General features: G+C 49.7%; 6 protein-coding genes and 1 long non-coding RNA gene across 27 annotated transcripts; 3 read left to right on the forward strand and 4 right to left on the reverse strand.

Annotated features, from left to right (window-relative positions):
* Window positions 1-405: 405 nt before the first annotated feature.
* On the reverse strand, window positions 406-8638 carry LOC144320950 (uncharacterized). Of its 2 annotated transcripts, none has more exons than XR_013386570.1 (5): window positions 8328-8638; window positions 7429-7526; window positions 6804-6902; window positions 2815-2849; window positions 406-1116 (listed from the first exon to the last, which is right to left on the reverse strand). It is a non-coding gene; the product is annotated as an uncharacterized LOC144320950 (long non-coding RNA). The 2 variants fall into 2 exon arrangements; XR_013386569.1 differs by having other exon boundaries at window positions 6804-6984.
* A 16988-nt stretch (window positions 8639-25626) lies between these two features.
* On the forward strand, window positions 25627-45316 carry CIPC (CLOCK interacting pacemaker). Of its 3 annotated transcripts, none has more exons than XM_077910135.1 (4): window positions 25627-25756; window positions 32814-33001; window positions 38394-38563; window positions 41741-45316. In XM_077910135.1, the coding sequence occupies exons 2-4, from the start codon at window positions 32866-32868 to the stop codon at window positions 42632-42634; spliced, it is 1200 nt and encodes a 399-aa protein (XP_077766261.1). In that variant the 5' UTR covers window positions 25627-25756; window positions 32814-32865; the 3' UTR covers window positions 42635-45316. The 3 variants fall into 3 exon arrangements, with proteins under 3 accessions (XP_077766261.1, XP_077766262.1, XP_077766263.1); XM_077910136.1 differs by lacking the exon at window positions 25627-25756 and adding an exon at window positions 25761-25893; XM_077910137.1 differs by lacking the exon at window positions 25627-25756 and adding an exon at window positions 26020-26119.
* Window positions 43757-174767, forward strand: TMEM63C (transmembrane protein 63C). Of its 11 annotated transcripts, none has more exons than XM_077910126.1 (27): window positions 43757-43885; window positions 47129-47263; window positions 119059-119201; window positions 128488-128630; window positions 131133-131268; window positions 137450-137608; window positions 138149-138228; window positions 138623-138704; window positions 143922-143959; window positions 149600-149742; window positions 151110-151158; window positions 152922-153030; window positions 155099-155172; window positions 155795-155875; window positions 155989-156112; window positions 156864-156997; window positions 158402-158524; window positions 158882-159035; window positions 160274-160380; window positions 161450-161536; window positions 162098-162163; window positions 164573-164735; window positions 164945-165050; window positions 165296-165463; window positions 167549-167658; window positions 169004-169072; window positions 171863-174767. In XM_077910126.1, exons 6-27 carry the CDS (start codon window positions 137462-137464, stop codon window positions 172061-172063), a joined length of 2415 nt encoding a protein of 804 aa, XP_077766252.1. In that variant the 5' UTR covers window positions 43757-43885; window positions 47129-47263; window positions 119059-119201; window positions 128488-128630; window positions 131133-131268; window positions 137450-137461; the 3' UTR covers window positions 172064-174767. The 11 variants fall into 11 exon arrangements, 10 of the variants coding, with proteins under 10 accessions (XP_077766252.1, XP_077766251.1, XP_077766256.1 ...); XM_077910125.1 differs by having other exon boundaries at window positions 131156-131268; XM_077910130.1 differs by lacking the exon at window positions 131133-131268.
* Window positions 55442-69521, reverse strand: ZDHHC22 (zDHHC palmitoyltransferase 22). 4 transcript variants are annotated; one of them, XM_077910138.1, is made up of 4 exons: window positions 69252-69521; window positions 66958-67497; window positions 62004-62240; window positions 55442-56310 (listed from the first exon to the last, which is right to left on the reverse strand). In XM_077910138.1, exons 2-4 carry the CDS (start codon window positions 67481-67483, stop codon window positions 56270-56272), a joined length of 804 nt encoding a protein of 267 aa, XP_077766264.1. In that variant the 5' UTR covers window positions 67484-67497; window positions 69252-69521; the 3' UTR covers window positions 55442-56269. The 4 variants fall into 4 exon arrangements, with proteins under 4 accessions (XP_077766264.1, XP_077766265.1, XP_077766266.1 ...); XM_077910139.1 differs by lacking the exon at window positions 69252-69521 and adding an exon at window positions 68301-68751; XM_077910140.1 differs by lacking the exon at window positions 69252-69521 and adding an exon at window positions 67701-68285.
* Window positions 174768-179242: 4475 nt separating the features above from the next.
* NGB (neuroglobin) lies at window positions 179243-187871 on the reverse strand. 2 transcript variants are annotated; one of them, XM_077910165.1, is made up of 6 exons: window positions 187538-187871; window positions 186322-186465; window positions 185694-185832; window positions 182732-182843; window positions 181873-181992; window positions 179243-180424 (listed from the first exon to the last, which is right to left on the reverse strand). In XM_077910165.1, exons 3-6 carry the CDS (start codon window positions 185738-185740, stop codon window positions 180290-180292), a joined length of 414 nt encoding a protein of 137 aa, XP_077766291.1. In that variant the 5' UTR covers window positions 185741-185832; window positions 186322-186465; window positions 187538-187871; the 3' UTR covers window positions 179243-180289. The 2 variants fall into 2 exon arrangements, with proteins under 2 accessions (XP_077766291.1, XP_077766290.1); XM_077910164.1 differs by lacking the exons at window positions 185694-185832; window positions 186322-186465; window positions 187538-187871 and adding an exon at window positions 184202-184365.
* A 2220-nt stretch (window positions 187872-190091) lies between these two features.
* On the reverse strand, window positions 190092-232231 carry POMT2 (protein O-mannosyltransferase 2). The gene is made up of 21 exons (XM_077910142.1): window positions 231368-232231; window positions 224851-224935; window positions 218937-219041; window positions 217100-217208; window positions 215262-215370; window positions 213082-213241; window positions 211665-211771; window positions 210911-210993; window positions 208347-208456; window positions 203750-203816; window positions 201355-201424; window positions 199658-199736; window positions 198132-198283; window positions 197602-197693; window positions 196448-196524; window positions 193285-193356; window positions 192919-192978; window positions 192724-192829; window positions 191691-191831; window positions 191423-191537; window positions 190092-190588 (listed from the first exon to the last, which is right to left on the reverse strand). The coding sequence occupies exons 1-21, from the start codon at window positions 231823-231825 to the stop codon at window positions 190483-190485; spliced, it is 2463 nt and encodes an 820-aa protein (XP_077766268.1). The 5' UTR covers window positions 231826-232231; the 3' UTR covers window positions 190092-190482.
* GSTZ1 (glutathione S-transferase zeta 1) lies at window positions 231931-241921 on the forward strand. Of its 4 annotated transcripts, none has more exons than XM_077910160.1 (9): window positions 231932-232111; window positions 235231-235282; window positions 237092-237159; window positions 237633-237713; window positions 238048-238173; window positions 239364-239442; window positions 239994-240046; window positions 240335-240384; window positions 241353-241921. In XM_077910160.1, exons 1-9 carry the CDS (start codon window positions 232097-232099, stop codon window positions 241477-241479), a joined length of 651 nt encoding a protein of 216 aa, XP_077766286.1. In that variant the 5' UTR covers window positions 231932-232096; the 3' UTR covers window positions 241480-241921. The 4 variants fall into 4 exon arrangements, with proteins under 4 accessions (XP_077766289.1, XP_077766286.1, XP_077766287.1 ...); XM_077910159.1 differs by lacking the exon at window positions 231932-232111 and adding an exon at window positions 234844-234946; XM_077910163.1 differs by lacking the exon at window positions 237633-237713 and having other exon boundaries at window positions 231931-232111.
* The last annotated feature ends 1872 nt before the right edge of the window (window positions 241922-243793 follow it).

Raw genomic sequence — 243793 nt, forward strand, 5'->3', positions numbered from 1 at the left:
TGTCTCTCATGAATAAACAAATAAAATCTTAAAAAAAAAAAAAGTGTCTTCAGCTCAGGTCATGGTCCTGGGGTCCTGGGATAGAGCCCTGCATAGGGCTCCCTGCTCAGCGAGGAGCCTGCTTCTCCCTCTCCCTCTGCAGCTCTCCCTGTTTGTGCTCTCTCACTTTCTCTGTCAAAGAAAATCTTTGAAAAAAAAAAAAAAAGAAAGAAAAGAAGAGTTCCTTTTATTTCCATCTCTCATCAATTATCACCACTTTCCGCAGCAGTAACCTGCACTAGCAGTTTGCAGTGTATCATCAGAGACTTTTGCCAAGCATTTACACACACACACACACACGCATGTACGTTCATGTGTACGGGTATATGGTGCCAGGGTCTTTGTTTTTCTTTGCTGTTACACAAATACTATCCTGTTGACTTTATTGGTCTGCAATTTTCTCCCTATTAACAGTATGTCCTGGACATTTTCTCATGTCAACATATATGGAGCATCCTTGTTTGTTTGTTTAAACTTCTGCATAATATAGCACATGGATATAACAGAGTGGACTCAATCACCCCCTTTGCACTCACACCCTCACTCCTGGTCCCAGTTGTTCCCTCAACTCTGGGGAGCATGAATTAAAAGGCTTCCATGGTACGTGGTGCCTCTGGATGATTCCAGAGGATGCCCTTCACATTCAGAATGCAGCAGTCCCTCCCATCCCCCATAAACAGATAAGGTGTCTCCAGTTTTTTTTTCCACACAGACGATTCTGCAGCCAGCATCCCTGCCCATGCCTCTTGGTACACATGTGTGAATTGTCCTCTAGGCGTTGCTACCTCAAGGCGGAGCGGGTGGGCAGGAGCGCGTGCGTCCTACATTTGACAGACCCTGCCATGATGTGGGAGGGTGGCTCACAGCCTCCTGTGCCCCGCCGGCCGCACCAGTCCCCCTAGCACACATCCATCATGTGGCTGCTGGCCGGCCAGCAGCTTCCAGGAAATCAATTGCAAAGACAGGCAATTGTCATCGGCTTGAACACTGGAAGCCATCCAGGGAGTAGATTCAATTGTAGGAGAAAATCATACTGGGCTCAAGACCGCTTGTAATGGAGACCCCATGGTGACCTTTCTGGAGAAGTTAAAAGAACACAGGCAGACATACTCTCATTCTTGAACATCTACCACCAGTCCAACTGCTGGGAGCACAGCCCTCTGCCCTTGGAGAAGCTGCTCCTAATTAGCAGCTGTGTGGGAAGGGCCCAGGCCACCGGTGTCCAGGCAAGGAGGCCGGCGGGGCCCCTGCTCCCCTGGAGGGTGGACCTAGGTGACCATTGGGTCACAGTACCCACCCCCTTCTGCTCACTGGAGACGCGATCTGGCGGCCAGGTGGCCATCCTCCAGTGACCACTCACTCTCCACCTCTTTCCCAGGCCAGGGTCCTCCAGCTAAATACAGCCCTCTCTCCCCCACCTGCACAAACAGGTGCAGGTACTGCTACCTTGTTCCTATTCTTCTTTTAAAGATTTTATTTATTTTTTTGAGAGAGAGAAAACAAGTGGGGGTAGGGGCAGAGGGTGAGGGAGAAGCAGACCGACCCCCACAACACCCTGATGCAGGGAGCCCACCACAGGGCTCCGTCTCAGGACCCTGAGATCAGGACTCAGCTGAAAGGCAGACACTGAACCGACTGAGCCACCCAGGCGTCCCTCCTCATTCTTATGATCCAGCCTGAGACCTTTGCCCTGCACCCCCAGGAGGAGGGGGCCTCTTCCAGCGCAGTAGGTAAGGGGGTGTGTGGTATGGACACATCCAACATCTTCCTTAACTGGAAGGGTGACCAGAGCCTTTACCTGATTCCAAAGGGGCTATGGTGCTAAGCTCCCCTCTAACTCCCTTCCCATTACTTCCTATCTCTATCCCAGCTACCCGCACCCAAGCCTGGCCCTATACCAAAAACTCAGCCATAGCTATGAACTTGGGGAAACGCACATTCATCTTCTGTGCACAGGCCCACTTACCTGATGATGATAAAAATAACTCTGGCTACCATCGCCTGGGTACTGGAGGTCTGACTTAATTTTCACAAACTCGATAAGGTAGGGCACCTGGGCAGCTCAGTGGTTGAGCATCTGCCTTCGGCTCAGGGCACGATCCCGGGGTTCTGGGATTGAGTCTTACATTGGGCTCCCCAAGGGGAGCCTGCTTCTCCCTCTGCCTATGTCTCTGCCTCTCTCTCTGTGTCTCTCATGAATAAATAAATAAAGTCTTAAAAATAAAAACCCAAAACTGGATAAGGTAGGTACCGCTCTGATTTACAACTAGGGAATTGGAAGCTCAGAGGTTAAATAACTTGATCCAGGCCACACAGCTGGTTAGTGCCAAAGCCAGAATTGGAAGCCAGGTCCTTGTCAGACTCCAGAGCCTGTGGGCTTAAGCACTTGTGCAAACTTGGCTCCTGCCTACTTCACTTGCATCCCCCCCTTCTGTGCAGCTTTGTCCTTGTTCATTTCCTGCCCCAACCCCTACCCGGGGGTGGGGTGGGGGTGGGGAACGGGGCGGGGGGAGGGAGCTCTACTCCGTTAGGGGCTGGAGTGGTCAAGATCATCAAGATTCTGTTGGGAAAGCATGTCCTTTTTCTGCAACAGCTCTCTGCCCTGCTGTCTCCAGCCTGTCCCAGCTGCCCAAGGACCAACATCCAGGCCCAAGCCCCATGCGGGCGCCTGGCTCCTTTTTGCTGCCGAGAAGAGACAGGCAGAGTCACCAGGGCAAGTTCCAATCACCAGTCACCACCCCAGAGCCAGGAACACGAGAGATGAAGTACACTTACCTTCTGGTCCCCAAAAGATGTCATAGTATATTGTTCTGTTGAGAAAGACAACAAAGCAGGTTTTCTTTTCTTTTTCTTTTTAAAATTTTATTAACCTGTGTGTGTGTGTGTGTGTGTGTGTGAGAGAGAGAGAGAGAGAGAGAGAGCACAAGCAGAGGGAGAGTCAGAGGCAGAGGGAGAAGCAAGCTCCCCACTTGAGCAGGGAGCCCGATGCAGGACTTGATCCCAGGACCCCGGGATCACAACCTGAGCAGAAGGCAGATGCTTAACCAACTGAGCCACCCAGGCACCCCAGGGTTTCTTTATTTTTTCTTTTCTTTTTTTTTTTTTTTTAAGTAATCTCTCTGCCCAATGTGGAGCTTGCACTCACAACCCCAAGATCAAGAATTCGACCAACTGAACCAGCCAGGCACTCCACAAGGCAGGTTTTTAAGCAATGTACAGTAGGAAAACATTTTTTTTTTAGTAAGAAAACATGTTATTGACCAAACAAAAATATTCTCTATGTATCTAAGCATAGAAAAGGGATATTTGCCAAGACATTAACAAATGACTTTCGTTGTCTCCTCTTGGCTTATCTGTGTTTTCTAATTTTTTTTCAATGAACATAGATCATTCACATGATTTTTAAAAAGCAATAAAAACAAATCAATCCCAGGCTGGTTGTATGTCTCTGGGTCCCTGTCCCTACCTCCAACAGCTCTCCAAAAAAACCCACACTTCCAAGTCCTGGGCATTCCCTTCTCCTCCAGGGATTCCACCTCTCAGTAGGGGTGGGGGTCATCCTCCCTGCTCCAGGTCCACAGATGGGAGGTGTGAAGGCTGTTCCCCTCCCTAAACTCCTCGCTAACTGCCTTAGTCAAAAGCACAGTGCCTGGAGGAGAAGGCCCTCTCCCTCTCCTGCTGCCCTTTCACAGAGGAGGAAATGCTCCACTTTCTACTGCATTGTTTGCTTTTCAGGCCCAGGCCGACTTCCCTGAGGCCAGGCCGACTTCCCTGAGGCCAGGCCCTCCAGGTCAGGTGGATTGGAGCCTCAGGGCAAGTAGCTCCTCTGCTGAGAGGTGATTCTGCCAAAATGGAAAGGGGAAAGAAATCACAGAACTCCCAAACACTGATCATCAGAAAAGAAAGAATAGTGTCTTGGGATGGGGCTAGGCTGGCCCCTTCTAGAAGGCTCTGAGGAAGCACAGAAGGAGATGGGAACAGAGCTTCCCAGGCATCTACTGTGTACACACAGTGGACCCTCCACAAACATGCTCTCGTCCCCTCAGAACAGCCTTCCCTTTGTGCAAGTGAGACACCTGGACCATAGCTTCTTGCATCTCTGGTGCTTCCCTTCCAATCAGAGTAGGCTTCTAAGAATGGTTCTAGGTGGAGAAATTCATGCTGTCTGGCAGCCTCTTCTCACCAGAGTTAGACACTTGCCCAGGCTCCCCAAGAACCCTCTGCTCAGGAGCAGGGCCTGGGAGCAAGCATTTTTCTGAGGGGCTGGCTTTGTGAGCACCCTAGTTTGAGGATGAATTGCTAATTCTATTGTTCCTGCCATTAAAAGAGCAGAAATCAGTAGGCAGCCTAAGGGAAAGGAGCAGAGGCCCTCCCATGGCTCCCTGAACTCTCATCTTCATTTTTTTTACAGCTGAACCCCTATCTTCAAATCACATTCCCTGAGGTGGCCATCCCTAGGGACCCAGAAACCAGGCTCTTGTTCCCAACTGAGCCTTTTACACACACTGGACAAATGTAGGGTTGGCATACCTAATTGGGAGGCAGGAGGAGACCCTGGTACTCTTCTAGCTCTGTACCTCGTTACCTGGGTTCCCCCTAAGCGAGGTCACTCCTGGCCACCACATACCCTCCCTTCTATTCACACCTTGTTGTGGTGTCAAGAACGGTTTCAAAGGGTCTTGCTGAAGACTGCTCAGCCCCTGGTAATGTCTCTTCCCCGACTGGGAGTCTGCTCCTGAGTTCCAGGCCCTGAGCATCTTGGTTTGGCGGCGGGTAGCAGAAGCATGATTGTTAGCGACATCCTGTGGACCCAATGGGTAACTGCACTCACCTGGACGGAAGCCACAGGGTGACATCCAACTTTCCTCATTATGTGGAGAGGAGCTGATTGCAATTAATCACACTCATCTTAAAAAAAAAAAAAAAAAAAAAAAAAAAAAAAAAAAAAATCACACTCATCACCTTGCACAGGGAGCTGTCTTAGAGCTGGGAAAGAATCCCTCCCCAAAGCAGAAAACAGCCTTCCAGCCACAAATTTCCATCAGCCTCTAATTTTATATCTGTTTCATGTAAATGTGTTCCTTTGCAAATATTGACCTGATAGAAGAGTCTGGTGGCCATGAAGGGACAGTAATGTCAATAATATTTATTCATAGAAAACAAACATCATGGACTATTTACTCTTCCCATGAATTTCATGTATTATCTCATCTAATCTTCCCGACAACCCAAGGAGTTAGGTGCCCTTCTCTCCATCTTTCAGATGAGGAATCAGCAGCTAGGAGCATAATGGGAAGTTAGGCTGCAAACCTGGGCAATCTGGCCTCAGACCCCATCCTCTTTAGCTACCACTCTTTGCAGCCTCACTGTTCCGTGTCTACCCCTCCTTGGTAAGCCCCTGAGGCTGGAGAAGATTCCAGTTCCTGGGGCACTGGCTTTAATCCTCAGACCGAATGCCCCTGAGTGACCCTCTGGGGCAATGAAGGGCAGGTGGACATGAGGGGTGTTAGGGTTTGACAGGTCGAGGTTGGAATCCCCACTCTGCCCCTCATTAGCTTTGTGACCTGGGGCTTGTTCTTGAATATTACTCTTCAGAACTGCTAAATGTGGGTCATAATCCCTTGCCTTGGAGGGTGCTGGGAAGATTAGAAATCACTTGCTGCTGAGTAGATGCTGCAGAAATGGTGGCTATTCTTACCTGCAAGGTGTACAAGTTGCCTTGGGAAAGACCAGCCTGGAAGATTCCTGTAGGTGGCAAAATCTGACCTAACCTTTCTAGAAAATACCAGTACGAAGGACTAGGACTGCGGAGGGCCAGGCTTCTCACCCTCAGGCTTTTCAGAATAAGTGGCTAATGTGTCATGGTTCAAAGGATCCCCAAAGGGAGGGACTTAGCCAAGTTGGCACACCAGACACAAGATCTGGGGACTTTGGGCTCCCATCTTTCCATAGAGACACTATCATCCAGACAACAGTGCCCCTGCAGGATTCAAGTCCCTGACTCCAAGTATCTGCAGAGACCCTGGTACCATGAACCAGTCTGTGAGCAGTTCAAGAAGCAGAACTCCAAGAGCGGAGAGCTGTGATGCTAGTTCCAGTGCTACCTCCCACTGCTCTGTGGACCTTCAAACTTAGTGCTCTTCCTGCCTTTACAGGATCCTACTGCTGAAGGCTCCTCTTCCTAGTGTCCCCATGCCCCCTCCTCCTCAGGCCTCTGCAAATGGGGGCAGTCTTCTTTGCCCATACCTGCCCACCAGCAGAGGGATGGCCATCATGGCGACTGGTCATGAACAGGACAGTTCACACCCATAGCCCCAGCCCCTAACACAGTGTCTGGCACAGGGAAGGTGCCCATTGGTAAAGGAATAACTGGGACACCTAACCAAAAATGGTTGAAGAGCCATTGCTGGAAATGTCCCCAAAGAGAATGGCACTGCAGCCCCCAACCATTCCAAGTGATGTATGAGGACCCCACAGTGCAACTCTTCCTGTTTCAGGTTATAACAAGGCCCCAGTATAATGGATATCAGTATTTGTTATCTACTGGTGCATAAGGGATTACTTCAATACTTGGCAGCTTAAAATAATAATAATAAACATTGATCATCTCACAGTTTCTGTGAGCCAGGAACTGGGGAATGGCTTAACTGGGTGTTCTGATTCCATGTTTCTTAGGAGGTAGCAGTCAAATGTCAACTAGGATTGCAGCCATCTGAAGGCCTAACCGGGGCTGTAGGACCTGCTCTCTAAGGCTACTCACTCACATGGAGGCAGGTTGGTGCTGGCTGTTGACAGGCCTTGGTTCCTTGCCATGTGGACCTCTCCATAGGTCTGCTTGAGGATCTTCATGACATGGTGGCCTGCTTCCCTCAGGATGAGTGATTTGAGAGAGAGCAAGGAAGAGATGACAATGTTTCTTACGACTGCATTAGTTTCTTAGGGTTGCTATGACAAAGTATCACAAACAGGGAGGCTTAACACAACAGATACATCTACTCTCTCACAATTCTGGAAGCCAGAAGTGTGAGATCAAGGTTTCAGCAGGAAACACAATCCAAGACCAGAGTGTAGAGTCTGGATCTTAATTCTAGCTCTCCCACCAAAGGAGAGAATCCTTTCTCATCTCTTCCAGCTTCTGGTGGCCCCAGAATTTCCTCGGCTTGTGGCCCCCACAGGCCCATGCCAAGGGGATGCATGGCACTGGGGTTGGAGTGGGGCCCTGTGAGGGCTTCCCTGGGGCGAGATGCAGGCTGTGGGACAGAGATCCAGCCAGGGATCACTTTAAGCCCAGTAATGCCTCTTAAAGCGGTAAAGGGATCTTAGCAGGAAGAAGCTGGAAGGGCATGCTGGGTTGCCTAGGGGCTGAAGATGGAGTTGCAGGTGGCTTACCTGTAAAAGAGATGCAGAGATAGGAACCTCTGAAGAACCCAGGAGATGCCCCAGGAAACAGCTTTCACCATCTGCTGGGCCCAGAGCACACTGCAACTCTGCCATGAAAGAATTGCCCTATTCCCCTGGTCTCACTTCTTCTCCCCCCACCAGTCCTCCCACTGAGACCTTGGAAGCAACCAGCAAGGAAGGGGAGGCAGTCAGGTGAGAAAAAGACCAAAGCCTACTACAGCCCTGTTCCTGAACGCCATCAGCCCAACCACAGACCCTAGAGCAGGAGGAGGAAGATTTTTTTTCTCTGAAGGGAGATGAGTGTCATATCTATGACTGGATGCTTTTTTTACTTTTATTTTTAAAAGATTTTAGGGGGATCCCTGGGTGGCGCAGCGGTTTGGCGCCTGCCTTTGGCCCAGGGCGCAATCCTGGAGACCCGGGGTCGAATCCCACATTGGGCTCCCGGTGCATGGAGCCTGCTTCTCCCTCTGCCTGTGTCTCTGCGCCTCTCTCTCTCTCTCTGTGACTATCATAAATAAATAAAAATTAAAAAAAATAAAAAAAAAGATTTTATTTATTTATTCATGCGAGACACAGAGAAGCAGAGAGACACAGACAGAGGGAGAAGCAGGCTCCCCACTGCCTGATGTGGGACTCAGTCCCAGGACCCTGGGATCACGACCTGAGCCACCCAGGCTACACTGGATGCTTCTTTAAAAAAAGAGAGACAGAAAGAGAGATTTTGTTTTTAAGTAATCTCTATACCCAACATGGGGCTCGAACTCAAAACCCAGAGATGAAGTTGCACGCACCACCCCACTGAGCCAGGCAGGTGCCCCTGTGACTGGAGGCTTTAATCTCTAAATGGATCAAAGATTTTTTTCTGTGACAGAAAATGACCTTACCTGAGCCTGAACAGAAGGGGCGCATCTCCCTTGCTGAACAGCTCACGTGGACAGCGAGGGGCAACCATCGAGGGCGTTGTGATTACATCCCACATCTGAGGGATTGGCTTCCTCCGACTCAACCTTTCTCGAGGGAAGTTGGGTCTTCCATTCCCCACCCTCCACCTCCGACGACAGAACCCTTGGCCCACAGGGAGGTTCCTGACAAAAATTTCATCTCAGCTTTTGTCCAAAAGTGAAGAATGTTTACTGCTTTTTCCCTTCCTATCTGTCTGGAAATGACACCAAGAACAGCAAACAAAAAGGGACTCCTTGTCCCCAGCAAAACACCCACACCCTCTGAATTCTTCACCCTGTCTTGGCCTGACTTCACCCCTGGAGGGGGAGGCGAGGCCTGAGGTCCGCAGGCTGCATGTGGTGGAGGCAAGGTTCCTGGGTGGATACAGCTCCGCCTGGAAACCAGAGCTGTTTTTCGAAAGCTTTGTGCAGTCAACTGAGTGGGGGAGGGATCCCGGCAAAGCCTGATTGAACACCAGGGGGGACATTTCCGCTAAAAAACAAAAACAAAAACAAAAACAAAAACAACAACTCAATTCCCCAGGGTTGTTGGAGCTGTGGTCTGATCAGTGCTTTAAGGGTCTTATTTGTTAGTATTGGGAAAAAAGAATAAGGTTGCCTCTGAGCCCCCCGATTGTCAGTGTCCTTGCAGCAAGGTTGGGTAGCTCGGTCCCTTTTTGGGAGGCCGGCTTGTAAAGAAGGGCAGGCCTTGGACAGAAGGCGCCAGGACCAGGTGGGAGCTGGGTTTCTGCAGAGCCCAGGGTCTTCAGAGCACTGGTCTGCTGAGCAGACACCCACCAGGAAGCTCTTAGAAAGGACCCAGCTGAGCTGAGGCGTGGGCTGGAATGCTAGGGCGATATGCGCCTGGGAAACCAAGGCATTCCACAATCAGGGCTTCTAGAAAAGCCAGCACAGAGGATTCAGGGAGTAGAGACCCCTGGTTCTTCACATTTCAGTAAAAAGCATTTATCATGCTAAGGATAACAGTGGTATTTCAGACCTAAACAAGCCTTGTTTTTTCAGTCTGTTGGAGAGAGGGCTCCAACACTCTTTAAAAGGTGCTAGGCCTTAAATAAAATTTCTTTGTCACAGGCCTCCCATTTCTCACTCTCAGGTGCCAAGAAGCACTCATAACCCCCACCGGGCAATGGCTGGCCTCTTGGATCAGTTTCCCAAAGAGCTTAATCATGACCAAGTTGCAGTCACTCTGCCTGGAGCTGGCAAGCCCTGGAGGGTCTCGGGGTGAGGCCTCCCCTGGTGAGAACACAGCTCTTTCAGGGAGCTCAGTTTCCCAAGCGTGTTTGGACTAGGGAGTAATTCCAGAGTGTCTGAACTCAGCATGGGGCTAGTGGGACTTCTCAACCTCGGCAGTACACTGACGACATTTTCGGCTAGATGATTCTTTGTTGTGGGGGCGACCCTGTGCATTGTAGGGTGTTTAGGATGTGGCCTCTACCCACAAGATGTCAGTAGCATCCCCTCCCTCCCCCTTCCCTCTCACTGTGGCAATCAAAACTGTCTCTAGACATTGCCAAATATTCCTGGGGGATGAAGCCATTCCTGGTTGAGAACCACTGGTTAGAAGCAGTGCCCATTCAGCAATTAGACAGCTATGGAGATCCAGGGCAGAGCTAGGCTACACAGATCCCAAGAGAATTTTCCTCACTCTACATCATTGTATCAATACTCTCTTGGTTGCACTAAGTGACCGAAAATTCAACTCTAAGTGACTTACAAGGGGATGGATATCATCTCTTGTAACTGAGAAGACCAGGGACTTTGGCATAGTGCTGGATCAGGCCTAGTTTGACCCAGGAACTCAAACAATATTACTGGAATTTGGTTTTATCTTTATCTCTTGACTTTGCTCTTCCTCCTCTTCTCTTAGCATAGGGGCAAGACGGCTGCCAGTGTTCCAGTCCTGTATGTTCCTGGTTTGAGACTTGTGGAGGAAAAAATGCCAAGTATTTTTCTTTAAGATTTTATTTATTTATTTGAGAGAGAGAGTGAGCAAGGGAGAGAGAGAGAGAGAGCATGAACAGGGGAAGGGGGAGAGGGAGAAGCAGGCTCCTCACCGAGCAGGGGAGCCTGATGTGGGGCTTGATCCCAGGACCCTGGGATCATGACCTGAGCTGAAGGCAGACGCTTAACTAACTGAGCCACCCAGGTGCCCCATCAAGTGTTTTTCTTTATGCATTCCTAGCAAAAGTTTCATTGCAGTTTATTGCTCTGATTTGGTCAAGGGTCCATCACCAAGCAACACAACCAAGTTTTCTTCATGTTCTAATATCTCTGAAATTCACTATGTCGTTGGCTGTACAGTGCTCAGTAGGGACCACTTTAAGTCAGGCCCCAGGAAGATATATGCATGGGGCTCCTGTCTGTATAACAAACTAACTTAGAATCAATGCATTACAAAATGCATAAGTCCATATATAGTACAGTGATTTATCAATGAAGATTTAGAGTAATGTGTAGAGAAGACCTGCTTAGGTGTTTGTTTATTGTCCGATCGATGCACATGAAGGTTCCCTGTGGCCGGGCGCCATCTCTTCGTGTTGAGACCCAGAAACCATCTTTTCATAATTTCATCTCAGCCACTATGAGAAAGAAATAGCCACAGCATCACGTTGATTAAACACTGGGCACCTAATCGTATCTTTTAAGAACACTTGTGCCAATGCTCTGCTTCAGCCTTGACCTGCTTTTGTCACTGACTGTTGATTGCTTGATGCTTATTGAGGCTTTCCTCTCCTTTCTGGAAATTGCATATTGGGTAGAAGTAACATTCTGCGTTCATTTGATAGAGATCTCATGTACTTCCAGCCCCAGACACCTCATTGGCCAAAGCTAATGTTGAATCAAGAGGGATTTTTTTTAAAGATTTTATTTATTTGGGGATCCCTGGGTGGCTCAGAGGTTTAGCATCTGCCTTTGGCCCATGGTGCGATCCTGGAGTCCCGGGATCGAATCCCACATCAGGCTCCCAGCATAGGCCTCCTTCTCCCTCCTCCTGTGTCTCTGCCTCTCTCTGTCTATTATAAATAATCTTAAAAAAAAAAGATTTTATTTATTTATTAATGAGAGACACAGAGTGAGAGAGAAGCAGAGACACAGGCAGAGGGAGAAGCAGGCTCCATGCAGGGAGCCCGATGCGGAATTTGATCCCGGGTCTCCAGGATCATGCCCTGGGCCAAAGGCAGGTGCTAAACCGCTGAGCTACCCAGGGATCCCAAGAGGGATTTTTTTTTTTTTTTTAAGATTTTATCTATTTATCTATTTATTTATTTATTTATTTGAGAGAGAAAGAGGTAGCATGAGCAGGGCAGAGGGAGGAGGGGCAGGGGGAGAGGGAGAAGCAGACTCCCTGCTGAGCAGGAAGCCCAGCACAGGTCCCTGGAATCATGACCTGAGCTGAAGGCAGACACCCTAACCAACTGAGCCACGCAGGCACCCCAAAAGAGGGATTTTAAACAAGTAACAGTGGTAACAGAATATTTAGTTTTGCACTTAGAATAAACTTAGACCATAAAAGCCAGTTTCTATACTCAGTTTCTTTTTTTTATTTTATTTTATTTATTTACTCATGAGAAACAGAGAGACAGAGAGATAGAGACACAGGCAGAGGGAGAAGCAGGCTCCATGTAGGGAGCCCGATGTGGGACTCGATCCCAGGACTCCAGGATCATGCCCCAGGCCGAAGGCGGCGCTAAACTGCTGAGCTACCCAGGCTGCCCTATAGTCAGTTTCTTTCATCATTTGAAGAAGATGTAAAATTACTTATTGACTTGTTTTCTAGACTTTGGGCAGAACCCATTGCTAAGGACTCCTGTTTTCCAAGGCAACAGTGCACAGGTCAAGTGCCTACAGACACCCACCCTTGCCCCAGTCCCAGAGAGCACTCTGCCAGCCATGCCTGTGCACGTGTAGACACAGTAGGGGAGTGTCCTTGCCAGCCACAGCGCCCCTCCCCCGACCCTGCAGTGCCCTGGGTGCTTCAGGTCAGAGGCCCTTGGTCCACATCATCCAGTGGGGTAGGGCCAATGGGTGGCCTGGGCATCAGGGATGTAGAAGATGACAGAAGCCTGGGAGGGGAGGGGTATGATGGAGGAGGGCTACAGTATAGCTAGCCGCCGGCAGAACATGGGTAGTGATACCCCTTCCCCCCATAAGGCCAAGAGCCTCAGCTTAGGGGCTGCCGAGAGACCATGAGACAGTGGGACAGCAAGGTAGCTATGAATGGATGAGCAACAGTCCACAAGATGTGCAGGATAAATATACAGAAACAGCAAAAGGGACAAGGTTCTAAGTGGGAAATGGCAGCATGTCAGCAGACCCTTTATATCAAAGTCAATTTAAGGCCAATCTTTAAAAAAAAATAATAAAAGAAAGCCAATCCATCTGCTACTGTAATTCCAATCATCATCCAGTACAGAGAGCTTCAAAGCTCCCCCACTTAGATGGATCCAGCCCAAAGTTTGGGAGATGGTTGAGGGATGCTCAGAGTGAGAATAGTCTTTGCTGCTGGGGTTGGGTCTTTGGCAGAGGCCATTCATGCTACAAAACATTGTTAATGCCAAAGTCATGACCATTTAGTGACACCCACTGGACTTTCCAAGGATATGACACAATATAGCATGCCTTTTGTTGTCATAATATATTTTTGTGCCAATGGCGAGTGGGTTGCAGGCAGGAGTAGGAGCTCTGCTTTTCCTGATTTCAGCAGTACTGTTGTTTGTCACTCCCCACATACGAAGGATCCTTCTGGTAAGATCAAAAAAGTGCCAGCATCAGACTTGAAGAAAGTGTCCATGGCTTGGAAAAAATCCCAGACATAATAGTGAAACAGTCTTTTAAGATATGCTGCATCACCAGTGCTCTCGGTAGGAAGAATGATATTGTTGGGGGAAAACACAGCAATGATTTCTGAGATTAGCAGTGGTTCAGAGGAACCAGCTTCCAGTGGAAAAGGGGATTTGACTGAGGCTAGATGTCAGTGAGCACATGCACATTCATCTAGCCACCATCATTCCCATTCTCTCTGGGTCTAGGACTGGCCTCATTAGACTGAATTTTTCACTGTAACTTAAAAAAAATACTTTATTTATTTGAGATATATATATGAGGGAGAGGGAGAAGCAGACACCCTGCTGAGCAGGCATCCTAATGTGGGGCTTGATCTTAGGACCCTGGGACCATGACCTGGACCGAAGGCAGACACTTAACCAACTGAGCTACCCAGGCATCCCTCCACTATAACTTAAGACAAGGTAGTACATCAGGATGGGCCTGTCAGTCCCAGGCCTCATATTTGTGCTGGAGACACAGGGTGGCATGATGTGTGGGCACAGAACCGCTCCCAGGAAAAACTCCATCACCCTGGGAAAGTCACAGTGATGTGCCTGAGCTGCTGTGATTTCTTCCAGCTTTCCCTGTAGAGACTAACAGATACTTTACTTTTTAAAAGATTTTATTTTGGGATCCCTGGGTGGCGCAGCGGTTAGCGCCTGCCTTTGGCCCAGGGCGCGATCCTGGAGACCCGGGATCGAATCCCACGTTGGGCTCCCGGTGCATGGAGCCTGCTTCTCCCTCTGCCTATGTCTCTGCCTCTCTCTCTCTCTCTCACTGTGTGCCTATCATAAATAAATAAAAGAAAAAAATTTAAAAAAAAATAAAAGATTTTATTTATCCCATTTCTATTTCTGTTTTTTACATTATCTGGATCTACATACATTTGATCCTTGAATGATGAGGGGGTTAGGGGTGCTGACTCCTGGACAAAGATCTGAGTATAACTTTTGACTCCCTCAAAATGTAACTAGGAATAGCATTACTATTCACTGGGAGCTTTACCAATAACATAAGCTGTTGATTCACACATATTTTATATATTGTATGTATTGTATACTGTATTCTTACAATAAAGTAAGCTAGAGAAAAGAAAATGTTACTAGGAGAATTGTAAGGAAGAGAAAATACATTTACAGTACTGTACTGTATTTATCAAAAGAAATCTCTGCATAAATGGACTCAAGCAGGGGCACCTGGCTGGCTTAGTCCATAGAACATGGGACTTTGGATCTCTGGGTTGTAAGTTTGAGCCCCATGTTGGGTTTAGAAATTACTTTAGAAAATAAAATCTTAAAAAAAAACAAAACAAAAAACAAAAACGAAGTAAATATGTAAATGGATTCACACAGTCCAAACCCGTGTTGTTCAAGGGTCCACTACAGTTTTGCATTCATTCTGGGGGCAAATGGAAGTGGAGGGTGATGGTATGGATGTTTCTCAGAGTCTACAGACAAAATTCTTATACAGCAAGAACCCCATCTGACAAAACGATGTTAACTTTGAACTGCAACCATTGCTAATTTCTCTTAAAATGGCATTCTCACAGATTTCCCATGAGATAGGAGCTTTTCTTTCTTTCTTTCTTTTTTTTTTTTTTTTTTTTTTTTTTGAGATAGGAGCTTTTCATGCGTTGTATCCCTTAGGGAAGTAAGAGGTGCCTTTAAGAAGTCGGTGAGTAGTCTTGATCTCATTTTCAAGTCATATAAGAAACCAATACTCCTGAGTTTTATGAATTATGGGATGGAGTTCACAGAATACCACCAACAGCCCACAACCCAAGTATTAGTATCTGTTTGCAATCAACTGACACGCTTTTGTTATTTTTTATTGAAGTAGAAAGGTTTCGAGTTTTGTTTTGTTTTGTGGGAATTGCTTTGTTTGGGTGAAGAGCTCCCTGTAGAGAAAGAAAAAGGGAAGAACTATCATATCCTCAGCCCCCATCTTGGCCTGAGAGACTTATTTTCAGCCCCAGTGAGGGGTGAAGTTGGGTGAGAGAGGAATAATCATGTAAGACTTCGAGCAACTGAAGATATAAACAGTTTTGCTCTGGGACATAGGTAACAAAGTACAGCCAACCTGCCCCAGGAAAGAATGTAGTGCCCAGCAGAACAGAGTGACCATTACTTTTTTAAAAAAGATTTATTTATTTATTTTAGAGAGAAAGAGCACACAAGCAGAGGGAGGGGCAGAGGGAGACGGAGAGAATCTCAAGTAGGCTCCAACTCCCACTGAGTAGAGAGTCCTATGAGAGGCTCTATCTCACCACCCTAAGATCATGACCTGAGCCAAAATTAAGAGTTGGCTGCTTAACCAACTGAGCCACCCAGGCACCCCAAGGAGTAACCATTATAAGAATACTGTTCTCATAGAGGACACATATGCTGATGAGGTATCTCTCTTTTAAGGGGATATGAGAGGTAGACCACCAATGGGGAGATTGTAACTGGAGAGCATTGTGGATCTGCTGTGAACCAGATCCCTCAGGGGCATGCTCAAATCACTGAGGAGGAGTTAGCAGGGGAGGGAACCAGAAGAAAGTCCTATAGGCCTTCAAAAAGGCTCAAAACTAATGCAATTTAGGTCTGTATGTCAATTTGACAGCCCCTAGGCTGGTGACATCTGGGAGCAGGATGCTGTGAAACACTGGACTTTGTCTATGAGTCACTTAACTTCAAAAATTCTGTCTTTAGGGCAGCTCTGGTGGCGCAGCGGTTTAGTACCACCTGCAGCCTGGGGTGTGATCCTGGAGACCCAGGATGGAGTCCCATGTCGGGCTCCCTGCATGGAGCCTGCTTCTCCCTCTGCCTGTGTCTCTGCCTCTCTCTCTCTCTCTCTCTCTCTCAAATAAATAAATAAATAAAACATTAAAAAAAATTCTGTCTTTAGTAAAGATGCCACGAAACATGCTTCTAGTATAGACTCTTCCAAGTGCGGTTATCTGGGGCAGAGTCCCCAGTAGCTGATTGCCTGGTTTCCCTCCACCTTCCAGGCAGAGCCCTAGTAGGAGGACACCACTCAGAAACTCTTCCTAGGGTAGTGGCTGGAGAAGTCTAGCTGCAGGGTTTTGGGGTGGGAGGAGTTTTTTCCTATGTTAGGGTACAGCACCAGATATGATGTGCTAGAGGCTTCTGAGTAATTAGGTTATTAGGCAAAGATTTTTGCTATTTCACCTGACATCGGAATGAGAGGGAATACAAGGTAAACTGCAAGGGAAAGGATTTAGATCAGAGCCATAAAGGATTTCCTAACATTGAAGGGAACAGACGCTCTGCTCTTGGCCCATTCCCAAAGGCAGATAGAGAGACCTCCCTTATCTGCCAGCCTCCCAGGTCTAGTTTACTGGCTCTCTGCACATCTTTTCCTGAACTCCCGCCCGCTACCTGAATTTACTGCTCTTTTGTGTTCCCAGTCCTCATTATATCACCTAACAGAACCCATCTGTGACCAGCTCAGGGGTAGAAACTGTGTTATTCTTTACTGTATCCCTGACCCTTAGGAGACACATAGCTCATAGTCAATGTTGGCTGGCTTGATCTTAAGTGAAAAGCTGCCTTGGGATAAGAATATGTTAGTCCTCAGTAGTGTGATGGGCACTTCTGGAGCTTCATCTGTGGAAAGGGCAGGAGGTTCTAGGGAGAAGGCGTGAGGATGGAATAAAGAAGCATGAGGCAAACATCAGTGCTGTGTCTGCTTTGTCCAGTCCTCCTCTCCCCTCTGGCCTTTTTCATCTGCCCAACATGGGGTCTGGAAGCAAAGGTCAGGAGCTCCATGTGAACCCAAGAAGCCTGAAAGATTTCTTGAGAACGGCAAAGGATCCAAGGCAATGAGATGGTGGAGACAATGAGCAAGATGCAGGTCCTGCACTGGGATCAGAGAGGGTGAGCAGAGCAACTGAAGTGCGCTAATAGAATGTGCTGGAGCCGAACTCTGGTGCCACGCTACAATTGTCCTCAAAAGCTTCCTCTTTCTTTGTGGATTCCAGATATAGTCCACTCAGGAGGGTAGGTAATGAGCATGCACAGGAATGTGAGCCAAGGCTGTCAGGAGCAGGTACTTCACACCATGCCCTTGGACCCCTCCGGAGGAAAATGGGAAACCAGTTCACCAAACGAATCAGCTCCAGAGACAGGGGCTAGTCAAACCCCAGGTTCTGTCTAGCAACCGTCTCCCCATGGGGAAAGAACTTCGCTCAGGTGATTGGAAGATTCCCTAGCTCAAGATCTGGAACATTCTGAAGTCCCTCCTTAGGGGAAGATGGTGATGGCACTGCTGCAAAGTAGACAAAGAAAGGCCAGGGGCTTCGTTTCAACTGGAATGTGCAGAATAGAGGTGGGGAGGCTGTAAACACCTTGGCAGAAATTATGCAGGAAGCCTGCAGTATAGACGCAGGGCAGCATCACCCCACTCGATAACGCTGGCAGTGTCAGACTCCAACATGAGCTGTGTAAGAGCTGCTAATTGCTGAGATTCCAATAAGAGGATGTCTTAAAAGTGATTTTGAACTGACTGCAGCTTTTTGAACTGATTGTGGCTATAAGCTATAAAGGAAGGGATCTAAGTAAAAGTGAAAAATCCTTTGATCAAACACAAAGGAACTCTTCCAAATAAAAATACCTTCATTTTCCACACACATCACAGCTGTCTGTTTCACACGTGTAAACAAATGATTTATACACATCTACGACACACAGAAGTTCCCTGAGACAGGGGCCATACTTGTTCTTCCTTATAACTCTTTACAGTATCTAGTATGGTATCTAACACCCAGAGGATGCTTCCTGAATTGAATTTAATTGAAGCAATTGCTGTATTCATGGTTTGATCAGATAACTGTCATTTTTTTTACGATAATGGGCTACTACTATAAAATGAATACCAGGGTAAAGCAATACGAAAAGGCCATTCTAATAGCCTTACATCTAGGAAAACATACGGGTTTTTCTAGAGGCCCAAAAGAAATATGCAAATAGAGTCATTCTTGAAAGCCAACCACTCTACATTCCACAACAGAGACCGTGTAGATGGTGCCGAGTTGCTAGGCAACCACTTGGTAATTCCCTGTGTAATAGAGATGAACCTGTCATCTGCTTTCTTGGCTATATGTGACATGAGAAGACAACAGGTAAAGGACAGCCAAGAACACCTGCATCTGGATGACACAGTCACTCCTGAAGTGTGATGACACAAGAAAATCCCCATGCCCTGTCAGAAAGTGCTGGAGGGAGAATTTTGTGAAACTATTAGCACAAGACATTCTGGTGAATTTTCTTGGATTTACCCTGTGGGTAAATCCTGTGGGTTATCCTGTTATCCCTGTCCAGAAAGCAGGAGACCAAAAGCACTGTAGTTCTGCATACAGACGGCTGTCAATCCCAGAAGGGCTCCAGAACAGCACGTCCCGTGACTCCAGCTGGGATGAGATTTTATCAGATAAAAGCATCCTTTTTACATCTTAAAAGGGACACTCAACATCTCAAAGAAACCAAAGTTCTGAGTGAATAAACTGCACCTTTTTATACCTGAAGAAAATGCTCTTACTAATTTCTTTGTCTGGACGGGACTTCCCAGACCTTTTAGGCAAATGAGTTGCCTCTTAAAGACTTCACTCCACTGTAGGTATTGACAGCATTGTCTTTGAAATACGCTGAAAACCCGACAAAGCGCTGGAGGATGAATAAGGAACGTCTCAAAGCTTCTCTAACATTAAGAAAAATGGAAATCAAATTTAAATGCCACTTCAAATTTAGAAGGCTAAGAGTACTCATCTTCCTCATGTGGAGTTTTAAAAGGACCATCTTCCGGATTAGAAAAAAAAAAAAAAAAAAAGAATACTTGCCCACTCCCTATTCCCACAAATATATTTGAAACTTCTTCAGAAATTGCTTGCTTTCCGGTCTCCTGTTTGAGACTGAATTTTGAGATTTTGGACTCTGGAATCAGGCCATCAGTTGGAGAGAGAGCACAGCAGATTCTGAATTGAGATAAAATCAACCAGGTAGTTTTGATGAACAGTTGGGTAAGGCTTCAACCCAACATCTGGTGCCCATTTATCCAACATGTTTTGATGTTGCCCAGCTGGCCAACCGTGTGGAGCAAAGCCTGTCAAAAGCACCAGCTCTGCCTATCTGGTGCTGGAAAGAGGAGTGCTGGTGTGTGAAGTTCTGGGCTTGTCTCTGACTGCAAAATAGAGCCACTACATCGGTCATCTCCACTGACTGCTGGGTTTTATGAGTTTCTTCATGGAATTCCAAACAAAGCCAGCTATTCCAATAGAGCCCAATCAAATGTCAGGGAGGAGGATTCAAGGGCATTGTTGAGCAAATGCCCAGAACAGGAGAGACCTCCAATGACTGGGGTGGGGTGGGGGTTTAGTAGTAACAACAGATTCTTTGCCAGAATTACAAAGTGTGGAGCAAAACCTGTCAGCAGCGACCTTCACTCCACCTTTCAACAAGCCCCAGTGATACATATAGTTGTGTGCAAGAGGCTTGGAGGTGGGACAGAGCAGAGGGTGAGTCTGGGAACTGACAAAAGAAAAGCTCTCCAGTCTGTTCTTGCACCAGTGGCCACCTAAGTGACTCAGCTCGCCTGGCTGGTGCAGTTCTCCTTTTCTAGAGCCTCGACACTGATGTGTGAGTGCACTGTTAAATTTTCAGGAAGCAGGGGTCCCACTGACGACACCTTGGTTGAATATTTACTATGTGATGTTTTTTGCTTTGTGGAAGAAAAACATTAGATATAATCCCTGCCCTGGGGATCCCTGGGTGGCACAGCGGTTTAGCGCCTGCCTTTGGCCCAGGGCGCGATCCTGGAGACCCGGGATCGAATCCCACGTCGGGCTCCCTGCATGGAGCCTGCTTCTCTCTCTGACTATGTCTCTGCCTCTCTCTCTCTGTCTCTCTGTGTGTGACTATCATAAATAAACAAAAATTAAAAAAAAAAAATCCCTGCCCTGAAGGTGCTTGGATTCCAGTGGGGAAGACAGATAGGTACCCAAGAAGTTGCAACACGAACCAGTCTAGATGGAGTCACCAGAAACAACAAGTGTTTCATCTGAGGAATAATGTCTTGTGTAGAGGCTGCTCCTGATCTTGGGCTTTGTAGCCAGCGTCCTATTACTGAAATATCAGGTTCCACTGAAGAGCCCCAGCCCCCTCTGGCTTTCTGCTGGGGGTGCCCATGCTGGGGAACATAGCTGGGACCCAACGGCTATTTACAGAAGGGAGGGCAGCCCATAAGGCAAGATAGGAGATGTGGCCCTGGAGAACCTGTCAAATGGTAGAATCAAATGGTTCCACCCAAAGGGGAAATTGAACAGCTTTCTGGGCCATTGAGTGAAGGAGACGTTATGAGTACATGTCAAAAACTTCATATTCAGTGGGGGGAGAGGACACTTGAAAAATATTTCCACTGATAAGATTCAAGATAGATCTAACAGGTAAAAGGCAGCTGTCGCATCGTTTGGAAAGGTAAGTGGCTTGAAATCAGCACTACCTCCCATCCCCACCCCACACAAAATATCTCTATCATGGGTGGAGTAGACAACCAGATGGAGGGGTTTTCTGCAAAGTTTACCTTTGTGGTGTCCGGTCTCCATTCCTGGCATCCTTTCCCACACAAGTGCTTGTACCTAGTGCCTTCTGGCTCCCCACTGGCCTCCCCTTCAGCACAGTAGGAAAGGGTGTGGTGGTACCACTTCCACTTGAACATGGAAGCAGTCTAGCAGGATGGCTAAAAGCATGGCCTATGGAATTCAAAGTCTGGTTTCACTACTTACTACCAGAGACCCTGGCAAATAACATGGTGTTTTTATGTTAGTTTACTCTGTAAAATGAGAATAATGATACCTCAACCATCCCCTGGGACTCTGTGAGGACTAAATTAGTAAATCTGGGCAAGACATTTAAGACAGCGACTAACAAATAGTAAGCACTCTGTTAGTGGTCATGAAAAAATTTGTCTTAGGTTCTAGAGTATTTGCAAGTCAAGCAATTTTACTTAAAGGAATTTCAGGTACCGGCAAGAAGACAGAGAGCTATTTGGTGGTGGGGCTTCCATTGCCCCTGAAATAAAACCTGTGCCTGTATATTAATGTCCCGATTGTGACTTAAATGTTATTGTCTTCCCTGCTTTTCCAGATAGCCCCTAAGAATATGAGCCCCAAACCAAGCTGGCTGATGGGGGCCTAGTCACCTGACTGCTAAGAAAAAAAGCAGCATGAATCCCACTGTCACCCACCTCTGCCCCTGCCAGCCTGGGACCTGTAGATCCCTCTGCCCATGCACAGGCTAGGGCCCCTGTCCTCTTCTCTCACCAACTCACGGCTCTGGGACTCCAGAGTATACACATACCTATCATCCCAGCAAATCCTCTTAAAACACTGTGAGTCTAATGCTAGATTCAGTCTAGAGGATAGCTACTTGACAGATGGCCAGACTAAGGTTTGGGAAAATACAAGATGGTTCTCAGGTGCTGGTCCAAGAACTGATGCCTTGAGGTGATGTTTTCACTGGTCCTCAACAAAACTGGAAAAATAAGAACCATGCAATGAATTTTTCATGAAGTAGAAATTATTTCATTTTTAAATCATGAGATTATGGCCTATCTTCCTTCCTGGGTATATGTGGGGGAAAGATGTTAAAATGCCCTTATTTTTTTTTTAAAGATTTTATTTATTTATTCATGAGACACAGAGAGAGAGAGAGAGAGAGGCAAAGACACAGGCAGAGAGAGAAGCAGGCTCCATGCAGAAGCCTGACGTGGGACTTGATCTGGGTCTCCAGGATCACGCCCTGGGCTCAAGGCGGCGCTAAACCACTGAGCCACCTGGGCTGGCCAAAATGCCCTTATTTTATAAAATGATATTGATAGAAGCAGGGATTTGAAACTTCATCTTTTGAATACTTTCACTCTATTCACTCTATTTCAATTACTTTAAAATAGTTCTAAGCTAATTTTAACTTTAAATTCAACTTTACATATTAAAATAAGTATTAGACAATTAATTACAAGTGTTTTAAATTATAGACCATATTGTATACTTGAAAATATCTTCAAACGAAACTGAACACAAGGTTGACTCTTCCTGGCATCCTTGTGCAGGACTGAAATGCAAATCTTCATATGGACAAGGGAGTCAACAGCTTAATAAAGTAGGCTGGGTGGAAGTGCAGCTTCTGACTCCATGCTGCAGCATTCCAGGGCCGGAGAAAGGAAAAGAAGCCAATTTGCAAAACCTTGAGTGTAGCATTTAAGGGAGCAGGTCTCCCCCTGCTGGCAGTGGTGGTGGCAAAACGAGTCTTGAACACAAGGGGTACGGAGAACTCCAACTGGAAAGGACTCTTCAGCAAGAAGACATTGTGCTCTGATACCCACTCTCCTCATAGGAACCTTAGCCTAAATGTAAGCGTGACAGTAAAGATGAAAGAAGTCATGGCACCAAGGAAACCATCAACAAAGATGCTGATTTACAAACCCTGGCAAATGAACAAAGCCAGGAAGAAAATTTTTTTTTAAATTTATTTATTTATGATAGTCACAGAGAGAGAGAGAGGCAGAGACACAGGCAGAGGGAGAAGCAGGCTCCATGCACCGGGAGCCCGACGTGGGACTCGATCCCGGGTCTCCAGGATCGTGCCCTGGGCCAAAGGCAGGCACCAAACCGCTGCGCCACCCAGGGATCCCAGGAAGAAAATTTTTTACATTGGTTTAGCTATATAAAAATATTATTCATTTAAAAAAATTACCTGTTTTTATGAATTGCTTATTTTATTTTTTAAAAAGATTTTATTTATTTATTTATTTATTTATTTATTTATTTATTTATTTATTGAGACACAGAGAGAGAGAGCGGCAGAAACACAGGCAGAGGGAGAAGCAGGCTCCATGCAGGGAGCCTGATGTGGGACTCGATCCGGGTCTCCAGGATCACATCCTGGGCTGCAGGCGGTGCTAAACCGCTGCACCACCAGGGCTGCCCCGAATTGCTTATTTTATATCATTAGTTATATAAATCCATACTCAACAAAAATCACACCTGTCAAATTAAATTGGTCTGATTTTGGTTCCATTAGCAAACTTGTCCTTAAAGTTCAAGTTATTGCTGCAGCATGAATGTCTGCTCATAAAACAGGTAAAATAAGGTAAGTCTGGTTTACTTGCACCTTTGGGGGACTAAAATAATCCTCACGCTTTGCCTTATTTCATTGATTCCCTGTTGCCTGGTATGCATTATGCCCTCATCTACTTCCATTATCGTAAATCCAACTTTTATCTGTCCTTAAAGCTTTACCTTCTGCTCTCTTCCTTCTCCGACAACAAAAAAACAACTGAAGGCTCTTTTTTTTCTTCCTTGATTTTATTAATTAGCTTATGGTCAGAATCCTCTGACACTTAACAACATTCTCACATAGTTTATTAGAGCACGTCTTTCCCATATCAGATTCTAAGGTGTCTGAAGACAAAGACTGTTTTATTCTGTCCCCCCCCCCCCATAAAAAGAAGCAATATGGTTAATGGTTCAGATCTCTGACTTAGTAGTTTGTGTCATCAGTAGCATAAACCTCATTGCTCTCATATCTGTCAACTACAAATGATAGGAGCACCAACCTCATAAATTTGCAGAAGCATCGTGAGAGAATGCATGTTAAAGCTGCCTGGATCTTAATTACTTGATAATTGTTAACTATTGTTTTCACTCCCTCCATCCCCTCAACAAAAGCCTTACACGCTGTAGGCATTCAATTATTATTTGTTGGTGGGGCTTAGGCTAATAAAAACATTGATGTGGAGTAATGCATTAGCATTATCTGTGTCTAGAGGACTAACGTGATTAACCATGACCTAGCAGCGCTTAAAAAGGCTGGGATTACCAACACGGGGCGATTTCCTCCCCGTCCCGTGATCCCGATCCGGTGGTGGAATACAACTCTGTGATACTGGCAATGTGCTGCTATCATCTGCGAGGCCCAATAAGGTAGCCGTTTAGCTACACGTGGCCATGGAGGGTTTGAAATGAGGCTGGTGCAAATGAGGCGCTGGAAATTTTAGATTTCTTTTAAATATATATATATTTAATATATATAATATAAACATATATATTATATATTTTTATAATATAAAAATATATGTTATAATATATAATATATATTTTTATAATATATATATAATATATATATATATATTTTTGAGAGCTAGAGCCTGAGCAAGCACGGGGGTGGGGGGTGGGGGGTTGGGATTGGCTAAAGGAGAGGGAGAAGCAGGTTTCCTGCTTAGCAGGGGTCAGGGGCTGGACTCCAGTCTCATGACCCTGGGATCACGGCCTAAACTGAAGGCAGAGGCTTAACCGACTCAGCTACCCAGTCATCTCTGAAATTTTGTAATTTTTTATAAAAGATTTCATTCATTTATTCATGAGAGACACACAAAGAGGCAGAGACGCAGGCAGAGGGAGAAGCAGGCTCCACGCGGGGAGCCCGACGCGGGGCTCGATCCCAGGTCTCCAGGATCAGGCCCTGGGCCGAAGGCGGGCGCTAAACCGCTGAGCCACCCGGGCTGCCCTAAATAAAATCTTTAAAAAATAAACCATCGCTAGTGATTAAGCGGCGACTAGATAGGGCAGCTCTAGAAGTCGCCTCCACCTGTCGGTCCCTGTGCATGCACCTTAGAAGGACCGTCTCCTAATGAGGAGCCCTCCCTGCTCGGATGCAGGAGAGGTGATCCCGGCCCCTTTTCCTTGAGCTTCTGTACACGCGTGCTCGCTGTGACCCGTACCCACTTACAGCCCGCCAGCTCGCGCGGTCGCAGGGGGCAAAGCAAGCAAGCGTGCGTCCAACGACGCGGAGCCACCGACAGAAGCACCGACCGCGCCCCTGCCTCGTGCACCACCGTCTCCAGGTGGCTGGGAACGCCCGCCTGCCCCACGTGCCCGCCGGCAGGCCCGTCCGCACCGCCGGCCCGCGGGGGTCCCTGCGTACAGACCGGGAGCCACTCCCTCGGCCACCCCCGTCCGCTCGGGTCCGCTCCACGCCCGGCCCCCCGTGGCTCCTCCAAACCCCGCCTCGGAGCCGTGCCCGCCCGGCTCTGCGCTGGGGGAGGGGGCGGGGTGGGGAGGGGTCTCTAACCCTAACCCGGACCCTAACCCTGTACAAAATGGCGGCGAACCCGCGGAACCAACCATAGAGACGCCCGCCTTCCGCGGAGAGAGTGTAGGCCTCTTAGGGACGCCCGCGCCTCCCTGAGAGGCGTCCCGCCTCGCCTTCCGGTGGGGGGCGGGGCCCTTCTAGGAGAACCGTCGGCGGTCTCCATGGTGCCGGGTCCTCCGAGCCGAGTCACGTGGCCGGAGAGCGCCGCCGCGGAGGCGGAGGGAGGAGAAATGGGCGGGAGGCGCGCGGGTGGGGGTGGGGGTGGGGAGAAGCTCGAGACCCGGCGCCGGCGGGGTTGTCATGGAGCCGCGGGGCCGGGCTCGCGCATGCGCCGCCTGACCCGCGGGGCCGGTCGTGGAGAGGCGACCTCGGCCCTAGGTGAGAGTGGGAGGGCTGGGCCCCGGGGTAGAGGGTCCGCGCCGGGAGCGTGGGCCAAGGCGCAGGAGTAGCGGAGAGGAGGGAAGCGGCGTGGGCAAAAGAGAGGGCCAGACTCTGGGGGGACGGAGGGCCGAAAGGTGGGAGCAGGGGGCGGTGCGTCTGTCCCCCTTTTAGTTGGCTGCGGTGGCTGCGAGGGGCGCGGCTGCGTGGGCGAGGAGGCGGCGGGGCCCGGGGGCCGAGCGTGCCGAGCGAGTGGGGTACGCGGCCGGGGCGGCGGGGCCCTGGGCTGGGTCTGCTGGGCGCGGGCGGCGGCGAGCCCGCAGGCCTCCAGGGGCTCCGAGCAGAGGCGCGGGGAACGGGCAGGTGAGCGGGCGCGGGGCTGGCAGCGCGGGGAGGGCCCCGCGCCTCCAGGGTGGGGGTGCACGTAGGGCCCCTTCCTCGGCCCGGGACGCAGGGGTGCTGCCTTTTGCAGAGACCTGCTGTCACCCACTTGGCTGGCTATGTCTCCCGGGTGGCCAGCTTGCCAGGTATGGTGCCAGCGCGTGGGGAGGTGGGGGGAGAAGGTGCGCAGCGCCAAGTGAGGAGTTAGTGCTTAGTGGGGGGAGGTTCGGGTAGTTCTGAGCCGGGCTCAGGGCACAGGCCGCAGCCGGGCTCCCTGTTATTGCCCAAGTCCTGGCAGTGCACATTGCCTGGGCGTTTGCCCCGGGAGTCTGGTGGTATGCCAGTCACAGCACAGTCCTAGGGTCTGCCCAGTTCTGCCCTGCTGAGCTGGCAGGCTGGTGGATGCCTGGAGGGTGCTCCTACTGTCTGGCACAGATGCAGCGTGGGCTGGTGCGAATGGGGAGGTGGGCACTGTTACTGTGAACCCTTCTGGGAAGCTGGGGATTTGGAGAATTTCTCTGATCTTATCTCCTCTTTGAAAGAGGAGAATGGAGGGAGCCATATCTGGTCCTCCAAACAGGACATCGTGTGGAATCGGGGTTTGGGATCTTTGACATAAATTTGCAGCCAAGTTGGAGAATGGAAGTGGATGTGAAAGGGGAGGGTGAATATTTGAGATTTAGGTTGGGGGACGGGGTCCTCCCTCTGTTAACACACACAGACATTTCCCCCGAGTGGTATCTCCCACATGGACACCAGGAGAAAATAACTTCAGGGAAAAGCCAGTAATGTATTTATAATTCTAGCTGGGATTACTCATGATTTTCTGGGTGGTAAGGTCTTAATTTTTATGGCCTTGTGCTTTTTTTGTAATTAAGCCTCTGCTTGGGCTTTCACCTCACACCTCTGTCCATGCACGCATGTTATCCACGTGATGCATTTTAAAGGGAACTTGAGCTCTTGGGAAAGTTGCCAAGTGTCTATAAAAGGAAAGATCTGAGAGCAGCATTTCAGATCCTTTCCTTGTAAACCTTGGGTCTCCCTTTTATCAGAAGCCTAAATCTCCATAAAGATTGTGGATTAGACAACCTTTAATTCAGTTGGTGGATTTACCCCTGAGGTTTCACCTTAGAATAAGGGGTAGATGAGATACCTGTTTCTCACAGGAGACCAGACCTGGAAGTTAGATCTTGAGGTGATCATGGTGTTTGGAAATGCAGTCTTGACCTTCAAGCTGTTCAGGTATTTCGGTGACAGCTAAGCTGCTCTGCTGTCAGCGAGACTCAGCAGGACAGAAGATTTGTTGGAATGTATTATTCTGTTGAGGACCTCACATATTAATTGTGCAGGGTTGAGGTTGCAAAGATGGAAAAAAAAAAAAAAAAGAGAACTCTTGAGGTTGAGGAGACAAATAACTAGACCCTAATGTAAGGAGTGTAAAATTAGAAGATCCAAGTGCTATGGAGCACTTGTTAGAATTTTATGTTATACTTATTTATATAAACTTCTGTATTTATCGATTCACTTTTTTTTTTTTTTTTTAAGATTTTATTTATTTATTCGTGAGAGACACAGGCAGAGGGAGAAGCAGGCTCCATGCAGGGAGCCCGACGTGGGACTCGATCCTGGGTCTCCAGGGTCAGGCCCTGGACCGAAGGTGGTGCTAAACCGCTGAGCCACCCAGGTCACCCTCAATTCACTTTCTATTATGAGTTTCATGTGTACTATTCCCTCTGGGAACATTTTGGACAATGTGTTACGGTTGCATTTAGAAGAGGCCCCTTTAGGGTCGATTCTGACAGTCTAAGGGTACTTAAGCTGGAGTCCTTTCAATGGAAAGTCAGACATGTGAGGACCTCAGATGTTTGTAAAGCAGGGTGCGTTAGTGGTTTCCAGTCTGTGCCAGGAAGCAGGAGATGGCATGGTGGGTGAGAGCTCAGTAACCCATTCCCAACTGCTAGTCAGCTTATGAGCATCTAAGTTCAATGTAAAATAATATTGAAGAGGAAAAAAAATCTTAAGGTTTTCAGACTGCTGGTTGCACGGGCCTTGGATTTGAGAGCGGTGGTAGTAAGTTCCCCCACTGCGTGCTTGTCTCATGTCATGGGCCTCACGTGGCGCTGTGCATGAGTGGATCTGTTGTTCACTGGCTCATTGACGTCCCCAATGCCACACCCAGGAAGGCAGTGCCTCTCCTCTCAGAGAGGACAGGTCAAGGTGGGATGATGTAGCCCTTCATTACCCATCCCATGGAAACCTTCCCAAGGCTTAAAAAGAACTCTACTTAGGACAGAGGCTTCCATGTTTTTAGTCACTTTCACATCCAAAGTAGTTTGCCTTTTTTTTTTTTTTTTTTAAGATTTTATTTATTTGAGAGAGAGAGCGAGAGCGTGAGCAGATGGAGAGGAAGAAGCAGATTCCCTGCTGAGCAGGGAGCCCAACGTGGGACTCGATCCCAAGACCCCTGGATCATGACCTGAGCCAAAGGCAGATTTTTAAACGACTGAACCACCCAGCCTCCCCTGTGTGCTGTTCTAAAGTGGATTATGCATTCTTTATTTCCAGCTGCCACCAATTTTCTGGGGCTTAACATTTTTGCATCTGTTCTCCTTTTAACCTATTGGCCAATGTTTGTGTTTTGATTCCACAATTAGTATTGTCCTGCACATTCTCAATGAGCCAGAAAATTCCTACATATCTTCTGTAGTTCCGTTGACCACACTAACAGTAACAGTAACAGTAGCAAGACCTTTTTCGTTGTCTTTTCAAAAGGATTATAGACCAAACTGGGGTGCTTTATCGAAAATACCTGTAAAATAATTCATCTCTAGTAAGGTAATGTGGAACTCTGCCAAGTGCTCAATTAGTTGCAACTAACATGAGCTACCCTTCCTGATCAAAATCAACAGCAGGGTCAGACTTGAATAAGTCTCATTGCCCATCCACAAGCTACATCTCCTTCCATTTTGAAGAAGCTTCGGGTTTACTTTCCATGGTATTACTTCAGAAAAATGAAACTATGCACATTTGTTGGGTTCCATACAAAAGGATCCTGATTAAATTAGAGATGCAGTTCTACATTTTGGTCTACTTTTTTTTTTTTTTTTAAGATTTTATTTATTCACGAAAGACACAGAGAGAGGCACAGACACAGGCAGAGGGAGAAGCAGGCTCCCCGCGGGGAGCCCAGTACGGGACTCAATCCCAGGACCCAAGATCATGACCTGAGCCAAAGGCAGATGCTCAACCACTGGGCCTCCCAGGTCTGCCTTTTCAACTGGATTATTCATGCTGTCAAACATCATAGCTACCCACTAGAGATATCACTTTTCTATTGTGCTATGCAAGATTGCACAGTGCCATTGTGTATCTTGTGCACATGGTACTTAACTTGTGACCTGTGTAAGAGTGGTTTGACTGACTGAAGCGGGGAAGCCAGTCCCCTTGAATAAGTTATGGTCCAAATAGTTTTTACTTGGAGTTGTGTTTTGTTTTTTTTTTAAGATTTTATTTATTTGACAGAGCGAACACACAAGCAGGAGAGCAAGCAGAGCAAGCAGAGGGAGAGGGAGAAGCAGGCTCCCCACTCAGCAGGGAGCCCGAGGTAGGGCTCAATCCGAGGACCCTGAGGTTGTGAACTGAGATGAAGGCAGATGCTTAACTGACTGAGCCACCCTGGTGCCCCTGGAGTTGTGTTTAAAATTCAGTCTCATTCAGATGAGTTCCCTTTAGGGACACCTGGGTGGTCCAGCAGTTGAGCGTTTGCCTTCGTCTCAGGGCGTGATCTCAGATCATGATTCCGGGGTCCTGGGATTGAGTCCCACATCAGGCTCCCTGCATGGAGCCTGCTTCTCCCTCTGCCTGTGTCTCTGCCTCTCTCTGTGTCTTTCATGAATAAATAAAATCTTAAAAAAAAAAAAAAGAAAAGAAGATTTCCCTTTAGTCCACTTCTACTGTATGAAAAGTAGGAGCAAAATGATTGCTCGTAAACATCCTTGTCTTTAATTTTATCTTAAATTGCTCCTCTGCTTCTGGAGTAGTTGATGTTCTTCACTAGATCCTCTGCTAGGGAAATGTTCAGACGTGGCATTTCAGGGTATTCCAGATACAGTGCCCTTTGGCAGGGAGCTCGTGTTTCGCTCCACTCAGAAAGATGAATGGATGGAGCCGCAAGTGGACTGTGAATTAAAACACCAAGCATTGTTTATACCTAATATCTTTGTGCATTCATGGTGCTGTAACAAAACAGCACAGACTGCGTAGCTTATAAACAACAAAAATGTATTTCTCACAGTTCTGGAGGCTGGAAGTCCAAGATCAGGGGATGAGCACAGTCGTCTTCTGGGTCCCAGAATGTTCACAGTCCTGTGGTGGAAGAGGCAAGGGATCTCTCTGGAGTCTGGTTTATAGTGCACTAATCGAATTCACAAGGGCTCCACCATCATGATTCAAGCACCTCCCAAAGGCCCCACCTCCTAATGCCATCCTCTCTAGGGGTTAGGATTTCAACATATGAATTCTACCCAGTTTTCATTGCTCTTGCCATTTTTCCTGTCCTCTTTATCCCTGCAATGGCCTTTGTGGTCTTATGCCATCCTAACCACTGCCATTCCACAGGATTCAGATGTCCTTGTTAAAATATGTAGAATGTTCTCAGCCTCTGCCAGCCCTTTGAAGGGTTCATTTGTCTCATTCTTTTCACTGCTAGCCAAATTCTGGATCTGCTATGGACAAGGTGTGTCACTGGGGCAAGTCTAGGCTTCTTTAACTTCTCTGGGCTCCCCACTTGTACATGTGACAGTCTCCCTAGCGTCTCCACTCAGATGACCCACGGCCACTTCTCTCTACATGGCCAAGACTGGACCAGCCTAGCCACCCCACCCAGTCCCTCTGTGCAATTCTTGGGCTGCCTAGCTTAGGAAATGGTACCACCATCTACCTCCCAACATGCAATGACCAATTCCCATCAAGTCTTCTTTCTGAATAGATCTCCAGTCTGTTTGCTTCTCTCCATCTCCACTGCTACAACTTTAATTCACCCTGGCTATTGTGGTAGTATCTGAGTGATCTCAGTGCCTCTCTTACCTCCCTTCACTTTACTCTCAGTCCAGCATCCAAAATGCTTTTAAAATGCTGATCGAGGGCAACCCCGGTGGCTAAGAGGGTTAGTGCCGCCTTCGGCCCAGGGTGTGATCCTGGAGACCCAGGATCGAATCCCACATCGGGCTCTCTGCATGGAGCCTGCTTCTCCTTCTGCCTGTGTCTCTGCCTTTCTCTCTGTGTCTCTCATGAATAAATAAAATCTTTAAAAATAAAATAAAATGCTGACCGATCATGGGTTATGAGGCACTGCCTGTTTGGCCCCCATCAATCTCTCTAGGCACAAGTGCATGGCCTTCTACCCCCCTCCCCCCCTGCACTGTGCTCTGGACTCCCTGGTCTCCCAACTCTTTGAATGTTTCAAACTCTTGTTCCTTTAGGGCCTTTATGTGGCCACGTCCCACCCATCCCCCCCAGGCTAACTTCCGATCCAGCTACATGGCATTTCCTCAGGAAAGCCTTCCCTTGCTCAGCCCTCCCTCACCATCTCCGACTGTTAGCCCCTTCCCTTCATAGCTATTATCAAAAATAGTGATTAAGTAATTGTGTGATTACTGGATTAATGTCTTTCTGGTTCTCTAGATCAAAGCTCCAGCAAGGTAGTGACCATGTCTCTTCTGTGCATTTTGTATTGGCACAGCACAATAGCACAATGCCTGTTTCAGAGTGGGCAGTTGATAAATATTTCTCTTTTTTTTTAAGAGTATTTATTTGAGAGAGGAGTAAGAGAGAGCACACAAGAGTGGGGAAGGAGGAGAAGGGGCAGAGAGAGAGGGAGAAGCAAACTCCCTGCTGAGCAGGGAGCCTGATGGGAGGCTCAATGTAGGGCTTGATCCCGGGACTCCAGCCAGAATCATGACCTGAGCCGAGGACAGACGCTTAATTGACTGGGTCACCCAGGTGCCCCTTGATAAATATTTCTAAATGGCTGTCACTTATATGAGCCTCAACTTCCTCCTCTGTAAAATGGAATAGCAACCGAGGAGGACATTAACAGAGTAATATTGTGTGTGGACTTGTATAGAATCAAAGCACTATTATACACGATCTTATTTATGCAGGAAAGTTCTTTTTAAGCCAAAATGGAACATGCATATATGAGTTGTGTTTACTTTGTTCAGTACTTCATCTAAAGAAGTGAAAGGTTAATTTGAGCAACTATACTGTGGGAGTTGGCACTAAGTCCAGAGTCTGCCAGTGCATACTGGGAAGGCAAGCCTCGTCGGAGATGGGCATCACCACTCCTCCCTCCCTTGGGGCATGGGGTGAGTTACCCCTTCCAAAAAGCCTAATCAAGTGTGCCTTTGTTAGCACTTTACAAAGCTTCCACTGAGTGTGGTTTGTATGCCCTGAATTTGTAATGGAATTTGAGGGCAGGAGAGGACAGTGAACCTCCTTTTGGGTAGAAACCATTCTGCTGTGTAGCAAAGTGGAAGCTCGTGTAAGCCGAGGCCTCTGAGAAAATACGAGGAAGTGGGCGAGGCCAGTGTTCTCTGCCTTCACCCTCTTCACCGCCTGGATCACCTGTGTCAGCTCTCCAGGCACTGTCTTCTTACGTAATTGTTGTTGTTCCCAGGGCAATCCAGAGGAAAGGAGGCCTGATGCATCCACTTCCAGCCCCGTAAAAGATGGAGAGGAAAAACCCATCCAGAGAGAGCCCCCGAAGACTCTCAGCCAAACTGGGCAAAGGCACAGAGATGAAGAAGGTGGCTCGTCAGCTCGGCATGGCAGCCGCCGAATCAGACAAGGACTCCGGATTTTCAGGTTAAAAACACCTTATTCCTTCCATGTTGCAATGAATGATTTGCCTGAAAAACGTCCTCCCTAAAATTCATTTGTGTGATAAACGTGGGAAGCTCTCATGTACAGGATAAATATCTGATCTCTTAAAATGGTAATTCTGGTGCCATACGGTGGGCTTCCCATCAGTCACCTGGGGTTGGTTCTGAAGGAATTGATCTGACATCTCTTTTCAACTCAGACTCTCTCAACTTTCAATCTTCTGTTTCCAACTGTTGCAAGTTGTTACTGGAAAAAAAATCTTTAAGTACTGGTAATCCTATTGTCTTAGCTCCTTTTTCATAGGAATAGCTACATGGCTGGAAAAAAAAAGTACTACTGCATACTGTCACCCTGTAGCAAATGAAACAAAGTAGCATATGATTTAAGATAACTGTTTTTTGCTAAAAAAAAAAAAAAAAAAGTAATTTTAATGTTTAAAAACAGTTCCCTCCACAACGCATCCCTGCATATCTGTGCATTTTGTATTTGGACTGTGGGACCACTAGTGCGGTTCCAAACTTGAAAATCTATTAGAGACAAGAAAGTAGAACAGTTTTCAGTTTCCCTTGCTAGTTTGTTTTAGACCTTATCTGAAAGGGCTAGCTGCCTACACAGTGAATCTTTCAATTTTCACTGTGCTGGGCACTTTTATTTCCAGGTTTGAGGGTAATGGCTTAGAGATGGCTCTAGTGTCAATGTCTTTGGCTGAGAGGATACAGAGAGATGATGGCAGGGAATTCTGGCTGGGTCAGCATCCTGAGAGTGGAGCCCCCTCCTAGAGGAAGATTTATGTTATCCAGCTTCACAGAGACTAATCAATCCATCTTGTTGATTTATTAATTTATAGTGAGAAATGCAGCTGTTAGGAAAATTAGAGTTCTCTTATCCCTAGATTGGTGTGTGTTCTCCCTGTAGGCATCCTGCATGGGAAGCCAAATTATAAATAGATTGTTGCTCAGAGAGAAACAGAGCACCAGCAAATCGAAGGATTAGAATAAGGACAGTCCAGGGAAGGAGGGCCAATTTATTAGCCCTTTGGGTTTTTCTTCTCTCTCAGCATTGTTTCCCAAGCTTGACTCATCATAAGGCTCATCTGAGGTTCTTGTTAAAAATAACGATCACCACCACCCAGGTATGTACTGATTCCCCTGAGGTCATCAATTGTCAAAGGAATATCATCAGTGTTATCATTTAATTAGCAGAATGCCTTCGCAAACTCACAAGGGAGTTGGAGGACCCACTGAGTAATAATAATGATGTGGACATTTGTATAGAATTTACCATATAAATTCTGCATAACCAATGGCTGGCTGGGAAGCCAGCTCCTGGTAGATAATGTTTGCCAGTTTCCATGGTGCATATACTTTCACCAGGACCAATTAATTTCAGGCTACAATGTGACCAAATATGGGGATGGGAAGATTTGGGGAATTAGAAAAGATGTGTACACTATCAGTCCTTGTGAGCTGGTAAGAACCAACTGCAGCACTTCAAGCTACATAGTTCACATAAAATTAATCATAACAACTATCCTGTAAGAAAGTACTATTATGTTCCCCATTTTAGAGATGAGGAAATTGAGGCACAGAATGATTACATAATTTCTGGAGCGCCTGGGTGGCTCAGTTGGGTAAGCATCCAGCTCTTGATTTCGGCTCAGGTCATGATCTCAGGGTCATGGGATGGAGCCTGGAGTCAAGCCCTGCCTCAGGGTCTGCTTGTCCCCCTTCCTCTGCTCTTTTCCCTCCTCACTCACACGCACTCTCTCTCTCTCTCTCTCATAAATAAATAAATAAATAAATAAATAAATAAATAAATAACTTTAAAAAATGTTTTTAAAAAAGAAAGATTAAATGATTTCCAAGTTCATGCAACTGGCCAATAGAGCTGGGATTTGAACCCAGGGATGTGTGATTCCAGAGGCCCCTACCTTTCTGGAACTGGGACACGATAACCCAGTTCTTAGTGGAAAGTTCTGATGAAATTGTTTAGGTTAATGTCAGCCAAATCCACCTCATTTATTCAGTTATTCACTCAATAATTGATCGGAAGTACTCAATGATGGCGAATACACTTTGGCTGAGATGCTCACAGTTGCTGCACTGGAGTGAAAATATTCTGTGTGAGGACTAAAATAAACCTACATTTGGTATGACTGTCACACCTTTTGGTGTTCTATAGGGCAACCACAAGATTCCCTTGCTTTGACATTCCGTATATACTGACCTTTGGCACAAACTCATCAGGGACTGGGCCAAGATTATGGCAGAAGTTTGGGTAGGCACATGGATACGCATGTAGTTCCTGTTATCTGAGTGGTAAGAATATTGCCATGGTTATTCTAGCCAGACTTTTATTGGTTAGGGTGGTGTATGAGTTTGTTAGGACTGCCATAACAGTATCACAAACTGGGTGGCTCAAACAGCAAATTTATCAACTCACAGTTCTGGAGGCTATAAGTCTGAGATCAAGGTGTGGGCAGGGTTCATTCTCTGAGGGAGAATGAAAAAAAAAAAATAGTGATCACCAGACTCCTCTCTGAGAGGTTGTGATGGCAAAGGTCTGGGGGAGGGCTTGAAAGGCAGGTTTCGCTTTTTACAAGTGTCTCTGGAGATTTCTGTGATCAGACTGGTTTGGGAACCATTGTAGGCCTAATGTCTCTCCTTTTTTCTCTTATTATCATGTTTTTCATGTTTTTCATATCATGAAGGTAATTGTATGCTCATTGTAGAAGCTTAGGAATTTAGGAACATGCAAAGAAGAAACTAAACATTATCTGTAACCGATTATTTCCAGTCTGTCGACATTTCAGTATTCCTTCCAACAACCTCAGCCTTGCCAGGCCACTTGTTTTGTAGTATGTCCCAAAGTCTGGATAGTTTTTCTGATAGTTGCCTTATTCTCTATGTAGAAGTTCTTTAAGAAGCATTGTGTTGTTCAAACATAAAGTGGGATTAAAAATAATCATTATGCCCCAGAAAGTGGCCCCAGTGAATGCCTCTGGCCACTCCTGGGCCAGGTGCCAGCGAGTGAGTTCATCAGTGCCTGTTACCTTGGAGTGTGATGGGATTTGTAAAACCAAGGTGGTTTTTCCCATTTGAATTATTTTCCCAACTTTATATTTTGAAAAATTTCAAATCTATACAAAAGGGAATGAATATCATGGGTGTCTTTCAGATTCACTGAGTGATACCATTTTGCCATATTGCTTTCTCTCTCAATACACATACACACCTGTTTCTGAGGTTTCTATTTCTATTTCACCTGTTTCTTCTATTTCTTATATATATATAAACATATATACGTCAGTACGAATCTCCTAAAAGAATGATGTTTTCTGTATGATTACATCAGTGTCACCAAGAATTTTCACATCAATATAGTTATTAATTAGCCACAGTCCGTATTCAGATTTTCCCCACTGTCTCAGTAATGTCTTTTATTAGCTGTTTGTTTTTTTGTCAGTTTGTTTGGATCCAGGATCCAGCTGAGGATTGTGTGTTTCATTCAGTTGTCTTTTTCAGTCTGATTTGGTCTAGAACAATGCCCTCATCTTTCCTTGCCTTTTCTTCCTTCCCTTCTTCCTTCTGTTTTCTGTTTTAATGACAGTGACATTTTTGAATGAATTAGGCATGTTGTTTTGTAGAATGTCTCACTCTTTGAATTTTTCTGGTAGTTTCCCCATTATTAGATCAGGATAAGCATTTTCGTTTTGCCAGAATACTACACTCTTGATGTTACATCTTTCTCCTTTTTCCTTCTCCTTTATTGAGTACCACTATGGAATTGTGGAATTCTTTTGTAATTCACTTTGTCAGTGCTATATCATTAATTCTTTTGATAGTCAGACTGTCCCAAACTTGGCCAGTGGGAGCTCCTTCTAGATAGTTCCTGTGACTTTTCTACTTGACCCCATTTGTGTTTGAGCACTTCCTTGCTTTCTGGGGCAATAAGAGTTCAGGCTCATCATGTACTTTTCACTAGCAAAGACTTGCATTGGACTAGCTGTTTCTCCAAGGATCCCTGTTTTTCTTTTTGGGCAGAATGGCATTTAGAAATCAAGATCCATGCACTAGGTATGCATTTTGCTTCTGAGGTCCTTTGTTTCTAGCTCTGTTCACCAGAGGTGCACATTTGGAATACTTGTGCTTTGTGAAAATCCACCTGCCTGGGCACCAGACAATCGGTTCAGTAAACTGAAGGGAGGACCCCCAACATCTATAAATTCTGAAAAGCATCACCAGAGATTCTGATTAAATGCAAGTATTGACAGACTCATTTAAATTATGGTCACATTTCTATCCTGCCTAAGCCAAATTACTCTGAGCTTCTTGATGAGTATTTAGTGTATTCCCAGACTCCTCTCTAGCAGGGTTAGAGCAGTCTCTTGGTTTACTCTGGCAGGTAGCTAATTAAGTCCTTTTTGTATGGATTTCACATCGGGAAATCTCATTTTCTTCACCTCAGAGATTATCTTTCTATCTCTCATGGGGCAGGATCCCCAGGAGGCACGCTCAGCATGCATTTAGGATATCAGCACCTCCTTTGTTGGAGGTATTGGGTGGAGGTGGGGGTAATAGAGACACATTTTATTTTATTTTATTTTTATTTTTTATTTTTTTTTAATTTTTATTTATTTATGATAGTCACAGAGAGAGAGAGAGAGAGAGAGGCAGAGACATAGGCAGAGGAAGAAGCAGGCTCCATGTACCGGGAGCCCGACGTGGGACTCGATCCCGGGTCTCCAGGATCGCGCCCTGGGCCAAAGGCAGGCGCTAAACCGCTGCGCCACCCAGGGTTCCCTACATTTTAAATTTCAGCTTTGATGATCTTACCCAGAATTGTACAATTAACAAATTTAGGATGGAGCTCTTTAAATTTCATCATGGATGCATGTTTTGAGGTTTACAGGTTGGTTTTGTTTTGTTTTTATTATGCTATCTTGTGGTGCCCAGCCCTTCTACAGGTCTTCATCCTGCCCCACGGCACACACACAGTCCCCTCCCCTTTCAGCGACAGATTCTTGAAAGTAATGATCTAACTTTGAAGCCTTCAATCTGTTTCTTCTGTAGACTGGTGATGATGACTTTTACAAAAACCTAACTGATGCAAGTTTTTGTCTGTAATAGAGATAGAAAGGAAGTCTGCTGTCCTAGGGCAGTGCTTCATAATTTTTTGGGGTAGGAGGGGTTATTGTGTATTTGGTTGAGAATACAATGAAAGCTAAAGACCCATTCAGAAAAATTCACAAAAACCACCTATCACAAATGTTCCATTCCATTCCATCCCGAGAAGTCTGTTAACTCCTTAGAAGATCTGCTTAGGAGCCCCTAGCCTAGATCCTATGCGAACTGACCATTCTTCTGCCCACCAGATGGGAGCTCAGAGTGTCTGAGCTCAGCAGAGCAGATGGAATCCGAGGACATGCTGAGCGCCTTAGGCTGGAGCCGAGAAGACAGGCCAAGGCAAAACTCCAAGACTGCAGGCACGGCCTTCCCGGCACTGTCCCCGATGGTTGTAATGAAGAATGTGCTGGTCAAACAGGTGAGGAGGGCTACTGTCTCCTAATGTGTCTGCACATTAAAGTGTCTGAGCTTCCTGTACAGTGCCTCTCCCTCTCCGTCAAGGAGAGATTTTAGAAGCAGACCCCTGGAACCACACTGATGCCTCCTTCTGTCCTGGGGAGATGATGTTTCCTTTCAGCTACTGACAGTGTTTTCAAAAGGACTACAATAATCATGACCCATGTTCCCATTTTCCAGACAGTAGGACTCCTCTATTTCTGTGTTCCTGGTTCATCCAAAGGGACCTCAGAATTCTCTAGTCAGGAGCAGGAATGTCGTAACTTTTAATGTTGCATTCCAACATATGGCAGAACTGAGGATAGAAATAAAAGAATCTCTTTTTAACTTGAGTTGCCCTTGAATTGAGAAATGCAGGATATATTAATTTGAGAAGTAGAGACAACTTCCATGTTCTCTCAAAGCCATGTCATTAGTGAGAAAGCAGCTCTTTGGTTTAGGTACAGTTATCCCAGTAGAGTCCATATGACATTGTTTTGGAATTGAAAAGTACCCTGTTTCAGGCTTTATTACACAACTATGCATATTACATGATTATTGTCTGGATATGAAAGAAAAGAAGACATAGAAATGAAAATGTAAGCTCAGCCCATTGTGTGGAAGTAGAGAATTCAATCATGTGAACTTGCCTAAAGAACATGTAACCTCACCCTTCTTTGCTCTAAAGCCTATCAGTTCTCGCATGGGTCCACTGATGAGGCTGCTTGCAGCTAGTGAAGCTGGAAAATGTGGCTTTGTGTTGTTGACCTTCCCACCTTAGGTAGAAGAAGAACATGGCGAGAGCCTAACGAGAAACCCTAAGGTCTGAACTGTTTACCTTGTTATTATAGAGGAACACAAACTGATTTTCAACAAGGCAACCTAGTGACTTTGGGGAAAGAACTTGAAGATTTTTACTTGGCAGATCACATTTCAGCTGGAAGCATAGTTGTCCTTATTGAAACAAAGAGAGGAGATAAAGACATGAGATGGAGCCCGTAGTAGATCGTCCAGGTCCCCCCTCCCCCCGCCCATGTTTGCTCCTTGCTTCTGGGGTTTCTTTTTCTCCCCGCCTTCCTCTCCTTCTCTCTTCTTGCTCTCTTCTGTTGTCTGTTTATGTGCCTTCTTTGTTGTAGGCGAGGCTGGCAGCTCCTGAGGGCTGAGGGTTGAGCAGTGAGGAGGCTTTTCCAGCAAAGCAGCATTCCTTAGGATCCTTTGGGAGGGCTGCTGGGCTCCAGGCTATGTTGGGAGCTGGGGGGGGGGGGGGGGGGGAGGAGGCTGACCTAGCTGAGCAGTCTAGGAGTTTTGTGTTTTCAGACATGTTAGAATCCAGCACGTTCCAAAATGAAAATAATTGTATGCTTTAAAAAAAAAAAATCCCTGCCTATTGTGTAATGTCTTGATTATTGCTGCTTGCTTTTAGGTGTTTTTCTTTGGAGGGTCTGATTCCCTCTGCTGCTGGACTATGTGATCTTGCACATAATTACCCGACTATGAACTTCAGTTTGCTCATCTTTAATGTGGAGGCTTTATGTGAAATGATTCTGAGATCCTATCTAAGCCGAAATTCTTGACCTGTGTTCTCTCAGATATAATACGTTGTCGAACCTAATAATCAGAACAAATAAGCTAAGTATCAATGAGGGCAGTGGGCACACAGCTGCATTGGGAAGAACGGTGCACTGAAATCATCTTGGGAGCTCAGTGAGTGAGTTTTTGGATCTGTTTGCCTTGTCAGTCTTGTCACTTATGGCATAAGTGACTAAGGGGATAGTTTTGCTGAAAACTGAAGTTTTACTCCTGACAGAGTAGGCTAGGCTGATCTCTGCTTCAAAAGACCCTTAATTTTGGATCTCTGACAAGGAAGTGTGGTTGCTGGGCCTGGCACTGCTTGCTTATGCATATGCCCGGGTGTGTTTGAACACCATCTGGGCTCCAGAATGAGCTCTCTGGGTCATCCTAGCCTTTGTACAGATAAACTGTAGTTGAATTTGGGCTAAAGTTCCTAGCCAGGCGTCCAAGAAGCTGAAGTGTATGCAGCATGGTGTGCAGATGTGGGAAGCAAGTCCATAGCTTTCTTAAATGACCCCACTGGAGATTAGAACCTCTGTTGGATTCTCCCTTCCTAGCGTCATCTACATGCATATTTTTGGGTCTAGGTTTTAACTGGACTGGCTTTTAAATATTAGGGATAAGTAACTATGCCCTTCTTTGTTAGATTTCCATCTGAATCAATACTTTTAGAAAAAAGTGTATATTTGAGGGGTAACATAATGAAAGCAGTGTAGCGAGTGGTTGGGATGGTTTTAGGCTCAGACCAAGGGTCGAATCCTAGCTTCACCACTTAGTAGCTTGGAGACTTAATGCAAGTTATTTCCACTTTCTGAACCTCAATATCTTTATTTATGAAAGGAAATGGTATAATTCCACATGGGTGTTAGGGAGATGAAATGAGAGTGCCCACATAAACTATCTCACACACAGTGCCCGCCCGCAGTAAGCACCATGTAAGCACTGTCAGCTTGAATGGCTTTCTGGTTACTGGGCGTCACTGACCCCAAAAACAGGGGCCCCAGCAATATGTAACTCTCTAACCAAAAGTCCTTTCAGGAACACTTGGGCGGCTCAGTCAGTTAAGCATCTGCCTTCAGCTCAGGTCATGATCTCAGGGTCTTAGGATCAAACCCCGCATTGGGCTTCCTGCTCACCAGGAGTCTGCTTCTCCCTCTCCCTCTGCCTGCTGCTCCCTCTGCTTGTGCATTCTCTCTCTGTCAAATAAATAAATAAATACATCTTAAAAAAAAAATCCAAAGAGGTCACAGATATAACTAAATAAAGACAGACTTTGTTGTAAAGACACATTTATAGTCTTGAGATGAGCACATTTTAACAGGTCAGGACATCGTAACTGTCCATATTTCATTGACTCAGTTGTGTCATTACTTCACCTATCTACAATTTCTTTTCCTGAGAAAGGTTTTAAAAAAAAAAAAAAAACCCAAACTGCTGATACCGGACTCTGTCAGATTTTCAAGCCACTTCTGCAGTCATGTTCTTGAGAAGGGCTACCCCATATGTGAGGGATGGGCACCTGACAGAGGCTTCAAGTGCCTCTCCCCTCGGCAGGTAATGGCAGTGTGCTGCTCTTCTTTATTTGCAGGGCAGCAGCTCATCCCAGCTCCAGTCGTGGACTGTCCAGCCCTCCTTCGAAGTGATCTCAGCACAGCCACAGCTCCTGTTCCTTCATCCACCCGTGCCGTCTCCTGTCAGCCCGTGTCACACTGGCGAGAAGAAATCAGACTCCAGGAACTACTTGCCCATTCTAAATTCTTATACGAAAATAGCCCCCCATCCAGGCAAAAGGGGCCTTTCCCTCAGCCCAGAAGAAAGAGGAGAAAGTGGGATGCAGAAGAAAGTCTGTACTGAGAGACTTGGGCCGAGCCTGTCTTCCAGTGAGCCAACCAAGCCTGGTGCCGTGTCCCCCAGCCCCCCAGCGCCGGCACCACCCGGCGCCAAGCTTGCCGAGGACTCCGCTCTGCAAGGTGTGCCCTCACTGGTGGCAGGTGGAAGTCCACAGACTCTTCAGCCGGTGTCCAGCAGCCACGTGGCTAAAGCCCCCAGCCTGACCTTTGCATCCCCCGCTAGCCCTGTCTGTGCATCAGACAGCACTCTGCACGGCTTAGAGAGCAGCTCCCCACTCTCTCCACTGGCAGCCAACTACAGCTCACCCCTGTGGGCTGCCGAGCACCTCTGCCGCAGCCCCGACCTTTTCGCCGAGCAGCGGCAGAGCAAGCATAGGCGCTTTCAGAATACCCTGGTGGTCCTGCACAAATCTGGTCTGCTGGAGATCACTCTGAAAACCAAGGAGTTGATTCGTCAGAACCAGGCAACTCAGGTGGAGCTAGACCAGCTAAAGGAGCAGACCCAGCTGTTTATAGAGGCCACCAAGAGCAGGGCTCCTCAGGCATGGGCCAAGCTACAGGCATCCTTAACATCAGGGTCTGGTCATACCGGCGGTGACCTAGAAGCGTTCTCTGACCACCCAGACATGTAACCCAGAAGGCATAGTTTCCTGTTACTTGAGTGGTTCTTTTTAACTCTTTGGCTGTTTTTACTCCTGTTTCCCAAAGCTTTTCCTTCTACACTTAAAGTGTTGGGCAGTTCACTTAGGAAGCCACAAGCCAGTACCTGGCTGCAATCTTAACCATGTGGTCTGTGCACAGTTTACATATGTCTCCATTCCTCTGAGGACCTCAGATTCGGAGCACTCTCAAGTCCCCTTTCCTTAGCCTGCAGGCACTTTGATGGGTCACAGGGCAAAGCAGGAGAGATGGTTGTGTGGGGCTCTTTTGGCTGTCGCCTCCCACCATCCCACTCACTCACTGTGAGCAAGGGTACAGTGACAGGGAGGAGCACACGGAGTGATACCTGTCAAGCCAGGGAGTAGGTGACATAGTGACATAAGCATCCCTTTGTAGATCTTCCCTTGAACGTCTTAGTCACAGAGGAAAATACGAGGTGTGCTTGCATCCCACAAGGCATCGTGCCACCTGGGCAAAACCCAAAATGCCTCAGGCACAGGTTGGGCCAAGGGTACAAGCGCTTAATCATGTGATGCTTTGTCTTCCTAAACTGGAAAGTCGAGAGGAGAGTAGCACCATTGAACTCTTAACACTTAAATCACAAGCCAGATTTCACTTAAACTGGTAGTCAAAATACTTCAGATTTTTAAAGTATGGAATGGATTCAGTACCATCTGGAATTATAATTGCTGAATTGCTTTTTTGACTTAGAAGAAAGTAGACATGGCCAGCATCTCTTGGTTGGGAGCTGGAGGATTCTGGAAATTTATGCTTCCTGTTGTCGTTCCCCCCCCCCCCCACCTTTTTGAAACAATGCAACCTGTTTTATGTGTGAAAATCTCAAAAGATAGCTTCATGGTTTCTGAGAATGTAAATTAACTCTCTGCTGCCACCTTTTTTCCCCCTTTTGTTTTTGTAAAAGAGGAAAGAAGCGATTACTGAGTTTGATAAATTTTGAATTAAAACCATCCTGAGGTTATGAAGTCCCCAGAATATTGGAAACCATTCTTCATACTGATTTTCTTTTCCTATCCAAAATTTTTGTTTGTCACATGTCATAGTGACGCAGAGCACTTGTGGAGCAGAGTCTTCGTGTTTCCTTCATGCGTTGGATGTCGGCAGCAAAGCCAGAGGTGTAGTGTTGGTTCTCTGAAGTTCATCTAGAAATGGAGAGTGTGATGGAATTCCCAGATGATTCCCATTCTTTCAGCTTCATGGTAAAGGTAAATGGGATTTCTGAGTAGTACCATATCAGATTTTTTTAATCTCATTTAAACATTTCATCCTCTTGAAAATCTCCATACAAATTACCTTAATAAGAAATTCTATATGACCAGCTTCATCTTTTCTGCAAAGAAAAATGTCCTTGAAATTTTACCAAGGCCAGAAGCTAATGCTCACCTTCACCTGGTAGTTAGAACTATAACATAGTTTTTAAATTTCAAGGCTTCAGATGGCCTAGAGTTTGTTATTAGACATGTATGATTTAGATATGACCAATTTAGAAATAGCTTGGTAAAATCTCTGCCATGTCCTGATCAGTGCAGAATTATTACCTGCCATTTGCTTTCTGAAAGAGTTTCAAAATCCCAGCAAATGTGTCTTTAAACAGACTCTCAGCTCCTTTGAATATTCTCTTGGCCCACTCCCTGTGCCTCCCCTGAATCTGTGTGGTACTACGACAGCTCCGCTCTGTGCACCATGCTAGGAAGCTTCCTTTTTGGCAGAAAGTATTTGGCAGCAAAGCTGCAGAGACAGGTGCATTCAGAACAGCCTGGGCGCCAGTCATGAGTCTTACTGAGTGTCAAAAATCTGAACATACTTGCTGAGAACCAAATTTATTCTATCGGAAAAACCCTCTGTGGAGCTATAAGCCTCTTGGACTCTTCTTCCTAGACTAAGGTTTGCATTTCCCTTCCTGTTATGGTAAAAGATGATGAAAGCCACCATTGATCCTCACTGCTGAGTGGCAGGGAGAAGCAGCACCTCCCCGGCTCTTCTCTGATCGTGTGACTTAGTGCTGGAAGTCTCTCTAGGCTGTTAGCATGGGTGTTCTTTCCCTAGTGGAGCTGTAAGCAGATGAAGCCAAAAAGGGAAGCTAGTTCTTGGAAGAAGAGGTCCACTGAAGCTCCCAGACATTTGGGGCCAGACGCCAGATCAGCAAATGGAGGAACCTCGGAGTAGACCAGAAGGATCTCCATTGGTTGCACAAGGCTGTAAGTAGTGATGGTCTTAGCGAGCATGATTTGATCTGATATGAAATACTGTGGCAGAGCTACTGTTTTCTGAAAGTGAGAAGCAATTCTTAGTTTAGACCAACCCTTAAAGAGAACTTTTGGCAGATCTGGTTGGCAGTGGTGAGACACATCTAGAAAAAGCTGCTCATGGAACTAGTTATGGGAATGGAGTTTAATAACATTTGTAATTTATTACACTCATGGCTTTTTATTGATTATAGTATTGTCTGACTTTACTATGATTCCTTCAACAGAAAAGTTAACTCTTGTGCATATATTGAAGTGTTTTTCCTGCTATGAATTCTTTAGGATAGAGATTTATTTACCAAATGTGAATTCTTTTGAGGAAGTATGAAGTTTTGTAGAAATTGACTGTGAAATGTCAGAGAAAAATAAAAGTCACTTACATGAAAACTATTTGGCCTTTTTGCTTTGTAACTGCTAAAAATACTAAGTGAAATCTAGAGTAAGGGGGCATCTGGGTGGCTCACTGGTTGAGCGTCTGCCATCCGGGGCTGATCCTCAGGTCCTGGGATCGAGTTCTGAATTGGGCTCCCCACCAGGAGTCTGCTTCTCCCTCTGCCTGTTTCTCTGCCTCTATCTCTCATTAGTGAATAAATAAAATCTTTTAAAATTAAAAAAAAAAATCTAAGTACAATGGACCCTTGAATAGCATGGGTTTGAATGGATCCACTTATCCATGGAAGTCTTTTGATAAGGACAGTATAGTGCCGCACATGTCACTTCCTCATGGTTTTCATAACTTTTCCTTTCGTCCCGCTTACATAATTGTAAGGATACAGTCTATCATACATAGAACATATAGGTGTTCATTGACTGCTTATGTTACTGGTGAGGCTTCCAGTCGACAGTAGGCTTTTAGAATTAAGGTTTTGGGGAGTCCAAACCTATACATGGATTGTCAACTGTGTGGGGTGTTGGCACCCCAACATCCATGTTCAAGACTCAAGTGTGTTTAAGTTTCAAACAGATGTACTCAGGTCACTTGAGAATGTGGGGATTAGATACTGAACTGGTGTGAACTTGAAGTGCAGGCAATCTTAAGGCAAACGAAGAGTCCAGTGTTCCCCAGCATCTTGGAAGTTTATTATTGGGTAGGTTGAGAGGGGTGAGAGGTGGATACAATCCAACGATTTCTTCTGACCTGACACTTTCACAGTTGTCTGGGAATAACAGTTGTCTGCTGAGATAAATTCATGCAACATTAAATGAAGTTCTATCATGGAGGCCGTTAGCAAGTACAGCTCTAGGCTTCCCCCCCACCCCATGCTTTTGTTTTTTTCTTTTTTTTAAGATTTTATTCATGAGAGACACAGAGGCAAAGACATAGGCAGAGGGAGAAGCAGGCTCCCTGCGGGGAGCCAGATGGGGGACTCAATCCCAGGGCCCTGGGATCACGACCTGAACCAAAGACAGACGCTCAACCACTGAGCTACCCAGGTGCTCTACTCTGCTTCTTAGAGTTGATTCCTAATGCTCTGCTCTTCCCTGCTCCCCAAGGCCAGTCAAGCCACTTCCTCCTCAGATTTTTAAGATGCTGGAAAAATAAAAGCTTATCCTCACTTAAAGGCCTAGAGGGTTGCCAGAGTCTGATTTTTAACAGCATTGTTTCTGTCCTACACAATTTTATAAGTGACTTTAAAATGTATGGCTGTACAACCACTTAGATGAAATGTCAAGATGGCTAGAGAAGGCCCCTTCTGAAATTGAGAACCATCTTCCCATAAGAAGTGGCATACATAGAGGCAGACCACAAAAAGTGGACCTTGAGAGACTAAGGTGAGCGAGGTTATTTGAGCTCGTGGCCCCAGCCCCTTGGACTGATTCCTGTCCAGGGGAAATACTTGTCTGCCTAGGACGCCTATTTGATCCACCTCGTGGATGGCATCCCAGCAGGTTGTAGCCTGGTGCGACAGGGTCTAAAGACCCGTGTCCCCTCTGTTAACTCACAAACAGGGTGGCTTTGGGTAAGTCACTTAGCCCCTGTAGACATCACTCCTTCTGGCTGAATAACGAAGGATTCAAACTGGTTCTCCCCAGAGTTCTTCCCAGGCCTCACCATTTGAAAAATCTCTAGCTGTGTTACAGGTAAGCCATAAAATTAGCAGATTTAAAACAACCTGGGGTGCCTACAAAGTGGGTCCCTAGTGCTCTGGTAAGATGATTTTATTTATTTTTTATTTTTTAATTTTATTTATTTATTCATAGAGACACACAGAGAGAGACAGAGACAGAAGCAGGCTCCATGCAGGGAACCCGATGTGGGACTCGATCCAGGGTCTCCAGGATCACACCCCGGGCTGCAGGCAGCGCTAAACTGCTGCACCACTGGGGCTGCCCCTGGTAAGATGATTTTAAAGCATTCAGTCGGATTTTTAACTTGTATGTGGCTCTAAGGGAAGCATTTTGTTGGTCCACATTGGTTTTGCCTTTCTTAAGATTGCCTGATTGCAGCAAATATGGATTTGCTAATACCCATATAAAAGCCTGCTCTCAAAGAATTATAAGCCCCACAGGAGAATCGTTTGGGATTAAGTCATGGCCTTCCTAGCCAGTCATCTGCAAACAGCCCCTCCTTTCTTTCTTTCTTTTTTTTTTTTTAAGATTTTATTCATTCAGAGAGAGAGAGAGAGGCAGAGTCACAGGCAGAGGGAGAAGCAGGCTCCATGCAGGGAGCCTGATGCGGGACTCGATCCCGGGTGTCCAGGATCACACCCCGGGCTGCAGGCAGTGCTAAACCACTGCGCTACTGGGGCTGCCCCAGCCCCTCCTTTCATCTGAAATGAAGGACAACGGGTTGTATATGTTGGAGGGCATGTCAGTGAGCTTGCATGTCAGTCCAGATCTCTTTCCCCCGACCAGGGAGGATGTTTCTGCGAGCCTTTTAGGTTGACTTCATGTTGTTTTTAAGGGAAATAGTCATACACCATGTAAATGAGGTCCTGTTTTCTGGGTACCACTAAGCAAGCACACCACAAGAGAGGTGGAGGTGAGGTCCGTCTGATGACACAGTGCGAGCAGAAGGGCAGGAGAAAGAGGCAGCCAGAAGCAGACTTTCTCCGACCTCAGTTTCCTCTATCATAGGAGGGTGTGAGCTTTGCTATCCACTTGGCCTCCCGAGGTTATGGTGAGGTGAGAAACAGTGATGTCTCTAAAGTGTTTTAAAACTGCCCCACGAAGTGAGGCAGCCCCCTTGCACGCACACCCCACGGCCCCTCGAGGGTTGTCATTTGCTTGGAATAACGAAGACTATCGCCTACCGAAATCTCATTTCCAACTAACCGGAAGACGGCAGGTATCAACCCAGCCTTTGACTAGTTTCTTGGTGTCCTGGACCTCTCAGAATTCCTGCTTGGTTCTTAGAGCACGTGGCTTGCCTCCCTCCCTCTCTGAAGGATGGTTATGCAAGCCATTAGAGAATTGCTTGGAAGAACAGTCTGTATGGCTCCTGCCTCAAATTACGGCAGCTGGAGAAGATGAGCAAGAAAGAGAAAAGCCTGTGGAGTAGGAAGTTAACGCAGCAAGTGGGCGGAAGCCATTAGGAAAGGGGGGAGGGGGGTATCTGAAACCTGGAGGCCTATCCCGAGGCCAGCCCTGTGTGCCCAGGCAGCTTGAGTGATTAGTGTTTGGAGCGGGAGTGAAAAGAGCTGCCTGCAGGTTTCCTAACTCACTTTATCTCAGGAATAGCAGTAGCTTGGAGGAGGGCTCGCTACTACTGGTGGAAGTCTCTGTAACAGGTAGGCATCTCTTTTCCGCAGCCCACCCCCCCCCCCCCATCTCCATAGCCTTTGATCGCTCTGGGGCAGATGGGAGCACTTGGCTTGGAGCCTGGCGAGCTTCCAGGAGCAGGCTGGGAGACCAGGAGCTGCTACTACCTGTAGATGGTACAAAACCCTAATACTCCTATGACAGTTGGGTTGAAATCACCTATCTTTACCCACCCCTCATACAAATTTGTAACCTGTCCTGAAATCAAGAGAAGACACTTCAAGATGCCCTCAAACAAAAAAGTCTCACCCTCAGCGGGCCTGGAATCAAATTTAACGAATGCGAGGAAAGCCTGGTTCCTGGAGACCTAGCAGTCCTCCTAGCCAGTGTTTAAACCCCGGCTCCCCTCTGCACTCCAGCAAGGCTTCTGGGCTTCTAGCCTGTGACAGGGCCACTCAGGAAATGCAAATGAGCATTCACTTAAGCAAAACACACAGAGGAAAGGCAGTGAACCACCAAAACAAACATCCCAGGGTACCTGCAGCTGACCGCGAAGTTAAGGCACGGTTTAGACAGTGGGCTTCTACGGATGGTTTTCACGCTCTGGCAGGCCGAGAAGGGCCAGAATAACTTGCAGGGGAAAACCCTCTTTAAAAAAAAATTTTTTTTTGTTTATTCATGAGAGATGTAGAGGGAGAAGAAGGTCCCCCTGCGAGGAGCCCAATGGGGACTCAATCCCATGACCTGAGCCGAAGGCAGAAGATTAACTACTGAGCCACCCAGGTATCCCGAGAAAACCCTTTTTAAAAAGCCTATAGGTTGATCCTTGTCTAGTCAAGATCTATTTGGAAGCTGTGCTTCATAGTCTAGGCTGCTTTCATTCTTGAAGCATTTTCGGAGCATCAGTTAGTGAAGCCATTAGCTAGTAGGTTACTAATACTGCTGGTTGGGCCACAGTGACAGGACTGGCTTCCTGGCCCCACCGACCAGACCACAGAGGCTGAAGCAGTGTGGGAGCTCCCCCTCCATGGTAAGCGTGACTTCTTGTTTTTTTTTTAATTGAGAAGAAAAGGGCTCTGGGTCTCTGAGGGTCAGAAGTGAGCACGCATTGACAGCATAGGCCAGCCCCAGGGCAATTCCCACTTTGGGGACCTTTAAAAATCCTCAAACCTGGGGTCTTCACTGCTTGGTTTCACTCCTCTTCCTCTTCACTCCCCCCAAATTTGTATTCTTTTCAACCCTGATCATTTCCACTTCTTCTAAAAGTCTGAATGACTCCCGAAGCTTACCCGACCAAGACATTGTCATTGTTACTTCAGAGTAACAGAGATACATAAAGTCGTTAACACATTTATGTCCCGGGTGCTGACCTAGTGGTAGGGTGGTACATGAAACAGACGTGGTCTCTGCTGATGCTCTTGCGGGAGGCTGGGTGGCAGTGGCCATCAGTTAGTCATCCCTTTGGTGGTTTGGGCCTCACTAGGTCTTACCCATCCAAAGTTGGCCATGTAGGTCTAGGCAAGGGGATATGTCCTACTCCTACTTTTATTTTAAAGACTAACATTTTGATAACTTTTGGGTTTAGCATCTGTTATTTAGGGCAAGGGTTTTTAATGTTAAACTACTAGTTGAGAACAGAAGTATCGATACAGGCACAATGTATTAGTTAGGTTTACCCCAACACCCAGGCATACCAAGAGAGTTCTCAGAACCTGTTTGGTGACTCACCTTAAACTTTTTTTTTTTTTTTAAGACTTTAGTTATTTGGGAGAGAGTACGCATGAGTGGGGAGGAGGGGCAGAGGGAGAGAGAGAAGGCTCCCCCCTGACCAGGACCCTGAGATCATGACTTGAGCTGAAGGCAGATGCTTAACCAATTGAGCCACCCATGTGCCCTAGATTTTTTTTTAAGATTGATTTATTTATTTGAGAGAGCAAGTGAGCTTGGGGAAGGGCAGAGGGAGAGAAAGAACCTAAGCAGACTCCCAGCTGAGTGCAGAGCCTGAAGAGGGGCTCCATCCTACGACCCTGAGATCATGATCTGAGCTGAAATCAAGAGTCAGATGCTTACCCGACTGAGCCACCCAGGCACCCCTGGGCTTTTTAAAAAATTGAAATATAATTGACATACAATATACTGTTAGTTTTAGGTGTACATCATAGTGATTCGACACTTTTATACATTATGAAATGATCCCCATGATGAGCCTCATTACCATCTGTCACTGTATTTCCAGACTTTTGAGCTCACCCACAGTAGCACCTGCATGTGCCAGCTGCGGCCGGCAAGAACATTTGCATGACCCCAAGCTGAGCACCTTCTGAAGTTCAGCACCATAGGCATCTCACTTGCCTTACCCTAGTCCTGGCCCTAGCAGCACCAAACATTACGAAAGCCCAGCGCCTACAGAAAGACACAGGTCTGGGCCCTGGAGCCCTCAGAGCTGAGCCGGGAGATGGGACTCCTGGGGAAAGCACCAGCACACGGTAGTGTAGCCTACAGACCAGAGCTGCAGGGGCTCCACAAGGCCTTGCTGGAAAGGAACTCTAGGTGAGCTGAGATTTGAGCCAGGCTTGGCTTATGGTGCAGCTTGGATTGGCTGAGAGCAAGGGGCCAGCGTTTTAGGCAAAGGAAAGAGCATGAGTAGAGGCGTCCTGGTGGGATGGAAATATCATGGCTTTGGGTCTGGATCCAGTTGGTTTCTGTGTGATCCTGGCAATTAGATAACCTCTCTGGGCTTCGTTTCCTCGTTTGTTAGGTTACTATCTCCTCTCAAAGATTACTGTGCCCTCATGTATGAAGTATCTAGTACAGTGGCCCCACGTGGCGACTGCTTGATAAACAGTAATCATAAGATTGTCAGTGCAGGGGAAACATGTAGTTCCAGGAGTGAGGACAGGCCAGCTGGGCTGGCCCTGGTTCAAGGTCAGCCTTTCACTTTGTATTTAGAGGCAACAGCAGCAGCAAACCCGCCCAGCTCCCGGCAGCCACCCACACCCTGATCCACCCTGAACAGAGCCCCTCCTTAGGCACACACCCTGCAGAGTACTTGGCAAACACACTCTCCCCAGCTGGTGCAAGCCTCACCCCTGTTCAGGGCGGCACAGCCAGGGGGGTGGGGAGCCAGAGAGGAATCTGGAGTACCTTGACTGTCAGTCGCACCCTAACCAGGATCTTTAACCTCGCACCTGGCCCAGCCTCCTGGCTGGTGACTCAGCCTCCAGGCTCCTGTACAGTCCACCCTCCACACTTGCATCGGGTGAACCTCGGCACCCACCCCCCCTTGCTCCCGTTACTGGCCTCCTCAGGCGCCTCCATTGCAGTGGCCTTCCTGCACAGTGGCAGCCTCTGGGGAGCTTATAGAATCCAGATGCCCGGGCCACACCCCAGACAGATTCTACTAGTCTCCGAGATGTAGGACCTCCCCGCCCCCACCCGCTCAGGGTTTTTTACAGCTCCTCAGGTGACTGCACATGTGCAGACAAGGCTGGGACTGCTCACTGACTCCCTGTGGCGGGGCTGATGTTGGGATTGGGGCTGGTGGGTGAAGGGACGAGCATGCGTACTAAGGAGGGGCTCTGTTCTGGAGGGGGGGCCAGTGTGCGGCTCACTGCCTGTAAGTACAAAGTGAAAGGCTGACCGTGGACCTAGACCAGCTCAGCTGTTCCTCTCACTTCTGGAGCACTAAGTGTGTTCGGTAGCATCGCCAGCACCCAGGGCCCTGTCAGAATCATAGGCCCAACTGATTCCGCCTCTGCGTTTTCACTGGATCCCCAGGTGATCCTTGCACACTGACAGGTCTCAGGCAGTGGTGCCAGCTTCTACGAGATGCTCACAGTGGTCCAAGTGTGGCGCCAGGTGTCTCCTTTCAGCCTCTCAGGTATCAGCACCCCCTCTGGCAAACAAGGAAACACCTACCATCCATTCAACAAATCCTTCCCGAGTTCCTATCATGAAGAAGCTTCACACGGGGTCTGCGTATCAAAAATGGGTGTCCCCCTGCCGGAGAACAGCTCAGAGGCCAATGGGGTGTGATGCCAATGTCATCATTGACAGCTGTGTGTTTCTGGGGGACTTCCTGGGCCTGAGGTCCGCTTCCCCTCTGCAGGTATGGGCTGTGGTCATGAGTAAGCAAATTTCCCTTGGCCAGGTTCTCACCGCCCACAAGAATGGTTGCTGTTGCTACAGATAAAAGTACTGCCAGGTGATAGGGAGGAGGGGTGGGTGGAGGGACACGCTGCCAAGGTGGTGCCTGCAGAGGGGCAGCAGGGATGAAAGCGGGGTCGTGGGCGCTAAGAACCTCAGGAATTGATGCACCGGGTGGGGGGGCGGCGTGTGGACAAGGCTGCCCTGTCCTCGCACTCCCTGACTCCATTTCTCTGGATGAATGTCGGATCAGACCACTGCTAGCAGCACGAGCCTGGGCGCAGATCTCGCCCTTTTGCCCCCGAAGCCCTGGGTGGCTCCGCGGCGAGGCAAGACCCGCAGCAGCCGCTCCAGTCCCAGGCTTGGCTTGCCCCCGGCTCCTCTCCCGCGCGCCGAGAGCTGGGTGTGCGGCCCGGCGGCGCCCCCTCGCGGCGGAACCGGGTCACTGCGGCGGGGCCCGGGACGCCCGCTGAGCTGACTGCGGCCCTGGGGGCGCGGGGCGGGGAATCGGATTAGGGGTTTCGTGTTCCTCGGAGCGCACCATTGTTTCCTGTAATTTAATTTCCTCCCCTGAAAGCGTTGCTAATTAAATCCTTTCTCCGGCGAGCCGCCTGTCCCCTCCCCTGCTCCTCTGTTGATTAAACCAGCAAGCAGGGGCGAGAGGCTTCTCAGCCTGGGGGAGGCGCTCAGGTGGGGACCTCGATGCTCGCCCACCCGGCGGCGTCCCTCCTCCGGTATCCGGGCTCCCTTTCCACCTGGAACCACCTGGACCCCGCGAGCCATCCTTGCAGCCTGAGTAAAAGCGGGCTTCCCCTTCCCCTGCTGCTGGTGACCTCTGCAGGCCTGGAATCCATCAAAGTCCACTGCATGTCATTTTACTTCCTCTGTCCTTCTGAATCCTATTTCTCACCGCTTTCTCTCTCTCTCTTTTTTAAGATTTTATTTATTCATGAGAGAGACACAGAGAGAGGCAGAGACAAAAGCAGGCTCCATCCAGTGGGTGGGATCTGGGACTGGATCCCAGGACCCCAGGATCATGCCCTAAGCCAAAGGCAGGCACCCAACCACTGAGCCACCCAGGTGCCCCTCATTGCTTTTTCTCTTAAGAACTATTCCTACTTTCTCCCCCACTGTTCACAGCACCTACGGAGGCAGGCCCCTGGCCCAGTGACTTCTGGAATGTCACACAGCATGATGTAGGGCATAGCTGGGACTACAACTTGGCTCTCCTGAAGCTTAGCCTCTCTGGAGTCACAAAGTGAGAGACCTCCAGGGGCCAAACAAGCAGAGGCAGAGTGTGGGGTAGCCCTGTGTGGGGTAGCAGGGAGGGGTGGGGTCTGTGTCAAAGTAGAGCAGCTTGTCCCTTTGGGGGTCACTCAAACAACATGCCCCATTGAAGGCCAAGAGTGCCCAATTGCTGGTCAAATCTAAGAGTGAGTTCAGTGTGCAAGGACGGCAATGACCTGCCCTGGGCGCCAGAGACTCAACGGCACAACCACTGGGCACTCGGGCCTCAGTGTGGTGATCTTTCTGAGATGCCACTTCCTGGGTTGGGGTAGGCAGCCCCCTGCTCAGTTCTGCCACTCCTCCTCCCCCACACTGTGGAGAAGGATCCCAGGCCTGCCCCACTCCCACTGCTTGTGCAGGGTCCCCTTCCCCTCAGGGTGTGAGGGGACACCATGCTCCTCTGTGCTCTATATGACATCCCCCATGCAGACCGCTGCTGGCCCAATTTGCAGCTAGCTGTCAGGCTGAGAAAGAAAGAAGCTCAGGAAAATCCCAGAATTTGAAAGGAGTTTCGGGGACCAATGCTATTTTTAAGGAGATATTACTGGTGAGGATTTCAGGGATCACACACGGGCCAGAAAGGAGGCATTTGGGGATAGGGACTCCAGGAAGAAGCCCCCCACGTGGGAGCACCTCCTCCCTGGAAGGCTCCACGACCTGGTTCTCCGTGCTCTCTACTCAGGGTTCCAGGTCACTGCCCCCTTCCCTGCCTGCAGAGGTTTGTGCTAATGCTGCCTTAATTGGGGGGAGGGCCATTAATGTGTGATCCCGCTTCACCAGCCATCCCTTTGGCCCCTCCGGAGGCCTCTTTTTCCCATATGTCACAGATGAGCTTTGGCAGATGTTGTCTGCCTTGGAGCCTGCTCCCTTTTAGGGTCTTCGGTGGCTCCCCTGCCCTGGTCTCCAGAGGGTGGGTGTGGAGGCGTGCCGGCTGTGCTCAGCCCTCCGGCAGTGTGTGGTCCCCTCCTGCAGGCACCCTGATACTGTCTGGCAGGGCAGCAGCCCAGAAATAGCTCAGGCCTCCTCCCTGCCCCCCTCCAGTAGACATCATCCTTGAGACCTGGGGCGGGGTCCTCAGCCTGGACTGTCCTCAGACATCCACAATTAGCTTCTGGAAGAAGCTGCTTCATCCTGGGCAATTTGCCCATAATCATCCGTCTGGGAGGGACCAGAGACACCCCAAGGTTCTCCGCATCCTGAAGCCTGCCTGTTTTCTCCCACAGAGCCACCTAAAGCAGCTGACTGTGAGCTCTAGGGAGGCTGAGGCTGGACCTAATTCCTAATTCTCTGTGTCCACCAGGGCCTTCTGCATAAGAGATGCTCCATACGTGGGTTAAATGAAGGAGTCAGTCAATGAATTACCGAACGAACACTCGACTGTTACTTATCAGCAGGGAGTTTATTGGATGTCCACAATACAAAGTCTAGCAGTCTGGGTTAAAAGCATAAACTCAGGAGCGGACAGCCTGAGTTCAAATCCCAGCTCTGGCACTTACCAGCTGCAAAGCTTTGGGCAACTTATCTGACCTCTCTGGGCCTCAGTTTCTTTACCTGGAAAACGGGTAATTGATAAAGCAGAGCTGGTGGGGTTGCTATGAGGAAGAGTTACTATAGATAAAGGCTGTATGAGAAGGGCCTGGCACGTTGCGGATGCTCAATAAATGTCGGTCACTATTATTACTCACATGTCAATGATCGTGTCAGGGCTCTATACTATCTGGTAGGTACCGCAGGAACCAGAGGACTCCACCATTGCCATTCCCCACCCTCCAAGTTTCAGCTGGGAGACAAAACCCACAGAGGAGGGAAGATTTCCCTGGGGGCTGGACCTGTCAGGGCTAATGGAAGAAGCACATGGGGACCACTAGGTGCCTGTGTGGAGGGAGGGTGGTACAGGGGGCCATGAAGAGGACACAGGCCTCTTCAGTCAGGGTGAGAGGATTATACATCGTGAAAGCTCCCCCCTCTGCATGAACCCCTGGCTGTCATCTTGGTAGAAACGTCTTCCTTCTACCCTACTCGCTGCAGTTGTACGAGAAAGAAAGAGTGATGGGGAGCTCTTTCCAGAGGCAATTCATTCAGGAACCCGGGGGTCTCTGATGTTCCCAGATGAGTTCTCCAACAGCTTTGGGCTGAACCCCTGGGGACTGAACGTGACCCCGTGCCTTTGGTCTCCAACCTGGAGGACCCTGCTGATCACTAGAAAAACTAGACATCGGTTCTTGCTTGATTCTTCCAAGCATGACAACCTGCAAAGTGATCAGAGGGGAAGAGGCCGGTCTGTGGGGAGCATGGCCTGAGGACTAAACTGCTCCAGCGGTGATGGCATGATACTGACTGGTGCCCCCATTGCTCCTAAATGGAGACTCACAATTCCCAGGAATCACGTGGTATCCCTGCCCCTGGCACAGTCCCTCCTACCCCTACTCCCCCCTATGGCCCTGCTTTCCTGTCTGGCAACTCATATTCATCCTGTATGACCTGGCATTGCCTCCTCTGGGAAGTCGGCCAGCCTACCCGCTGAGTGAGTGCTCTCCTCCTTCTGCAGCACCCTGTCCTTCTCCCTCATGACTGTCTGCAATTGGTCCTCTTCCCTGTGAGCTCCCCAAGGTCAGGTAATAGATCTCATTCATCTTTGCATTCCTGGTTCTTGGCATCATGCCTGGCATGGAGTCAGCATCAATGAATGTCTGAGGAGCTGGGCCAGCACCACCCCCAGAGAAAGGAATGAAGACAGAAGCAGAACCCAACATCAGGAGCAACTGAGCTACCCCAGGCCCCCCACCCCACCACCAGGCTCACAGGTCCAAGGTTCTTCCTCATCTCCAAAGCATCTCAGAGGAGGCAGGAGCAATGTATCCTGGCTCCCTGTCCATCCCCTCCTTTTCTCCCCAGCAGGAGGAGCTGCCTCCCCAGCATACTGGAGAGCATGCCCAGAGGAAGGTTGATGAGAGGAGCAATGAGGCCAGTTGCAGGACACTAAGTTGGGTATTGTGCCTGGAGTACGTGCAGGGAGTGACAAGGACAGGAATGACAAGGACAATCATGTTCTTGGGAAAGGAGACTGGCTAAAAGATGGCTGCTGGGACCTAAGGACTGGCTTCTTCATTATAACAGGTGGGGGCTCAGGTCTCTTCAAGGACTTGTGACCTCTATTCTCACAGGCAGATGTTTTCTCCCAGCTTTGGCAGTCAGAAGGTTGTGCTGTGTGGCTCAGTGTGCAGATTGCCCTGCCTGAGGCAGGTTACAGAGGTTACAGAGTGGTTAGTTACGAGTGACACCATCAGTCACCAACCAATGGACCATTGACAGAGCGAGTGGTCCCGGTTACCCTGAACCCCCAAGTCATGATCTCCCCACTCCATTGGCCCTAATGGTCTTTCCTTTGAGATCACCTTGACCATCCTATCTCAACCTTCAGGATCACCTGGGGCCTTCTCCCCCTAGACCCTTCCAACTCATGCTCATGTCTGTGAAGTGGCTCTGACACTTTCCCTTCCTTTACTGGCTCACAGCCAGTATGCCTACCTAAGCCCTGGTGTATGTCACCCTCAGCAAAGGCCTCCTCTTGGGCCTTCCCCACTTCTAGTCTACCCACCAAAGCCCCACTTTCTGAAATTGAGCTCTAATCATGTAACTCCCTTGCTCACAACCTGTAATGGTTCCCCTATCAACTACACTCCAGATCTCTTAGTTCAGGTTCCAACTCCTAGATTTAAGTCCCTCTGCCTCTCTGTGGTGTCTTCTATGCTCACAGTCCCATGATCACTCCAAAGCTCCAGGCCTGTTCCCTTTTCCTGGAATGCCCCCCCCTTATCTATCTCTGCCTGCTCAAATCTCATCCATGCCTCCAGCTTCTCCACATATGGAAGCTCCCTTGTCTCTACAGCTGGGGTGGGCTCTCTTCCTCCTCTGGGGTTTCCCAGGAACCTCTCCTAGGATGTGAACCCCTGGAGGACAGTGTTGTCTCATCTTCTTCCAGCCCCATAGCGTGCACAGCAAAGAGATGTGGAATGAGCAAATGAGCACAAAACCTAAGCATTTGTTTGGTCAATATTTACTGAGCACCTACTATGTACCCAGCTCCTGCTAGGCATTCAGGATACAACGGTGAAAAGGCAAGAGTGGGATCCCTGGGTGGAGCAGCGGGTTAGCGCCTGCCTTTGGCCCAGGGCGTGATCCTGGAGACCCGGGATCAAATCCCACATCGGGCTCTTGGTGCATGGAGCCTGCTTCTCCCTCTGCCTATGTCTCTGCCTCTCTCTCTCTCTCTCTGTGACTATCATAAATAAATAAAAAATTTTTAAAAAATGTTTAAAAAAAAAAAGGCAAGAGTGTCTGACCTGTGGAGTGTAGACAGCCCATGCTCTAGAATGTGCTGAAGATTAGCCACCGCTCTATTCATCTCCTCCCTGCCCCTCACCCAGCATACCAATGGTTGCTCATTGGCATGTGTCCAGGGAATGCAGACCCATATACATACAACACTGGCCTAGGCTGAAGATTCTTCAGCAGCCCAGATGGAACTAGCACTTTGTAGTTGTGTCTTCCACTAGTCCAGGCCTGCTTGTCTTTAGGATGCATCAGACGTCATGCCCATTCACCTGCTTGGGGACCACTCCCTTCCTGCAGGGCCCAACCCCCTCTCTGTTGCCCCCAGGACTGGGCAGCTTGTAGTCTCCAAGTGTTGTAGGGGCTGAAAGGTCAGGGAGCCTGGCTGATCCTCAGGAGCCGTCAGCTCTGACTGTGATGGATAACCGAGTGGCTTCTCTTCATGGAGAAGGGGTGGGAGAAGAAGAGGAGTGGGCGGAGGAGGAGGAAAGCTCCCAGGTTAGACCTTCTACTCCTGGTCTCCATGGGTCCACAGATCCCAGCACGCAGACATGCTACCACCCCTGGGGTGGTATCCGCACATTTACCAACCACATAGCACTATCCTGCTCTGTCACAAAGGACACTAGCTGATGGGCTGGAGGAGGATCCTGGGGGTTCCATGCAGATAACAGACATTGCCCTTTTAATCACTGAATTCTGAGGTGAGCCCAGGATTCCAGGAGAGGAGCAGGAGCAGCTGGGGCAGCAGGGGTGAGTCACCCAGGGAGTCTGGAGAGTGGCTATTTACCTACTAGAATAGAAGTATTTTTAATACTTACCTTAAATATTTCAATGGCTACTCTGACAGTGTCAGTGCATTCCAGCCTTGCCAGCCCTACTACCAACCGTGGTGCCCGTGTGATCACATCAAATCCAATTTAACACCACATATTTTATTGATGTTTTTTTATCAACAATACAGGGCCATGTATACAAATGCTACCCCAGTTCCACACCGGGCAACCTCCCCACCATCACCACCCACTGTCAGGAGTCAACCCCCGCAGGTCTCTCTTTTATTTCTTTTTCCTATGTCAAGCCTCACAGTGCTCAGCCTCCAGGAGGCTGGGAATGGCATGGCTAGCTTCCAAGCTTGAGTTTGGGTTGGGAGAGAGCCAAGGCCTGGATTGCCCAGGACCTCTCTTCCCTTCCCTTCCACTCCCACTGTTTAAGTATGGACAGAACTGGGGGTGAAGATGCTCCCCAATGACTCCTCCAGCCAGCCAGCCTGGGCTCCTCTTCAGCCTTCTCTGCAAATATCCTTCCCCTCCAAGTGACCTGCCCTGCTGACACCAACATGGCAGAAGAATCATTTTTCAAGGGGTGGGAGTCAGTGCATGGGGGCAGTGACAAGATGCCCCTGACAGCAGAGATCTTGTTGCCTTGTTCATCAATTTTTGTTTGTTTCTTTGTTTCAAGTTTTTATTTAAATTCCAGTTAGTTAACACCAAGTGTAATATTAGTTTCAGAAGTAGAGGGTAGTGATTCATCACTTACATATAACACCCAGTGCTCATCACAACAAGTGTGTCTTGTTCATCATTGTATACCAGTGCCTGGAAGAGACTTGGCATATAGTTGGCACTCAATAAATATATGTAGGATGGATGGATGGATGAATGAATGAATAAATAGATATGGGAGGGAGTGTGAGCCAGTGATGCTATTACCACATTAGCCCTATAGGGGGCATGAAGGCAGGACCAAAGTAAAGTCCTCCCCAACTCTGCTCAAGATCTCAGGGTGTTGTGTGGCGACGCTTGGGGTTGCTGTGGCCACCAGTTGGACACTGTAGGCTGTGGACTTCAGCCCTGCTGCCTGCATGGATGGCAGACTGACTTTGGTATACAGTCAGAAGGGGCACTTGTGTTGTCCCCACTCCTGAATATTTCCCAGAGATTCGATCCTCTGGGTCCTAGAACATACAGCAGTGTCCCCATCCAACCAATTAGATAAGCAGAGATGGTCTCACAGCTGCACCCCTACATTTTGGTCTTCCCCATTCCCAAGCTTCAACTCTCCCAACCTCACCTCTCAGAGCTGAGCATGACCTTTCAGCTCTTCCCACCCCTGCCCCCACCTGCCCCGACACTGCTCCATCTCCCTTTCCTCAAATGCCAACCTCCTCAACCAGCATTAATACCTAGGTTGTCCTGTCTATCCAGAGACTCCCTCTTCAGTGGTTAAGTAGGATCCTGAAAGTTTGCATCATGATTTTCAGGCTTCTCCATGCCTGCTCCCCCCTTCCTGAAAGCAAATAATTTACAGGCATCTCTACAGATCTTGCCTCTGGACCAGGCAATCACAAAGAGGACACCAGAATCTTGGGGGTGGGAAAGGATCTTCCCTTTCTTGACCCTATGCAGAAATTCTTTCCATGGCATGCCTGCCAGATGACTGGCCAGTCCCTGCTGGAATACCTCCAGTGAGGCACTCTTTACCTCCCCAGGCAGCCATTCAAACACTGAACAGCTTTAGCTGCTAGAATGTCCTTCAGAAATGAACCCACTCGCTCTTCTCATTCTTGTTCCTCAAATATCCCACTGCCCAACCTCTGTGTGGCCTCTCCCCTTCCCTCCCCTAAGCATTCTGTTTTCACAACAAAACTCCTCCTCTTCATCTCTCTCTCTCTCTCTCCCTCTCTCTCTCTCTCTCTCACACACACACACACACACTCACACACACACACACACACATCCCCTTCGGTATGGTTATGCAGTCTCATGCTTCTCTCATTTATCAGTACTTCTTTCCTTCTTCCTTGCCTCCCCAGAACCTAGAAAAGACCCAGAGGCTAGAGATCAAGAAGGGAAAGCTGGAAGAGTGCCAGGGAAAGGAAGCATCCAGGCAGGTCCCAGATTGGGCTGGGGTGGCTAGCTGGGGCAGGCTGGGCAGGGGACAGCACCTAGAAATCCCTGGCCATTGGCTGCTGTCTCCCAGAGAAAAGGCCTTGGCACTTGGCGTTGGAGCAGTAAACTACTGAGTTTCCCTTCCACTGCTCACAGTTCCACAGGGAGGATAAGAACACACCCCTCCTTTCTCACCTCACTAGCAGTTGGCAGAGCCAACTTGGCTACCTCTTACACATGATAACTTTAAACATTTTTGCCAGCCTCTAGGCCCCAGAGAGCATCCTACCAACAGCAAGAATCCACTCTCCAATCCTAACATGGGTCTGAGAGAAGAGCTCTAGCTGATAGCAGTGATGACATGAGACATAGGAAAGGGTGGATGAACCAGGCAGAGGGGGAAAGCAGGGGCCTCCTAACAGTTGGCTGGCTCCTGGGAGCCTAGCAATGGCGGGGGGTGGGGGTGAGGTGAGGCATTTTTCCTGCTTGCCACGATCCACCAGCCAACACTGTTCTCTTACATGCCACAGACCAGGGGCAGATGCTAGAACCTTACCAGCTCAAGGTTGTATCAGGTCATGGGTGGAGACAAAAGTGCCATGGTCTTATGTTCAGGAGGAGTCAAGACACACACACACACACACACACACACACACACACACACACACACGGAAATGATGGGAATGCCTGCTACTTGTCGCGCTGCTTGGAGCTCTCACCTCCAACATTGAACATGGGGACCAGCAGGCCCAGCAGCCACCTCTTGCCGAAGACCTCCTGTAAGTTCTTGCGCCAGGGCCGGGCCCTCACCGCCACCCCCTTCCGCACCTGGTGGCGGGTCTGTCCCCGGAGGATCAACAGCAGCTGATGGCAGCAGAAGCCGGCGCAGGCCAGGCCGATGGCAAACCAGAGGTAGAGCATGAGGATGACAAACATTTCAGAACCGAGGACAGCTCCTGCGGGGGGGGAGGGGGGACACACCAGAATCGCTTTACACCCAGGCCACGTACTCAACTGCGACCCGTTCCGCTAGGGAGAGCGGGAGATTAACGGGACTGAAGCTGTATTTTGTAGCAATCTCCGCGCTGCAGCGAGGGACAGGAAGGATGAACTAGTTGACCTAAGTTTTTTCGTGGTGCGGATGGCTCCTGAGGGGAGAGGGGAGGACTGGGGGCGGTGAGCAGAAGAAAAGGAAGCTTCTCTGGGCAGTGCCTAGCCGCTAATGTTTCCTCAGAGTCTGAGACGCCCGCCAAATCCCTCTGCCTTCTCTTTGTGGTCTGGAGACAGGGAGATGTTTTCTCAGGAGGTGAGGGGGGTGAGCTGAGGATGCTAGAGAGGGAGCTGGCTCCCGGGGCAGTTGCCTTGACTGCAGCGCCATCTTCCTATGGAGCTGAGAGCACTGGCTGGGAGGTCTCCAGAAAGTGACAGCATGATGGAGAACAGGGCCTAGTCATCAAGAAGAATAAGTCACAAGCTCCAAGGGCAGCACAGAGCGTTGAGTTAGAGAATAATTCAGTCATTAATGTTAACAAGAGGACAGTGTGGCCACTAGAGCATTTGGCCAGAGCTGTCCTGCCTGTCAGAACCTGCTAAGGCTGGAAGAGGTCCCCAAGGTCATCAGTCCGGCTCCCTGCCTTGGGCAGGACCTCTCCAAACCCCTCCAAACCGGCACTTTTATTATTGCTTTTAAACCCACTGAGTAAGAGATCCCGCACCCTTCTTCAGATCTGGGGTGGTCAGTCCATGCTAGCTTGAATCTCTCAGCTCTGTGGTCTCATACACACTTCTGAATCTCTCTTAGTTGCAGTTTTGCTCATCTGTAAAGTGGGTAGAATAAGAAGGATTCCATAGGATTCTAGTAATCCCTGCATGACTCAGGGAAATGATGTACAATGTGGCTAGCGTTCTGGTTCATACTCAGTGCGATGCTCCCTGCTGAGGGTCATTCACAGATGAGACTACATCCAAGAAGGGCTCACATTTAACTCTTAAGACCATCAAGCTTTCTCCTTCTTTCCAGGACTTGAAGACTGGATAAGCTGCAGCCTTGGCAGCCATGGTAGAGACTCCCAGCTTAACTTGCCCAGCGGGAGGGTGGTGGTCCACCAGGGAACTCAAAAGCCCTCCTTAGCCCCTCTCTCCCTGCATGACAAATCTACCACCACCCCTTCCAATGAGATGAAGTTTCCTGCTCCAGAGACATCACCTTCCAACCTATTCTGCCTCTGTGAATCTCAACCAAATCCCTCTTCTCTAGCATCCCCTGACCCCACCCCACCTCCTCCCTGGTCTCTCCAGGCCCCTCAAGGGTTTGGCTTTTACAACTTGTCCGATCTGAGCAGCGGTGGACTCAGCAGCCAGGAGGATATGGACCAGATTCAGGTTTTCTCATTAGCAGCCTCCTTTTGCCCCCAGCCTTGGGAGCTTTGATGGCACATTTCTCCTTGCAAAACCAGAGACAAGTAAGTCCAGCTGCCCAGGGGATGGAAAGCTCATTCCAGCTGGCGTTTTCAGCAGCCCCTCAGCTGGCATGAGGGTGGCAGTGGGACAGCTTGCATAGGGCAGTTCCATCCCTCTGACCCATTTCTTCCTTGTCAGCATAGGTTAGCTCAGGCAGCCACGTGCAGGATGAGGGATCCTGGGACTGCTCTTTGGGCTCCGGGAATGCTGACAGGCAAAGATGGCCCTCTAGCTGGGATGTGAGAACATCAGAGCTGTCAAGTGTAGGGCCTGCCTTGCAACTCAGCTGCACGGATAAACCTGGGCTGATGGAAGCTGTTTTCCATAGGCTTTTTTCTGGCACTAAATCAAGACATGCGGAAAAGACCTTGTGGCCTTTTCCTGGCCCCTTGCAGCAGCTACAAAAGGCTATTCTGGGGACCTGCTTTCCCTTGAAGTGTTTGAAGTTGCTCAGCCTGGCTGCCTCAGCTCCTTTGAATTATTTAATAATAGTTCTGCTTCTTTTAGAAAAATCACAGAATTCTGAAAGGCCTGAACGGTCACACGATCCAATCCTTCCACCTCTCCTTCCTACCAGGCATCTGTAACACCTTTGACAGATTGTCACCCAGCATCTTTAATAGACATCCGGGGACAAGAACCTCCCTCCCTCCCAAAGTGGCTCATTCATCAAGAAGCAGCTTCAGAGGCAGCTCCAGGGAGGCGATGCAGTGCAGCGGAAAGAGGATGAGCTAGCTCTAAGGGGCTAGCAGCCCTGAGTCTCGATCTGGGGTTAGAGTCACACTAGTCATGTTGGTTTAGAAGCAACTTAACCTTGCTGAGCCTTTGGTTCCTGAGCCTTTAAAATGGATATGATGGTACTTACCTCACAGACTTGTTGTGGGGATTGAATGAAAGAAAACCTGCCTTGCTATGCTGGCACTTCTGACTCGGGGCAGTACCGCAGCTGCGGACAGCTCAATCTGTTAAACAGCTTGTCCCTTCCTATTGCCTCCTGTCCACCTGCCCTCCTGAGCAGATGAGAGAGGGTGTGCCCACAGCCCTTTGGGCTGAGAATTAGAGAGAGAAGCCGAAGGGGTGAGTTGCAGGGAGTGAGAAGGGCTGGCCCGGGGCGGGAAGAAAGGTCAGCGAAGGAGGAGGATGGATAGATGGCTGAAATGGGAGAGTTGGAGATTAGAAATCTTGGCCTCCTTTCCCTGGTGGGTATGAGGAGGAGTTTGGAAAAGGGGGCGGGACTCACCCTGCTGCTGCACCAGGGATCTGGGCCCCAAGGTAGATACTGACTGGCTCTGTTCCGCCCCCCCCCCCCCCCCCCCCCCCCGCCCAGATCAAAGCAAAAGCTCCTCTTCCTTTCTGTCCTGTCTCCAAAACCTAGCACATATGGACAAGCCTCAAGCCCAGGCTTATCTCAAATCAAACCATTTCAAGATCCTTCCTTTGGAACCATTCATTTTGATATGATGAAGCTACTTGGAAAAGAAAGTGTAATCAGGCTCTCTCTGGCTCTCCTCATCCCTCCACCTGCCTGTGCTCACACTCCACCCCCTGGCCCGCCCACGTACCCACCCCCATCCTGGTTATTTTGGTCCTAGCAGTCTCCTGTGCCCATGCCAGGATCCAGAAGGCCCCAAAGCTCTGAGTTCTGGGCCGAACTCAGCCATCAGCCCTCAAGGCAACCCTACAGCTGGGATGGCTGGGGCCTTCCTACGCTTCGGAGTTCCCACTCTGATGGCGCAACAGTTCTACTCCTGCGAAGGACCAGGATGCAGTCCCAACAAAGACCAACATGATGGCTTCCCTCAGAGTGGAGCAGAACTTTGTGAGTGGCCAGCCCAGGCACATCAAGACAGTCTTGGGCTCCCAATGGAAATAGCCATGTCTTTCTTTGTCCCTGAAAAGTCCATAGGTGAAGAAACGTGCTAGATTCCCTGTGCTGCTAGGGGTTGTTTCAAGACCTGGGGTTGAGGGAGGCACAGAGGCTGCTGGTTGGTAGTAGTAAGATCCTGGACAAGCTGTTTAATCCCATCTGAGCCTCAGTGTCTTCATTTGAGAGATGGAGATAACAATCTCACGCACACTCATGCGTGCATGCTACCAACTATAAGAGCCAAGTCAGCTGGAGTCAAAAGCCAGGGTCGGGATGGAATGGAAGGAAATGAGGTAGGGACAAATTTCAAGTCCAGATAAAGTGGTAAGAACTGCCACCAGGTGCTAGATCCCTCTAGGCCAGGAATCAAAGAGCTCTCCCTGAGACACACCATATCAAATACAGACCCCACAGGGTGCTCAGCTGAGTGCTAGTGGGAAGGCCCACATGCCTGGCTCCTGTAAGTGTAAGAGCCTCCCTGGAGGGTCAAATCCCATGCCAGTCTCATAGCTCTGTGATGTGAACATGGAACCATTCAACATGGTACATCTCCAGCCAGGGTGCCCTTTGCTCCAAGCCATCTCTAGGCTAACAAGCAGCCTGGTAGGGACAAACACATGGGCAAGAGGGCAGGGCTTAGCCTGCTGCTGGCTTACTGTGCTTGGTTGGCAAGACCTTTGGAAGGCAAATCCTTGGGGGAATATGTGAGCAGGGCTGGAGTCTAGGCAGAGGAAGGTCATAGCATGGGCTACATGGAGGGATGGTCAGCACCCAGTCCTGTCTGGCAGAGAGTGAGTGTATTGCCTGGGTCACCAGGAGATTCTATGCGCAAATGGTTAGTGGCAAGCAAGGAGGAGACGATGAATGAGAACTGGGGGTGAAGAGCGAGGTGGCCAGGTAAAATACAGTATGCCCAGTTAACTTGAATTTCAGATAGATAACAGAATTTTTATTTTTTTAAAGATTTATTTACTTTAGAGAGAGCACCCTGGGTGGATGGGTGGGGGGAGTGGCAGAAGGAGAGGATCATCAAGCAGACTCCTCACTCCGCACGGAACTGGAAGCAGGGCTCGCTCTCACAACCCTGAGATCACGACTTGAGCCAAAACAGAATCCGCAGCTTAACTACTGAGCCACCCAGGTGCCTCGATAACAGAATTTTTAAAATCTAGGTATGCCCCATGCAATAGTTAGGACATACTTATTACTAAGAAGCCATGCACTGTTCATCCGCCCTTCTGATTTAACTGGGCATCCTGTGTTTTTCTTTGCTGAAGGCGGCAAACTTGGGGTGGGGGTGGAGGGTCCCTGTGTGGGGCCCAACCTGCCTGCCGAGGCCCACTCACCGGAGAAGAACTGGCTGATGGAGGTGGGAAGGAGCGTGAGGAAGGCCAGGGGGTGGGCGAAGGAGGTGGAAAGGGCCGCGGAGATGTAGGCCACGCCGGCCACCATGGAGTAGAGGCAGGCAAGGGAGGTGTAGAGGCAGAACAGGACGAAGTTGCGCATGTTCCTGCCGCCGATGCAGTTGCCCGTGAAGAAACAGTGATGGTCGTGCCTCAGGGTGACTCTGGCGCACACTCGGCAGAAGTGGGTGCTGGGCGGGGGGCACGGGGCCCGCCTGGCCGGGGGCCCCTGGCAGGCGTCCAGGTCTTCGGGGGAGTTCTGGATGACCAGGACGTAATTGCCCAGGGCATTGGTGGAGAGGAACAGGAAGAGCGCCCCGTGGAGCAGCGCGGGAGGGAAGAGGCGGGCGGCCGCGGGGTCCTGGCGCATGCTGGGCAGGAAGAGGAAGAGCTGCAGCGCCAAGGTCACCAGGGAGATGCACAGGAAGTAGGCGGGGGCCACCACGTTGAGCAGCCTCAGGGCCAGCATCCTCGATTACATTCCTAAGGGGCCCAGGGTGAGAGGAAGACTCAACTGCGGTGTCCAGGGGGGTGCAGTCTGGCCGTCCCACCCCACCCAAATCCAACCCCCCCACCCCTGTCCCTTGGATCAGCCCTCTCCTCTCTTCCCTAACCCAAGACCAAGCAGGTGTGATACCCTGACTGAAAGAGCCTCTGGGTGGGTGGGTGGGTGGGGCAGGCCCTACCTCGGGTGCCCGCTCCCTCGATTTCTGAACATCTGAGCGACCTCTGGGGTCAGGCACAAGGAGGGTGAGGCCAGGCCTTATTCGCTCTCTGGAGGGGATGAGGGGCATGGGGCTAGGGCTCTGCTCCTCTATGGCAGAGGAAAGGAGCCCAGGTTTGGGATTTCTCCTTCAGACCCCCTTGAAGGAGAAAGCAAAGAATTTGGGGTGGACCAGAGAGAAATGACCTTTTGGAAGTCCTGCCTCACCTCCTTTTCTCTGGCCCTCTGACCCACCCCACCCCCACCCAATCCTGGGCAATATTCAAGGACCACACCCTTCACCCAAGGCTCTTTGGAGGTATTCCTGTGCTTGTAGGTCCCTGGTGTGTGTGTGTGTGTGTGTGTGTGTGTGTGTGTGTGTGTGGTGGGTGCTGAGCGGAGGGTGTTCTGCGTATGACCGTGTAAGCTGTGTGCGCCTGGCTATCTGTGTTTGTGTGTGCATATATCTGTATTACACACGCAGCCGCTGCCACCTGGCTTTAAAAAAAAAATCAATGACAACGATCAATACATCCACGCAGGCGCTCAGGCAGCGGGTGAGCTGGGGGCGCAGCCCGAGTACCTGTGTCAGCGGGTCCCGGTCAGCCCCAGCCCGTCTCCGTCGCTGGCTGCCCCGGCTCTTTCTTGGCCAAGAGCGTTCTCATTTGAAGCGACGAAATGTAAACCCCCCAGCGCGCCCTCCCCCCATCCTCCTGGAGCGAGAAACCCAAACAACCCCGATGGCGCCGAAACCCTTTCGGTGCCAACGAGCCCGCCCCGCGCGAGAGGGGATGCTCGGCGGCCTGTGGGCGGACCCGCACCGGCACCCCCGCCCCCGCCGCCCCCCGGCCCCTACGGCCCCGGTTCCTCCCCAGCTTCGGACGCCGCCGGGAAATGGGATCCCAGCGCCCCAGAGAACTTTTCCGGGGGCTGAGGAGTCGGCGAGCCCCGGGCGCCAAGAAAAGTTCCGGGAAGGCGGCTGCACCCCGGCCGGGCGGCAGCGACGAGGCCTCGGCGGGCGTCCGGTGCGCGGTGGGCGGCCGGTCCTCGGGGTCCCCCGCAGGTGCCAGGGCGCCGGGGCCTGCGGGCGGCGGGGCTGGGCGGGCTCGCGGGGAGGCGGTCGCCGGGGCCCGCTGCGGGGCGCTCCGGGGCGGCGGGGCTGCGGGGGCGGCGCTGCCCACCCGGGGGAGCCTGGGCTCCGCGCTCGGGCGCAGCGAGTGTCTTCCCCGCGCCGGTCGCCAGGGGGGCGCGGGAGCAGCCGCCAGATGCGCCGGGGAAGGCGGCCCGGGGCGGGGGCGGGGGCCGGGGCCGGGCGGGGGCCGGGGGCGGGGGCGCTCGGCGGGCGGGCGGGCCCCGCGCCCCAGCGCCCAGCGCCGAGCCCCCCGGGCGGCCCGGGGGCGCGGGGAGAGGGCGGCCCGGCCCGGAGCCCCAGCGAGGCGGGCGGCGCGGGCGGCCGCCGGTCCCCGGCCACCGCCTCCTGGACGCCGGGGAAGCCGCCCCGCGCCGCCGCAGAGGGCCGGGGAAGCGAACTCACCGAGCTCGGGCCGCCGACCGCAGGAGCCCTGGACGCCGGCGCTCGCCCTGCCCGAGGCTGCAAAGTTGTGGGCTCGGCCCCGCCGGCTCGCAGCCTCCGCGCGCTCGGCTCCGGGGACTGGGCAGGTAGCGGGGGTGCGGGAGGAGGGAGCGGGCAGCTGCCGCCCTCCCACTTGGGCGCCGGCGAGTGGGGGCCAGGAGGCGGCGGGGACGGCCGCTGGGCACCCCTCAACCCCGCCAGCCCCCTCCCCTCCTGGGGGCGGCGCTCTGGCCACCCCTCTCCGCACCGAGGACTGGCGCCCCCTTCCTCTCCGCGGGAGCCGGCTGGGGCGCCCCGCCTGACCCCCCCCCCCGGGGGTCTGCATGGAGCGCTGAGGTGCACGTCCTGGCCCTCGTCTGCTCCCCCCACCCCCCAGACCCTGCCTCGGAAGTGGGGGAGCGAGCTCAGCCGGCCTCGGGGCAACACCCATAAAGACCAGCGTCCTTATGCACCCAGGGGTTGAGAGCCCCAACTCTGGAGCCTGTCCGCCTGGGTCTCCATATCCGCCATTCACCGCGGTGTGATCTTCAGATTCCAGTTTCCTCATCTGTAACAGAGATGTAAGGCTTGCGTGACAACCTAGGTAAAGCCCTTAAACGGGGCCGCCCCTGGTAAGCACTATTTGAGTATGAGTTCATAATTGGTGACACTATTTGCTGGGCTCTTGTTCTGTACCAGGCAGGGTGCTAAGCCTTGAGCAGAAGCCGGCTTGGTTAACCCTCTCAAGCAGAAGTTCAGTCATCCCCCCATTGTATGGATGAGGAGGTTGAGGCACAGAGAAACTAAGTCGCATGGCCAGCGTCATCCCGGGAAGTGACGGAGCCTGGATTCCAACTAAGGCACAGGCTCTCGGCCTCTGTACAGCCGGAATCACCCTGAGACCCAGGGGGACCTCTGATTTGGGAGAAGGGAAGACAACAGAAGGATTTATCCAGACACAGTGCTTGAACCAGAAGCTTCTGCCTGGAGCCCCATCCCCACCTCCCTCTTCCAGTCCTTCCCCTTCCTGCCTCCACTATTCTGAGGTGGGTACTGAGAGGCACAGGAGAAAGAGGGCCAGAGGGCAGAGACACTTGGCCAGTGTGTGTCAGTGGGGACGGGGAGGAAGCAGAGAAAGCTTTAGAGACACTGCAGGAATAATGGTGCCACCACTACCTCAATTTCCTGGGCTGTCATAGCTCACTCATCTGGCCTATTCCCATTATGTTACGGAAGGCTAACATCATAAATAAGTGTTTATTGCTTCCTCATCTGGTTGATTAAAACAAGGGCAATCCCTGAACATGAGCACCATATGCTTAGCAGCTCAGCCTATAGTTTTGAGCCATCAGTTGTTGTTTTCTCTGTATTTTATCAGAGTACATCAAAATAAAAAGGGGGCCCGGAAACCTTTCCATGTCCTCAAAGGGTTCTACATGTAAGCAAAAGAACAGCTTGCAAAGGGGCTGCATTCTGAGAATCTGGTAGCTCTGTGACTCCAGTGGCTACAGGGCAGACACAGGGATGCACAAATGGCCTTTTTCCCTTTAGAGCTGCTTTGTGTCACAATCATGGCTGTCTGGGCCCTCTTCGGTAAGCTCTGCGGGCCTCCAGCACTGGCTGGGGAGGGAGGGAGCCTGGAGAGCTTCATTTGGGCTATATTGATTGAAGATCTCCATTCCCTAAATACCTTGAGAGTCGGGCAGTATTTCTAATTTTATTTTGCATATGGGTGTGTGGTGGGAAGGTGTGCGTCTGGATATGTGTGTGTGTGTGTGTGTGTGTGTGTGAGGGGAGGGAGAGAGAGAAGCTAAATGAACGTGGGAAGATGGCAGTGGGGGAAGGGAATATTCAGCCAGGAAAGAGTCTGGCTGTGGAAACGCAAATGGACAAGACCAATTACTTAGAAATATAGTTTATCAACTGGAGAGGACATTAGAGCTTCAGAGCTAGAGCTAGTATTTCTTCAGTGGCCCCCCCACCTCCCCTCCCCACCCATATCACTTAGTGAACTGAGTAAGAGGAAGTACAACTGAATGTTGTTTTGTTTTTCTAAACAAAATTCTAAAATTGGTGCTTATCCCTGACAAAATCAATAGGGAGGTCAATTTGAAAACTTCACCTGGATTCTGGACCCCTCAGAATTAAACAGACTAGGAATGAACATTTTATTGCTACTTACCAGCTGTGGGCCCTGGAGCAGGTCACTTAACCTCTCTGTTCTCAGCCTTCTCATCCCTAAAATGGGGTGAAGATGTTACCTCGTGGTGATGATGATCAAATGGGATAATGTTATTTAAGCACCTCTGTCCTGGCAGGAGGTGGGACAATGTTAGCTCCTTCCTCCTAGCTCCCTTCTGGGCCCTTATCTTTACCCACAAGAACATCTTGCCTTTCCAGCTGAAGCAAGAGCTCCTGGGCTATGCTGGAAATATTTTGGGGTCCCTTCCATATCTCATAACAGGATGATTTGCCCAGCAGAGACCCTGAATACTAGTGTGTTGACTAATGAGTTGACAGTGGTCTCTCTCAGAGAGGAAAAGCGATGTTCCAAGGTCCTTAAAATGTCTGGTAAGGACACAGCCACCATTGATCTTGCATCCTGCTACTACCCACCCCAACTAGAGTCTCATCCTCCATAAACAGCATCAGAAAATAATTTATAAGCTACACTCCTCATTGCCCTTGTCATATTTTCTTATAGTTAAGCCATGACTGTACCTGCAGGCGGTCCCAAGAGAACAAGAGCACAGACAGGCATCTGATTGCTGCCGAGCACTTTCCCAGAAATATGTGCCATAAATCTTGCTATTTGGTGCTATTCTTTGAATAAAATAAATTCCCTCCCAAGAGGCAATCTTTCCATTTTGCCTTAAAGTGTTGTGTACCGAGAGAGGAACTCTATGCAGCAAGCAGCTTCTCCCTTGGGTGGGGAATCCCACACACATGTCTCTCCGGCCCTACAGCTCCTAGCAGTTTAGGATGGAGAACATTCCAAGATGCAAGGGGCCACAATGAAGGAGGCTGTAGGGATTTTCCTCCATTCTCATACTCTTATTATATCATATTGATCAAGGTGAAGATAAACTGGGGTCTTAAGGTTAACTGGTGCCCTGAAATTAAGACTTCAATAGACATCCTCAGACAGGATGCTCTTTGCTGCAGATAGCAAGTCATAGCCAAGGGCAACCACAGAGTGCTCCTGAAGTCTCAGAAGGCTTAGTGAGACGCCATCCCTGCCTGGCTGGATCCAAAAAACATGTAAGTGTAATAATCTTTGTCTTAGCGAACCAAATACATGGAAATTGTATTATTACAAAATTTCTATTTGGAGGTGGTAATGTACTTGGCCAACTACGTCTTCATTTTAGCAACAACAACATTACTTTGATGTAATAAAGTGCTTTGCAGGCTACAAAGTACATCCACAAAATTAAAATTTTATTCCACGAGTCTCTCAACAGCCCTGTAGGCTAGCTGGGGCAAAAATTATTAAACCCATTTTTCTTATAAGGAAACTGAGTTCAGAGATTTGCTGCATGTTAATTTGCAAACCTTGCCTATGTTCGATTTAAAATGTGCCTTAATACACAAGAATCTCACTGATACTTAACTTTTCTGGAGTATCTCACATGCATAAAGGAAACAGGTATAGAGCATACTCCCTCAGCATAAAAGACTGGCATGATTTTTACGTGAGATATTTATGTAAAATTACATGAATAAAGCAAGCTTGCAGCACATTAATCAAATGCTCTCAAGCATTCTGCTGTTTGTGGTGCTGGAGAGTGTGTATGGAATTGGGAGCCGTGATGCTCATCAGCAAAGCCCACATGTCAAGGTAGGAACAGCAGGTCTGAATGTCACCCTCTGGGTGACAGGTAACCCCAGCAGTCCCCCTGGTGATTGATGCATAAGGCTGGAATTCTTGGCTTGGCTTGGCAGCACCTCCTTTGGAGTGTTCAGGCTGTGGAAAAACAAATGTGATCTTTTACCAATTAGCCATGGTTTCCAGGGACCAAGCGGGCAGTGCTGCTAGGGATGCCTATGCCTGTGGACCGGTGCACAGCGTAGCCAAGGTGGTGGCAGCAAGATGAACTGGCCCTTTGGTCTCAAAGCATGCAGGAGACAGAGGGAGAGAGAAAGAGGGGGCATAGGGAGGGAAAAGAGGAGGGAGGCAGAGGGCAGAGGGGAGAGGAGGGAGAAAGAGAGTGGAAAGAAAAGAAGAAGAGGGGCCAAGGGAGTGCATGCTCATGTGTTTGACATAATCTCACTTTATGTCTTCATGATGGAGGGCGCTCAGGGGCGCAGGGGAGATCAGCTGTCTCTGCTGAGAGCGCTGCAAGGCCAGGTGTCCAGGATGGGAGGGAATGAGGCAGAAGGTTGACATCTCAATTAGAGGAGGAGGGAGGTGAGACCAGGAAAGGCACTGCAGTGCCCTCGGCTGCTTGTGAAACTCTCAGATAGGTTGTAGTATGTTATAACCGTCACAGAGCAGCAGGCGGCCCAGACCTCACACTCCTGACCTCCACCCCCCTTCTGCCTCCATCTCCCCCAGTGATCCAGCAGAGATGGCCTGGGGCCTAGGAGAGAGGCAGTGTGGTGTGACCGGAAAAAAAAAAAAAGAAAGAGAGAAAGAAAGAAAGAAAGAAAAAGAAAGAAAGAAAAAGAAAGAAAGGAAGGAAGGAAGGAAGGAAGGAAGGAAGGAAGAAAGAAAGAAAGAAAGAAAGAAAGAAAGAAAGAAAGAAAGAAAGAAAGAGAAAGAAAAGAAAAGAAAGAAAAAAGCAAGTGCTTTTCGTGTGAGCTTTTAGTGCATGCTGGCCTTGGCCTGAATCCTTCTGTTTCCCATTTACTTGCTGCGTGATCTTGAGCACATTCCTTAGCTTCTCTGAACCTCAAATTCTCTGCCCATTAAATGGGGGTTTTAGCTAACTTGCATTTTGTCATCATTTTTTCACGACAAAGCTGCCAACTCAATAGCACCTGTCCTTTCTACTGAAACAGTCCCCTAGCTACCAGCCACCAAATACTCTTGCTTGCTGCCTAGCACCTACTGCATCCATGATGATCTTGTTTGTATGTCTGTTCACTTTTTTATTGCTTCTTTTCATCGGATAGACTGTAAACCCCCAAGAACAGGGACTTACCCACCAGCTTTGTTTCTGTAGCTTAGATCCAGCATAGAGCCTGGGACATAAATATTAGCATAAATAAGAGGCAGCTTGGGGGACAGAGAGCATGAGGGAACTCTTTGGGGTGTAAAAAAATCTATACCTTGGTTGTGGTGATAGTTACATGACTATATGTTTGTCAAAACTTATAGAACTGTTTATACCTCAATATCTGACCTTTAAAAAAATAGGCTCTAGGGAGCAATGGATAAACAGAATTCAACTCATAAAGATTCATATTTCTGGATGTTTGTTATGTGTCAGGCTGATAGGGGGCCAAGTGCCTTTGCATTGGTTAACTTATTAAATCCTTACAACAGCTCTGTCTACTGAAGGTCTGACTCTACCGATTTTGTAGAGGGAGAAGTGGAGACTCAGAATGGTTGTGAGATTTGCCAAGATTGCAAAGCGTGCCGGCAGCAGAAATAAAATCTGGGTCGCGTGATTCCAGTGTCCAAGTCCCACCGGATGTGATTCCTTCTGTCTTTCACACCTAAACCCTGACACTGACGTAGAAATAAAGAGCCTGTTTTCCTGATGGCAAAGTAACATGTTATGCTAATGTTGATCTCTCTTACACTTTAGTATGAATTAGCCAGCCAAAATCTTTTCTCAATGACACAGGGTGTAGAGAGAATGGGCTTTTTGGAAAAAAAAAAAAAAAAAAAAGAATGGGCTTTTTGCTGGAGATCAGGAATGGGATGGGATGGGGGAGTGGAATTAATATAAACAGGCCTGCAGTAGTGGATGGAAGTGTCAGATGGGACCAGGAGATAAAAGGGAGCCAAAGGAGAGGGTCCGGAAGAGCAATGAGAGGACAGGCTCTGGGGTCCGATTATCTAGGCTCAGATTGTTTCACCAGTCACTTGTACAACCTTGAGCAAGTCAGTTGACCTTTCTGTGTCTCACGTTCCTTATCTGTAAAGCAGGGTTAATTATGATTCCCACCTCATAGAGATGCTATATAGACTAAACCAGATCACATCCATAATGCACTTAGAATGGTGGCTGGCATAGTAAGTATTAAATAAGTGGCAGCTGGTGTGCCTAATTTTTTTCTTTTTTAAAAAAGATTTAATTAATTAACTAAATTTATTTATTTATTCATGAGAGACACACAGAGAGAGGCAGAGATATAGGCAGAGGGAGAAGCGGGCTCCCTGCATGGAGCCTGTTGCAGGACTCAATCCCAGGACCCCGGGACCACGCCCTGAGCCGAAGGAGACGCTCAACCACTAAGCCACCCAGGCGTCCCTAGTGTACCTAATCTTAATTAATTAAACATGGGTTTAAACCAAGATGGAAGTTTGCCTCACTCTCACACAAATGAAGTTTAAAGGAGCCAGTCCAGGGCTGGTAGGGAAGTGTCATGATCACATGGGACCCAGATTCTTTCTATTTTGTTGTCCCATCTTCCTGAGCGTGTTGTCTCATGGCCCAGAATGGTTGCTCCTGTCCCACCCATCATGTCCATATTCCAGCCAGCAAGAAGGAGAAAAAGATAAAGGACATACCCCTCTCTTTAAGGATATCTCCCGGAAGTCACACGCAACACATCCACTTACCTCTCATTAGCCAGGACTTAGTCAACGTGGCCACACCTAGCTATAGGTACCTATGGAATCAGCTAAAATCTATGGGTTGTATTGACCCAGAGGGAAAGGAACATTAATTTGGAGGCCAGCCTTGGCGCTTTTTCTTCTACTATGGGAAATTTTAGACACATCAAGTTATCCAGCCCCCAGGTCTCCGTACAGAAGCAGGAGTTTCCTAGCATTTTCGATGTCTTTAAGATTCTGTTTCCTCATTGGTCAAATGAGGCTATTACCTCTGCCTTTTCCCACCCTCCCACGGACCCATACCGTCCTTCGGGCATTTCTCCTCACAGAAACAGGCCCAAGGAAAGCAGCTCCAGCCTGACAAAGCCCTGACCTCCAATGAACATGGGCAGTGAGCGCTACTGGCAGCCGTGCTCAGTGTCCCAGACCATCTGGCCAGTTCAGCAAGCTTGACAGCTGGCCCTGGATGAGGCAGAAAGGGGAGATAGAAAAGATGTACTTTATTTTTTAATTTTAAAAGACCATACGAGTAACATTTTTTGTATGAAAGTTTTAAATTTTAATGAAAAATAAAGCCAGAATCCTTTGATCCTAAACCCAGAGATAATAATCATTAGTATTTTGTGTGTGTCTTTCAATCTTCTATTCATTCTGATTTTTTCCTTTTAATTGTCAATTTGGCCTTACATCTTCATCCTCTTTTATAAAAATCAGTATTTAAAATTCCGCAATAGTAAGACAATCCTCCTATGTTGATAAATATATTTTCTAAACACCATTTTTGGGAAGATTTATTTATTTATTTATTTGAGAGAGTGAGAGAGCGCGCACGGGGAGGGGCAGACGGAGAGAATCTTTCAAGCACCCTCCCAGCGTGGAGCCCCCCCACGGGCTGGATCCCACAACTCATGAGATCATGAGCTGAGCTTAAAGCAAGAGTTGCCTAACCAACTGAGCCACCCAGACGCCCCCAACGTCATTTTTATTTATTTATTTATTTATTTTTAAGCTTTTATTTATTTATTCATGAGAGACACAGAGAGAGAGGCAGAGACGCAGGCAGAGGAAGAAGCAGGCCCCATGCATGGAGATCTATGTGGGACTCGATCCGGGGATTCCAGGACCACGCCCTGGGCCAAAGGCAGACGCTAAACCACTGAGCCACTCAAGGATCCCCAGCCCAACGTCATTTTTAATGGCCAGCCTGATTGTTTCTATTACAGAAGGGACACAGTTTAGGATGGATACACCAGAATTTGGCTTTGACCTTAGTGTCTGGTCAAACTATGCCCTTCAGTTTCATCTACAGCCTTGGTCTTTGAAAGGCTGAATTGAAGAGCTTAAGTTCAGACTTCATTGTCATTTCTGGGCTCCCTGGACTAGTGTATGATCCATGATTCTGTGACCATGTTACATAATCTTTGCATCCAAGAAGCATAATAACCTCTGTGATACACATATGGCATGTCATTTGGATTTACTGTTAATCATTACTTTCAAATGTCGATAACCTTCTAGATGTAGCGTGTAATGAATATCTCCTTTCATGCTTTAGTTGTTGAAATCCTATCAGCCAGTTAAAGCTTAAATATATATTTATTATTATAAGAGCAAAATGCTGGATCACTCATAATGGTTATAAACATGGTCCCTTTCATGTACAAAAATGATTACGAGTTTTCAAGTGTTTAAACATAGAAGGAAACATTGAAAACTAATTCAAATATTGAGAAGCATGTCAGCCAGATACTTTTTGAGGCAACAACAGTAAAACATTAAAATAATACTATGAAACAGAATAATGGAAAGCAGATTATATCCTAGTTCTGATTTTTGTAGAATTGTTTGGTATGCTTGCATTTCGTAACACTAAACCAAATAATCTTTAAGAATATCAATTTTTAGTTACTCTGTTCTTTGTAGGCCGTTAAGTCTTTAATAAAAAAGTCCAATTGTGAATACCTTTACAATTGATCTTGTAAAGATAAGCTAAAAACAGGATGTCAATCAGCCTCCCAATTTCATGAGGAAGAAAACCTCTATCATATGTAACAGTATCCATGGTGAATCGTGTCTGACCCAACGTGGCAAGGAATATAAAGAACATAAAGAGAAGACATTATCGGAAAAAGTGAGGATCATGCTCCTCCACCATCATCAATCAAAATGAAGCACTGATTTATTAGCACAAATGTGCATAATATATAGAGTAGAGGAGCAAGGGGCCACTACTGGCTCTAGGGGGGTGTTATTCTTGTACCGTCATGTTACACTGTTCAGCACTGACAATGCAATTCATTAACAGTGAAGTTATCATCAAGAATAATCTCGGATACAATTTTAGATGTACTCCTTCATCAGAAACATTTGTTCCATGAAGGTGATAGTAGACGTTGGCCTGGACTGCGGCTGAATACTGGTCTCAACACTTGGCCACCTGGCATTCAACCAAAGCGTGTATTGAGTGCATCTCTAATTTTAGATTATTTCTAATTTCTCACTATTATTAGCAACATTGCAATGAATGTCCTAGCACAAACAACCCCACGGGGCTCTATGATTATTTCTTTGGCTGAATTCCTACTAGGAGAGTGGCTGGATCTAAAGGATTCCTATTGCCAAACTACCCTCCTGAAACTTGGTACCAGCTTCCCTCCCACGAGAGGAGTAGAGTAGGGAGAGATTGTATCCTGGCTCCTCCTCAGCGATGGCAGCCGCATTTGCAGCCTCCCACAGCGGTTGGCAGTTGGGTGGTTGAGAGTAGCATCCTTCAGACTGTTCCAAACCCTTCTGGATCCCATCATTGTGATTACGGCTATAATTTGTTTTGTGTTTATCTTCTTTCTGGCATTGTGGTAGACTCTTTAGGTACTTCTTGCATTTTAATCCTCACGATGATGATGCAAAGTAAATATTACTGGCCTAAATTTATAGATAAGGAAACTGAAGCCCAAGGGTTGGGTGGCCCTGCTCCTGGCTAATGAAAGCTTCCAGAGGCCTGGCCAAAGAATAACCTGAAAGCCTTCTCTTGCAAACAAATGAAACCTGTAAGGTCCAATCCCCATGACCCTAACTATTCAACCCTGGGGGCAGCTAAAGGGGCCCCCCCACCCTTCTAGGCTGCATCCATTTCCAGCCAGGGCTTGAAGGTGGAAGAAAGGGGAAAGGCGAAAGGCAGTGCTTATGAAACCCTCCTCTGCTTTGGGTTCGGCTCTGTGTTGGGCACTTTACATGCATTGTTGCTTCTTGGTTATTGCTGAAGGAAACTGCATCAGAGCCTCTGCCTTCCTGGAGTGAGCTGCCCCTCCATCTGGGGTGTGTGTGTGTGTGTGTGTGTGTGTGTGTAGTAGCAGACTCTAATGGCACCAGGAGCAGGTCAAGATTGTTGGTCACTGAATCCTCCAACACAGCAGGGTGACAGCTGACCGCTGGGACGGGGACGGGGTAAACAGTGATCACATGCCCAGGATTTGATATACATGGTCTCGTGGAGGTCTCAACTGCCTGGTGAGACAATCTCCACATCCTCCTGGGGCAGAGCCGGGGGCTGGGGAAAGTGTTCCAGCGGTGCCAGCTGGTGAATGGTGAGGGACCCCAGTAGTCCAGGAGAGATGCGCATCCTTTCTCTGATCTGGACCAGAAGACATACTTCAGTACATTTCTGTACTCTTGTAAGAGTCTGAAGCCTTGAGGAAGAAACAAAGAGCCTGCAGGCCATCCCCCCACCCCCACCACCCAGGAGCAGCCAGGCTGCCATTCTGAGGCCCTGCAGGGGGAGATGCACTGTCCCTGAGTTGAGGGCAACCCTTGAGGGTGGACTGTAGGGAGCCTGAATAAGGCGCTGCACACTGACCCTCTAGCCTGGAGCAGAACTGCCTGGGCCTTATGGGTGGTGGCAGTGAGGACCCGCCCCTCCTTCCTTCTCTTTTCCACTTCTGGACTCGGGATGTGAGGTGTCAAGGCCTAGAGCAGGTGGGGAAGGAGCTGGTCGGCTCACCCCCCGCCCCCGCATCCTTCAGCAGAGGCACCCACAGCACCCTACGGGGCATTGCCGCAGGATCCCAGAGCCACACAGATAGGGGGGTCAATCTGACTCAGTCACTGTCCAGTTATGTGACCTGGAGCAAGTTACCTAACTTCTCTGAGCCTCAGTTCAAGCCATAGAATGTGGCACACTAACCACTTCTTGTCAGTGGGTCTAAGATTGACCGAGTGAAGGCTCTTGCCCCATTGCCACCCCCGTCAGAAGCCAGCCCTGACTCACCATCTCCGGTGCCCACCGGACCGGGAGCCTCCCCCAGCAGAACCCTGGGACTCCTGGGGCCCCAAGGCCCCATCTGGAGTGCTCCAGGATTTTACCCAAGGCCCTGTAGGCTACACACTCACTCTAGCCTTCAGCCCTTTCCACCTGGACCACACTCCCTGCCCCTCTGCCTGCCTTATTGTACTCATCCTTCAGGCTTCCCAATTGCTGTCACTTTCTGCGGGAAACCTTCCCTAAGCCTCCAAGTCTGACTAACGTGTGTCCTTCTACCACCAAATCACACTGTTTTTTGTTTTTGTTTTTTTAAGATTTCATTTATTTATTCACGAAAGACACACAGAGAGAGGCAGAGACAGAAGGAGAAGCAGGCTCCATGCAGGGAGCCCTATGCAGGACTTGATCCTGGGACTGCGGGATCACACCCTGAGTCAAAGGCAGACACCCAACTGCTGAGCCACCCAGGCGTCCCCACCAGTTTTAATGGCTTGGTCGGTTGTCCTCTGTTGGACTGTGAACTCAGGAAGGACAGAGAGGGTTCTGCCCACGTTTTTACCAGCAATGCCCAGAATGGAAGCTGGCCGAGGGCAGATGTTCAGGACATGTTCACAGAATAGCAGAATAGAAGGAAAGGATCTGGGTGGAGAACCTGTGGGAGGCAGACCACTATAGACCATTTGAACCAGGGACTCCCAAGCAGAAAAGAAAGGGGACAGAACTTGAACCATCATGGTAGCAGAGACCTTGTCTTTTTCATTCTCTCAGGCAAGAGAAGAGACCTCTAGGACTTCCCTGTACAGTTGTTCAGGTTCTGCACTTTACAATTCCAGGACAACGTTTTCACACTTAGATCAACATAGATTTTTATGGTTATTGTGACACTTTCCCAGCAGATGGCAGTAAAGTATCTTAAGTTAAGCCCCCCCCCCCCCTCCCGTTTGTGCAAATGCACTGTTGGGGCTATCTGGAGTGCTGGGCACATCTGTCTACCAGCCCTCCAATCTGCTGAGAAGTTGCCTGACACCCTCTTCCAGCCTTGTCCCACCTCCACAATTTTATGAACCACACTCAGGGCCTTAGCGTTGGCCTGGGAGCTTCAGGGGAAAGAGACGTTTAGCGTCAGAAATCCCGACCTGCATCTTTTGTTCCAAAGAAGGTAATTGTGATTGGAAGCCTTGGGTTCAAGTCCCAGCTGCTGCATCTCCTTGCGAGTGATCTTCGGCAAGGGACCTTGCAGTTCTGGGATCTGGGTTTCTCTTCTGCAAAGACTGCAGTAATATCCCTGCCGTTGAGGTTGTGGGGAACATGTGCTCCCCTGAACATGGCTGCACATCACTAGCTGTAAGGCACCTCTGCCCAGGAATATCCTGCATTAATGAAATGCAGGACTCTCCCCACTGCCCCTGGAAGGATATGCCACACTGTTGGGGCAGGGGTGTGCTGCGGACCCCATGAGTGCCCTTTTGTCACTACCCCCACCCCCCAGTCATCTTATCCTGAGGGATCTTTCTCCTGATCTCCACCACCACTCCATCCTCCCTCAGGGACTTTGGCCACTTCAGTCTCTGCCCCAGACTCCATCGTACAGTACAGTCAGTTAGCCAGTGAACAAATATTTATTGAGCATCTACTATGTGCCGGGCTCTGAGCCAGTCTCTACCTTCTCCTCGCTTACCATCTCATGGGAAGGGGCAAAAGATTTAGCATAGTTGCCATCTTATTTCTGAATCATCAGGCTCCATCCCATTCCTCTGGGACTCCAAGAAGAAAGAATCCTTGTCCACTCTCTCCCTTTCTAGTTCCTCGGCCACTTCATGCCTGGACACTGTAGATACCACTTTGGCCTCCCCATGATACATTACCCTCCAAGGTCCAGATCAAGAGAGGCTTTGCTGGGGTCTTCCCTGCCCTGCTCATCCTGCGCAAGGTTGAAGAAGCAGCGAAAAACTCACTATGGGTTTCACTTCCAGTTTGGTTTGGGTGTGAGAAGACAGGAAACTCAAAGTACTAGTGGCTTAAGTGATGCATTGCCCTCACATGTAGACAAAGTCTAGAGGCAGGCAGTCCAGAGCTAATACGGTCATTGTATAGTTTCAAGAAGGACTCTAGCTCTTTCTAGTACCCTCCTGTCATCTGTCAGCTGTAGTCCTCATCCTCATGGTAGAGGTGGCATTTCAGGGCTGGCAAAGTGCTTTATAATATCAGGCCCCAGGCCCCTTCTATAACATTTCCCCACCATTCTTAGGATGCAGCTTCCACTTCACAGTACAAAATGGCTGCTTGAGCTCCAGCCATCAAGTCAACATTCCGCCAGTGGGAATTAGGAAAGACACCTGAGCAAGGGCATACCCTTTCTACCTAAGAACATTCCCTGGAAGTTATTCACGATACTTCCACTTATCTCCACTGGTTAGAACTCAGTCACACGATCATATCTAGATGGCAAAGAAGCCTAGGAAATGGTCTTTATTTCAGATGAGTCCAATTGCTAAGGGGAGAGGAAAGAAGACGGTTATGGAGGAACCCTAAGAATTCTCTAGTGCTTCTTGCCTGTGAAGTACCATCTCCTTCCTACAGGAGGTGCCTCCATTAAGCAGTTTCCATGGCATAAATTGAGCCGGACCCTAACATCACAGAACAGGACTAAGGCAAAGGCAGTAAGAATGTCATTTCCTCTTTGTGTGGAAGTTGATGAGGGAACACAGGGCTAGCTGAGGACAAGACATGAGCCTGGGGCAGCACATTGACAAGTCCTTGAAACAGGCAGAGTGACATTCCTCTAGGGACTCAACTGCCTCCCATGTTCATACTTTGGAAGGGTAAAAGACAACCTTAGCCCGACCCCCAGGATCCTGTAAGTCTGCTTTAATGTAGAAAAATTCCTTTAGAAATTTCCCTTTATCTCTAAATCCCCAAGATACGTGTCCCAAGCATATGAGCCACCGATATACATCTGAAGGGTCTCATGACTCAGATTTTATTAGAGGGTTATAAATGGCTTTTCCCAAAAGTATCCAGTCCCCTCAAGGTCCTGGGAACCTTGCTTCCAATAGTCCTTAGAGAGTACGCTATCCTCACACCTCTCCCAACTCCCAGGTATATAATCAGCCCTGTCCCTGTGCTTTAATAAAACCACCATTTTGCACCAAAGACGTCTCAAGAATTCTTTCTTGGTCTTCGGCTCCAGACCTCACCTGTATTCCAGAACTTCATCAGAAGTAACCATTGTATTTGGTTGTGATTAGCATGATGACAACATTCAGTACTGCAACACCCTCCCAAACCCCCCACCCGCCCAGCTCTCAGCGGCCCAGACCGATTCTTTGCAGGTTCCGATTTGGCATCCCTGCCCCCCACACCCCAAAGTCTCCCACGCATCCAACACTGCCCCCTCATCTCTTTCTAGAGCAGAATCTGACTGAAGTGAAGGTGTGGGGAGCCGTGAGGGGGAGGCCCTGTGACAGCGGCTGCTGCAGGCAGGAGCGGTGGCGGTTGCCTTGGTGAGCTGGGCAGAGGTTTCTAGAATGCTGCTAAATGTGCTTTCCTGACCCGCCACCACATTCTCTTTCTTGCTTAGGAGACACTTTGTGGGGGCTGAGGCCCCTTGGTCCCACCTTGCTGTCTGCTCCCACTCTTTTGAAATACTCCTTTGCCTATTCATCACCTCTTCCTGTAAGAAGGGGAACACAAGCCCTCAGGCACCCCAGGGCAGGGAATGAGGGATGGGGCATTGACACTGTCCAGTGCCCCCCAGCTCCCCGTTCCCCGCCCTGCATCCTCATAGCTGCCTTGTGCATTAGGTACCTCATCCCCATTGGACAGATTGGACCTCCGAGCCTGAGGCCTGCTAAGCAGTTGGCACTGGCCAGCCAGATAGCAGGTGGCAGCCCTGAGACTGGGACCAGCTCTCTGACTCTCGAGCCATGGCATTTTCATGAGTTATATATTCCAGGTAGGGTTTTGTGTGTGTGTGTGTTTTAAATATTTTATTTATTTATTCATGAAAGACACAGAGAGAGAGGCAGAGATATAGGCAGAGGGAGAAGCAGGCTCCCAGCAGTCTCCCGATGGACGACTCGATCCCAGGACCCCAGGATCATGACCTGAGCCAAAAGCAGACGCTCAACCACTGAGCCACACAGGTGTCCCTAGAAGATTTTAAATTAAGGCATGCAGGCGTGTGTGTGTGTGTGTGTGTGTGTGTAGGTGTCTGAGTGTTTGGGTACCAGGATGCTGTGTGCATGAGTGAGAGGGTATTTGTATGTGGGAAGAGGGGTACAACTCTTTTAGAACACCTGGTTCTTGGGATACCTGGCTGGCTCAGTCAGTGGAGTGTGGGGGACTCTTAATCTCAGAGTTGTGAGTTTGGGCCCCATGTTGGGAGTAAAGATTACTTAAAAAGAAAATTTCATTTTTTAAATTAATTAATTAATTTTTTACATTTTTTATTTAAATTCAATTTGCCAATGTATAGTATAACATCCAGTGCCCATCCCAATAAGTGCCATCCTCAGTGCCCGTCACCCAGTTACCCCAGCCCCCCACATGCCTCCCCTTCCATAACCCTTTGTTCATTTCCCAGAGTTAGGAGTCTCTCATGGTTTGTCACCCTAATTTTTCCCACTCAGTTCCCCTTCTTTCCCTTTAAAAATAAAATTTTTTTTTTTAATTTTTTTTTTATTTATTTATGATAGTCACAGAGAGAGAAAGAGAGAGGCAGAGACATAGGCAGAGGGAGAAGCAGGCTCCATGCACCGGAAGCCCGATGTGGGATTCGATCCCGGGTCTCCAGGATCACGCCCTGGGCCAAAGTCAGGCGCCAAACCGCTGCGCCACCCAGGGATCCCTAAAAATAAAATTTTAAGAGACACCTTGGTGCCCGTGTTTCAGCGTCTGAGCTCTGAAGGCAGATGCCAAGTTTGCTTTTGCACACTGCATTGTAGTCTTTAAACAATGGTTTCTCATTTTCAGGAGGAATCTATGAAGTCGGAACCACACAAAGCTGCAGTAAGTGAGGGTCTTCTTCTGCCCCACTGCTCCCAGTCCCTGGTTCTCCTCCCCAGGGATCGCTATTGTCACCATTGCTTGTGTCCTCTTCCAGGGCCAGTCTGCAGGTGGGAGCCTCTATATGAGGGTGCTCGCACACGCACACACAGTAGTCTACCGGCACACGGCTATGCACTCTGCTTTATTTTCTGTTTGTGCCAATGTACTCCTTGGGCTATCAGCCGGACTGGGTGCATCTGCCTCCTGACCCTCCGAGCTGCTAAGTTGCCCAGCACCCTTTCCCAGCCTGATTGCTCTACCTGGTGGTTGTTCATGTCCCTGGACACATAGAGCACATCGGCCTTTTTCTTTTTAATTTTAATTTTTTTAAGGATTTATTTATTTGAAGGGGGGGAGGGAGAAAGAGTAAGCACCAGTTGGGGGAGGGGCAGAGAGGGAGGTAGAGATGCAGGCTTTCTGCTGAGTATGGGGCATCGCTCGGTATGGGGCATCGTATCCCATCGTGCAGATGCACCATGATTTATTTGATGTGCCCTACTGGGTGAGTACAAATTGTTTCCAGCTGTTACCTACAGTCCTTTTTTTTTTTTTCCTATTTATTTATTTAAGTGATCTCTACACCCACCGTGGGGCTCAAACTCACAACCCTGAGATCAAGAGTCCCATGCCCTACTGACTGAGCCAGCCAGGTGCCCCTGTTACCTAGAGGGCACAGGTCTTGAGTGAGTGCCTGCCCATGCATTTTAGCCCGAGTGGGTGTGTCTATCCTTCAGAACAGGGTATGAAGGAGGGACCCAGCCTCTTGTGCCTCACTTTCTGAATCCATAGGTGACAATAATCAGAGCACCCTCCTCACCACATGGGGATGAAATGAAATGATGCGTGCCGAGTGTCTAGCATGGTGCTCCGCTCAGGGAGCCCTCTCTTGGGGTGAGAGGACAGAGATGGGGTGCGTAGGGGCCAGCTGCTCCGCAGGGGGCTGCCCAGCACCTCTCCTGTAGGTCACCAAGGTAAATGAGAGGAGCCTCGGCCTGGGAAGTCCCCTGCTCTGGTGATCGGAGTCAGGGAGATTCATGCCTTAGGTGCCATAAGGAGGAGAAGCAGGGGGCAGGGAGTTGTGGGTGCGGGGCCCCAGCAGCTGCATTGGAGCCAGAGTGAGGAGCAGGCCTGGTTTTCCTGCTGAGTCATTCCCACTGGAGCTTCAGAGGAGGGGGGCAGGCCTGCTGTGAGAGAGAGATTGAGAGAGAGAGAGAGAGAGCAGCTCTAGCTTGGTGTGAGCTCTCAGCACACACACACACACACACACCCCTCTCAGCTTAAGAAGGAGGAGCCCCTCCTAGCAGAGAGAGGCTTTGTTCCCCACAAGATGTAAAAGCCAAGGAGACAAGAGAAAGGCAGCTGCCACTGTCCCTGTCATGTTTCCACCCCTCTCTCTGTCCTCACCCCATTTCATGTTTTTTTTTTAATTTTTTAAAATTTAAATTCAATTCCCTCACCCCATTTCTACCAGCCTTCTCTTCCATCCAACCCCCAACCCTACCCCTAGGGCAGCTAACTGTCCCGGATGGCCGAGGACAAGGGACAATCCCAGGGACAGGTCGGTCACCCTACACGCATCTCCACTTCACCGCCTCGTCCTGCACCTGCCCGCTGTAAATCACGCCCTCACAGAGGAAAGGAGCCTTCCTGCCTCTGATGTGGTATTTTGATGTGACAGAATTTTATGAGACTTGTCCCGCGCCGCGGGGGACAGAAATGAATGAGGCTGGGGCCCTGGGTCCAAAGGGACTCCCACCGGGTGGGGTGAAGAGGTGAAGGATGGAATCCTTCCCCCAGAGCCAGCTGGGCACTGGGTCCCGAGGCGAGGCTCTAAGTAGCCGGTGGGCTCAGAGCACGGCTGGAGGGTGGACATAGCGCTTCCTTCCACTGAAAGTCATTTTTTTGGTCTTAGTACAAAAATCCCCAAACCCGAATGTTGTCTAACACCCAACTCTAGACCCTTCCAGGCATATCTCTGTTCATGTGGACCTGGTTTATGGAAAAAGATCAAAAACAAAAACCCAAACCTGAATTGGACAAGATCCAAACAGGGAACGTGTTTACCTTTGTCTCTAACCACAGCCTTTAACATGCCTTGTCAAATCTTTTCTGTCCCTGAACAATAGTCCAGTCAGATTCCTAGTTTTCTGATCAGATTTCCTTTTTTTTTTTCTTTTTTTTTCTAATTATTAAAAACCCAGGGGCAGCCCAGGTAGCTCAGTGGGTTAGAGCTGCCTTCAGCCCACGGTGTGATCCAGGAGACCCGGGATCAAGTCCCACCTCGGGCTCCCTGGGGCAGGGAGCCTGCTTCTCCCTCTGCCTGTGTCTCTGCCCCACTCTCTCTCTCTCTCTCTCAATCTGTGTCTCTCATGAATAAATAAATAAAATCTTAAAAAAAAAAAAAAACAGGAGAATCCAGTCCGATTTAAGAATCAAACATCATAGGCAAATCTAGGGTGATTCTCCTCCAAGCAAGGCTAACCATGGGGGCTTCTCCTCCCTCCCCCACCATCAGAATGCTCTCACCTCCAGGGTTTGGGGTGAGGGTGTGATGGGGAGGCCATGAGAGCTGGGGGGTGGGGCGGCCAGCCACGGGTCTTGTTTTCTTGTCCAGCACTCCCTTATGACCAGTACTTCCCAGGGCTAGCTTCCAAATGGGGTGTAGTTGAGTTCTCTGGGCAGAGGCTCCTCTGCCTAGACATTTTCCTATATACCCAGTCAACTCTGGCGCTGGAACCCACCCCTGGAATTCCTCCCCAGCTCCCCCCACCCTCCACAGGAAACTCTTGTAGGCTTGCCTGGCCAGATGGAGGCAGGCAGGCCAGCCCCCTCCACTGCCCCTGGTGTCTCTGTCCATTCTCCTTCCCATCCCCCTTCTCAGAGGCCAAGGGCAGGTACCCAGCTGAGGCAGGGGGTCCAGTCCTCCATCACAGGCACCCCACTCTGGGAGTAAGTAGTCTCTAGCCACCGTCCAGCACCCCCAGAAAGTGGAAGGGAAACCAGAGCACACCTGCCCTAGCCTGGGGTCATTCGACCTATGCAGTCACAGGGAGCCCCAGGACCAGAAGTGCCCCATGCTTGGCCAATGCTCTGCCGTCTTGAAATTCTTCACAATTTTTGAACAAGGAGCCACTCATTGTCATTTTTCACGGGCCCTGAAAATCAGGGTAGCTGGTCCCACCCAGGACTGAGCACTCTGACCATCCCTATCCATCAGTAGGACGGAGGGACAAGCTGGTAGAAAGGAGGGAGAAGTGGAGGTGCTGGTTGGAGTAGCAGGGCTGGTTCTGGAGCCTTCAAATGCCTCAGGGAATGACACACGTGGTAGTGCTTTCCACCTCTCTTGGTAGTGAGGAACTCCCTACCACCCTGTTACTCCCCGCACTCCCACCTTTGGGCTCCAGTCAGCATCTCCCAGGCAATGGGACCTGAAGGAATCAACATCCTGTTAGGGACACAAACATCCTTCCACATCAAACACACTATCCAAATCAGGAATTGAACAGAATCAGATTCATTGCTTTTTTTTTTTTTTTTACAACAGTGAAATCATGTTGTATATATTGTTTTATAACCTGCTTTTTTCACTTAACAACATGTTATAAATATGGAGAAAACCTTCATCTACAACCTAATTTTCAGCATTTGTTTTAGTTAAATAATTGCCATAAAACAAACCACCAAAAACCCAGTGGCTTAGATCAACCATGATTTATTGTTTCTCATTATTCTGCAGGTTGCCCAGGCAGTCCTCCTGGCCATCTGCAAGAAACACAGAATCTAGAGAGAAAAACTGTTCTAGTGTTAGCTGAGCCACTCCCTGCTTGGGTGACCTTGGCCGTATTATTGAACCTCAGATTCCTCATCCATAAAGTGTTATAGATGAGAACAGTGATATCTCTCTTACCTGAGATATGTCAAAGATCAGATGATAACTATAATAATAGAATCTATCATGTAGGGTCGTCATGAGGATGAAACAAGTCACATAGCTCAAGTCTAACAAATGTTAGCTACCACTGTGTGCCTTGGCTAGGTTAGTGAGGGAAATACCCGGGCAGGGAGGGAGCTGGTTCTCCAGCTCATCAGACTGTGAGACACAGAAGGAAGATTTCCTCAGGGACCAGAAGCATTTGAAAGGATGCAGGGAACAGAGCTAGGAATATTAAGCCTTGCCCAGCCAAAGAGGAAATGAAATCTAGGGAGAGTCCTGTCGCTACTGCATAAAGGCACATGTTAGCCATATTTTCCCACACACTAATAATGTGTTGGTAATAAAGTCAGGAGTAAAATATACTAGAAAGCAGGTAGTACTAGCCTCGAGGCATCAGACTCAACAAATGACCCATGGGTGCCTACCGCCTCTGTCAGAGATCATGGGAGCCCCTCCAGCTGCTTCAGGAAACAGAGAGAAGAGGCAGAGAACAAGGATGCATCTCTGAAGGACAGGAGAAACAGTGCCAGGGAACCAAAATCTAGATGCATATGTTTTTTTTTTTTTTAATTTTATTTATTTACTCATGAGAGACACAGAGAGAGGTGGAGAGAGAGCCAGAGATATAGGCAGAAGCAGGCTTTATGCAAGGAGCCCTATGTGGGACTTGATCCCAGGATTCTGGAATCACGCCCAACCACTGAGCTACCCAGGCACCCCTAGATGCATATGTTTTCTATGACCAATATCTTAATTCAATGTTTTCATTATACTTTCAGAGATTAAAAAAATTTTTTTGAAGATTTTATTTATTTGAGAGAGAGCCCGAGCACCTGAGCAGGAGGGGGAGGGGCAGATAGACTCCCTGCTGAGCAGAGAGCCCTCAGGTCAGGTTCAATCCCAGGACCCTGAGATACTGACCTGAGCCACAGACAGATGCTTAACCGACTGAGCCACCCACGCACCCGTCAGAGAGTTTAACATGTAGAGATTCATGTCCTTGTAGTCTTTTAAAATTGGTGATATTTGAAACAAAAAGATATAAGATATAAAGAACGGCAGAGCAAAAAACTCATTACCCACTTAAGAAGCAAAGCATGTCACTACAGTTAAATATTCCCTGGTATACTTCCCATCACCTTTCCCTACCTTCTCGTGGAGGTGACCACTATTCTGAATGCTGATTATGTCCTTGCACTCTTTCATTTTTCAAATGCACAAATAAGTCTGATGGAAAGAATAAGTTGCTTTATAAAGATTTAAGTTCCAGTTAAAGTCTTGGGGCTCTCCCACAGGCTTGGATATCTTCTAAAGAAGCTGCAGAAGGAGCAGAGAGAAACTCTCTGAAAAAGGAACAGTTTCAGTAAACTGTGACAATATTAACCGGAATAATATATATGTAATTAGACTCTGAGGGGTGGGCAGAAACATATTTGAAAACATAATGGCTGAAAAATTTCCAAATTTGAAGAAAAACATAAGCCCACAGATTCAAAAAGCTAAATCAATGCCAAGCACAAAGAGAATCACACCAAGGCACATCATTTTTAAATTGCTGAAAATCGATGATAAAAAAGATTTTTTTAGGGGTGCCTGGGTGGCTCAGGTGGTTAGTTCAGGTCATGATCTCAGGGTCCTGGGATGGAGTCTCACATCGGGCTTCCTATTCAGTGGTGAGTCTGCTTCTCCCTCTCCCTCTACCCCCACCCCACTTGTGCATTCTCTCGCTTGCTCTATCTCAAATAAATAAATACTATCTTTTTTATTTTTTTTAAGATTTTATTTATTTATTCATGAGAGACACAGAGAGAGAGGCAGAGACACAGGCAGAGGGAGAAGCAGGCTCCATGCAGGGAGCCCAATGTGGGACTCGATCCTGGGACCCCAGGATCACCACCTGAGCCAAAGGCAGATGCTCAACCACTGAGCTACCCAGGCACCCCTAAGATCTTTGTTAAATTTTTTATTCATTTTTTAAAAAGATTTTATTTATTTATTCATGAGAGACACACAGAGAGAGAGAGAGATCGAGAGAGAGAGAGAGAGGCAGAGACACAGGCAGAGGGAGAAGCAGGCTCCATGCAGGGAGTCCGACGTCCATCCCGGGTCTCCAGGATCAGGCCCTGGGCTGAAGGCAGCGCTAAACTGCTGAGCCACCAGGCTGCCCCCTAAGATCTTTTTTTTAAAAAAAGATTTTTTAAGGGGCTGGAGAGGGGAGGACATTATATATACAAAGGAAAATATAAAAATAATTTCTGACTTTTCATCAGAAATAATACATGTCAGAAGACTATGGAATTAAGTCTTTAAAATTGAATTGAATTGAACAAAAGACTGTCAACCTAGAAGTCTGTATCCAGTGATAAAACTGAGGGAATTCATCATTGGCAGGCATGTTGAAGGCTTGAGAGAAATGATTCCAGGCAGAGAAACTCAAATCCTCACAAAGAAGTAAATGGAAAGAAGTAAATATCAGACCTGGTAAAAGTAAGAGTTGTTTCCCCCCTCATTAAAAAATTTCTGTAAAAGAAAAATAAGAGTTTATCTAAAGCAAAAATAATGACATGTACTATATATAGAGTTACAACGTATGTAGAAGTAAAATGTATGACAAAAGCCCACAAAGGAAGAGAGAAGAAGAAAAAGAGCTACAGTGTTATAAGTTTCTGGTGTAATCTGTGAAGGCATATAATATTATTTGGAGGTAGACTGTGTTCTACCTGCATTAAAGCTGCATCTTGTGCATATTGTGAACTTTAGAGAAGCCACTAAAAAAAAAAAAAGAGAAGAATAACTAATAAGCCAACAGAAATAAAATGGACCCTTAAAAAATACTCAGTCCAAAAGAAGTCAGGAAAGGAGGAAAAAAACCTCAAAGAACTAATGGTATGAATAGAAAAAAATACCAAGATAGCAGACTTAAACCCAACCACACAGACAATTATATTAAAAGTAAATGGACTATATGGAGGAACTTTGAAAATATTATACTAGATGAAAGAAGCCAGTTTTAAAAGACCACATATGACTCCATTGATATGAAATGTCCAGAGTAGGTACATCTATGAATATAGAAAATAATTGAGTAGTTCTAGGGTTGGTGGAAGGATAGGGTAGAGGAATGGACATGACTGCTAATCGACATGAGGTTTCTTTTTGGCATGACAGAAATGTTCTAAAATCAGACTGTGGTGACTATACAACTCTGTGAATATACTAAAAACAGGAATTGTACACTTTTTATTTTTTTAATTTTTAAAAAGTAATTATTTGAAAGAGAGAGAGAGCACGAGTTGGGGGAGAGACAGAGGGTGAGGGAGAAGCAGACTCCCCACTGAGTGCAAAGCCCTCACGCAGGGCTCAATCCCAGGACTGGAGATCATGACCTGAGCGGAAGGCAGATGCTTAAACACTGAGTCACCCAAGCACCTCAAATTGTACACTTTTTAAATTAATTTATTATTAATGTTATTTTTAATATTTTATTTATTTATTCATGAGAGACAGAGAGAGAGAGGCAGAGACTCTCTCCATCCCATCCTCATCCTTCAGAGATACAGAAGGAGAAGCAGGCTCCATGCAGGAAGCCCCATGTGAGACTCCATCCCAGGACCCTAAGATCATGACCCAAGCCAAAGGCAGATGCTCAACCGCTGAGCCACCCAGGCATCCCTCAAATTGTACACTTTTAAAAAATTTAAGTAAAGTCGACATATAATGGTACATTCATTCCAGGTGTACAACAGTGATCCAACAAGTCTATTCGTTATGCTATGCTCACAAGTGTAGCTACCTGTCCCCCATACAGCATCATTCCAGTACCACTGACTATCTTCCCAGTGCTATACCTTCTATTCCCATGACTTATTCATTCCATAACTGGAAGCCTGTATCTCTCACTCCCCTTTACCCATTTTGCTCATCTTCCCACCCATTTCCCATCTGGCAATCATCAGTGTGTTCTCTCTATTTACAGGTCTGTTTCTGCTTTTTGTTTGTTTGTTCATTCATTTGTTTTATTTTTTTAGTTTTTACATAAAAGTGGGATCACATTTGTCTTTTCCTGTGTGACATTTCTTTTTTTTTTTTAATTTTTTTGTGTAACTTATTTCATTTAGCATCATGCCCTTAAGCTTCAACCAATTTGTTGCAAATGGCAGGATTTCCTCATTTTTTAAAAAAGATTTTATTTATTTATTCATGAGAGACAGAGAGAGAGAGAGAGAGAGAGGGGCAGAGACACAGGCAGAGGGAGAAGCAGGCTCCATGCAGGGAGCCTGACATGGAACTTGACCCAGGGTCTCTCCAAGATCACACCCTGGGCTGAAGGCGGCACTAAACCGCTGGGCCACCAGGGCTGCCCGATTTCCTCATTTTTACATCTGAATAATATTCCAGTGTGTGTGTGTGTGTGTGTGTGTGTGTGCACGCCACAACTTCTTTATCCATTCATCTATCAATGGACACTTAAGGTTGTTTCCATGTCTTAGTTATGGTAAACAATGCTGCTACAAACATTGGGGTGCAGATATCTTTTCAAGTTAGTGTTTTAATTTCCTTTTGATGTATTCCCAGAAATGGAATTGCAAGATCATATAGTAGTTCTATTTTTAATTGTTTTGAGGATCCTCCATACTATTTTCCATAATAATCCTATGAACAATGTACAAGGGTTTCCTTTTCTGTTGAAAGTTTTTTGATTACTGATTCAATCTCTTGTTACTGGTCAGTTCATATTTTCTACTTCCTGAATCAGTTTTGATAGATTGTGTGTAGGAATTTATCCATTTCACTTAAATTGCCTAGTTTGTTGGCATACATCTGTCCACAATATTCTCTTATAATTCTTTTTATTTTTTGTAGGGCCAGTTATAATGTCCCCACAGTTTTTTTTTTTTCCCCACAGTTTTTTTTTATTAAAAATTTTTTAAATTTGAGTTTTCTCTCTCTCTCTCTCTGTTCAGTCTAGCGAAAGACTTGTCAATTTTGTTGATTTTTTTTGAGCACCAATTTTTGGTTTTGTTGATTCCTTGTTGTTTTTCTACTTTCTATCATTTATCTCCACCCCAATCTTTATTGTTTCCTTCTTTCTACTTTCTTTTTTTATTTTATTTTATTTTTTTTAATTTTTATTAATTATTTATGATAGTCACAGAGAGAGAGAGAGAGGCAGAGACACAGGCAGAGGGAGAAGCAGGCTCCATGCACCAGGAGCCCGACGTGGGATTCGATCCTGAGTCTCCAGGATCGCGCCCTGGGCCAAAGGCAGGCGCCAAACCGCTGCGCCACCCAGGGATCCCTCTACTTTCTTTTTTTAAAAGATTTTATTTATTCATGAGATACACAGAGAGAGAGAGAGGCAGAGACACAGGCAGAGGGAGAAGCAGGCTCCATGCAGGTAGCCTGACGTGGGACTCAATCCTAGGACTCTCCAGTCATGCCCTGGGCCAAAGGCAGGTGCCAAACCGCTGAGCCACCCAGCCATCCCATCCTTCTTTCTACTTTCTTAAGTTCACTCTTAAGTTGGAAGTACAGGTTATTGGTTAGAGATCTTTGTTCTTTTTTAGTGGAAGCATTTACATGTATAAATCACATGTATAGATTTCCCTCTGAGCACTGTTTTCACCATATCTTGTCAATTGTAGAAGTTGTATTTTCATTTTTATTCATCTTAAAATATTTTTTTTAATTTTTTTTAATTTTTATTTATTTATGATAGTCACAGAGAGAGAGAGAGGCGCAGAGACACAGGCAGAGGGAGAAGCAGGCTCCATGCACCGGGAGCCCGATGTGGGATTCGATCCTGGGTCTCCAGGATCGCGCCCTGGGCCAAAGGCAGGCGCCAAACCGCTACGCCACCCAGGGATCCCTTAAAATATTTTTTATTTCCCTTGAGATTTCTTATTTGAATGTTGAACGTTGGTTATTAAAGAGTGTATTGTTTAATTTCCATATTTTTTAGTTTTACAGATTTCTTTCTGTTTTCTAATTTTATTCCACTGTGGTCAGAGAACATGTTTTGCATAAGCCTCAATCTTTTTAAACTTACTGAGACTTGTTTTGTGGCTTAACTTATGGTCTACACTGGAGAATGTTGCATGTGCACTTGAGAAGAATGTGCATTCTGCTGTTGTTGGGTGGAGAATTCCATAGCTGTCTCTTAGGTCTAGTTCATTCACGGTGTTGTTCGAGTCTACCATATCCTTGCTGATCTGTATCTAGTTGTATCCATTATCAAAATTGGTATTATTATTATCAAACTGTTTATTTCCCCCAATCTTGTCAGTTTTTGCTTCATATATTTTGGGGAGTCTGTTGCTAGGCACATATATGTTTACAGTTTTTATACCTCCTTGGTAGAGTGACCTTTTTATGTAGTTATTATTATATATTTTATATAGTGTTTCTATGATTATATAATGTCATTCTTTGTCTCTGTAACAATTTTGTCTTATAGTCTATTTTTTTAATATTAGTTGGCCACTCCAGCTCTCTTTCATTACTGTTTACATGAAATGTCTTTTTTTTATCCTTTTAATTTGAACATACTTGTGTTTTTTTAATCTACATTGAGTCTCTTGTGAGCTTATACTTGGATATTTATTTTTATTTTTATTTTTTAAAAAATATTTTATTTATTTATTCATGAGAGACACACAGAGAAAGGCAGAGATACAGGCAGAGAAAGAAGCAGACTTTCTGGAGGGAGCCTGATGCAGGACTCGATCCCAGGACCCCAGAATCTTGACCTGAGACAAAGGCAGATGCTCAACCACTGAGCCACCCAGGCATCCCTGGATATATATATATATTTTTTAAAGAGGATTTGGGTTTTTTTTTTTTTATGATAGTCACAGAGAGAGAGAGAGAGAGGCAGAGACACAGGCAGAGGGAGAAGCAGGCTCCATGCACCGGGAGCCCAACGTGGGATTCGATCCCGGGTCTCCAGGATCGCACCCAGGGCCAAAGGCAGGCGCTAAACCGCTGTGCCACCCAGGGATCCCTGGATATTTCTTTTTGATTCGTTCTTCCAGTATATGCCTTTTGATTGAAGAGTTTAATTCATTTATGTTTGAAATAACTATTGAAAAGGTAGGACATACTTCTGTCACTTTGTTATTTATTTTCTGTATGCCTTATGCTATTTTTGTTTATTTTCTCCAACACAACATTTTTTGTGTTAAATACTTATTTTCTAGTGTATCATTTTAATTTCTTTGTCATTTTTATTACTACATATTTTTAAATTATTTTCTTAGTGGTTGCTCTGGGGATTACAGTTAGCATCTTAATTTATAACAATCTAGTTCAGATTAGTTTCAATAATATACAAAAAGCTTTGCCCTTATATAGCTCTGTACCTACCCTTATGTTGCTGTTGTCACAAATTACATCTTTGTACATTGTATGCTTGTTCACATAGATGTATAATATTTTGTTTTATCCAGTTTTCTTTTAAATCATATAGGAAAGAAAGGAGCTACAAACCAATAATATGTTAATACTGACTTTTTTATTTACCTATACAGTTACCTCTACCAGTGTCTTTTGTTTCTTCATGAAATCAAATTACTGTCTACTGTCCTTCCATTTCAACCTGAAGGATTCCCTTTAGCATTTCTCAAATGCGGGTTTCCTAGTAGTAAACTATATCGGTTTTTGTTTATCTGGAAATGTCTTAAATTCTTTTTCATTCTTTTTTAAAAAGATTTATTCAGAGACAGAGAGACTGAGCATGAGTAGGGGGGAGGAGAAAAGGGAGAAGGAGAGAGAGAATCTCCAGCAGACTCCTTACTGAGCACAGAGCCTGACATGGTGTTGATTCTATGACCCTGAGATCATGACCTGAGCCCAAACCAAGAGTTGGATGCTCAACTCACTGAGCCACCCAGGCACCCCTCTCCTTCATTCTTGATCATTTTTCTGGGTAGACAATCTATTGATTGATGGTTCTTTTCATTCAGCACTGTGCTTATGATATCCCATGGCCTTCTGGCCTCTATGTTTTCCAACAATAAATCAGTGAGTAATCTTCTCAAGTGTTCCTTGTACATGATGTGTTGCTTCTCTTCTGCTGGTTTAAAGATTGTCTTTCAACAGTTTAATTATAATGTGCCTTGGTGTTGATCTCTATGAGTTCATCCTATCTGTACTCAATTGAGTTTCTTGGATGTATAGATTGTTTGTTTGAGAAACAAACAATTTGAGAAGTATGGCTCCATTATTCCTTCAAATATTCTTTCTGCCCCCACCCTCTTTCTTCTGGCTCTCCTGTTATGCACATATTGGTATTCTTGTGTCCTACAGGTCCCTTAGGATGTATCTATTCCTTTTCCTTTTCTTTTTTAAAGATTTTTTTAAAAAGATTTTATTTATTTATTCATGAGAGATGGGGGTGGGGGGGGGCAGAGACACAGGTAGAGGGAGAAGCAGGCTTCACGCAAGGAGCCCAATGTGGGTGGGACTTGATCCCAGGACCCTGGGATCACAACCTGAGCCAAAGGCAGATGCTCAACCATTGAGCCACTCAGGTGCCCTATTCATTTTTCTTTATTCTTTTTTTTCTTTATTCTACCCAGACTGGATAATCTCAGTTGACCTATCTTTAGGTTTGCTGATTCTTCTTTTTTTTTTTTTTTTTTGCTGATTCTTCTTTTGTCCGTTCAGTTCTGCTGTTGAGCCTTTCTGGTGAATTTTTCATTTCAGTTATTGTACTTTTCAGCTCCAGAATTTCTATTTGGCTCTTTTTTATAATTTCTATCTCTATTTGGTGAGACACCATTCTCATGGTTTCCTTTAATTCTTTGAGCATATTTTAACTGGTTGACTTAAAATATTTTCAAGGAAGTCCAATGCCTGGGCTTCTTCAGCACAATTTCTATTAATCACCTCTTTTCTTGTATATGAGCCACACTTTTTTGTTTCTTTTTATGCCTAATAATTTTTTGTTGAACACTAGACATTTCGAATATTATAACGTGGCAACTCTGGGAATTACAGTCTTTCTCTCTCCAGGGCTTGTCGTTGCTGCTTGTTGTCGAAATTATTCTGCTTAATGTCTTTCCTGAAATAATTTTGCAAAATCTATGTTTTTTTGTTATATATGTGGCCACTGAAGTCTCTATTCCATTAAATTTGTAGTCAGCTACTGATTTGAGTGAGATTTATTTAAACATTTGGAACAACAACAGAAAAAAACATCTCCTAGTCTTTGAAGATGGACTCTTGTGTTGGGGCAGTCCTTCAAAATTCAGCCAAGTAGTTTACACTCTGCCCTACCTGTTACTTTCTGCTTGCACAGAAACAGAAGATCAGCCAAAGGTGAGAGTTTAGTGTATACCATACAGCAATAATAAGGAATAAACTACAACTGTATGCTAAAATATGGATGAATTTTAAAAATATGTTGAGTAAGAGAAGCCCAATGTAAAGTATGTACAGATTCTGGTTCCGTTAATGTTCGCTTAAAAAAAAAAAAAAAACAGACCAAACCTAACTATACTGATTGCAGATGGTGAAGGGGTAAAGAAAAGGAAGACAGGATTACCACTAAGGGCAGGACAGGTTATCTCTGGATAGAGGTCTGATGGAGGAGGAAGGAGTGTGATTGGGAACCAACACAGGGTGGTGATAATATCCTATTTCTTGACTTGGGTAGTGGTTACACAAAGTTGTGTAAAACACAAAGTTGCTTTATGATTATTCATTATAGTGCTCATTTATATTATTTATATATACATTTTTGTATGTGTATGTATTTTATGATATTAATAAAGAGTATAAAACAACAACAAAAAGGTCTCATTACCAAAACAGATGCCAATTCCTAGTGGAACGGATATAACAGTTGATTTTAAGAACCTGGCAATGAAGAGGGGATCCTCTCTCTAAAGCCCAGAAAATATCCAATAGGAAACCCATGTTTCTGCCTTGTGAGGATCCATCTGGTGGGGTGGGGAGGCTTTAGCGTTAATGAAATATCAACAGGAAGACTCAAGTATTCTTTTTCTTTTAAAGATTTTATTTATTTATTCATGAGAGACAGAGAGAGAGAGGCAGAGACACAGGCAGAGGGAGAAGCAGGCTCCACGCATGGAATCCAATGTGGGACTCAATCCTGGGAATCCGGGATCAGGCCCTGGGCCAAAGGCAAATGCTCAACCTTTGAGCCACCCAGGCATTCCAAGACTCAAGTGTTCTTATCAGCCTAATTCTGCAGGGCATCAGCCAGACTCAAGACAGAATTGAGGTGAAACTGCATAGGCTTCAAATACTCAGATCTGTCTCATCATGTTCAAGGTTGTCTCAATTCTGGTTGGGAAAACCCTCCCTTCACATGCCTCCACAGAGTTCCAGCACAACAGAGGTGCTTCCTTTGTGATGTCATCAGCATCTGCCGCTGACCTGGCCCACCAGAAGTTTCTAATATTGATCATTGGTAGTGGCTGTTGTTGGTGGATGCGAGTGACCTCCCACCAGTCATGAATTTCCCTTCTTCCCAGACAGAAGTACTAGTAAAAGAGGCTACTAGCTAAAAGCATCTACCTGGTGGAACACTGGTGAGTGGGGCTCTAGCCTGAGGTCAGGATAATTGGGGGGCAGGGAGGCTAGCCTGTGCCAGCAGAGGGGAGGCTCAGAATTCTCTGCCATTCTCTGCCTGGCTTCTCCACTCTGGCCCCATCAACCTGAGGAACGTCAGCTTCCAATGAGGGATCAGTGCTATGTTTCTGGATTGAAACCTGAGGGCTTGTTCTTTCTTGAAATCTACAACTTCATGTCTGGTTAGATGGAAGGCACTGGAAAAATAATTTTCCACCTCAATACATTGCTCCCTTACCTTCTGCACAGGAAATCAAATTCCCTTCTGTTCAGAAAAGCAGATCAGAGTGTGTGACAGAAACCCAAGTTCCAAAAAATGGATTCACATTCTTGGAGAGCTTTGGTTTGGCTCTTGGGAGGCAGCAGATACCCTAGAGTATCTGGATTGTCAAAGTGTGAATAGTGATGTGGTTTTGCCTTAAAAATACTGTCCCTGTTAGTGGCATGAGTTTATATTTATATGGGTCGTATAGCAAAATCTGTGAAGTCTCTTGCTCATCACCTCTGGACCACAGCCACCTTCCCTTCTTTGCTTATTCCCTAGCAGTCTTATCCAGCACCAGCAGTCTTGACCCAGCACCAGGTCTGGGGTGATAGAGACTCTAGTGTAGCTCTCCTGCCTTGAAACCTAAAACCAGTGGAATCAAACAAATGAAAAATAGGCAGTGAGCACATCTATCTCACTAGAAAGGTCTCCTACCTTTTCCCTGTCATTTTGAGTTTTCCTGAACATCTCATCTGGGCAGCATACAAAGGCCATGAACAGTTGCATAGGTTGTATACAGTTGTGTTTGTTTTTTGCAATTTCATTCAGTTCTGCAATGATCATCCATGTGTGTGTAGGTGTTTATGAGCTCAGGGGAATGTTTCTGATGAGATGATTTCTAGACAACAATGGGGAGGTACCAGGGCCACCGTGGGCCCATAACACTCTTGTGAGGGCTATGTCCTTGTCCTCTCCACTGGAATGGTTGAGACCTCAGGCAATTTCACTGATCAATAATGGATCAGTGAAATCAGTGAGACCGTGCTAAGCTCTGGGATCTCACCTCCAGTGCCATTCAGAAGTATTTATTGAGTCAGGGCATTGCTCTAGATAATAGGATTTAAAAGAAAAAGGGGCTATAATCTGACCTATAATATAGTAGGGGAGAAGGTAAATATCAATGAACCAAAATCTCTGCTATCTGACTCTTGAAGTATAATTTTGGATGGCTGAGTTTTCTGGGTGCTGAAGGTCTCTACCCTTAAATGTATATGTTTTATTTTATGTTAACCATTGTTGATCAGAAATACTTTCCAAATAGAACACTGCTTTCATTTTAAAAGAAAACATTTGGTCAGAATTAAACTTCCTTAATGATTCAGCATATTTCCAACATTACCCTGTAATGTCCCCAATCTTTTTGGAATGACCCAGAACGAAATGACTTCTGGCTTTGTTTCCTAGTTGTCCTATCTTCTTTTGCTCTGGACTTTTGCTTATTTCATTGTGCTTGCTTATTTATGAGTCCTTTTTTCTTCCAATGTGCTCCTGCTCATCTTCTGTGGGCTTTACAATCAGGAAACTAGGTTTATCAGTTAGGCTTCTGGTTCAGCTGTTGTCACAGAAACCAAGGTGGTCAGCAGCAGTCTAAGTGGTCTTCCCCTCCAGGTCATTATGAACCACAGGTTCCTAATGTCTTGGTGACTGGGCAACCCGAGGGTATTGTCCATGTCAGCTTCATCAATGCTGCTTCCCACCTCACCCCTTTGCCCCTGGTCCAGTCTGCACAGGGGTAAAGAGGAAGTGGGGAGCAGGCAGCAAGCAGCTTCCTCTTAAGAATGGGGCCAAGAAATGAAGCATCGCTTCCACTCACATCCCATTGGCTAGAACTTGGTAGCTGCAACTGGCTGCAAGGGAGGCTGGGAAATGTAGTCTCTGGCAAGGTAGCCAGGCATCCAGGTTTTAATCTTTGTTGGAAGCTCTACTGCTACAAAGGAAGTGGGAAGGGGACACCTGGGTGGCTCAGCGGTTGAGCATCTGCTTTTGGCTCAGGGTGTGATCCCGGGATCAAATCCCACATCGGGCTCCCTGCGTGGAGCCTGCTTCTCCCTCTGTCTCTGCCTCTCTCATGAATAAATAGATAAAATCTTTTAAAAATAAAAAATAAAAAGGAAGTGGGAAGGAAAGGATATAAGGGGACCCTTGGCAGTCTCTGCCTCACTGGGTGTGTTGAAATGACATGTAGAGTAAATGTAGGTCGGCTCTCATTGAAGATACGAGGTACTCTTCTGCGGAAAAGCACCCGATTTTGACAGTTTGACAGTACCATCTGCTGGATTGCTCAGAAACCTTTGGTTTCTTTGCTGTTGTTCTGGATTATGTTCCACTGGAGGTTGACGAAAGAGTCATAAAGATAGTAGCATAGCAGTCATTGTCTTTCATAGAGCTCCCACCTCAATCCACATAAGAGCATGAAAAAATGTTCTCAGCACCTACAAGCTGAAAGCACCTTTCCTTCAAAAGCCTCCCAGGTCCACAAAGCCTCAGCTATTCATTTCTTTTCCTTGAGCATCTTCTACCAGTTTCACACTCATCCAGGTGGTTGGTGTTCAGTTGGTTAGGACACTGGGGTCATCTCTTCGATTGTATCACTGGACGGGTTCTCATTCTTCCTCTTCTGTATCTCCCTTTATTTTATTTTTTAAAATATTTTTATTTTTTTTATTTTTTTAAAATTTTTATTTATTTATGATAGTCACAGAGAGAGAGAGAGAGAGAGGCAGAGACACAGGCAGAGGGAGAAGCAGGCTCCATACAGGGAGCCCGACATGGGATTCGATCCCAGGTCTCCAGGATCGCGCCCTGGACCAAAGGCAGGCGCTAAACCGCTGCGCCACCCAGGGATCCCTTTAAAATATTTTTAAATTGGAGTTCAATTTGTCGTGTCTCCCTTTAGTGTACATCCTGGATGCCTACCAGGTCTTGTTTCTAGGAGTGGGAGTGGGTTTGGGTGTAGGCTTATTAGTCTTCCTTTGCTTCTGCTCAAAAACTTTCCATGGCTCACTTGGGCCTACTAAGTCAAGTCCAAACTTCTTAGCCTTGTCTTTGAGGTCTTTGAAGACCTGCTTCCACCTTTCCATTCTGGCCTCACCTCCCACCAGAGGGCATGTCCATGGGTCAGGATTATCTAGGGAGGCAGGCTGCACAGGTTCTGTGTGGATGGCACCTTGGAAAAGGGGATGGAGAGCTGCTGAAACCAGCTCTTGATCTGGGTTCGAATACTTACAACTCAGTCTCCTCCCAGGATAGTCAGTCCGGGATGCCTGGGAATTTCAGTGTAGGGTCTTCCCACCATTTTATCTAGGTTTTTCCGGGAAGGGACATTAACAATGACCTGCATCTTCTGTATGTGAAAAACTGAGTTAAGTACCTTACATGCATTTTATATTCCTAGCCACTCTACGAGGTAGGTACTATTATAAGACCCCTTCCGTTTGTGTCAGGGCGCCTGTTTTACAGATGATGAAGTTAATCCCAGCATGGTTAAGTAACTTGTACGAGGTCACAGAGCTATTAAGAGACAACGTTCAGATCTGAACCAAGGTTCAACTGGGTCTGAAGACCATGTTCTTCCCACTTAACGCAGGGCCTTTCTAAGGAGCAGCTGTTAGCTCCATTACACAAGATCCTCAGTCCCTCCACCCTAGTTCTGTAATGAGGAAATAGAGAAAAGAGAGGAGCAGCCGCAAGCTGCTTCTGTGCAGACTTTTCTCTCTCCTGCCAGTACTGTAACAATGGCAACAACCACTCATATCCACTGAGCATCTACTTTGTATACAATATTTCAGTTCATCCCCACCCTCCAAAGTTATTATTATTTCTCTCATTTTACACATGCAAAGAGTGACTTTCATATAGGTTAAGCCCCATATTTAGATGGCCCAGCTGGGATTCGAATCCAGGCAGCTAGAATTCTTAAATGATGCTCTTGCATTTATCTGGTCCGCTCTTTGTTCCCGCCAGCCCTTATTATAGAAGAGAGTAACAAATGTTAGGCCAGAGATGCCTTAGACTCTCACTAGCCCAGCCCCCTCAGGATTACAGATGAGGGGAAAACAAGTCAGATCAAGTGAGTTACCCAAGATTACACAGCACAGCTGTGCCTGGGCTGAAACCCAGACCCCGATGCCCCTTGGACACTGGGAGGTAATGTCCCAAAGCCCTTCCTATCCCATGAATGAAAAAAATCAATGAATGAATGGGGGCAGTGAGGGAGGGAATGGACAGATATTGCTGGAATCTGTCTAGTGGCTCACTTTGGGTCCAAGGGGTGGCTGGATCAGAAGAACCAAGGAGTGAGGTGGGGAGTAGATGCATGGCAGCGAGGGACATAACAAAGGCGCCAGCCTGAGAGAGGGCTTTGTGCAGCTGGTTAGGGGGAAGCAATCCATGAAAGCACAGCTCCCTTCCCTGCAGTATTGCATGACCTTGTACTCAGCTGCTTCCTCTTGGGTCTTCTCACCTTATTGCTAACAACTCCTAATGATCAGTATGTCACCCTTATAAAACTGTATACAGTCCCTTTCAGAGATTGTTCGGCAGCTCTCTTCACCCATTAGCTATTGTACAGGATAATGTCTATTAAATAGACGTGCCTGGGCCTCTGCCTGGGAAAGTGAGAACGACATTCACCACCACCCCCTTACTCTGCATACTGATCCTTGGGGGTTCAAACATTGAAACACTGGTACCTGCTGCCAGGGCTCAAAGCAGTTATTTCTAGCAGAATAGCCAGGACTTTGATGAATTTGGAGACATGCAGCGGACTGTGGCCCTCACAAACTGGAAATGACCCAGCCCACTCCTTCGGGCCTCCCAGGCAGGGCTGTGGCCAATTTGTAGATCTCTTCTCTGCTGGGGGGTATCAGCCCCTGGGCTCCAGGAGCGGGTCCCAGGGCGGGCCAGAACCCTGCTACCTTTGTGTGGTTGCGCATCTTTTCTTGCTTTGGTTGGCACTGGGGGTGGAGGGGTGGGGGTGGGTTGGTTTGGAAGGAGGACAAGCCTCAGAGGAGAGTTTGGGGTGGGGGGGTGCGGTGGGGGGGTGGCCAGAGAGCAGCAAGACAGCCGCCGAGGCCCAGGGCATCGCGGAGCCGGCGCCCTTTCTGCAAGGGACCCGCAGCCTGGTGCGTTCGGGATGGGAATTTGCAGACGGTTCCTGGTAGCGACGGGGTCTCTGAGGCGGAGCCCGGGCCTCCGTCGGGGCTCCTCGGGCCCGGGGCCCCGGTGGGTCAGAGCAGCCTTGGGGCGGAGCAAGGTTGGCTCAGCCGGGGCGGAGCCGGGACGCCGCTCCCGCGGTGCTGCAGCGCGGAATTTGCTGACAGTCCCTTGCCAGGTGGGGCCGGCTCGAGCAGCCGCGGGAGGGCCGCGGGAGGGCCGCTCGCAGGTAGGCGCGTGGCCGGAGCCCCCCGCCTGGGGCTGGGCCGTCACGCCCGGGCGCAGGTGGGGAGGGCGCGCGGCGGAGCAGCCGGGGCGCGCCGGCGGGGAGGGGCGCAGGACGGGGGGGGGGCGGCTCTCGGCTCCCGGGCCCGGCGGAGGGGTGGGGGCGGGGGCGGGGGCACTGCGCCGGGCTCCGGGAGCGCTGCCCGCCCGCCGGCCTGCACCGGGGACGCCGGGTGAGCTGCCCGCCGGGGAGGGCCGGGGCCGGGGCCGGGGCCGGGGTCGCTGCGCCGCGGGAGCCAGGGGGGCTGCTCCCTGGACCGTGCCCCCGCGGGGAGTCCCGGGCGTGCCGCCCCCTCGCTGGGCTGGGCCGGGCCCCGAGGGTGGCGCTTCCCCCGCAGCCTGCTTCACCGCCCTGAGTTCTGGCAGCGTCGCCGCTGGGCGCTGCCGGGTGGGGGGCTCGCCCGGTGCAGTGGGCTGGGCTCCCGGCCGGCGCTGGAGCAGGCCGCCCCTTCCCCGTGCTCTCACAGAAAGGCTCTTGCCTCCGTCCTCATCTTGGCCTTGAGGGAGAAACTTTGCATTTGGGTGATGGGCCTGGGGAAACTGAGGCGCAGGGGTGCTGTGGCTTCACCAAGGTCACTCAGCAGGTCCTACAGAGCTGGCCTCCCAGCCACTGCCTTGACCGTCGGATGCTCTCTGGAGGGGCGGGGGCCAATCCGGCTCTCCGGACCCCTGGTCCCATCTGGGGTGGACCACCCCACCCCAAGGCCCCCTTTCCCCCTCCTTGAGGATGGAGGCGGGTACAGCTTCTGCATGGGCCCCTGAGGTGTTATGGGTGGGAACGCAGCAAGGATAAGAATTGTCTGGGGCCAGGAGAAAATTGCTCAAGAGACTCAAGGGACTGTGGGCCTCTACCATCCTTGTGGGTTCGGGGAGAGAGGGAGTTGGCTTCTGGGAGAGGAAGGTACGAGGGGGCAGCCCGGTTCTGGGCATCAGTCTCTGTACCAACTGGCCTTGATGGAAGCCACCTGCAAGTTCCCAGGCTGCCGTGGGAAGGACAGGGGACCAGGAGATGAACTTTCTCCTTTGTTGGCCTGTGTCTCACTGGAGAAGAGGCTGGGGAACCATGTTGGTAGACTGGCCCTCTCTCGACGCCATCCTCTGTAGCAGCTCACCCTTGCTCTCTCCCCAACTCCTGTCCCCAGGGGAAATGGACTACTGTCGGATCTGTGGCTCTTGGAGGTGAACTTTTCCTGAATTCACCTTGTCTTTCTTCTTTTTGAAGCAGGTGCCTTTCTCTGGAAGGAAACTGAGGTAGGGAGAGAGCTATATTGTATTTTAGAGCTGGAGCCAGACAGCACTGTGGTACAGGCAAGGAAACTGAGGCACAGAGGGTGCAGTGCGTTACTCCAGGTCTCTCGCCTACACACAGGTCTCCTATTCCCTGGCCCACCACCGGGCTGTGGATGAGGCCCCTTCCTCTCCTCTTGCTACAGCTCCCAGCCCTGGTAGGGTGAGGCCATGAGTGCCTCCTGAGGGGTGGAAGGAGCTGTCAGTGAGAGGCCACAGCCCTGGCATTTTCTCCTCCTTTACGAGATGTTTTCAAGTTAAAAAGAAAGAAGCAGCTAGAAGAAGGAAGCCAAAATCAGTCACTTGGTTACCTATCCCGTAACACGATTTCTGTGGGGCCCTCAGGGGCAAGGGCACCCATCCCTTCTGCCCTGGTGCCAGTGGTTGTGACCACAGCTGGGAGAAGACCCCAGTGACTTCAGTTTCCTCTTTGATAGCATCACAGGCTGGGAGTTTCTGGCCAGCCCAACCTGATTCTAAGTGAAAGGGAGTTAGCTTGTGCCTGGCACGTGGATGCTGCTCCTTGGACACACCCCTTGAGCACAGAGCCCCTGAAGCTAGACCCCGGTGATTCTGCAGCATGGCTTGGGCTGCTTGATGATCACCAGTAATCACTGGGGTGACCTTTGGGAAGGGATAGGGTTGCCAGTAAACTAGATCAGAACTAGCTGCCCATGGGGGTGACAGTACAAGGCCAGAGAGAGTAGAGGACCTGCCATGTGTCCAGCTCCTCTGCTGGGATCCCTGAGGGTCCCTTCTAGCCCTTCTCCAGGAGGAAGGCCACTGCCCTGTGGTCCTGGGGAGCTGACGGTATGTGCCTCCCGACTGGCAGAGGCAGGGGCAGGTGGCAGAGAGGCTCTTGGCTTGTGGGAGAAGAACCACTTACAGAGGAGCAGGGCACCTGGTTCTGGACCAGAGTCCCTACTGATTGGCATCCTGCCCTTAGTTTTCCTACCTGACAGCTGGGCATGAGAACACCTTCCCAGTTGGGTCAGAGGGCTTTGGAAGCATGTCATGCATTTATTGCAGGTGGGTAGTGTTATTCCTGGAGACTGTGGTATAGATTGAGGCTGTTTCTAGCTTCCCTGGGGAACATGTGGCTATGCCTGCTATGGAGGATGCCCTCTCCGCTGTGGCCAGTGTAGGGTACCCCTCAAAGGTTGGAAGGTAGGCTGATCCTCCCCAACATACCTCAAGTTGTATTTTGGCCCTTGAGTGCTTCTATTCCCCTTCTTTGGCTGCCTATGATATTTAGCAGGATCCCCACGCAGTAAAGTACTGGTGATTGGTGGCATGGTGGACCTTGCTGCCGGCCTCTTACCTCCCACTGACTCACAGCTGGGGACGCTCTTTCTCCTCTGGTTCTCCCTGGGAAGCAGCTGGTGGAAGAACGGTGGAGATAATGAGCATAAAGTGCTGGGAGCTCTTTGCACACAGTGCCCAGGGTGCAGGAGGCCATGGGGCCTTTGGAGCTTTAGGCAGACTCACTCTGGGACTGACCGTAATCAAGATGCTCAGAGGACGTGAGCTCAGCAGCTTGAAGTGCACTGTCGTGCCTGAGGCAGGGCACTAAGTCCTCTCCTCTCTGTCCTGGGAAAGCTGTGGTTTTCCTGGCTCACACACCAGCATGAGTGCTGTGGACCGGAACCCCCCCCCCCCCCGTTCTTACCATGAGTTGACTGGTGCAACTTGTGTAAAATAGGGTTCCAGGGGGAGCTGGGATGGGAACCTGGGCAACTCATGAGGTACCATGTGTTCTTGTCATGGATCTGTCCAGACTGCCCTGGGCAAAACAAGGGCTACTCTTTAGAAGAGTACCTGTGGCCAGAACCCTACATCCCGTATTTCCAGGGCAAGGAGTGCAACCAAGCTGCCAAGTTCCTTCCTAGCAGTCTGAGGCTGTGATTGTTCCAAAAGGGAATTGAAGCCTGGATCCGCTTACAAAACCAGGATCCAAGTGTCCTGGGCTCCCACCATCTATTTTTCCCACCCTTCTACTCTGCTCTTCCTCACGAGCACCCTCAAGACGAGATCGGCTGAGTCTTCTCAGAGTTGTGCCCAGTCAGAGGGACACTGGCCTCAGTCATGGGATCCTGTCAGAAGAGAAAGGCATCCTGAGGTCTTGGGAGATACAGATGGGGAAGATGTGCCTGTGGCCAGTTGGCTGGGGACGTGGCCGTGTGTTGGGTTTTGATGTGGGAGCCTCATCACCTCTGGTGTCTGCGTGGCAATAGTTGGACCATAGGCTGGAAATGCTGCAGAAGGCGAATGAGCCCCATGGGGAAGCCAATTGGGCTTTGTTGGGGGCACAAGAGTGTGGGGGGACAAGGCACACAGAGAGACCCTGTCTGGGGGCACTTGGGAGCTGAGTTTCCACCTGCTTCATTATGTGGTTGCTTCACTTCTATGAGTCTTGTTCACAACATGGTGAAATAATCCCCACATCAGGGGGCCAGCATGAGGATGAATGGAAAGAAGTGGAAAGGCTCATATGCCTGCATGTGCTTAGTGACCGGGATCCCCCTTCTTTCCCTGTGCTTCCCCTATACTTGCTCAGTGGCAGGCTGTCCAGGGTCTGTGGGCTGGCTGGCCATGCTTTTGGCAATGGCTAATCAATAGTGTGGATTGCTTCTGGCACTGTTTGAACTGAGCTGTTCCCTCTGAACGAAAGAGTTGGCAGATGGGGAGGTCTCCTCAGAACCAGAGGGAGTGTGTGGGGCATGTGGGACAGGTGTGGAGGATGTCTGTCCTGTACAGCAGACAAACTGTTGTTGGACCCAGGATCCCTTCTGGGCTGGGATCTCATGGGCCCAGGGCTGTAAAGTAGGGCCAGCCTTTGGGGAGAGCTGCTCAGGCAATGGAACGACAGGCTGAACCATGTCTCTGCCCTGAGGTCCTGGTGCCACTCAGGGACCTCGCATCCCTTGTTATTCCTTTAAATCCCCTGCACGCCCCGGGTGAGGGGCAGTGCAGGTGTGAACAGCCCACTTGATAGATGGGAATATTGAGGCTTAGAGAGGTTTTAACAGCCACAACCCCACACATGCGCACACATGCACAGGGGCACCAAAGTGGCTCCAGGCCTGTCTGACTCCAGTGGAGTGTCCCTCCTCCCCTGAGCACAGCTGACACATCCTCCGTTCACCTGCTATTGCCGCTGCTGGTGGTTTTGCTGAAGTTGCTTAAGACAAAAGGACTTTGAAGTGAAGGTCAGGCTTTCTCCCCTTTCCCTCCACTCTGGGCTGGGTGCCAAGAGCCTGGCCCTGCTGAAGGATAGCCGGGATTATGGACGGATGGCATTCCCACCCCACCCATACCTCCGCCCTGGGACACGCTGCAGGCTCGATCAGAGGGGCTGAGCTAGGCAGGAGATTCAGTGCAGGGGCCTTGGCTTCGAGCTTCCCGGAGGGTCTCCCCAGCTCCCTGGCCTGGACACCTGCATGAGACAGCCAGATGGAGGGGACAGGCAGCCTAGGCCTGTGCTCACAGAGCCACAAAGTGGAGGACGCGGAGAGGCCCAAGTCCCAGCACTCTCCTGTGGGTCTGAGGCACACGTCCAGGCCCTGTGGTCTATCTGTCCCAAGAGACAGAGGAGGGAGAGGGGTGGGGAGGCAAAGGTTCTCTGACCTACGTCTAGACCCAGGCCCGGGTATCACAGCTATCTGCCTGCTTATCAGATGAGTCATCTTTGAGCCCATCTCTGACCTGGTCACTTCTTACCGGCTTCCCAGAGCCTGCCATCAGAGACTGAGCTTGGATTAAACCCAATTACCTTTCCCAGCCTGCCCTCCTGCTTCCTTCCTGCTTCCCATACACTCCACTCTGGCTCAGAGGCTCTCCCTGCATGGGATGCGAGATGCATCAGATCACCTTGAAGATTTTACTAAGTACACACACTGCCCTTCCCTCCCCGCTCATGCTCACCCCTTACTTAGCTCAGCAGAACCACTACTCTTGGCAAATGAAAGATGCCCAGGCTGTTTGACCCACTCCTTCCTCCCGGCCCGTCCTTTCGTCATCCCCATCTTCATTTGGTCAGACAGCGCCTTTCAGAGTCCAGCTCACATGCCACCTCCTCCATGAAGCCTTCCCTGGATCCCAGCCAGTGGAGGTCTCATAGTCTTGTCCTTGTCCCATTAGTGTCTGTCTCTTGTGCTAGACAGTGAGCTCATCCTTCCATTTGTCAAGTGTTCATTGAGTGCCAGTCACACACATGCCCTCTGGTAACTCATGGGGAGGGGGCAGGTAGGCAAGTCAACTGATTGTGGCAACAGCTACAGAAATGCTATAATAACGGCAGGACAGAGCGCCAGAAGCTATATTGGCAATGACATTCAAAGCTGAAAATGTACATACTTCATGCCCAACAGTTTTGCATCTAGGTGTATAATTACCTAGAGAAACCCACGTGTGTGCATGAGGAGACAGTTCCAAAGATATCTAGGGTAGCAGTGCTGGAAGCACAAGAGGTCTCCACCTCAGTCTCTTCAGTGTCTACACTGACGGAGCAGACAACTAAAAATGTGTTCTTACGCAGCAGGTAGATCACATGTAATTGGGGAATTTTATGTTTTGTGACTTACACCTCAAGAAACACACACTATCAGTATTAACATAAATAAATCTCAAACAATATTGCGAGAAACAGGAAATTGCAGAAAAATACCATTCAAGAACATTTCATTTTAGTGGAAATCACAAACAATACTATTTGTCATTTATGGATGTAAACATGTTGCAGTAGCTACTAGATTCATACTTGTGGTGGTCTTTGGCTAGAGAAAGAAGGAGCTGGTGCTGGTGGATAGAAGGAAAGACTTTTAATTTGCCAGTAATGTTTTTTTTAACAAAAAAGATCCGAGACAAAAATGACAGAATGTTAACACTGGTTAATTCCATTGGTTTTATTCTTTTAATTTTTTGGTGTTTAAAAGTTTTCAAAATTAGGGGCATCTGGCTGGTTCATTTGGTGGAGCATGTGACTCTTGATCTTGGGTTGTGAGTTTGAGCCCCACATTGGGTGTAGAGATTACTTTAAAATAAAATCTTTTTTTTTTTTTTTTAAAGACTTTGTTTATTTATTCATGAGAGACACACAGAGAGAGGCAGAGACACAGGCAGAGGGAGAAGCAGGCTCCATGCAGGGAGCCCGGTATGGGACTCGATCCCAGGACTCCAGGATCACGCCCTGGGCCAGAGGCAGGCACTCAACTGCTGAGCCACCCAGGCGTCCCTAAAATAAAATCTTAAAAAAAAATATTTTCCAAGTTAAAAACAAAAGTAATCTTGAATGTCAGAGGAAAGGCATCGACTTTTCCCAGGAAAGCCAGGAAAGGTTCCAAGAGGAGGTGACAGCTGGGCGTTGAAGGCGGGGTGGGAGTTGTCGGATTTTACTGGGTGTGGGGAACTTGTGAAAAGGAGATGCAGGATGTTCAAGGCCAGGGCATATGTGCTGGGGCTCTCTGCACTTTTTAAAGGTTTCCTGGCTTGTGTTTGTCAAGCTGCCCTTCCCCCACTCCTTTCCTCATCGATGTCCCTGATTCCAGCTTCTGTATCTCTGGGTGTGCATCTGGTCAGTAGGCTACTGTTTGAACAGCATGAGTCATTGGACGATTTTTTAAAGTCTAAGTAGGGGCACCTGGTGGCTTAGTGGTTGAGTGTCTGCCTTTGGCTCAGGGTGTGTTCCCGGGGTCCTGGGATCAAGTCCTGTGTTGCACTCCCCGCAGGGAGCCTGCTTCTCCTTCTGCCTATGTCTTTGCCTCTCTCTCTCCGCCTCTCATGAATAAATAAATAAATTCTTAAAAAAAAAAAGTCTAAGTAATCTAATGGGGATTGGGAGAGGGATGAGCCAAATATGTAAAATTGAACACTAAAATAGGGAAATAGGCACTATATAGAGAAAAGAGAAAGAATTCTTAGGGGATACTGTGCTTGACCACATGTGAATTCAGTTGAAAATCAGCTGAAACTGACAGTTTTCTGAGAAGATCTAAATCACCAGTTTGACCCCAGAAGAACTAACTAGAAAGCCTCAACAGATCAATAATCATGATAGAAACTGCATTTTCATAAAACTCCACCCCAAAAAACCTGGGGTTCTGCCAACTTTGAATTTTTATAAACCTTCAAGGATGGGATAATTCTGTTTTTAAAAAAGATGTTCTTTATTTATTTTGAGGGAGAGAGAGCACGAGCAGGGGAGGGGCAGAGGGAGGAGGAGAGAGAGAAAGAGCAGGGCAGGGGCAGAGAGGGGGTGGGGAGAGAATCCCAAGCAGATTCCATGCCCAGTGTGGAGGCCGATGTGGCGCTCAATCCCATGACCCTGAGATCATGGCCTGAGCTGAAATCAAGAATTGGATGTTTAACCAACTGAGCCCCCAGGAGTCCCTAATAGCATGTTTTTTAAGTTGCACCAACCATACCAGATCATAGAGAGGGAAAGATTCCAAATTAGTCTATGAAGCCTGCACAGCATGACAAAGAGCGCCAAAAAAGAGAAATTACTGAAAAAAATCTAATTTATGAATATTGGTGCAAAATTAATAAATTAATAGCAGCAAATAGAGTCGCACAGCAGTATGTTTAAAAAACAAATACACTGCAAGCAAGTGGGGCTATTTTGAACATAGTAATAGGTCAAAAGAGGTAAAAAAAAAAATCACATAAACATCTCCATAAATGCTAAAAATGCCTTAAAGGCATTTGGTAAAGTTCAACATATGTCTCTGATTGTACCTCTTTTTTAAAATGTTTTTTATCATTTTACTTTATTTTTCTTGCATCATGATAAATACACTCTTTAAATTCCATACCCTCTGTCACCCATCCCCTCTGGTAACCATCAGTTTGTTCTCTATGGTTAAGAATCTGTTTCTTGGTTTGTCTCTCTTTTTCCTTTGCTCGTCTGTTTAGTTTCTTAAATTCCACATTTAAGTGAGATCATATGGTATTTGTCTTTTTCTGACTTATTTTGCTTAGCATTATACTCTCTAGCTCTATCCATGTCATTGTAAATGGCAATATTTCATGCTTTTTTATGGCCAAATAATATTCCATTATATGTATATACCACCTTTTCTTTTTCCATTCATCTGTGGATGACATTTGGACTGCTTGCATAGTTTGGCTATTGCAGATAATGCTGCTTTAAACCAAGGGGTGCATGTATCCCTTTGAATGACTGTTTTTGTTTTTTTGGGGTAAATACTTAATGGTACAATTATTGGATTGTACAGTAGTTCTACTGTTAATTTTTTGAAGAATCTCTATACTGTTTTCCACAGTGGCTGCATCAGTTTGCATCCCCACCAACAGTACACAAGCATTCCTTTTTCTCCACATCCTCGCCAACACTGTATTGTTGATTTTAGCCATTCTGACAGGTGTGAAGTGATAGCTCATTGTGGTTTTGATATGCATTTCCCTGATGATGAATGATATTAAGCATCCTTTCATGTGTCTGTTGGCCATCTGGATATCTTCTTTGAATAAATGTCTGTTCAGGACTTCTACCCATTTTTAATTGGATTATTTGGTTTTGAGATGGTGAATTTTAGAAGTTCTTTAAATATTTTGGATACTAACCCTTTATCAGATATGTCATCTGTAAGTATCTTCTCCATTCGGTAGGCTGCCTTTCTGTTTTTCCTTCACTGTGCAAAAGCTTTTTATTTTTGATGTAGTCCCAATAGTTAATTTTTGCTTTTCTTTCCTTTGCCTCGGGAGACATACCTAGAAAAATGTTCCTACAGCTGATGATGTAGTAATTTCCTACAGAAATTACTGCCTGTGCTAGGATTTTTGTGGTTTCAGGTCTCACATTTAGGTCTTTAATTCATCTTGAGTTTATTTTTGGGTATGGTGTAAGAAGGTGGTCCAGTTTCATTCTTTTGCATATTGCTATCTGGTTTTCCCAATACCATTTGTTGAAGAGACTGTCTTTTTTTCATTGTGTATCATTCCTCCTTTGTTGAAGATTAATTGACCTTATAATTGGGATTTATTTCTGGGTTTTCTGCTCTATTCCATTGATCTATGTGTCTATCTTTATGCAAGTACCATACTCTTTTGATTACTACCACTTGGTATAACTTGAAATCTGATACCTCTAGCTTTGTTTTTCTTTTTCAAGATCGCTTTGACTACATAAGGTCTCAATTTTAACTCTTATTTATTAAGAATAGATGAATATTGCTTAATACAGTTTTAGGCATGTGTGTGTATGTGTGTATAGAGATATACACATATACTAGGGGAAAATGACCACTCTTACCTTGAACATTAACACTGCTTGAGAAGTACAATCCAATATGAATCTTGAAAACAGAAGTTATAAAAGGAGGCCTATTTATTTATTTATTTATTTAAAAAGATTGTATTTATTTATTCATAAGAGACACACAGAGAGAGGCAAAGACACAGGCAGAGAGAGAAGCAGGCTCCATGCAGGGAGCCTGCTGCAGGACTCAATCCCAAGACCCCGGGATCATGATCCAAGCCAAAGGCAGACACTCAACCACTGAGCCACCCAGGCATCCCTCAAATTGTACACATAGTTAAATTGAGATTTTGAACTTAGAGGGAGGGTGGTGGGGTGGAGGGAGGAAATAGATTATTCATACATGACTTTGAGCAACTGTTTAGCCCCTTGAGGAAAAAAATAAAGCTGGGCCCTGCTATGTTCCTTACACCAAAATATAGTCTAGAAAAAAAGATTAAAAAGAAAAAAGAAAACCCAAACAGTAATAGTGGAAAACATGGGCAAATATTCTTAGGATGCTCTAGTAAAAAAATACCTTTGCTTACAGGAAAATATGAAATTTCTGTAAGCCAATGATGACATAAAAAAATGAAAAAGAGACATATGACAGTTTGCAATACGCATGACAAGTTAATTAATTGCCTTAGCTTAGAAAAACCTCTTAAAAATCAACATCACTCGGCATCAGGGAAATACAGATCAAAACCACTTTGAGACACCAGCTCACACCAGTCAGAATGGCGAAAATTAACAAGTCAGGAAATGACAGATGTTGGTGAGGAATGCTGGGAACACAAACTGGTGTAGCCACTCTGGAAAATAGTATGGAAGTTCCTCAAAAAGTTAAAGATAGGGAATCCCTGGGTGGCTCAGCGGTTTGGTGTCTGCCTTTGGCCCGGGGCGCGGTCCTGGAGTCCCGGGATCGAGTCCCGCGTCGGGCTCCCGGCATGGAGCCTGCTTCTCCCTCCTCCTGTGTCTCTGCCTCTCTCTCAATCTCTGTGTCTATCATGAATAAATAAATAAATAAATCTTAAAAAAAAAAAGAAAGATGTTAAGTAATCCCTCCTTTAAAAAAAAAAAAAGATAGAGTTTCCCTATAACCTAGCAATTGCACTACCAGGTATTTATCCAAAGGATACAAGCATAGTGATCCGAAGGACCATAGCAGCAATGTCCATAGTAGCCAAAATATGGAAAGAGGCCAGATGTCCATGGACAGACGAATGAATAAAGAAGATGTGAGATATATATATATATACACACACATATATATATCACATACATACAATGGAATATTACTCAACCATCAAAAAGAATAAAATCTTGCCATTTGCAACAATGTGGGTGGAACTAGGTGGTATTATGCTAAGTGAAGGAAGTCAGTCAGAGAAAGACAGATACATGATTTCATTCATATGTGGAGTTTAAGAAACACAACAGACGAACATAAGGAAAGGAAAGGAAAAATAAGATAAAAACGGAGAGAGGCAAGCCATAAGAGACTCTTAACTATAGGAAGCAAACTGAGTATTGCTGCAGGGGGAGGTGGGTGGGGGGATGGGGTAACTGGGTGATGAGCATTAAGGAGGGCACGTGATGTAATGAGCACTGGGTGTTGTATGCAACTGATGAATCACTGAACTCTACCCTTGAAACTACCAATATACTATATGTTAACTAAATTGAATTTAACTTATTTTTTAAAGACTTTTATTTTATTGATGAGAGACACATAGAGGCAGAGACATAGGCAGAGGAAGAAGCAAACTCCCTGTGGGATGCCTGATGCAGAACTCAATCCCAGGACCCCTGGGATCAGGACCTAAGCCGAAGACAGATACTCAACCACTGAGCCACCCAGGAGTCCCTAAATTGAATTTAAATTAAAAAAAAAAAAAAAAAAGATGCTTTAAAAAAAATCAGTAAGATAATTTGAAAAGGACATAGGCAATTTACAGAAAAAGAAATGCAAAGGCAAATCAATCAATAAACATGAAAATAATGTCTGCCCTTTCTCATAATTACAGAATGACACATTGAAACCAGATATGATTTTTCAACATTCATATTGGCAAAGCTTAATGATTTGATAATGCACAATGTTGTCGAGGGTGGAGGGCAACAGACAATTCTCTGGCCTGTCTGGGCAGTTTGAACTGGTTTATCCTCTTTGGAAGACAATTTGGAAACATCTATCAGAATTTGAGATCCACCTAACCTTCGAGTCCTTAGTATTTACCCTACAGCTAACCTCCGACATAGACACAAAGAAAACTCAAAGATGCTGTTCTGCAGCTTTTTGCAGCAAAAGGGTAGAAACAATGTAAACATCCATCAACCGGAATAGATTCACATAAATTACAGTGCATTTTTCAATGGAACACATGAGCTCCACAAAGATGAAGGATCTGTCTGTGCTGATATGCAGAGATGTGTGATGTATGTTAAACTAACAAAACAGTACCGGGAATATGTTCCTGGCTAGGTTTAAAATAAAGATGTAGGGCAGCCCGGGTGGCTCAGCGGTTTAGCACCGCCTTCAGCCCAGGGCGTGATCCTGGAGACCCGGGATTGAGTCCTGCATAGGGCTCCCTGCATGGGGCCTGCTTCTCCTCTGCCTGTGTCTCTGCCTCTCTATGTATGTGTGTCTCTCATGAATAAATAAATAAAATCTTTAAAAAAATAAAATAAAGATGTAGGCATAGATGTGTATTTGTCAGTATTTATAGGAAAGTTTTTGAAGAAAAGTAAAATGGGAAATGTGACTGTGTTTGGGAGTGGGACCAAGGTTTGGAGGAATAGCAGGGGGATTTTGTGCATTGATTTAAATGCTTTTATTTTTTTATTCCTATAAGCATGTTATTTTCAGAATTAATTAATTAATTATTTTTAAAGATTTTATTTATTGATGAGACACACACACAGAGAGAGAGGCAGAGACACAGGCAGAGGGAGAAGCAGGCTCCATACAGGGAGCCTGATGTGGGACTGGATCCCGGGTCTCCAGGATTGTGCCCTGAGCCAAGGTAGACACTCCACCGCTGAGCCACCCAGGTGTCCTTATTTTCAGAATTTAAAAAGAAGTGCTACTATACTGGCTTAGTTGGTTGGGCATCTGCCTCCGACTCAGGTCCTGATCTTGGGGTCCTGGGATGGAGCCCCACTTTGGGCTCCCTGCTCTGCGGGGGGGGTGCTGCTTCTCCCTCCCCCTCTAGTCTTCTCCCTGCTTGTCCTGTTTCTCTCTTTCTCTCAAATAAATAAGTAAAATATTTAACAAAAAGAATTTAAAATGAATATTTAAGAAGAAAGCAATTGGAAAGGCAGAGTACTATTTCAGTGCCTCATCCTGAACTTTCTTTTTAAATTCCCAGTGGGCTCCCCTCTTCTTATATTTATAATTTTCAATCTTAAAGGGCTAGGGAGATGTCTCCAGTCTTCATTTTGTCCCCAAAGAAATGGGGCCTAGTGAGTTTTCAGCAGCTGCCCGGGGCCCCTGGCTAGTCTGTCTGCAGAGACGGGGCTCCTATGGCGCTGCCTGCAGGAAAGGGACCAATGACCCCTTCCTTCATGCATATGATCAAAGCTTCATCCTTATCTTGGCCCTTTTGTGGCATATGGTCCAGCGACTCTTATTTCAGGTGCATCCACAGGGAGAACCTGTTAAATGCAGATCCCCAGGCACTTTCCCAGGCATTCTGATTCAGTGGGCTAGGGTAAGGGCCCTGAAACCATTTTAACAAGCAGCCCCCAAATGATGCTGAAGTCCCCTGATGGTGATGGGCCCCTCTGAGCTCCCCAGCTCAGCCTTGCTGGCAGCATCTGGGTATCTAGGCTGAAGCACCCCTCCTGTGTGGGGAAGTGGGGTACTCCCACGTCGCCTGGAGGCAAATGGCAGTGCAGACCCGGGTGCCTTTAGTGTAGTGCTCTGTCCACAGCTCCCCTCCCCTCAGGCTCATGCTCACCCACGGTGAAGGATGGCTCCCCAGCTCACCCACCCCAGGGATGGGCAGCTGGGTGCAGAGATAGGGGGTGGACTGGGGTCATCTGGGGTGCCCCTCACCCCTTGAGAACTCCCCTGAGGTAGGCCCCATGGGGAGGTGCTGACCAGCATGCTGGGCCTTGGCTGGGTGAGCAGCTGCGAGGAGGCTGGGGAGACCTGAGAGTGTTTTGTCGCCCCTGTGCCACAGAGCCCTGGAGGAGCCACCGGCGTGGTCAGGAACCAAGCAAGGGCAAGGCTGGGCCACTGGGAAGCACCTGAGGACAGATCAAGAGGAGGCAGGGCCGGTGACCACCCATCCGCCTCAGCCACAAACCTCACCTGCTGATCCAGGTTGGTTCTCTTCCCACCCTCTCACCCGGCAGTGCTAAGACCCTGGCAGCAGCTCCTCTGTCAGGCTGAGGAAATGTGGCTGCCCCATTGCCTGTGACCTGTGGCTCTCCAGCTGCTGCGTGGGTGGAGGCTCTCCCTAAGCCCTCCAAAACCCACAACCTGGTGGGAGGGGGGTGCCGGAAAGCTCAGTCCTCTCCAAAGGACACTGTCCTGGGGGACCTTGGCTCCTAAAGCCTGGGAAGGGGGTCCAAAGACTACTCTGGCTCTGGTTAGGATGTCCCCTGTGCTGCCCCTCTCCACCCTGAAATGCTCCCAGGTTGAGCTGTAAACTGGGTCCTGCATGGGTCCCAGCTGAGCCCAGTTTGGGACAGGCCCAGTAAGCAACTCTTCCAAGAATTCCCTGCCTCTCAGGAAGGGATTATGACAGATGGCATCTTCATAGACTCTTAGAGCTGGAAAGGATCTCAGTGATATACTCCAACCTCAGTCTCTTTTTACTTCTCAAGCATTACTTCTATCAATAGTGCTGTTGACGGTGGTGGAGCTGACTGTCTCAGAGGACCCAGGTGTAATTTTGTCAAAACAACATAGGAAGCCCTGGGTCTCAGGCAGTCCTTCCTGGGTTCAGCTGCCTCTTCCCCTACCTGGCCTTAGCTGGTCTCTCCCCCAACCTCCTAGCCCTCCCACCCCCCCCAACCCCCACCCTCCACCCCCCACCCTTCCTCTCCTTCCACCAACCCAGTGACTCCAGCAACTCATCCCACTCTATGATGGGGCCCCTGGTGGTGATCAAACATCCCAAGCTAGAAGGCATTAAAGCCAAGTTAGCATTACAGTGAGTCTTTCTCCCCAACTTAAGCAAGTTAAGTTAATAAAATCAAGAAAGAATTGGGTAGTCAAGGCAGGCTCACACAGTGATAAGCTATCTCTATTTGAGAGTCTCTAAAATCTCTTTTCCGCCAAAGAAGTTATCCTGTGTGGGCTATTGGCCAAGAATACTGTGATTGTTGTCATTATCAATAAAAGCAGTTGCAGATAGAGTTCTTCTCTGTGCAGATCAAAGTGCTTGATGTGTCTCCCTCATAATTTCCTGGTCCAGCCTGAGATCCAGGGCAAGGAGTCTTAGCCAGAGACAGTATCTCACTTCCATTCCCCTGGCCATGCCCACTGTCCCAGCCCGGGCCTTGCAATCTCTGTGTGCATCAGTCTTTTCATCTGTAGAATGAGGATAACACAGTACCCCAGGGGGGCTGTGAAGATTAAAGTTAGTATCTGTAAAGCACTCGGAACAACCTCCAGCACTCACTGAGTGCTTCCCACACATTAGCTCTGGTCATGACAAAAGCCACACTCTGCTTCCTGAAGCAGGGCAGTCCTCTCGCTGCCCTGCTCCGAAATCGTCCAAGGCTCCCCATTGCCCATCGGTGGACTATGTCTAACCTGTCCTTTGAAGGCCTCAAGAACAGAAGCTTTATTATTTTCCTTGCACATAGTAAGGAATCAGTAGTGTTTGCTGTGAGAGAGGGTTTCCACCATCAGGGTGGGCGAACTGAGTCCTTGAGGAACAGAAGGGCAGCTGCAGACAGCCCCACAGCTGAAGGCTTGATCCGGGCTCTCCTGCCTTCTCAGCTGTGCCCCAGTTTGAGCAGCCCCTGGATGTTGGCTGCTGGATCTGCCTCGGAGGCAGGTTTGGTTTCCCTTGGATCTGCCAGGGGCCTTAAATGCAGGGAATACCATTTGGACTCCAGCCTTGCCAGTGCGCATCAGAGTGAGGAGAAGATGCCCAGCACAGGCCAGAGCAGGCGGTGAGTGCAGTTGAAACTCACGTTCTTGGATGAGTTCAGGCCACGCCGACACGATGTCCTTGTCCTCATTCATTACTGGCTGGTGGCCAGAACTTGAGCTTCCATAGCTTGGGTGGGAGGCTGAGGGCAGCAGAGACCACCCATGATCTGGCATCTGGGATGGAGAGCCTGGTGAGCCCCACACCCTGCACCTCCAGTTTCCCTAGCACAACAGAGGCCTGTACCATGGAAAAGCAGGTGCCAGGTTGGGGTAGGACAGACCCAGGTCCAAAACCAGGCTCCACCCTGGGTGGGGAAACCTTGGCCGTGTCATCTAGCTTCTCTGAGCCTTTACTCTTCCATCTATAAAATGGGAGAATAATACCCATTCCATAGGGTTGAGGAAAGGCCAAAATGGATCAAAGTGCCCAGGGCACCTATACAGCACCTGCATGGGGTGGGCGCTCCATGTCTTGTGGCTGTTCTATTCCATCCACCAGAGGTACTTCTCTAAGCTGCCGGGTGGAGCTACCCTAGTCCTCTTGCTTTCCTTAGTTGAACATTTCCTCACCTGGCCTCCATTCCAAGATGAAGGGAAGTGGTGTTATCTTTGGCAAGCGGAGGGTAGGAACAGTCCCAATCTTCCCAGACTCCTGGCAAGGGTGTGAGGCTCCGTAGGGAGGAAGCAGAGCTCTATGTGGCTTTCACAGGGATTTTCTGCTCTGGTGGTGCGAGCTTAGGAAGCCAGGAGTGAAGTGACAGGGAGAGAACACACCAGACCCTGCTGCTTTGTGCGGGGTGGCACGTTTTTCTTTATTCATTCAACAAATGAATGAATTTGTTGGGATCCCAGGCACTATGCAAAACATTGCAATATTCAGCGACGAGAGGGGAAGACGTGGGCCCTGTCTTCATGGGGCCTTCGTTCTAACGGGGGTCAGGGCAGAGAACAGCCTAAACTATGGATAAAGGGTGACAGGAGATAAATGCAGTGGGGAAACAGAGAAGGAGGGGGGACTGGGAGTACCTGGGCAGTTTCACCCTTCATCACCATCAGCTCTGTAGCCAGAGAGCCCGCACTACCGCAGCGCCGTGATTCTCAAGCCACTCGTGTCCTGGGCCCTCTCTGCCCCCCAGACCCTGTGAAGCTGTGCCAGCCAGCCCCACGGCCTCTGCCATCTGGCTCGCACCCATCGCGGGAGCAGCTACACTCTTGCCCCTCCCTCTGCCTCTCTCTGACTCCCCCAGAGGCAGCCAACCTGGCTCCTGCCCTATTTAGCCAGATGGGGACAGAGCTGGGTGTCCCTCCCATCTCTGCTGCCCCGAGGGCTGGTGTGTTTCCATCTGGGACCCAAACTCTCTCTGGGGAAACCCTTTACATAATCCAAGCCCACTTCCCTCTCTACTTTTGTGTGCACACAGTCTCTTCTGGGCATATCATGGCCTTGCCCTCCCTGTGGCCACAACTCCCAACTCCAGGTCAGAAGCCCCATATGAACCGAAGGCTGGATATGTGGCTGCCAGACTCCAGTCTCTTCAGTAACAGTAGCTCCCATCTTGGAGTTATGAGCATTGAAAGAGCTCGCGCTTACAGACTCTTGCACAACACTTGGCAATAAGCCCTCGAAGAATGTGCCTACTGCCCTCCCAACTCTGCCTTGGATAACACCACCTCCAGGCAGCCTTTCCAGATTGCCCAGGGCTCCTCCGCTCTGCTCCCAGCACCCCTTCACTGGGCCTCTGGAGTGCACTTATGGAATGCATGGTTCCTTTGGGGTCTGTGGACCCACTAGAATCTTGTGCTTTGACCAAAAGCACCTTGACTACAAGGAACAGAGTCTGGCCCATTATTTCACTGCATGAATGATTTCACAGTTGACAGGCAGGCAGCTGGGAGAGACAGACTGGGGAATAAGATGGAGCCTGCCAGGCCTGACCTTTCCAGGGCCTGTCCTCAAAGACCAGGATACCCACACCGGGGTCTCAGGTAGGGGGTGGAGGACGAAGACAGCCCCACCGCCTGTTTCACAGTCTAACGAAGTGATCCTTGAAGCGCGGCCCCATCCAGCAGTGTCGGGATCACCTGGGAGCTTCTAGACTCCAACCCAGACCTGCCACATCAGAAACTTGGGCAGCGGCAGCATCTGTGATAGAACAAGCCGTCTTTGTGAACACTCTAATGTTTCAGAGTAACTCAGATTCATAGCAGGTAGAGTGGGGAGGGGGGCGGGTCTCTGCTCTGCTGAAGGCTTCCAAGAAAGCTGTCGGGCTGGGACCCCAGGGCATGGATCCTGCTGGCCCCACACTCCTGAGCTTCAGACCCTTTTGCTGACAGGGCAGGTGCAGCAGAGAACACTGTTCCCATAGACTGCCCGTTTCCCAGGCAGCCCTAGACCAGAACGAATGGGTGTGGCTCCAACCTCGTCTTGGGGTCCCTCCCCACTGCCAGTGGCCAGCATCCCCTCAGCACTAACCTCTGTAGCCAAATTCAGGGTAGACTTTTGGAATGTTAGGGCTAAGAAAGACCTGAGAGATCATTGGTTACGTACATGTGTGTTCACACACACATACACGAACATGCATACACATACACAACATGCCCACACATAAAAACAAACATGCATCACCCCAAAACACACATAAGCACACCAAACACAAAGTGTAGTCATAAACACGTTCCTAAGCACACCCAGATACCACCCTGCAGCATACACAGATGCACCCATGCAAAATACACTGATCTGCCTCAAAATACGCAAACACAAATGCACAGATCCATTGTATCGGTTTCAGAGGGCAGCTGTACCACAGCACCACAGACTGGGTGGCTTCACACAACAGATATTTGTTTTCTTGCAGTTTTGGAGGCTGGCCGTCAGAAACCAGGGTGTTGGGACGGCTGTGCTCTGTGCAGGCTCTCGGGGACAGTCCTCCCTTGCCTCTTCCTGGCTTGTGGTGGCAGCCAGCACCCCAGGCACTCGCTGACTGGTAGCCGCATGCCTCCCGTCTCTCTCTGCCTGTGTCCACGGGCCATCTCCTCCGTGTCTCCATGTGGCCTCCGTACAGGGATGCCCACTGGATCGAAGGCCCACGCTAACCCAGTACAATTTCATTTGAACTAGTTATAGCCGCAGGGACCCTATTTCCAAATAAGGTCATGTACTGATACACCCAGCCCTGGCAGATGAGAAGCCTCAGATCCTGAGGACAAGAGTCCTTGATGTCAAGGCTGCCCCGTTCCTCCTCTCCGGGCCTGCCACCAAGCAGGTCGCATCCTCCTCTAGCGCCTAGCACACGGTGCCACCTTTCAGCTTGGTCTGACTTTGTTTTGTCTGAGCTGGTTAGGTGTGCACGGTACAAAATCCAAAAAAGTGAGAAGGAGAATATAATGAAAGTCAGTCCTCCCCGCTCTCAGCTTCTAGCTTCCTTCCCAGAAGGCAACCACTTGTCAAGAGTTTCTTGGGTCTCCTTCCCAGAGACCAGGCAGGCGTGCAGGAGGCGGCATTTTCCACGTGCCGTCCACATCTTGCTTGCTTCACTGACTAGAGCATCTGTTACCCTTTATCCTGATCGCCTGCTTTCGTGTTTTCGGGTCTCTCCCACCTGACGGCGCGCTCGCCGTGACCCGGCCCGTCTGCTCATTCCCTAGGCTGGTGCCAGCTAGAGCAGGTGTTCGTTAAGGCTGGTTCCAGCTGCACACCAGGGAACCATCAACAGCCGCCGGGGGGCGGGGGTGTCTGTGGCTGCGGGGGCTGCAGCTCCACCCTGGCCGCAGAGCCTTGGGTCTCCGCAGCCTGTGACAGCATCCACCAGAGCCCATCCTAGCAGCAGCAGGAGCTGAGGGATGACACCCAGTGTCCTCCTGCCTGTTTGGCCCCGCTGCCCCGCCCCTCCATCCCGCTTTGACTGGGGCTGACTCGGGGATGATCTGGCCATCTCTCCCCTCTTGTCTGTGTGGGACTGCTGCGGGCAAACCCAGCCATCCTTGGCTGCATGAGAGACGGGGGAGAGGACTTGACCAGGGACAGAGCCACTGCAGGCCGCATGGTGATGACGATGACAAGTCCTTTGCCCAGTGTTTGCTGGCTGAGGCTCAGGCGCACTTGTTACCATGGAGACGGGAATCACAACATCTCGGGGTCCAGCTGAAGCCTGCAGCTTTCCCTGCTTGCGGTGGGGAAATCTGTCGGCTCCCCTGACACTTACAGAGGAGATGTGCCACTTTTCTTTTTTTAAATCAAGACAGAACTGGCTGCTCAGCCCGAGATTTCACCATGCCCTCAATCCACTGATTGAGTGGAATTCCAGGGGGAAATGGAGGTGGTCAGGGGCTGCTCAGCCCCGCGAGACTAGAAGCCAGGGACATACTTGGCAGCAGCAACCTCTGCTCACCTGTGGGAGGAGGGGTTTAGGTTAGAGAGTTTGTAGGTGCTCCTCCAGCCGATCACTCTGGGATGGAGATTGGGGGCCAAGTGAGGCCTGCTGTAGCCCACTGCCAGTCATTCCTCTCTCCCTCAAACATTTGTGAGGCACCAAGTTCTGACCAACACAGCAGAGAAAATACTAAGCAAGCATAGCCATCACAGAGCTTTGCATCCCCTGGGGGAGTCTGCCATTTGGTACGTGACCTCATAACTAAACATCAACTGTCTGGGTACAAACAAGGAAAATAATAGTTAACTATATTAAGCCAATTGCTATGCAGTAGGCACTGTTGTATTTTATGTGAATTGGTTCATATAATCCTCACATCCACCCAGTGAGGTAGATGTTACAGATAAGATAACTGAGGCACAGGGAAGCTAAGATACTGGCCCAAAGACATGGAGCTTATAAATAGCAGAGACAGGATTTGGGTCCCTAGGGACCACACCTAAATGTCATGCTGTTAGTCGCCTAAGATGCTCTGAGGCATGGGATGTGGGGGCTTGACCTGGCCTGGAGTTCTTCCCTAAGGAAGCAAAAATTGAGCTGAGATTAACTAGGAGAGGATGAGTCAACTAGTGGGAGGGAGGAACACTCTAGGTAGAAGGACTAGCCTATGCAAAGGCCCTTGGTGGCAAGAGAGAAGGTGGCATGCTCTGGGCATTGCGGGAAAGATAGATGAGGCCAGGGGATAAAAGAAGGGGACTGCTACATAAGATGGAGCTGGAGTAAGAGGCAGGCCTTGTTGGCCAAGTTAAGAAAAGTGACAGAAAGCCCTTCCAGCTGATTCCATCACAACCTGCAGAACAACACAGGTTCATCTTCTCCAGGAAGGCTCCCTGGATTCTCCAGACCAGGCTCAGTGCCCCCTTGTGTATGAATCCTGCTGCGGCAGCAGAGCCCCTCACTCACACTGTGTTGTAGCTGCCTCTTAGCCACAGCTTTTCTCTCTCCCTTCTAGATTGAGGTTTGAGGAAGAGACACATCTTGTCCTCCCCAGCACCCACAACTCAGTAGAGAACTCAGGAAAGGATAACTGAGGGCTACGGGGTTGAGGGGAGAAAGGGGCTGCTGGGGGAAGGCTGCCTGGGGGAAGTAGAAGTGGATGGGGCCTGGCAGTGGAGCATTCTTCTTCAGGGAGGATCAAGAGGTCTTTCCACACGGGAGAATAATGGAAGAAGCAGAGAAAGCCAAGGCCTGTGAGGGGATGAGGGGCCCCCCCATTTGGTGGGGGCTGAGGTTTCTTGTAGAGACAAGGGAGATAAGGCTGGAGGGGTCCCTGGGGCCAGGAGGACCTACCCCTGGAGTAGCCCAGGAGCTAGGAGCTCAGGTGTCAGAAGGAGCAGAGCCAACCAAAAACCAGAATGGATTCCTGGAGCCATGAGTTTACATCCCTCCACCTGCAAGCCAGGGGTCAGGGATCCCCTGCAGCCTTAGGCATGGTGGCCTCTCACCACCCCCACCCCCACACCCCATCTCTAGGAGCCAGGCTGGAGCTTCCATCTCCTGCCGAAACTCCTTCCTCTCCTCAACATTGCTTGTGGGAAGAACACAGCCTGAGCCCAGGGCTGGGGGGATGCCTCCTCCCCCTTCCCACCTTGTAAATCTGACTGTGGCATGTGTCCCTGATGGAACCTGACTTGGATCAGAGTCCCAGCGACAAAGGGAGTGTTGGACATGTGGTGTCTCACTTTCTAGCTTGTAGAAGCCACGTCCACTAGAACGAGGCGAAATGGATGCTGAAGGCCATCGAGTGCATCTAACACGTGATCCGATAGGTTTGTTATGATGCATTCATTAAGAAACTTGGCGCAGCACCTGGCACGTCAAACTCTCTCTGTAGATGGTAGCTGTTGTAATGGGGACACCAGCGAGCGCTGCCCGGCCCTGCCCGCAGAGCCCCGGCAGAGACAGCGGCCGCAGAAGTGCACTACTCTGTGCGGTGCTCTGCACAATGCTGAATGTCCTCCTGCTGGTCCCAGCGGCTGGCGGCCTTATTATTATAGCAGACCTGACAGCGAGGTGGAACCCCGGTCCACTCACCCCGTGCTGGGGCTTCAAGGGTAGCTGAGGGAGGAAGACCGACCTCGGTCCTGGGAAAAGGATAGCAAAGGCGGCAAACCAACATTTACAGTGCTCATGATTTACACAAGAGTCTCCTCATACTATCTCCTTTGACTGTCATAGCTGCCCTTGTGGAGGCCAAACAGACATGATTATACCCATTTTATGGAAGGGAAAACTGAGTGGCAGTAGGTTAGGTTGCAATTAATAGGGCCAGATTCCAGTTTCCTGACCCCCAAATCATATATCCCCTCTACTCCATGCTATGGCTTAGGGAGAGAGACCTGGTAACCCACGGTGTGTAGGTGGGGCATGGGGACGGGGCCAAATGAGTGACTCATGCTGTGCAAACATATCCAAATCACATTTTATTATTCCCTGCCCCTGAGTATGGCCCTGGGTGAAGGACTGTCTGTCTTTCATTGAGGCTTACCACATGTTGGTCCTTGTGGGAGAACCACAATGACATGGGCTGCCATCAAGGAACCTGTGGAGTTGGGGGTAGGGGGAGAGCTAGTTGCTCACATCCGTGGAAAAGCCAAGGAGTTCCAGGCCGTGATAGCAAAGGCCAGCTGTGTAAAGAGGGTGCGGACTAGGTGCAACCCAGGGCCGCTCACTGGAGGGTGGGAGGCTTAGGGGAGCAGGATTTGAGCTGGACTCAGGAGCTGCAAAGACCCTAGCCAAAAGACCTGGGGTGCAAAAAGTGGTGAAGCTCAGAGAGACACAGAGACAGGACAGACAGCAGGCCTGGTGCCCCATGAAGTGGTCAGGCCAGGGACCTCAGGCCCAGGGAGAGAGGCAGGAGTTTGAGGGTTCAAGTGAAGGGGTGGTGTGGGCCCCTGTAGACCTCCAGCCAACCTTCCGCAGATTCCCACAGAGCCGAGGGGAAGGGGAGGTCTCTCCAGGGCAGAATGTAAGGACCAGCGTCCTGAGCTGCCGGCTGCAGTAGGATTTAAGTGGCGCTGAGCTACTTTCCTGCATGGGCCACATCTCCTCATCCTCCTTCCTTTTAGGAGGAATCAGAAAATCTTTTAGATCTGCAAGAATGCCTTATCTAGATGCAGATAATCCTGGGAACCCTAAGCCGGTGTTTCTCTCTCTTGGCTGCACCTAAAAATGGAGTGGACGTTCTCATTCTTAAAGTCTGGAGTGGGGCGTGAGTATCTGGATCTACGAAACACCTTCTGGGGGAATCCCAGTGTGTCCTACCCCCGAGCCCCAAGCTGAGGAATCACCAATCCAAGCCTGAGAGCACTGAAGGGGGAGCCAGTTCTGATCCCTGTTCCATCACTTTCCCCAGTCAGAGGCAAGCCTCTTAGCCTGCTGACGACCATTTCTTCACGTGTAAATTTGGGTAAAACCCCCTTCACTGTGACAATATGAGGAGACTAAGATTCAGGGTGGTTTAGGGTGAGGAAGATTCGTGGCCAGCTGGCATGGCGGCAGGGGAGGGACATTAACCAGAACCCTCCATGGAGTGACCCTACTTCCCTACTCCCTCTACTCAGGGTCCCCCTGCAAACCAGCTGCCAAGCTGGCCCTGGAAACGGGGATGCAGATCTGAGAGCAGGGTGTGTGGAAGGAATATGAGGAGAGACCCAGAGAAGAAGGGGAGGTGGTACGGTAGGGGGCTGCCCATAGCCAAGGGCTCCAGCTCATTTAAGGTCACAAGCCATGGGAAATCATCTTTCCTGTTATTAGTAGAAAAGTGATGAAAAGTGTTAAAGCCAGTAAGAAGGCTAGATGGTGGGTGGGGCAGCAGGTGCTCTGGCATTGCAGGGGGGACAGGGTTACAGGACAAGGCGGGGGTGACCTCCCCACCCAGCTTCTTTCCCTAGGACATGGATTTGGCCTACTGAGATTTGCTTGTCCAACCAAGTTGCAAGCTCTCTGGATCAGTTCCCGAGAACTCACGGGGATGGTGGCGTTGGGCAGGGCCAGGAAGTACAGGCCAGGTGGCTGCAAGCTGTGTCTCTGAGACATCTGGAATCCGTGGTCCAGTCTGGCCCTTGGAGAACTATAGAAGCCCCTCATCCTGTAGACAGGAGGCCCAGAGAAGAGAAGCCACCTGCCCAAGGCCACACAGGTGACCCAGAGCCTCAGTCTAGGGCACTTTCCCATGCACCATCCTGACAGCCTGGGCAAGATTCAATCCCTGGACTAGGGCTTGAGCGAGGTCACTCCATTCCTCGGCCCCCTGCCCGGCACTGCCAGCCCAGCAGAGGTCCAGAGGGTCTAGGAGGTAGAGAGCAGAGGGTTGCAAAGTGCCCAGGTTAAAAGGCCAGCCCTGCCACTTAATAGCTCCAGGACCTTAGGCAAGTTATTTAACCTGTCCAGGCCTTCATTTTCTTTTGCATCTAGGGAGGACTTTAGTACCCACTGGTACTTGTGAGAATTAAGTGAACTGTAACTCAAATGTAACTTCTATAGTAAGTGTCCCATACATGTTAGCTATTAGTAAGCTTGCTCTCCTCTCCCCATCCCCAATTCCCAGGGCTTCCTAGACATCCTAGCTCTGGGATTCAGGGGTGTTTGGGCTCCTTACACAGAGGCCTTGGCCTCAAGATGAAGAGAGGGGAGCAAAGCGCTGGCCTGGCTACTGAGGACAGCAGTAGCTGAACTCAGGCCAGGTCTGGAAGGAAGGGGGTGAACGATGGACCAGGAGACTAATAAATACAGAGCTAGTTCTTTTTTTTTTTTTTAATTTTTATTTATTTATGATAGTCACACGCACAGAGACAGAGAGAGAGAGAGAGAGAGAGAGAGAGGCAGAGACAGAAGCAGGCTCCATGTACCGGGAGCCCGACGTGGGATTCGATCCCGGGTCTCCAGGATCACGCCCTGGGCCAAAGGCAGGCGCCAAACCACTGCGCCACCCAGGGATCCCCCAGAGCTAGTTCTTTTCAAAGCTTTTGCCCCCTTGGCAGAGTAAACCTTGTCTAGACCTGGGAGGGCTGAGCCTCCAGCTTCTGCCACTGGAGGCCAGGCTTAGGGAGAAATGGGAAGGAGGAAGGCCATGTGCTTCCCCATCAGAGGGGATGTGCCACTGAGGAGGGGGCTGAGAATCCTGACTCACCAGCCAGCATCACCACCATCTCTCCCTGCCCCTCGTTGGCCCAGAAAGCAAGGCTGACATTTGTCTCTGCCTCGCAGGAAGAACAGAGGCAACAGCCACCTACAGGCTGCAGTTTATGGGGTATTGGACAGTCCTTCCCATATTTCACATCTCTCCCCTGGCCTGTTCCAGAACAGAGTAGGTGGCCAGAACCCAGGAATGGTCCAGTCTGGGGCCCTCACCACCATGTCACAGATAAGCTAGTGCCAGTGACAACAGTACGAATAGTGAGCCCTCTCTCTCTCAAGCGCTCTGCAAAGGGTTTTGTGTGAATTCGCTTATTTTGTGTTCACAATAACCTTGTGAGGCAGTGCGCCTGTTATCCCTACTTTCCAGAGGTGGAAACAAGGCTCAGAGAGGTGAGGTCACTGTCCAGGGTCATGTAGCTAGCAGGGGTGGACCTGGGATTTCAGCCCAGACAGTCTGGCTGCGGATGGTCTGCTTCTTCCCACTGCCCTGCTGTGAAATGCCCAGTGAGGAGTCCCCTGCTGCCCCCACCAGCCAGGTGGGCGCCCCTGCTCTATGTTCCTTTATATTCCTCAGATTCCAAGTTTCATTCCTTCCAGTGCTGATACTTTGGTCTCCAGAAAGCTCTCTACTCCGGTTCTTCACACCCAGGAGCTAGAAAGAAGGAAGGAGGAAAGCTCTCCAGAAAGGAGGGTCCAGGCATGATTTAGGGGTGAGGACAAAAGGCCGGGCAATGCTCTGGGTTTCCACCACAGCCTCCCTCATCCTGCCTCTGCCTGCCCCTGAGGATATGGGGTGGAGGGATGGGAGTGCTGAGGTGGGTGCGGGGCTCTCTCTCTTCCCTCTTGTCCTTCCTCACCTCCTTCCCTCACCCGCTTCCCTCACCTGCCCGGTGCTGCCCAAGCTGCACCTGTCCCTGCCCTGCCGTGCCAATGGGTTGCAGCCCACTCTGAGCTTAGATGCTTGCTCCTTGTATCTAGAGACCCTCCCACGCAAAACTGCTGCTGGGGCCCCACTCACCCAACAGCAGTCCTCTCCCCAAATCCCGAAGGATGGGAACCTCCTGAAGAAGACCTCACATTTGTACTTCCTGGGCCCCGCACAGGGCCTGGCAAGAGTAGATACACCAGGAATTCCTGTTGAATGAATAAATGCACAAACAAAAGAACACACCAGTGATCCATCCTACACTCTAGCCATGACTGTTCATTTTCACATTCCCCAAAGCACCACGCTCTGTGCCCCCTCTGGGTCTCGGCCCATGTGGTTCCCTCTGTCCATGCTTCCCACCACACTGTGCCGATCCCTCCTCCTCACATTTCAGCCTGGAGGTTACTTCCAGGCAGAAGGCTTCTCTGACCACTCGAGGCAGGCCCACCCCATGGCCCCTGTGTTTACCTGAGCTATCAAGGTGTGCTGGAGTGTGTGGCGACGTGTGCCTGGCATGCTTACGTGTCTCCCCAGTGAGTCTGGGAGCCACCTATGGGTGGGAACCAGGTCTGCCAGGCCCCCAGAGCTTGGCAGGATGCCTGGTGCATGGTAGGTACTCAGCCCTTCTTTGTGGAAGGAAGGAAAGAAGGAAAGACGAGGAAAGGAGGAAGGGGGGCACTTTTGGAAGAAGTGAATGAATGTGTGGGAGCTGAGCAGAAAAGAGCAGCATCCAGGACTCAGACCTCCTTAGAGCCAGATGGAAGCCAGAGCTCTTCTCAGCCCAGGACCTCTCCCCTTCCCTCATCATGCACAGGATTAGCCAAATAATAAGTTGCACATCCTTTTGGATGTGCTGCAGGCCACCAAGCACTTTCACATTCCTGGCCTGGCTCCTGTCCCCCAGATAGCCCTGACTGGGGCTTCCCAGCCATTCCCCTCCTTTTAGAAAGAAGAGAATCCAGCAAAGGGTGCTGGGTAGCCAGATAGCCACATGCTGAAAGATGAACTTAGTCCCTTACCTCCCGTTCAGTGCAAACTAACTCAAAATGCATCCTCAACTTTATTTTTTTTCATCCTCAACTTTAGTGTCAGAGCTAAAACTGTATGATTTTTTAGAAGAAAATGGAGAAAATCTGTATTCTTATTTTAAGAATTTATTTATTCATTCATGAGAGACACACACAGAGAGGCAGACACACAGGCAGAGGGAGAAGCGGGCTCCCTGGCGGAGCAGATGCCCGGGACTGGATCCCAGGGCCCCGGGATCACGACCCGAGCCACCCAGGCGCCCCAGGGAGAAAATCTTTAGTAAGACTTCGGGGTAGGTAAGATTTCGTAGACACCATGCCAAAAGCCCGGTCCATATTAAGACAGCTTGTTACATTGGGCTTTGTCAAAATCCGAAACTGCAGCGCTCCTGAGAGAGCGCGAAGGAAACGAAAAGAGGCACAGGCCGAGAAAAGCTATTTGCAAAACACGCCCGTGATGAAGGCTGAGGATCCGGGGCCTAAAGGCGAGGCGGGGCGCCCTGAGGGATGACGCCGCGTGAACGCGGCCGGGGCCCTGGGTCCGGCGGTCCCTGCACCGCCTGTGCTGTTTCGCAGCTGCCGCGCAGGTGCGCGGAGCCCCCGGCCCGCCTCGGCCCCTCCCTGCAGAAGAGCCCCAGGTCAGGGCCCGCGCCCACCCCCGGCCTCCCGAGCGCGCACGCGCCGCCCCCGCCGCCCCCGCCGCTCCCTCCGCGCGGGCTCCCCCAGCGGCCGCCGGCAGAACTGCAGCTCGCTGCCGCGGTCGTCCTCGGGCTTCTCCGGCCGGGGGCTCCGCGTTTAAAGGTGCTGTGCTGGGGCCACCCGGGTGCTCAGCGGCTCAGCGCCCGCCTTCAGCCCAGGGCCTGATCCTCGAGTTCCAGGATCGAGTCCCACCTCGGGCTCCCCGCGCGGAGCCTGCTTCTCCCTCTGCCTGTGTCTCTGCCTCTCTGTCTCTGTCTCTCATGAATAAATAAAATCTTTAAAAAAATAAAAAATAAATAAAGGTACTGTGTTCAGTGTAAACCATTATGAGTTTACATTCAGCTGAGCATGCTGGTGTGCCTGAGCTAAGCAGTGACCTGGGGTGATAGAACCGTGGGCAGCCGAGGCCAAAAGAGGAGCAGAAAAACATAGGCCAGAGGCTCCCCACTCCAGCTAGAGGCTAGTCTGAGCGGCAGGGGGGTGGGCTCTTGTGTTGTATTATCTGTGAGTTAGCACGGGGAGCCCCAGACCTCAGGCCACCTCCTGTGTCCGGCACACCAGCACCTTCACCGTTATTCCTCTCTCCATCCTCATCCCCCAAGCTTCCCCAACTCTGGCCAGCGTTCCTCTGTCCGCCCCCCGCCCCCCTCAGCTCTGGGTCTGCTTTTCATTCGATAAGCGCCTACGTGGTGCTTCTGTGTTCCAGGCATTGTTCTCCATGACTGACAAATCTTTTTTTTTTTTTAAGATTGTATTTATTTATTCATGAGAGACACAGAGAGAGAGAGAGAGGGGCAGAGGGAGAAGCAGGCTCCAGGCAGGGAGCCTGACATGGGACTCGACCCGGGTCTCCAGGATCACACCTGGGCTGAAGGCGGCGTTAAACCGCTGAGCCACCCAGGCTGCCCTCCATGACTGATGAATCTTAATCCACTTATCCCTCTTGGCAGCACTGTGAAGGGGGTACTAGTTACGAACACCACCCCCCTTTTACAGCTGAGTAAATGAGTCAGGGAGACCATAAGTAGCTTGCTCAAGGTGGCTAGTGAGCATTGAACTGGGATTCAGTGTCACAGAGCCCAGAAACACCCCTGGGTCCTGCAGCACCTCACCTGCCCACCGGAAACTGGAACCTGAGACTCCCCAGGACAGGACTTCCCTTACCACCCTCTCAGGCCAGGGGATGGGAGAGACATCTTCCTTGCTCCTCTTTGTGATTTCCAGAGTCTTCTTCCTTCCTTCTTCCTCCTGGCTCCTTGGACCTAAGGTATCAGCCTGAACATCCCACTCCCCGTCGTTGGTACAGGGGAGTTGGTACAGGCACCAGCTATCCTGAAGCATCACTAGGTCAGTCTCCTCCTTCCCAGAAGAGTTCAGCTCCTGCCTCACTGTCACACCAGTATTCGTCTGGTCTCCATTCTTACAAATTTCTGTATCCACGTATCCACAAAGGACATTCCAGCCTCTCAGTTCCTTGACACCACTCCCCCATTCATTCCGTGGTCATGCCCCAGACCTTCTCACTATCTGTAACCAATCCCTTCTAACAGCTTGTTTCCCTGTGAGAAAACAGTCTGTTATGCTCCACAGTTCCACCTCCCCGGACCTCTGACACCTGTCACCATCCCTCGCCCATCTCGTCTCCTTTCTCTCCTTACCTGGCCAGTCATTAAAACTACTCCCTCATATATAGTTCCAACTCTCTTATTCTCATACTTACCTGGGAAAACCTCTAGCCTGGTTAGGTCGAGCTGTCTGCCTCTTCCACACCTGCAGCCACCCAGATGAGCACAGCTGGCAGAAATGCCTGATGAGTTGGCTGCTCTGGCTATAAATTCAAGACCATGAACCTCAGTGGACCCTTCATGCTGCCTGGCAGTCTTACCACATTCCTGAAATCCATTCACTCCATCACTCCTCTAGACTTCTATTTCTGCCTTTATCCTGTGCTCAAACATCCCACATCTGCCCACCACCAGCATTGCACAGTCACCTTTGAGACCTTGTTCCCTCTGAGGCTGAGAAATAGAAGCCGTGGGAGGGCGCGCCCACGAGCTCCACCTGTGCACCTGCCTCTCTCCTGCTGCTCTCGGTCAGTATCCAGCTCTGGGCCAAGGCCAGCTTCTCCACTTGTGAGCCGGCTCCCAGCCCTTCCCACGTCCTCACATTGCTCCAGCAATGCCCCATCTCTCCCACATCACCAGCTTTTAATTTTCTACTGGACCATTCCCACTGGCATGCCACATACTGCTGCTTCTCCCATTATAACCACTTCCAAACTCTTGTTCCTTTTCGAAGGAATCATTCACACCCACTGGCTCCACATCTCCTGGCATCCTCCTCTCTTGCACCTGTTCCAGCAAGGCCACTGACTAAACCTCCACATTGCTTTACCTATGGCTAATTCTCAATTGTCATCGTACTTGACCACATAGTTACAACTGGTCCCTTTGGTTCTCCTGGAGACATTTTACTTAGCTTCCACGACACCACCCTTTCCCATTATTCCTCCCTCCTCGATGGCTGCTCTTCTAGTCTGGTTCCTGTTTCCTCCTCACCTACCTCACTTCCCTGTGATGGAGCATCCCAAGGCTCAGACTTTGAGCCTCACCATGCGCTCACTCCTTTGGTGATCCAGTCCTATGCCACTAAGAGTCATCTGTCTGCTGCTGACTCTCACATTTATGTCTCCTGAGCCTCCTTTGAGCCACAGACTCATGTATCCAGCCACCCACGTGGCATATCCACTTAGCATGCCCAGTACCCAGCTCCTGACCACCCCCTACCGTGCACTATTTGGCTGTTGCACCCAATAACGGCACCTCCCCTCTTCCAGTTGCTGGGCCCAGAAACCTCAGAGTCATCCTGGACTCCTCTCTTTTTGCCCCACCGCCCACCATCCCTTCTATCAGCAAATCTTGGCTTCGCCTTCAAAATACTTCCAAAATCTGAGCACTTCTCACCACCTCCTCTGCTTCTATCCCAGTCCTGGCTTTGGTTACCTCTTGCCTGGCTTGCTACAGATTCCTCCTAATTACCTCTCCGTTTTTACTCGTCTGCTTGCCCTCCCCCATTTATCTTCAAACCACGGGTCAGAGCGATCCCTGTAATACGTAAGTCATTTTGTGCCACTCCTTGGCTCGAGCTCCGTCCTGTTCATTCTCCCCTATCCAGCCATATTGGCCTGTTTGCCCTTCTTCAACACTCCAAGCAGCTTATACACCTAGGCCTTTTGCTGTGCCTGCTGTGGGGTTTGCTCCCTCTTCAGGTTTTTGTCCAAATGTCATCCTCCCAGTGAGGCCTTTCCAGTCTCCCTCTTTTCCATTCTAAGCTCGCCCTCACCCCTGTACTGCTTCTCCCCACCAGGATCCTGCAAGAGAGGGGTTTCTCTCTGACCTTTGTTCACTGATGCATCACCAGCATCGGTCTTGCACAAGGCAGCTGTTGCCTAAATACTTGTGGAATGAAGGAATGAATGAATAAGCCCACTTTTCTTGGATGAAAAGTAAAGAGTTCCTAGAGTGAGATGAGGTCTGGAGCCAAAACAAATGATCTTTTAAAACCAGAACGACTTCGCAGATAATCTCAAGCAGCTACCAGTCACTTCCCGTTTTCATCTGTGCTTCCCATTCTTCCCCAAGTCTGGAGAATATTGATGCCCATGACCATGAGCCCTCAATGGATTGGCTCAGGTCCCTGGGCAAGCTGCTGATCTCTCTGGTTCCCATTCGACATTAAGATAGTGACATTTACTGAGGCACTGCTATGTGTTGGGCGCTTTGCAGCTTTACCTCATTCTGTCCTAGGAACCTTCCTTTCCTAGAAACTGGATCAGAGAATCACAGGATGTCAGACCCTGTCTGAATGGGCATCCCACAAATGCAGTTCTGTTCTCCAAATTGAATACTTCTACTCTGGGGTCCTACCTGCCTTTGTGAAGTCTGTTCATTTATATGCAAGAAAGATTTCACAAAGGTAGAAATAAGAAGATCCATTTGGATGTGCTTTTGCCAACTCTTTTGGTCAAGGGAGCAAATGGTACAAAATAAAAACTATCCCAGGGGATCCGGGCTCTTCTTCCATCATGGCCCTGGATGGGTTTGAGGGAACTGCTGGCTGTGGGCCCTGGGTCTGATGGGTACTGGGTACACCTTGCCCCATCACCCTGGCGGGCTTCTGCATTTACAGAGTGAGAGGGCTTCTGTTGTCTGATCTGAGCATCCATTTTGTCACCAGGGAGCCCCCAGGATGGCTGTCCCGCTGAGCAACCTGAATATGGTAGAAAAGACACGGAACATAACGGATGAATGTTTCCAATCTCGGAGCACTGTCCTGCAGGGGCAGGCCTTTGGGGGCATCCCCACCGTGCTCATCCTCAACATCTTCTTGTGGGTGGTAAGTCCTGGGCTCTGCGGTGGGCAGGGAGGCAGGGAGGGGCACACTGGCCAACTGTCACAAATGACGCTGGGGGGGGGTCTCAGCTCTCCAAGTGCACACCAGCCCTGGTGGTGGGGACCTCTGAATGTCAGTCACATCCCGGGCAGCCCTGGGAAGAGGGGACCGCAGGAATAGACAGATTCCTAAGATTCCCCTCCATGCGCCACTATCCAGAGGCCCACCTAGCCAGTGCCCTTGGCCTCCCTTCTCTCTCCCCTTGCTGATTTCTTCACAGAATGTTCTTTTTGGATAGTTCCAAACCTGACACTGATGCCTTCATTCGGCAAACTCTGAGAATCCACTCTGTGCTGGGAAGCTGCTGGGTGCTGGGCATCCAAGAGTTGAGACAAGGCATGGCCTCTACCCTAACAGAGCTGGCCACCTTGTGGGGGAGCCCAGATTGCTCCTGGGAACCTGGGGGACAGGGTCTCCCCCATGGGGATGCAGAGGCCAGCCACACAGAAGGCCTATCTCTCCCCCTACTTCCCTGCCCTGTAGGTCATCATTTTGGTTTACTCCTTCCTCCGGAAAGCTGCGTGGGACTACGGGCGCTTGGCTCTGCTGATACACAATGACAGGTGAGGGGAGGCTGAGGGTCAGGACAAGTCTGCTCCCCTGGGGGATGTGCCGCCACCACCAGGGCACAGCGGCACCAACTCCTGCCCCTGCTCTGACCCTCGTTGTAGGAAGAGAACTTGGTGGGTGGGGCCATCGTCTCTGGACATGAGGCCACTTCTTTCTCAGATCTCAGACTTTCTGGATCCTGTGAGTCCCAAGATACATTGGGCACCCGGCAACAGGAGTGATTACTGTCTGTCCCCAGAGCTGTGTGCTTGGCATACTAGCTGAGGCGTGTCTGGTACCGGGCAGGAGGGTCCCACAGCTCTTGGCCGGGAAGCCGGAGTGACAGCAAGGCCTGAGGCCTTTTCTCTCCTTTCCCGCCTCCTTGCTCACTGCTTTTCCTGGCTGCAGCTTGACTTCGCTGATCTACGGGGAGCAGAGTGAGAAGACGTCTCCCTCAGATATTTCCCTAGAGATGGAACACAAGGACAAGGTGAGTGCTGGGGTGGGCCTAGGTCCAGGGGGTTCCTGGCTCTGGGCGGCAGCCCTGCGTATGCAGGCAGAAGTGGGCCTATTATACTCAGGGGCTTTGCAGCCAGCTACATCCAACCTGGCAACGCGACTGTGGACGCATTCCTCAGCCTTGCCAGGCCTCAGTTTCCCCATCGGAAAGATGGAGCTATTAACCATTCCTACATCCTAGGGTGCCAAGCAAGAGTTCCTTAATTTTAATATATATATTTTTAATTTTAATATTTTAAAAGGATTTTTAAAACTAATTTTCCCTCTCTTCTCAAGTCTCCAACCCTCATCACAGCCCCCACTCTGAGCCAAGGACTCACCTCCCCCTGTACATAGGAAATCCCTCACATCAGGCAGGGATTCCCTTAACCTCCTGCCACCCAACTCTGCTCGGTGGAGCCCCATCTCCTCTTCCTTCTCTTGCCTGTCAAACGCCAGTCCCCCACCCGAGCTTGTCCATTTGCTTAGCTGGTTGCCATGGTGCACCTGCTCTGAGCCACATTGGTCTGGGGACCAGGCAGGGGACAGAATGTAGCAAGTCCTGCTTCATGGGGCTTTCTCCCTGGGTGAGACACGCGCAGACAGATGCCCATAGGATAGTGGTCAGTAAAAAAAAATAAAAAATAAAAAATAAAATAATAAAATAAAATAAAATAAATAATAAAATAAAATAAAATAAAATAAAATAAAATAAAATAAAATAAAATAAAATAATGATAGTGGTCAGTGCACAAACTCCCAAAGGGGCAGGGAAGGCACTACCCCGTCCTGGGGCAGAGCCGGGGTGTTACAGATGGTGGCGGGGACAGTCATGGCCCTACCACAGCCCATGCCTGCCTGTCTCCCTCTGCCCCATCATAGCAAAACCAAAAGAGCAGCCTGAACCTGTGCTTTCTACTTCCTCACTCTCACTCCTCGACCCTGTCACTGGGGCTTCCACCCCTCCATCCCACCTAGATAGGTCATCGGTTGTCCCACCCCATGCAGTCTGATGGACTTGCCTGAGTTCTCATCTCATCTGATCTCTCAGAAACATCTGGCCCTGTAGACTGTCCCCTGCTTGAACAGGCGCTGGCAGTTGCCTCTGTGACATCACACTCTCTGGGTTTCCTTCTGCCACTCGCCTGTTCCTCTCTGTCCCCTCTGTGGGCTCCTCCTCCACAGCTGGTCCCAGACCCCCTCCTCGCTCTCCTGGGCAGTGTCACCCATACTCATGGCCTCAACTGCCATCTTTTTGCAGACCCCTCCTACATTTTTTCTGTCTCCAATTAAAACTCCCTCTGGGCTCCAGATACATCTATCCAGTGGCCTTCAAAAGATCTCCACATGGATATTGTAAAGGCATTTGGGATTGATTATGTCCAAAACATGCCACGATATCCCTCCACCCACCTGCTCCTAGATCCCTGGTCTCAGACTCTGCCTACCGCCCACCCAGGTGCACCCCCTTGGTGGGGCCCAGGCCCCCAGGGACAGCCAGTCCATTACCAAGATGTTGATATGGGAAGGTGTATGGTCGTCAAATTCCCAACCTTGTTCCTTTCCAGCTCTCCCCTCACACCCCCCGCTAGGCCCCCATCAGTCTCTTGTTGGATGACCAGGGTGGCGCCTAACCAATCCTGCCCCACTCATTTCCACCTGCATCCAAAGCGATCCCCATGACTGGGGACACACATTCCCTGGTGTCAACCTTCAATGGCTTCCTGGTGCTCTTGGGATAAAGTGCAGGTGCCTTGCTGTGGCCTCATGCTTTAGTCTCCTGCCCACCTGTCCAGTCTGTCCTGCTCCTCCCAACTCCCTCGTCCCTGGCCACTTTGGCCACCTTTTAGATCCCCAGAGGTGCCACATCCTCCCCCCACCCCAGAGGGCCTTTCACCTGCTCTTCCCCATCCCCCTTCCCAGTAGTCCCTCTCAGGACTGACACACTGGCCCTTTGTTCTGATTTCAGCCCCAGCATTGCTTCCCCAGGAGCCCCATCCTCCCCATGTGGGTCCAGATCTTTTGTTCTCCACCCGTGGAGAATGCATTCTTTTTCTTCAGAGCTTTTTTTTTTTTTTTTTTTTTTTTTAAGATTTTATTTATTTATTCATGAGAGAGGCAGAGATACAGGCAGAGGGAGAAGCAGGCTCCCTGTGGGGAGCCCGATGCAGGACTTGATCCCAGGATCCCAACCTGAGCCAAAGGCAGACGCCCGACCACTGAACCACCCAGGTGCCCCTCCGTCAGAGCTCTTAACCCAGTCTGTAACAGCACCTCTCCTACCAGATCAGTCTAGCCTGCTGATCCCCCGGTGACAGCAGCCGCTGACCTGAGCTTGCCCACCGCTGTCCCCGCACCCAGTCCCGCTCTCCATGCAATGAGCACGTGAGATGTATTTGTTGGAGGCAGTGAGTGAGTAGAACCATATTCCTTCCATCATCATCCCTCCAAGAGACCAGGTCCCATTCCCTGCCAGCATCTGCCCCAAGCTGTGGGGCAAGCCTCAGACAAGTTTGTCTCTCAGAGTCTCTCCATAGAATAAGGACAGTCACACCTACCTTACAAGGTGGTTCTCAGGTTTATTTTTAGAAATATTACTTGGGGGCAGCCCCAGTGGCGCAGTGGTTTGGCGCCACCTACAGCCTGGGGTGTGATCCTGGAGACCCGGGATCAAGTCCCACATCAGGTTCCCTGCATGGAGCCTGCTTCTCCCTCTGCCTGTGTCTCTGCCTCTCTCTCTCTGTGTCTGTGAATAAATAAATAAAATCTTTAAAAAAAAAAAAACTCTGTCGTAAAAAAAAAAAGAAATATTACTTGGGTTGGGATTTTTTTTTTTTTTTTGACAATGGCAAAAAAGATAATTTATTTTAAAAACCTCTGAGAAATCATGATGGCAACAGTATGGCAGTCAAACTGCAGAGGCAGAAATGAGACAGGCAGGGTGGCCCCTGGAGGGTGAGGTGGCCCTGGAGGACCACAGCCAGGATACTGGAGCCTCAGCCAGGCCAGAGTGGCCTGGGGGAAGCGAAGGGGTTGTTACCCCATGTGGTGGGAGTGAGGAGGGCGGGGCCACCAAGAGAGGTGCAATGAACTCACCGCTGTCACTCTGGTCAGCTGAGCTGGCTCCTGGGAGCTTGTGGCCATTCCCTACAGGGTGGGGCAAGAGGAGAGGCAGCATCTGTTCTTAGGCCCCCTTTGCAGCTGCTCAGTTTTCTGAATGGTTTATGCCTTTCATAGCCGTGATGTACATGTAGGGGAGCATGTGTGCCCTTTGTGAGAGAAGAGACAACGATTCCACAGGCTTGCTCACACGTCTGTGTCTGTGCAATATTCACAGGCACGTAGACCACACTTCTACGCATGACCTCTACCCTTGGACAGCCAGTTCTGTCCTGTGAGAATTCCATGATACACACGTGCCAAGTGTGGTATATACCTTTGCACCTGCTGTAGAAGGGGTGGAAGGGATTCCCAGGAAGGTATATCCTCCACTGTGCACGCCCACTAGGGACCGTCAACGAACCTACTTGCTCCCTAAATAAATCACTCCTGTTTGCCCAAAGGTGGGTGGTGGAGAAAGACCCTCCAGTGCAGGGCAGGTGGTCAGACTTTCAGCCCAGTTCTTAATTTAGCAGTTTGCCCCTTCCCTGGAGACTCTCCTAATCAATGCCATCGGCATGGCTCTGACTCATACCTCAATGTCAGTCCTTATTTTTTTTTTAATTAATTTTTTTAGAAGAGGAGAGGCAGAGGGAGAGAGGGAGAGAATCCCAAGCAGACTCCATGCTGAGCGCAGAGCCTGATGTGGGGCTTGATCTCACCACCCCAAGATCATGACCCGAGCCGAAATCAAGAGTCGGATGCTTAACCCACTGAGCCAGGAGCCCCCTGCTTATAGAGAGTGTCCTTACCTTAGTTCTGAGGGACATAACTGGGGAAATGATACCCCCTGAGGAAGACATCCGGCTGTCAGTCAACCCCAGTACAGGGAAGGGGACTTAACGGGCCTTAAAGCAAAGGTAGCAAGGAACTTTCTTCTGTTTCTTGCTAGCCCGACCCCCATGGCTTCCTTTTGGGAAATACCCCTTCCCCAATCAGTGTGGGGCCAGGGAATGTCAGCCAAGTGGGCCTGCCTGTTTTATTGATGGGCTTGTGATCAGATGCGGGTCAATCAAGAGTTGCAACCTTTTCCAAGATTTTGCTGAATCCTACAGGATCCCAGAAGGAAGCCTGCACCAGGGCAACTTAACCAGCCACTGGATCTGGTGGCTTTTGGGGCCACAGGCCCCTGCCCATCCTCACGCACGCTCTTCCCAAGCAGACTTCCTCTCTAGGCCTCCCCTCACCTGCAAGGCTGAGGCTGCCTTTCCCCACCACCCAGAGACTCCAGACAGCAAGACCCTGAGAGAAGGGCACAACCAAGCAGACTCTCAGGTGTAAGAGAAGAAACCCAGCTCAAACTAGTGTTGAAAAAAAAAAAAAAAAAAAAAACAACCCACAGCAGTATGTGGCTTAAATCGGGGGAAATTTGAGAAAAGTGGCTACTTTTGCATACAGGTAGATCCAGGAAGTCCAGCAATGCCACCAAGATCCCCTCTCCCAACGACCTCTCTCCTCTGAGTGGGCTTTTTTTTTCTTTCAGACATGCTCCTGCCCATGACATTGAAGATGGCACCAAGCCACTGTGGGCTACATGGTGTTCATTACGGTGCAGGAGCTCAGGCAGAGAGCGAGCCCCTCCCACAACACCCTAACTAATTCCCTTATGAGAATTTTGATTGGCCCCACTTGGGTCATGCTCCCATCCATCAACTGACACTGGTGGCAAGACCCCTAGTTCATGGTCAGCGTACCAGGCTGCATGCACGAGGTGGGGGGCATTTTCTGGAAGGAAGCAAGAAGCGACAGATGGAAAGCAGCTGACATCCACCCCACAAAGGGTCCCTTCTCCCCCTCTGGCCCAAGGCCCATGAAGCCCCCATTTCATGGTAACAGAATGCCATGTGGCAGGAATGTCAACTCACAGCTCACTTCCAGGGAGAACTCTCCTTGGATGGTCACCGCTGATTCCAGATGGAGCCCACTTGCTTCCAGGACCTGTGCTCTTTCCTGCTGCCATCTCTTGCCTGGAAGGAGGCCTGGGTTCCCACAGCCGAGGAGGGGGGCCCCGGGCCTGGATTTTCTCACATGTTCTCTCCTTTCTCCCCAGGGCTTCTATTCCTGGTTCTTCAACACTGTCACCATGAAGTAAGTGCCCGAACCTTCTGAGCTTGTCCAGCAGCTGCCTTACGGTGGGGACGATGGGGGTAGCACCTGCTGCCCTGCAGGTCTGGGCCTGGGACCTGAGTTTTGCACCCCAATCCCCACCCCTGCACCCTGACCATCTTAGCCCAGCCCAGACAGAGGATGCTCTCTGGGCTTCCTGGGGCGGGAAATGAGAACTGGACCTGGCCTGCAGCCCTCAGAAGAGGACCACTTTCTCACACATAAAAACATGCTTTTATGACCTCCACACTAGGAAAAAGAAATTCTTCCTGCATTGCTCTTTGCTTTATTTTTGTGGCCATCTTTCCTCATATTGAAATGGAAAAGAAAACACTGGGCAGAAGGGCGCACTTCCTCTTGCCTCAGCTCTGATTACCGAGGGCCAGCCCCTTGCCTGCCGGGCCTCCTGGGTCTCTTTAGGGCCAGACCCCACTTGGGAAGGAGACCAACCCCAGGTCAGCTGTTTTCTCCTGATTCTCCCATGCTTCAGGATTCTGACTCCATGCTCCTGCTTCTGCCCAGCTTCAGCTGAGCACCTTCCAGAACCCTTTGCCCCCACTGTGTGGATGTCCGTGTATACATGTGCACACACTCATGCCCATGCACACAGCTCTGCCTCCACCTCATAGCCCTGTCCATTCCCGGGCACTCCCTAAATATCCCCCATGCATTCTGCCCTGCCCATCTTTCAAACCCCTCCTTCAGGGCCCTCTCTTGCCTGGTGTGCCTACCTTGGGGTGCCCCCCAGCTGCCACTCAGAGGCCACCGCAGCAAGGGGCCTGACAGGGCCTGCTAATTTGCATTCCTGGCAAAGGCTCAAAGGACTTCCTCCTTCGTGTGCCTCCAGGCCCACTAGTCAAGGGCCTCATTCATACATTTCCCCTGAGACCCCACCGTACCCCCATGAGCCACCTCAGGGCACCTCTCTTTCTCCAGACCTTCTGAAGGGGGCACAAGGCACCTGGCCTGAGCCCTGGGGATCCTAAGCTGGGCTCAGGACCATTGGCCTCTGGTGTTGGAGCTCCAACCCTACTGATGGAGGAGTAGTCCCCATGGCCTTGCCTCCCTCCACCCCAGTCTTCCTTGTCATTCATCAGAGCCCCTAGGAAGTGATACAGTTAGTTTGTGTGCGGTTCAGAGATCCTAGCCACATGTAAAGGGGAGTGGAGGGGAAATAGTTTATTTCTTGGCACCTTCTCTGGCTTTGCTATGGTAACTTTTTCAAAAAGATTTTATTTTTATATTTGAAAGAGAGTATGAGTGAGCGAGAGAGATGGAGCCGGGGGAGGGGCAGAGGGAATGGGAGAAGTAGGCTCCCTACTGAGCAGGAAGCCCAACACGGCTCAATCGCAGGACCCTGGGGTCATGACCTGGCTGAAGGCAGACATTTAAGCAACAGAGCCACCCAGGCACTCTGGCTTTGGTAATTTTTAAGGCATGCACAAGCTCACAAAATAGAACACTTTGCGTGGTAGGTGTCTCTGTGGTGTGTGTGCAAATATGAGATATTAAGAAGCACATCAATACGTTGGTGCACATCTGTGTGTGCAGCTGTTCAGATGTGCATACCTGGATCTGCAGGTCAGGGGTAGGTTGGTATGCACAGTTGTGTGTGTGTCTGGGTGAGGATCCTCTTCCCCTATCCTATTCCACCCTAAGGCTCCTCCATTGGGAACACATCATCCGAGAAGGGAGGAAGGCTGGCTATTGCACCATGCATCCTGCAGCATTTGAGAGCAGTGTCTAGAAGATAGCCTGACACATTTGCTGAGCAGGGACAAGGATGCCAGAGTCCCCTGTGCACAAAGGCCAGGCAGCCTAGTTGGAGAGGCAAATGTTAACAAGAATCACTAATATAATTCATAATGGGGAGGTTATAATTGCTGTCCAAAGAGCATTTGGGAAGCAAGAAATTCATTCCAACCAGGGATAGGGGGTTCAGGAGAAGCAAGTTTTGTACTAGGCCTTGAAAGATGGGAAGAATTTCCTTACTAGGCCCCCTGGAGGATCCATCACAAATAAAGGACCCTGTGAGTGAAGGTTTGGGGCAGAGATGGGCAGGGAGCATCCAGAAATGTTTAGTCTGGTGTGGCTAGAAACAAGGAAACATGGCAAGAGAGAGGCTAAAAGATTGGGCTGGAAGGATCAGCCCGGAGGAGGCAGTCGAGACTGCCATGCTGAGAATCCTGGGCTTTGATCTAGAGGCAGTAGAGAGCCAATTCCTTTCTTTTCTTTTTCTTTTTTTTTTTTTTAGCAGAATCCTCAGAATGAGAACCTATTTGTAGGCAGAAGTATGGGCTGGGGGGACTGGCAGTTGAGAAAGTCCAGAGGCAAAGTGAGCACCTGAGGAGGCTTCTCCCATGCCTGGGTAAGAAGTGGTGCTGACGAAGGGAGGGGACAGATGGAGAGAGATCATGGGGCTGCAGTCTATGGGTCTCCATCTGGCTTTCAACTGGTTTAGAAAAGGAGTGATCCGGGTCTGGTCTCTGGGGAAGATAGCCATGCCACTCTCTGGGAGCTGGTGAGATATGAGGAGTCGGGAGAAGGATGAGAGAGGCCAGGGCAAACCATGAGTTGCCGGCAAGCTATTGAAAAACAGGGTTAGTTAAAGCTTCCAAGGAAGGTCAGAGCCAGAGGTGGGTGCGTGAGGCCATAATTGAAGTTGTGGGAGCAAGATTGAAAAAGAGATGGGGGCAAGATCTACAGATGGGGCAGGAGGAAGAGGGTGCAATCTCTAGGACCTGGACTTACCGAAGCCACCACGGGCTTCGAGGACCCAGGAGGGTGTGGCCCGCAGCTCGCAGCTCTGGGTTGAGTGGAATGAGAGTAAGAAGAGGGCGTGGACGGCAGTGATTTGGGTCTGCATTGGGGGGGCCATTCCAGGGTAAGCTGTCCACAAAGTAGAGGCAGAGGAAGAGGCAGGTGGGAAGAGGGAGGGTGAAGGTGTTGACTGGCTCTTCAGGGGAAACAAGTCAGGGAATGGAGGCTTGAGGAATTTCTTGTATTTCAGAGTGGCCCATGTGCACTTGAACCCGGTTGTGGTTCCAGGGGAAGAAGAGTGAGTAGGTGAAGAGAGGACAGTGGATCCAGTTGGTCTCCAGAAAGAGGCAGGGGAAGGGAAGCGATCAGAGCCAAGGGGAGATTTATTGTGAGGAAGAGGGTGGTGGCTGGAACATCGTGGTTGAGAAGAGGAAGAATGAAGTAGAGGAATCCAGACAGACTCAGAACTACAGCTTCCCCCGGAGCTGTAAGGCAGGCTGCTGTAAGGCGGATAGCCTGACTTCCCCCCCAGAGAGACGGGGAGACAGACGGAGCAGTGAGCCCAGGGTGGGGAGCAGGAAGGAAATCCTTGTGTCCTTGGCCCCCCAGCCCTGCTCTGCTCCCAACTGGAGATCAGACAGAGGCTCTCTGTGCCCCCCGCCTCAGAGGCACACTCCATCAGGTGACCAGGTCTTGGCACCCCAGCCTGCAGCAGGACCCTCCCTTCATTCCCGCTCTCTGGCACCCAGCCTTCTCGCCAATTCCCACCCACTCCATTCTTGGGATTTAATTCTCAAGTCCAGGCCAGGAAGTATTTTAACTGCTTGCAGTTAAAAAAAAAAAAAAAAAAAATCGAGAGCTCTAAATAATTCCCTAAATGGGGAATATTGAAAAGCCTTGAAGATATGCTCTTTATAGTATTGTTTAAAAATAAATCTGAATCCTGGACTGGATGCTAGAAGTTGCACACAATCTACAAGCCTGATTGGAGTGAGGGTGAGTAAACTCTGGTTCGCCCACCGATGGGGTCGGGGCCACCCTGGTGCTGAGTGTGAACCCGTGCTCCGTCAGTGCCACTGTCACTGTTATCACTGTTCAGCCGTGCAGACATTTAAGACAAAATGTGAAATGTTCAGAAAAGGCTTTAGATTAAATGCTGAGCAACACAGCAATACATCCGATGCTGTTTATACTATGGTCACGAAGTTAAATCATCACAACAACAAAAACCTAAAGGCAATGAACCAAAGTGCTTCACAGTCATTATCTTAGGCTGATTGAGATTGTAGGTGGATGATTTTCTTCTCCTTTTATTTCCCAAAAATTCTATAGTAAGCATGTGCTACTTTGAAATTTTTTTTTGAAGTACAACACACATATGGAAGAGTACACAAAAAAATCAATGTCCAGCTCAGTTTATAGCAAAGCAGGTCAAGGATTAGAACATTGTCAACACTCCAGGAGCCCTCCTCCTGCTTCCTCCCAATGCCCCCCTTCCTGTCCCTTCCCACTCACTTCTCACTCTCCAAAGGCAACCCGTACCCTGACTTCTTTTTTTTTTTTTAAAGATTTTATTTATTTATTTATGAGAGATACACAGAGAGAGAGAGAGGCAGAGACATAGGCAGAGGGAGAAGCAGGCCCCATGCGGGGAGCCTGACAGGGGACTCGATCCCAGGTCTCCAGGACCAGGCCCTGGGCTGAAGGCGGTGCTAAACCGCTGTGCCACCAGGGCTGCCCCGTACCCTGACTTCTAACTCCGTTGTTCAGTATTGCCTGTTTTTGAACTTCGTGTCTGAAAACATTCAGTATGTATTTGTTTGTGCCTGGGTGTTTCACTCAATATTGTGTTTATGAAGTTCAATTATGGTCATTCATTTTTATCTCTGTATAGTATTTCATTCTACATATTATGTGATATATCATCTATCTATATATATCATTATACGTATATCTCATATGTATACATATATATCTCACAATTCTTTTTTTTTAAGTAGGCTCCATGCCCAATGTGGGGCTTAACTTATAACCCTGAGATCCAGAGTCACACGTTCCACCGACTGAGCCAGCCAAGCACCCCTATGGCTCACAATTCTTGTGTCCATTTTTGCCTTCAGTAGACATTTAGGTTGTTTGGGGCTGGGCATCTGAGGTTCTTATACATGTCTCTTGATACACATGTATATGTGTTTCTACTGGAAATAAAACTAGGTGGGAGTTGCTAAGTCATAGGGAGTGCATATATTCAATTTCCTTAGATAATACCCACTGTTTGCCAAAGTGGCGGTGCCAGACTACATGCCCGTGGGTGTGGGAGAGCTCCCCGTGCCCCCCACCCCCACCCTCACCAACACTTGGTATTGTCTGACTTTCTAATTTTGGCCAATCTGGCAATGTGGAGTGATGTCTCCCTATGACTTTAAAGATTCCCTTTTAATTTACAAGTTAAAAGAGAAAAGAAATAGGGTGCATCTTGCTATCCCTAGTGGTTTGTCTGGTGCGCGCCCCATAGCAAGCACTCAACATGCATGAGGAAGCAATAAAAGATGGAATGGATGGTTGATTTCAAAAGTGCTTCTGAAAAAAAAAAGTGCTTCTGGATTCCCAAGTGTGTGTCTGTAATAGCTTCTGCCTTGGACATGCCTGTGAAATTCAGTGAAATACATTTCAGACATGATAGAGGCTTTGAGATAAAGGGTGATATTTCTAAAAATAAAAATAAAAACTTGGGCATAGGGTGATAATCTTCTCTTCCTAATCTCCCTCTTCCCTCCCCCCCCACCTCCCCCTCCCCGCCTAGCTTAGTCTGTGTCCATATCGGCCCCCTGAGGATGATCCTTGTCTATGTGTCTCTTCCAGGAATGAGGATCTGATCAGCAAGTGTGGAGACGATGCCCGCACCTACATCATGTTCCAGTATCACCTCATCATCTTTGTGCTGATACTCTGCATCCCCTCCTTGGGTATCATCTTGCCCATCAACTACACCGGAACCGTTCTGGGTAGGTGGAGCTCAGTGCACCCAGGGCCTGGGCCACTACAAGGGCAGCCCAGTAGGCAGGACAGAGCTTGGGTCTTGGTAGTCTAGAAACCCAAAATTTAATTCCACTTCTCAAAATTCGTTGTGGGACCTGAGGCAACCCAAACTTTAGTTCCCCCAAGTGGAGAACAAGTTTGGCCCAGGACCTGGCACATGGCAGGCACGTGGTAGTAATTCAGTCTGAAATTGGCCAGGTGCTTGCTAGGCCTTTTTATGGCATGTGATCTACTGCAAAGATCCCTGCACTTGATCTTTCCCCACCTCCACTGGGGCAGACACAGCACTGGAAGTGCAAAGTTGGTCTCTTGGGAAGTCTTGCTACACTTGTCATAAAAGGGACAAGTCCTTTTGACAGGCTGACATTGTTGGTTTGGGCTTCAAAGACAGAAAAATTTGATTCCCTGACTTTGACCCATATCTGCTTCCCAGAAAATACCTTCGCCCAATCTAGCAAGTTATTTCAGTTTATATTCAGCAGATCAATCTCCCTGGGCGTTGGGTCCTCAGCTATGGGGGTTGGGAGAGAATGTATGGCCAGTGCCTAGCACATAGTGAGCACTCAGCGAATAACAGCCAGGATTTCATGTAGAACTATGAGGATGGGCAGAGCTGGAGGCTGTGTAACTGGGTGGTATAGTTTAGCACCCCAAATGCCCAGGTGGCAGCCAGTGGTACCCTGGTTCCTCACATGTCTGTCTCTCCTCAGCCACAGGTAAGCTTCAGCTAATTCAAGGTGGCATCCAACATCTGTGCCACCAAATATGGCCACCAGAGTAAGCAACCTCTGTCTTTCCAGATTCTCTTCCTAAGAGCTAGTGTGTTGGCTATATTTTATAATATGTATGTTATACTAATGCAGGATTTCTGGGCACATTTCATAACATCCAGAGATGTCTAAACTGACAAACTAACACACTTTGCCAGAAGGATGTAGTCTGTCTGAAGGAGGCAATGGGACATTCTTATTGTGATGGTTGCCAGGGTTAACAGCCTTGCTGGTTTCATCCCTCCACTGAGGCGGGGCCCCAGGCTCCTTCAATGAGCATTTTCTGGTGCCTGACATGCTCCAGTTGGACACTGGGGATGCCACACCAAGACTTCGTCTCACAGCACAGCCATAGAGCCTGAACCAGCAGTCCCAGGGAGAAGAAGAGGCCTCTGCTGGTTTTGTTGGGAGTTGGGGGCAAGTTCTGGGGAACGAGAAGGAAGGGCAGGACGTGGGCAAGCGTCTCCAGACCCCAGGCGTTCATTCGGCAACCTTGAATTTGAGCGACCACCCTGCTCAGCCAAGAAACTGGCCTTGAGGTCAGCCACTTTCTTCTCTTCCAGATTGGAGTAGCCACTTTGGTCGGACCACCATTGTCAATGTCTCCATAGAGTAGGTACCTGCGCCTCTTACCTCCTGTTCTACAGGCTGGGGCATCAGTGGGGAGAGAAGGTCCGATGTGTGGGTTGGAAATGTGGGCACTGCTTTGCTGATAAGAAAGGCCTGGTTTCCTTGGGACCTGTGTACTGAGTGGGAGGCCAGAAGTTGCATTCTCTTGGCGGGACGGGACTCTTGTTGCCTCAGTGTCCCTGGATCTGTAAGAGGTAACAAACTGGCCACTCCTAAAAACTTGGAAAGATGGTTCCTGTTTGTTTAATATGTCCAGCACCCAAGTGGCAAGGACTCTGTAGGAAGTAGAGGCTTAAGCTATTATTTCCTGCTCACAAAATAGTGCAAATCAACCGTCATATAGTGAATAAAGCGTAGACCCAATTCCCATAGTGGGGGTGGAAGGGACCGAGGAACCACATGACCTGGCTTCATGCCCCACCTCTGCCATTAGCTGGCCCTGAATCTGGGGCAGTGCATGCCCACCCCAAGCTTCATTTCTGGTCTGTTGAGGAAGAACAGCTGTTGGACATGATTCATGGATTTGAACAGCATCCCACCCAGTTGGTGGTTAAATCAATGTGTACTGAGCCAGGTATGGCCCTGCCGGTCCCTGCTGAGAAAACAGGCCCCCTGGGTGTCTTGGCCACGTGTGGCCGACTTCCTGACAAAGCTGATGCAGCAGGTCCAGCAGGTGTGAGTGGGCTTTTACACATTCCTGCCCCACTTTCCCTGCCCCACCCCTGCCCCTCTGCCCCCCAAACCCTGCAATCTGTCGAGCTCCAAAATCAGCAGAATGGGGCTGTGGCATCCTCCTGCCTCCCCCTCCAGCCACCTCCTCTCCTGGTGCTGCCAGTACCAGAGCAGAGCTCACCAGCTTGTCCCAGGCCAGCCGCTGGTGCAAGGTACCTACGGCTTCCCAGCAAGATGCTAATTTTAATAGGGCAGGGAAAACCCTTCAACATCCATCAATCCATATTGGCAGAGAGCTGGCGTGTCCCTGAGAGACCACATAAACCTGCCCCTCTGAAGAAACGGAGAAGTGAGACATCCAGCTGGACAGGGACAGGGAATGCTAGGTGAAATGCCCGTGGGACCAGTGGTGAGGAGATATTTTGAAGCAAGGCAGCTCTGCTCTTCTCAAACTGCACCAAATATGGAGGGCCCTGTTTCTGAACAGTCCTCTTGGCCAGATGCCTTGGGACAGCATCATATGAGCCCAAAGCCCTAATGCCACCACTCTTGCTACTCCAGGAGAAGCAGAGCGAATCTGCCGGGCCCTCCTCCCTCTGGGCCTGAGTATGACCCCCCCCATTCCCCACCAGAGAGGTCACACAGCCCTCCACTGGGCAGCCGTGGGAGCCTGAGCGGGAGCCGCCAGCAGCACAATACAGCGCGAGGAGCCCCAGTGCTTCTGCCGCCCAGTGCTGCCACAGCTAGGGTGACCTCGGGCAGGTCCCCCGCCACCTTGACCCTCAGTTCCCTATAGATAAAATGAAGATAGTCACAGTGCCCCCTTCATACGGCATGAGAGTCTAGTGAGAGAATGTACAGAAAGCATTGAGTCCCACCCACCTTGGGTCTGGCATATAGGAAGTACCCAATAAATGTTAGTCTTCAGTACCTGGCGTGGGACACCCCCTTCTGACCATGGCCATCCCATTCCAAGGTGCCCGAGTGTCTGGAAGCACCAGAGGGTGGCCCAGGGGGCACCGTATGGGGTGGGAGAGGGTGTTCTCATCCCTCCTGTGTCTTGTTTCTGGCAGGAGTAAGGTTCTGTGGCTGCACAGCTGCTTCTCCTTCCTCTACTTCCTCCTTAACCTCGTCTTCATGGCTCATCACTGTTTAGGGTTTGTGCCCAAGAGGAGCTACAGGGTGAGTAAGTGGAAAGAACTCCCAGAACTGTTCTCTCCCAGCCAGAAGCTCCCCCGTTGGACCTCCCCACTCCCCGCCCTCAGAGGCATCCCAGTTGGGCACATTCTGCACACCTGTGGGGGGCAGTCTCACCTGAGCAGGGCAAGCCTCTTCCCCTTAGCCCAGTGGATCAGTACCTGGCACCTAGCACAGCTCTCCTGGTCGGTAAACCATGGAAACACTTCTACACTGGTTGGTAAACAGCTGCTCCCAGGTGCATCCTATGCCTGTGCCCTGCTGCCCCCACCCCCCTCTGAAGACCTCTGGACCCCCACCTCCCACCATTAAAGGGTTAACAAACCCCTGGACCAGCAAGGGGCTTCCATCCTGAGTGCTCAGCGCCCCCTGCTGGGGAGTTCCCAAGTTCCTTGCCCTTCCATAGTTCTGAGGTCAGAGACCCCGCCCCCCAGGGACTGGCCTACGTGTCCCCACTGTCCTGGTTTGGGTCACCCCCACCCCAGCTCCCAAGCAGGCCCTAAGATAAGGGTTTGGCACAGCGTTCACTTATTCTAAAAGTGGCTCCTAGGAAAAACCTCTAGAGGGTGGGGAAGTGAGATGGAAAATAAGGTTCAGGTAAGAGGGAGCCGTCAAGGAGAGGCTCACACTGCCCTGGGAGTCCGATAGGACATGCACCCTAGAGTTTTCCCAGCCTAGGGGAGCAGTCGGGCACTTTTCTACCAACAACCTGTCCATCACTGGTTGAGGCGCATCTGGGGCCTTACCTCTTCACACACCTGCTCCCTGACATTGGCAGCCCCAGTGTTTAAAGTGCACAGCTGCCCTTAGGGTGTAGAGGTGAAGCTGAGGGGCTGCAGGTGGGCCCAGCAGTGCTGCCTGCCCAAGCCCACACCCACACCCATATGGCCCAGCTCCAACTCCAACTCCAGCCCCAGCCCCAGCCTCAGCCCCTGCCCCAGCCTCAGCCCCTGCCCCAGCCTCAGCCCCAGATCCAGCTCCAACCCCAGTCCCAGGCCCAGCCCCAGCTCCAACCCCAGGCCCAGTCCCAGTCCCAACTCTAGCACCAGCACCAGCTCCAGTACCAGCTCCAACCCCAGGCCCAGCCCCAGCTCCAGTACCAGTTACAACTCCAGACCCAGCCCCAGCTCCAGCACCAGCATCAGCACTAGTACCAGCACCAGCAAGGGAAGGGTATTTGGGCTGTCCTGGCTCTGGTGACAAAGGGGAACAGTGCAGACTAACACCCTGGGCTCTGTCCTCAGCCATTCAGAGCTTCAGTGTAATAGGATCCTCTCCCTCCCTTGATGGCATCCATCCTAAAGGACCAATACACTCTAACCCACCCCAGAATGCAAATCCTCATACCTCTGAGAGGCTACCCCGAATGCTTTGGCCTGCAAGCATGGAGGCTTGGGCACCCTTGACCAGTCTGGACTCAGCTACTTCAGGTTTCCTTCTTGTTACCAGAAGCTTCTGCTGAGACTCCCATCTCTTGAAGCTCAGTTTACCAGACCTGAGGGGATGGCCTGGGAAGACATTTCCCACTCACAGAATAAAATGTAAAGTTTGAGGGGCTTCCCCATCCACTCCCCAGAGTCTACTCTCCTCCTAACCCCCCTGCCCAGTCTAATGTCAGGGACAGCCCTGCTATGTGAACCTCACGTGGCACAGTGGAGAGGCAGCAGGGCTGAGCAACGGCGGGGCCCTCTGGTTAGCACAAGAGCACGAGTACACGAGTAGCCCTTGCTCCTCCCGGAGCTCTGGTCTTCCTCCCCGGCCTGGTCTGCAGCCTCTGGCTCTCGCTCCCTTGACCTCAGCTGTCTGTGGCAGGAGGCCTGCACCAGGACCCCAGAGAATAACAGAGATGAAGCATGCCTGCCCTCAGCTGCCCGCAGCTGCCCACAGCTGCCCACAGCCCACGGCACACAGCCTGCTGAATTCAGGGACACAGGCCCAGGCAGCCTGGCTGAGTAGCAGACCTACTCCAGACAGTTCTGAGCCACCAAAGACCCAGACGTTAGGAGTCCTGTGTAAACACAGTCTTCTTTCTCCATTTGCCCTCCCCACCTAGGTCACAAGGACCCTAATGATCACCTATGTCCCAAAGGACATCCAAGACCCTGAAATCATCATTAAACATTTTCAGTAAGTGGATCGAGGGGGCGGAAGCATTGGTTACCTTCCCCCCAGTAACCCTGCCTGGATCTTCATGCTGGTAGTAAGGTGCCGTAGGATGCCGGAGCGAGAGACACTCCAAGTGGTAGCCCATCCTGGACCTGGCTCAGGATTAGCCTTCCAGAATGCAAGAGGCCCTGGGGCCAGTGTAGGGTCTCTGAAGCCAAGGGCTTTCCTGCGTGGTGTGAGTGTGGTGGGGTATAATTTTCTTCCTTTCCCTCATTCCTCTAACCACAGAGCCCAGTGAGCTCCTGACTGCAGTTATCTAGAGCAGGTCATGTTGGGGCATCTTTTGTGGCCCAAATTCCTAGCCCCAAGAGCCAATTCTCTCTGGTGAGCAGCAATTTCCAGGTCTGCTCCCTGGCTCTACTCTGGATCATCTGGGAAGGAGGTGGCAAATCTCAGATTACCAAGGATCAACTCTGAAATTTGACTTTAGGAACAAAGAATGGAGTCCTCCCCCTCCAAAAAAAGGGACCACGGGCAGCTGAGCCACTCAGCCCTGTGGGCTGTAGTTCCGGGTGGGCGTGGGGGTAGGATGGCCCATCCCCAGCACCACAGGCTGGCTCAGCATCCATGTCTGTGGCTACAGTGAGGCCTATCCGGGGTGCGTAGTGACCAGAGTCCACTTCTGCTATGACGTCAGGAACCTGATCGAGTTGGATGATCAGAGGTGAGTGCAGCGGGGCCTGTCTGGATCTGGGATGGGAGTGCAAGGGGAGGATGTGGCGGCTCTGCCGGCCCCCAACCGCAAGATCCTTGTTTCCATTGCCCGCTGGCTGACAGGCGCCACGCGATGCGGGGCCGGCTCTACTACACTGCCAAGGCCAAGAAGAGTGGGAAGGTGATGATCAAGACCCACCCCTGCTCCCGCCTGTGCTTCTGCAAGTGCTGGACCTGCTTCAAAGAGGTACCTGGCCCCGGCATCAAGGGATGCAGCAGAGGAGGGGCTGGGGCCCTGGGTCTCCAACTCTGTCCAGGGCTGTGTACCTCCAGCCCTATTCAGATCTGCTCAGGTGCTGTGGCACCTAGCTCCTCCCTCCCTTTCCACCATACCCTGCCTCTCTGTTGATAATACCGAGGAGCTGAGGCCTTTCTTGGATACCCATCTGGAGTGATCCAAGAGGGCTTGCTCTTGCTCACTTCCAGTCTTGGATGGGAGGACCAGAGAGAACACAATAGACTGCTGTAGGCTGCCGTGCCTCAGGCTTTCAAAGGGCTAGGACAGGAACATTTGAAGGTGCTCGGCTCCGTCTTAGCACCCAACCACCATGGCTTGGAGGAGGCCACAGGGCAGGACTGAACTCTAGCCAGTCTAGAAAATGAATCATCCCCATTTCCTGAAAATGCTGCAGACACATTCTATCCCTCCTCCGGAGTCCAGCCCCAAGTCCAAAAAGCAACCCCTAATCCCCAGGTGTGCCTCACCTGCCCCGGATCTAAGAGCAGGGATCCAATGTCAGAGTTACGACCTTTTCCTGTTCTCGAGTTGGGATCTTGGAGCCCACTGGGATCCTGAGCTCTTTGCCAGGCTTTGAAGGGAGTTGGGAATGGAACCAAAGCCTCAGGCCTACCACCTGAGTGGAGGGGAGGCCTATGTCCAGGCAAGGCCTTCCTAGAGCTGTGGCTTCTCCAGCGCTGAGGGCCAAATCTCGCCCCAGGTAGATGCAGAGCAATATTATAGTGAGCTGGAGGAGCAGCTGACTGACGAGTTCAACGCTGAGCTCAACCGCGTTCGGCTGAAGCGTCTGGACCTGATCTTTGTCACCTTCCAGGACGCCAGGATGACAAAGCAGTGAGTGCCAGGGCCAGCGGCTTGCTGTGCCCAGCCCGGCCCTGTGAATGGGCTTCTGCTTCTCTGAAACCATCCTCTTTCACCTCCATTCCAGTCAAGGGGAGAAGGAGAGAGAACCTCCCTCCAGTTCTCCATCTTCTGACCACCCCTCAACCCCTCCATGCGCCTCAGAGGCGGCCGCTGTCTTGCTTTCCCGAGCATGTCTGCATCCATTTCCCCACAGCTGCCAGACTCTGCTTGTCTCCAGAGATACCCAGGCTCTGGGCTCCCCATTCTCATGTCCTTGCTGTAGCACAGAGGTGGTCAGGATAGACATCTTGGTTTCTCTTCTAGGCCTTGACAAGAATGAATCCATTTCCCCCCATTAGACATCACCCCTTTCCTCATCGTGAGTGACAGAGTCAGGGTAGAGAAGCTCTACTTGCTCTCTGCTGCAAGGCCTCCCCTAATTCGTAGCCTTACAGCCTCCTCCCTCCTCTGCCCCAGCCTCTGGCAGCTCTACCTTGATAAGGAGTGGAGTGGCACTCTGGAAAGTTTTGGAAGGATCCTTAGGACAGGATCAAATAGATGGGAACCCCAGCATAAGTCCCTGGAGTATTGTGGGGCCCTCCTCTCTCTTGAGGGAGCTGATCATACACAACACTTTGTCCTCACCCACCCATACTCTATAAGGGAACAGTGGAACCACCTAGAATTTGGTCAAATACAATTGTGTGTAATTTTGCAAGTCACTTATACTCTCAAATTTTGTAACTCTCAATTTTGGTCCACTTATATCTTCCCTGTCTACCTACTTCCCAGAGGGTTAAGAAGCGATATATGTTCTATTTGGTATATATGTTATATAAAACAATATACCAATATAAGACAAAACTGTTTCTCTTCTGAGATACCGTCATTCAGTAGAGCGAATCTGAGGCTTAATTACAGCAGAAACATGAATTAGAAGACCAAGGACTCCAGTGCCAGCACCTGTCCCTCTTTGGTTGTGTCTTCAGGGACCTCAATTTAGTAATCTGTGCAATTGGGATTATATTCATCGTCAATTAGCACAGTGTCCGGCACACAAAAAGGACTCAGTTGGTAGCTATTAATACTAAGATGAGGCTGAAATTAGTACCTCGCTTGTCACCCTCAAGGAAAGAGCATATGTTTTTGCTGTCACTGCCATCAAGGGGAAAAGACTTCAGCTGAGACCCATGTGGTCCCCTCTCTTCCCAGGCAGGCCCTCCCACTGGTGCCTCTTTCCTCCAGGGACTAGGCTTTAGGAGCTGCCCACCTCTAAGATCCTGGGAGGCTTCACAAATCCCCAGGAAGTGGGGCCATCTGTAGGACCCTGGCATGGGACCCCTCCTGAGACTGTGACCCTCACACAACCTCTGCCTCCTACCCCCATCTCCGCAGCATCCGGGAAGATTACAAGTACATCCAGTGTGGCGTGCCCCCCCAGCAGTCTTCGGTGACCACCATCGTCAAATCCTACTACTGGAGGGTTGCCCTGGCCCCACACCCTAAAGACATTATTTGGTAAGCCCCCTCTGCCCCTCCCTTCTCCATTCAGCCCCTCCCAGACCAAGGAAGAGAACAGGGTGGGAAAGGAATCTGAGCCAGTTCCCCTACTTTGTTCCCCACTGGGCTTGGGCACCACAGCCTCTGCCCACCCCTAACCCCACCCCACCACGAGGGCCTTGACAAAGAGTGTGACTGAGGGGCAGATCCGGGGCCCGGTGCATTCAGGTCTGGGCCTGGCGGGGTGCGGGAGGGGGCTGAGTTAGACCAGGGCCATCCAGGTCTCTAGCCGGCATGCTGGAAACCACACGTGGGCCCCGTCTAAGGGCTGGACCTGAGATCCTAAGTGCGTCTCCCTCCTCCATCCCTCCCCAGGAAACACCTGTCCGTCCGCCGCTTCCATTGGTGGGCGCGCTTTATCGCAATCAACACCTTCCTCTTCTTCCTCTTCTTCTTCCTCACCACGCCCGCCATCATCATCAACACCATCGACATGTACAACGTCACTCGCCCCATCGAGAAGCTGCAGGTCCTGCCTCTGCTCAGGCCAGGCGTGGGGCCCCAGGGAGATGAAGGAAGAACTCAGGCGAGAATAGGGTGGGGGGGCCCCCTGGAACACGGCTCTGGAGTCCGGGCACCGCCAACATTGTGGAGGTGGCAGCAGTGTAAATGGTATCGTAGAGTGTCCTGTGTCCTAAAGGGATTGACTGTGCAGGTCACTGCCTGTCTGAGGGACTGGAGCGGGAGAGGAAGGAGGGGGGCTGTGGGGATGCTGCAGGCAGGTTCTGGAGTGAGCTGTGGAGGGGATGGGTGGTCCAGTCATGAGGGGGCTTGGAGGGCTCCTTTAGATTGGGTCACCCTGGGCCAGTGAGGGGTACAAAAGGTGCAGCAGAGGGTGTGCAAGCAGAGGGTGTGGCAAGTTCTGTTCTCCTCACTTTCTCTAGAGCTGGGCCCCTCTCCCATTTGGCACATAGGGGTGAGGGTGGGGAAGAGTGAGGTCAGTTCCCAGGGGGAAGAGTGAGATCAGTTCCCAGGTGAAGCGGGACCTTCACCTCCCTCACTTGCACACACACACCCGCTCCGGGCTGGGAGCGCTGGTCCCTGAAGGAGTCATGCAGGGACTTTGCCCTGACAGAGACTTCAGAGGAACTGGGCCGGCCCATTTCCAAATCCTATAGCCTCCAGGCTGTTATAACAGGCCTAGAAGGCCTCCACTTCCGCATTATCCTCATCCTTATTCCAGTGACACACGCACGCACGCACGCACGCACGCAGTCAAGCCATACTGCTTGGGCTGCTTGTCAGCTTCACAGGAGGGACGCCTCAGCACAGCTGTCCCTAGGGATTCTTCCCTCACACCTTCTCCCTTCTCTCCCACCTGTCACATGACATCACATTAAAGGTAATGTCCCACCTGCCTTCTCTGAACCATGAGGTCAGTGACAGCTGCTGGCTCTGGCCCTGGGGCGAAGTCACCACCAAGAGCCCAGGCTGCCCCTCCAGGGACCTCAGCATAGAAGACCTGTGCCCCTTGAGGGCACTCCTTGACCTTGGGGTGTCAACCTCAGCCCAGACCCCTGGCCAGCAAGGCTGACAACGAAGGCCAGGACCGCTGAGCAGCCTTGGGGAAACCAATCCTGCTCTGGGACTAAAGCTGGGGGAAAAGAGGCCAGAGGTGGAGGAGAAGCAAGGGTGGCCTGGAAGCGTGGAAGGGGAAGGGGCACTGCTTGTACTGACGTCTCTGCACGTCTCCGCTCTACCCTACAGAGCCCGGTCATAACCCAATTCTTCCCCTCCCTGATGCTCTGGGCATTTACAGTGATACTGCCTCTGATCGTCTACCTCTCCGCCTTCCTAGAGGCCCACTGGACCAGGTGAGATGGGGGCTCCTCTCCTAGCTCTCTGCCTCTCCTGCTCTCTGCCCTGGCACCAGCCCCTTCCCCAGCCCACTCTCCCACCAGCCTGGGGGCTCAGGCCTCCCATCTGGCCTAAGGAGTTGAACTGACATGGGATGGCTTTGATACCCAAAACCATCCCAAGACACTATGAGATAGAGATGAGAGATAGAGATAGAGATAGAGATAGAGATAGAGATAGAGATAGAGATAGGTTTTTTTGAAAGAGGAGACCGAGTTGTCTCTGGGCCCCTGGCCTCAGGGATGCTGAGATTGGGCCACCACCTCAGGCATGTTCAGGCCCAAAGCAAGGCCTCCTTGGACAGCTCCTTCAGCCTCCAGCCATGCACTGAGAGTTTGGAGCCGTAGGCAGAGACAGGTGGCCTGGAACTTTAGGAAGGAGGCCTAGGGTGAGGAGAGAGCAGGACTTGTCTAAAGAACGTCAGGAAGGCTGTCACAGAGGAACCTGTGAACTCAACCTGACTGTAGGCCCATGTGGCCCGAGCAGCACCCCCATTTTAAACAATATGACCTATAACTAAGCCCAAATAGCAGGTTAGCCCTACTAGTTCTATGATGGTAGCCATCTGGGTAGAAAATATTTACCATATCCTGGGGCAGGTGGACCTGCTTTTACCTGAAGACCGTGTGGATCTCAGAAGGGATTTCCTGCACCTAAAGTTCTTACCATCCTAACAGAAGCCCTTACTGGTCTTTTCTCTGTCCAAGAACATGGCTTTTGTAGATTACTGAAACTCGGCAGGGATCCTGAGTCTTGTTGGTAATGTCCCTCTAACAAAGATATCAAGCCCACAGCGCACGTGTGCCCTTCCTCCCCATCCCGTGCCCGCGGCTGACCAGACTAGTTGACTCTACTGCCCTTGCCTGCTGCCCCCAGCTGCAGCAGAGCTCCCTGTGCTCTGTGTAGATGGCTTTGGTATGCACTAGCCAACCGATTGTCTCTAGGCCAGGGAGCTGTCTCTGTCTCTCCATCCATGCTGTTGTTAGGTCTCTGGTTCTTATCACATGTTTCTTTGTTCCCTTCTAGATCAAGCCAGAATCTGATCATAGTGAACAAATGCTATATCTTTCTGGTGTTCATGGTGATTATTCTGCCCTCTATGGGACTGACCAGGTACCTCACCTCCCAGTATCCCTCCTCTCTCAGACAGGCTCACCCTAGAGTTGGAACCTCCTCTTTCAGATACTATAGGCCTACCTGTGGTTGCTGCAAATCCATTCCACAAATGACAGTCCAATGCCTGTCATGAGCCTAGCATGAGCCAGGTATCATGTGGACGCTAAGGCGTCAGCCATGAACTCTGCCTTCAAAGAGCTTATTATCCAGCTGGGGAAACAAGCCATGCCCATCAGCTAACCGACAGCCTAAGGTGGGAAAAATGCAGCCAATGTACAGTAGAAATTCGGAAGAGGGAGAAAGCACTGTGGGGAAAACGGCTGGTGAAGGTTTGCTAGAAGAGGCGGCCTTGAGATGAGAGACCAGAGGGTTAGGGGCGGGGGTGGCCCAGCATTAAGAAGGCAGAGAGGCAGTGTGGACTGGCAGCTGGGATATTAGAATGCAAGAGTCTCTAGGGATTGAATAAGGGAGGACAGAGGGAGGGAAGACAGGCCAAGAGGGACTGAACCCCAAGCCTAGATTCATTAACTAAAGGACCTACCTTATTCTTACTTCTAGTTTGGATGTCTTTTTCCGGTGGCTCTTTGACATCTACTATCTGGAGCAGGCATCCATCAGGTTCCAGTGAGTACAAGAGTGTATGCCCCAAGCACGCTCCCAGGGTACCCTGGAGCTTCCATAGGTCCATACCAGGTAGATACACGTCTCCTTCATTTGCCCACACAGGTAGAGAGATGAATGCATGCAAAGACTCTCATTAAGCAACCTACCTCTTAATGCCATGGACCCATTTGGCAATCTGGTAAAGCCCAGGGATCCCTTCTCTGAATGAAGTTTTGGAACGAATTGTAAATTTATAGGAAACTGCTCCCACACTGTCCTGTGTATCCTTCATCCAGTTCCCTCCCACCTCTGGTAACATCTGGCATAATTATAGTACCCTGTCACAACCAGGAAATTGACATTGATACAATCCACCCAGCTTATTCAGATTTTGCCAGTTTCATATACACTCTGAATAGATGTCTTTAAATGCACAAAATACCTGGGTTGAAAAGAACACCAATTATATTGAAATATTGTTACCAAAATATTTCTAAAAGTAAATTTGTAATAAAAATCTTTATTAGCACATTTAATAAGAGGACAATGCATTTTGAATACAAGTAAGCTGAAGTTGCATTCTTTTTTTAAAGATTTTATTTACTTATTCATGAAAGACACACACACACACACAGAGGCAGAGACAGAGGGAGAAGCAGGCTCCATGCAGGGAGCCTGATGTGGGTCTCCATCCCAGGACTCCGGGATCACACCCTGAGCCAAAGGCAGATGCTCAACCCCTGAGCCAGGTGTCCCTAAAGTTACATTTAGTTTTAAAAAGTGTCAGTGTGAATGCTGAAGCTACTTAGCTAGCAGAAGAGCATTCAGTTGACTGGGGTGGCAGGATCTTTGACAAAACAACACATAGATCACATTGGACATCCAGCCAATTTTGATTTCTTTTGTTTTGTTCTTAGGTTACAAATGTTGAAAATCCCAATTTTCACAGATGTTTGCATCTTTATTGTGATGTCACAAATGACACACAAGCTTTCACAGCTTGTTTTATTTATTTTTAAAGATTTTATTTATTTATTCATGAGAGGCACAGAATGAAGAGAGGCAGAGACATAAGCAGAGGAAGAAGCAGGCTCCCCATGGGTAGCCCAATGTGGGACTCCATCCCAGGACCCCGGGATCATGCCCTGGGCCCAAGGCAGATGCTCAACCACTGAGCCACCCAGGTGCCCTCACAGCTTGTTTTATAGGGCAAGGACCAGAGTTCTCTAAAGTTTCTGCAGCTAAAACTATACTTGTGATAAGTTGGACTTTTTTTTTTCTAGGATGAATGAGTGCATCTTTGGTTAGGTCAGTATCTTCGATACAGTTGTATGAGAGAGAAAAGAGTTGTAAGCCCATGACTCAACTTTGGTGCCATCAAGAAAGACTAGTTTTTGAAGGAGTTCTGAAATCTATCCAGGAAGCTCGCAGATTTCTCCTCTCAAAGAAACTGGCAGAATTGTGTAGATGGGGACACTGGACAGCAACAGAGATGCTGGGGCACCACCGTGAGAACAGGCAGTGTGGCCATTCATTCAGATGGCCCAGTGGCTCCTAGCTGAAGCGGGCCAGCTATGTCAAGAACACCCCTTGCAGACAGAACATTTCAGTCATGTAAAGTTAGTGTGTCTAATTTAGCCATGTGTTTAATAACTACCATCACTTTGAAGTGATGGTGAGTGCAAAGGTGTTGTCAGATATCACCACCAACTGCAGTGGGCTGATTGCAACGGTGACAGGGTCACAGCCGTAGCTGACATCGCTGTGATTTGTTGCCCACGTTCTTATTGGAAAGAAGTGGTACATTGCAGTTAGAGGCTTCTGAATGTCAAGATGTAATTCTTTTCCCCATTCTATGTCATAGATGCCCACAACCCCCCCCCCCCCGCCCCGCACCATGGACTCTCTGGGATCTAGGGGTCCTGGTCAAGCACCTCTGCTTTATTATTTTTTTTAAGATTTTATTTATTCATGAGAAACACACAGAGAGAGGCAGAGACACAGGCAGAGGGAAAAGCAGGCTTCCTGTGGAGAGCCTGATGCAGGACTCGATCCCAGGACCCCGGGATCGTGCCCTGAGCCAAAGGCAGACGCTCAACCGCTGAGCCACCCAGGTGCAGCCATATGTCACTTTTCTGAGGGCATTTCCACAGCACTTTATGTTTTTAATTATTTTTTCACCTCTGCTTTAGATCACGCCAGAGCGTATATTTCCCTACACACCCACCCTTGACGTAGACCAACCCCATCCCTGCTCAGAAGGGTGTGCATGAACTACAGTGGGCAGGGGGCACATGTGTATTGAAGCTTACTCTCCCCATCTCCACCCTCACCCTCCACCCCTTCCCCGTCTCCACCCCTCCCATCTCCACCCCCACCCAATATCCCCCCTCTGGCTTCTGTGCCATCTTCCACTGTCCCCGCGGCCAGGTGTGTGTTCCTGCCAGACAACGGCGCCTTCTTTGTCAACTACGTGATCACAGCGGCTTTGCTGGGCACAGGCATGGAGCTGTTGCGCCTGGGGTCCCTCTTTCTATATAGCATCCGCCTCTTCTTCTCCAGGTCGGAGCCAGAGAGAGTCCACATCAGAAAGGTGGGGGCCGGGCCCTGCCCTGCACACACTCCTTCCCATGGGAGGGGGACAGAGGACCCAAGGAGTGAGGAGAGGTGGGCTGGGGTTGGCAGGGAGCTGGTCCGCCAGGCTGAGCCTCTGGGGCAGCTCCTCGGGGATAGACCAGGAGCCACAGAAGGAGCCGAGGCAAGGGGACCAGGCCACCAAGTGAGCCCCGGCTTCTGCCCCAGAGCCAGGCCATGGACTTCCAGTATGGGCGGGAGTACGCGTGGATGATGAACGTGTTCAGCGTGGTGATAGCGTACAGCATCACCTGCCCTATCATCGTGCCTTTCGGTGAGTCTTCCTTCGGGGCCCCCAGGGCCACCCCACCTCCCCGGCCCTGGCCCCAGCCTCTCCTTGCTCTGCTGATAGTCTGTTCCAGGCCATCTCATATTCCAGCAAGCGGCCCGACGTGGGGGGGCTCAACTTCTCCCTACCGGAGGGTGCATGACCCTGGTGGCCGCGGGGGGCACCAGGGGTGGGGGGCTGGCTCTAGAAGCAGCAGCCCCCGAGCGCGCCTCCACCTTCCGGCCCTCCAGGACTGCTGTACCTGTGCATGAAGCACATCACAGACCGCTATAACATGTACTACTCCTACGCACCCACCAAACTCAACGAGCAGATCCACATGGCTGCCGTCTACCAGGCCATCTTTGCACCGCTCCTGGGTCTGTTCTGGATGCTCTTCTTCTCCATCCTGCGATTAGGTAGGTACCAGGCCTGCCTCTGCTGGTTCCCCTTGGCTGCACAAAGCCCTCAACAACCCCTCTGCTCTGGTAAAGCAGAAAAGGCCTGAGAGAAGCAAGGGTTGTTCCTGGATGGCAGCCCCCCAGGCGGCTCCTCCAGGCCTAAATTGGGCTCGTCCCAGCAGAACTTGGAAGCTAAGGAGACGGCTTGGACCGACACAGTCCAGATCGGATGCACTTTGGTTTACGACCCTCAGAGCAAGGAACATCACCTTCCTCCATTCTAACACAAGGCTGGTCAGAATAGAATATTCGCTATCAGGGTCAATTCCCGTGACCTCCCCCCAGGACCCTATAAGATGCCTGGTCTCTCGGATTCCCTAAAACCTGGAGGAGGATTGGGGTCTGCCCAGTGGCCAGCTTTCCCCCTGCTCTTAGCTACACCAAGCTACTGACCCTGGACCCTTGGAGGGAGAGATTCCTCCCCCGCCCCATGGCAAGCAGCTCACTCTGACCTCCCCATCCTCTCCACCACCAGATGGTTTCCTGCCTTCTCCCCACACTGGTCTTCCCTCAGGGACACTGGACCTTAGTCTTCTCAGTGGAGCGGAGAAAGGAAACCGTATTTTCTTACTCCTGTTGCGGTAGAGGCTGGAAACAGCTCTGCCCTTAGTTATTTGTGTGCATTATCCATTTGTTGCCATCGCCCTACTTCGTATCCCTCTAGTCTTTCCCTGCCACCTAGCGGACTTCATTTTTTAAATAATTTTCCTCTAAAATATAAAAGACTGTATGTTTCTATTTATTTTAAGGATTTTGTTTATTTATTCATGAGAGGCACAGAGAGAGAGAGAGAGGCAGAGACACAGACAGAGAGAGAAGCAGGCTCCATGCAGGGAGCCCGACGTAGGACTCCATCCCGGGTCTCCAGGAATCAGGCCCGGGGCTGAAGGCGGCGCTAAACCGCTGAGCCACCCAGGCTGCCCTAGACTGTATGTTTCTGAATGACCCATAATCTCACCCAGAGCCTGCTGTGGCTTTCAGACCTCATTCTGTGTGCACAGGCTGGGGGACAGGGAGGAGCATGGGGGGCAGGGGACAGTTACTGCTTTATTCTTACTTTTCAAAATCATGATTTCTACTTTATAATGTTTGGTCCCGTATCCCGAGTTTCTTCACTCAACATAACGTTCTGAGCAATTTCCTGTTTGAGCACGGGCCCTTGAACAGCTGCATTGAATCCTACCCATCTGAGTCAGCTCTCCATTGTTGCATATTGAGGTTGCTTGCCATTTTGCTCTTGGAGAAACACGATGACAAGCATCATCATGGGTCAGCCTCTGACTGTAGAGATTGATTTTTTTAAAGATTTATTTATTTGAGAAAGAGAGAGCATGGGGGGGGAGGCGAGTAGACACAGAGGGAGGGGGAGAAGCAGACTCCCCGCTGAGCAGGGAGCCTAATGTGGGGCTTGATGTGGGGCTTGACCCCAGGACCCTCGGATCATGACCTGAGCCGAGGGCAGAGGCTTAATCGACTGAGCCACCCAGATGCCCCTATAAAGATTTTTAATCTTTACCTCAGTAGAAAACTGGTGGCATAAAAAAGTTACCAAATATTCCTGAGAGAAATGTAAATGACTTGAATTCTGGATTGCTTTTCAGTGCCGTTAGCACAGGTAACCGCTGGTGCTAGGTGCAAGGACAGGTGTGCGCCAGAGACTGTATTTGGGGGCAGCAGCATGAATGAGTAACCCAGAGCTATTGCCCCAGGGACTGTGATACTGGAAGGAAACTGACAGGTCGAGGAGGACAGGTTTAATGGGCACTGGAGTGGACGCTTAAGGCAATTAAATTCTTTTCCTGGAATCCTTAAGATGCCAAATTCCAATGGTCACATAGCACCGAGGGATGACGTCCTGTGTCAGGCACATTGACTCCAGTTGCTAGGAGGAGAATTGGGGTAGGGGCCTCCCTGCCTTGGACTCGAGGCCTCCACAGAGGTGTTGAGGTGGTCTCTAGGGACCCAGTATCTTGGCTTCAGACTCCTGCCCACAGCTCCGGTTCTCAAGCACCCAGGCCCACGGCCTGTTCTTCTCCTTGGCAGGTACGCTCCACACCATCACCTTCTTCTCCCTTTCCACGCTCATCATTTCCATGATAATCGCCTTCCTCAGCACTCTTCTGGGGAAGCTCCAGAGGGTATCTGACTATGAGGTGAGTTACCCTTCTTTTCCTCCCTTTGTTCTTCTGGCCCCCCGGGGGACACGGCCCTAGGCCACCTTCCAACCTGCACAGCCACAGTGCGAGAGATGAAAGGCTCTTGCCTTCAGTGATGGTGTGTGCACACTCAGTGTGCGTGTGTGCGTGCCCTTGGGTGGCCCAGGCGCGGTGGGGAGGTTTCAAAGACGGCCATCCCCTCCTCCTCTCCCCTCTGGCATGTCCTCCAAACAGCAGGCTGGTCACGCATCCATCCCACATTGTGAGTCTGTCCAGCCACCGAGCTGTGAACACCACTGCAAGGATGGAGGGTTGAGAGAGAAGGACGGGGTGAAGGGTGGAAGGGTGGGTGCGGAGGAGGACGATTCCCTGAGGAGGTGGAAAGGTATCACCTTTTAAGGAATCCCAGGCTATTGAACTAGAGGCCTGGCTGTCTGGGCCGTGTGACTCCTTCAGCTCTTTGCTACTGGGACCCTGCCTTGTCATCAGAGAAGGGAGCCAGTCCCTGCCTGCTGAGAGCCATGCCAACAATGCTGTGCGCTCTAGATGGGCATTTCCCAAAGGGCCGCAGTGTGTCTGTGCAGGCATGTTAAAAATGATTTCCAGGGACTGAAACATCTTTTTTATTTTTCATGGTTACCCATTATTCTGTTGGTTCGCATTTATTTCTGTGTCTGCTTTTGTCAGTTAATGCAGGTTTTCTGTCTATAATAGTAAATGGTGTCCTTTTAAAATGAATGTACAGAAAGAAAAGAAAGGAAGTTTGTTTAAAGTTCTGGTATCCTGTTGAGTTGGAGGAAGGAGCCTCTTAGAAGAGAATCCTTTTACTTTTAGTGGCCTTGTGTCTGGAGGCCCTGGGCTCAGACCCCCACAGCCCTCTCTGCCTGGCCCTTCCTCCATCCCTGGCTCGAGGGCCACGAGAAACCAGAGGGGTCAAGGCCTCTGGCTCTGTCTTCCCAGTACAACAATGCCATGCGAGCTGGTTGCCCAGGTGTCCACTCTAGAGAAGGGAGATGGGAGGGGACCTAGACTGTGATTTCGGCAGTTCTCAGAGAGAGGAGAAACCCCGGGAGGAAAGAAGAGACTAGAGTCAAAGCAGGCTCATATTCAATCCTAATCCCAACTCTCTGCACTTCACCCCATTATGGATCTTGGGAATGGAATATTGAAAAGAGCCACCAGCATCCCAGTCCTCATCCTGTCCCCGTGGGCTTCAGCCCAGGCCTGCAGGTCTGGGCGTTCCAGGGGAGCCAGAGGTCCAGGTGCAGATCTGGCGGGGGAGGGAGCCAGAGGGTGGACGCCCCCTTTCTGTGACCCTGTACATCTCTCCCCACCGCTGCAGCCCGAGGAGGAGATGGAGACCGTGTTCGACATGGAGCCAAGCAGCACCTCCTCCACACCCACGTCCCTTGTGAGTCAGTGCCTTCACCCTGGGGGACAGGTCAGGAGGGGGGCCATCTCTGGGGTGGGCGACTCCAGCAGCAGTGGGGGGGGCACCGGCATTTAGTGCCCACCCCCTGGGTACTGGGGAGGAGCCAGGGGCGCCTGGGCTCCCTCCCCTGACACAGTAGGACTTGGCCCAGGTCCAATTGCTGCCGTGGCCCTGGCTGAAGATGTGGGAAGATAGAAGAAACAAGACATACTCTGTAAGGAACAGAGAGAGGAAGAGAAATGTCAGGGAGAAGCCAGCCACAGCAAGCTCAGTCGTGTAGACACAGGGACATGTTGGGGCGCGGCCTCAGGACCGAAGGCTGCCTCCAAGGGCACACATGGCAGGCAGAGCGGCGCAGACAGAGCTGCAGGGAGCTATTGGGAGCCTGCACCGAATGGTAAGGCAGGGGTGGCGCCCGCAGCGTGGCTCAGCCTGGAGGGCCGGAGCGCTTGCCCAACCCCTGCCACCCCCGTGGTGTGGACGCACGGCCACCGACGCACGCTCTGAGCTGGCTACCGGCTCGGCCCATGTCCCGATCCCGGGGCGCCCCGGAGGAGCACCGAAGAAGGGCGCCAGCCGGCCCGGGTGCTCAGGGAAGGCCTCCGTCTAATCCGACTCTAGGAATGGGAGCAGGAGGGGCTGCTAGGTGGAGTAGGATGTGGGGGAAAAGCATTCAAGGAAGAGGATCAGCCTATGCAAAGGCCCAGAAGAGAGAATCTGGAGCGTTTGGGCACCGGAAGACAGTTTTCGTCCTGGTGGAAATGCAGTGGGCAGCAGGGCCCCAGGGGGAGAGAGGAGGCCCTGTGATTGTGGCAGAGCTGGGGACAAATGCACAGAGACAACCGTGGTGGACGTGCCCACCCCCTGTGCACAGAACTGCAGGTCGGCCTCACCTCGGGGGGAAAAACCCTGCGGAGAGGGGCAGACTTCCTCTGGGAGGTGTTGGAGAGTCTACACAGCTTTCAAAGTGGGGGCCTCTCTGCACGTAGCCTCTCTCCTCAGGGGCCCTCGCAAGACGACCCCTCTGGAATATTGTTGGCAATTGGTTACTGAAATCTACTTAGGAACCTGATACGTTGCCAATCTTGCTCCTCATCTTTATGATACACCCACGCAGTAGAGGTTTTTATGCTTTTTTGACAAACGGGGAAGCTAAGGCTCAACGTGGTCAATTAATTTAGACCCCAAGGCATTACTGAACAAAGAAGTGGCAGTACAAAGTTTGAACCGGGTCTGTCATGTTCTAAAGCCTGAGCTTAAAAAAATAATAATAATTATTGGAATTGATTTTTTTAATCTTTTGTGATAACAACAGTAGTCTATGAACATTGCAGATAATTATGGGGAAAAACAGATAAGCAAAAACAAGAAAATGAAAAGTTCATATTCCCACCATCCAGAGATGACTACTGTTAACTTAGTGTCTATTCTTCAAGGTATACACACACACACACACACACACACACACACACACACGTATATAATTTTAACTAAAATGAGATGATGCTGTTCATACTGTTGTATAATCTGCATTTTTAGTTAACAGTTTCCATCTTTCCATGTATATAAATTTCTCTGTCTTCAAATACACAGCCCATATTGAAGTGGCTCTAAGTGTTTCAGAAATATCATTTACAAAGCACATCCAAACCAAGATCCAGTCCAGGCTCCATGCTAGATGACTCTGGTCCCTGTGCACATCTCCTGTAATTTCACACAATCTCTTCTTTATGACCTGCTGACCCAGCCAGTAGTCCTGCAGAATACCCTACCTTCTGGATTTTTCCAGCTATTTCTTCATGATGTCTTGCAACAGGTTCCACTATCTCCTGTATTCCCTGAAAACTAGACATTTGATCCAAAGGCTGAATAGATTCTGAGCCCTTGGGGCTAAAACACATTATGGGTAGTGCCGTGCACCATACCAAGAGACACAGAATGTTCCATTTTTTACCAATGATGCTGACTACTCCCAGATTAGGGGGATGACGGCCTCTTCCATTGTTAAGTTACCATTTTTCCCCTTATGACCAGAAGGTTTATATGGGGTTTACTTTGGAATCCTACAAATATGTAAATTCTTCTGTAGGAAGAGTGTTCCCTCATAGACCAGGACTGTTTGGTTTCACTGACATGAACTCCTACAGGAAAGATTTAATTCTATCCCATAATTACCTATTTTCAAAATAAGGAGTTGGTTTCAAAGCCATTCAAAGGATGACAGCTCTGTCCCTAGCACTTCCTGTTTTTCTACTTCGCTGCCCTCCCAGGTGCTCTTGGGACCATTCCTGGATTTGACAGGTCACATGACCAAGATCTCAGCTAGCAGTCTCAGTTACAAATCCTGATTCACAGGCCAGCCAATGACCCACCCCAGGGGGGGTGTGGATGTACCTCTCTGCTGTATTAAGAAGTGCACTATCTCAGAGGTGGGGTCTCTTCAGACCCCAGCACAGGGGAGCCTCGTGTCCTCTCCCCCTAGGTTCAGCCAGACCTGGAACCAAGAATGGATGGAACCGTACTGAAGGAGCAGTGGGCTAGGAGCTAGGAGGCCTGTGCTACCTCCCCCTCGGAGGTGCAGTTGCTCTTGGAGTGATCAAGAGCACCTCAGCAGGTGGGACAGCCAGGCCTCAGGCTGCTGGGGGAGAAGGAAGGACCTGTGGCTTAGAGAGGCAGAGGCTCCGGGGGTAGGGCATGAGTGCAAGGGCATGACCAGGGCCTGGCCCCAGATGTGACCTCACTCTCCTCTCCTCTCTCTGTCCTGAGCAGATGTACGTGGCCACGGTGCTGCAGGAGCCCGAGATGAACCTGTCCCCTGCCTCCTCCCCTGCTCGGCACACCTACGGTACCATGAACAGACAGCTGGAGGAGAGCGAAGAGGAGAGTTGTACGAGGGGCTTTGCGAGGGAGCTGGGCTCCACCCAGTTCCAGGAAGGGCTGGAACTGGAGGGCCAGAGCCAGTACCACTGACCAGGACCCCAGGCCTCCACCTGGCGACTCCACCGGAGTGGCGGCCAGGGGAGGGCCCGGCAAGGGGGAGGCAGGAGGGCCACGTGGACCTCCCCACTACCCCTTGTAGACTTTGGGAAGGCCCGACGGAGCTGTCTGCATCCCGACAGCTGTCGGCCATATGAAGGTCCCGACCTGCTGACCAGCTAGAACGGGAGGTGCTGGGCAGTGCAGGGGACCCCGGGATGGGATGGAGGCTACGGCCGGGCACCACATCTCGGCAGACGTGGCTGAGGCCCTGGGCATGGAGACTGCAGGCCAAGGGACCTTCCTGGGGTCAGAGTGGAGAAGGCATATGCACAAGGGAGGAGGCAGAAAGAAGCCCGCCGAAGACTCTCCAGCGTCTTTGCCACCCTTCACCAGCTGCCCTGCCCAGGAGCTTCCACTGCTGCTCCGACCCCGGCGCCCAGCCCTACTCCCCCCTCCCCCGCAGCCTGAGGAAGCACAAGTGTGTATGCTGGGCCTTGGCAAGGACAGCCCCTGCCTGGGGATTCCCCGGAGCCAGGGGCGGCTGAGACCCTTCCTAGCACTCTGCCCTGCAGCAGACTCCCCCGGAGCTGCGGGGTAGAGACCCTCCTCTGCTCTATTCTTGCGAGGGCAGCTGGGACATGATCACTCCAGGCTCATTAAATGGGACCTGTGTGCATTTTGATGAAGGCAACCTTGGCTGGTTACTACGAGGTGGGAGGGGCAGAGGCAGAAAATTCACGGAGAGGGGTCTTCTCCCCAAATGCTGGGTGATGGGAAACCAGATACAGCTCTCCAAGCCCCAGGCCTGATGAGAGGACCCTCAAGGTCAAGGACATGGCCCCTGAAAGTTGTTCCTGCCTCATACCCACCTGAGTGCCTGGACCCTCAGCATAGCCAAGGTGGGCAGCAGCTTAGGGTAAGAAGCCCATGCTTCAGACTGAAGGCACTGGCCATTCCCTGGCCTCCCAGTAGGACCCTTCCTCCCTTGGGGCCGCCTGTACCCTGAACTGAAGACCACCCAAGTGGCCTCCAGTATGGTCCTGGCCCAGACACTGCAGACACCCTGCCAGGGACTGTGGGGGTGGGGTGTGTCCTCCATGGAGAAGCCCTTTCGGGTGGAATAAGGCTGCCTTCCTAGGGCCACCACTCGGGACCTTTGTGGAACTGAATCCTGAGTAGGAATAATGCTGGTAGCACCCAGCCACTTTGTCATGGTTATAGGGGTGCAGACCCCTGCCTCTGAGGACAGCCACCCCCCCCCCACCCGGCAGCACAGCAGGGGAGGATGCAGAGATGGGCTGACTGAGGCCTGAGTGGGTGAGGAGCAGCCAAGTCAAAGGGCTCTGCATGCTATAGAGCTCTCCTGAGCTCCCTGCTCCAGGGGTCTGGGTCCTTGCAGCCAACCTGCTGAAAGTAGGCCCCAGGCTCACTCACCTGAGCCTTTCCCACCAGGTGCACATGGGTGCCCCTGAACTCAGACCACCTGGGTCTCAGCCCTGCTCCACCTGTGCCCATGTCTCAGCTGCAGAAGCTCCAGGCTTCACCGGAGGAAAAAATAGCCCTCGAGAGGCAAACATTGCCATACTGCAGGGGCTTGGCCCAGACCTTGGCGTAAGGGATCTTCCCAGAGAGCTTGAGTCAGCTGGGGCGTCAGCAGTCTCTCCCACTCCTTGTCCAGTTAGGAATAAGGAGGAAATAATACCCAGCCAGTCCCTGAGGGCTGCTGCCTCCTAGCATTTCACCAGCCAACAAAGGGAAGGGTCCTTTCCAGAGCAGCGGTCAGGGCCCCAACAGGGAGATCTGCCCGTGCCACGGGGAGGTGGCCGGCTCCAGGCCCTCCCCCGCCCCCGGGAGGCATATTTGGTGTGCGTGTGGCCTTCCTGCCAGAAGCTGGCAAGTAGGCTCTCCACTGGGTACTACTTGCTGGCACCCCCCCCCATCCCTGCAGCCCCTGCTGGACTATTCCTGCCGCTTCTGTCACTGCCCCTCCTTTGTCCCCTGCCCACCCAGCAGCCTCTGGGTGCTGCATATGGAAAGGGTCCCAGCAGATTACTCGGCAGCATGGCTGGGGGCTTCCCCCTTTGCATATGGGCCAAGCGCAGTTGGTTCTGAGAGAAGACAGTGCAAATGCTGGGAAAGCTCCAGAATCCTTTCACTTCTCAACTCTTTCTGGAGACCGAGGGCAACCGGCAAGTCCTCCCCACTCTCCCCCCATGGTCACTGTGAAGGCAGGGTGGCCATGCTTTGGCTCCTTTCCCACCACATGCAGGCCCTCTCCAGGCACCTCCCCTCTGGCCTGCCCGCTCAGCCCACGCTTGTCTCACCATTGGTCTCCACCCACCACCGTCGGACCCTACCCCACAGTCTACCTCCCAGCTGTCCCTCCCCGTCCTTCCACGGAAACACCACCCCCCAGGCTTGATTCCTTCTGGAGGGGGCTGCCTCTGAGGGAACCCAGGATAGCCTAGAGCCTCTAAGAAGTGCCCCACTGGGCCAAGAGTAGCTCCAAGCCTGGCTGCCTCTTCCTCAGATGCTTCTGGAAGCAAAGTGCCTATCAGCAGCATTGCATCCTCTGGGGCCCCCAGTGTGGGGTGTGGACTTCCCTTGGCCACCACCACTAAAGGAATGTGCCAGAATGCCGAACCTTCTTGTTATTAATGCTATGACCGTGCCTTGAATAAATAAGTGGTCCCAACCTCTGCTGGCCTGTGCCTCTGCATCTGGACTGGCCCAGCAGGACCTTAGCTGGAGCTGCTAAGGCTGGAGCATCCCCTACCTTGCTCCATGGCTTTGGCCCCTGAGGCCTTCCCAGGCCCCTGTTCTCCCAAGGGAAGGCCTGACGAGTGCAGCCTGGCCTGCTGGAGAGACGGGGTTGGGGCGGAGGGAACCTCACTCCTGCGGTGGGCACTGTCAGAGCCCCCTGGGCAGTAGCAGAGGATTTCCTGGCCCATGAGCTATCCATGAAGCCTTAGAACAGCCTCCCCTGGGCAACAGAAGTCCCAGGGTGAATGCCGGCCCCCTGAGTGGGCTGTCGGCTAGACTAGCTGCTGGACTTGAAAAGATGAAGATTTCTGGCAGAAGGCCCTAGAAAAAGTGGCAGACAGGGCTCAGGTCGGTTGGCCTCAGCCAGCAGCAGGAGGGCAGGGGGAGTGGTGAGGCTCGACCCTGGGGAGGCCTGAATGGAGAAGAAACACCCTCGAGCAAAGGTTATGTCTTCTGTTGTACCCACGGTAAACTGGGGATAAATTCCCTGCTCTGGGGGGCAGGGGTGTCTCCCGGCCTAGGAGAGCACAGTGCTGGCCTTCCTCCACCGGCTCCAGGACCCTAGGCTGGTCCCGAAAACAGCAGTAGGATGATAGCAGCTCTGACATTACCCAGTGGAGCAGATTCAGGGGGGTACAGAGGGAATGAGGTACAGGGGGAGGAAGCCTCCCTCATCCTACCCTGTGAAGATAGGCTGCCCCAGGGCCACTCCCCAGCCCCATCGCTGGACCCCTTCAAGCTTTCATGGCCCACTGGCAGGCCTGGGTTCAAAGCCCCCACTGGCCTGAGCCTGGGCATAGGACCAGAGCCCACCCCTGTGACCCCCCTCCCCTCTAAACAACTATTTTCCAAGTCAAGTCAGATGAGATCCACCAGGGCTGCTTTAGGGGAGAGAGAAACATGAAGACCATTCTGGCTGGGTGGCAGGGGCTGGGCCTTGATGCCTGGGAACAGGGATGGGCTGATGGCTACTGTAGGACCAGGGGCCTCGTCCGTGGATCTTCCAGGCCCTGCCACAACAGCTGCCTCCCAGGCTCTCCTCCACAGCCCCCAGCACCCCTCAGCTCACAGGCCCTGGGCCATTCCTCAGTCTGGGGACATTTCAGGGGACTTTGCTGAGAGAGAGACAGAAAGACAAGCTGCAGAGGGCGGACTGTAGCCCCAGGCATGTCAAGTCCTGGAAGGAAGAGGGGGTCGGTCAATCCGTACTCTGCCGGCAGGACTGGAAGCCTGGAAGGTCCAGACAGCTGGGCTGGGAGTGAGACTGTGGCACAGGCCAAGAGGGAGGCCTGGGGCCCTGGAGGCCCAGGACCCGGATCTGATGGGGCCCTGGAGCAGCTGACTGTGTGCTGCACTGTGCTTTGCAGGGCAGCCTCCCCCAAGCTGGGGGGCCCTGGGCCCCTGAAGGCTGTACCCAGAAGCCAAACCTTGGGGCGGTTTCAGGCTCCTCCAGGGCTGGCTCCCCACCACCTAATCCCGTCATGCCGGAGGGAGCTCGGATCTGTCCCGAGGACACTCTAAGCTGGCCAGAGCCTGGCTTCTGAGTCAGTCTTGGGACAGGCCCGGGGTGGGCGGGGGGTGGGGGGCAGGAGAGCTGGCTTACTTACAGGAAGGCAGTGCACAGTTTTCTCAACAGAGCCGCTTTCTCAACATCTGGTGGCCCCTGGGCCCTGACAGACCCGCAGATCTCCAGCCGCAAATGCTACAGTTCTCCATCCCGGCTGCAAGTGAGAGTCTCCTGGGAGGTTTTAGACAACCCCAGGGTCCAGGCCTCATCTCTGAACAACCCAAAATTTCTGGGGTGGGACCCAAGGGCCCCTACTTTACAAAAGCCTCCGCACTCGAGTGTCAGGGAGGGCTGGAAGGGCAAGGCTCTTGTGGAGAAGGAAAACAATCACAGGCCAACACCCCTGGAAGAGGGGAGCTGGCCTCGGCACCTCACACTGTGTCTCCCCTTGGGAGGGCCTCCCACCGGTGACTAAGTACAAAGCCACAGACGGGAAGGCGCCCCTCCTTCACGTTGCCTCCAGCGAGCTCAATGTCAAGTGCAGGTAGGTCATCAACAGGCCCAGACGTTCGCCTTCTGTCTTCTAAGCGATCAATACCTAGCGCTGGCCCAACTCCCATTATCATCTGTCTTTGTAACAAATACTATTGTTTGGGCCGGAGAGACACATACGGGGCTTCAAGCATAGCTTCTGGCTACCATGTGCCCCCTTCAGCGAGGTCTGAAGAATCACCTCTCCTCTCCCCCTCTGAACACAGAGCCCAAAGTGTTTTTCATGTCAGCCTTCCCATTTGGGTTGCAAGAGATTCCAAGTGCAACAAGCCAGTGTATATGGCAGATGTCAGCAGGGACAAGCGCTTGGAAGAAAACACAAAGTTGGTGAAGGGTAGGGAGTGACTACAGATGGGGAGGATCTCTGGAACCAGCTCCTCCCTGGGATGAGACATGTGGGTGCGTGCATGAAGGGGGCAGACTGGGGGGAATAAACACAGGGTCCCGAGCAGCAGGACCTGGGCTTTACTCCAGCAACGTGGAGGCTACTGGAGGATTCTGAGTGGGGAAGAGATGTGATCGCTGTAGGCTCCAAGGCCATCACTGCAGCCTCTGGGTGGGGACAAGGTGGAGGAGACAACCCCCATTGGGGCTCTGCTGATGGTATCCAGCCAGACAGCAAGGTAGCCCAGACAAGAATGGGGCCGGGAATGAGGAGATGGAGACATCCGGAACAGGTCTGAGGACTCGTGGATGGATTAGATGTGGGGTCTGAGAGAAAGCAAGGAATTGCGGATGGCTCCCAGTTCTTCTGCCTGAATGGCTGGGTAAACTGGTTTACCAAGGCAGAGGATGCTGGAAGGAGCAGGCTAGGGAAAATACCAGGCTCTACTTTGGTGGTGTTACATTTGAGATGCTTAATAGGGATTCTGGGCAAGGGGCTGGATACAGGGGTCTGAAGTGGGGGGCGTTAGGCTGGAGATGCGACCCAGAGCCACCAGTTTCTGGGGTGTTGAGGTCATGGGGCTGGCTGGGACCTGCACAGGAGGCCAGAGGAGGTCCACGGGGGATGGGAGGGGGAATCTGCAAGGAGAAGGAAGAATGAGCATCGAGGAAGAAAACCAGGAGACCTTGGCATCTGGAATCTAAGGGAAGAAAAGGACTCAAAAATTAAGCAGGGATGGGCTCCTCAGCAGAGAGTCTGCTTCTTCTCCCTCTCTCACCCTCTGTGTACACACACTCTCTCTCAAATAAATAAATAAATAAATAAATAAACAAATAAATAATCTTTAAGAAAAAGTAAGCAGGGACCCCCCCACAGACACTTGACAGTGATTACAGTGTACAGAGGGGTGAGTTTAAAGATGCCCCAAGGAAGCATCAGCCAAGTCAGAACTGAGAGGCCTCTGGACAAGAGAGCTGGTTTCTCCCACAAACCAAAGGCCTGGGAAGAAGGGAGAGGGGCCAAGAAGGAGAAGTTTAATAGACATAACAACGTAAAAATTTAACGTAAATTTAAAAATCAACCAGATGCAATGTGTGGACCCCTCGGCTGAGCACCACCTGCCGAAAGACATCAGGGAAATCTGGAAGCAGACTCGGCATCGGGCGAGGCTGAAGAGATACTGCTCATGTTGGCAGGTGTGTTGATAACGTGGATGAAGGTGGAAAAGGTATCAGCCACACGTTCCTACGTGTGGCTTAAGTCTTAGGTTCGCTTTAAAAGTCTCCAGCAGGGATCCCTGGGTGGCGCAGTGGTTTGGCGCCTGCCTTTAGCCCAGGGCGCAATCCTGGAGACCCGGGATTGAATCCCTCGTCGGGCTCCCGGTGCATGGAGCCTGCTTCTCCCTCTGCCTCTTTCTCTCTCGCTGTGACTATCATAAATTAAAAAAAAAAAAAAAAACAGTCTCCAGCGGAATAAAGGGGGTGGGGGAGGTCACTTGGGTTGCATCAATGCTGGGTGAAGGGTACATGGAGATTCACTAGGCTCACATATTCTGTATGTGATATTTTTCTCTAAAAAAAAAGTTTAAAATGCAGAAGTGATCAGCTTTTCCAAGGATGCTGAGCAGAAGAGCAAGGTGAGGACAGGGACAGAACAGAGGCCCTGGGTGACCTCGGTGGGACAGATCGGGGCGAGGATGAAAACCCGGGTGAAGTGGTGGTCCAGCTGTGTGCCCAAGAGGAAGAAGAACGGAGTCTGGTGCCCTGCCAGCCAGTTTCTATCACAGACCCCTCACTCCGTCTCCACCACTGGCTTCTGGCCTTCCTCAAGCCTCTCCTTCCTTTTATATCCACACTGGCCCTGACCCTCCTGACCTCATCTTCCCACCTGCCCTGGATCCCCTGCCCTGTGGCTTCGCCTGGCCACAAGCCAACACCCAAGAAAGGACCAGCCTCCAGACCAGTCAGAGAGGCACACAGAACAGGTTTATTCCTCATGAGCTTACACAACCACGGCACGGCACGGAGCGGAAGGTAAAGGTGCAGACAGCTTGGGGGCGAGGACAGAGGGCCTCTCCGGCACTTTCTCTTCTATCCAGCAGCCTGAGTACAGGCACACACCAGCTATCAAGTGTGGAGAGCCGTGGCCCCGCAGTCGATGTGAGCAGCAGCAGAAAGGAGGCTCAGGGGAGATAAACCCCAGCCCTGCTGGAGAGGGGCCGTGAGGAACAGCCACGGGAACACAGGCCCCTTTGGAATGAAATCACCCCTCATTCCTTGCTCTTGCTCTTCGCCAGCCCCCCCCACCCCCCTGCTGGCTAGCCGGTTCCTGCAGAGTAGAGCTACAGGAGCTCCCAGCAGCAGCGCTGAATGAGGGAACGGGACACAGCAAAAGAAAAACCCCTCGGGCAGGTAGCATCTGAGACCCGGATGGGCCCACTGCAGACTTAGGTCAGCTCTCTCGTCCTCAGCGGGTCCCCTGATTACCTGCTCCCACTACCTGTGATTCCACCATGAAGACTAGAAAAGTCCCTCCTCTTTACTTGTGAAAGGCAAAGGCCCCAGGAAGAGAAAAGCATGGGAGGCAGACAAAATGGGAAGGTGCCCGAAGCTCAGCCACCACTCCCCGGCTGGGCCTGGACTCACCTGACAAGGATGGATGGCGGGCACCCCTGCTCTCACAGCTCCCCACCTTCCCAGCCCCATGCCACCTCTGGGACCAGAGCACTGGTCCTCTCCTAGAGGAGGAGGTGATGCCAGAGGGAAAAGAGGGCAGGCAGGGAAGAAGCTACCGGGCGTGCGGGGAAATCCAGAAGCCCCCTCCTGAAGGGAAAGCCACCCCCATCTGCAGCTGGAGGTTAGGGGGACTGACACCCAGTCCCGTTCTATTATCTCTCCGGGATGGCCAGGGGACAAGGACCAAGGGGCAGGGAGGCCTAAGGGAGCCTGGGCTGCAGCAGACACAAACAGATGGGGCCTCCAGGCGGAGGCTGCTGGGCAGGGGCCGCCTCTTAGTCACCGTCCCAGCCTCGACTCATGGCCTGCACCACGGCCCCGTAGAGCTGGCTCCAGGCGGCCCGCACGGCTGGCGTGAACGCGGGGCCCAGGCACTTCTCCAGCATGTAGAGCAGGGACTCCCCCACCGTCTGCAGAGGCAAGCGGCACCGTGTCACCCCTGAATGGAGGAAGGCCTCGCTCCATTCCACGGGTAAGAAACGGAGGCCCGGACCTTTCTTCTCTCCTGCACAGGGCCCACGCTTCCCGAGCGGGGTACTGCCCCCATCCCTGGGTGCCACACTGGACACTCTTCCCCCTTCAATGTGAGGCTTTAGAGTGAATTGAGCATTTCAGTCCACTCCCAGCCTTGCCATCACCCCATGACTGGGGCCAAGGCTTTGCCTGGGACCCCCAGCTCAGAGCAAGCAAAGTCACTGCCACCCCTCCCCGTCTTCATTTCTTCCTCGCCAAGGCAGCGCTCGTGGTGTTAAGAGCCCAGACTCTGCAACCAGACGGACCTGAGTTCACTTCCTGATCCCGCCATTTATGAGCTGTGTGGCCTTGAGCAAGTGCGGTGACCTCTCTGAGCCTCAGATGCTTCATCAGTCAAAACAGGGAAAGCAAAAGTTCCAACTCATGGGATTGCTGGATTGAGTAAATGGGATCATCTACAGAAAGCTCTCAGCATCTGTACACAGTAAGCCTTCAAGAATAATAACGGCTCTCGTTTGTTACTGTTAATCAGAACAGAATATGGTTTACTTATTCCACAAATATTTACTGAACATCCACTGAAGACCAGGCATCGCACTAGTTCTGGAGACAGAGAGGACAAGACTACCTGGGTCCCTTCCTTAGGGCACTTACCATCTGGCAAGGCGACTGGACTGTGGGACAGACTGTCACGTCAGTGGCCCCCACTGAACCACACCTCAAGGATTCAGGACCCCTCCCAGTGGGGTCCTTCCACCATGAGCCTGGGCTCCTTGTGCGCCTGGCTTTGGCCAATGGGATGTTCCCCAGAGGGATGCAAGGAGAGGCCAGACGCGTGCTGGCACGCTGGGGTTCCACCCTCTGGGAACCCAAGCTGTCACTCTGGGAGGAAGCTCAGCGAGGCCACAGTAATGAGACACTACAGGGAAAGAGACCCCGAAGGATGACGGGCTGTCTTGGATGCAGCAGCCGCAGCTGAGCTCCCAGCTGAGTGTAGTACATGAGTGACACCAGCCCCTTCGCGTGGAGCTAAAGCACTGTCCCACCGAACCCAGAGAAATCAGGAATCGTTTGCTTGGGATGGTTTTATACACGGTAACAGGAAACTGAGAAGACTGGCCAATCCCAGAAGCTCTTTAACTTTCCACGGTTCTAAGAGAAGCCAAACCAGGGAAGAAAAATTGGAGGCTCAGAGACATCAAGGCAGTGTCAGGGGTCACACAGCACAGAAGTAACAGATGCAGCCCCCCCACCATCCACCCCGCCTGGTCCTAGTCATCTGAGGGGATGGGAATAGGGAGAAAGAACAGATGAACAGGGAGGACTGGGAGAGTTGGGGCCTCAGGTGAGGCGCTCCAGAGAGAGCAAGAGCCCCTCTACCCACCGAGAAGGAGCTGAGCTTCACACCCACTGCACGATGCTTCTTGCCCAGGCCAGCAAGGTACTCCTCCAGCGAGGACAGGTCCTCTACATTGGTCACAGCAGTGTCAATCACGAGCATCACCTGCCAAGGCCAACGCAGCCGTGAATCGGAGAGGCCAGAACAATCCCACCTGCTCATAACCACAGTCCAGAATCTGGGGATCCAACCAGGAGTAAGAGAGGTCACCAGGACCCTCGGTTTGCCAGGATCAGAAATGCAAGGTCATGGGGCATCTGGCTGGCTCGGTTGGTGGAGTGTGAGATTCTTGACCTCAGGGTTGCAAGTTCAAGCCCCATGTTGGGTGTAGAGATTACTTAAAAAAATAAAATAAAATAAAATCTTTTAAAAAAAAAGAAAAGAAATGCAAGGCAATCTGTGTGTACATACAGTAGGCACTCAACATGTGGCCAAACTACTGATGTTAGACTGTGATGGCAGCTCCTCTCCTCTAGGGTCTCAAAGCCCTAAACATGACAGCGGGATGGTGCTGTCTGCCCCAGACAAGGAGAAACTGAGGCACTGTGAGAGTCATGAGCCTCTCAGGGAACCCCAGCCTGGGTGTCAGAGGCAGATGGCCCCTAGTGGGTCAGTGCCAGTACCATCTCTGGGAGCTGGGGACCAGCTGGCTGCACACACGGTGCCCCAGGCTCTGCCCAGCCCAGCACATAGGGCAAGGAGCAGACGTCTCTGGCCTGGGGGAGCGGCAGAGGGGAATGAGACCAGGCCAGGGCAGAAGTCACTCTCCCGAGGAGCCCGAGTCCCTCACTCTCTCCTGGGAAGGCGTCCTGCTGGATCTGAGGCCGCCCCGCCTCCTCCTCACCTTCCTGATGTGGTCCAGGAACTCGGGGGAGGACAGGCAGTCCTCCGGGCTGGAGAACTGGCGGCAGTTGTACTGGAAGAGGGGCAGCAGGTCAGGCTCCAGGTCAAACAGCCTGTCGGGGGAGACCCACGTGTCAGCCCTGGGGTGTTGGTCCCCCCAGGCCCCGGCCAGCCCCGCGCACCCTGGCTGCCCAGCAGGCTGGGGTGGGGGTGGGGAGGCAGGGATTCAGCTGGGAGCTAGAACACCCCCTCCAACTGGGCACTGACCCCTTTGCCAGCTTTGCTGGTGACCCCTTCTCACCTCTTCCACCGCTTCCGAGGGTCATCCTCTCCCGGGACCTGGCATAGAGCAGCCCTCCATAAACAGGTCAGGGGGCTGGGACAGGGAGGGGTCCTCAAATAGGAAAGCCCTTCTCTCCTTTCTTTCCTCTTCTCTCTCTGTGTCTGTCTCTGTCTGTCTCCCTTCCACTCTTGGGTCAGAACCTCCTAGTCTCATCATGTCTGCAGGGGCTCGGCCAGTGATGATAACAGCACTATTAAGAGCTCCTTAGGGCAGCCCCAGGGGCTCAGCGGTTTGGCACCACCTTCAGCTCCGGGCGTGATCCCAGAGTCCCAGGATCGAGTCCCGCGTCAGGCTCCCTGCATGGAGCCTGCTTCTCCCTCTGCCTCTCTCTCTCTCTCCTCTCTGTGTATTCTAATAAATAAATAAAATCTTTAAAGAGAAGAACTCCTGGGCACTGAATACTTTACATGTGGTTAGCTTCTGTATCCCTCACAGTCCTCAGCAGCAGGTATAACTGTTACCCCAACTCTTACAGAGGAGGAAGCAGAAGCCCAGAGAGTGTAAGTCCCTTGCCTCCGGTCACACAGCTTGGAAGTAGCAGGAGCACAGAGGGGGCCCGAGACAACAGCGGGCTTAGGGAAAGCTGGGAGGCGCCAAGTGGGAGCTCATCATTCACATCTGAGAGGGCTCATGGGGCTTTCGGGTAACCCCACTAATCGATTCCCCCTTTGTTTGGGGAGGCGGTTTTGCAAAACAGCCTCCTCAGAAGTTCTGGGCTGGCTTTGGGAGCCAAAGCTCCGGAGAAACCACGGTGTCCGAGCCCTGCCCCTGGTGGTGGCACAGGGGCCGCTGTTCCTTTCCCCCTGGGGCCCGCGCACCCCCTGGCCCCGGCCGCGTCTCGCGGTTCTCGGGTCCCAGCCCGGCCCCAGCCCGGCCCCAGCCCGGCCCCAGCCCGGCCCTGTCCTCCAAGGGCGCGCCCCGGGCCTGGCCGCGGCGCAGGAGCCCTCGGGGCGCCCTCAGGCACCACCCGGGGGGCCGCTCAGGAGCCGAGCGGAGCGGGGAGGGGCGCGGCGCGCGCCGAGGGCGCCCGGAGATGGCCGGGACCCGCCGCCGGGAAGCCCCGCTCGCGCCCTTCTGGCCGGGGCTCGCCCGCCGCCCCCTCCCCGCCCGGGGCGCGCGGGCCCTCACCTGGCGAACAGCACGGTGCCGTGCTCCAGGGGGCTGCGGCGCACCGCCCGCCAGCTCTGCCGGATCAGCTCGGGCTCGGGGCGCTCCATGCTCGCCCGCGGACGCCCTGGGGGCGCGGCCACCGTCACCGCACGTGCCGCGCCATGTCGGCGGCGACGCGGGCCCCTCGGCGCCCCCCGCGGCCCCCCGCGCCCGCCCGCGCCCGCCCGCGCCGCCGGGACCCCGCTCCGGCCGCCGCGCCCTGCGCCCTGCGCCCTGCGCCCTGCGCCCTGCGCCCTGCGCCCTGCGCCCCGCGGCTCCCACAGCGCCCCGCCCCGCGCCGCCCGACCCGGCGCTTTAAAGCCGCCGCGGCCCCCGCCCCCTCCGTCCGTCAAGGCCCTCAGCCCCGGGCAACCGGCTGTGGCCGGGGACGACCCGGTGGCCCGGAAACGCCTGGGCTTCAGAGCTCAACAGAGAGCGTCGAGCCTCTCCGGCCCGTTTCTCGTCCAGGACCCGGTGACGATTCCACCGCTTGCTGCTTGGGGCACCGATCGCACCCGATGGCGATGGCGCTGGGGAGGCTCTGCACGGCCACCTCTCCGCAGCCTTCCCTCGAGGACTACCTGGAGGCATTAGAGCCTGCGCCCCCTTGGCACCGGGTCTCCCTCCTTCCGCCCCGACGTGGGGCCCCGTGTGAGCGGCTGAGGCTGGGGAGGCCCCCGCCCTGCTCTGGCTCTGACGAGGCCCGGCAGGCTGCCCACCACCTCCACCTCCATCCCGGCTCGCTGGGCCCACTGGGACTCCCAGCCTTAGGGACAGCGGCAGGACTGCAGCCATTTCCAGCCAGGCCTGGGTTTCCCTAGGCAGCATCTTTAGCAATCTGTGAGCTCCAGGTCTGGCCCCGGCTCTAGAGGCCTGGCCAGACCCCGGGTCTTGCGCACAGCAGCTGTGACCCATTGAATACCTGGACTTCAAGGGAGTCAAGTTCCAGCATTCTACTATTCCATGGTTTTCAATAGGCTTTTTAAAAATTTTAAATAGAAGTACCATTTTGTTCTTTAAATTGAAGTCCAGGTAGTGGAATCTCATGCTTGCCATTCAGGATGTGAAGTTGACCCCGTGTCAGGCCTAAACCTTTCTGTCTCTCTTTTTTAGGGAGGTAGGACAGGGGCAGAAGGAAAGGGAGAGAAGCAGACTCCCCGCTGAGCAAGGAGCCCCACACCTGGCTGGACCCCACGACCCTGAGATCATGACCTGAGCCAAAAACCAAGTCAGAGGCCTAAGGGACTGAGCCACCCAGAGGCACAAAAGCTTTTCTCTTTCAAACATGGAAGCTTCTCTGGCCCCAGCCCAGTGCTAGTGGCCCAGGCTTTGGAGAGCAAAACCCTCGTTTATCCTTCATTATTTCCAGTGTCTCAGCCTAGCTCCTCTCAGCCTAACTTCTCTCCTTCAGTGTCCTCAGTGTACAGTAAGGGGGTCAGGTAGTGGGGTCTCTAGGGCCCCTTCAGCCCACCTCCTTTGGTTCCAGAGATAGAAGATGGTATTCGGGCCAGTGGTCATGAACAAACAGGCCAAGGCTCCATGCCCGGGAGTTTGGGGTACATCCTATTCTTCTCTTCCCCATCTCTCCACACATCTCTGGGGCCTCTGGGCTGAGCAAGAGAGCAAGATTGTAACGCATCCTGCCTTGTGTCCTAAAGAGTCCAAGATCCCCAAGTACGAGCACAAAGGGGTTGGGGGCAAAAGGGAGAGGAAAGCCAGGTTACTCAGGGACTAGATTTCTCACTGGGTATCCCATGGCCCTGCAGCCAGGTAAGCAGGTCGTGTGGGGCGAGGGGTGGGATGGGGGGTGGGGACGCCACCTATGTCTCTGGTCCCAGATGCCTTGTGCTCTGTGTAGGCCACCTGGCTTATCTAAGGCTTCCACCTCACCCAGTTTGCACCTCCTGGCAACAGTCTAGACTTGGGAACTTCTTGCTTCCTTTCTCCTTTGGACAAAGTCTAGGTCTGCTAAGTTAATGGCAGTTCATGGCTTTAGCTGGTAAGTGGTGGAGTCACACTCTCTGCCTGTCTCAAGCCAGGAGGATGGGGCTAAGTACACTGAATCTCTGCTTCCCTGGGAAAAAGTTCTCAGAACATACCTGGTTGGGCCTATGCAGGCCCAGTGGAGAAGGTGGTGGGTGTTACAACCAGGAGACAGAGGGCCTGACCATATTTGAAGGCTGAAGAAGTCACAGGATCTCCCCTCCCTGCCTGGCATCTGCCCATGACCTGGGCAGGTGGTTCTAATGGAGGAGAGAGTTGCATGTTGTCCTATAGCCCTGCTGTCACTGAGGTGGAGTCGTCAACCGTAAGAGAGCTAGCATCCACTCAGCACTCCTGTCCTGACTCTTGGCAAGGATCTTTACATCATTCATTCTTCATCCTCACAATACCGCTCTCACGTAGAGAGCATTTGTTATCATCTGGTTGGACTGTGGATTAAACAGAAGCCCAGGGGTCTGGTAATGAGTCTGAGATCACAGAGTTGGAAGTGGTGGGACTGGGATTTGCCCTCAAGACTGACTCCAGGCCATCATCTAGATCTCTGCCCCCTTCACTTTGATGGACTGTGACCAAGGGCTGTGTCCATAGTTCAGACCAAGCCAAGGTCACTGGGTCTGGGTCAGTAGTCCCTGGTTGGCTCTTAGATGGCTTCTGAGAGCCAGGTGTGCATAATTATCTTTCCAAATTCTCGTTTAGTGACATCAGGGTAGCCTGAAATGGGCCATGATGGGAGTATTTACACCACAGTAATTAGCAAGTGTTAGAAATCAGGGCTTTTTTTCCTCCCGAAAACCAGAGGTCTGAGTGCACCAGGAAACACCAGCCCCTGGATGAGCTGTAGATGCATTAAGCAGAATGTACAAAGGAACATGCAAAATATGAGCTGAGTCCAGGCCTTCTCCCCAAGGGACCCAGAGTTGCCAGGTTGTTCTGGGAAGGTGCTTCTAGTCCTAGGACCAAGCTGGAGAAGCAGAAAAAGCCCAACCTGATGCCCAGTCCTGGCCCTGCTATTGACAGGAGTTCAGGCAAGTAATTTAATCTCTCATGGGTAGAATGGAGACAAAACCAGAATTGACTTCACTCTGCCTTTTGAGAATTCAGTGTCACAGATGTGTCGGCATGCCACTCAAGAAGTGTTTGGTCCTTCCCTAAACTGCCTAGACTCTGTACTTTCCATCCCCTGAAGATCTGCATGGCCCTCTCCCCAAGCCCTCCAGCCACTCCAGCCACTCTTGTCCCAAGAGGGAGGTGGAGTCAAGCCATCCCCACTTCACAGAGCAGTGCCCCCATCTGCCGCCTCTCGTCCCTTACCTCCTGCCAATACACCATCAGCTCTCACACCTCCTTTGGACTCTTAACATCACACTCCTGAAAACAGAAGACCCGTTAGGATGGGGCCTCTGCTGAGCAGAATAGGAGCCACTCCGATGCTGGGCCACACAGCTGCCTCCAAAGTGGACAACTGCTACTCTCTCAAGCTCCTTGCCCTAATGTGTGGAGGGTTACAAGAGAAAAAGTGAGGTCCAGCTTTCTACTTATTTTGGACTAAGTTAAAATAAGTCAAAAGAACAACCAGTATACCTCAAGTAACCTTGTAAGTGGGAGGGCCCAATGCCTGCTGGGGTCAGCAGGCCCACCTGCCCAGCCAGGGCCTCTGCTCAAATTAGAATGGCCTCAGATACTGAGATATAGTGGAATGGTTTTTGCACTCAAAACATTCCTGTCTTCTTTCGGAAGCCCAAGGGAAGTCAGATTCAATTAAGTACAAGAAGAACACCATGGCATTCAAAATAAGAGCTATTTATTACAAAAGTAAATGACCTCTGATTATCTGTGGAAAATTTTATATATATATATGTATATATAAAATTATATATATATTTATTTATATATATATAAAATTGTCGCTCAAGAAGCTGGCTGGAGGTTGGGCTAACAAAGATCTTCCTCCACCAGCAAGTTTGTGGGGCATGTCACATTTCTGCCAATTCCTGGGCATTGGAGCCCACGTTCAGAGCACCACTTTGATATCCCCTCTCCAGCATCTTCCACCGACTGAACCTGAGCACTGGAAGCTGCATCAACCCATACGGCCTTATCTTTGGAGAAGTGTGTGCCAGTCTGGGCTAAGGGGAAGAGGAGGGAGTGAGCTAACGATTCTTCTCTCATCCTTGGAGTGCAGTAGGAGACAGAGGAACCCTTTGTCCCCAGTGTGGCCAAATGAGGAAGGAGCCATAGGCAGGAAGCTAGCTGAGCTTTCTCCTTTCTCACCCTCACTTGGGTGGCTGCCCCTCTGGCTCCTTCAGAGTTCCTCCCTTCCAAAAGGTTCCTAGTAGGAAGTAAGAAGGTGCAAGGGGACATCGGCCACCTCCCAGTTGTCACAGGGCCATTGTTCTTGGCTGAGGGGCAGGCAGACTCCTGCATTCTCCCTCCAGGGGAACCCACCCAATGGCTACCCCCACCCAACTCAGAAGAAACCAACTCCACCTTTGAGGAGGAGAGACAGTGGTGGGGTAGAAGGGGTGAGCAGAGGTTCTCCATTCCTGCTCTCCTTCCCTTCCAGAAATGCAATTAAGCGCACAGCCCAGACTCAGCACACAGGCACTTCCTGCCAGGGGAAGTCAAAGGGGCTGCAGCCCTGGGGGAGGGAGGTCATCACACCCCAGATCTAATTAACAAACCTGTCTTGCTTTTGACATTGCTGCATTTCCTCTATTAACATTAATGATGGCTGGTCTGAATGGCTAAGGACGGCCAGAAGCTTCCCTCCCCACCGCCCAGTAGGTAGCACAGCCTGTCCCTGGGCCCAATTTCCAGTCTCCGTGGCAACCGCCTCCCGAAGATGCTTTAAAGAGCTCTGACCCTGTCAGAATTGGTGGGGGCTCCAGAGGAGGGAAGATGAAGTGTGGCAGGGCCTCATCATTAAACCTGAAAGCATCACAGTCCTCTGAGACAAAATACTCTGTCATCGTACCAGCAGGAGGGAGGCAGCCTGAAGAGCGGGCCTGGGGCTGGTTCGGTTCTGACCCAAGGGTTTTATTAATCTCTTCCATTTGAGGAGGAACTAAAAGAAACAACTCTGAGCTTCTTGCTTGGGCTTTAAAGTGGTAGAGAGCAGAAGCTTTACTGAAAAGACTCAGACCCCAGGTGCTCTGGGTCTTTGGGGAGAAAGAGATTGGTAAAATAGTGACACAGAGAAATGGAAATGAAATGAAATGCATCCAGGGCAGCAGGGAAGACTAGAGAAGTAAAAGTAGGGAATACCTCATGAGTGACAGGAACACCAACCCAACCCAGCACCACAGATCCCTACCCTGCTGCACACCAGCCTCGGCAGCTAAGAGGGCCCAAAGGTTCTCCCAGCCCTCAGGAGAATGCATCCACCTCACCCTCATAGCCAGGCTAGATGCAAAGGAAAAAGGACAGACAGCAAGAAACCACATCTGGCAAGTAGGGCCTGGGGACACAGAGCAGCCAAGGATAGGACGCCATTCCTCCCACCAGTCACCATGTAACTTTCTCAGAGATCAAGGAACCAAGGGCTGGTAAGTTCCTGGCCACTGGCTCCAGAGCCCAGTCCTCTGTGCACACTACAGGCAGGAAGCACAGCCACCTGCTGCCAGAGACTTCCCAGCAGCTGCTACCCAGGGAAGCAGCTGGGAGGCTGGCCCTCCTGCTCAGGGGCACTCAGTGGTATGGGTGTGTTCGTGGGGAGAAGGGTGGCACAGATCTGATGGCCCCCATCTGCTCTGCCCTTGGTGATATCCCAAAGTGGGGCCAGTGAGCTCAGCCTTCTTGGAGGTCAGAGAATTTTTGATAGCTCTTGCTTTCAAACCAAATCCAGTGTGAAAGAAATACCAGAAAATACTATGGTAGCCCTGGTCTATTTCTCAGAGTTTTTGATAGTCAGCTGTCCACAGGTATATGGGCAAATGAAGTCTCACACTCCCACACACTCACACCCATTCTCTCTCACATTCATCCTTCCTTAGGTTGCACACTCAGGGAAATGGGCCTGAGAGATGTTCTCTGTTGCCAAGCCATTCCCAGTGGTGGAATCTCTGCAGACAGAGCTGTGGGTCTCCCTAGTGTTGGGTTAAATTCCGGGGAGGCTCGCAGAGCTTGGTCCTGGCGGGTAGCAGAATTCCTCGGGCTCCTCGGGCAGCTTTGCCCACAGCTGGGAGGTCCAGATCCTGGCTGCACAGCTGGCTGCCCCAGAACGTTCCAGGACTCAGGCTGGAGTCCTTGCAGGAGCCTCAAAAGTCCCATGATTCAAGCCACCTTAGTCCTGCCATGGGACTTCCGGGGTCCTGGGCAAGGGGACCAACCATCCCATAAGCCAGAGGGTGGAAGAGGTAGAAGCTGTAAGAGAGAATCCAGAGGGAGGCAGTTGGCATCCAGTGCTGGGCAGGGGCAAGGGGCCCCACAGATCTTTGAAATTTCACACCCCCTGCTGGAGCTTATCAGCTCTTCTCCACCTACAAGGCCCACTCTTTCTCGTCACAGTGTCTGAGTTCACCATGTGGGCACACTAGTCTGGGAGCTTGGCAGATGCTATCTTAATGACAATGAAGGAAAGGGCTCTTCCCAGGAGGCCCAGGGGAGAGACCAGTCCCGGGGTCTGGTGGTAGCTGTTTGGCTCAGAGTACTTGTTAAAATGTGCATGTGCCCTCAGGTCACAGGCCCACCATTTCCTGTACACACTTTAATGCTGCCTCCCTGGCCCCTAAAGGCCAGTGACTCTCAATAGGGGATCTGTGAGGCTGGCAGGAAGGGGAGGCGGGTAGTGAGGCTTGCCAAACAACACCCTCCTTCTCTGGGTTATTCTGAGCCACACCCCACACCCCTCTCCCCACTCTCTCCCTCACCCCACCCCCTCCAGGGCTATGCAGTGGGGAGCCACGGGAACTAAAGAGAGGCAGCCAGTGTGCGAGGGTGGTACAAAAGCTGGGACCCGCTGGCAATAAGGAAGGATGCACAGTTAGTCCCAGGTTTCTCCTTTCCTACTATGCATTTGGGTTACCTGGGGAGCTCTGAAAACTGGCTCAGTTGAATCAGAGCCTCTGGGGATGGGCCCCAGACACCAGTGTGCTTTCAAAGCTCCCCAGGGGATTCTAAAATGCATCAAAGGCACAGAAATCAGAATTGTGGGCCAGGAGCAGGGGGGCAGCAATGCCCGGGGTAAGGGATATTCACCTGTAGGCAGTTCCCAGGAGCAGGCTCAGGATTCCCACCATATATACACCCCTGGCCAGGAAAGAAGAGGCCAGACTCCAGGCACAGAGCCGCAGGAGAGTATCCCACAGAATTCCTAGGAGAAAGAAGAAAGAGACCTAGCATTGGCCTAATAGAAGACGACTTCCCAGGATATAACACAAAAGAGCCACCCCAGGTCAGGAAGCAGAGACTCCCCCTCAGTGCTGCTCCCCCACTCTTCTACCCAATCCCGGTAGGCCGCGCTCACCTGTCAACATGCTGGAGAAGAGCATGGCTGGGAAGTAGTGGTGGAAGTAGAGGATCCGGCCCATCAGGAAGAATGGGAAGTAATGGAGCATCCAGCCGAGCAGGAGCTGACCGCCTCCTTGCAGCAGGACCTGGGACAGCCCTGGGCCCCAACCAGCGCAGCTTAGTCAGCAGCCAGGGAGGGGCAGAGACCCCAGGCTTTTGTCCAGCTCTGCCCTTCCTTGCTGTGTGACTAGACTAAGCCATGTCGCCTTACTGAGCCTGCCTTCCCTCATCTGGAGCACGCTAAGCAAGCTGCTAAGCAAGCTTACAGCAGCTGGAAGACATAAGCAGCTGGCCCTCAAGAGCTCTGATCACCACCTGTTGAGAGAGGTCTCAGCACCTGTGCAGGTGCACCAAACAGCAGCAGGAGGCAGTCCAGCCTCTAAAGAAACCAAGATGCTGCACGCCTCACAGCCAGCTGCTCCCACCCCACTGCCATGTCCCACATCTTTGCTGCCACATAGATTTTTGCAGTGCCAGACGGGGCAAAGGTGAAGTCAGAGATGAGGATGGAGGGCAGAAAGGGGGTCTAGGGCTGTCGCTGTTCACACAGGAGCTACACAGGGTAAAAAGAGCCTGTGGGAATGTCTCAGGGGCTGTGGTCCCTTCCCCACTGGAGGACAGGGCCATGGAGCAGGGAGGGACAGAGAAGGAAAGGTGGGCAGCTCTCTACAGGACATAGAGGCTAAAAAGTGAGGGCTCTGTAGTCAGACTGCTCGAACCTCAGCTCTAAACTTACTAATATATATCCTGGGACAAGTCTCTTCTCTTTGTGCCTTTGCCTCCTAAGTCATAAAATGGGAATTAAGAATGGTCTATTCTACGGGGGTGCTGGAAGGATGGAGTGTTTAACATAGTCCTGGGCTGTGGTGACTGAGCTTTAAAAAGCAAAGGAGAAGGAAAAAAGTGAGGGATGAGGGCAGAATGGCCCATCGGCAGTGCAGGTTTGGGCCAGCTGCTAGGTCAGGGGAGGGAGAGCCCAAGGGACTAACCTTCAACCTCCGCAGGCAGGTGGGTCCCTCTTTGCACAGCTACAGCAATGATGCTGCCCAAGAGGAGGTAGAGGGCAATGCTCAACAGATTCAGCCACCAAATCACCTGCATGGGAAGGAGAACGGGTGGGTGAGAGGAGAGCCCCCCAAGGGTCCAGGCTAAGGGCCCACGCAGGGAGTGTGCAGGGTACTCACCGGGTTGCCAAGCAGATACACGCGGAAGTCTGTATCATTGATCCCTGAGAAACGCAGGCCCTGCAGGGCAAAGGACACCCTGCTGATCCAGGGTCCAGTGTATCCCAGCCATGGGTGCTTCGGCAGGGAGGAAGACCAGTTACCTTCCACAGATAGGGGGCCTGGGCAGAAGGCTCAGAAAGTGCCGATTCTATGTGAGCTCTCTGGGAAGGCCGGGTTGAAATCAGGACAGAGAACAGAGCCCTGTCTCCGGCCATCTCATGCCAGGCAAGGCCTTGCCCAGTCACCCCACCTTACCCCCACCAAGTCTCAATGGTCTCTTTTTTGGCCCTGTTTCCTAGGAGCAGCTCCAGCCTCAAGCCCTACCTGATAGTTGATAGGCCAGTGCCAGGGTTTGGACGTGAACTCATTGTCCTTGGGTTTGAGACCATTGTTCCCCTGCAGGAAAACGGCAGAAAAGCAGCTAGTCAAGGCAGAGATCTAGAGGGGTGCCAGAAATGTGGAGTATGTATATTCTCACATATAGCCAGCTGTCAGGAGAAATCTCCATGTCTCTTGCAGAGAAGAATCTGGTGCTTGTTCTCAGTCACTGATCACCTGCTTACAACTGCCTACTTCTCCCAACACACAACCTTCCACTGCCACCACAGACAGTCCATTCAGACCCACTACGCTTGAGAGAAAGAAGAATGACATACACTCATCTTCCAGACCTAGGAGAAGGTTTCAAGAGGACTAGTGGGAGATACAAAATCAGGATGACTTGTGCCCTCCGACTTGTGGTTGAAAGCCAGTTTCAAACACAAAGCCAGACACTCTGATGAGCTCCTGGACTTGGAAAAAGTTACTTTAGTCTAGTGTTTCTCAGCTTTTTTTTTTTTTTCTTGTTCCTCTTGGGACTTCTTAGACATTTTTTTCCTAAATGCCTCCCATGACATTTTACCACCACAGCTATATTGCAAATGTGTTTACATACTGGATGACTACGGATGCCTCATACATTATAAAGTTAAGAGTTTTTTGCCCTCCAAGAATCTATTTTACCCCCTGGGGTGATATTATCCCCATTCAAAATGCACACTTTAGCCTGAAGGACCCAGACTCAGCCCATTTAATCCAGTAACCAAGACTGTCCAACAATCTGCCTCTCTATGCCAAAATCAGGGCTTTTCAAAAATCAGAAGGAAAAGATCAGGACCCTGGATACTAAGCTCCAAGACTGGTGTCATCCTGATTATCAGAACACATTGAGAAGGCACTTCCCAAGAACAGGAGTAAGGTGCTATGAGTTGGGTCAGGGCTTCTCTAATGAAGGGCCTCAGAACGAAGAATGAATCATCCTGGGCCCCAGAGGAGCTGCTAAGGAAAATCAATTCCTTCAAACCAGTGTAGTTCAGTCCCGGGCTCGGGGATTCCAGCCAGAGTTATAAACAACCAGAGGCATCTTGTTGATTGCATTAATCTCAGAAATCCAGCGCCTTTACTAATCCAAGAAATGCAAGGAAGGAAAAGTATATACTCATTACAAGCCTATGCATTTATACATAATTCTCTATGCTTAAAATCTAAAGTGGGCTCGTTCCAGCTGACCTCAGGAGACAAGGCAGCCTTTTCTGCACAGAATTCAGACCCTCCATTCAGTGGGCAGAAGAGCCCTATCCCATGCAGTTTCTGTCGTCTGGACTATTTTGATCACTCTTCCCTGACTCTATATTGGTTGAATAAGAAAGTTCCCTGATGCACTTTTACTCTATGGCTCTACCTCTTAGATAATGAAAGAAAAAAACAAGGCTATTTAGACTTAAGTCTTAAAATTCTACCCAAGACACAGAATGATATTTTGACTGACAGGCACGAATTCAAATAGCTATGTCATCAGGCCACAGTGACAGTTACAAGCAGGGAGTCAGAGAAGAAGTGACCTGGAGATCACTTAATGTCAAGTCATCACCTCTAAATGTACAGAAAGGACATAAAATTTGAATTTTTAAAATCTAATCTGGTGAAATAAGTCAACTATATTTACTGAGTACTGCTTACATAATCACTTCCAGGAAAGTCCACTTGACAGCAACTCAGCAGGGGAAAATAACCACTACACCTCCCTGTGACACTGTGGGTAGAGTGATAATCACACACCTCCCTGTGACACTGTAGGTGGAGTGATAATCACATACCTGGCTAGAGATATAGGGATTCTTAAACATCGTTCCTGCAGGACATTAGCTTTCCATAAACCAGAGGAAAAGCAAAGGGTTTCTCTACTGAACAGGGGAGACATTAAGTTAGTGGTAGAACTTTCTCAATTTAAAAATCTCTCTCGGGCAGCCCCAGGGGCTCAGCGGTTTAGTGATGCCTTCAGTCCAGGGCGTGATCCTGGAGACCCGGGATCAAGTTCCACATCGGGCTTCCTGCATGGAGCCTGCTTCTCCCTCTGCCTGTGTCTCTGCCTCTCTCTCTATGTCTCTCATGAATAAATAAATAAAATCTTAAAATTTAAAAAAAAAATCTCTCTCAATTGTTTTTTACACCTTTGAGGCTAGGACTGCTGTGAGAGACTAATGATGGAGAGTACAAACAATGAGTCTTACAAAAACTGCAAAAGACTCAACCATGCTCCTAAACAGTTCCCGTGTCTAGGAACATGAGTGGGCACTTTCTGCTATAGACAAACAACATGCTCAGATCAGCTATTCATCTTAATTCATTCTAGTTTCATATAATGGAATGAACTATCAATTTCTCAAGATCTTCAACCAAGAGCACTCTGGTTTTCAGGGACTCTGCCATTTGAACAGATTTGAGAATCACTTAGAAGCAGAAGAATGTAGGGGCACCTGGGTGGCTCAGCCAGTTAAGTGTCTGCCCTTGGCTCAGGTCATTGATCCTGGGGTCCTGGGATCCAGCCCCACATCAGGATCCCTGCTCAGCGGAGAGAGTCTGTTTCTCCCTCTGCCTCCCTCCACTTATGTTCTCTTTCTTGCTCACACACTCTCTCTCTCAAAAAAATAAAATCTTAAAAAAAAAAAGACAAAGCGGAAGAGTATAGAGGTAACCAGCACTGACTCTGAAAGCCTGCCAGCCTGGCTTTGAAGCCTGGATCCACCTCTTTCATTTAGTTCTGTGACCCTGGGCAAATTCTTTAACCTCTCTGTGCCTTGATTCCCTCATCTCGAAAGTAGGGACAATAGTCTCCGTAGAATAGTGATAACTATGGAATAATAGTACAGTACAAAAAAATAGTACAGTACAGTGCTTAGAGGCATCTGACACATAAGAGCTACATTAGTGTGCATTGGTATCTGCTGTCATCACCATCATTACCATCGTCATTGTCATCATCATCACCACGACCATTCTGTGATAAAGGAAATGCCTTTGAAGACCCAGTAATCCAGGAGTGAAGGCCCTTTCAAAGTCCTCCACCAGGGGACAGTGGATCTATACCATGGCTATTGATCTATGATGCAAATTTGTGGATGGCCAAGAGCTCATGGAGAAGCCTTCAAATAAGAGGGGGCCACAGTACCCGGATCATCACCATGTGGGATTCCAGCAAGATTTCAGGAAAAGTGGGCTGTAGCACATCCAAGCTGATGTTTGGCACTAGACAAAGAAACGACAGAGAAGAAAACCTCAGTGACATGCACATTCTCACAGCTGTCCATAGTACCAAGACTGTACCTGGGAGTCCGAGTATAGATTTCCTGATGCACTGGCTTACAAGTAGAGAAAAGTGCTGAGGAGACAGAAGAAAGCCTGGTCCAATCCTCGATTATCCCTTCAGTTTGTGCAAATCACTTATCAGGCATTTGGAGAGATACAAAGGCAGCAGGAGATGAACCCTGTCCTCAGTGCTGCCACTGCTCTTGGCACCATCATCCTTCAGTGTGGAACAGGCTCAAATGCTGCTCTCCCTGCTAGGCTGGTCTGTGAGGACAGGGACCAAGTCCACCTCATTCACTAGTGTTCCCTGGGGCCCCGAGGCTTCCCACTGGACCCACTAAAGAGTGGTTTAATTAGTTAATTAATTAGCTGGTTGGTTAAATTAGGTAGTAAGAAGAATAAGCTGGGAAGCACGGAGAAAGGAAATGAAGCAGTAGCTGGAAAGGGGTGGTTGAGGAGGACAAATGGTGAATCTAAAGACTACAGAGTTGAAGATGACACTGATGTAGAGAGGTCAAATCGGAGCCTGGGAGTATAGATGTGGGGCTCAGATCAAGGGCCAGGGCTTTCTGTAAAAGTGTGGGCTGGTTGTGGGGAGGGGAGAGCCCTACACAGGGGTGTAAAGGGAGAGCACTAGCCTGCTCTAAGCCTTGAGGGTGGGAGGTGTCCACGGTGCATGGTACAGAAAAGCCCAGAAGGAGATGAGACAGAGCAACAGGCACCACAGGCAGCAGGGAAAAGTGTCAAATCCAGACAGAGGCAAGGGAAATGAGAAGAGATTAGCTCTGGCCCACAGCAAGGTCACTGGTCACTTCAGGGGTAGTTTAAGGAGGATGGGAAGTTTACATGGATGGGAAGGAAAAGGAGCCACCTATTGAGACACACTTAGGAAGACTCGAGGTTCAAAAAAGGCAGGAAATGGCAACAATGAGATAAAGTGGCAACAGAATCTATGAAAGTTGATTTTTCTAAGACAAGAGTTACTTGTAAATGTTTCCAGGAAGTAATCTCACTCACATTTGGGATTGATATGGTCCTCCACATTCCAGATAGAGTTGAGGGTTTCCTTCAGGTATGGGGTACAAGTAACTTCCAACTGTTCCCAGCCCCTGTGAAAAGCCGTCACAGAGGTCTCAGAAGATGTGAAACTCACCAGAGACTTGCATGTCGAATCTCTTAAAATTCATAGAACACAGAGGCCATGCTTTTTTCAACTTTACTCTTTTATATTCCATAACCATCCTAGGAGGAGTCTAGCAAAGAGTATTCTTATTTTAGAAAGGCCCAGAGTATTTAGAAGGTCCAGCCAGATGAACAACTATTCTGCTCAACTATCAGAAGCCATAAAATACCAAAGAACTCTGGAGTTCTATGCTCTATAACACACCCGATGCTTTTTCTCACTTTCTCACTTCATCTGCCACTAAAAATATGAAAACATGAGGTGTACACTGATAACTGGGAAATAGAAGCTTCTGGTATACTCCTTGTAGTATGAAAGGAAAAGCATGAGCCTCAATTGGGACACTGAAACCCCAGACACTCACCACTTGGGCAGGACCTTTCCCGAGGAGCCCAGGACACAACCTGTGACCAGATGGATAAGGCGAATTCGACTTCTCAGCACCTTGATCCGGTTTCCAAATTTTCTGTTTATAACCTCAATCCGCCAGAAATCATTTGAGTCTCCTGTCCCGTTCTGCCACATAAATCAAGGAAAAAATAGAATGAAAATAAGAGGACTTTAGAGAAGATCTATGGGGAGAGGGAGATGGCCACCCTTTCAGACGCCACCATGTTACTAAACGGGCCTCAATGGATGAGATGGGAAAGGGAACAAGAGGGCAACAGAAACATCCCAAGTGATGGACATTCCCCCAGAGCTCACTATCACAACCAAGAAAAGTACTGTAACTCCTGCAGCCTGCAGTCCAATTTTTTACTTCATAGGACTTTAAATTCTAAACGTATGTGGGGTTTTTTTGTGTTGTGTGTGTGTGTGTGTGTTTTGTTGTTGTTGTTTTTTAAAGATTTTATTTATTTACTAGTGAGAGACACGGGGGGGCGGGGGGGGAGGCGGCAGAGACATAGGCAGAGGGAGAAGCAGGCTCCATGCAGGGAACCTGATGTGGGACTCGATCCCATGACTCAGGATCACGCCCTGGGCTAAAGGCAGACGCTCAACCACTGAGCCACCCAGGCGTCCCTAAACGTATGTTTCTGCTCTGAAACCAAACTCAAGACATTACCTTGAGCCAAAAGAAATAGACTTTGGCCATTTGTACCCATTACTTGGCCATGTGGACACTCACTCACCTAAGCCAGAAAGGTCTGGCTTGGAGATTGTATTTTGAAAATTAACACACTTGTGTCTAATTCTCCTCAGAAGATGCCCACAAGGAAAAGATGAGCTGTCGCTCTAGTACTGTGGGATGAGCAAACAGAAGGAAGGCTGGGAAGTCCACCTTAAGGAGCCCATAGCTTTACTGATGCACCAAAACCCCTGCAAGGGAATGTAAGATAGTCCAAAGTCTAGCTGCCCACTAGTTGTTTTGTTTCCAAATGACTCCCCAAGCCAGAAGTACTCCTAGAGTTTCTTCTATTAACTGCATCATCCCAAGGTAGTAGAAGATCTCAAAGCAATGTGGCTAACCTCCCCCTGCAGAATAGGGAAGTAATCCTTAAAAACAGCCAATAAGGATTTGGGATCTGGCAAAGAATAAACTTTCATATTCACCTACGATCATTTTGCGGGTCCATGGCTTCGATGTCCAATGTGATTTAAAAAGGGACCCAAATAGTATTCATATGTGACATTTATTGAGTGTCAGAACATAAAAATGGCATGGTTATTATGGAAGGAGAGAGATGGAAACAAATAGACTCATAGGTTGCTTTTCCCACAGCAAGTCTAGCAAAGAAGTTCCCAGTGTTACTACAGTCCCATTCTCCATGCAGCCCATCATCCTTAGGAACATTCCAGAATTCCAAGGAAGATGTTTTCTGTCACATGGCTCTGAACCAGGCCTCACAATATTTTTACATCCTGCTCACTCTCTAGTTGCTCACTTACTATGCCATAGCCAGTGACCTGATAGTGCTTCCGGGTCAGGGGGGCCTCATGATAGTGACTGTGTAGGTTCCGAGAAGTCCTAGAAGTTAAAAGAGAGAGAGAAACACCATTATCCTGGAGAAAAGAGACGTGCAACATCTCCTCTTTTACTGAGGATGTTCAGAGTAATCTGTTAGTGCAAGAAAATTAGAATTTGAACTATGAAATCAAATGTATCAGGATTATCTTGCCTATTTACTCACAAAATATATCCAGAGAGTCAGAGGATTGGCCAAAGCAGCAGGGACAGATGGGAGGAGTCCTGGACTATGCCAAGAAAGGGGTTAACTTCAGGAGTCGGGGATGACTTACCACATTTGGTGGCTTTGAAGCACTTAGCTTGCCTGACTCATGAGGCAGCTTTGGGGATAAGAAATTAAGACTTATAATCTACACATGCCTGAGCCATGTAAGCCTCCTCCCTCCTGTTTAACTCTTTCTGCCCTCATTACCAGTCTTACAAAGTGGAGATCTATGGGGGAAGGGGGGATTCTTTTGGCTTTTATTTACTTTGTACGTTTTATAACAGTTCTTACTTTTACCCACAATAAGAAGTAAGTGTTCAATATAAAAATTCTGGGAATTTCCAAAAATAGAAATGTCCTGATTTTTTAAAAAAAAAACTATACTTGATGATTCTAGTACACAAAGGCTGCAAGGCTGCTTCTGACATCTATCATTCCTGTTTGCTCTTGCACATGGTGCCCTATTTCCTTGTATGCTTAGTTACTTTTATATGTATTATTCACTGTCACTGAAAAACTACTTGAGGGAATGAATAGCAATGTCTTTCCCAAAGAGGATTTACATTTGCTTTTAGCCAGGCACCTAGGAGATATTACCAAGCTAGGATTATGTTCATTTAAATTCATGGCCTAAAGATTTTGAGACCATTCAGATGAAATTAATTTGGGCCACAAATCCATGTGAGGATCAACTGGTAGTTACAACTTTTCAGGAACCAGAGATACCCCCTCCTCACACCGCTCCCCCTGATCAAGCCCTTTGGGGTTTCAGGTTTGGGGGAAGGATCACTTAATAAATTTACCACTTTGGGCATGCCTAGAGCTTTGAATTCACAACTCTTTCCCTCAAGGGGCAGTCAAAACCAAAGACTGAAACTCAAGATTGTGGGATCAAAGCAGAAGTCGCTGCAGCATCCTACTCATTTCTCTGGATTCACACACACACACCCCACCCCCGCTCCTTCACTTAAATTTTGGCCTAGTAACTCTCTACTGTCTTGTTAGCTCTTTGATGCTTTAGATGTTCTCATATTATTCCAGAATTATTTGTTATTTTTAGTAAAAACATCACTTAAATACACCAGCTTGCCATAATCTCAGAAACAGATTTTTATATCTTCCTAAAGGCAGCTGCTTGAGAAGCTTTGGGTAACTCAAAAATTTTTTTTCCTCTAGAGAAAGGAAAACTGAGCAGTACCTTCAAAGTTCAAAGCCCCCCAAAGCCAAAATAGACAGACAAAACTGACTTATCTCACCAGACTTCATAAAATGGATCTCCTATTCTAGCACAGCAGCCTTGTTCCATTTATTAAAGCCTCATTCAAATCTGACTTTTGTTTATTTCCAGCTTAGAAGAACTCCCTACCTTTGGCACCCATACCCTCACTCATCCCAGACAGCAAATTTACTTACTCTTTGTGTTCTAGCCGAACGATGTCTCCATGTCGTACAAACTCCACTGGGATTGAAGGATCCAAGGGATCTGCCAAAAAGAAACAAGCATTGATATCTGAAATTATTCACTCATTAGGCAGGTATGAATTGAGGGCCTACGAGAAAAAGTTATAATATAATACTGTAGGCACTAGAGGTACATACAGAGTGCTGGGCAAACAAAGAGAAAGGCCCCTCATTGTCTCAGAGAAGGGTGTCTCAGAGATATGCCTGAAAAGACTCTTTAAGGAGGGGAGAGTTTTGTCAGGTCAACAAATGGGGCACAGTTGTATGAAAGAACAAAACACATCCGATTGATGGCAAATGATTTCATATGAGTGGGTGGGGCAGGACAGACCGTGGGAATAGATGAAGGTATGAACAAGTAGGGCCAGACACTGGATGCCAAGCTAGGAAATGTGGTCTTTATCTGACAGGCACAGGAGCCTCCACAGGAGGGTTAAGTCAGGAAGTCAAAGAATAAGATTTTCCTTTTAGTAGTAAAAATACAGTCTTCTAAAAATTAAGTCCATGTAAATGACCACATGCCCAGCTGTCCTCAGAGTCCAATGTTAAACCCTGCAAATTCTGGTCAGTCATTATCTTGTCTCTGGCAACAAACTTGCTAAGTGTGAGGCAAAGAAAATGATGAAGTGACAAAGAAAGGGACCACATGATCTAGAAACCAAGTTGATCAGGTCTGGCAAGGCAATAACAATGGAAAAGGAGATGGCAGCAAATCAGGAATACAAAAGGATCTTTGCAAACTTCTCCCCAACAGTGAGACACTAACACTCTGGTCAGGAAAGAGAAATGAGCCAGAACAAATCACTAGCTCTTAAGAGAATCAGAGAACTCAAGTGTAGAAATGACCATTCCTATGTGGACTTTAAGATCTTTGAAGATTAGTCAGCAAGGTGACAAATCAAATGAAGTTTCATTTCACATGGAGGTGGCAGAAAGGGGCGTTTGTAGCCATCAAGAACACAAAGACCTAAATAAATAAAATCACAAATCAGAGAGAAGTAGCAATCAACTGCATAAATACAATCAACCATAAGAGAATCTTATGAAAAACTATATGCCAATAAATTGGACAACCTAGAAAAATGGATAAATTTCTAGAAATATATAAACTACCAAAAGAACACAAACCTTTATAGTCTATATGGCTCCCACTTTCCAAAGTGCTTGTAGCACTCTTCCTTCACACAGAGCCTCAGTTCCTTGGGGGGAAATGCAACCACCCTAACCTAGAAGCCACATTGAATAACAGATCAAAGGTGTTCAAAGATTTGGTCCATGCCTATATAACTTTAGAGGTAAGTCTTGTCTCATAACTCCTCACTATGACAGGCCATTATGTTTGTTCTGTTGGATAAAATAATCAATACTGGTATCATAAAGGTATAGAAACAGACTCTGACCAATGGTGTCCTAACATATATTACTGAGGATTAGGAGGCAAAGCCAGTGGTTGTGTACATTTCTAGTCTCAAGACCATAGCAACAAGAGGTGGGGAAAGAAACAAAAAAGGTGAATTTAGATGAATAGCTACCCACTGCCATGCAAAGGCTCAGGAGCAGCTGATTCAAGATAGGCTGAGAACCAGGTGGGGTTTACTGAATGCCTATGACACAGGACAATCAGCAGGGGCTCAGAGGTGAGCAAGAAATGCCCTCTGTCCTCTTCTCAGCTGCAGCAGAAGGTACAGCCTGCAGGTAGCTACCTCCCTGACCAAAGAAAGATCTTGATATAGCCCATGTCATAAAGTCCTGAGAGCCCAGTAAGTGTGCTTCAGAGCAGCTTTGCCCAGGCCAATCAGGAGCAGACCAGCAGATGTTGAGTGAGGGCTCAAGTACCAGGCTAGACAAGCCCAGCCATAAGCCCCGAAATCTACAATTGACTGGTCCAGTCCTGGGATGACCAATGGGTACCAATACTCTATCACATCAGGACAACTTGAGCTGTACTATATGCTGGGGTCTGCAAGGCTATGCGCTCTCATTAGAAATGAGAGCAGCCACTGTGTACCCTCAACTGGGGGACTCAACCAGGCCCTGGCAGCATGTACAGGTAACCAGTCTGGATTAAGTTTGAACCTTGGCCCTTCTCTCTAGCTTCAACATGACAGCTATTAAGAGTGAGATCTTATCTGTCTTGCTCACTGTTTATCTCCTATGTTGACAACAGTGCTTGGAACATAGTAGGTGCTCAATAAATAGCTGTTGAAAGGATAAGTGAGATCAATGAAGGTATTGCCAAAGAATGCTCAGGAACGCCCATCTCTGTACCATTTGAAGGCATGGGAAATGTTAAAAATGGCTCAGAGTAAGCAATAATGCAAGAAACATCAGTTCTCTACCACATTACCTGCATTTGTATTATGTTTCTTAATAATCCACAGGTTGTTGTAGTCCTTGTGCAAATAGGTGGTGACCTGGGATGGGGAGTGGAGAAGGTGGGAGGGAGAATACCATCAATATCAGCACAGTCACAGGACAATCAACAGCAAACCAACATTGCTTAAGCCTCTTTCAGAATCCCTAGCCACCAACCGGAGGGGTCATGTTTCCCAGTGGGGTTCAGGAGTAGCACTGGTGAGATTCCCTCCTTCTATCTACATTTAGAGGGTTCTCCCACAAGAGCCTTTTTGATTTGTATCTTTGTATTTTTCTACATCTTATCTTTAAGATTTCAGACTCCAGGCACTCCAGGCTCAGTTGGTTAAGTGGCTGTCTTTAGCTCAGGTCATAATCACAGGGTCCTAGGAAGCAGTGAGCCTGCTTCTCTCTCTGCCTATCCCCCCTGCTGATGATCTCTCTCTCTCTCTCAAATAAATAAATAAAATTTTCAAGAAAATAAAAAGATTTTATTTATTTGGAGAGACAGAGTGTGCGTGAGCACACAGAGCACAGGAGCAGAGGGGCAGAGGGAGAAGCAGAGGGAGAAGCAGAGGGAGAAGCAGAGGGAGAAGCAGACTCCTGGCTGAGCAGGGAGCCTGAGACAAGGCTCGATCCCAAGACCTGGAGATCACAACCTGAGCCAACGGCAAGTACTTAGCCAACCGACTGAGCCACCCAGGGGCCCCAGTGAATAAAATCTTTAAAAAAAAAAAAGTTCCAGCCTCCTAGAGGAGGAACTATGATATCTTATGTAACACAGTCTCCAGCACACAAAGAGGATTTAGTGCTCTTTAAGAAGTAATTAAGACCATGCCTCAAACTTTCTAAATGAAAAATTCATGTTATATTTTCTGGAATGTTGCCATATGAAACTGAAAAGTTCCATAAGTATCTCATCCTAGAAGCCTGAAGTTTTAGCCCATAACTGTTTTATAGATACTGATTTTTTAAAAATTAAATGTGTGTGCATGTGAACATGCATGTAATGCTGTGACAAATCTAACAGCAAAAACTTGGAAACAGTCTAAATGTCCAATAAGAAGGAACCACTAACACAATAATACATCCACAGGAGAGAATATTACACAGCCACAGAAAATGTTTCTGAGCATTTTTTACCAGCATAGAAAAAGGCTTATAAAATGCTGATGCTGAAAATGGCTGCCATTTATCACCATGTACCATTCTACATACTGGGCAAGTCTTATCTTTATGCCATAGGCACTATGGTTATCCTCACCTTAGGACACTAAGGTTTAGTAATTTGCTCAAAGTCATCATAGTCTATCAGTGGAGAGACAGGATTCAAACCAAGGCAACCAACTCCAATGCTCCCAGGATAGAGACTAAACACATACAATTATGCCAATTATATAAACAAGAACATAAATATCCAGAAACAACAGAAATATCCAAAGTGAGTTTTTGTAACTCCAATTGGACAAAACATGACTGATTTACTTGCAAAGAAATTTAGAATTAGCATTTGGGGAAAAAGTTATGTATGTATTATGGCTACTTTTACTTTCTTAGAAAGAAAAATCAGGAATCACAGTATTAAGAATATATAAGAAACTGGGATGCCTGAGTAGCTCAGCTGGTTACGTGTTAGACCCTTGGTTTTAGCTCAGGTCTTGATCCTAAGGGTTGTGAGTTTGGCCCTATACTGGGATCTACGCTGGGCATGGAGCCTACTTAAAAATGAATGAATGAATGAATGAATGAATGAATGATAGATAGATAGATAGATAGATGATAGATAGATAGATAGGTTGATTTTGGCAGCCATAGAGAAATTAAGTCCATACTCCTAAACAAAAGTATACAGTATACAGAGTATACTAGCTGTATACTGTATACAAAGTATACAGAGTGCACTAGCTTAGATTTGTTTAAAGATCTTAAGATCTTATGGTGCTCGTGTGTGTACTCTGTGTATTTTTTTAAACAAAAATCACTTAAAATTCATATAAGAAAAATGACTTCCTTACTATGAATATAGTCCATGGTCTCTTTCTCCCATTGGAACATTTGTCTTTACAACAGATTTTTTTTTTATAACACAAGGTCTCCTAGAAACACTAGTAACCTATAACAACAGAATGTTGTACATCAAACTATGTGGATAAACACTGATCTTCTGGAATTACATGTAGCTTTTGTGTTTTTTTGTTTGTTTTTTGGGGGGCTTTTTGTTGTTCTTTTGTTTTTATTTTTCTATGTTTTCCAATTTTATTTTATAAATGTTACAGTTTAAAAATATTAAAAGTGGACACTTCAAGTTGTTGACAAGAGGCTGAGGGCCAGGGCAGTGAGGGCCACTAGAGGTGGCTTACTCCAATTCCCTGGTTGGCAAATGAAGAAACCCACTGAAAAAGGCTCAGTGTGATTCAGCCATGAGAGCCCAGACTCTTCCATGCCTTGGCCCCACATGCTCTCCCTACACACCATCATGACCTCACACCTCTACACATGGGCTGCTAAGTGTGTAACACTAGGACTAGTGTAACAGGGTCCTCGTCTCCTTTTGCACAGTGTAAACATTCTTGGCCACCACGTCTGTAACTACCTTCTGCATGACAGCTGCAGCTTTCCACAGAAAGGCTAGCTGTGATTTTCTGCCCTGGCTATACATTACAGAGAGCTTCAAAACAAAATAGAAAGGCACAATGCATGGGCTCCATCCTAGATCAATGAAGTTAGAGCCACTGTGTGGTGCCCAGGCATTAGAACATTTTAAAAGCTCTTCAGTGGGTTCTAAGTGGTAGAGACAAATGGAGAATCAAGAATGGGAAACTGATACTAAAACCCAACACCTTGGGCCAACTTTCTGATCAACATAAACTAGTAAATAAGGACATAATAATGATGAATTTTGAGAAGGAAAACTTTTTTGCAAAAAAATCCAGTCATTTTGCAAGAAGAGAAACAATGACTCCAAGCTTCTCAGCACAACAGCCTGCCCTGCAGCCTGTACGCCTCGCCTCGCCTCGCCTCGCCTCGCCTCTCCTCTTCTCCCCTCTCCTCTCTGTTATGGTGGCTGAGAATTGGGGCCTCATCATTTCTTAGAAGTGATGCCAATTAGTTATGAGGCCCCGTTTACTGTCATTTAAAGGCCTCTTTCTTAGCCCTCACCTTCTCTGAGGCCTTTGCAGCACCTAGACTGCAGACCTCCTCCTCCTGGGGATGCTGTCTGCCCTGAGCTCTCTTCCCACCTCCCTGTCCCCGCCCTCCTTCTCAGCCTCTTCTACTGGCACCCCCAGAGTACTTTACCAGTGCCTAAGTGTTGCTACCCCCTAGGGCTCTTTCGCTGGCTCTCCTCCTTCTGCACACCCTTTCTGGGCAATGCCACCCATCCCACTGTAGCATGTCACCCATATGCTACCCACTCAGATCTCCTTGAGATAAGCCCCAAACCTAAAATACACAAAGAAAACTCTCTCATCTCCAGAGCTGCTATTCTTCCTCCATTTCTGACTATGGTCAAACAGTATTATCACACATACAGCCTTAGATAGAGCTCACCCCTGCCAGCTACCAGTGATGGGGCCCTGACACTGACCTGTAAAGTGTTTCCTGAATCAATTCTCACCTCTATCCACAGTCTTTACTTCTATTCACCATCCTCTGTCATGATTATTGCCTCCTAACTGGTTCCTTGCCTCTAGTCTGCCCCTCCTTTCAATCCATCACCCTTCTGCTGGAGTTATCTTTCTAACCTAAAAATGTAATCACATCTTATCGTGTCTTAATAAATCTCAATGCCTCACCAGCATCCACAGAACAAAGTCAAATTTACTGTAACATGGAAGGCCTCTGCACAACCTGGCCTCTCCAACCTCTCCAACATTCAGCTTCTCCCTCTTAGGCACTGTCCATCACAGCCACACCCAGCATGCGTAGACATGGACACAGGCACACCGTTGCTCACTCACTCAGGTAATACCTATGGTTAATCCCCCAGTCAACACATGTATTACCCTCATACTTTTAATCTGCACAACAACTCTATGATGGAGAAAGGCACCATTTATTTTCCCCAACTTAAAGAGGAAGATACTGGAGCAGAAAAAGGTCAAGTAACATGTTCAAAGTCACACGTCAGAGGAACCAGGATTCAAACCCAGATAATCTAGTCTGGTTTCCAGGTCTGTGTTTGCAGCCACAAGACTTGACCATCATCCATGTCGTGTCAGGCACCACGCCGGACATTCAAGCCTTTCAAGAGCTAGCAATTAAGTAGCAAAGACACAGGAGGAAGTTAGTTCTCACAATTCAGTGTGAAAAGGGTTACCGCATAGGCTCACAAAGTGTGCCAGGCAAGTCTCTCATGCAAGAGGCACCTCCCCCAATATCGAGTACAGGTGGGTTATGATGATCAGAGGGAATGCTTGCACTGAAGCCTAAAGAAGCTGGAGTTAGCCAAAGGAAAGAGGAGAGGGTGCAGGAGGAAGAATGTTTCAAGCAGAGAAAACAGCACAAGTAAAGGACGAGGGCAACAAAGAGAAGAGTGGGCTCCGTCCCGGCATAGCCTGGTGTTGCTGCAGTACGAGAGGCTCACTGACCTGCTGCTGGCGGGCGCCAATGCCCTCGGGGTAGAGGTGCCTGTGGGAGTGGAGATAGCCAATGGCCATCCGCAGGTTCTTCACAGTGATCACAGAGCCATAGGCCAGATCTAGGAGAAGGAAGACAATGGAAGGTGTGAGCTGGCACAAGGCTAGTGGCTGCCCTGGACTGGGAGGGGCCTCTGAACCACAGGACTCACTAAGCCTCTCACAGACTGCACTGGGCCCAGGTCCACCTAAAGCGAGACACAGAGGTGCCTTCTCCCACAGCATCAACTCAAGTGGGAGGTCACTACAGGGTCTCCCTTCCTTCCTCAGGACTTCAGAAGAAGCTGGTATTAATAGTGGTATTATCAAAGCTCTATATATAATAGCAAGAGATTAGAAACAGTTTGTCCTTCAAAGTCTATATATACATTAAACAGAATAAAGAAAGCATTCCCTATCTTACCTAGAATATTCTTCAAGATAGATACAACCTTATGATACACCATTAAGATAAATTTCACTTTTGTGAAATCCACTTGTGCTTTTTGAATCCAATACTATATAAAATAACTGTTCAATGGTGTTTGGGTTTTATTTTTTTAATTCTGAATTAAAGAAAAAAAGAATAAAGAGTTTACCCAAGAATACCCACCCTGTCGGCCCTAGATAACTACAAAGTCTCTTTCCCTCCTTAATGTCCCTCTTCTCAGTTCCCTGTAACCTGCCTGTCTGCCATTCCCCAGCCCACTGAGATAGGTCTCGCTCCATCAGTGATAGGCTACCCAGGTCTTCCTTTGCTCGTTCATTTGGTCAACAGATCCTACCAATTACATGGTGGATCCAAAGATAGAGGAGGTCTGGCTGTGGCCCTGGGAGAGCCCAGTCTTGGGAAAGATAGTTGCACACACCCATGAGCACAGGACAATGGGCAAATGCTCCAGCAAAGGGGTGACAACATGTGATGTGATGCGAGTCTGGAAGAGAGTAGGATGAATTCTCATGCAAGAGTAAGGAGAGGCTGGCTTGATGGAAGAGATCACAGCTGAGCTACGCCTTTAAATCATGAGAAGGAATTTGCTAAATGCCATAGCTCCATTTTTCTACATTCACATGAAGGCTAGCATATGCAACCCTGTACACTGCTGACCACCTTTGCTTCTGGAAATGCTCTGTTCCCCCTTCTCAACCCACACTCCCTCATGGACTGTCCTCTGCAGCCTTCTTTCCTAATCCGCATTCTTCTATACTCCCCAGTTACCTGACCTCAGCCTTGTTCTCATTCTCTTTCTACAGGTTCCTTAAAGATCACAGCCACTGCCACAGTATCATGTTCCCTCTTAGCTGGCTGATTCCTCCTCTGAAAGCATCAGCTGCAAGCCCGCTGGCCCATTGCATGGATATCCCCAAGCATTTCAAGGTCAATCTCTCTACAGTAGAACCCAATATCTGTCTCTCTAAACCAACTCTTTTACCTGCTTTCCTATTTCTCATTCTATGCACAGTCTTGGTAGGTCCCCTTTGACCTAGGCACTATGCAAGGCACTGGAGAGACTAGAGGGTGTTGTTGTGCCTCCAAGAAATAATTACTTGGACTCAAGTCCTCAGTGACATCTTTCCTCCTCTCTTTCCAGGTCCAATCTCCCTTGTCCATGCCCATCTGCCCTACTCCTATGGCTGCTACCATGATGCCCTGCTTGAGTCCTCAGAACAACTTTCCAGAAGCTATCCCAGCCTCTAATCCCATCCCCTTCCTAGCCATCCTGTATTCTGCCATCAGCTCCTCCCTGCTCAAAGGCCTCCACTGAGTCTCCACTGCCTGTTTAATGAAGTCAAACACCTCACTCAAATGTTTCAATTCCTCATAATCTGGGCCCAACCTACCCATTCTTCCAGGGCCTGACTCCATAGCCTCTCACTCTATGTACCTCTGATGCTCTCCAACCCCTTAGCAGAAATGATCTCTTGCACACTTTGATCCACATAGTTCTGTGTTCGCTCTTTATATACTTAACACACACCAGATCCTCTACTCTGCAGGGCGTCCATCTAATGTGGCTAACATGTGCTCACTTATAATCTGTGAGTAAGTGACTGGATGTGAGGGGTACCTGGGTGGTTCAGTCAGTTAAGCATCTACCTTTGGCTCATGTCACGATCCCAGGGTCCTGGGGTCAAGCCCTACGTTGGGCTCTCTGCTCAGCAGGGAGTCTACTTCTCCCTCTCCCTCTATGCTCTTTCTCTCTCAAATAAATAAGTAAAATCTTAAAAAAAAAAAAAAAAGTGACTGAATGGTGAGTTAGAATATGATGGTGACTGATTACTAGCATCAGAGGGCCTTGTCCTTTCACCAGATTCTCTCTGGTTGCCTTCCCATGCAGCTGACTTGGATGCTTCCAAAGCCACAAAGGAGAAGTTATTCTTTACAGACAGTCCAAGAACTTGTGGCTGAGGGCCACACTTCATGTGATCTAACTGGATCTTTCTCCTAGTTTGTCACCTACAGGCTAAAATAACCCAAGCTATCATACTTGTCTTTTCCAATTCACCTACCTTCGTAAAGGCCAAGAGATACTCACGTTCGGGGATGGAAGCATTGTGAAGGTTGTTGCCTGAAAGCCGGGCCTGGAAGGCAGAACTGAAGAAGCCATCGCCAGGACCACTGTGGGGAAAGGAGCAGAAGAGAGACAAGCTCATGGAGAGAAATTCCAATTTCCTGGGAGCCTTGGGAAGAGCCCTGCACAACTAGTTTAAAAGAAGTACAATGGTAGTGGCAGTGTAGTATCATGGGACAGACACAGGTGACAGAGTTGGAGAATTGGGGGTCCAAATCTCAACTCAGCCACTTATTAACTAGGTGACCTTCAGAAGTACCTAACTTTGTTTTGCCTCAATTCCTCATTTATAAATTGGGGATTTAAAAAAATCAAAAGAACTAAAAACTCATAGTAATTAAGTGAGATAATATGTATAAAATGCTGACATTTGATAGCTACTTGTTAAGTGGGATCTGCAGTTAATGTTACTGAGATCATTACCCTCCTCCAAGTGCACACCTTATTCTGGCCCACCTCTGCTAAGCACAGAGACTCTGTTTAAGGATAAGGGGCAGTCTGGCTATTAGGAAATTCTCCTCTTCCTTCAGGCCAGGGGGCTGGCTTTTCTGAGCCCTTTAGATACCCAAAAGATAGAACATAGGAGGAAACAAACAGATAAAACCCATCAGGTCCCTCTAACATCCCAACCACAGACCCAGGAATCACATGGCCCACCTGGGGGGTTGAGAGGCAAGAGGAAGACCAGAGGCAAGAGGCTGGAAAGGCTTTGCTGTACCTTTTGTTCAGCACCATGAAGTGAATGGCATAAGTGGCCGTGTAGAGAGTCAGGGGCAGTGCTATGAGGCACAGTATGCGAGCAGTCAGGTGCTTTCCCACAGTCACCTGCAAACAGAGCCAGTGCGGAGTGTTGAGCATAATTGGGGCTTTATTCTTATACCTTAGATGTGCATTACATGTAACTTTTTATGTATAAGTCAAAATCATCAAAAATTAAAAAGCTAACAGCCAACAAGAAAGAATATGTGGAAACCCTAGTGTTTCCCTAACATTCCACCACCCAGGCACTACAGAAGGTCCAACATGTGCCAGCCCTCTGCTGCCTGTGCAGGCCCTCACCCAGGACCCCTGACCATCCCTGCATCTTCAGCCTCATCATTCATCAGTCCCCTCTATATCCCAGTCACACTGAGCTCCTGCATGGTCCCCACGCTTCCTGTACTGTGCCAGCTCTACCCATCACATGCTTAAGTGGTCCTCATCTGGATTTCAGGACTCAGCTTCCTCCCAGAAGCCTTCCTGGACCCTTAAACCTGGGCTCATGCCCTCACAGCACTTTTTGATTGGACTGCAATCGCCTGTTTACTTATTTCTGTCTCTCTATTATCTCTGGAAGGCAAGAATTCTTATTTTCTTCATCTACATATTCCACGTTTCACACTTAAAGGGTAGTCTGTCTATATTTTCTGAGCGAATAAATGAACTTATCAAGACTTTGGTTCAGAGGTGATGGAGAAGCACTGTAGCAAAGTAGTTTAGGTCTAGCGTCAGCCTCCTCTAAGTCCAAATCCTACATCTACCTTTTACAACTTGTATGGTCTTGGACCTATTACTACCTCTCTAGGTCTGGACTTCCTCATTTGTAAAGAGAAGGTAATAACTACCTATCTCACAGGACTGTTAGGAGAGGTAAATGAGACAGTGGAGGTGAAGCATTTTGCACAGTGCCTGGCATAAAATCAGCTCCTAGTAAATAATACTTTAATAAAGGCCCTTACTGGTCTCTAAATCTGGAGACTCTGGGTCAGAGAAAGAAAATTGGGAGTTCAGAAAGTCATCTACCCATTTTACCTAAGGTCCCATGCAGTCAGTGTCTGCCATATATTTAGCATGAGCCCAGATGGACAGACTCCCCTGACTGGGTAGTTTGTAGAGCGTTTAAAAAATATCACAGAAACAAATGCCAAAAGAAAATTTCAAGGATGTTAGTTCTTCCTCTCCCTTTAAATTCTCTAGCTGCTGAGCCTGGCCTACTTTCTGCTGTCATGCTGCCTACAGAAAATGGCCAGATCCAGCCTACCTCGGGCCCAGAATATAGCCACTCCACCACCTGCAGCAGAGGCAGAGAAGGGCTACTGGCTCTGCTGAGCAATACCAGGGAGCAAAGACATTTCTACAAGCACTTCGGTTCTCACCACTGAAAGACTGAGGTCTCCAAACAGGTGCCAAAGGTCTGAAATGGTGTTCCACCCCACTTGCAGGATGATAAAGAGGCCAACAAACTTGACCCCTAAAGCACCAGCCAGATTAATGCCAGTCAGGCTGAGCCAGAACCACCAGGGGGCAGAGAAGGGCCTGTAAACCAACAAGACAACAGAGTTCAGTTTGGCAGCTGGAACCAAACTCAAAAACAAGAGCAGCAGTGGGGAAAGGCAGAGGTTCTATGACCCTGAGAAGCTGTGCCTGCCCTCTTTTTTTTTTTTTTATTTATTTTTTATTGGTGTTCAATTCACTGCCCTCATTCTTGAGAGCTCCTAACTTTAGGAGACCATGGTGTGGCTCTAAGGAGGATATGGTCTCTGAAACTCCCAAAATTACAGGAAGCAGTGTGAGTGAGGAGGTTATTTTTTGGGGGGGGGAGGGGTGGGAAGGGGCTGTAGCCTTCCTGGCTAAGTACAGGGTTCAAAGTAAGCAAGAGGTTTATTCTTCAGTAGTGACCAATCAAGTGGAAGGAAAAGGAAAATCCAGAGAAACTATCAGATTAAGTCAGCCCTCTCCTGGGGTCACCTGTGGACCTTGTAAAAGAAGCAATTATTGAGTGCTTACTATGTGTCAGGAGCTGTTCTGAGCACTTTACACATATAAACTCTTTAACCTTCACTATGACCCCATGGAGGTAGGTCCTATTATTATCCTTTTCTCACACAAGAGGAAACCAAGGTACAGAGAGGGTAGCAGTACAGTTAGCAAGTGGTGGAGCATGGTCCAAACGCTGGCAGTCGGTTCCAAGGTTTGCTATACTTACAGCACCCAGTTCTTGGTGCTGCAATTTTCTCATTGGCTGGCTGCGTCCCCTGCCAGAGTGAAGGCTCCTTAACTATGAGACTTATGTTCCTCTGTACCTCTGGCTCCTAGCACAGTACCGGGCACATAGTTATGTACTCAAGAAGTGGCAGGTGGAAGTGGATGTAGTAGAAGTAGACAATCACCCAAAGCCAGAGAGAGATGGTAGTCACTGGGTCCAGCTTTATTAGCTTAATGTAATTTAATAAGCCTGGCTGTGGTGAAACCAGGCTGACTCCTAGAAAAGCCTAAGCGGAGCCAGCTCTTTCGGTTTGAATAGAATGAATGACTTACTCTACTCTCTCAGAAGCAAAAGGATGATTTGAAAAAGACTATTCTGGAAAAAGACCAGGGCCTCCAGAATAGCTTTAAAACTGACCAGGGCTTGTAGAGATCCTCTTGACTAGAATGGACCACTTAAGACAAACTTTTTTTTTTTTTAAGATTTTATTTATTTATTCATGAGAAACAGAGAGACAGAGTGGTAGAGACACAGGCAGAGGGAGAAGCAGGCTCCATGCAGGGAGCCCGACGTGGGACTCGACCCCGGGTCCCCAGGATCACACCCTGGGCAGAAGGTAGCTCTAAACTGCTGAGCTACCCAGGCTGCCCTTAAGCCAAACTTTATATACATTATTCCCATCATCAGGAAATGAGGGCAGTTCCTGTTGTGGTTCTCTCCTCCTCTAGGACAGAGAGGGCGAAGAATAAACTTATCCTGGGATCCCTAACCAGCACTGGTGCCAAGGGGTGGCTCAGAAGATGGTGGGGTTGGGGGAAAGCATTAGGAAGCCCCCATAATCTCCACAAACCCCTACCCAAGTCCATCCATTATAATATTCTTTAAAAAGATAATTGACATTTTCTTATCTTATGTAAAACAAAAATAAAGGTATCCCCAGAAAACATAACAAAATCTATTTTTCATGGGGTGCCTGGGTGGCTCAGTTGGTTAAGCATACAACTCTTGATTTTGGCTGAGGTCATGATGTCAGGGTCACGGGATCAAGCTTTATGTTGTGCCTGCGCTGAGCATAAAGCCTGCTTGGGATTCTCTCTCTCACTCTGCCTCTGCCCCTCTACCTGTTCACCCGCCCACATGTGCACTCTCTCTCTAAAACAAATAAATAAAATCTATTTTTATGATCTAAAATGGGCAATCTAAGTTTTAAAAAAAAGTATGCTTGCCTTAAATGTAGCTTCAAGACAAGTCCTCTAGGCACCCATCCTGTCCCTGACTATTACAGAAACTCTGGAGTTGCCACAGCTTCTGACCCCCAATGCCCAGTCCCACAAAGATAGTGTTTCTGACCTGTTGGCACAGGAGTTGTACTTGACCATGCTCAGCATGGCAGCCATGATGAAGAACATCAGGATGGGGTCAAGGAGGATATACTGGGACAGAGTGAGGCATCCTGTATCTGAAAAACATGAGCTCAGTGGTCAAAAAGTAGAATCAGAGATGGGCCCCCCAAGAACCAAACACCCTGACAATAAGAAATAGTGTCCCTTATACTTAACTGCATGTAAGCATTTATGTGGTCAAGACCAGATGAGCCACTGAGCTATCAGGGAGGTGGAAGGCCACCATAGCTTTGGGGTACACCCAAGTCCAGGGATAGAAAACTCACACTGCTTTCAGGCCCATGACCCGAGAGAGGCTCACGTCATTCAATCAGATGGAGCAGTCCCGAGACGAGGGCTCTTCATTTCCACCATCAAAAAGGGAGTCCTACCACCCTGCTTAGGTAGCCACAGACTTCCTATACCTAGGATAGAGTCTTAACGTCTAACATGAAGTCCCTGTTGGGAGCTAGTTCTCCGCACAGGCACCGAAGTGATTGTTCTTAAAACAACATTGCATTACATCAAGTCCCTTCTTGAAGCCTCCAATGTCTTGCCATCTCACTTAGACTAACCAAGTCCTCAAGACAGCTGTCAAAGCCGGCATGGTCTCCCTCCCTATGCAACCTCATCTCCCAAAACCCTCTGCCTCACACACTCCACTCTGCCCACACTTGGCCTCCTTGCTGTTTCCTGAATCCACCAAATGGGGCCTTGTATCAGGATCACTGCACATGCTGTTCCCTCTGCCTTCACATCCTTTGCTCACTTCTCTGCATGGCTTAATCTGCTTCATTCAAGTCTTGCTCAAGGCCACCCTACCTACAGGAGAATCCCTCCCCATTACTTTCTCCCTTACTCTTCTCTATTTTCTACACTGTACTATGGTTTACATTGTTACATTTCAGACTTAAAATTTACTTGCTTATTTATCATCTGCCCCACTAGCAGGTAAGTGACATGACAGCACAGGGTCTCATCAGCATATCCTTGGAGGCCCAAAAAAGTAGCCTGGCACAGAGGAGATGCTTGGAAAAAAGTTGTAGAATGAAAAGAGAAATGCAGGTGATGAATAACTGAAAAGGGAAATTAAAGACACAAGGAAAAAGCCACCAATCCTCTAAGGAGGCCCTCTAATCTTGCAAATCTGTCAAAATAAAGCCAGAATCACCCATGAAATACCCACATAACTTGGCCTGGACTTCTTTAAATGTTAAGTTCAATGAGATAATGGATTTACTTTCATAAAACAAGAATAGCATAGGATCAATTTCTACAGATCAACTCTCATTTATGTGTGGGAATTATCCACAGAGATTTAAGTTCCCATTTCCCACTTTGCTATTTCCTGCCACCCAGCTACTTCTGAGACATCTGTCCTTGCATTCAGTTGAAATCAGTTTAAGAAGTACAAATTTCTAGTAACCCGAGAGATCTTGATAGTAACATGAGAGAAGCAGAATTAGAATTGTAAGCCTCCTTCAAATATATGCACACATGCACACACAAAAGTTGGTCTTTTTAGTCACACCAAACTTAAATGTGGATAACTTGGAGACAATCATTCCTTGGGATTATGATTATGTATGTGAGCACTCCCCTCTAATAATATAAAGGTTTGCTGCAGGGAACTATTTTTATATGTAAAATCACTGGTGAAGAAACTAAGATTTATAATACATTTACCCAATCTTAAAGGTACTTAAGACTTGGGTCTATGGATAGGATCCTTAAATGTACTGATTTCCAACTACACTCATAATGTGGCAGTCAATTCCCTAAGAAACATGGTATAAGACAACTTACCAAAGGTGAGGAGGGCAGCGGTGAGTAGTGCTGCTGGGAAGGACTTAGACAGCTCCAACACAGTGAGATAGGCAAATGGGACCAGCAAGGAACCAAGGAAAGCACAGAACTATGGAAGGAAAAGAGACACAGTCAAACAGCCAGCTAAGCTAAGCATCAGAGACCTACTTGACTTGGTTCAAACTAATGTTTAAAATGGAGGATCTGGACGCAGGCATGACTCAGTGACCTGAAATCACTTGGAATATCTATAAATAAGAAAGGGATGGTGTGACAGTGAATCGTCAAATCAAGCCACATTTAGGTCCCCATTGAGCACCACCTCAATCACTGACATGAAGTCAACAAAGTTCAGCCAAGGAGGTATGTGCAGGATAGCACAGTGATTTCAATTTGGGAACTCTGAGGTTGGACTGCTCCATCTACCACTAGCTGTGACCTTGAACTAGTACATCTCTGAATCTCAGCCTCCCCATCCATGACACGTGAAAAACTAAAGTTCCTACCTCAGTTTTCTCTAGAGATTAAATGAGCTAGTTTTATTAGCACATACAAAGTGCTCAATAAACATTAGCTTCTATTACAAAACTGTGGGTACAAGTAGAAAAAGATCTCTCTTATGTGTTTAATATTCTATAGAATTACAATGTTATTTCTGTTATTTCTCCCTTGGCTCTTTTCTTCAGTCACACCAGAAATCACTCTTGAAGTTAACAAGTTGCATTTTGATTCTGGGGGAAAAAAAACTACCTGACATTGAGTTGTTTTTTGTTTTGTTTTGTTTGGAACCAGCTCTCTCTCCACTTCTTTACCCTGTCCATCAAAAATAAATAGACATGCCCAGGGAAATGGCAATTCTCATATTTAGGTTGTCACTTTTTGTCAATAGAAAGCAATGTGTCCTAGCATGAAATAGAACAAGGCTGTTATATTTGGGCTTCTCAATTTGCACAACAAGCCCACAGTGAGTCAGGCCTCTATCCAATTATGTATGCTACATGATGTTTAAAAGTCATTAGGAAGACACAGAACCACTTAAGAATATCAACTCCTGGGTAGGGGTAATCCCTGTTTAATACAGTATGATAGACCATGCAAATCATCCAATGATTAGCTCAAGTAAGCACACAGCATTTATCTAATGTACTTTGAGCTCCTCAAGAAAAGGAGCCTGTTAATAAATGCAACCTGCTCTGAGAATTCTATGTCCAAAGTCAGATTTTGAGCTTTTCATTTTGCTACAGTTAAGGGGTCCCTACAGAGTTGGGGTATTTAGGCCTGTTGATGCTCTATCAAGGCTGGGACGTGGGCAAACATGTAATCTCCTCTACAAGACTGGAAAATCCCTTTTGGGTGCCTGAAACCTTCATGGGGAAAGAAGCAGAGACCTAGACCTGATGTCAGGAGTATGGGATGCTTAAGAAAGGCCCTCAGAGGTAGGCAACATTCCAGTAATCGTGGCCATGGAGAGGAAAGACATGTAGCTTGCCAATGTGCTGAACCCAATGTCTAGGCTGCAGAAGACTCCTGGCTGCCTGGGTCCTAGATTTATTCTCCAACCTGAAGGCTGAAGCCTCACATGGGCTGGGCAACAGGTGACAGTGTGTGCTTATTCCTACCTATGCAATCTCTGTATTATTTGCAGCTTCCTCTCCCCTTCTTACCCATTCCAGTTCTGAATCTCTACACCCGAATCTCTATTACAGGATATAGGCCCATTAATACTCCTCTCCCGCTACCACCCAAAGTCCCTCTGTCTACACCTGTCAACACTCCAGGTCTAAATTCTGACAGTGTGGCCCCAGGGTTCAGTCTAGAGCAAGTCAGGAAGCCTTACTCCTCTCATTCCCATGTAGTTGTGATGTTCATATTTGTCCCCAGGCTTCTGGAACAAAAAAGTACCATCATACCCACTCAGGTAGCCAGCAAGACCTATCAGCATCTGAGGAGAGAAGAACAAACAAAAATATTATGAGATATGAAGATTCCTCTGTCCCCTGAACTTCCCTCCAGCTGCACCCAGACTTTGGCTTCCCTTGACAACTGTCCATAGGAGTTGCCAATGTGACATTTTCTCCTGCAGCTGTTGCAGAGCAAAGAATCTTTTGTCTACAGAGTATTTTGCTTGAAACAAATCCTCTCTTGTGTTAAGGCCAAGTTCTTGGGAATAGTGCAAATTGAACATTTAGGAAGAAAAAAAAAATCCCACAATTTGAAGGGCAGAGTCAGGAAGGGCTCTCTCGTTTAGTCTTTCATTTGCTATGAAATAAAACACGAAAGCTCATGGGGGAGGCCATGGGCAGGGGCTGATTCCTGACCTACTGAAAGGAAGATGGGTTCCAAGTCAGAATGAGGCGGGAGAAAAGTGGCCAAGGAGTTACACACCACCAATAGGCAGAAGGGAAGAAAGACGGGGGGCAGCAAGGGAAGGATGCTAAGACAGACACTTTTCCCCAGAGGAGAAAAGTCCCAGCAGAAAAAATAACAAAGGCCAGAAACCTATTTCTCCTATTTCTAATGTTTCAAAGGAGGGCAACCTTGGCACATTCCAAACAAGAACAAATCAACTATTACACTAAGACTGAGATTTGTGAATCCTTCAAAATGTTCAAGAAGATCAGCTTCTTCATTTCTATCTTTCAACAGTTGTAAAAGCCTCATTTCCACACAAGCAATCAGAGCTCTTAAGCCATATAAATTGTCAGCAATTACCAAGCATTTTAACAGCCCCAGGCTGCCCTAGCCAGACCCCTGTACTCCAGTTAGGCTGTGTGGAGGGACAGGATATACTGGCTGTATTAAGAAAGTCTCGGGGTCCCTGGGTGGCACAGCAGTTTGGCGCCTGCCTTTGGCCCAGGGCCCGATCCAGGAGACCCTGGATCGATCCCCACGTCGGGCTCCTGGTGCATGGAGCCTGCTTCTCCCTCTGCCTGTGTCTCTGCCTCTCTCTCTCTCTGTGTGTGACTATCATAAATAAATAAAAATTAAAAAAAAAAAAAAAAAAGAAAGTCTCTCCCTGCAACATTGCTTGTGGGGGCTTGGGTTTGGACCACTAACCAGCTCACTTTTTATTATAAGTAGCTCTAACCCAAGTCACCCTCTATAGTTCCATGTCAAGGTATAGAGGCCAAAATTCAACAGTAAATGATTATAAAGCCTTGTTAAAAAAAACAAAACAAAACAAACAAAAACAAAACCCTAGGGCTCAGAAATTAATGTAACTAATTTAACATAAATAAGAGAAGGTATTGGGCAGCCTGGATGGCTCGGCGGTTTAGCGCTGCCTTCGGCCCGGGGTGTGATCCTGGAGGCCCGGGATCGGGTCCCACGTCAGGCTCCCTGCATGGGGCCTGCTTCTCCCTCTGCCTGTGTCTCTGACTCTCCCTCCCTCTCTCTCTCTCTCTCTGTGTGTCTCTCGTGAGTAAATTAATAAAATCTTAAAAAATAAAATAAAATAAAAAATAAGAGAAGGTATTAAAAAGACGGCCATCCAAATACCTAAATGAACAAAAACTGACAGGTGACAATCAAACGCCCCTTCCCACCTGGGATCTCAGAGGACAAATTCACCTGGTGCTGGTATAAATTTCCAGACTGCTTAGCTGGTCTGGTAGAATGAAGAAATGCAGTAACAGTTTGCATCTCAGCTTTCTGATTGCAGATAATATTTAATATGTCTGAGCTACAAGTAATAAAACCTCTCTTTTCAGGGAGTAGGGTGTGGGTGTGAAGATTAGAGAGTGCAATAGGTCAAACACCTGGTACTATGCTGAGCCCTTACCAGGCCCTCGAAATTCAGTTCCCTTAAGGTTAAAAGTAGCCCTGAGCTAATTTCCTAACCAATTTGTTCAAATCAATAAGAAAAAGAACCTACTAGAACAATGGGCAAATTCAGAGAAAACAAAATAATAATGGCCAATAAATATATGAAGAAAATGTTCGGCTCAACTCGTAAAGACATGCAAATGAATACAGTGACACACCATTTTTCATTCTCAAATTGGCAAAGTTTTTTAAGATCTTATTTTTATTATGAGAGACACAGAGAGAGAGGCAGAGGGAGAGGCAGTATCCCCACAGGGAGCTTGATGCAGTATTCAATCCCAGGACCCCAGGATCACTATCTGAGCCAAAGGCAGACACTCAACCACTGAGCCACCCAAGGTGTCCCTCAAATTGGCAAAGTTTTAAAAGTATCATCACACCATTGCTGGTAATGGTGTGGGGGAAGCAAGAACCCTCATACCCTGCTGATGGGGGTATATACTACTACAGTATTTTTGCAGAAAAACATCAATCTCTAACACAAATTTAAATGTGTATATCCTTTGACTCTTTAGCTGCTAAAACTTTTTAGATACATCTGCACAACTATGAAAGGATAAATACACAACGATGTTCACTACAAAATCCTTTGTAATGGCTGAAAACTGGAAATAACATAAATGTCCACCAATTGAAGATGGGCAAAATAATGCATGGCACATCTTTATACTGGAATAATATACAGCCATTAAAAAGAATGGAGTACAACGGTCATAAAAAAGAATGAGATCATGCCATTTAAGATAGCACGGATGGACCTAGAGGGTATTATGCTAGCCAGACTGAGAAAGACAAACACCATATGATTCTACTCATAAATGGAACCTTAAAAAACATGAACAAACAAAAACAGAATCAGAACTATAAATACTGAGTAGAAACTGTAGTTGCTAGAGGGAAAGGGGAGTAGGAGACAGACTTCCATTTATGGAATGAGTAAGTCACGGAAATAAAAAGCACAGCATAAGGGCTACAGTCAATGATATCGTAATAGCAATATAACAGGACAGATGGCAGCTACACTTGGGGTGAGCAAAGCATAATGCATAAACTTGTCAAATCACCATGTTGTATACCTGAAACTAATGTAATATTGTGTGTTAACTATATGCAATTTAAAAAAATCATAAATAAAATAGATTTTTTTGATGGAGTATATTTTTATGTGCTAATGTGGAAAAAAGTTAAGATATATCATGTTTAAAATATAAGTTGTTGCGGCACCTGGGTGGCTCAGTCAATTAAGCGACTGCCATTGGTTCAGGTCATGATCCTGGAGTCCCAGGGTCAAGCCCCACATCAGGCTCCCCACTCAGCGGGGAGTCTGCTTCTTCCTCTGCCCCTACCCCTGCTCATGCTCTCTCTCTCTCACTCTCTCTAAAATAAATAAAATGTTTAAAATAAAATAAATAAAACAAAATATAAGTTGCTGAACAGTTTTAGTCTGGTCCTATTTGTATATAAAGTCTTTCAAGTGCACATCTATAAATATACACACACTTATGTCTGTATAAAGAATTTTTTTAAAGATTTATTTATTTGTTTGACAGAGAGAGACAGAGAACGCACAAGCAGGGACAGCGGCAGGGAGAGGGAGAGGGAAAACCAGGCTCCTGGCTGAGCAGGGAGCCCAATGTAGGACTGGATCCCAGAACTGAGATCATGACCTGAGCTGAAGGTAGACACTCAAGCAACTGAGCCACCCAGGCACCCCAAATTTCTAAGATAACATATATAAGAAATTAATAGAAAACTAATAGAACTAATAGAAATGTGGGGAGAAGTAGCTTTTGACTTCTAACTTCCTTCTGTGCTGATGAAATGTTTTACTCTGTGCAAGCACTTCTATTTCCTTCAGGACTGGGGGCCAGCATGCAGGGGCAGCTAGCGGCCTCAGTACGCAGGAGAAAATGTGCCATTTGCAACTTCAAGGAACTTTCTGGTTCTCTGACTAGCTTGGCCTTAGAACCTACGAAAAAGAGGGCAGCCTGGGTGGCTCAGCGGTTTAGTGCCGCCTTCAGCCCATGGTGTGATCCTGGAGTCCCGGGATCGAGTCCCGCGTCGTGCTCCCTGCATGGAGCTTGCTTCTGTGTGTGTGTGTGTGTGTGTGTGTGTGTGTGTGTGTGTGTGTGTCTCATGAATAAATAAATAAAATCTTAAAAAAAAAAAAAAAGAACCTACAAAAGCTATTGTGTTCATCACTCCCATTCAACCAGGTAGAGCACAGGACCATCAAGATATAAATTAGGGGGGCACACAGACCAAACTCCTCCAGGGGAGCCTTAGAAAGTAGCCCCACATTACCCCCGGCCCACAGGGACCAGATATGAGCCAGGGAAGGCTTAAGTCACAACAAATCAGCCACTGTTCCACATGCATGTCTTCACTGTGTGAGTACTAAGGGACTCCAAAAACAGACCGGCAGTCCCCAGCTGAAAGATTGGGCTGGGTTTCCTAGGAAAAAAAAAAAATCTTGTCCACCAGAGGGTCTGGTTCCCAGGCCAGCCCAGTGCAAACATTCCACACACTCTATTGTTTAATCCTACAGCGGCAACAGATGTCATCCAAGTAATGGGGCAAGGTAAGTATCATGGTGCGGTGCACTATAAGGGTCAAGAGAGTAGAAGTTAAGTCAGCTTGAACCTTGACTGCCACTTACTAGTTTTCTTCTCGATGGCAAACTTCTTGTCCTCTCGGTGCCCCAGTTTCCCCATTGGTAAAATGGGGATACAAGGGTACCTACTTCATAGGTTATTCTAAGGATTACATAAGATGATGCACTGAAAGGGACTAGAACAGATTGTTTTCAAGTGTTCTGATTTTTATTGCTATTATCTTATAGAAGAGATAGGAAGAAGCATAATATTTTCTACTTCAGCTCTGGGCCCAGGGCTAATTGTGAAATAGATCACTATCCCATCTCTCTCTCCACCCCTCTCTGGTCCCTACCCAATGCTCTTGTGCCCCTAAGCCCACCTGTCACAGACCACCATGCCTACCTCCCCTAACTGCTGCCTTCATCCCCAAGTCCTCCATGCTCCAAGACCACTCCCTTACTTCCTAGAAGACCAGTTCCTGTCCCCTTGGTGCCAAAGATCTTAGCCCCTAGTTAAGAAGAAAGGGCTGATTCATTAGCCTTCTCAGAGGTAGTTTTTAGAGAAGTAAAATGAATTCTCACTGTGGGATTTCTAATTGTAAAACATGTGAGAGGTACAGGTCAAAGAAAATGCATGCTGAGAGTGGGGAGGGGGAAAGGAGTTTTGCTCCCCTGGAGACAGTCAGCTCCTCTCAGCAATCTCTACTTTATGTAACATATTCCTTCTCTCCACTTTTTACTTTTTTGAATTGAGATAAAATTCATATACCATAATATTCATCACTTTAAAGTGTACAATTCAGTGGATTTTATTATATTCATAAGGTTGTGCAACTATCACCTCTAACTCCAGAATATTTTATCACCCCAAAAGAAATTCCACACTCATTTGCAGTCAGTCCCCAGTGCTCTGTCCCCACCAGACGCCAGCCACTACTAATCTAGTTTCTGTTTCTATGGGTTTGCCTATTCTGAATATTTCATATAAATGGAATCATACACTATATGGCCTTTTGTGTCTGACATCTTTTGCTCAGCATAAAGTTTGTAAGACTCATCCATGTTATAACATGCAGCAACACTTCATTCCTTTTTTATGACTGAATAATATTCCATCATATGGATATACCATATTTTATATATGTATCCACTGGTTGATGGACTCCCTCTCCATTTCTGAGCCCAGAGAACTCAAAATATCAAAGATTTTCCATGTAAGCAGCTGGCCTGGAATGTCACGGATTTCCTTCCACAAGCCAAGATTTTAAATACAAAATTGAGACTTTGTTCCAACACTTTGAAGAGAGTGGTCAGTAACCACATTGCTCACCTTTCCCAGAGGTGGGTGCACATCAAAGAAAAAGGTGCGGTTGATATAATAGCTTCCCATTTTTCCAAAGTGAGTCTCATCCCAACTAAAGGAAAAATAGAAAAAGAAATGAGAATTTTTAAATTACCATATAATTCAAATGGCCATAATAAAGCATGGTTAAAATTAAGTTAAAACCAAAGACTATGGGGCACCTGGGTGGCTCACTTAGTTAAGCATCTGCCTTTAGCTCAGGTCATGATCTCAGGGTGCTGGGATCAAGCCCTGGCTCAGGCTCCCTGCTTGGCAGGGAGTCTATTCCTCTTTCTCACCACCCACGCCCCCCTGCTTGGGCTTGCTCTCTCCCTCTCTTTCCCTTAAAAATAAATAAATAAAACCTTTTTTAAAAACCCAAAGACCAAAAGTTTCAAGCAATTAATGAGAGAATTGGGATTAAAAAACCCTTGACACATTGAGGCATCTGGCTGGCTCAGTCAGTAGAATATGCAACTCTTGATCCTGGGGTTATGAGTTTTGTTTTTGGGGTTTTGGGGGGCGTTATTTGTTTATTTTAGAGAGAGCACGTGAGCACACGCAAGCCAGCGGAGGGAGAAGGAGGGGGAGGCAGAGGGAGAGAGAGAATCAAAGCATACGCCCACTGAACATAGAGCTCCACACAGAGCTTGACCTTAATCCTGACATCATGACGTGAGCCAAAAGCAAGAGTCCCATATCTAACTGACTGAGCCACCCAGGAGTGCCAGGCGCTGTGAATCTGAATCCCACATTGGGGTTAGGGTTTACTTAAAAAAAAAAAAAAAAAAAAAAAATTAGTGATTTGAGGAAGTAAGACATCAGGCTGATCGTTAATCTTCATTTAGATAGATGAGAAAGGTAAGCAAATATTCAACCAGTTATAAATTTAAATGAAATCTATGCTTATTCTGTAGTTTGAGTTTCTATTTTAAAAGAGCAGAGCTTTCCTATAATATAGAAAATTTTGGGGGATCCCTGGGTGGCGCAGCGGTTTGGCGCCTGCCTTTGGCCCAGGGCGTGATCCTGGAGACCCGGGATCGAGTCCCACATTGGGCTCCTGGTGCATGGAGCCTGCTTCTCCCTCTGCCTATGTCTCTGCCTCTCTCTCTCTCTCTGTGACTATCATAAATAAAAAAAAAAAAATAAAAAAAATAAAAGGAAAATTTTGTAGTAAGAGTTCTCTTCCAAGTCTGTTACCTTCTGACCCTAAGACTACTTTTGCTACTAGAAAGTATAGACTACTGCTATTACAAACTACACCATGGGCTACTTATGATCAGTAAGAACCTACAAACTATGACTGTTACAGGAGTCTAAGTTTGCTCATTAACCCTGTAATGATTAACCTGCTGAATATGAACTCACTGAGCTTATTATAATGAACTAACCAGTATACAAGAATGGAGTTAAGAGCCTATCTGGAAGCTATCCTCATCACACAAATTATTTTGCAAGTAAAGAAGTGATTATAATACATTAGCTTTTAAACACAATGAAAAATCTCATTCTTCCATAGAACCACATAAGCCTTTTCACATCATACACAAAGACTTGATAGCAGAAGCCCAGCTACCCAGTAGAGCCCAGACATTTCTGCCTGTCAGTCCCTCCCTCCCTACAACTCAGAAGAACAGTTGCTTTCCAGTGACTAGCCATCCCTAGGTCAGCTTCCATAAGCAATTACTACCAACCTAAAACATAAGGGGCAAAACATGCTTCTCTCCAAAATGTAGGGTTCTTTTTTATTTCCTTTGACTCAGGGGGTCCAGTAGATAGGCTACAGAGTAAATCTACTTCTGCATCTGCTATCTGTTAAACACTCTGCTTGACATGAAGTGAGGACAGTGGTATGGTGATGTCAAAGAGAGAAACAACTTCCAAGAAGTGTGACAAAACAGATTTGCAGAAAGAAGAGAGATCAGCCCAGCCTCACCACTTACTAACAGTACAACCTGGCAAAGTCATCCTCTCTGGATCTCTGTTTTCATCTACACAATGAAGACAAAAATATCTGCCATGCCCCCCTCACAGAGAAGCATTAGGACTCAATTCAAAAAACATATGTAAAAGAACTCTGTAGACTACAAACTCCCACACATTTAAACTGTCCCAACACTTGTAGTTAGTTTTGAGGTCTGTTTGGAAACATGGGGTTTTTTACTTTAAAAATTTACCAAATAGAAAAAAAAAAATTTACCAAATAGAACTATTAGTAACATTCATATGTCTTGTGTTTGTGTTGGGAGAGACAATCCTCCTTGGCTCTCTCTTGCCCCTCCAGATTTCACAGGGTATGCCAAGAACACAAGATCGTGGCCACTCTTTACCTAGGCCATTTCTCAGGTTTATGTTTGCAGAAAAGCAATCTTGAGGGAAGAGTTAGCATCTCTCTCTGGGACAGGGAGCACTCTTATTTACTGCTTATTACAAAAACAAGCTCCATATCCCTTAGCTGTGATACAACCCACCACTGCATGTGCAGGCATTCATTCAGACCCATGGCCTCATATGGGACTTCGGGGGCAAGAGGAACTGATGCCAACGTGCTGATGCTTATCAGGCTTGCTGTGCCATGAGAAATAAAGTCCTTTGTCTCTGACTCAGTATTGTCTTCTGCCAGCATCCATACAACAGTGACAGGCTAACTTGCTAGTATCACGTTGGTAAAATGAAATCCCAGATCCCGACAGTTTGTGGTCACAAGCAGAGGATGCTGAGATATACCTTTCTATAAGAGAAAGGAAAAGGGCCCCCATGAGCTGGGGATGGTGAATGCTCTTGCCTAAATGGTGGGCAAGAAGGTAGTAAGAGTCTCCCACTGTCCTAACTATTAATGAGGCTGAATGGAGAAAGAAACAGTTTGAACGCTGCCTTGGTTACTGCTCACTCTCTTCTGGGCAAAATAAGAAAGAGATGTAATGACAACAGGGTAGCAAGCCTAGTAGCCCCAGCCAGAAGGCAATATGGATGTGGCTGCTAAATCAAGGAGTCTGCAAAGCTTACATAAATGGTGCCAACATAAGGACCATGCTATTCAACACAGAACTTTGTGCAAAATAAAAACATTGAAAGGTCCTTAGGTGAGCTGTGTACTCAAGACAAAAGTAAATGTGGCCTTGCTGAGTCGTTCACAGCTATTCTCTCCTGGTGTCTCATGATACCTCCCTCACTACCACAATCTCAGCTGCGTTGAAAGGAGTAAGATGATTAAAGTGGGGCCAAGGTCTCCCTGTTCCTAAAGGAGACTAGACTAAAGGCCACACATATGCATCCTATTATGATGGGGAACTCCAGAGAAAAGAAGGACTCAAACTCAGGGCAGGGGCCCACATCTCCAGCTCACTCAACCTCATGGCAGGGGACAGGGACAATCTGCTACGTGCTGAGGGTACGAGAGGTGCTGGGGACTGCAGGGAGAACTCTAGCAGTGTGTACAGTGACTTAAAGAAAAGAGCCCCTAAGCCCAGGGGCTCAAGAGACATAGGGAAATCCACTAGAAAGAAGGGATGACAAGACTATGAAGGGGCTAAGGAAAGAAAAAAGCTTCCTCCCACCCCCCTGCATCCAACACTCCACACTCTCCACTGGAGACTGGCATACCCTCTGGAGGGCTGCCATATAGTTACTGATGCAGGCCTATTAGACACATAAGTTCAAGGAGGGGAAAGCACCCAAATTTAACTGAGAGGGTTTGAGCCTAGCTCTCAGTGGGGAAGGGAAGGGACAATGACCTTGTAGGTAGGGGCCTGTGCTATTGTTGTGGCTCCCACTGTGGAATGTATACTGGAATTGATCCTATAAATGTCAAAAGAGAATTCTCCCATTCAGGGCTGCCATGTGGTCCAGGAGAAATAATACAAATTCTAAGAAGAGAAAGGGAAATCACAGCCTTACAGTCATAGCGGCAGGTGGAGAGGAGAGGCCATTCTCCAGGATAACAGCGCCATCTGCTGGACACAGGTACAAAGCACACACTCTTCAAAAAACACCCATCAACTTACTACTGTTTTCATTTAAATTGAGTCCCTAACTGATGAAAGCTTTAGGACTCTCCCGCTTGATACTGCCACTCTGGGGTGAGTCACATTGGAATATAAGGCTAACAGAAAGGCTCAATGAGGATTGCTGGTCAAATGGAGTGATATAGCTGGCCTAGTCCTAGATGTATCTTGACTTTAAAAGAGGAGATGGGTGCCCCCACTTTGAGAGAAACTATCTTCCACTCTGCCACCTGAAGCAAAACCACTGACACAGTGGACGTTTGATTCACAGAAGTTCCTCTCAAAGCTTGTCCCTGGTTCACTGATAGTGTCCACTGCACAGCAGCAGTTATCCAGTCCCAGTGATAACTCTGCAAGGCCCACTGCAATAATGGTTGATGGGCCAGTGGGCTGAACTCAAAGTCATCACGCTTGCCCTACACAATATTCCTGAGAAACAGACAAGTTCTATTTCTACTAGATCTTGGGCTTTTGCCATTAGCCTAGTTTCTGGTGTGCCACCTAGAAGACTACATACTGAGAAATTTAAGACACCTCTCTTTAGAGCCAAGAACTGTGGGAAAAAAATCATGGCTGCCTGTCAATGGGACAATCTGGATCACTCCTATAGATGTCCACAGTAAGGGCCAGTATTCTGATCAGACTGACAGAAATCAAGCTACAGATCAAGCCTGTACCAAACAGACTGCTGCCATTGCCACCGGGATTCCTCAGTGCTCCAGGCATGGAAACTGCTCTACCATCATGGACTGGGCACAAAGTAAAGGACTCTGTTTCTGAATCAGAAGTCATCATTGCTTTGTGGTGACTTGTGACTCCTGCCAAAAGTTGGCCAATTTGTCCTGTAATAAAGGAGGCCACAGGGATCCCTGGGTGGCGCAGCGGTTTGGCGCCTGCCTTTGGCCCAGGGCGCGATCCTGGAGACCTGGGATCGAATCCCACGTCGGGCTCCCGGTGCATGGAGCCTGCTTCTCCCTCTGCCTGTGTCTCTGCTCTCTCTCTCTCTCTCTCTGTGACTATCATAAATAAAAAATAAAAAAATAAAAAAAAAGGAGGCCACATTGCACAGGGCATTGACCCTGCCTCCTCCAAGGAAACTGACAGTATTAGGACTTTGTTCCCCTCTCCAGGCTATCATTGGTACCTCACTGTTACTGACACTTTTTCAAGGCTACAGTGTTGATGCTACTGCTCCTGTCCAATCATCTGACTCCAGATAGTTATTGTAAGACTGGAAACTACTTTTGTCATTCCAAACCATCTACGGTTTGACAATAGTGCACCGTTTTTCTGTTTTGTTTTGTTTTGCAATGACCATGAAATAATGAGCCAACAGTCAAGGTATTTGATGATATTCCACACTCCCTACCCTCTGCAGGCACTTGAGATTGTTGAGCATGGAACAGTCTTCTCAAAAAGATTTCTGACTCTACTTCCTTCACCTCCTCCTGGTTCACACCCCTTGGTAAAAGCAGTTAGATCGCCTAATGCAGTCATCACCAGAAAAGGGTTCATCTCCTCTTGGCCACCAACTGGGTAATGATCAGGACAAAAGAGGCGGAGACTTACATAAACGTATATTTTGAAAATTTCGATTCTTCCGGGACATGATTCGTCGTTCTTTCCCCTAACAACTCCAGATCAGCAAGGTGGGGGAGGGAGAGGAGATTCAAACTTAATCCAATATGCTAATGTTCATCCTGCCTCCTGCCCTTTCAGTAAAGAGTCCTTTGTCTCTGACACAGGATTCTCCTGTCTTCTGCTGGCACCCAAGAAACAAAAACAAGCTAATTAACTCACTTCCAAGTAGGAAAGCTCAGATAATTGCGGGCTGGCTTGCTTTTTGGTCAAGGAGTTTCCATTTCTAACATCCACTATGCTTTCTAGTCAGGGATACTGACAAAACGTGTTATCATTTCGTCAAACAAATGAACCATTTTCAGATTGTGAAAAACTTTTTTCCTCCTTCTAGCTGGAGACTTTTTAAGCTTATCTCATGAGACTTGAGTCCCACAAAATAAAACCTTTAACAAGAATCCCCCCACAAAATGACCCTAGACCTGCTTCTTGGGGCTCCTGTCACCATCTCTGGGCACACAAATTGTCCCTGCTCCCAAGGATGACTTTTGCCTCCCCTAATGCCTGGAAATCCTGCAGATTAGGAACTCAGGCCTTCCTCGGGTAATTTTGTATTAAGAATTCCCCCCAAAAAAAAGGAGAAAAAAAAAAAGAACTTCCGATTCTCCTCGGAAAGTCAAAGCACTTTTAAAAGCCACTTTTGAGTGGCTTTTATCTGAGACCGCTTGCCCGGATCCCAAAGAATCCCACCGTCACCCGCCAGAGCAAAAGGAGAGCTCTCGTCTGGCGGAGACCGCACGTAGCCAAAAGCAGCCTCCGCAGAGACCTGCGTCCCCTCCAGCGCAGCCCCGCCCCCCGCCTGTAATTCCCGCCCCCTCCGTGCCCTCGGGCCAATCAGGCGGCGCGTCACTCCTGTCACTCACCAGATGTGGCGCGGCTCGTCCAGGCGGTGGAAGCGGGTGGCGAAGGACAGCAGCGTCACCAGGGTCAGCAGGGTCCACCGGCCGGCTGCCTCGGTGCACCGCGAGCCCCGAGCAGGCCGTTTGGGGCTCCGCGCTGCAGGCTCGGCGCCCACGTCCGGGCCCACAGCCCTGGCCCCCTCAACCCCAGCGCGCCCCCGCCGGGGACGCGGCTCGGACCCTGCCGGGCCTCCGCCCACCGCCGGCGGCATCCTGCCCCTCCTCAGGGCCACCCGCCGGCCCGCCGGCACGCTCGGTCTTGCGAGCCGCCCCAGCAAGAAGTCACCCGGGGGCAGCTCGGGGTGCCCTGGGAAATGTAGTTCCCTGCGCCGGCAGCGGGCCCCGGGGCCCCGGCCTCTGGGCTGGGCGGGGGGCGCGGTGGCCGTGCCGGCCGCCAGGAGGCGGCTGGTGGCGCAGAGCATGACGGGTCGCACGGGCCGGGCGGGCCGGCCGCGGAGAAAACGGGTTCAAGGAACTGCAACTCCCAGCGGCGTCGGGAAGGGGGGCGTGGCGGCAGGGCGGGGAGAGCCAGAGGACACCGTAAAGATCATTCCAGTCCAGCCCCTCGCTTTACCACGACGGCGGCGTCGGCCCTGACGTGTCGCGGCCTCACGGGGCCTCAGTCCGCGACTACTCCGAGAGTCCCAGGCGCGGAGTCTCCGGGCCCGGAAGAGGGGTGGCCCGAGGGGCGAGATGCAAGCGGGGAAGGTCTGTGCCACGCACCCGGGGAGGAGGGCGCTACTTACAAACACCCAGAAACGCTGGGGGGCGGGGGAGGGGCACGGGTGCGCCCCTCGGCCCCTCCCTCGGCTCTAACAGCGCACGACTCCCAGCATGCAGAGCGCCTCGCGGGCCCTGCTCTGCGCCTGCGCGCTGCGCGCTGCCCGCTGGGGCTCGTAGTCCGGGGAGGTTGGGGAGGATGGGTCCGCGGGCGGCTCGCGCCGGCGGGGCGTGCGGTGGGGTCGCCGTAGGCTCGCGCTTCCCCGGTCTCTCTCGGTCCTCCCCGCTGGGCCTTCCAGAGGTCGTCCCTTGCCTCCCTCTTCCGTCCAGCCCCGCGGGCTCTTTCCTGGCCGGTCGGCCCGACGCTTCCCGGGTGGTTGTGCACGTTGAGAGCTCCCGGCGGCGGGGAGGCAGCGGAACGTGGGAGCTCCCCGGGTTCAATCCGCAGTCGGCGCGGCCCGGCCCGGCCCAGAGGGGAGGGGGGAGCAGGGCCCGAGGAGCTGCATGCCTAAGAAGCGCCCCTAGGAGCCTCTCAAAGCCTTCTCCAAGTTTGAGACCCACCGAGGAAGGTGGCAGGCACACCAGGTGGAACGTAGCAGCACCCTGGTACTGGATAGCCCTCCCACGCCCAAATGGGTTTTGGGGAGTTTCTGTCAAAACATGCGCGAGAAACGGCTTTAAAATAAAATCTGCTCGTGGGGATCCCTCGGTGACGCAGCGGTTTGGCGCCTGCCTTTGGCCCAGGGCGCGATCCTGGAGACCCGGGATCGAATCCCACATTGGGCTCCCGGTGCATGGAGCCTGCTTCTCCCTCTGCCTGTGTCTCTGCCTCATTCTCTCTCTCTCTCTCTCTCTCTCTCTCTCTCTGTGACTATCACAAATAAATAAAAATTAAAAAAAATATTTAAAAAAATAAATAAATAAAATCTGCTCGAAATGGTCAGAATCCATATTTGAATTGGAAACAGAGTTCCTCCAGGAGTGGTGATGAGATGAATACTTACTTGGGCTTAAAATTTCGCTCTACACGTGCAAGAAAGGAACGCAGGATAGTTTATATCGTTATGGGGGTAAGAGGAAGAGCAGAAGCTGCTCTGGGTTATGTTTCCTGAAGGCCTGTAAGTAGGAAACCTGAGGACAGTGGCGTTCACAGGGACTCATTTCGTAATAAGGCATTTCTTCAAGGATTCTAAGCTAATGTCGGAGGCTCTCTAGTGGTCCCATCCCTCGCCAGCAGTCCCTGCCTGTCCACCCCAGGCACCCTTCCAGCCTGACCTGGTAAGGCACCTCCACCCCTAATCAGAGGGTACATCTAATTTTGGCCTCGTTCCAAAGACACCTGCTATCTATCACCTCCCCTCCATACCAGGACCATCTTTTTTTTCCCACGAAAGGTGCCTCCCATACAAGCTGGAATTCCCAGGCTTGTAAACCAACCTGGGCGGGCCCAGGCTCCCACTGCACCCTGGCCCACCCAGAAGACAGATTTGGTAGTTCAGGGATGGTGAGGGCAGAGTCGCAGAGTTACAGAGCAGTTTGGTGTGCTGGTGGGGAGGGGTGCAGAAGACAGAACTTGGTGAAATGTCTGTAGTCAGAGGGATGGTAGACAGGGGTCAAGAAGTAGTACCAGGGAGGTTAACTCCGAGTCTCTCAACCTTTTTTTTTTTTTTTTTTTTTTTTTAAGATTTTATTTATTCATGAGAGACCAACAGAGAGAGAGAGGCAGAGACACAGGCAGAGGGAGAAGCAGGTTCCTCACAGGGAGCCAATGTGGGACTCAGTCCCAGGTCTTCAGGATCATGCTCCAGGCTGAAGGTGGCGCTAAACCGCTGAGCCGCCTGGGCTGCCCATCTCTCAACCTTTAGAGTAGAGATCACACACTCAGCCTCCCCCACGTGCCTCAAGGTAACAAAAATGAGAGAAGAGGGTCAGGTAGGGGACATGGTAGATCAGAGAGAACATGCCCTAACTGAATGAGGCTATTAATTGTGTCCTATCTGTAGCTGCTACTCAGGAACCCAAGACCACTATCTCTAGATCTTTTTTTTTTTTTTTTTTTTTTAAGATTTTTTTTATTCATGAGAGACATACAGAGAGAGGCAGAGACACAGGCAGAGGGAGAAGCAGGCTCCATGCAGGGAAACCGATGTGGGACTCGTCCCGGGTCTCCCAGGCTGAAGGTGGCGCTAAACCGCTGAGCCACCCGGGGTGCCCCTGAAACAGTTTTAAATACAAGTAGATCAAATAGAACATTGTGGGCTGTCATCCTGTGACCTCAGCTTTGGAGTCAGTGGGCATATCCCCCCAATTTTTATGAGACCAGCTAAGAACCTGGAGGGCTGGTGGGTGGTGGGCTGAAAGAGAAGGGCACCAAAGCATTCAAAAACTAGAATTCTTTGTCTTTGTGTCACTGCTGGAAGGAATTCAGCTATCATTTTAAGGCAACCCTTTGTTTTACAGATGAGGGAGAAAAGACTAGAGAGAGAAGGCAGGGACCTGCCCTAGGTCATGCAGAGCTAGTTCCTGCACTGGGACCAGTCCCCCAGGTACAAGTGCTCTCAGCCCACCATACCACATGCACTGCTGCTTCAAAACCAGGACACCAAACCTGGCTTAATCATAAAAAGCTTCCCACAAGTTGGAAAGAGATGCCCTTTCTGACCAGAGTCCAAGTTTCCCTGAAGCCTGTCTAGCCCAGCTTCCCCATTGGCTCACGGGATCCACTCCCTTCAGGGTTCCTCCCCCTGCTCTGAAAGTTCTGGGAGAGGGGACATTCCCTGAGAGGCCAAGGGTCACCAGGACACCATGACTGAGTCTGGCAAGGTAAGGACGGCACTTGCAGGCTGACTGCCCCCTTGGGGGTTCCTGGGACTTCAGGGACGCATGACGGCACAGGTTGGAACCGAGGGGCCCCACATAACTGCCAAGGCCTCTGACCTGGAGAGCTCTGAGTCTACCTGAGGTGCAGAAGGAGGCCTGGCAGGATGGGAAGAAACAGTGCTGGCTTGGAACCCCCATGTCCAAGAGTGTTGCCTCTCCAGGGGGCTCTAGGGGCTGAGAACCCCACGAGCATAGGTTAACATGCATCCTATCCTGTCTCTCCTCAGCCCATCCTCTACTCCTATTTCCGGAGCTCCTGCTCATGGAGAGTTCGAATCGGTAAGAGCTGTGCCTCCGTCAAGAGCCTGGGGGGGATGGGAGGGGGTAGACAGCACCCCGAGTGAAAAACTGGCCGGGGACAGAGGGACATTCTGTGAGACAGGGCACCTCCACCTAGGAAGTTCAACAAGAGGAGCATGGGGGGCGCAGGGAGGGTGGGTGGTTTCTTCTCTTGGGCCCGCCGCCGCCTCTCCCATGCTGCTCTCCAAAGCCACTTAGCAACCCGCTTCAAGCAGGCTCAGGAAACCCAGAGGTGCTTGGTAACTGGCAGGGAACAGCTGGCCTTCATCAGTCCTTATCTTATCTGATCTGTCAAATGAAACAGAACTGGCTCATGTCAACCCCAGAGGCTTCGAGAAAGCAGAAACTGGGCCCTCTGGTCTAGTTCCAGCTTGACCCTGCCCTCCCTCAGCTTCATACAGCCCTTGGCAAAGATCACACGCATAGCTCATGCTGAGGGACACCGGTGCTAGTGTTCTTATGTATGTTATTCCATTGACACCCCGGCAACCCTAGGAGGGAGGGATCGTTATGGTCCCTGTTGTACAGGCGAGGAAACTGAGGCACAGGGGCATTAAATAACCTGCCTAAGACTGTGTAGCCAGCAAGAGGCAGAGGTGGAATCTGAACAGCCAGTCTGACTCCAGAGGTCCGTGTTCTTAACTACGGCACTATGCTGCCTGTCAGATGAGGAGACTGAGGCACAGAAGCTCATTAAGCTCCTCGCCCAAGGTCGCACAGCCAGCAAATGTGATGAAATCTGCAGCTTCTGGGAGGCTGGCCTTCACTGGAAGGCCATCTGCCGTGACCCTCCCCCACCCCGCAGTCCCTTGGTATTTGCTGGAATCAGTAGGCCAGCGCACTGGGTGCCAGAGGACACATTTCTCCAAGAAGACACCTCCCCTAGGCCCAAAGCCTCTGCCCTGGCTGGCCAGAGGGGAGCCCTGGGGGTACTGTCTCTGCAGGGGCTTCACTTTCCACAGTGGGGCTGACCAGGACTGAGGAGGGGCCGTGTCTCCCAGGCTCTCTTCAGACTGTGACCTGTCTCATCCTCCTCCCCTCACTCCTTTGCCTTTGCCCAAGACCACCATTCCCATGTTTCAGTACATGTGCGTGCACACACACACACACACACACACACACACACAGTCTTCATTAGGTTGATCAAGTGTTTTTTACTCTCATCTTGTGAGGGAAAATTATCAAAAGGTACAGAGAGGAAATCTGGTCACTGGGAGTCACAGCAGACGCTGTGAGACACCAAAGAGCCCCAATGCCCTGCTTGGAATCAGTAGTAAACAACTCTGATAACAGAGAAAATAGACGAGAAAGAGATTCTTCTCTAGAGGGTGTCACCTGCCTTTCTGTGTGCTTCATGGCCATCCGAGCACCTTTCCTTGGCCCTTAGATGCCTTCATGAGGGAATAATTGCAAGTCTCCAACAGGTAAGCTCTGCTCACCACTGTTTAAGGCCCTGGAGGGGGCAGAGGTAATCAGGCCACTTCCCTGCTGCCCTTCAGCAGCTGCCAGGGTGCCAGGACACATGCCTGTACAGCATCACCCAGGGGTATGGGGACCCTGTAGGGGGATGGAGAGTAAGGCTCTGAGAGTTCAGGGGCAAGAGAGGTGGAACCTCAGGACCTGAGGTCGGGGAGTGGGTGGTGACCAGGGAAGCTGGTGAGACGAAGACAGGGGCCAAGCTGGGTCTTGATCACGTATAGTATGGAGAAAGAAGCCTCCTTTGGCAGCCTCACATAGCCTGTGGGGGTATAGCCAGGAGCTGCCCCCTGACTCTGCTGTCTCTTGTAGCTCTGGCCTTGAAAAACATAGACTATGAGACCATACCTACCAACCTCATAAAGGATGGGGGACAGCAGGTAAGGAGGCCGCCCCCAGGGCACGATGTGGGAGGTGGAGTCTTGGAGAGGGACCCAGCAGAGGGTAGAGACATCTGCCCCCCCAAGTGGTGAACCTGTTGGCTCTCTCTGGTGGGAAGGGGTGGCAGGCTGTGTGGCAAGAGGAGTCATGGGAAGGGCCCAGGTTCCTAGTCCTATGTCACAGCCTGGCCATTCCTTGCCCAGAGAGTGGGCGGCAGTGAGTGGGTTCTTGCGCCGGACATGCCTGGTGGCCACAGTGTGAGGTACAGGGAAAAACACAGAGCCCAGCCTTTGGGGTGAATCCTGTAGCTCAGCAGCCAATGGGTTAGGGGATCTGCATGGATTCCCCTGGGCATCTCTCTGGAGCCAGGGCTTTCTCCGGGGGAGGGAGGAGCGGGTCTTGCTGCTGGCCTGGGTCTGCGTTAGCCAACTTGGATTAGGGTACCATGCTCATCAGGTCCTTGTCTCCACAGTTCTCTAAAGAATTCCAGGCACTGAATCCCATGAAACAGGTGCCAGTCCTGAAGATAGATGGAATCACCATTGGCCAGTCAGTGAGTGCAGGGCCTGGGGGGCCCCTTGGGAGAGCAGTGCCCCAAATGAGAGGTTCCCCCCGCCCCGACCCCCGCATGTAGGGCAGGCGCCTAGCCCTTAGTAGGGATGTGATAAGTTCATGTCAGAGCGGGGAGGTCTGCTGGTTGTTTGGGGAAACAGGGGGACTCGGGCATATGGGGAAGCAAGTTCTGCAGGAACTCCCTGAGGCAGATCTGGCTTCATGGAGGCTCGGAGGGTCGAGCTGAAGAGGATGAGGAGGAGCTTCCTGGCCCTGTCACTCTGGTCCAGGGGTCCCCATGCCCTGCCCGTGCCTAACTGCTCCTCTCCAAACAGCTGGCCATCATTGAGTACCTGGAGGAGACACGGCCCACGCCCCGACTCCTGCCTCAGGACCCGAAGAAGAGGGCCTATGTGCACATGATTTCCAATCTCATCGTCAGTGGCATCCAACCTCTGCAGGTGTGGCTGGGTGCCTGCATCCCTGCACACCTCTCACATGCCTCCCCTCACGTGCTCCTGCCTTTAGACACACGCTGAAGTATGAGATGCCACAGCGGGGCACCCAGCTTGGGAGTGGGGGTGGCAGGAGGACAGGAAGGATCCCCAGCGGTTTAGACCCAGACTGTGTGGCAGGAGGGGCGAGGGATCCTAGGAATCATCGGCCGTCCTGGGTCCCCGGCCACATTCTGAGAAGCCCCAGGTTTCCAAGGACTCATCTGGAGGTGCTCGAGGATGGGGAAGGGCCAAGTGGCAGGGAGAGGCTGATCAGCACCAACCCAGACCTGGACCCCTCCCCTCCCAGCCATGCCCCCCCCACCTTTAACCAGAAAAGCCTCCCTCTCATCTGTTCTGTATTCTAGATTGGGAGTCTCAAAAGATTTCATTTTTAAAAGTTTTCACTGGTTAAAAAATAATAATAATGATAAGTATTAAAGAAATTCATCTGTGTTAACTCCTGACTTTGCAAATGAGGAAATAGCCCCAGAAAAGAGAGGGACTTTGCAGAGTCACTCAGCTAAGTATGACAGAGCAAGGACCAGAGTCCAGGACCCCCGACTATGCACTGTGCCCTCATCCCCAGAATACCTTGTCTTGTTTAACAAAGGAGGTGGGGGCAGACCGTCCCATTTTACAGACGAGGAAGCCAGAGCTCAGAAGTGAAACGGTTCCAAGGCTGTAAGGATGGAACCAGAGTCCAGATCTCCTGAAAGCCCATCCTGTGCTCCTCCTCCATCTATCCTCCCCCCCACCCGACCCGCATGCCACAACCCCCTCTCTACAAGGGGCCACGTAAAGGAGACATATTGGTTGCCAGAGAGATGGGCCTCAGGTCATGGCCACCCACTTTAAAGCCACAGACTGTCCTGTGCCCCAACCCTTCACATCTCTGCTGGGGCCACAAGCTTCCAGACAATGGGCCATTCAGGCAACCTGAGAAGGTTGCTGCTGGGATCACTCCCCCCACCCCACTGCCCCTCTCCCCGTCCACCCTCAGTGCCCTGATGGGAAGAGGGGGCTTATGGAGCCCAGGAGGGGACAGATGGACAGCCAGGGGCGGGTGGGAACAGAGCTTCCCTGAGGGGGTTTGGCTGGGAGTCAGGCCTAGCCTGGCTCCCACAGCCAGTCACAGATTATCCTTGGTTTTACAGAACCTGTCTGTCCTGAAACAACTGAGACAGGAGAACAATCTGCCCTGGGCCCAGAAAGCCATCAGTTCTGGCTTCGAAGGTGAGTCCTTTGGCCTGAGAGCCCCCCTGTGACAGCTCAGAGAAATGGCCCTTATGCCTAGGGCCCTGGGCATCTGCAACAGCCTCCCAGGCTCTTTGCTCTTGACAGTGGCATGGGTGGGGGTGGGGCTGGGGGGCAGGGCTGAGGAGGCAGTGGGGCTGGATGGCATCCAAACGTGGCCTCAACCTCTGGCACTTCTGGGAACCTCAGCACCTAAGCCCCAACTCTTTGGAGCTGGATGGTCCGGCTTCTGCCTCACTGCCCACTGCAGCCGGGAAGCAGAGGCCAGTAGGGTGCTGGCCCATCCATGTGAGAGCGGCTGCCTTGGCCAGTGGCAGGTCTTGTCCCTTCTCCGGGAGGGAATGGCAGCTGGACCTGAGGAGCCCAGGGAGACTTCACTTGTCCCTGCGTCCCCGCGAACTCTCTCCAGATCTGGTTGTCACATTCCCTCTAGCACGCATGCCCCAGCCTGTCACTCAGCTGCCCATTTCAGAACTCTGGGGGCCGAGGTCCATTCTGTGCCCAGAGTAATATTATTCATGTCCCCACAGCTCTGGAGCAGATCCTGCAGGGCACAGCAGGGAAATACTGTGTGGGAGACGAGGTGAGCCCTCCCGCGCCCCACTCCCCGCCTTCCCACAACAGCCTTCTCCCTCCACCCCAGGGCAGGCGTGGGCAAGGGTGGGGGAGGCCTGAGGGTAGGGGTGGGGGGAGGGACTGAGATCCACCCACACAAGCCCAGGGGAGAAGAGGAGAGGGGTGGGGCGGTGGGGATGGGTTAGAAGAGCCAGATGCTCTTCACAGGAGTGTCACAGGCTGGCACCCCAGTGGACACACCCCGCCCAGCCTGTGAGCATGTGCTCTGATGCAAACCCACCCAACCCTCTTTCAGGTGACCATGGCTGATCTCTGCTTAGTGCCTCAGGTGGCAAACGCTGAAAGGTAAGAGAGCACCCTGCCACCCTCCGTGTTGCACCTGGTTCCTCCCCTCACAATGCCCAGCCTCCTCCCACAGGCCCTGACTTCAGAGGCTGGGGAAGCATCTCACGCAGAAACTCTCCCGAACTGTGCCAGTCCTCACAGCTCCCGTGGCCTGAGGGCACAGCAGCAGAGATGAGTGGAATGCACCCTGGCAGGCCCCATCATAGCGCATAGGATCCTCTATAGCCTCTGCTCCTAAGAGGAGGTGGCTCGCCTGGTGCACAGCCCTGAGAAGAAACTACCCCAAGAGCCTACTGCCCCTGCCTTGGCAGGTCTGTGCCTCGCTCTGCTTTCCTCCATCAGCCTGTCAGTGAGGCAGGAAAGAGTACCCCTCTGAAAGGCATCACACCAGCCACCATTGGGACAGGGAGAGGTTATGACACATTTGCTGCCCCTGGGAAGCTTATGATGTGGGTGGAGAGGTCATCTGCATGTGTAAATGACAGGCACTGTGCCTTACACATAGTAGGTTCTTTTTTCAAATATTTTATTTATCTGAGAGACAGAGCATAAGCAGGGGGAGCAGCAGGTGGAGGGAGAGGGAGAAGCAGGGTCTCCGTTGAGCAGGGAGCTCGATCCCAGGACCCCAGGATCATGACCCAAGCCAAAGGCAAATGCTGAACCAACTGAGCCACCCAGGTGCCCCCTCATAGTAGGTTCTCGATGAGTAGCCATTGCTTGGAATAGGAACAGTAGGCAACAGAGAGGCAACTCAACCACATGGGCACAGCATCAGACCCGCCATCCCCAGAGCTGCCTGTGAATAAGGCCCCCACGTGGCAGGGCAGCTTCCTGCGCCTTCTCCAGTCAGCCCCAGCAGCCTCATCCAGCCCACCTCTGAGCCCTCTGAGCTTCCCACAGGGTAGTCTCCCTAAGCCCCAGCAGACCTGGTGCTGAGACGGTGTTAGACGGGTGTTTCTCTGCCGCAGGTTCGAGGTGGATCTCACTCCCTATCCTGCCATCAGCCGCATCAACAAGACGCTGCTGGCCTTGGAGGCTTTCCAAGTGTCTCACCCCTGCCGGCAGCCAGACACTCCCCCTGAGCTGAGGGCCTAGCTCTCTAACTGTGCCCTGTGGGCGAGGGGGGCAGGGAGGGGGTGCAGGAGCAGAAGCCGGGGGTGGGGGGATGGGGGTGGGGTTGGCGAACAGGCCTAGAATCAAGCGAGCCCTCCCTGGAGGAGCAGGAGGCTTACACTTGAACTTGGACTCTAGCCTTGGATCTGCCTTCCCACTGAACGTCTTTGTGCCTCAGTTACCTCATCTGTCAAATGTGGGGAGAGGATGCTGGGAGGGAGAGAGGGAGGGAGGACTGCAGGAATGTTACCTGTCATTTGTTTGTGGGGGCGGTTGTGAAGATGTGGTTCACCAGAGAGGTAAGGGAGCCTGCGCACCTCTTCCCCTCCCTGTGGCTGTGCCCACGCTGGAGATTTGATCATTAAACTGAAGCCCCCAAAAAAATAAATAAATAAAAATAAATAAATAAAAAAAATAAACTGAAGCCCCAGCCTCTGGCTTGTTCGGTTAAAGCTGAGCTGCGTTCCAGAAGATGAATGCTCTTCCTAGCTGGAATCCCCATGTGTCTGGGCCGGGAGAGGAAGTCAGCCAGCCGCTTGCCCACCCTGTGGGAGGCCTGGCCCGTGGCCCCTCAGAGCAGTGGAGAGAAGGGAGTCCGAAAGCCTGCCTGAGAGAATCAGACCAGATCCAGGAGAGAACAGATAGAAGCAGCAGGAAGGAAAGCATTTTGTGACCAGCTGAGTTCCCCGGGCTAGGATGGTACCAGTTAAGTGTCCCACTGGAACACAGAGAGGTGCACCGGCCCTCTCAGCCCAGTGCTACGTCTCAGGGGCAGCCTTCTCCAGACCAGTCCCAGGAGTGGGCACTGCAGATAAATCCAGTCATAAATGGCCCAGGGAGTCGGAGGCAGGCTCCCCTGTGGGCAGCGTGAACTGCACTGCCCAGGCTGTTCAGGACCCCACCCAGGACTCAGCTTACCCTGAGGCCCCTTCTGGGAGGGGAACGAGATGACTTCTGTGTCCTGTACTTGAGATTTCATTTCCCCTGTGTGGCTAAGGTTTAAACAGTAAGTTAAGGTAGATGTGTCTGGTCCAAATAGAAACCACCACGTTCAGCCATGAGTCCCATTTTCTTTAGAATGACCCAAGTGGGCCACTCTTGTTCCCGAGACACATTTGTCTTGGCAGAGCCAGAAAAAAGCACAGGACAGTAGATGAGACCCAGCAGTGGCGAGGGGACTCGGGGGCTCCCCTGCTCTGTCACCATCTCTCCCTCAGCTCATTCCAGGCCTGCCCGGCTGGGTGAAGCCCATCCATACTCTCTCCAGGAAACCTTGAGACACTAATCTCCTCAGCCCAGGGAGCAGGAATGGCACCTGATTTGGACATTTGAGGTTGAAGGTGACTAAAGGCCCCGTAGATTTGAAAGGTGGAACTAACTCCAGGGAGAGAAGGCTGGCCCCAGCTCCGGGCAGTGCTCCCTCAGCTCCAGGCAGCCGGCCTCCCTGGCCCTGGAGGGATAGTGCATAGTGCAAGCGCGATGGGGGAGGAGCAACGCACAAGGCCAGATGGGCTGCTGCTGCCACTTCCCAGGGGTTGAGGCGGCGGCTGGCACCTTTGGGAGCCCACAAAAGCCATCGGAACTGGTCTCCACCACTGCTGAGCTTGCGGAGTTCCTCCTCCCAGTCCCATCACCAGGCAACAGACGAGACTTCTGGGAAGTAAGGGAATTAGATTGAGTCGCATCCGAGAGTGGGTACAGGGACAGACAACCTGCCCTGAGTGATTCTAGAGACGACTCAGTACAGTGAGGGGGTGAATGGGTTTTCCTGGAAGAAAACTCGTGACTGGCCTATTCAGGCTGGTGATGGGCTGGCCACTCCCTCCATTCAGTCCACTAGCTTGCAGTGAGACTTCCCCAGTGACTACCCCGGCTGGGAGCTAGGATGTGTGGCCTTGTGACTGGGAATGCGGCAGACTTGGCCCTTGCTCCTTCTGAGCTTTTGTCCCTCATTTACTACGGGAAGTTTACTTGGCCACTTGAACTCTGCTGCTCAATGTGGCTGGTCTGTTGTCCATCTGCTTCTCTGATCCAAAAATGACTTCTAAGAGTTGCCATGTTTCAGCTCAGGTATCCTAGACACAGAGTATTAACCTATTTAACCTGGGGCTCTATCAGCCAGCCTAAAACTGGTGGCAAAAGCTAAATGGCTTTTAAAGAAATTAAGTCAGGTACACAGGTGCTACAGCCTCTGTTGTCACAACATTATAGAAACCATCCCTCATCTGTGGCACAAAACCCATGTTACATATTTTTCTCATATTTCCCATAGTTCCAGTCCTCTGTTCAACAGGAC

This window comes from Canis aureus, chromosome 9, assembly GCF_053574225.1.
Source record: "Canis aureus isolate CA01 chromosome 9, VMU_Caureus_v.1.0, whole genome shotgun sequence".
In the NCBI taxonomy this organism is placed as follows: Eukaryota; Metazoa; Chordata; class Mammalia; order Carnivora; family Canidae; genus Canis; species Canis aureus.

Excerpts from the sequence above, each read along its gene's own strand:
- NGB (XM_077910164.1), bottom strand. The coding sequence starts at position 184,290 with ATGGAGCGCCCCGAGCCCGAGCTGATCCGGCAGAGCTGGCGGGCGGTG. Across the intron at positions 181,993-182,731 it reads TCCTGGACCACATCAGGAAG|GTGATGCTCGTGATTGACAC; the intron begins GTGAGGAGGAGG and ends TGGCCTTGGCAG. Across the intron at positions 180,425-181,872 it reads TGAAGCTCAGCTCCTTCTCG|ACGGTGGGGGAGTCCCTGCT; the intron begins GTGGGTAGAGGG and ends TTGCCTCTGCAG.
- CIPC (XM_077910135.1), top strand. The coding sequence starts at position 32,866 with ATGGAGAGGAAAAACCCATCCAGAGAGAGCCCCCGAAGACTCTCAGCC. Across the intron at positions 33,002-38,393 it reads CAAGGACTCCGGATTTTCAG|ATGGGAGCTCAGAGTGTCTG; the intron begins GTTAAAAACACC and ends TCTGCCCACCAG. Across the intron at positions 38,564-41,740 it reads AGAATGTGCTGGTCAAACAG|GGCAGCAGCTCATCCCAGCT; the intron begins GTGAGGAGGGCT and ends CTTTATTTGCAG.
- ZDHHC22 (XM_077910138.1), bottom strand. The coding sequence starts at position 67,483 with ATGCTGGCCCTGAGGCTGCTCAACGTGGTGGCCCCCGCCTACTTCCTG. Across the intron at positions 62,241-66,957 it reads CATCAGCCAGTTCTTCTCCG|GAGCTGTCCTCGGTTCTGAA; the intron begins GTGAGTGGGCCT and ends CCCCCCCCGCAG. Across the intron at positions 56,311-62,003 it reads CCCCATGTTCAATGTTGGAG|GTTGTCATGCTTGGAAGAAT; the intron begins GTGAGAGCTCCA and ends ATCACTTTGCAG.
- POMT2 (XM_077910142.1), bottom strand. The coding sequence starts at position 231,825 with ATGCTCTGCGCCACCAGCCGCCTCCTGGCGGCCGGCACGGCCACCGCG. Across the intron at positions 215,371-217,099 it reads CGCTGCCCTCCTCACCTTTG|ATACAGGATGCCTCACTCTG; the intron begins GTAAGTTGTCTT and ends CATGTTTTTCAG. Across the intron at positions 191,538-191,690 it reads CTTCTCCAGCATGTTGACAG|GAATTCTGTGGGATACTCTC; the intron begins GTGAGCGCGGCC and ends TCTTTCTCCTAG.
- TMEM63C (XM_077910124.1), top strand. The coding sequence starts at position 105,020 with ATGGGAATTTGCAGACGGTTCCTGGTAGCGACGGGGTCTCTGAGGCGG. Across the intron at positions 105,269-137,449 it reads CGCGGGAGGGCCGCTCGCAG|GGAGCCCCCAGGATGGCTGT; the intron begins GTAGGCGCGTGG and ends TTTTGTCACCAG. Across the intron at positions 153,031-155,098 it reads TGCCCAAGAGGAGCTACAGG|GTCACAAGGACCCTAATGAT; the intron begins GTGAGTAAGTGG and ends CTCCCCACCTAG.
- GSTZ1 (XM_077910159.1), top strand. Across the intron at positions 237,160-237,632 it reads TAAAGGATGGGGGACAGCAG|TTCTCTAAAGAATTCCAGGC; the intron begins GTAAGGAGGCCG and ends TTGTCTCCACAG. Across the intron at positions 237,714-238,047 it reads GAATCACCATTGGCCAGTCA|CTGGCCATCATTGAGTACCT; the intron begins GTGAGTGCAGGG and ends CTCTCCAAACAG.